A 275,770-nucleotide genomic window follows, 5' to 3' on the forward strand; every position below is an offset into this window, starting at 1 on the left:
GCGTGAATGATTCATGAAGGTGGAATCTGGCCCAGGCACAGAGTGTTCCAGTGGCAATGGCCCGAAGGAGCTGCTGTGAAGATGGGTTTTCTCTACCTCCTGTTCATTCCCTGCAGCCATCAGACAGAGCTTGTGGTGAGACAGGCAGACCAGTCTAGACTCAGCCTTAGCAGCTGGCCTGTCTATCTATAGCCAGCCACCAAGCAGCCTCACTGTAAATGGTAATTTCAGACAGAAATGGAAATGTTTACTCTCCTTAATTGCTTTTCATTTTTCTTTCTGATATTTGCCTTTTGCAGGAGGAGAACGGTGATCTAGGTGGCTGACTATTCCCAAAGTCCCTCTCGGTTATGTCTTGTGGTGGCTGCGCATTGTATAACAGGTACCCTTCTGATTTCTGGGGTGTGTGTGGGGTTCTAGGCCAAGGAGATAGTCCAGTCATAAAGTGCTTGGCACACAAGCATAAGGACATGAGTTCAGGCCCCAGAGCTCACATACAAATGCCAGGTATGGTGTTGCATGCTTGTAACCTCAGTACTGGGAAGGTGGGGAGAGGTGGGTCTTTGGGGCCTGCTGGTGAGCTCCTAGCCAGTGAAGGACTCTATCTCCAAGGGGCTGGACAGTATTCTTGAAAATGATACTTGAGGTTTCCTCTGGCTGCTGCTGCACATATGAACACATATGCATACACGCACACATGTGTGTCTGCACACACCCCCTCAAACAATTCCTAGAGGGTTCTGCATGCAGTAGCCCATAGCCCAGGCCCTAGCCCTTTGTGTCCACTGCAACACCCCCCCCCCCCGCCCGGTTAGCTGCAGAGGTGATGTGACTCCTGCGGCTTCCTGTGCATCCCCAGACTTCCCTAAGAAGTACACCTTAAAACTGCGGCTTCACTTCTCAAATGAAAAGAAAAAAATCCAGACTTTAAAACTCTGTAAAGTAATAAGAGTTCCTGACCCTCAGTCTGAGGTAGGATGACATCAAACCCTCCCGTCCCATTGTTTGGAAGGTGTAAAGAGCCTTTCAGAAGAAAAGGGGAAGTGTCTAGTAACTTTGTGGGGTTTTTTTTTTTGTTTGTTTGTTTGTTTTGAGACAGGGTTTCTCTGTATTGCTTCGGAGCCTGTCCTGGAACTCACTCTGTAGACCAGGCTGGCCTGGAACTCACAGAGATCCATCTGCCTCTGCCTCCAGAGTGCTGGGATTAAAGGCGTGTGCCACCATGCCCAGCGTGTCTAGTAACTTAAAAGTTTTACTTTTTGAGAGTAGAGAGTAGACTCACTACCTCCAGCACTGGACACAAAGGGCCACGCCGTTTGTTTGCTGCTTGTGGGATTGCGTTCACCTTACTTTATTGCTATTTCTATCTCAGTTTCTATTGCTTTCATAAAACACTGATCAAAAGCAACTTGGGCATTTCCTGGGCTGCAGCCCACCGAAAGAGGCCAAGTCAGGAACTCAGGGCTGCAGCTAGGAGTGTGGTCACAGTGACCACAGGACTGGCCACGGAGGGGATATCCTCAGGCTGGGTAAGGGCCACCAAACGCTATACTGAACTATTTTGTGGCTGTTGAATGGCTTTCCCTGAATTGGAGGGTGATTGTCCTAGCACTTGATCTGTCCTAACTAATGCAAGGTGTCAAATCCAACAGAAACTCTGGACAAATGACTACCTGTGGTACCTGCTGGCAATGCCAAAACGCATGTTCTCTCAGCGTCACAAACACCTGGCATAGAGTCCGGGCTGGCATCCCAGCTCTCTGACCCCGCCCTACTCTAAGTGTCTCCAGCTCAGGGGCTTCCCTTCCTTTTCCTTCCCACAGCCTCACGTTCCTATGTAACCCTGTGCCCTCCCTCTCTCTCCCTCTCTCTCTTCTTCTCTCTCCTCTCTCCCTCTCTCTCCCTCTCTCTCTTCCTCTCTCTCTTTCTCTCTCTCTTCCTCTCTCTCTCCCTCTCTCTTCCTCTCTCTCTCCTCTCTCTCTCCCTCTCTCTCTTTCTCTCTCCCTCTCCTCTCTCTTCCTCTCCTTTCTCTTCCTCCTCTCTCTCTTCCTCTCTCTCTCCTCTCTCTCTCCCTCTCTCTCTTTCTCTCTCCCTCTCCTCTCTCTTCCTCTCTCTCCTCTCTCCCTCTCTCTCTCTCTTCCTCTCTCTCTCCACCCTCCCTCTTTCTCTCCATCCTCCCCCCTTGATCTTCCTGTCTTGCTCCTCGCCCTCCTCATGGCCCGGTTCAGTCTGCCTGTCATGTTTAGTCCACCACTTTGTTTCCCTGCTCTGGACTCTCCCAACTGACTCTGATCGTATTCTCCCTCCCTCCTATGAGCAACTCAAACCTTCCCCTCAGCCGTAGCGTGGAACAGCCACATCTTCACTCACACAAGGAAACAATCAGAGGCAGATGAAGGCCAGGATGTTCCCATACCTCCTGTCGCCTGCCATGAGATGAGATGAAGCTATTCTTTCACTATTCATGTTTTAAGGCTCATCTTGGTTGTTGACACCTGGTAAACTCAGCTGAGAAATTGCCCCCATCTGATTGGCCTGTGGGCATGTCTATGGGGCAGGGCGTCTCTTGGTCGATAACTAATGTAGAAGGGCTCAGCTCCCTGTGGGCAGTACAGTACAGTCCCTAGGCAAATAGGTCTGGGCCGTCTGTCTGTGAGTTCCTGTGTTCACGTCCCTCAATGCTTGACTGTAACCCTGTAAGGTGGAACACACCCTTTCCTCCCCAACTTGCTTTTGGTCGTGGTGTTTGTACAGTGACTGAACGCATGCTATGTTACAGGTCACCATGACACAAAGCCATGGATGGCGGTCATCTTCTGACCCTCTGCTTCCCTTTCCCAAATGTTAGGGTTATAGGCGTGTACTGTCATGTCCGATTTATACTGGGGTTCAAACCCAAGGCTTCATGCACACAAGACAAGCACTCCCGTCCATCAACCAAGCAACATCCCTAGTGCCCACTCCTCCACCCTTTTTATTTGCAATGCTGGGAACCGAGACCAGGGCCTCCCATATGCTAGACATGCCCTGCGCCTCTGAGTTATAACCTCAGTCTGTGTCATGCTTTCTTTTCTCCCGATGCTGTGTCTGAGGTGGCCATGCACCCCGCGTCTGTGATCCATCCTCCAGGGACCGTGGCGAGGAAAGGGTCCTGTCAGAATCAGTGGCAAGCACCTTTCCTCAATGAACCATGTGTATCTATGTCTCTGCGGGCATACGTACATAAGTACACATGCTTACGAAGAGGCATTGTCTGGAAGAAGGCATCAGACCGCCCAGAGCTGGAGTTACAGGAGTTTGAGGGTACCCAGCTTGTTTCGTGGATGGGGATGACATAGCACACGCCATTCACCTCTCCAGCCTCCCCCTTTCTCTCTCCCCTCCTCCCCTTTTCCTCAAATGAAGAGCTGGCTCGAGGATTAAGAGCACTGACTCTCCCAGAGGACCCGGGTATAAACACCCTTACGTTTTTAGAGGGTGGGGAAGAGAGGAGACAGATAGCAGCAGCCTGTGTTTTCCCTGAAGGTGATGCAGAACCTGTCACCCACTTCCCTTCCTCTTCCAACTTCCCTGTCAACAAAACACCTGACCTGCAGAGGGGGGTGGCTTGGATTCTGCTAAAAAAAAAAAAAAACCCGTCATGATACCCAGACAAAAGCAAAGTGCCTTGTATTTCTTTTGGTTTCTTTTAAACCGAGCATAGATTTCTCTGGAAAGCCCTGGAGCTGGCCCGTCTCAGGTGTGGAAAACGAGAGCTCATCAAACACCGGGTCTCCTCCATCTTCCTGACCTCAGGTCTTGCTCCTGATTCTTGATGACAAAACACATTCTCTGCCCTTGATTGATTTGGCCCAGGGTCTGCAATACTGGAGAAGGACTTGGCCTGGCCTGCATGCAGGCCTGCGCACGGGGGTCTGCCCTAGAGGGCCGCACTAGGCCCCCAGCCAAGCTAGAGGGTGCTCAAAAGACAGCCACACCAGTTCTTTTTGGGACAGGCCGTTTGCCTGAGCCTGGTACCCAGACCTGCTGCCTGCCTGCCTCTTCCCTTCGCTGCTGGCTGATGTTACACGTGCCCCAGGGTCTCAGGGGCCTGAATCTGTCTTCTCGCTCACGTCACTGTGTCTTTGGTATCAGGTTGTCAAGGATTGCAAGGATATGTGTGTTTGTTTATATGTCAGTATATGTTCATGCGTGTACATGTTTGTGTGAATGTCTGTATATGTTCTTGTGCATATGTGCATGTATGCGTTCATGTGTGTGCGTGTTTGCATGTGTGTCTGTACATGTTCATGTGTGTACATGTTTGTGTATGTATGGGTGTGTATGTATAGTGTGTATATGTTCATGTGTCTGCAACTTTGTGTGTGTAAGGTACAGATGCTAGAAGCCAGAGGACATGGTGGATGGTGTTCCTTAGGTGCCTTCACTCTGTTTTTGAGATGGGAGTCTCTCACTGGCCAATAGCTTGACAAATAGGCTATGCCGGCTGGCCATCAAGTCCCAGAGATTTGCCTGTCTTTACCACTCCAAGCACTGGGATTATAGTGATGTACTATCTCTCCTGTTTTTTTTTTTTTTTTTGAGACAGGGTCTCACTGTGCAGTTCTGCCTGGCCTGGAACTCACTATGTAGACCAGGAAGGCCTTGAACTCACAGAGAGTGCTGAGATTAGAGGCATATGCTATTGTGCCTAGCATATTTAAAACAAAAGGAAAAACACAAAACACATGAATGGCTCTTATGCATGAAGGAGAAGCTCTTTACTGATTGAGCGTCTCTCGTTGGCAGTCAAAAGGGTTAGGGCTGATGAGGGGTGCCGTGGTCTACCGCCATGTGCAGGATGAGACCCTGTTCCTATTGTCTGGGAGGTCAGCTGTATTTCTGCTCCTTTGAGGTCAGAGCTGGGCCCACAAGCACTTCCTCTCTTCCTGCTGGAGTCTGAACCCTGACACTGCACCTTGGCTCTTGGTCTCTGACATTCGGTTTATAAACACCTTTATTCATGTAGGCAGAGGCTATAATAGACTGTGGGAGGTTTTCCTCAGCCCCACCTCCAATTTCAGGGCTCGCCTCAGACCAGACTTTACACAATTCTGGAGTGTGTAACATGCATTTTCATTATAGACAGTTTCAGTGAGCAGCTTCCTGGAAATTGCCGCCCTTGCTGATGGGGAATGACAGAGGGGACCCTGAATGGGAACCACAGGCCCAAGTGGCCAGCTGATCACATGCCACAGAGACTGGACCGCCCCAGAAGAAATGTCCACCCTTTAGTTTTCTTCTGCCTGTCACTTGTTACAGAAGTGCCCTGCTTTCTGTAAGCCTGGCAGTGTTCTTCCAAGGACTTGTCTGGGACCTGAATAGAAGCATGCAGGACACATGGAAGATGGTTTCTCTTATATGAAATAATCTAGCACATTCTTCAGCTTTCAGGTTGGGAGCTGGGCTGTCAACTTCTCCTTCCTGGCTTTCCCCGAATCACAGATTACAGTCTGTATGTGACGGGGGGTGGGTGGCTTTACTGGTATCTGCAGGGATTGGTGGTGCTTTGGGGAATTGTATGGTTTGATTCTTTTTTGTTTGTTTGTTTGTTTATTTTAGATAGAATCTCATGTATACTAGATTGTTCTTGAATTTTCCTTGTAGCCAAGGATGGCTTTGAAGTTCTGAACCTTCTGCCTCCACCTCCCAAGTGTTAGAATTGTACATGTATGGTGTGTGTGTGTGTGCGCGCGCGCGCGCGTGTGCGTTATGTGTTGTGTGTGTATTGTGTGTATGGGTGGTATGCTGTTGTCTATGTGTGATATATCTGGCGTGTGCTATGTGTGCTATGTGTATGCGCTATGTGTGGGGGGGGTGAAACTCAGTCATTGGAGGAGATTTTTGGAGAGAGTGTTAGCTCCTGTCTGTAGCTCTGACTAGGTTGCCTGAGTAAAATATCCAAACCCCAAATCTCTGTCTTCTTACACCCCACGGTTCAGAGATCTAGGGCAGTAGGTTCCCTTGCAACCTGATCTCTATTTTGTGTGTGTGTGTGTAAGTTTACATATGTGTGTGTGTGTGCGTACATGTGTGCGTAGATCAGAGGCCAGAGATGTGCCCACCTAGATTTTCTTTGTTAAGGATTTAGTGTGCATGCGTGCGTGCCTGTGTGTGTGTGTGTGTGTGTGTGTGTGTGTGTGTGTGTATCTCATGTGTCACCAGAAGAGGGTGTCAGAGAGCCTGGAGATGGAGTTGCCTGTGTTTGTGAGCAGCCTGATGTAGTGCTGGGAACTAACTCTGGTCCTCTGCAAAAGTATCAAGTGCTCTTAACTGATGGTTGTGGCTCCAGGCTCACCTAGTTTGTTTGTTTGTACATAGAGTCCCTCATTGGCTTGCAACTTGTTATTTTGGTTAGGCATGCCTTGTGTGTGTGTGTGCGCACTTTTACATGTCTGAGTGCAGGTGCATGCCTGCCATGGCACCTATGTGGAGGTCAGAGGACAACCTTGGGCATTGGCCCTTGACGTTTTAGCTTGATACCAGGGTTTCTTATTATCCACCACTGCAAATACCACCTTGTTATTTGCCAAGCACTGGTCTTCCAGTTTCCAGGAATCCTTTTGTGTGTGCCTCCTGCTGTGCAGTGTTGAGTATTGGGATTACACACGTGCACTGCTACATCTGACTTTACTGCTGGGGTTCTGACTCAGGCTCTCAGTTTTGTAGAGCGAGTGATGGCAGGCGTTGAACTCAGGTCCCTACTCTCTACAGTCAGAACTTCACCTACAACTGTGCTACCAGTCTACTGCTTTTTTCTTTCAGAGCATCCAAAAGCATGTGGGCTTCTCATGGTCTCACACCATGCAGGTGAAGAAGCAGATGAAACGATTTTCAAGGTCACAGAGCCATTAAGGAACAAGAGGGTTTTCTGTATCTGTGGCTTCCTGCAAAATGGCTGCAAGCGATCACTGCAGCCCAAGGTTAGAGGAGGAACCATGCAGGTGTGGCACCTGTGGGTAGAGGGATGATGTGGAGGCAGGATGTGTTTTGATTTTTTTCTGGAGATCCTGGAAATCCTGAAGCCTCTGTGGTGATGATAGGGACACTCTGTTTTGGTGGTTTGCCCTGAGATCAAGAGAAAAATGAACTCTGTGTGATACAGTAACCACATAAATAATTTTTTTGTTTTGTTTTGGTTTGGTTTTTCCAGACAGGGCTTCCTGTGTAGCTTTGGAGACCGTCCTGGAACTCGCTCTGTATCCCAGGCTGGCCTCAAACTCACAGAGATCCACCTGCCTCTGCCTCTCAAGTGCTGGGATCAAAGGTGAGCGCCACCACTGCCTGGTTCTACATGAATTCTTGGGACGACAACTAAACAAAACACCTATGTGCTGGTGAGAAAGGCCTGGGTTGCAGTAAGGACTCTCAGGCCGAAGGAGCTCAGATGCTATCAGGATTGTGGTAGGGCTGCCACATTTTGTCCAACTGTGGGTCTACTCTGGGGAATGGTGTCTGCCGGAGACTAACTAAGATATACAGACGGCATTGGAGTGGTGGGAAGGGTCAACACTAATGCTCAGTGGTGGTTTACTGTGCCTTAGGCCTCTTTGTTTGTCAAGACAGGGTTTAGTTTTTTTGTCTTCCTTCCTCCCTCCCTTCCTTCCTCCCTCCCTTCCTTCCTCCCTCCCTTCCGTCCTTCTTTCCTTTCTTTCTTTCCTCCTCCTTTTTTTTTTTTTTTTTTGGTGTATGGGCCTGGTTATCCTAGAACTAGCTCTGTAGAGCAGGCTAGCCTCCGACTTATAGAGATCTGTGTGGCTCTGTCTTCCAAGTGCTGGGTACTGCCCGGCAAATCCTTCCCCATTCCTTTTAATTTTTTTTTTTTCTGAGATAGGTTTCTCTGTGTAATGGTCCTGACTGCCCTGGAACTGTATTTGTAGACCAGGTTGACCTCAAACTCACAGAGATCCTCCTGCCTCTGCCTCTGCCTTTAGGATAAAAGGTGGGCATCATGCCCAGCTGGGGATTTTTTTTTTTTAAGTCATGGATTTAGCTAGGCAGTGGTGGCACACACCTTTAGTCCCACCACTTAGGAGGCAGAGGCAGGTGGATCTCTGTGGGTTCCAGGCCAGTCTGGTCTACAGATTGAGTTTCAGGAGAGCCAGAGATACACAGAGAAACCCTGTTTTGAAAAACCAAACCAACACAGGGACTTACTCTATAGCCTAGACTGACCTAAGCATCTTCAAGAGCTGATTTCATCCTTCAGTAATAACCTTTAATATTACCATCCAAACTTTACAGTTCGGAACCTAAGACTGAGGTCACACAGCTTGAAACTGGTAACACTGGCTCTAACAGAGACTCTTCCAACACCAAAGCTGAAGGCAGACATGAGATGGGCCCCTTTGCCTGGCTGAACTGTAGCTAAAGGTTAAGAGCATCTCAGTAAGCACCCTGGTTCTGCAATGCTGACACCATATGTCACATTTAGTTTATATTCCCATTGCACCAACATGGTTCTCAGGATATGTCAATAACTGAGACTGACTGAATTGAAACAGGGCAGTAATGCAGGAGGCTTGCTTCAGTGAGCAGACAGCAGCAGCTTTAGTCATCTGTACATGAAGCTGTAGCAAAATAAGTGTAAACTGCTCAGACAAAAGGTAGGTCAGACAACAAATTCGTAATCAAAACTGGGCACACACATTTAATCTCAGCAGACACAAGGATCTCAGTGAGTTTGAGGCCATCCTGGTCTATAGAGTGAGTTCCAGGACAGCCAGGGCTACACAGAGAAACGCTGTATCGAAACCCTGCCCCCCAAAAAAATAACCGTAATCAATGAAATCTTTCTCTATTATTATTATTATTGGGTTTCTGAGACAGGGTTTCTTTGTGTAGCTTTGGAGGCTGTCCTGGAACTCACTTTGTAGACCAGGCTGGCCTCAAATGAACAGAGATCTGCCTGCTTCTGCCTCCTGAGTCCTTGGACTAAAGGCGCGCGCCACCATTGCCCGGCGTCTTTCTCCTTTTAAAAATAGAAATATTAAAAAGAAAGTCCCACAGGGCAGTGGTGGCGCACGCCTTTAATCCCAGCACTTGGGAGCCAGAGGCAGGTGGATCTATGTGAGTTCAAGGCCTGCCTGGTCTACAGAGTGATTTCTAGGACTCACTGTTACACAGAGAGAAACCCTATAGGACTCCAGTCTTAGAGTCTTAACGTGTCTATTTTTCAATGGTTCTTTCTGATGTTTTCTTTTTTAACCACCTTTTAAAAATCAGGACGAAACAAAGTGGTCTTTTACTTTAATATAAAGGAACATAGCTTTGTTTGTAGTAGTAGCAAACAGCTCGTAAAGATAACTGAACGGACGTAGTTTCAATCGCTGGATTGATTTTTGTCAACACCAGTCTACTGAGCTAGTGGAGATCAACTAAGGAGAAAGGACGTGGTTACCGCGGTAACGGATGGGGGAAGGGAGGGCGGGCCTCTGGAGCGCTCAGCCTTCCTTTGGCTAGAGCGGCGAGAACGCTTGAAGAGGTTTGGATTATTGGCCGCGCCGTAGAGAGCGGTGCATGCTGGGCCTTGGGCAATATGGCGTCCTCCTTGATGCGCTGATGAGAGGAGTTTCACTGTTGCTCCAGAGCAGAGGGCAAAACTCCCCTGACCCAATCAGTCCAGTTTCCCCGTGCGGTGCCCAGGCCCGTGTCGCGCGCGTCTCGGGACTCATTCCCGGGCAGGGGAGAGCCGCGAAGCCGAAGGCCAGCGCCGGCCAGGCCGCGAGGACCCGGGGCTGAGGAGCCGGCTGCGGGCGGGCGCGATGGGCCGGTCCTGGCTCAGGCTGCAGCCCCTCAGGCGAGTGCGGGGCCCGCAGGGCTGAGAGCCCCGGAGCGCGACCGCCTGCGGCCCGGGGATCGGCCGAGGCGTTGGAGGCCCCGTCCCGCAGGCCCGAGCCCGCTCCGCCTGCACGGGCCGCCCCACGGCCTTCCCGGAACCGCCGGCCCGCGGAGCTGCGGGTGGCCGGGGCCTGGGGCGCGTGAGTGCCCGCAGCCCCGGGGCCGCCGCCGCCCGCCCCCCGCCCAGATCTCCGAGTTTGTCCCCGAGGAAGGTCTTCCTTGGAACGCTCTCCCAGCAAAGCTTTCCTCCCCGCCCCTCCCCAGCTCCCCGTCCTGCCGAGTTTTATTCCCCCAGTTCTGGTACACGCCAGTTTTTAAGGCTGGAGGTTCTTGAGCGCTTGCTGCCAAGGACCCCCCCTCCCCCTCCCCCCCTGATGGAGTCGGAGATGCTGCAGCCTCTTGTGGGACTCGGGGAGGAAGATGAGGCCGACGTTACAGATTGGAACCTGCCTTTGGCTTTTATGAAGAAAAGGCATTGCGAGAAAATCGAAGGCTCCAAATCTTTAGCGCAGAGCTGGAGAATGAAGGATCGGGTAAGTGGATTCCCACGGCATCTTTTTGGACGTGGAAGTTTTTTCAAAGAAAGTAAGTTCTGAGCAAGGACGACTTCTTTGGGGGAAAATGCCGGTATCTCGAAGCCACACGTTGCACGTTAACTAAAAGCCAAAAACCATTCCAGGCTCCGGTTGAACATCGTTACTTCGTTAATTCAAATGAAGTTTCGATTCAGAAAAGAAAAATCAAATTAGGAACAGTTGTACCGCAGATGCTTACATGCCTTTTAACATACTTAGTAGCACTTAGAGGAAAGACAGTTTGGGAAATAATACTTGAACCCACGTGATTAGTCTACTTTTGTGGTCTGATTTTTGAAATAGCCAGGCCGATTGAAGGACAGCTGTCTGGTACAAAGCGTTAGGAAACAAGGTTACTGCAGATGCTCAGCCAATAACAGATTCAGGCAAAGTTACTTTAGAGTTGCACTGCAATCCTTCCCAGTCCTATAAACAGTTTGTCTGGAAGGATGACTCCCCTTGTATGTGCCTTCTTGCTCCTGTAACTTGGAGACAGAGTATCTTGAGTGGGGTATGGGGTATGAGGGGTTGGAACTCGGGCTCAGGTTTTAGGCAGTTCTCATGGTGTTGGAGTGCCATGAGCAGTTGTAGCAGCAACTTGCCCTTCCATCCTTTTCCTGGTCTAACAAAAGGGGGGCTCACAGTTTTTTTTATTTTTGTATTTATTCCTTCCAGGCTTCTTTCATTCCTGTGAACTTTTCAGTATAAAAGGGGAAATTGCTGTTGTCACTGTCATTTGTCGTAGTTTATGTATGTTTATAGGAGGTGGTTGTTTTAAAAAGGTGTATGATGTGAACGCTAAGGAGTTTAGCAGTAACCAGTGTTTTGGTTGTTGATTGGGCCGAATTTTAGAAGGTTATGAAAATTCAATCAAAAGCAGGTTAGGTTGGGCATGGTAAGACATACCTATATTCCCAGCGCTCTGCAGGCTGAAGCAGGAGGATCACAGTCAGTTCCAGGCTAGCCTGTACTACTGAGTACAAACCTTGTCTCAAACAAGAAAAGCTGGGTGTTGGTGGCGCATGCCTTTAGTTTCAGAGTTCAGGAGGCAGAGGCAGGTGGATGGCTGTGAGTTTGAGGTCAGCCTGGGCTACAGAGTGAGTGCTCCAAAGCTACACAGAGAAATGTCTCAAAAAACCAAAAAAAAAAAAAAAAAAAAGTTTTAAAGCAACTCTATTTTTTCCTATTCTAGGCGGAGTTTTCATTTAAATTTGTTCTTCTGTTCTGTGGAAATGTGGTTTCTGTTGCCACTCAAACTGTTTAAAATACATTAATGGGCATCTTGAAAATTATTTTTCCAAGACAGGCTTTTGATTATATGTAACCTTGGCTGTCCTGGAACTCGATCTGTAGAGTAGGATGGCCTGGAACTCCCAGAGATCTGCCTTACTCTGCCTCCGACTCCCAAGTCGCCACCATCACCCCCAGGCTGCACTTTAATGTAGGCATTGATTTTTAATTTTTTTCTTTTTTGAGACAGGGTTTGTGTAGCCCAGGCTGGCTTGCAATGTAGTCAGGAATGACCCTGAATTTCTGATTCTGGGCTGGGATGTGTACCATCATGTCCCAGTTTTCTTGGTGCTAGGAATCAAGCTGAAGAGTTTTGTGCATGCTAAGCAAAACCCTCTTATTATCATTATTATTATTATTTTTGGATTTTCAAGGCAGGGTTTCTCTGTAGCTTTGGGGATCAGGCTGGCCTAGAACTCACAGAGATCCACTTGCCTCTGCCTCCTGAGTGCTGGTGCACCGCCACCACCACCCAGCACAAAACCCTATTATTAGAGAGAGAGAGAGAGTGTGTGTGTGTGTGTGTGTGTGTGTGTGTGTGTGTGTGTGTTTTGCTGGGAGGCAGAGGCAGGCTGGTCTCTGGGTTTGAGAAGGAAGTTGGAAGGAAGTTTGTTGCCTCTGGCCTTTTCAGGTCACTAACATTTTCAGTAAGTTTGTGAGATCTGGGTCTCCTGAATAGAGGCTGTAAGGTAAGTGACCACTAGAGTTGGAAGATGGTATGGATGAAGGAAACTGGCCAGGCTTTGGAAGAGTGGCTCCTGCTCAGAGACAAATGCAGAGGGTAGGTGGCTTGTGTCTGGTAGCTTTTCTGGAAGGATCTGTAGGCCACAGAGGGTGAGGCAATCGGGCCTTAGTGAGCTCTTGCCTGTGTCCTCTTTGGGAAGCCAGAAAGTCTTTTTTTTTTTTTTTGGAGATGGCCTTTGTTTTATGGTTGTGGCTGCTGCCTTGGTACTTGCTGCGTAACCCAGGCTGGCACTGAATTTACAGCAGTCTACTTGAATGCTAGGTATTGTAGATGTGCATCACCAGGGCCAGCTTGCCTTTCTTTCTTTCCTTTTTAAGATTTATTTATTTATCCTGGCGTTGGTGGCACACGCCTTTAATCCCAGCTCTAGGGAGGCAGAGGCAGGTGGATTTCTGTGAGTTTGAGACAAGCCTGGACTACAAGAGCAAGTTCCAGGACAGCCTGCAAAGCCACAGAGGAAACCCTGTCTTGAAAGATACTTTTAGGTATATGAGTGCTCTATCTGCATGCATGCCTGCATGCCAGAAGAGGGCATCAGACTCCATTTTACATGGTGTGAGCCACCATGTGGTTGCTGGGAATTGAACTCAGGTCCTCTGGGAGGGCAGGCAGTCAGTGCTCTAACCCACTGAGCCATTTCTCCAGCCCCCTTTAACTTTTTTTAGAGATGGTTCTCACTATGTCCAGGCTGCCTGATAATAACGATGTAGACCTGGCGCTGGCCTTGAACTCCCACAGATCTGTCTGTGTTTTCACTGGGATTGAAGGTGCGAGCCCAAAATGTCTTTTTAAACGAATTAATTAATTTAATATGGAAGCCTTTTAGTTTAAAATGTCGGTCTTAAATCAGAGATTTTAAAGCAAAGCATTCCTGGCACTGAAGGCAAACAGACCCTTTGGGGGAAGTTTGGCCAGAGAATTACCCCTGTGTTACTGGGCCGTGGTGGCAACTACGAGCCTGGTCGTGCACCTTCCTAAGAATGAGGCCCAGCTCTGTGTTCTTTTATTAATCAATTAATTTTTAAAAGATTTATTTGTTTTATGTATATGGCTGTTTTGTCTGCATGTATTTCTGTACATCAGAAGAGAGTATCATATCCCATGGGACCAGTTACACATGGGTGTGAACCACCCCACCTGGGTGCTGGGAATTGAACTCAGAACCTCTGGAAGAGCAGTACCCCCCCCCCAACATTTTAATTACTAAATTAGATTATTGTTTGGTTAAGTCTATATATGGGGACTGCTACATACATATATCTGTAGTGTTTGGGGAATATAATTGTCAAGTAACTAGAAACACACTTGAGTCATTCATGGGCTGGTGGCAAAAGAGGTTGTATGCATGTCCCCCCTTATGTTTTACTGATGTACTTACAGGGGTCTGAAGAGGTGGCTCAGCGGTTAAGAGCACTGACTGCTCTTCCTTAGGACCTAGGTTCAATTCCCACCATCCTTATGCCAGCTTGTAACTGTCTGCAGTTCCGGTTCTAGGAAATCCAGCTCCCTCACACACATACATGCAGGCAAAACACCAATGCACATAAAATAAAAATAATAAAAAGTAGTTCTTACAGTATTCATTTTCCTGTGGACAGTGGTGTGCTGGGGATTCTTGGTCTCAGGTGGATCTTTTGCCTCACATATGTGTGGAATGGGACTTGGGAAGTCTGAGAACTGTTGTCCTGAAAGAGGCATTGTAAGGAGTATGGGTTTTTCCTCCCGCCGCCAGTCTTGTCCTGCCGCCGTGCCAGCCCCAAATAATACACAGGGACTCTGTATTAGGTATTATACTGTTGGCCAGTTATTACTTTCTTATCGGCTAGCTCTGTCTTAAGTATTAACCCATTTGTGTTAATCTATGTATTTCCATGTGGTCTTCTTACCGGGAGCCGGCTGCCGCATACAGCTCTCTCCAGACTCTCCATCTTGACTCCTCTTTACCACTTTCTATTTCCTCCTTGTCTCCTAGTCCCCCCTATCTTCTTTTCCTATTGGCCAACAGTGCTTTATTATTAACCAGTATGAGAAAATACAGAATGACATCTCCCATCAAGGCATTGTGGCTCATACCTGGGTATGTGAATGCAGGAGTATGCATTCATGGCCAGCCTGGGCTACACGAATGATTAAATTTTGAGCCAGCCTGGATTCAGAGTGAGTTTCTGCCTTTAAAACAAAACATGTATTTGTTGTCTGTGTATCTGTGTATGACTGTTGACACCATCTAATGTGACTTGGACTATCAATAGACACACTGTCTAATGTATGTAGAGCTATTGATCAGCACAGTCTCTGTGTGTGTTGGGCCACTGACGTGTAGTCCACAGGTGTGTGGTGTAACTGTAGCAGGAGCCTGTGTGGCCAGAGTACTTCCTGGTCCCTGCGGTCCCCTCTCCCTGGCCTTGTGCCCTTCCTTGAGCATTCCAGTTACCTCTGTGTCACTACATGGGGGCTGCTGTCTGTGCTGGCCTGTTTGACCCCTTTTGCATTTGACCCAGGTGACCCCTGTGTGCGGTTTCATCTTTGCTTTTCACGAAAGTCTTCACGAAATTGATGAAAGTCAGATTTTCCTCTTGGATTGCTGTTGGCTGCTGCTCAGACTCCTCTGCTGCTTGGCACTAAGTGAGGAGTGCCCAGGGATGTGGCCCATTCTGAACTAATCTTGTCTGTCATAGCCGGTGACACTCACAGCTTGTCTTTATTTCTGGCCTCCCCAACCTGCCCTGCCACTCAGGATGCCTGACTGCCTGCTTTGACTTGGTCACGGTGTTCACCACCGGTTTATTCAGTCGGTTGCAGAAGCTGCAAACACATGTTTAATTCTCTGTTTTTTAATTGCATCAGTAGGACCAGTGAATGACCTCACAGCATGTCTTACACTAGACTGCCCTGCGTGATCTGCCCTACCACAGCTCTTTCTAGGCAGCTAGGTGTCTTGTTTGGGTGGTGGCAGGTACATAAACTTATGTAAACTGGGGTTTTTCCTGTGTGTATGTCAGCATGAGGGTGCGAGATGCCTGTGGAACTGGGGCTACAGACAGTTGTGAGCTGCCATACGGGGGCTGAAAATGGAACCCAGGTCCTTGGGAAGAGCAGCCAGTGCTCCTAACTGCTGAGCTTCAGCCCTGCCCTGCATTTGCGTGTGTAGACTGAGGCTCTGATGCCTGCTTCCTGGTGCTCTGGGTTCATTTCTGAAATGGTAGAGCAGGGTACAGCCTTGACCCCTTTGTGAACTGCCCGCCTGTTCAGTAGCGATGCCTGGGATAATCTTCCTTCTGATCTTTGACCCCTCCTTGTTCTCGGGTCTTGGGCTCTTTCTCAGAGAGGCCTTCTGGATTGCTCAGTCTGAGGCAGCAACCCAGCAACCCTGATAGTCTTTTCTACATTCCTTCAATCAGGTGAAAGAAACGTTAATCATAAAACAAGGGGCTGTTAGTTTGTGCTAGTCCTTAGTAGTGCTAGGTACATAGAAAGGACCCAACTAAATGTCCTGATGAAAGACAGTAAGTAGTTCACCAAGGACTTCTGCATAGATGCCCTTCCTAAGGCTCAGGGACACCGAAAGTCACGTAGGATTTTGTCTTCACGCTCTTGGTGAGGGCACTGGAGCCCTAAGGAGGTGGCTTGCCTAAAGTCATGCAAGTGATATGGCAGCCCCCTTCTCACAGAAGCAAAACTGAATGGTATCAAACTGTATCAAAGCATCCCCATGCAGGTTGTCATGGCAGGTGCCAACTGGTGCCGACGTCATAGGAAGTGGACAGGAGCTGTCCGTGAAGCAGCATCGAGGACAGTGCAGAAACTAACTTTCCATCATGGGCTGACAGGGTCCCTGAGGCTGGGCTCCTCACATAGTGGGAGATGGTCTGGCCTTTCTGGTGATGCTGGCACTGTTGGTGCAGGAGAGGGGAGACAGGCATCTTAGCATGGTCGCAGACAGAGGCCCCTGAGCCAGTGGCTGGTGTCTGCTGTTAGTATTCTTTGCCAAGCTTGTTAAAAGAATTCTGGCTTTATTTGAGAAGGTCCTTGGTAAAGCAGGGAACATGATTATTTTGATTACATTTTAAGTCTTGAGCTTGTGCTAACTATTTTTTTTTTTTTTTTTTTTAAGACAGGGTGTCTTTGCTTAGCCCTCTAGAACTCACTCTGTAAACCAGGCTGGCCTATAGGCCCTCCCAGGGTGGTTGCTATGCTCTGTACATCACTGTTACGGTAAAGCACATGCAGAGCCTGCCAGCTAACTTCTGATTGGTTCCTTGCCACATGGAGGGTATCCGGCTTCCTAATGACTAGAAGGTCAGTCAAGGACATGTTGCTGAGTCAGAGGTCTACCACTTGCTGGGTCTTTTCTGTAGCCTGTTATGGCTGCCAAAGCAGAGGGCTGGGTGAGGGTCTAGTCCCTTCACCAGGACTGCACAGAGAAACCCTGTCTTGAAAAACCAAAAACCAACCAACCAACCAAACAAAAGAAGAGTCAGAGAAAGTAAGTCGCACCCCCGACTTAAGATAGAGCTACAGTTCTTAGCATCAGCCGTCTTGGTGGCTCTCAGGTTGCTACTTCCTCCCCTGCCCCCTTTCTGTCTTTGGTTAAGTGAAATAAGCAGGGTGGCTCTGGAGAAGTCTTGCACAGAGTTAAAGTCTGATAAGGCAAAACTGTAAGCCATCAGGGCTGCCCAAGGAGTTTCCTTCATCTCCTTTCCCTGTAAGTGGGATTTCTGATGAGATTCCTAGAAAGTTGCAGGGAAGGGGGAAGGGCCACAAGCAGTTAACTGTTCTGAAATTCTGCCTGGAGGGGACGTCAGCCGGACTCTGAGTGAGGGTTTTCTCTCCCTTTGCATGGCCTCAAGTTTTCTCCTGTCTCTTCCTGTTCTGCCTTTGTGGAGGAGACCCCACTGCAGACATGTAGAGGAAGGCCCAGCTACCGAGTTAATGAACACTGGGTATTAGGTCTGTGTAGTTGGAAGACTTACCAAGTGAGCTGTCATTTTAAGGAAAACATCTGACAGCGTTTGTTATTGGCTTTCAATGAAGATGAGAGTGCTCTATGAGAACATGATGTGAACATGTGAATGGAGTATGTCCACATTGGGAGCGTGTTATCTGGTGAACCGATAGGCCAGTGAGGGCTTGCGTGTGGGGTGTATTGTCACAGGCGCTGTAGCACTCAGATGGGTTCAGCATAAGTGTCACTTACTGAGCAGCCATTTGTCCCTTCCTGGGATGTTTGCATCCCCCTGCCCTTTCTGGCTGTAGGTCTTCCTCATGGGGAAGAGGTAGACACACGTTAGGTAGAGTGCAGCTGTCCTCTCTGAAGCTGTAGGGTAGAGACTCACAAGAATGGAGGGGAACACAGCCACTTGTCTTACTGGCACTTCTGAAAACACACTTATTTTTCATAGAATGTTAGTTGTTTGAATAAATAATGAGTTTATAATTACTTTTAAATTAATAATATATTGTATTTGAAAATGTTTTGCCCTTTAATACAGAAAGTGTTGATAAATGTAACTCATTAGACGAAACCTCTTTGGGGGCCTCCAAGACTCTGCTGGCAGGAGGAGGGGGGAGGGCCACCTGGTCTGCTGCTCTATTTACTCACTCACTCACTCACTCACTCACTCACTCACTCACTCACTCACTCATTCATTCATAGACAGGGTTTCTCTGTGTAGCCCTGGCTGTTGTGGAACTCGCTCTGTAGGACTGGCTGGCCTAGTGCCTCAAAGGTGGGCACCATCGCCGCCCAGCTATCATTCTGATATCTTCGCCAAAGAGCATATGGGGTCTCCGAACTGGAGCTAGGGTGTGGCTCCCCTATGGGGAAGCATGTGTGATGGGCAGTCACTCCCTGACATGTGGCCTCCTAGTGACTGCCAACGTCTTGCTCCAGTAGCTCTAGACTGGTTACTGCGTGTGCGCGTGCGTGAGGAGACCACAGTCAGCCCTCTGAGGGCAGCAGAACTGTTAGATTTTTGAGTCATTTCAGAAAGGTTGAGTGTTCACTTGAGCTGTCCCTGTCCTCTGGGTCTTGCTGCCTAGGATGATAGAGGAGCACCTATTTACGACACTGATGTGTGTGTCAGTGATGATGTTTATTGGTGAGAGCGAAGAGTGACGCTGTCACCGGGAATTCCACATCAGATCAGTTTGTCCCCTGTATTAGTCCTGTATGAAACAGGAACCTTTCACATTTGTAGTAAGGAGCTGAGGGGTCATCTCTAGGGACCCGACTTTGGGGGCGTTAGTTGGATCCAGCTGACTTGCCTGGTTTGTACCTGAGACAGGGAGTGTGGATTGAGATACTGTAAAGATACTAAGGAAAAGATGGAGACAGCATAGAGTCAGGAGGGCAATCCAGTGAATACTGAACACCCCAAGTTTATTCTTCAATGTTCTTGTATACCCCAACCAAAAAGGGGAAGACTTCTTTATTCCAACACAAGGAATGAAACATTCAGTAACCATGCCTTAGAATAAATCTCTGGTTAAACCTTGAGGGTTAAGAGTAACCACACCTTAGACCAAGTCTCTTGTTATTTAGATAAGATAGCCAAGCCTAAAACCAAATGTTTTACAGTAGCCACACCTTAGACTTTTAGGTCTTAAGATTTTAACCTTGGAAGAGTAAGGATAGTTTTGAACTCTCTGACCTTAAGCCAAGATGAAGCAAAGTCATTTTATGGACCCTGACACACATTGACCAACATTAAATTCATTTGCTCCTGCATGGAAGCCTGGAGAATGTCAAAAGCAGATTTGTAGCTGGGGTGAGAATAAAGGGCTCAGGAAGGGTGATAACAGGTGAAGGGGGCCAGTGGTAATCAACCTCAGTGAGCCTGAGACCTGAGTCCTTGAGGGTGCAAAATGAGGTAACCCCAGCAGAGTGGAGGATGCTTGTACTTTAGCTGACCGGAGGGAGGGAGGTAGAGTCAGGGACTCTGACTGGGATGTGGAGGCTAAAATTCAGGCTTGTCAGGCATGTGCCGAATACCCAGTGGTCAGTTCCGGTCCTTTCTTGGCACTGGAAGCCCATGAGGTTGCCCGAGTGTCTCATGTGAACCTCAGGAGTCAGAGTACCATCTACTAGAGTTAAAACATCTGCTTTAAAAAACAGTGCCATGTTTATTTTCAATAGCACACTGTGAAAAAGTCCCAAAATGGATCTAAGCATTTCCTCCTCATTATCACCTGGTAGAGTTCCGAACTAGAGTCTCTTCAGGACAGCCTGTGGCTCCCTTGTAGCTGGACCCTCCTGCTACTCCAGACCCGAGGAAGGTGTTTGTTCGCCAGTGATAATTGTTTCAGTAGAGCAGAAATTTGACGTCTTCAAAGTCTAATTAAATAAATGGAAATGCCATTTCATAACTATTTGGCATTGTATGCTAATGTGTAACATGTTCTTAAGCCTTGAACCTGTCAAGCGCTGGGGGATTTGCTGCAGAGAACTTGATACCTTTGGAGGCAGAACAGGAAGCAGCCACAGGCGGCTCACAGGAGGGGCCACGTTAGCTGGTGCTCACCCAGACAGCAGTGTTATTTCCGACGGGTCTGTTGTTCTCAGCTAATGTCATTTGTATTTTTAAATTTTGACATAATTATAGACTTACAGAATAGGAGACACACTCTTACCTCAGATTCACGGTGCCACCACCCCCTGGCTCTAACGGAGATTTTATTAGAATTTCCCCACCTTGGATACTTTTTCTTTTTCTTTCCTTTTAGCTATGTTTAGACACTCAGTGATTTTAACAACATTCATAGCCAGGTATGGTGGATTTCTGTGCATTCTAGGCTATCCTGATCTACAAGGTGAGTACCAGGACAGCTAAGGCTGTTACACAGAGAAACCCTGTCTTGAAAAACTACACACACACACACACTCTATTATTGTGTGTGATCAAATTTAGTTACTGTAGCAGATACCAGAAACAATAACTCAGAAAGAGAAAGGGTTTATTTTGGCTCATGTTCTGACCTCTCATGTAATGGCTGGAGCACATGTTGGAGCCAAGAAGAGAGGGCATAGGGCTGAGGTCTGCTTCCCTGCAAGTGCACGGCTGTGCCCTCACTGAGCAAAGACTACTCATTGGGTCCTGCTTCCTAAAACCTATCATCTCCCCAGAGTGCCAAGTGGAGGACCAGATCTTAATGTGTGGGCCTTGGAAGGACCCGAGTCATCACCACCCCACCTCTAGATCTGTTTGTTCCTCTCCTCAGACTGAAAGCTGTACTGTAGGCTTCAACTTGTGTTTTCTTCTCTCCAGCTCTTGGGCCCTCTGCTGGCCCCTCCCCCTGCCCACTTGTCTGTTGCTATGCTGCCCAGGCAGGCGTGTTGGTGTTGCTGAAGCCATCCTTCTGTTTCTGCATTGCCAGCCTCCGGAGACCACTGTGTACACTCCTGTGCCTGCCTTGCTCTTCTCTCTCTGAATTTGTTGACCTTGACATTTCTGAAGAGTGCATTTTGTAGTGTCTTCACTTTGTCCATGCCTCCTTGTGCTCAGTTCGAGGCTCGGTGTTTAGGTCGAGGTGGGCCTTCCTCAGAGCATGTATTCAAAGGCCCGTGTGTCTCTGCCCTGCTCATCTGTCTCGCTTTGCTCTTTTTAACATGTCGCTGTGGTTCTGGCTTTTTCTGGCTTGTCGAGGGCCTCTCTTTGTTTTTCCCGTGCTGCTTTGCTTATCCACGTGGAGCCTTCTTTCCTCTCCCGCACAGCAGCGGGTTCCAGACTTAGCCTGCGCACTCCCTGCTCACGCTGAGAGGCTCCCTTTTCCTCCCAGGGTCCTGGTTTCTGTTAGGATGGAATTTAGAGAGAGGCCAAGAGCTGGGTGCTCGGTGTGCACATAGAGGTTTGTGTCTGCTGGTGTTTATTTTACAGTGACAACTAAGAGTGTCCCTGCTGTGTCCCTCTGTACCTCAGAGTGTAGTGTGCCCTTCCCTGCTCTAGTGAGGAGCTGCCTCCTAAATGTCACTCATCATTTTCCTAGGCCTGGGACATAGAGAGTCTGGAAGTTACTAGCATGTACCACTCAGGAAGGCAGCCCTTTAAGGAGCTGTTCTTCACCTTGTGGTTTTCATGTATGTTAGAGATTGACATCCTGTGTCCTCTATTGCTCGTAGCCTTGCCTTTTGAGACAGGGCCTCTCACTGAACCCTGAGTTCACTGATTGGTTTGACTGGCTGGGCAGTCCCCCCAGGATTTAACTGTCTGCCTTCCTAGTGCTGGGATACAGATGTGTGTAGCCTCACCCTGCTTTTTTATGTGGGTGCTGGGGAGTCTGAACTCAGCCTTCATGCTTGTGAGAAAAGGGCTTGTTTTATTTGCTGAGCCGTCTCAGGCTCTTGCATGCAATGAAACACATAAAGCGAAAATGTAAGCTTATGCTATTAAAAAATAAGTATGAGGGTTGGTCAGAATTTTTGAGAAATCATTGTTTATAAACATGTCAGTACCATTTCCATATTTCTTCTGGCCCTGAGCCTAGCATTATGTGTCCCTGAGGACCATGTACCTTATTTGAGTTGTCCCTAGAAAGGCATCCTTGTCAAAAGCACAGTGTGGCTGTTCTCTGCCTGCTGCTAAGTGACGTGGCAGAGAGGGAAGCTTCTTAAACACTGGGCATTCTAATGGGGTTGATCTGTCGTACAGGATCATTGGTCTGTGCCTTGTCCTGTGTTAGCAAACTAGGGAGGCTACGGAGAGGAGGATCTCTGTGCTTCATTGCGTAGTCCTCGCTGGGCTGGACTCAGGACTGTGCTCCTGCTTCTTCCCCTTGAGTGCTTGAATTACAAGCATGTGCTATCATGCTGGTGTTAGGAGTAAGTTTTTCCTGCTGGCCTGGACCGCGGCGCCAGCACCAAATAACACACAGAGACTCTGTATTAGATATTATTCTGTTGGCTGTTACTTGTTTCTTACTGGCTAGCTCTGTCTTAAGTATTAACCCATTTCTATTAATCTAAGTATTTCCACGTGGTCTCATCTTACTGGAGAGTAGGGCTGGCGTCTGCTCTCCTCAGTCTCTACATGCTGACTCCTCCCTACTCCTTCCTCGAATCCTCCTCGTCTCCTAGTCCCGCCTATCTTGCTTTCCTATTGGCCAACAGTGCTTTATCATTAACCAGTATGAGGAACATATTTACAGAATGACATCTCCCATTGTCTCCTCTTTTCTGTCTAAATAAAAAGGGTTTTAACCTTAACATAGCAAAATATATCACACAACAGTTATCAAATAAGAATCATAGTAAACAGCATTTAGTCCATTAACATTTAGTAAGATTTAAGAAAATATTTCATCATCTATTCTATCTTTGTGAGTCTAAAGTCCTATATGTAACGTATCTTTAATCCTAACTAAGGCAAACTATAACCATAACTATCTGTCTTCAATTCCATCAAAGACCACAGAAGGATAATATGTAAACTCTAGAAGTGACAGAGACAACTCACTGCCTGGTCAGTCACTCAAAGTTCTTCTGTAATCTTCCATCTTCAGCCTTTAGGTCATAGTGTGTCTGGCAGAATCCTCAGCAAAGCAGGAAACTTTTAACTGTACACTTGTCAGTCATTTTTCTTTGTGTCCTGCATACTGTCTGGAAGACTCTTCCATGAAGCAGGAACTCTGTAGCAATGTCCATCTTGAATCAGCAGTCACTTTTCTGTGAGTCCTGCATGTCCAGTTTATACAGCATAAAGTCAAACAGTCCAGACAAGAGCAGTATCTTGTGCAAATGGCTAGTCTTGCCATATTAGAGGCAAATTCCATAACGTGTTTCTTTAATGTCCATCCCTCTTTCTGACGCAGGTGGTGTTGCCAGGAGCAGTTATGTCTCACTGTCAAGAAAAACCCTAAACCATTTTTAAATTCCATATTCTGTAGGTCTTTGAAAGGTTTGAAGAATGCTGTTTATCTCAAATACATCTTGACAACCTAAGTAACTTAACTCTAAGTCTTGACTATCTGACTAATCTGTACTAATTTATACATTGAATTTCTAAATGAGCTTTATAAACACAATACCTAAACAAGAGGAGAAATATACTTATCACAAAATTGACCTTAATTTGTATCAATAAATGAAAATCCATTCCAAAACAAAGTATTCATATCTATACCATAATTTCCTTTTTATCTTTAAAACGAGATTGGTTGTTGTCATTAACCATTTATAACCAACCCCACTTAAATGAAAACAAACATAAACAATATTTGGGAATTTGGGCCTTGTTCTTTCCAAACTGCTTCCTGCTGGTAGGGGGCGCTGTCATGGGGGCTCCTAAGAAGATGCAGAAATCCTGGCTGTAGTCTGCGAGGCTGCCTTGTTCAAGCTGTTTTGAATGTTGGATCACCAGGAACTCTTGTTTCAAGGGGTCTGGCTTGATCAAACCACATTAGTCTGGAAGGAATCCACAGCTTTTCATTTTCTGTGGAAACAAAAACAGAAATCCTTTTCCCCAGTAACTTGTCCTTAGACTTAAATTTTGGAGTCAAAGCATTTGTAAAATATATAAATTGAATTAATCCAGCAGCATTTCTTTTAACAGTTGTTATTATTTCCTCAACAGTCAAACAATACAAAGACAATATAATACCATACAGTATCCAGATTTTCTCCATCTTTATGTGGCTTTTTTTAAATTACTGTTTCTTTTACTTTTTATTGTTTCATTTTTTGAGACAGGGTTTCTCTGTGTAACTTTTTTTTTATCTGTCCTGGAATTCACTCTGCATACCAGGTTTACTTAGCAATTGCAGAGATCTGCTTGCCTCTGTCTCCCGAGTGCTGGGATTAAAGGTGTGTGCCACCAACACCCACCCAGCTCCTTGCTGTCTTTTTAAAACCATTTTATTCCTTTTCTCTCCCAAGCCTACATGTATTTTAGAACACATTGTAAACCTTTAGTGCTTTTTCTTAATGTGAACCTGTCTTTACTGTAAATCTTTATCTTTTTCTGTCCATGAGTCTTAGATATCTGGTAAACAACAACATTGCTAAAATGAAAGTCATAGCTGTGTTAGCCATGGTCTGGCCAAGATGGCGGCGGGTAATTTGAGAGTTGTGCTCACTGCCTTGGTCTACGCTGCCATCCAGCACCATGTTGCCTGCTTGGAGATGTAGTCACTGCCATCGCCACCTCTCATACACTCCAATGAATTGTTACAGCGCTTCTTTAAAAGCCTTGCGGTTTTTTTGCCGCTTATGCTGAGTCAGGAAACCTCCCTTAAAGAAGCTGCGCAGATCTTTGCTTGAATCTAGCAAAACAGAGTCCAACCGAGAAAAATGCTGCTATCAAGAAGCCTTGCTGTTTTTTGGTTTCTAAAACCCTTTTAAGTTTCTGTTAAGTTTCAAATGGAAGTTCTTATTAGCCACGTTGCGGCGCCATATGTAAGGTATGCTTTTTCCCCTGCCAGCCTGGACCTACCACGGTGCCAGCCCCAATTAACACATAGAGACTCTGTATTTGATCTAATGCTGTTGGCTAGGTACTAGTTTCTTATCGTCTACCTCTGTCTTAATTATTAACCCATTTCTATTAATCTAAGTATTTGCACGTGGTCTCATCTTACCGGAGAGTCTGCTGTCCCATTCTCTCCATGTTGAGTCTTCCCTACTACTTCCTCTCTCCTCCTCGTCTCCTAGTCCCCCCTATCTTGCTTTCCTATTGGCCAACAGTGCTTTATTCATTAACCAGTATGAGGAACGTATTTACAGAATGACATCTCCCATCATGCTGGCTTTGTTTTGCGGTGTCGGGATGAAGGCAGTCCTCTCGTCTGCCAGCCAGGCTGTCTTCCTTTGAACTGCCCGAGCCCACGAGTCATATTTGAACAACGTTCACTGGTTCATTGCAGCAGACAGCTGACACAGTGCAGGTGGAAGGCCTGGGGGTGGAGAATGGGCTCTTTCAAAGACAGACTCATCTGCCCCGAGACAGTACCGTGTGAGGCTGCAGTCTTTCCTGTGCATCCTTGGCTCCGTCACTCTGGGCCTAATGTGCATTGTTTTCTGTCACTGCATAACCGCCACTTAGTGCTCCAGCATGGATTGTTCTGTGTAACAGATGAGTAGGACTTGGTGTTCACTCTGCATCCCCAGTTGCTCGCAGAGCTATGACAGGTTGCAAGTAGTACAGACAACTTGGTACAGACGGTGGCATGTAACATGTAGGCTCTGGGATCTGTAAGAGAAGGAGGTATTGTGGATCTTGGGAAGAGGAAGGGTTATGTATTTGTGGAAAATGGGGAAAGTTCCTTGAAGAGTGTTTCCTGGGACTTGTTGAAAGCATTGTCATGCCTCTGTCCCCTAGTCTCTGTCCTTTATCCACCTCTATCCACTTTCCTGCCCCTGCCTGCTGCTATGGGTGTAAGTGGGGGCCTTCACAGCTCAGTGCCTTGCTAGGCCAGTGCCAATGCACGCCTTCATTCCCAGCACTTGAGAGGCAGAGGCAAGAGAACCTGAGTTCAAGTCTAGCCTGCTCTACAGAGTGAGTCCCTGGACAGCCAGGGCTCCAGACAGAAACTGTTCCAAATAACCAGTGGGAAAACAAACCCAACAAACCAACAACAACAAAAGAAGCTTATCCTTAAGCTTTGCTCAGAGGGTGAGCTGGAGAGATGGCTCATTGGTTAAGAGCACTGGCTGCTTCTTTCAGAGGTTCAGGGTTCAGTTCCCAGCACCCACACAGCCATTTGTAATGGGATTGGATGCCCTATTCTGGCATCTGCTGTATATGCAGATAGAGTACTGTACACATAAATAAAAGTTAAAAAACATTCTACAGAGTGGCAGTAGTTTAAAGACTCTGCAAAGTGTCTGGGAATGTAGCTCAGTTAATACAGTGGTTGGCTAGCATGCATCAAGTGTTAGATTCACCACATAAACCGGGCACGGTGGCCCACACTTGTAATCTCAGCATTTAGGAAGTGCAGGCGGGATTAGATATTAAAAGTCATCCTTGGCTAAGTAGTGAGTCTGAGGCCAGCCTAGGATGATACGTAGTCCCTGTCGGTCTCAAAAGGAAAGAACATGGAGAGATGACTTTCTGTAACTCCAGGTCCTGAGTACCTGAGGTACTCTTTTAGCCTCTAAAGTCATCTGTGCGCGCGTGCGTGCGCGCGCACACACACATACACACACACACACACACACACACACACACACACACACACACATACACACACACACATTTTAAAGAAGGAAGGAGGAAGGGTGAAGAGTCATACAAGTAAAAAGTACAGGAATGCTGAGATGGTTCAGTGGTTAGGAGTGCTTTACTGCTTGTCCGGAGGGCCTGAGTCTGTCTCCAGCACCCGCGCGGGGGGTGGGATGGGTGGGGGGTGGGGGGGCTCACAACTGTCTGTGTCTTCAGCTCCAGGCCTGCACACACTTTTGCATGAAGCTTTCTGTCTCTAACTCCTCCCCTCCAATACAGAGGAAAAGCACAGAAAAGTGTTAACTTGAATTTTGCCCAGGTCACAGTTACTGTTTACGTGGCATGGGAGTTGCAAGACCCTAAGTTCTTCTGCTTTTCGCTGCTGTGTGTCCAGACACCTGTGTGTTGGTTCCTCACTGCTGGCACTGGGCCAGGAGCCACCCGCCAGTCAGTCTGCAGCAAAGAGCCGTTTGTGGTGGTTTGCCCCTTCTCCCGGCTCCTTTCCTGAGGTGGAACTTTATGCTGGGTTGGCCGTGTGGCCGTCTGTCCCTAAGGACCGAGAAAGTGGAAGTTACCTTGTGTCAGGCGTCTGTTAGTTCATACAACATCTCTTTTCTGAGCTGAGAAAACTGGGGCAGGAGATGGTAACTTGTTTGCCTGCGGTCCTGTGAATTGTGGGTGTCATGGTTTATTGAGTTTTGTAGTGTCCTCAGTTGCACCAGCTCCTTTGTGGTGTAGACCTAGTCTACAGCTCTGGGAAGAAGTGGGAAGGGCTTTGCACACTGGGTTGGTGTTTGCACACTGGGTTGGTGCTTGCACACTGGGTTGCTGGTTGGATGGGTCAGGAACTTGACATGCATAGTCCTTTAGGATTTCAAAAGGGAATTAGGGACGTGGGAGAGATTTGGGTGGTTATGGGATGTAGAGAGCCCTAGGTAGGTGATAGGTGATGTCTAGGCTTACAGGAGGAGGGTGATGCTTTTGAATAGATTTATTAAGTAAGGAGACATTTTCAGTTGGGCAGTGGTGGCTCACACCTTTAGTTCCAGCACTCCGAGGGCAGAGGCAATCAGATCTCTGTGAGTTTAAGTGAATTAACAGTGCAAGTGTCTGGTCTACAGAGAGAGTTCGAGGCTACTCAGGGCTCCACAGAGAAACCCTGTTTCTGAAAAACAAAAGCAAAAAGCAAGCAAGCAAACAAACCAAACCAAAAAAGGAAACATTTTAAGGAAATGCTCAGTTTTCAAGTTTGAGTTTAGATGCTTTTCTTAGGATCCTTGGTTGCAAAGAGTGTCTCTTCCTGACAGGACCCTAAGCATCTTTGTTTGGTAAAGATAGGCATGCATCACATGTCCTGGGTGAATGCCACAAAGCAAACTCCTACCAGTCCCTGGGCCAAGTAAGACACATGTTTGGTGTCTGTAAGTGAGAGTGAAGTAAAGAAACACCAGAATGTCCGCTCCATCTTTGGTGAGATGGTTTATTGTAGACATGAGAGAGAACAGTAGAGCTATTGACTTAAGTATGTGAATCCAGGAGAGCCCGAGTAAAAGGATATCAAAGATGTACTAGGAAATGCTCACACGTAACAGCAAGGTAGAGAGCCGTTGCTTCGAGAGAGTTGCTATGCCCTTCCATTCTGCCCTGAGGTCAGCGGAAGTAGCGATCCCATCTCTGACCACCACACGAGAGAGTGAGCGACCCCCCCATAAGAGGTCACATCTGCAGACCAGAAGCCATGTCCTAAGGCTAGTAGTACCCCAAATGTTGGTGGAATGAATTCCCACAAGAGGTGTCTGGAACAGTCAAGCCGCCATGTATACAACAGCCTGGCAGTTGCCAGGGCCATTTCTCAGGGTAAAAAGCAGGAGAGAGTGGCAGGGCCGGACCGGGAGGGAGATCTTACTGTATGCGAGGGCAGATTGTAGTCTGGAACAGTCTGGGAGCTGGGATCTAGCATGGTTGGGGAAGCTAATGTGGGGACTTTGATATTCATAGCAGGTGCATGTTCCTACGGACTGTAGGAGCCTGGAGGTTAGCCATGGGCTTTGAGATAGATATATTACAGGAATATGCCAAGGGAAGTGGCTGTTTCTGGCCAGTAGAAACCCATTTCACAGGTTCTTTTGTTATTGTTGTTGCTGTTTGTTTTTTTGAGACAGGGTTTCTCTGTGTAACAGCCTTGGTTGTTCTGGAACTTGCTTTGTGATCCACACTGGCCTTGAACTCACAGAGTAGTGCTGGGATTAAAGTCCTGTACTACCATGGCCTGGCTCATTTCATTGGTTTTTCAAGACAGGGTTTATCACAGTTAAATAAGGATCAGGATAAACAAATAGGCTGAATAGATGTTTATTCAGGGAGAAATAACTTACAACCTAGACAGATGAACACCAGGGAATTCCACCCGATGCTCTCCTGTCCCACCAGCCAAAAAGCTTTTCCCAGCTGGCTCCTCCTCCGACCTCCTTCCACAGGTCGCATCCGCCCATGGCTCCACCCCCCAATGGGCTTGGTCAGTGCCACAGAATGACTATCTCACTACAAGGGTTTCTCTGTGGCTTTGGAACTAGCTGTTATAGACCAGGCTGGTCTTGAACTCAAAGAGATTCTCCTGCCTCAGTGCTGGGACTAAAGGTGTGCTGATTGTTGGCTTTTATCTCTCTCTCCATCAGCACTCCAAGTTGAGCCACGACTCCTATTTTGGAGAATTGGAGTTCTCTTGACTTGGCAGTGTGTCCTGATTTCCCTGTGTGTTCCTCTCTAGGGAGTTAGACTGCCTAGAAAAGAGGAGGCGAGGGTTGCTGTGGGCAGGATGGAGGTGGCCTGCACTTAGTTCTCCTTGGTGGAAGAGGGGCCTGAGAGTCAGAGCCCTTTATGATTGCTCTTCCTAACAGGACGTCCCAGCAGGCAGGGTTTGTTAGTGGAGTAAACTGAGGCTGCATAGAAGAGGCAGCTACCTCAGCAGTTTCTTCCCGTAAGTGGCAGAGCCAGCAGACCAGTTTCAAGGCGAGCTGCTTCGAGTCCTGGGACTTCCCGGAGCCCCGTGTTGCTGCTGACCAATTTCCAGCACATGGCTTTCTCATTCATGAGGTTCCTCCTTACCAGGCAATCCATGGCTTTTTCTGAGAGTGGAGATGTTTTACTTCTTAAGTCTGATCTTGGTCTAAGCTCCCTTCTTTGTTCTCAGACACCCAGGACAGGGTGCGGTGGCAGAGGCTGGATGGGGCGGTTGTGGAGGACCTGGAACCGCTCAGCACAGCCCAGGGCCAATGGATGACGCCATCCTACTATTCTCAGGGTTTTACTAGCTTGTCTGCATGCTCAGTGTGGCAAAGGCAATGGCCCATTCTGTTTTTGGGTGGTGGCTGAGGTAAAGAAGCGATTGAGTAAGAGAAACGGAGCAGGCACTACCCCCGTGTTGAGGGCAGCATGCCTGGGTGAGGAAAGTTGGCTTCCCTCCTGGTAGGGGCACTGCGCTGGATAGCGTCGGTTTGTGTCCTCCCCCTCTTCCTCCTCCCCCTCCCCTCTCTTCTAAATATCTCTGTTCTTTCCGTCCTCGGGCAGGGTGCGCTGCCTGTGTGTCTACCTGAGCATGCACGTGAAAGCCAGAAGTTGATGTTGGCTATTTACAATTTTTTGAAGACAGGGTCTCTCACTGAACCTGGAGCTCACCCATTCAGCTAGGCTGGCCGTGCCAGGCTTGTTCTGGGGATCTGAACTCAGGTCTTCATTTTTGTTCAGCAAGCAGCTTACCATCTGAGCCATCTCCCCAGCTTCTGAATGGCTTCTAAAAGCTGCTGCTGTAGTGTGGCTTCTCTCTTACTCTTGTCTATCTTTCCCCACGTGGCCTCAAGGACATCTGGCTGTGGTCTGAGTGAGATGAACCTTAAGTAGGAAACCCTTCAGCTCTTGTGTAGAGTGGAGCCTGGGTGCCATCCTGGAAGCTGGGGCTTGGCACTGAGCACTGACTGGATCCTGGAGCTGGGTTTTTATGTCCTCATCCTGATTGCTGAGCTACTCCTTTACCCTTTACTCCTTTTCCTGTAACAACCTTAGACCTTGTTCCCAAATCCCAGAATCTGGGTGTGATTCACATTCTTTGAGCCTCTCTCGGCTTTGCTAGGGACTCTGATAGAGGGTATCATGGGATGTGCGTGTGATTAGTGTCTATCACATTTTGAGGGTGCAGTCATAATGGGGAAGGCATGATTCAGTGCTGCCAAGTGTGAGGCCGCTGGTTTTATGGCATCCACAGTCAGGAATCAGAGAAACCAGTGTTGGTGTCCAGAGCCATAGGACAGTGAGGAGGGAAGGCCAGTCAACACGGGTCTTCTCGCCTCAGTTAAAAGGCTCTCTGGAGCCACACACACACACACACACACACACACACACACACACACACACCTGTGCCCTGTCGATTCCAGAGCCAGTCGAGTTGGCAGTGACAGTTTACGTCACAGGGGTGATGTGTTGCTGTGCTGCTGTGTGCACCACGCTGCTGCCGGGAAGCCCAAGGTGTGCTTGGGCTCACTCGGTCCCCTTGGTCCTGAGGAGCGGGGCTGCGGTTAGCTCTTTGGTAGTGTGGGTTCTGTTGTCTGAGGCGTGAGCCCTAATGTGCGTGCGCGATAGATATAGTAGGGCGGTGCTAATGTTTTGTTGGCTCTCCTGATTACAGATAGCAGGCTCTAGTTGGTAATCTGTTTATTACTGGAAGTTATGGACAATTTTCACTTAGTTACATATCTGAGAAAGTTCAGTCAGATTGTCCCTGATGGGAAAGAATTTTATGCCAAGTAGATTACAGTTGATTCTGTAGATGATTTTCCTTCATATGATGACTTATGCATAGAGATGTGTTTTGGAAGTAATATGAATATTTTCATAAGTGGAATGACTTTATGCAATTGTCTTTATACAGCTGTGAGCCTAAGTCTAGGAATAATGAATCTAAGAAAATATGAAAACTGATTTTTATCCCAGTCTTTTATAGGAATGTTTATTACAGTGTTCCTTCTCTTGGTGTTTGTTGAATTCCAATAACCTGCTACCCTTTCCCAGAGAAGGCATTATTTAAACGGTGCATTGCACAGCAGACTTCAGTGCCCTGGGGAGGGCAGTGAGGGCTGTGTGCTCAGTGTACTAGCTGGAACTCCCCAAGGTAGGTTCCTAGTTAAGGACAAACAGGGCTCTGAGGAGACTGATACACTGTGATTCCATTTGTGTCTTTAGGAAGGCGTGTATACACAGAACAACCATGGGCGACTTTGTGGGAAGGGTAGGAGACAGAGCTAGGCTGCCACTTGGGAAGCTTTATGTTTCCCTGTACTGTAAGGTTTTTGTTGTTTGCTAAGACAAAGGACCTAGCAGAGTGTGCTGTCCCTCACATCCCAGCTACTAGGATTAATTACCGTATTATTTACCAGTTGTAAAAGAAAAGCTACTGTGTAACAGGTCCTTTGTTTCTTCCTAAGTGCCTCAGGGTTATGACACTGTATCTTTCACTTATCACCAGGAACCTGCTGCGGTTGTTACATGACTGTAGTGACATCATAGCCGTGCAGTGGCAGGCTTCTAGCCCATCTTACTGCTGTGGATGTTGTATTTTTTAACTCTACATGTATTTTTTTTTTCCCCTTAAGGCAGGGTTTCTCTGTTTGTAGACCAGGCTGGCCTGCTTCTGCCTCCTGGGGGCAGGGAATAAAGGTGTGTGCCACCACGGCCTGGCATAACTCCATATGTTTTAAGCCCTACAATAATGTTAATATTTTATCATTAAACAGTTGATTATTTTTAAACATTTGAAAAATCAGGAAGTGCCCATTCCTGCGTATGTAGCATCGTCCTTCATCTGAAGCTTTCAGGCCCGCTGTCGTGTTCTGCAGCGTCTGTTGGGCTGAAGATGTCCCTGCTGTCTTCTCTTCCCTCCTGCCACCTCCCCTCCTCTCCTTAGCTTCCTCTTTCTTTCTCTGAGATAGGGTCTTGCTATGTAGCTTAGGCTGTCTTTGAATTTATGGTAGTCCCCCTGATTCAGCCTCTCAGGTACTGGGGTGGGGATTGCAGGCACTCCATTGCTGTTGTAAGTAGTTTTTGGTGGGTTGATGACATAGGTAGAGTGGTGATTCTCTAATGGGCTATACTGGACTTCCTTGGACCTAACTTGCTCTCAGTGGGGTTTCACCTTTTTAAAATTTTTATTTTATGTGTTTAAGTGTTTGCATGTATGTACATGTATGTACATGTGTACCTGATGTCTGTGGAGGTCAAAAGAGAGTGTTGGATTCTCTGGAACTGGAGTTACAGACAGTTGGGAGCCTTCAGGTTGGTGCTGGGAATTGAACCAGAGCAGCTGGTGCTCTTAACCACGCGCTGAGCCGTCTCCAGCCTGTGCCTTCACTTTGTAGCCTGTGGCTTACAGAAGTCAATTTTAAGATGGCTTGGGGTACCAGATGAATCTCACAGACTAAAGTCTGGAGGATTCAGTTCATGGCTGCAGGTCTAGAGTCCATGCTGTGTTCCTGTAGAGAAGGCCCTGTGTGGGGGCAGTAGGTGTGCTGGGAGGGTGTCCTTTGTAAAGCTGGCAGGTCAGAGGTGAAGCGGAATGGTTGCTGGACATTCAGGAGGGTTGGTGCTTTAAGACTCAGATGCTCTCTGGTGCCGTGGTAGCTCTGGACTGGACCCTTCGTCACACAGATTCAGAGTTTGGATTTGCTTGCCATCTTAAGGGCTTACTTAATTGTACAAATTTTGTGCTTGCGGCTACCAATCCCATATAAGGACCTGCCCACAGCTCATTTTACTTACCTGCTTTATCTTAAAAGCAGGACTGATTTCTTTTTAAAAAATTATGAACCATCTATTTCCATACCAATCAATATTTATTATAAAAGGAACATTTGTGACCCTATGCTGTCTTCAGGAAAGGAAAGGGCGGTCTCAGCAGCCTGGATGTCCTTGACACCTCCTCCCTCGGGGCAGTCCCCATCTTACTGTTTGGAGGAGGAGGATGTGCCATGGCCATTGAATAGGTGTGCTGACTCTGACCTTCCGTGCACACATTACATGTGTGCATCCCAGTTCACCTGCCCTGTGCTGAATGTGAACATTCTTGAACATTGCACTGCATGAAGTAGAATGTGGCCAGGGTAACTAGGTACCAGTTAACTGCTTGTTCCTTTATTTTAAAATGCCTGCTCCAGTCTTTTGCCTCTTATTCTATTTGTTGTTGTTGATTTTAAAATGCCTTTAGGAACATTTGCATTCATGTAGTTACTGGTGAATAACTTTCCACACAGTTTGACTCTCCTGCCTTCGTGGCTCTTTGTTTTACAGCCTCGGTTTCAGTGAGGGCAGGTAGAGCTCTTCCCTTCACAGCAGTTTTCTATCTGCATCTCTTTAGGGGCTGCTTCGCCGTTTTGAGAGTGGGAGGATAATTTCTGGATTACCTTCCGTGTTGCAGTCATTAACACATGTTGTGTAAGAGAGGAGTCTAATCTTCCTTGTGTCCCCTTATATACACCTAGTTGTTGAAGTAAATTTTGCTGAAAAATGTTTTTCCTCTTCCTGCTGTGTGCTGTCTGTGTCCCTGCAGGTATATGGGGACACCTTCATGATGCCCGTGTTTGTGCACAGGCAGCCCTCACTCAGGCTTCCTCTGGGAGCCTTGGGATGTTCTTGTTCTTGAACTTCACTGTAGAAGCAGCATGCCATGGTCAGAGAAGAGAGTCTGCCTGCATTAGGGTTGAAACTGCACTGGGCCTGTGGCTCAGAGGGAAGAGTGTGGACATTGTGCCTATCCCTGCTATCTAGGCTGAATGACCAGGTCTTTGATTTCCCTGAGTACTCATAGGTAGGCTCTTTGCAAAGGAATTGTCTGTCTTTTATGAAATTTATTTAGGCATTCAATAGAATCTTGATCATTTCCTAAACTATTTAAAAACATTTAAAATATGTCAACTCTTTGAAGTTTTAAAATATTTCTCAAGCTTCCACCTGTGTATACATTATATGTTGAGTATATTCTCCCACACCCCTACCCCCCATCCCCCTCAACAGATTTTAAAGCCGTTTTCTACTTGCTGGCATGTGAGAATACAGTTGGTTTTGTGTGTTGTTTACGGCAGCATTATTGCTGACTCTTGTAGTCAGCCTGGTCTTGCCCCTCCCAGGGATCCTAGCGTGTAGAGCTGCGGGGCAGGTGAGTTTGTGAGCGCAGATATGCAAGCGCTTTCAATCCTGTTATAAAGCCACGGAGCACATGGGGTCATGGACTGACTCCCAGAACTGGCTGTGCCTTCATCTTGGGGCATCTCCAGAGCATTGCTCCCTGTGTTCCCCATGGCTGCTCCGGAACTCACTCTGTAGATCACAGAGATCCACCTGCCTCTGCCTCCTGAGTGCTGGGATTAAAGGCGTGCACTACCACTGCCTGGCTTTAAGATTTATTTATTTTTACTTTGTGTTCAAGAGTGTGTATCTGCATGTATGTCTGTGTACTGTGTATGTACCGTGTTCACGGGAGCCGGAAGAAGTGTCAGGTTCTTTGCAACTGGAGCTGCAGGTAGTTTTGAGTTGTCTGACAGGGGTGATGGATGGCATTTGGACCTGGGTCCTCTGTTGGAGCAGCCAGTGCTCTTCACTGCTGAGCCGTTCATAGTACCAACCCCTGGCTGGAGCTGCAACAAGTTAGTGGTGCTCAGTCAGCTCCGTAAAAGCTGGCCTCAGCTGGCCCGAGAAGCCATGTGAGTGTTGTTTATGAAAGCTCTAACATTGTTTTGATTTAGGGGCTGGAGAGATGGCACAGAGGTTAAGAGCACTGGCTGCTTTTGCAGAGGTCCTGAGTTCAATTCCCAGCAACCACATGGTGACTCACAACCATCTGTAATGAGATCTGGTGCCCTCTTCTGGAATGCAGGCAGAACACTGTATACACAAGAAATTAATTAATTAAAAAAAATTTTTTTTTTGATTTAGGCTTTTTAAAAAAATGGTGCTGGAGAGATGGCTCAGGGTTAAGAGCCACGTGTATCAGACACCCACATGGAACACAGACACATGCAAGCAAAGTGCCTATGTAAAATAATATTACAATTTTTTTACAGTGTATTTATCTATTTGTGCACATGTAGAGGTCAGAGGAATTGGCTCCCTCCTGTTACCATGTGGCTTTTAGGAATTAACTCAGATACCATGTTTATCATACCAGCAAGTGGTTTATCATATCCTTACCCTCCTTACCTTGCTGGCTCCTTTGATTTAGCCTTTTATTTTTCATTTTTATTTGCTTATTTATTTACTATCTATCTATTTATTGGATTTTGAGACAGGGTTTCTCTGTGTAGCTCTCTGGCTGTTCTGGAACTTGCTCTGTAGACTATGTAGTCTGGTCTCAGAACTCACAGAGATCCGTCCACCTGCGTCTGCCTCTGGAGTACTGGGATTAATGGAGTGTACCACCTGCCTGGTTTTTTGTTTTCCGAAGACAGGGTCTTACTCTGTAGCCTGGGCTGGACGGGAACTCTCGATGCATCCTGCCCTCACTTCAGACTTGTGGAAATCCTGCCTCGGCCGCCACCTTGGGGCTTGGTTCTCAAGGTGGACAAACCGTCAGCCCAGCCATTTGTTTCTCTGGTCCTGTGTTTAGCTCTGGGAGGTGACTGCTTTACTCTGCTCTGCTTTCATGTAGCGACGCGGTTGCTCATTTCAGAGTGTTTTGCTTTTTATTTTGAATTAATTAATTAATTCGAAAGTATTTTGTTGTGTTTTTGAGATGGGGTTTCATTACTTAGCCTGTGCTGGCCTCAGTCCCAGAATTCTTTTGCTTTTGCCTCCTGTGTATGTGATTACCAGTGAGCATAGGCACACTGAGGGTTTGTAATTTGTAGTGTAGGTGATAATCCCTAGGATGCATTTTTGATTTGTTAATTGTTGGTTGTTGAGGCAGTCTGGGATTGCAGCAGGCCCATCATCCTCCGCAGGTGCACTCCGCTAGGGGCAGCTGTGGGCAGCGTTGTCACATGTAGCTGGCGCCCCCTAGTGTTGTGGTCGAACAGCTTGCTCTACAGACTTTGGATTTTGTTGCACGGACTTGCGCAAGATTAAGTTTTGAACCTCTGCACCCTCCACAAGGTTGTTTTTGTCAGCGTCTCCTGCTTGTGCTGTGGTTTTACTCCGAGGCTGTGCTGTCGGGTTACACACTAAGAAGCACCTGGCTTCCCAGAGATTTGGAGTCTGGGTCATTTGGAAATGGCTCCCCACAGTGCCTTTCCTTCAGGTGGGTCATTTTCCTTCAGGGTTCCCTGGCCTCATTAACACCGGGCACGAACCCGGCCTCTGTTGCCTGGGTCTGAGTTGCTTGTTTTCCATCCCTTTTTCTAGGTCAGGGTTTCTCTGCGTCTTCTGTAAACAGCTATTAGTTAGGTTCAAAAACAGCCTGACAGTTTTTACCCTTTTGATTTGTTAGTTTGGTGTTTTGAGACAGTCTCTCTACTGCTGTCCTGGAATTTACTATGTACATCAGGCTGACCTCATACTCAAATCCATTGACCTCTCTGCTTCCCACGTGCTTAAAGGGATTAAAGGTGTGTGCCACCACACCGCTGAGTTTTCTCTTTTTTTTGGATCTGGACCTGTTTAGACCAGGCAGGCTGGCCTCACTCTCTGGAGATCCGCCTGCCTCTCGAGGAGCTGGGATCAAAGGCGTGTGCCACCATCGCCCGTCAGTTTTTATCTTTTAATTGGAGCAGTTATCTTTTTATTTAGAAAAATGCATTGAAAGTATCTAATCTCATGCCTTTACCCTCTGAAGTGCCCGCCCTCTCTTGTGACAGCTGTCTAGGTGGCCCAGAGGGGCACAAGGCCCCAGAAGTGACTCCTTTGTTTGCCCTGCTCTGGGCTCACAGCCCCGCCCCCAAGTCTGCCTCTTCTGGACTTTCTAGACTTTTGGATGAGATTCCTCATTTCAATGGAAAGGTTTTATAATTTCCTCTCACAAGGGTTTGCTGATTGATGTCTTTATTACTCAGGAAATATCTTTGCTCAGCTCTGATTCTTGAAGGGTATTTTCCTGTTCTGGGGTTCTAGAGTGACGTTTCTCATGGAGATGGCAGCCAGGCCCCTCTGGTGATGTTAGCTGGGAATGAAGGACCTGGCTGCTTGGTTAGGTGGTTTTCTTCATGCAGGCTGGCTCTAATTCTCTCTACCGCTTCAAGGAATTTCCTGTGCCTTCTCAGAGTGAGTGGGTATTTCTGCCCATTTTACCCTTGAACTTACAGGTTTTCTTGTCTGTGAATTAGTACCTTCATCAGTTTAAAAAACAAAAACAAAACCAATCTGAGCTGGGGATGCAGCTCTTTGGTAGGGTTTGCCTAGCGAGTTTGAAATGTTGGATTTGATTTTTAGTGTGGTAGAGCCTGGAGTGGTGGCATGCACCTACAGCCTCAGCCAGGAGGATCAGGACTTTAGGATGACTGGTTACAGAGGACTAGGGTTATCCTGAGATAACTCTGCCCCCATCCCCTCCCTGACATCCCCAATGCCCTCAGCATTGCATTTGAAGCTGTAGTTAGAAGCCAGCATGCCTGTGTTACTCTTCCTTCTCTGCTCTGCTGCTGCTTGTCACCTGAGTCCCCTTCTAGGTCCCAGGTAATTCTCCCAGTTCATTCCCTCTGTCTTTAATCCTTCTCACAAATCCCAGTCACCCTGCCCCCTGGAGGCGGCAGGGTTCTGTCGTCTGCCTTGGATCTTCTGCCTGCTGCTTATGTTGAACACTGTCCTTGCAGCTGTTTATTCCTGTGCTTTGCTGTTTCTTCGTGGGTCCCGTCCCGTGTCCCGTGTGCTGCCCCCATCCCCCCCGCCCCCCGGCAGTGCCCAGAGACAAAGTCTTCCTATGTAGTCCTGGCTGGTCTCATACTCACAGATACCCTGCCTTTCAGGTGCTAGGATTAAAGGTGTGGGCCACCACTGCCCAGCTGTTTCGTCCTCACAACTGCTTTTCCTGAATTTCACTGCAGGCAGTGAGGTTGGGAACATTGCAGTGAAGTTGTGTCAATAAGTTAAGACTGTGGGATTACTCCTGACAGGGCTGTCTGCAGAGCCACGGGCCACACCTGACTGGCTGCTCTGCCTGTGTTTTAGAACAGGGGCTTCAAAAATCACCTCCTCACAGGCATTTGGAAAAGCAAGGGCTGGTCACCTTGTGTGAGCGTGACCTGCTCACGCCCCACCTTTTCCTGATCTCAGCTCTGTCATCCCCATCCGGGAGTTTCTTTGAAGTTAAATACTTTTATTACTGGAGTAACTGTCTGTATGGAACTCATTTCTACTGTCAGACAGGCTGTTTCTGAATTTTTCAGTAATTTAAATGAGGTTATGAGTGACTGGGATGTAGCTCAGTGGCAAACACTTGCCTAGAACACCAAGGCCCTGGGCATTGCAAAGGAAAGTAAGCAACAACTTGGGGCTGGATTTGATCTCTGGCAGCTCACAACCATCTGTATGTAATTCCAGTTCCAGAGTACCCACTAGCTTCAGAGAATACCAGGCTTGTCACACATGTCATGCACAGACATATATTCAAGGAAAGAGTGGCGTCCCGTGTCCACCCCACCCACCCCTCCCTCCCTCCCTCCCTCCCTCCCTCCCTCCCTCCCTCTCTCAAAGACAGTCTCCCTGGCTGGCCGGCCTGAAACTCTCTCTGTAGATGAGGTTGCCTTGCAGGCAGACTTCTTTGCCTGCTGAGTCATCTCATTGGCCCTGAGCATTTTTGTGTATGTTTATGAGGCAGTTTATTGTTTATCACTTGCGTGTGCTCTTTGCCCATTTCTGAGCAGCTGTGGAGGGTACCCAGTGTGATCTTTTTTTTTCTTCTTCAGTGTTCTTACACTTAATGTAGTTATTTGTGTACAGTGCAGGTTTGTGTATCATGCATGTGTGAAGGTTGAGGGACAGTTTATAAGATTTGGTTTTTATTTCTCCCCTTTCTACAGTGTGGATCTCAGCGACCAAACTCAGGCCACAGGGTTTGGCAGCAAGTGCCTTTACCCATTGAGCCTTCTCACCAGCCCCGAGCAGTGAGGTCTTTGTTCTGGGTGTTTGTGGCCACCACACTCTGACTGAGAACTAGCCTTAGGGTTGAGAGGAAGGACCCTCAGAGGATGGCTCTGTCCTAACCTTGTGCTCTTCAGTCCTCTCTGTGGGCAAGCATTTGTAGTGAGCTGATAACGTTCATTGATGACAGGACATTGGAAAGCACAGGCATGGGATGGGCATGGGCGCCATGATGAACATGGCAGAAAGTGTGAAGTGGCTGGGAGTGTGGTGAGATGGAATTGTATGTCTGGGAGTGTGGTGAGATGGAATTGTGTGTCTGGGAGTGTGGTGAGATGGAATTGTATGTCTGGGAGTGTGGTGAGATGGAATTGTGTGTCTGGGAGTGTGGTGAGATGGAATTGTATGTCTGGGAGTGTGGTGAGATGGAATTGTATGTCTGGGAGTGTGGTGAGATGGAATTGTATGTCTGGGAGTGTGGTGAGATGGAATTGTATGTCTGGGAGTGTGGTGAGATGGAATTGTGTGTCTGGGAGTGTGGTGAGATGGAATTGTGTGTCTGGGAGTGTGGTGAGATGGAATTGTGTGTCTGGGAGTGTGGTGAGATGGAATTGTGTGTTATGTTGATAGGCCTGCTTGTAGCGCAGTGCGGGTCTCAGCCTTCCTAACGCCACGCCCCTTAATGTAGTCCTCGTTTTGTGGTGATCCCCAACTGTAAAATTATTATTGTTGCTACTTCATAACTGTAATTTTGCCACTGTTCTGAATTTTAATGTAAATGTCTGTGTTCTCTGATGGCCTTAGGCTACCCTTGAGAAAGGGTTGTTCAACACTCTCCAAGGGGTTGTGGTCCACAGGTTGAGAACCACGTAGAGTCTTCCCCACGCGGTTTCCCTCTTCCTCCTCCCTCTCTGTCTCCCATCAGTTGTATAGCTGCAGCTGAACATTTGACTGTGTGCAAAGTACTGGGCAGTACTCAGGGACTGTGCAACTGTCTGCACAGGTGGACAGACTCCTTCTGCACGCTGAAGTGTCTGCACGCTGAAGGTGTGGGTGGACAATCTTCTTTTCTGGACCTCTGTTTCCAGGAGAGCTGGAAATGATCCTGCACCGAGTGGCAGAGCAGGGAGGCTCTGGAGAGACGTGCTGGTGCACTCCTCAGCTAGAAGAGCAGCTCTGAGCATCGAGGATGCCATTTGAGGTTCCTTCCCAGACCCCTCAGTGGGGCAGACTTGGCTGTTAGGGGTTGTCCTAGGACATAGGGCGTGTCTGTGTCAGGCAGAGGACCACGGATGCAGGGCAAATGGGCAGATGTGGAGCACATCTGGAGGAACACAGCTGACTCCTGTGTTGTGGCCTTAGATGGCTGGCTCTGGAATTACCCACATAGTTTTCTGCAAAACAGGCTGTCATACCACCATTGCTTATCAAGATTGAGGACAGCTCCCCGAGGCAGTGCCACCAAGTCGTCCCCACCCTTCCTCCCATGCTGTTCCTGCCACCTTGGAGTTGCTTCTTTCTTTCCCATCATTGAGATTTTAGTCCTTGTGGGCCTGGTATCCTCACCTGCTCTGACCTTTGCTCCCTCTTGGCTCTGATCCTTATATGTTTACAATGTCAACGGAGGAAGATGGAACGGTTTAAGTCTGCCTTTTTTTTTTAATTTAGAAAATGCATTAGGACTTTTAACATATGATGGTCCCTGCAGGCTGTACCCACACAGTGCTGCCCCTGCCTGCTGGGTGCCAGTAGGCTAGCAGGAACCTCTGGGTGGGCTCTCCCAGCAGGCCTCAGGGTCCCCTGTCCCTCTGTAGAATGGGGAGGAGGCATCGACTGCTGCTGCTCCTGCTGGTGTGGTGCTACAGTAACTTGGAGCCTGCTCTCTGGGAGGTGCTGAGTCCCTTGGCAGAAGGATGCTGTAAAGCAGCGCCACATGCTCTCTGGGGATCGTCCCTCCTGGAGTGCCTGGGCGCTTTCCAGGTTGTTGGCTGTGAGCAAGCAAAGGAGATTTAGCTTTTTCTTCCTAGACTTGAGTGAGTAGAGAGCAGGACTTCAGCTTCCCAGCTTCTGCTGCTCTGCACAAGGTTTGGCTTCAGCTGGTCATGGCACGTGAGATGGGACTGGCAAGGCCTGGTAGGGCCAGGCCCTCTTGGCGTGTCTCGTGTTTACATTCATAGTTGTTTTGGCCCGCGTGCTGGAGGCTGTCTCAGTCACGAAGGGGGCTGGTTAGCACCCTGGTTGTGCTTTAGTGAAGTGTACGTCTCGTTTGTCAGGACTTTACTGAAAGCTACCGGAAACTGCTCATCCAGGAGTTGCTCAGGAGGGCTGTGACGTGTACATGTTCTCTTTGAGTTTCTAAGGTCAGAACTCAGGGAAACTAATGAAAAAAAAAAATAAGGAAATAGCAAGCTTTAATAGGGTGAGTCATGAGTAACCAGCCAGAGAGCCTGGTGGAGGCTTTCCAGCCCCTACGGAGAGGGAGAGGCACCTGTTCCGGGCCTGTGGTCATGGGGGGAGAGTGAGGAGGCTGGGCCGCTGCTGCCCTTACAGGGCAGAGGCCTCCTTCCTTCAGGGTTTCCCAGTTCCCAGTGATTCTTTCTGCTCCTTACCAGAGGCAGCTGACGGCAACATTTGGCGTGTCACTGCTCTCTGTAGTTTCGGAAAATGGATGGATCATTGTGCTGCTACTTTGATCTAGTATTTGTTTAGAAAAAAAAATTTATCCCGAGAAAATGGGGATTATGTTCTGAACTTTGAATTAAATCAAGACTTTGGTGGCTGGTGAGTCATGAAACTTTATTAAAATAAATGATCTCAGACATGTTGGGTATTTACTGACAAGTTGTTACTAGAGTTCAGACATTCAGAGTGAGCCACATGTCATTTATATGGATTCATAAAATACTGAGTGGCACGAGACTGGATTCTACATTTGTCCCCAGTCCCACCCACTTCCTGGGAACAGGTACTGAAAGCCAGAGAAGGGAGCCAGGCCACACTACCGACCTTTGACCGTGGAAGAACTGCTTTCAAAACAGCCTCCCTGCGTCAGGGCTTTGCGCCTCTCTCCTGAGCATCTGCCGCACCCGGGGCCGTGTGCCGGGGCTGCTTTGGGCCTCACAGCCCAGTGCCTGTGTTTGATTCTTGGCAAGGGGGTCCTGTTCTTGGCACTTTGTTTTCTTGTGTGTGTCTGATAACATCACACAGTTTAAAGACAACTGTGTTCCCTCCCTCCCTTCCTCCCTCCCCTCCTTTTTGGGTTTTAGAGATGGGGTTTCTTTGTGTAACAGTCCTGGCTGTCCCGGAACTCACTCTGTAGACTCACAGAGATCTAGCTGCTTCTGCCTCCCAAGTGCTAGGATTAAAGGTGTGCGCCACCACTGTCTTGCTTCCTGTGTGTTTTTTACAATGAATTTTCCTCAGGGCTATTTGCATATGGGAGAAATGAGAAATTTTTATGTGAAATTTGTATAGTGTGAGCTTCGGTTTGGATTTTAGAGCGTTAGAGCTGTTGAACAAAATCTGTGGTGAGCAGAGGTTTAAAGTTTTGGTGGTATTTTCAAAGCACTGGAACCCCGTAATTTTGGTGCATGTGCCGTTCACTGCTCATCCTTCACACCAGCATTAGTGTTTGGAGGCCTCTGAGACCGTTCTCAGCTGATGTTGTGAGCCAATGCTCCGGCATAGATCATGCTGCTGTTTGTAGTTGTCGTGGCACTCAGCACTCAGGCAGATGGAGGGCCTGGCTAGGATGTGCAGAGGCTGCGAGCCCATCAATCCTCTGCTTCTGGCACGGGTTTAATTGTGTGGTTCGACTGGGAAGCCATACGTTAACTTCTGCTTCACCCAGCCTGATCTCCCTGCAGATGCCAGCTCTACATAGGCCCATTTTTCTCTGAAATTGAGCCGGAGAGACAGAAATCCACATGTAACTTGTCACAGACTTTGCTAAATTGAGACTTGCTGAACTGATTGGCTGCCTTCCACCTGTCCAGGTGATCCCCTGTGTAGATGCTGTCGTGGTCTCAGGAAACACACTGGGCAGCGTTGCTTCATTTCATCTCACTTTCTGTATGACCGAATTTCAGTCCTGTGCTCCCTTTTCAGAGAGCTTAAGAACTGAGTTTCCCTCAGTGTGCGTGCGTGTGTGTGGTCAGGTTCAGGGCTTGGCTTCAGGCTCTGAGTGGGGCTTGCAGGGAGTCTGCAGGGGACGCTTGGCCTTTCCTTGCTTTCCCTGTCTGGTTCTCCTCTTGCCCTTTGTTCCTGTCTTAGGACATCTGCGCCCTGTTCACAGACTGCAAGCTCCAGTGTTGAGTGCTGTGTACTCTTTGGGGGTGGGCTGGAATTGATATCCTCAGGCCTCTCATCAGATCTTAGCGAGCGTAGCAGGCACAGTGCTGTGAAAGTCTCTAGCAGAGTGCTGACTGAGGAGCTGGCCTCCGAAATGTCTGTTGCATGAAAGCATTAAGTTGTTACGGCCTTGTCTGTTTTCCATCTTCATGGATTTAAAACAATGTGTCACATCTGTGGATAGGTGCACACAGCAGTAGCAGGGAGGCCAGGGTCGGGGCGGCAGCAGCTGACTATGGTCAGGCCATGTGCACACCTGGTGTGACTGGTCATGCCTGGCTTTGCCTTGGCTTGTGTAGCTCTCTCTCCAAGGCCTTAGACAGTTTTATCAGTTCTTCTCTAGCTTTGCTGGGGCGTGGAATTTTATTTATGTGTTTGGATGTTTAGTTTGCCTGTATGTCTGTATCATATGTGTGCAATGTCTGTGGAGGCCAGTAGGGGGCATGGGACCACTGGGACTGGGTTAACAGATGGTCGTGAGCCACCATGTGGGTGTTAGGAATTGAACCTGGGTCACATGAAAGAGCAGCCGGTGCTCTTAACTGTTGAGACACCTTTCTTGCTCCTGCTGTGGGGTCCCTGTCCTGTACTGTAGAGACCCACCAGAAGCTTAAGCCACACTGTCTTTTGTCCCATAGTGTTGGGTGTTTTGCATATTTTCATGTGACCTTTGCTTAGGACCTTAGCAGGGAAATAGAGAGACTGAGATGAACAGCATAACGTGAAATCACACAATCTCAGAAAGAAAACACATATTCCCACTTTTTGGTGGGTTCTACCTATAATGCATAAATACACACGTGTGTGGGTGTGGAGTATGAAGGAGGAGAGAGGCTGAGCTGGGTGAGAAGGGAACACAGAATGCAGGGAAAACATGAGCTGTAGCAGAGGACATAAAACTAATGGTTTTGGTTTTTGATTTTCCAAAACAGGGTTCCTCTGTGTAGCCCTGGCTGTCCTGGAACTAACTCTGTAGACCAGGCTGGCCTCGAACTCAGAGATCCACTGGCCTCTGCCAGCAGTTTTCTGGTTTAAATTGTGACAAATGCTTTGTTTCTGTTTCCTGTGGTGATAAGTGCTTAAGATGAAACTGGCAGTGAAAGTGTGGAGCCCACACAAAGCCGCCCGCGCAGCTTCAGAGTGGCTGCCCCAGCAGCCCTGGGCCACTGATGCACAAACTTAGTGTTTAAGTGACTACATTAATCTAGCCGCATGACATATTTTACCTTCAAGTTCTTTGTTTTGTTCAATTTTTTTTTATCTGTTTTCTTTTATGTACATTGGTGTTTTGCCTGCATGTGTGTCTGTGTGAGGGTGATGGATCCTCTAGGACTGGAGTTATAGACAGTTGTGAGCTGCCATGTGGACACAGGTAATTGAACCTGGGACCTCTAAAGAGCAGCCAGTGCTAAGCCATCTTTCCAGCCCCTGCAACATATTTCTTTACAATGTAGTGATTTCTATTTTAAAAAGCTATACAGGGTCCTAAAAACTTCTACATAGCTACCAGTGTTCACTACTATAGAAACTAAAATGAGGATTTTTCACTTTCACTAATTCATTTAAAATTAATAACAAATAGTCTATTATTAGCATAAGTGACATTCCCCCCCCCAAAAAAAAAACAAAAACAAAAACAAAAAAAACCAAAAACAAACAAACAAACAAACAAAAAAACCACTGGATTTTGCCAAATAGCTTTTTGTGATAGGAATGGCTGTCTCTGCGAGTCTCTTCACTGCAGGCTCCATGGGCTCCTGCTTTTCCTTCTGTAGTCTGTCACCTGTCACTGTCTGCTGTCTCAGCTGATGGCTATGAAGAAGCCACCCTCAAGCATGGAGGTGGTGCCTTCTGACCTTAGAAACTTTGCCTCAGCAGGCTGACACTCTCAAGAGTCCCTTTCACATCTCTACCTACTGCTCACCTATTGCTAACAGACTGCACTGGTCACAGGAAGTCACGAGGATCACCCAAGGCTGGCGAGTATCGCTGCACTGTCAAATGTCAATACTCATCACTGTCACCAGCTACAGATCAAAGTGGTTTCAGGCACTGGAAGCCAACAAGTTCACAGTGGAAGACACCATTTTCAAACCATTGCCCTCTCAAAGCATGCCTTCAACACTGTCCTTCGTCACTAGGGCAGGCTTGGTGCACACAGCCCACTCCTCTGATGGGAGATGTCACTCTGTAAATGTGCTTCTCGTATTGGTGGGCTCGAACGGAGGGCTGGGAAGTGCAGTGAAACAGTAAGTCTCCTGCCAGTAATGCTTGCTTTCTGCCATGTCTTCATGCTTCCCATCCATCTGGCCGGCATTGGGCGGGGCCGTTAGACCTGCAGTGTGAAGACCAGGAAGGAGGGCATTTATTTATCTCGCCGGTTCCATGGCTTACACCAGTCAGTCTTGCCTTGAGTGTTCTCTCTGCTCGCGCTTTAACCCTCAGCACCATGCGGCTCTGCTTCCCTTTTTGTTTTCAGTATTTGCTGTAAGTCTCAGGCAGGGATGTGTCTGGGGTGGGAATGGGCCTCCGCTGCGGAAGGGAAGGGCGTCCAGGCCTGTATCCCATCAGCATCTCAGTCATCCGTGTTTTTCTCTCTCTTTTAGTTCTTCACAGTTGTGTTCATAGTTGAGATCTCTCATTTCAAACTCACCTTAGAGGCAACCTCCAGCATTTTAATCCGGATAGTATTGACACTGTTTCTCCTATTTAAATTGACGGAAATTTGGGAGATCAGCTGGGACTCTGCCTCCTTGCACAGTTTCCCCAAAGTGAAATACAATTCACTCTGAAAAGATGAAGGTGCTGCCATTTTAGCTGTTGTCTTTAACCTAGAGACTTGTCCTCCTGGCTCGTTGGGAGGCATCGTGAAGGGGGCTGTTAAATTGAGGAGTCTTTATCCTGAGCTGGTTTTGTTTGACTTTGTGTTTGGTTTGATCCTGGAGGGAATTTTCAAGAAAGTAAAAACAGCTCAGACTCTTGGGACCAAGTGTTGTAAGACGGATACACTCCACACAAATGAGCAGAAAAGTGTGTCCCTGGCACCCCCAGTGACCGGATGCTGTGTGGACAGTGAAGCTTTGGCCTTGGCAGCGGTGAAGAGGCAGTTGTTGCAGAGGTCTTGTGGAGGGGCTGGGTCTAAGTGTACAAAGGAAATGGAGCACAGCTAAATGCACTCTAAACAGAGGCCTCATATTCACGAGGAACTATAAAGGAGTCCAAGACCAGCACCTGTGCACACCCCCCTCTGCCTCTCTCGGTGGTGGTGGAGGAGGATTCCTGGGCCTTGAACTCCCTAGTCAAATTTTTGCCAGTAAGCCATAGTCCCAGTCCTTAGTTTTCTGAAACAGGGTCTCATTATGTAGCCTAGGCTGACAAATTGTGTGTGTGTCTGTGTCTGTCTGTCTGTGCGTGTGCACATGCCCGTGCATGTTTGCATGCATGTCAGAGGACATCCTCCTTGTTGCTCTTCTATATTTATTTTTGAGATAGGCTATCTTCCTGATAGGGACTGAGCCTCGGGGCCCCACCCACCCCCAGCTCCCCAGCTGAGTACAAACACACTCCAGCTGCCTGGCTGTGTGGGCTCTCCCCAGCCCTGAGCTACTTTTGATGCTGCGTTTCTTCCATTGCTTCTTACTTGGAGACAAAAAAGGAATTAAAACTAGAAGGTCACACAGCTTAACGGAGTGAGCATCCTCAACAACATCCTTGTCTGAAGATGCTGAGGCGCACTGCGAGGGTGATTGTTGCTGTTGTGTGAGAGGCTCTCTGGCGTGCTCTGTAGACCGCATTCCTGGAGATCCTTACGTTTCAGCTCTGTGGCCACATGTGCTGTGTCCAGGAAAGATGCTGCTGTGCAGATCTACACAGGATGGGAGTAAGGTGTGGGGGAGCATGAGGGCCCCTGGAAGGACAGTCGACAGTGCACAGCCCTGCAGCGGATGATGCTTGCACACCGCTGAGTGTAGGCTGCTTGCTGTATCGCACTGCACACGGAGCCTGCTATGCTCTGCTCCGCTCTCTGTAGGGGCACTAGGCTCCTACACCTTGTTTGCTGCTGAAGCGTCCATCCACGTATTTGGGTCTCCTTCCCTGTCCCTGCCTTTGTGGACACAGCTGAAGTAGTGGGCTCCTCGAGCGGATGTCTGCTGAGCAGGTGTTTGCGCCTGCTCCTTCTTCCCATACTTAGTGTTCAGGTTTCTCTGGTGAGCAGCGAATGCAGGAACTACAGACACACTCGCTTCATTTTATCATTATGCATTTTTCTAAAGACAGCATCTAATGTAGCCAATCTGAATTTGTGTAGGTGAGGATTCTCCTGCACTCACCTCTCAGTGCTGGGAAGACAGGTATATGTTATCACACCCGGCTTATGCTGTGCCGGGCATCGAACCCAGGATCTCCTGTATACTAGCCTAGCCAAGTGTTCTGCCAGTCCAGCAGCATCTCAGCTCTACACTGTGTAGCATTATCATGAAAACATCTCATTCCACAAGAATAATTTCACTTTTATCCAGACTAGCTGACCTATGGACTTTGTTGAGTAAAATTGAAAATAATTTAAAATCTAATTTGTCTTCTTGTCAAGCCAAGAGAAACCTATCAAGAAAGTGTTAAAGTGGATGAGGGACATCTTGTATAGCCATGGGTTACCCAGGATGTCAGGTCTAGTGGCAGGTGTGGTTTGTAATCAAGCATTAGCATACACTAAGCGGTAAGTGGTAATCGCTGGGGTTGATGCCTGTTTTGAAGAGTTAAAGGAATGATGGGAACAAAGTTGATTATCATTTGTTGTACAGTTATGGTGCTGGATTGAAGTTCTCAGACCTCCCACCCCTTAGTCCCTGATGTGATGGTCTACTCATCAATACTCACAGTGATTTATTGCAGTAAAAGGATATGGGGTAAAACCATCCTAGGGAACAGGTGTGTGTGCATGTATGCGTGCGTGCGGGTCTGGGGACGGGGTGAGGTCTGCAGGAAGACATCAGTGAACTCCCAAAGGGTGCTCTCCCCGTATTAGTCACCTGTGATGGCTCAGCTTCCCCAGCAGTAAGCTGTGTAACACTTATGAAGTGGTGTCACCCCCAAAGGCTCAGTAGACACTTAGTTGGGTGTACCTCTGCCTGGCATGCACCAGAAATCTAGGCTCCAGAAGGCAGGCAGGGATGCCCACATTGTGGTGGCTACTAATTTGCCTTTTCCACTGGATTGCTGGCTCACTGTAAGACACAGGGTAAGGGAGTCAGAGGTTTAAACACATGAGCATGAGCACATGTGTCACCCCATCAGACAGTCTCATTAGCTTTCACGATGTGTGGTGAGTCGTGCTCATTAAGAGAAGCAGCAGATAGGGTGGGTCCAAAAAGACTCACCTCTCTAGAATTTTGTGTGGAGTAATGGCGGGAACTGAACTTCCCGAGCTTACATCCTGTGCAGACGGTAAATGCTGGCTGGAGTTGCTTTAGTGAGAGCACCATTGAATTGTAATTAAATATTAAGAACCTATAAAATATGTTTGCATTAAAAAGTGGTTCAAGTAATTTTCTCAGTCTTCATAAATTTAGATAATAGTCATTAAACAAAATAATGAGCTAGTCTTTGGATGGAAGAGGCAAAGATGCAGAAAATTGCTGTGATTCTAGAGAAACATCATGTGGGATTGGACACATTCTTGATGCCTGACTGTGTGCCCCGCACTGCAACAGAAATATCCTGTTAGGAGGAGCAGCCAGGCCGGTGTGCTAAGCTGGCTCTAGGGGAGCTCTCTTGTCACCAACCGAGTGAGGGGCACCGGGTTTGCTTTTGTTTTTAAGGAGTCTTTTCAGTATTAACTAGGCTTGTGATCATTTTGCTTCAGCCTCCCCAGTGCTGGTATTATAGTCTACCACAACTGGCCCAGTGGCTTTAAAAGCAGCATTTGAGTGAGGAATTGCCTAGGGTGGTTAATACAAACTGTGGTATTGTAGCTTGGTCCATAGTTTACTGATGCTGGCAGATGCTCTGGTGTTGGGAGCTGACAAGCAGGGCGTAGTCACCGTTTAAGATTCAGTTTCCAGCAATGCAAATGGGAAAGACCAACCACTCCTCAATCTTAAGTTAAGCGTTTTAATTTAAGATGATCGGGGAGTCATATATGGTTTAATGAATAGTAGAAACCCGGGTATCTTTTCCTCTGCTTGAGAAAGAACTGTAGCGGCTATCTATGTGTGCTGGTACACATCTGTTCTCTCAGCACCGAGGAGGGGGAGGCTGGGAGGTTGAGTTCCGGGTCAGTCTGAGCTATACAGTGAGACCTGCTTCAAACCAAACCCTAAGCCAAAAGCTGTTTTGTAGCTTCCCAGCCCAGATGGCACGCACAGTGGCATTTTATCCCATGCCCCTTCTTGCTCTCAATAGCACACACGTTTTAGCCAGGAAATCATGGAATCCTTCGTCTCTGTGGTCCTGTCATTTCAAGAGTGTTGTATAGACAAGTCACATTGTCCATCATGTGTTCCTATTTATCGCCGAGTGTTGTCTGCCATGTGGATGAACTGCGGCCATGTAGCCACTCATTCCCTGAAGGACATCGAACAGGAGCGCTCACGTCTCTGAGATGAATGCGTAGGACTAGGAGTGCAGTGCATGGTTCCCAGAAACCGTCACACTGTCTTCCAGGGCAGCTTTACCTTTGCAGAGTCTTTCAGGACGCGGCCACTGTTCCTGGAATGTAGCTCTACAGTACTGACTGTAGCTGCTGGTTTATGCTCCATGTCCAGGAAGCTCGGGTACACCTGCGTGCCTGTGTGCGTGTGTGCATGCGGTGCACGCCCGTGCCCGTCCTTGAGAGGTTAGTGGCGCAGGCCCTCGCCTTGTGTGCTGCCCACTTGATCTTTTCTCTTGGAAATCACCTGTTTGCATTTTGTTCTTTTTCCTATGGATTTTGTCCTTGCCCTTTCTTTTTCTTCCTTTTAAAACAATGGATCTCAATACATTGTTGATGTATAAAATGCACTTTATCCTAAATGTGTATGTCTTGGTCTTATAAAATCTTGACCTTTCAGTGTAGTCAACTTTGTCATCATTTCCTTTCAAGCTGTATAAAATAGGACATTTGTAGTTTTTTCCCTCCCTGTGTATTTCTCCATTGCTCCAGATCGTGAGGTCATGAAGCAGTTTGGAGTTTGAAATCGATTCTCACAGTGGGGTGTTTACCCTCCATCATGTCTGGTCAGTGTTGGAAGCACTTCTGGGTCTCTGCTGTCAGTCTGTCACACTGCCCTTCTGGAATGTGTACAGGGGTGTGCAAGTGCCATTGAAGTGGGTGTCACAGCCCGAGGTGAGGGCATAGTGCAGGGTGCCTAGCCCAGCAGCTCTTCTCCGCCACCGCCTGTATTGTGGGCTCCCAAGGCTTCTCCTGTTTGTGTTGTGGCCCACCTGGAGATGGAGTCACTGCTCTTGTGTTCCTGTGTCAGTCGCAGTGTCTGGAGAGTGGGTTTATGTATACTTTGTTTGGGGTCTGTATGTCTGTTTCTGCTCAGGGATGTTGTCTGAGTCTAAGGCAGGTCACATGGTTTGTCAGTGTTTCTGGTAGAACCGTGGTCCTCACCCTGTAGGTCATGAGCCCTTGGGTTGAATGGCCCTTTCAAAGGGGTTCACCTATCAGACATCCTGCAGACCAGATATTTACACCACGATTCATAGCAGTAGTAAAATTACAGTTGTGAAGGAGCAATGAAAATCATCCTGTGGTTGTGGGTCACCACAACATGAGTAACTGTGTCATGGGTTGCAGTGTCAGGAAGGCTGAGAGCCACTGCTTGAGAACAGGTCAAGCCTGGTTCCGGTTTTGGTAAGCAGCGAAGCAGATGGTGAACAAAGTGCTCAGGCAGTGTGCAGGCTTGCTCTTGTTTGGGAATTATCGCAGGTACACGAGGGGAGAGGTGTTGTGACAAGTGGGCCCGCAGTCTGTGGGTGTCCACACTTCACCCACAGTCCTGCATCTCAGCCTGTCACTGGGAAGAAGTCACAAAGGCAGGGCAGGGCAGCCACAACACATCACAGGCAATAAACAGACGGGATGGACACATCTTCGCTTCCTCCATCAGTTAATAGCCAGGACAGCCTCTGCAGGCCGTTTCTCAGTTGATGCTGTCTTTCTTAGGGGATTCTAAGCTGTGGGAAGTTAAGAAGTAAAAGATAACCATCATAGGCTTTTTATATGTAAGGAAGGTGGTTTTTTTTTTTTTTTTTTGTTTCTTTTAAAGAGATGTCAAATGCTATATGCAGCAATAGACTTTAAAACAAATTAAAACTGATGCTTACCAAGCGACAAAAATAGCTGCGCTTAAGAGCCCATTCCGTTGCTGCGCCCGCCCCGCCCCGCCCCGTCCCGGGAGGGCACCTTCCAACAGGGCTTCCCCTACCTGAGGCTGGGGGGGGGTGCCCCACTGAGGACCAGGTGCTCCTGATGCTGTTCCCCTCATTTGCTACTGAGTTTCCCTCTTCACTTCTGTCCTCTCTCCTCTCCTTCCTTCTCCTTTCCCCCTTAACCTGTTTTTACCTACCTTTGTCACAGTCAGCTGAGTAAAACGGGAAACATTTGCTTCTGTTTCCTGTGTGTGTAGCAAAAGCTCGATCCACAATATGATGGAAGTAAGTCCGTGCCTGACTTGCCCACACACCAGGTAACATCCCTAGTCACCACAGCTCACTGAAGAGGGCGAGCCTGGAGTTGTGGGAAGGAGGGGGTCAGGGTAGTTAAGAGACAGACAGAATGTTGCCCACCCCCTAGGGGCAGCCCCGGGGAAGCACTGTTTACAGGAGGCTCATTCCCAGGTTCTTTGTAGAGGTGCCCAGTGGTGACTGCAGAGGTCGATGCTCCTCCAGGCTCTGTCCCCACCCAGAGAAGAACAAACCCATTGAAGAGATTTCCCTTCATTTGTCAGGGTTCCTCTCTGTACGGGAAGGACACAAAGTCCAGAAAGTTCTCTTAACTGATGGCTGTGTCATGCTGTGGACAGTTAGTCAGGAGTGGTGGAAAGCGGTGCTGACTGATGTTTGAAGTTCCCAGCTTGTAGTCTGCTGAGTGCAACAGTTTTTAGAACTTTCTGGAAGCAATTGGTTGCAGTTTCATTCACTTGGATCTTTGTGATTAATTTTGTTTGTGTCAAGGTAGAGGGCATCCCATTCCTAGCCTTCATTCTGAAAGATTTTCTGCCAAGTAGATTTGAAAGTTGGGGCTGTAAACTGTGCCACGTCCCCAAGAGCCCACAGCTGTTACACTTGCCCAGCTTGCTCTATCGCTTGTTTGTTTAGAGGTTTTGAGAATTGAGCAGTCAACACCCTGATTTCCTGCACTCATGGCCATGCAGCTCCTGGCCCGATGCCAGGTCACTCACCCTGGCTGTGCTGAAAGTGTGGCTCACACTGTCCGTCTATCTGTCCATCTGTCAAGAACTGCCTGATTTATGTTTCTTTTTCTTGGTTCTGGGATGTGAGATGGCACAGAAGGAGGTAAATGTGGTGTCACCAGCCTGAGGGCCTGAGTTTCACCGGGACTCAACTTACGGAAAGTAAAGAGCTAGCTCAGGCAAGCAGTCCTCTGACTTTGCGTGTAAACACACACGTATGCACACACACTAAATACATTTATTTAAACAAGAGCCTGCTTTTTAAATTGCTTTGCTTTCTTGGTTCCAGGCCAGATATGCTGTAGCATGGCCTGTCTCGTTTTGCAGATGCTTTGCTCATGCCGTTTATCTTGTGTGCTAGGCTCAGTCCAGAGGGTTCTTGTTCGAGGTGGAGGGCTGAGGATTCCCGTTTGCCAGTTGCTTCTACTTATAATAGGAAGAGTCAGTAACCTACCACAGAGCTGGCCACCTGTGGGACAGGTGCCTCAGCAGAGCCAGTGTTCCTGTGGCTTTTGCTCAGCTCAGGCAGTGCAGTCTGCAGAGTGTAGTGCTGAGGGCCCTGAAGCCCTTCTCATTCTAGCTTCTCCTGGTGACTCTGTCAGCCAGCTCTGCGCTGCTTCAATGAAATGGGCCCGCTGTGAGAATCCAGGGTTGAGTGGTCCTGTGCCCGGGGCCACAGTTACCGGAGGACAGTAGCAGGGGCTCACAGATGGGACACAACCACAGTCACACAGTCCCAGTAATAGCAGGCTCTACAGAGTTCCAGGACCTCCCTCACTACCATCTTGACAAATAAGCCTTTGACATGTGGGTCCTGGGGACATCCAACATCCAAGCCCCTGGGGAAGACATCCAACATCCAAGCCGAAGCAGTGCTTTGACTTCTCTTTGAAGTCCGTGTGTTACTGCAGGGTAAATTGAAGTGTCAGTGCGTGTCTCTGTGTTTTTAATTGGAGCTGATTTGAAAATTACTTGTGCAGCAAGTAAGGCACTGTGTATAGACATTTTAAAGAGGAGCTGGGCATGGGGTGCACACCTATAATCCCAGCGCTTGGGGGGGGCAGAGGGGCAGGTGGATCTGACATTAAGGCCAGCCTGGTCTACAGAGCGAGTTCCAGGACAAGGACAGAAACCCTGTCACAACCTCCCCCCCCCCCCCGTGTGTGTGTGTGTGTGTGTGTGTGTGTGTGTGTGTGTGTGTATACGTACATGCATATATGTGTATGTAAACTTGCATAGTGTTATACATATATGTATGTGTACATATGCAGCATGCATATATGAATACACACAGTGTATGTATATGTGTGTACACATACATATTTAAATGTATACGTGCACATATGCGTATACAAGCATCTCAGCGTTCACTATCCACCAGGATGGGCTCTTCCCTGCTGTGTTGTGCAGCCTTCAGTGACTCTGCTGCATGTTAGCCTCCACTCCTGGTGGCCTGGATCCTGTCACTGCTTGTGTGCCTAAGAACTCTGTCTACACCAAAGGTCACTTTCCTCGCCAAGTGTTCTTCAGTTTACTCTGGCAGGGTGAGTTCTGAACCGTTCTTGGAAAATCATGAGACCTTGGGCATTTTAGGTAGGGAATACAGAATGCTATTCTTGTCTGGAATGGACAGGGTGATGATTTGTTTGTGGGGCGGACCCACGGCCACGTCTAATAAATAGGCCATGGGCATTTATTAAACCCAGATGCTTGTTAGCAGTTAGCCACACGGACTCCTTTTGTTCTCAACAGGTAGAAATCATGGGTGTAGGTGAGCGCTTCCATTACTTAGCAGCCCTAGGTCCTCGAGTGCCCACAGCCTAGGGCTGGACTTGAAGGCCCAGTGGCTTTACAGTGCCAAGCTCTGAGAGTGAGGGCCTAGTTATTGTTATCGCTTTAAGTGTTAATGACTAGAGACTCTCAGTTTTTTTAGTGGCTGCTTACCGTTCCAGTTAAAGATTACAAACAGCTTGGCACTTGACATATTCTGTAATCCTTAGCTTCTTGCAGGGAGTGGACCACAGCAGCAGGCAGCACTTGTTGGGGCCGTAACTTCCCAACACGATGCTTGTCTATGGTCAGCAACAGTGGTCTTCTAGCTGGTCATGCAGGTCCTGAGTCTAGAGGTTCTATGGCATCCACAATGCCCTTCACCTTCTCAAAGACCATGTGTTGCCATCCAGCCATTCTACCTTGCAGATGAAAAAGGGAACCCTTGGTGTCTGGTATAGTGTTTCCCAGGCTCTGCACACTTCAGGATGACGATTCCATCCTAAGATCTCTCTCTATAGATGGACTTGCCACCATTGCCATTACTGTGTGTGAGGTTACTTCCCTGGCACAGGAACCCTTGAGTAATTCTGTGAGAAGGGGAACCATATCCACATCCTTTCTCTTCAGTGCGCAGACCATGAAAGTTTGCTGCTGTCTTTGGGACTTTGTCTGCAAACAGCAAAAAAGAGAAGTAGCCCGGGGACAGCCATGTTGTTAAAGAACACAGTGAACTTGACCATGGCTGCCAAGAAGAGGTTACAGTGTTCGCAAAGCCTAGCGTGCAAAGAGTTAGCTTGTGTGTCAGTTAAAAAATAAAGAGAGATGATCCAGTGGTTAGGAGCACTGGCTGCTCTTCCAGAGGATCTGGGTTCAACTCCCGGCACCCACATGGCAGATAACAACCGTGTGTAACTCCAATTCTGGGGATCTGACACCCTCACACAGACACACGTGCAGTGCACAGGAAAGACCAGGTTGTGTACCTTGTCAGGTCTTCAGTCAGCATCCAGCGCAGTGTGTACTTCCTGCATTTGTTAAATTCTGGGCCACAGACCTGATCATGTGCCATGGTCTGCGGTCAGTTTGGTTTAGTGGTCCATAATCCCCAAAGGATATTCATGTGTGCTATCAGATTTATCTCCAGGACCCTGAAAGAAATTGAACTGCTGCTGTTTTCTATTTCCTGTTTATAATCCTTCCCACCTTTGGCTCTGTGATGTGGCAGTTTCTCATTTGGGATTGCTGTTGAGTAACTCAGGCATGGTATGGTGTTCTGACATTGTTTTACTAAGGTGAGATTCACTAAGCCATTGGTTTTTATGTAGGTGGCAAAATCCACTTCTAGGAGGCTGAACAGAAAGGATTGTGCCACACCAACAGTGCCTGGCTTCTCAGGCTTTAGGAAGAAGCCGCAGCTTCTGGAGAGCCAGTGAATATTGACTCTGTGAGGTTCAGTATCCTGGTGGTTTGAGTTTAAAACCTGATTCCTGACTCATTGGGAGGGGATGGGACCCATTCACGTATGAGGCAGTTAGTTAACTAGGGAAGCCCAGACATGGAGAGGAAGCTTAACCAGCCAGGGAACCAACCGCAGTGCGCTCTCTCTCTCTCTCTCTCTCTCTCTCTCTCTCTCTCTCTCTCTCTCTCTCTCTCTCTCTCTCTCTCTCTCTCTCTCTCTCTCTCTCTCTCCCCCTGCCTCCCTCCCTCCCTCCCTTTGAAACTTTTTTTGGGTAACAGTCCTGGCTCCCCTGGAACTGCTCTGTAGGCCAGGCGGCTTTGAATTTAGAGATCTGTGTGTCTATGCCGCCGCCTCTTGAGTGCTGGGATTAAAGGTGTGCGCCACATCCACTCCACTTGGGCGATTGTCTTTCTTTCCCATTTGGTCTGATGAATGTCTTGAGTCTGTTATCATCCTAGGAGACACTATGCTCTTTCTACCTGGGATCTGTCTGTGGGGAATTCCCATGGCTGTCCATGTGGCTTCTCTAAAGGATTTCTCTCAGTCAAAAGCAATGGCATGGCATTTGCAGATTGTTCTCCAGACATGCCCCATAGAGCTGCACACCAGCTGGACTTGGCACTGTTTTTTAAAAGCATCTCTTTTGCCTTGCTTATGCAAACCACGTTCTTGCAGTCTGTGAGTGTTGGCCCCTTGGAGTCTCCTCCTAAGTCCTTTTGGCCCAGCCAGGCTGCTGCTATGGAAGCAGCCTCCTTGGCCACCTTGGTGAGATTCATGTTGTTTTTCTGAATGGACGGCACAGTACATTTTGGGTGAATGACTCTCTGTAAGGACAGTGTTGCTAATTGTAATTTATTAGTAGTCTTAAAGCCATGGGTGAGCATTCTATCAGAGAAGCAACCCTCGAGTAACCTTGGAAGCAATCCATGCTTTGTTGGGGGCTCTCACACAGGGCTGCCATTCTCAGGCCAGGGCCCCACCTCAAAACACAGAGTGCACAAATCGAGGCTTCAGCCAACAAGCAAGTTATTTTCTGTATCTTCCCAGCGTAAAAATTGTATATGTATGCATGCACACCTGTGAAGAAAGCCTTTAGTTATACTGGTAAATCATTTTTATATCCCTCTTTTGAAGTAATGTATTTATAGTTGGAAATTTGACAGCAGGTTTCCTGAAGGGCTAAGTAAAAAGAAGAAAAAGGGGTTATCCTTTTTTCTGCCAAACAGCTTGTGAGATCTTGTGCTCTTAATATTACATTGACGTGTGCTTGTGTACACACATGTGCATGGTGTGTGTGTGTGTGTGTGTGTGTGTGTGTGTGTGAGAGAGAGAGAGAGAGAGAGAGAGAGAGAGAGAGAATTAAGGGCATTCTTTAGTAGATTTAAGCTATAGCTATAGCTTTTTAAAAACTTATTTTGTATACAGTTCTTTAATTTGACTCTTAGAAAACAAATACCTTAAGGCTTTCTTATGTTGGAAGCAAGCTCAGTGGTCTCTTGGGTGTTGTGTAGGAAGGGCCCAGGTCACCTTTGAGGCAGCAACTGAGCTTGCCACTGGCTAACTTTGGTGTCGCCAACTTCCCCTTTGCCTTTTCCTTTCTCTTTGGCTGGGAATGGACTTTGTCTTTGGAACAGAATTTGGCCTTTAAAGAAAGCACATTTAAGTTTGGATTCTGGTTCAGAGTAACAAACCAAGCTTATAAATTCCAGTATCCTTCTCTTTGTTTCCAGTTCCCATGTAAGGAACGGGAGGGTTTTTTTTGGGGGGGGGAGACAAAAACAAACAAATAAAACCAAAAACAACACCCCCAAAAAAGCAGGGTCTCCCCTCCCCCTCCCCCTCCGCTGCTCAGGAGGGCACTCAGTTTGATGTACGGTTTTTTCTGGGCTTGTTGTTTGCCTCTCTCCCGCTGCTTCCCGCTGTCTTTGGATGGGAGTCGGGGCAAACTGGCTTCTCCTTCCCCCTTTCCTCTCCTCCTCTTTGCTTTATGTTCTAGTTTCCTGCTCACCTTATAAATTATGCATTTGTGTCGCCTCATCCCAGCTAAGGTTTTCTTGATGCTCCAAATCCTAATGAGGACTCTTGGGAGTGGGTGTTTCTGTCCTCAGACAAGTGGGTGAACAGTGTTTTGTGACATCAGTGCTGACCCTCAGGCTGGCTTTCTGTATCTGTTCCATACGCTCAGCTGTTGCTGCACGAGCTGCACTTGGTGTAGGCCCAGACCGCTCAGGTTGGGCAGCTTGGCTTCCTCGTGTTTCTTACCTGCACAGAGGCCGCGTAGATGTTGGGCATGGCGGCCTGTGAAGTTTCATTCAAACTTGGCCAGGTAGCTGGATCACTCATGCCTTCCAAACAGTAAATGGCTTTGTTGATCAGCTAAGAAGGAAGACATCAACAACGCCCTTGTAATACTGTCTGAGGTCTTTGAAGGTAGCAGATGTCACCATGCTCCTGATATCAAGGCTCTGCTCACTTATGTACACAGTCTTTTTGGGCATGCCTGTGGGTGAAGCATTTACTCAGTGGAAACTTCATAGTGTAAGCGTTACCACTTGTAAGTACACACACAGTGCTGTTGCAGATGCTGCTGGATATGCCATGAGACTCGGGACCAGATTTCTGAAATTTGAGAAATTCTCAGGAACTAAGGTTAACAACCACAGCCTCCTGTTTTCCGCACCTAAAATAGTTTCCCCAAGGCTTTTGACTGGGACCTAGTCCCTGAGGGTTCCTTCCTTCTAGGATGGCCCAGGAGAGACAGGTCATGAGGCCTTTCGGACCCCGACACTGAGAGCGCATTGCATGTCCCTGGCTTCTCCTGGAGAGACTGAAGGTACAGATTGGGAGTGGTCACCACTGGAGATCTTAAACAGCTCCTCCCTCCCTCCCTCCCTCCCTCCCTCCCTCCCTCCCTCCCTCCCTCCCTGTCTCCCTCCCTCCCTCCCTGTCTCCTTCCCTGTCTCCCTCCCTCCCTGTCTCCCTCTTTTGATTTTTTTGAGACTGTCTCTCTATGTAGTCCTAGAAGTCTCTGTAAACCACACTGCCCTTGAAACTCAGAGATCCTCCTGCCTCTGCCTCCAGAGTGCAGGAAATAAAAGTGTGCACCAACACCCCTGATTTATACACTTTCTTGAAGTGATGTTCTTCTTGTTTGTTTGCTTTTGTTGTTGTTATTTTTGGTTTTTGAGAGTCTCATGTAATCCAAGCTGTTTTGGAATTCACTATGGAGCCCAGGCTGGCCTTGAACTCATGACTTTCCTCCTGCCTCAGCATCCTAAGTACTGAGTATGCAGGCTTAAACCATCTTGCCTGGGTGGATTTCAAAGTGACATTCTTTTCAAATTCAAGATTAGCCTCTGGAGAAAGAACTGTGCCATTTTATGTTATATTCCATTCAGAAAAAGCCCTTTAATTTCCAAGATGGTTATTTCATGCAGTATTCTGTAGTTTTTGGTACATTAAATTTGATAGCCTTTATATGAAAACCTTTCTATGACTGTATTGAAAATCATTAATGTAGAATTTTTGGAATGCAGTTGCCATATAAATGAAATGAAATGCCAAAAAGACATTTTAGGTATAGTTGAACTTAAGCATCTATACAGTCTGTGCCAACATGGTTAAAATTTGCAGAATAAGGTATACTTGATTGGATTAGAATATTTAGTAGTGATCTGTTTAGATTTGGAATCTGTTTTCTAATTTATGTGTTAGTATATTTGAGGTTTTGTGGTGTTTTTATAGGAAGCATAGTTTAGGCTGATATCAGTGCCCAGGCCAGGTTCTGCTGCTGTTTAGTTCTGGAGCAGGAGCAGTGATCCCGTGAGTGTAGGAGGTATGCTGTTGACAGGTGTGCTGGGTTGTGTCACAGGACTGAAGAAGGAATATTCTGTTTTCATCTGAGCATCTCACATTATAAGACTGTGTGTGTGTGTGTGTGTGTGTGTGTGTGTGTGTGTGTGTACACATGTACATATGTGCAGAAGTGAGCACTGAGTGTCTTCTCTACTGGCCTCCATCTTATCCTATGTGACGGTGACTTCCCCCATGGCTGTATAGATGGCCAGTGAATTGTAAAGCCTTGGGATCCTTCTGTCTATCTTTCCCATGCTGGAGGTAAAGGCACGAGCCACCAAACCTAACTCGTATGTGGATGCTGGTCAGCTGAACTTAGACCCTCAAGCTTGTGCCATAAACATTTTACTGATAGAATCATTTGCTTAGCTCTTGAGGGGCGTTCTTCTTTTTGTAATTAACTCAGAACATATTAACTGAGGACTACAATAAGTAAATAAGTCAGATTGAATGCTGTATCAATACCCCGGCCCCCTTCTCTGTCCTTGTACTCTCTCTTTCCCGTGCCTTTGTAAGGTGTTGAAGCTGTAATTGAGACACCTGTTAGCATCACTTAGTAGCAGACGTCATTGCTGATGACTGGAACGGGGCAGATTCCAGACTTGAGCTGTGAGCTTGTGGGGTTTGAGTAAAAGACTGTGGCAAGTCACCGAGCCAGCGCCACGCAGGTCATCTTGTCACTTCTCTTTGCACGCACGCACAGGGCTGCAGGGTAAGGTGTTGGGGAAGCAAAACTCCTAGGACCGTTACAGCTGAGCTTGTCCAGGAGAGGAGCCGCTTGTGAGGGGCGCCACAGACAAGGCGCTTTCCTGTGGCCTCGGTGTGAGACAGGAGGTCAGTTTGAGGGATGTTTTCTTTGCAGCTGTGGTGAATCAGACAGTCTATGGCAGTCCCCTTAGTCCATGGTGACATGTTCTGAGACCCCAGTGGCTGCCAGGACACCCTGAGCCCTCATATGTACCCATCTGTAAATACCTGTTATGCGGTGTGTATGTAAACCGCATGACGAGAGAGCAGTGAAGCAGCCCAGTTGTGAGTCCCCTCTTGTGGTGTGGTTCTGTAAACGTGGGCCTCTTCTCCACCGTAGCCCCCCTCCCCCATGTGTGCGTGCGCGTGCCATGCCACAAGTGCAGATTGACAGAATCGATGTTCTTCTTTCACCGTGTGGGCCCTAGGGATTGAACTTAGGTCCTTGGATTTGGCAGCAAGCACCTTTATCAGCTGAGTCACCCCACCAGCTCTCAACTTTGTCTGGAACTCCCTTCTGGCTTCCTTTTGTTTTGTCTGATTGGCAGTTTGCTCTTCCTGTGTTTTGGAACCATGACAAGCCTTGCTTGAACATGGGCGTGGTCACACAGATACTGGCGGCCGACTTAATGGCGGATATGTACCCCAAGTACAGGAGTTTCCAGGTGGGGTGCATTTAGAGCTGTGGGCTGTTTATTCTGTTAGTTTCCATGCTCTGTTCTCTGACTGCAGGTGGTTTTGAGTAAGGGACACTGAGGACGGAGAATCACTCTTTTATTATTAGAGAACCTAATGTGTGCGTCCGTAGAAAAAGGGGGCTGTGATGATCGAGCAAAGCTTGATCCAAGATCTGGTTCTGTGCTCTGTAGGCCCCCTTGTCATAACAGTCAAGACTTCAGGCTGTCCCAAGCAAGATGGCAGAGGTGTTTGCAGGAAGGGTCTCATTTTAGACCTCCTCAGGCTGAGTCTGCAATAAAGTAATTGATCAGCTCTGTGGGATTATCGATGGTGGTCACTTGCATATTGGAAGCTAACTAGAAAATGCCGTTATTTTTACCCTCTGATTGATTTCCACCTCTCCTTCTGACAGTGGGGGAAGAGCCTGTTTTCAGGGTTATAGTTCTATCTGTGGAAGATGCTCTTGTGGGTGGGTGTGCAGGGAGAGAGGGATGGCAGAGACATTGTTTTTCCACAAACCTTTAGACTCATCTCTTGAAATGCACGACAGCCTCTCTAGAAGAAGGCTATTGCTGTCCTGTTTTGGGAGCATTATCTTAGAAGTTTAGCACAGCACAGTAAGACTTACTGCAGAGCCAGGAGGCACTGTGGAGATAGTCTGTGAGAGGGGATGAGGTATGAGGCACAGGCCGTGTAACAGTATAGTTACTGATGTAGCAAACTGCCCCCCACCCCCAGCAGGTGGCTGGAAGAAGCTGTGATGTGGGGATCATTTTAAGAGGTGATGTTTTTTGATCAGTTGATTGTGCTTCTGGAGGTTCATTAGAAGGAAGCTCCTGCACTCACTGCTTTCAACACACTGCCCTGCCCTTCAGAGGTGGGCTAACCTGGGGTGTAGGGGCAGAGCGCCCAAGTGACTGGGGAGGGCAGGGCCAGGGAGAAGCCAAGTGTTCTGGGGACACACCTGGAGTGCATGTTGAAACGCTGTCTCTGTTGTGCCTTCCAGATGAAGACAGTCAGTGTGGCCTTGGTCCTGTGCCTGAATGTGGGCGTGGATCCTCCAGATGTGGTGAAGACCACACCCTGTGCGCGATTGGAATGCTGGATTGGTAAGTGTCAGCCCCTCCCTTCGACCCTTGTAAACGGTTGTTTTAGATGCATTAACCTTTATTTTGCAGTACAGAAAATTTCCAGGGGAACAATAAAATATCAGCTATTGGTTTCTTCTTTTCCCCTTTAAAATTGGTTGGTATATGGCTTGTGCCTATACATGGTATATAATGGTAGGTACACACACTTCTGAAAAAGTGACCAACCCCTACTTGTATGTAAATATATTTGTAGTAAAGGTGAATTGATGAATTTTAATCACAGCATTATGGCACATATCAGACGGTGGCAGGGTACTCATGCTTACAGTGCAGTAAGGGTGATTTGCAGCTCTCCCATCCAAGCCCCACATCAGGGCATCGCGCTTGAGTTTGTGCGTGCACATGTGTGTGTGCATGCAGCAGTGTAGACTTGGGAGTCAGTTCTCCTTTCATTCACAGTGGGGTCTAGAAATGGAACTCAGGCAAGTGCACCTGTCTACCTGCTGAGACATCGCACTCCTGCCTGTTTTCGTTTGTTTGGTTTTGTTTTTGTAACCAATTGCAAATGTTTACTATTTCAAAAAATTTTAACTATACTAATGAAAATAAATTATAGACAACCTTCAATATTTGTACATCATTTTCATATAATAAAAATACATCTTATAAAGGTTATTTTCACAATACCATGTTGAAAAAAAAAAAAAAAGAACATTAAAGGGCATTAATCTGAAATATACCCCACAATGCTGACCTTGAAGCTGAGGAAACTGAGATACAGAAGAAAAGTTTGCTCTGAGTTGTTCTGTGAGTACATGGTGGCCTTGGGGGACCCCCCCCCCCCCCCGTTTCTCTGTGTAACAGCCTTGACTGCCCTGGAATTCACTGGTAGACCAGGCTGGCCTCAGCCTCAAGATCCCCTGCCTCCATCACAGTTGGGCACCTCCACACCTGGCTAATCCATTCAGAAGGATATATGCTTTCCTAAATTGAGAACTTTGTATTTGAATTTTACTTAGAGGTGGGCCTGGGCTGGGCTGGGCTGGGCTGGGCTGGGCTCTTGTGACTTGACAATGTGGGATATGAAGAAAGAATATTAATGACTTGCTTCAGCTGATGCTTGCATGGGGGGCTAAGTTTCCAAAGTTGCAAGCAGAGAACATTCTTCCTGATTCATTGTGTTGCTTGGGAACTAACTCTTCAGTGTTAGGTCTACCCTCAAGGAGTCTCTTAACAGCTTGCTCCTTATGGGGTGGAACCGGGGGATTGCAGTCAGGTGAGGCCTGTCTTCTGCTGCACAGTCTGGCCAGCATGGGCCCTGATTAGGCCTCCCGCAGCAGCCTGGCTCTATAGTGGCTCTGAGGTTTGGCCTGCAGGGTTCAGAAAACAGCTGCTGTACTGTGGCTGCTGTACTCTGCAGCCATGTGAGGTGGTCTGTGGGCTTCATCTCTCCCTGTCCATCACTGGCCGTTTGTCCCTGAGCTAACACTTGCTTGTTAGCACTGGGACAATCCTTTGTGTGCCCTGTTCTCCAGAAAAGGTGTTGCCAGACAGTGCTTTAGGTTCAGGCATGGCCTGTCAGCTGGGGAGGGAGAGCATGTTTACTTTACATGGGTAGGCGCTTCTGGAGTCCTCAGGGTCGGCCTGACCACCAGAAATTTCGCTGGGAAGGTCTGTCTTGGTGGAGACTTGGGACTGGCCCTTGGCAAACTGTTTTAGTTTGCCTGTGCTACTATGACAAAACAGGAGACTAGGAAATTCTTAGTAAATAATGGAAGTTTATGGTTCACAATTCTGAAGAATGTAAAACTCAAGTCAAGATGGTGGCACATGGTGTGTCTGGTGTCTGGTTTCTGCCCCTGAGATGATGATGCCTTGATCACTGTTTCACTTGGGTTAGGACAAAAGGGTGTAGAAGGTGTCCATCGCTAGTCTTAGGTACTCTGCCCTTGTGACTTAATCTCTTCTCCCTGCATGCCCCACCCCTCGGCACTGTCAAGCTTATGTTCCAACAGGATTCGGGGTGACATATTTACAACATAGTGTTAGCTGGTACTCTCCCCCGTGCAAGACTCCCCTCTCAGCACAGCTGGGTGCCAAGCGCCTCTTGCACCCACCTGTGTGGTCGGAGAGGGCATAGCAAGTGTGCCCGTTAGCTGTTATTGAGCCTGCTGGCCTCTGGGGTTGCTGTGCAGTCAGGGCTGATGTCTAGCAGGCATCAGATAGTAGAATACACATGTTCTCACTCCATCTAACAGATTAGACCTTTTGTGTCAGGTAGTTGTTGAAGCACAGCCCAGAGCTCTGCTGGGAGCTGAATGTGAGTGTGGCCTGGTAGGAAGGGGACCCTGAGCTGCCTGAGACTGCTCAGGTCTCAGAGATGAGGGGTCTGGATGGAGCCTGAAGAATATTGGACCTGTGCGAGGTGGCTTTTGTGTTGTTGTTTAAACCACCTGAGCACATGACAGAGGGTCCCAAGGCTGCCTGGAGAGAGTGTCAGTCAAGGGACTCTGAGGAGAAAGTAAGGCACAGACCTTCCTGTCACCTCTCCCAGATGGGCAGGGCATGAGCTGTGACTGTCAGAGTAAAAGCAGCAATGGCAGGTCCCCATTCCTCTGCTTTACAAACTCTGTTTTGCTGTCTGGAAACAACTCCTGTCTCTTTTCAGAAAAGCACTAGAGGCCATTGGGTTTTAAACTAAATGCTGTAGCAGTAATACGAATACAGTCCACTAACTGGTGCGTGGGACTGTTGGCCTGACAGCAGAATGCAGGCCACACTGCTGAATGGAAGCGAGGACTCTGGAGCCGGGGGTTTGTGAGCTGTCAGGAGAAGAGGTTTGCCCCAGGCATGGTGCTCCTGTTAGCCCCACAGAGTTATTTGGACAGGTGGCCCCCATTACCCAGAAGCCCTGCAGATGGACTGAGACAGTGTGTCTGTCTGCTACTGGCTGGGCAGAGCAGACTGGCACCGCAGGTCAGAGCCAGTCACCATGTGGCCTTGAAGACCAGTATGGTGGCGGTGAAGTGGGCATTGCTGCACACAGGACAGTGACCAGCTGGCCTCAGCAGGGCTGAGCTTGGAGCTGCAGGCGAGGTGGGCATAGCTGTCACCAGTGGCTCTTTGGCCTGTTGCAAAGCTCCAGAGGCAGTTGGAGCCTCTGCTCTTGGGGACTCCTAGTTTGGAACACCTCATTCTCTGTCCTGTTGTGCCAGTATCTTAGGTTAGTGTCCCTTCCCCTTTGAGGGAGGATAGCACAGCCACCTGTACTCTCCTCTCTCAGTCCTTTTCAGGGGACATAATCCCAGAGGCTGTATTTGAAGTCGGTTGTAAAGTATTGTGGCTCCTGGCAGGCTGTGGTTGTTCTGTAGTCACGTGGACAGTGAGTTTGTTTTTTTTAAAGGGAGGACCAGGCCAGCTGTGGATGATAGTGTCTGCCCTAGGATCCTAGCCCCTCCAGGGCTGAAAGGTCCTAGCACGAGGCAGACTGCAGTGGACCTGCACTGTGTTTGCCACTAATTACAAAATGGAGAGATGACATTATGATTAATAAGATGCAATCATCAAGAGCCATTCCTAATTTCAAAGTAGCCCTTTTGCTATTATGTATTTTCTCAATCAAAAATTAGTCATTCAAGGTTATGCAACTAATTAATGGAGGGATCCTTGAAAGACGCTCTGATTTACACTCCATCCAGTAGGCAGTACTCTACTAATAAGTCAATTAGCAAATGCTTAAGTGTCTGCTAACTACAAGGCACAGAGGACTACAAAGGTTCTTTGAGCTGGGGGCTGTGTCACTTCTGCTTTTGTATTTGTGTTGTGGTGCAGTCTGCATATGGGAGGCTGAACATGGCCTCCATACAGGAGCCTGTGATTCAGTCTGCATCCAGAAGGCTGTACCTAATCCAAGTGCATGGTCAGCTTCATCAGATGGCTTTTCCCAAACCCACCGCACCCATGGTAGCAGACCCCCGCGGAGCATGGGCCCGGAAGCCAAGGGCAGCCACATTACCACACCCGGCACGCTCTTGGTAGCGTGTGTTCTTTTTGATGCCCGTCTGAGTGTGAGTGTCTGGGCTCAGCAAACGACTTCTCTCCTTTTGGGGTCCTGCTTTATAGGATCAGAACCAGACACAGGAGCCCACCAGCCTGTGCAGAGTCTCACAGAGCCTTCCAGAGTGCCGTCAGTGATGGCAGTGGTGGCGGCAGAATGCAGTGCTTCAGAAGCATAGTCTGCCTGGGCACCATGTCAGGGTGTACGTGTGACGGTGACAGTAAGCAAAGGACAAAGAACACAAGTGTTGCTGTTGCCTGACCGGTAGCACTGTCAGTGCCGTACATGGCCTTGGGCCGGGTCACTGGAGAGCTTCATCTACCCTACACGAGATCCCCCACCTCGTACAAGGGTTTTCTTTTCGGGATATGGTCAGTCCCTGCCTTGTGTTAGTCATGGCCTATGGGTTGGGGTCCCCAGGATTGTTCCAGGTTTCCATAGAGCAAAGAGAAGTGGAGACTGGATGTCACGTCTGTGTTAGTCTCTCACAAGGTCTCCCTCAGCAGTGTGGTTCTTCTGGAGCTTGGGTTAGAGGTTGTAGCACCCATCTTAAAATGCTTTAAGGATGTTGACTGTAAGATGGAGTGGCTAGATGGCAGATGTGGCCTTTGGGAAGGTAAAGGCGGTATGAGCATTGTGAAAGCCGAGGAGTGCTTTGGATGAGGAGTGGCGAGGCCACTTAGAAGTCTGATAGGACGGACAGACTGCGGCCAGCTCTGATGCTTTTCTGTGTGCGTGTCTGCGCAGCCAGGGCAGCACTCCCACGCCCCAGATGCTTGCAGTGCCCCCTTACCTTGGTGCCCTCGCTGCCGTGGCTTCCTTGGTTTCCTTATTCTCCCTACGTCTCGCTGGGTTGTGGAGTTAATTATGAATACAGATTAAATAAGGAAAAAAAATCCAGCTTTTAAAAGATAATCTTTGGTAAATCAGAAATGCATTAACAGATTTCTTAAATTTCAGTTCCCAAGAATGCTTCTGATACTTTGTGTGATGACACTAGAGTCTGTGAGAGCCCCAAGCCATGGGCAGAACTGGCCACCCCTAGCATCTTCCAGCAGCTCCTACAAAGCAGGAGCTGAGCTGCTGCGTTTTTCATGGCCTCCTGTCTTCACCTGTGGGAAAGGCACATGCATTCTAGAATGTGAATGAAGTGGGTGGTCACTTTAAGGAAATCAGCTGACGTTGATAAAATTTGAGATTTCAAATAAAGTATTAGAATTTGGAAACTTGTATCTGCCACCTTGGTGCCGCCTTGATGTGTCAGTGAGTGTGGATTGTTCTAGAAACATCAGGGAGTGAAATGGGATCTGTATCACGCAATGAACATTGTTTTCCAAAGGGGTGCCACAAGGCCAGCTCAGTTGAGTGCCATGCCTCAAATAGCGGATATCAAGTAATCTTGCAGAGGAAAGAGCCATGGCCACTAAATCACTGCTTTTTAAGGTCTCCCCTCCCCTATGGTGGCCGTGTGAGTTCAGTGGTTTTCTCCATAGGCATCAGCCTCAACAACAAATGTCAGGGGAGGTGAACACAGACCCAGAGTCCAGCTGCCAACTCTTCATTTAGACACTGAAGACACTACAACAATCACATTCTTCTCACTAAACTTGGTGCTTGCCTGTTCTTGCTGTTATCTCAATCCAGGGTCTCTAGGCTGGCTGGGAGCTTCTAATGCAGCTGAGATTGACCTTGCCTTCTGGTCTCCTGAATCTGTCTGGGTGCTGAGATTGCAGGCCTGCACCTCCATGCTTGTTTTTTGTTGAGTTGACAGTGGAGCCCAGGGCTTCCTTCACATAGGCAGAGCATTCTACCAACTGAGCTGCATCTTTCATTTTTTCATTATAAATATTCATGTTAACATAGTGAATTTATCATGTGTAGTTTCAAAAAAGATGATTACATATATGAGTGTTTTGCTCACATGCATGCCTGTACTGCCTGATCCAGGAGGCCAGAAGGCATCAGATTTTCAAGAACTGGAGTTAGGGATGGTTATGAGCTGTGATGAGGGGTGCTGGGAGCTGAACCCAGGTCCTCTGCAAGAACAACAAGTGCGCTTAACTGCTGAGCCATTTCCCAGTCCCAGCTTGTCATGTTTAAATGAATGAATAAAGATAAAATAATTTTTCCTGTATGAATCAAATACTCCTTTTATCTCTCATTTGCTCATTGCTTTTGTAGCATAGGCTGGCCTTGAACTTGTGATCCTTCTGCCTGGCTCTCGTATTCTAATACGGTGTAATCAACAGACAAGCTCTTTGGGGTCATCAGATGTTTAAAGACTGGCAATGGGTCTTGAGAGGACAGGTGTGAGAACTGTAGGCTAAGGGTTGTTAGCATAGAAGATGCTCCCCTTCCTCCCTCCATCTCCTCCCTCCCTCCCTGCATACAGGAGGGTGGCTTTAATATGGAATCCCAGTGGAATAGCAGCCGGCCTCTCTGCTCGAGAGCAGCAGCAGAGCAGAAGAGTGGGAAGGATGGCAGGTGCTGAACAGGAGTGGCTGGCTGCCAGGTTGCCAGCCTGTCCTGCTCAGTGTGCGTTATCAGCTCTGCTTCTGGTTGAGCACGGATAAAACTGAGGCCTGGACACGTGTCTGTCAAAGGTTACGGCGTTGTAGAAGAGGACGTGCACATTTACTGAACTCTGTTTTTGTTGCTTCTACAGATCCTCTGTCTATGGGTCCTCAGAAAGCGCTGGAAACCATCGGTGCAAATCTACAGAAGCAATATGAGAACTGGCAGCCAAGGGTAAGCCTGCTGTTTGCCTTTCTGTTCTCAGTCATGGTTCCTTGCTTTAAACTGAACGAGAGCCTTGGCTTCTTCCCAGGTCATCCAGTAAGGGCCTGCCCTCGAGGCTCCTGTTACCTGTCAGTCCCTGCACAGCCTCCCACTGTAGGTCATGGTGCTTGTGAGTGGTGCACACCATGGTCTGTTTGTTTTGTGTAACTTTCCCCTAGGAAACTTATATAAAAAAGTCGAGACAGTGTTTCTCTGTGTAACCCTGCTGTAGACCAGGCTGGCCTCGAACTGCTTCTGCCTTCCAGTGCTGGGAATAAGGTGTACACCACCACCACCTGGCTAAGTGTTCTTTGAGACTTTAATTTTGCACGGAAAGATGAATTTTCAGTAATTTTTTTACACCATCAGTTAGAGAGAGTGAGCTTTCCTGCCTTAAGTGTTGAGATGCAGGGGAAGAGCACCTAGCACCTATTATGTGTTTAGCTTAATACAGAAGGTGAGATTCCTTTCAGGCATAGTCAGCTGCCAATCAATATGTCTTTGTTGCTTATGTCTGGACAGTTTTTATTTTTTAAGAAAACCTGCATGGAAGTTAACTCTGTCACATCGCTGTTGAGATCTTAGCTATTTGTCAATCCAAAGTCCTTTTCCTTTACCTTTCTCACTAACTGGCTTGAAGGATTAATAAATTCAATAGGAAATTAGAAATTTGGAGTGTTGGTGGAAATGTCTTTGTTTTCAGCTTTGTGTGAAGCATGATTCTGGAATGACCCACAGGCTGTTAGGACAGGCGTGGTGAGTAGGTGGCCCCAGTCATGCATGTACCTCTTGAGTCTGACTTGTTTGACTTGTACCTTTCAGCTGTGAGCGGAAGAAGAAAGGGGTTTCTAGAGCCTCCCCACTTAACCCCTGCCTACCCAGGAGGCTGATTTGTGAATTATTTAGTCACAGAGCTGGAACCCAGGGGCCTCTTTGTACATTATTTACATTCTTCAAGTAAGAAAATAGCCACAAATACACTTCTTCTGCTCTCTAGCAATGCTCTGCGGTGATGTATGGTGTAGCATTTGGTAGTGAGGTTCCAGGTCATTTGGAGAGAGTTCTGGGTGTTCAGGTTCTCAGGAATTTGCTTTTTGTCTTTCAAATCTGTAATTTCTGGTAGTTTATAAAAAAAAATTCCAAAGATTGGAGAATTTCCTTAAAAGTAGCTGAGATGCCAGTGTCCCAGTGAAAGAATGAATAGTGTCTTTGAAGGTTTGCAGGTGTCGCGCACGTCAGCTGGTGGGCTGGCGCTGAGGGAGCACATGGTGGAGTGGCCTCCTGGCCTCTGCAGTTCATGGAGGGGACGCACCTTTGATATTTGCTGGGTCTTCTTTCCGCCATTGCTTGTTGTCTAGGATAGGATGTGTCAGACCATGTCCATTCACATCCTCCAGTACGTGTTTTAAAGTATTCCCAAATTGCCCCAGATCTTGTGATGTTCTTAGTGACTCTAATTGTTGTTTCCTTCTTCTAGAGAGTTAGCCTTTGGGGGAAGTAATCATTCAGGTTACATATTTAAGATTTGAACACATTAATAATGTTTTGTGTGTGAGTGTGAGTGAGCGAGAGCGCCAGCTTCATTATTCATGTAGCTTGGCATGAAATTGGGTGTTATTTAGTTCACACTAGCAGACAGTGAACAGAATCCTCTAAAGTGGGAACCTTTTCTTTTGGGACAGGCTCCCTATGTAGCTCTGGCCATCCTGAAATTCACGTTGTAGACTAGGAGTTAAAGGATGGGCCACCAATGAGCATTGCAGTGCCCTCTAAGGTCAGGTGGACTAGGAGTTACAGACAGCTGTGAGCTGCCATGTGGCTGCTGGGGATTGAACCTAGGTCCTCTGGAAGAACGGCTGAGCCATCTCTCCAATACTCTTTCTATCTAAGTCTCTGCCCCAGAGCAAATCTGTTGCATGGCATTGTGACTTAAGGCTGGCCACATTTACATGCAGTAAATGGTCCAGACATAGAGACAGTAGTATGAGTCACTCGTAGGACGAGGTAGTGGAGGGGCGGGGACAGTGCATGCAGGCTTCCAGGGGACTCTCATGGGGGAGAACTGGTTAAAAGCAGCAGGTTTCAGAAACAGAACCATAAAATCGGAATGGGGAGTTTGAGGTGGGCACGGTTTCAGGGCTGTCGGATGCTTAGGAGATGTCAGAGCAGGACACAGCATCTCAGCAAGAGGCGGTTAGTCTTTCTTCACATCCCGGAAGCTATACTACAGCCATGAATGCCAGCTAATTTCTTCTTGGGAATGCCAGAGCTGATGCATTCATTTTCACACATGCTAAAAGTGTCTCAGAATTTCTTGATGTATGCCATTAGTGGGACTCCTCTATTTTAGAAATAGCCTATATAACATACATCACCAGCATACCTCTGTCAAATGCAGGGATGTGCTGTAAGAGCTTGGTGTGTATTGTATTTTCTTCTGCTTAGATGCCTCCATATGAGTGGAGGGTCGAGTAAGGAGGCCCAGCTTCAATGCAGAGCCTCTCAGTAGGCACAGATTTCATGCTGCAGGCAAGAGTTTGCACAGAGCAAGAGGTAATTATGCAGCTCAGATGTGTGGTGCAAGGTACATGGTCCCCAACGGTAAATCAGGATCCTTTGAAACATCGCAAAGGTAAACACACACCACTCTACTGCACGCTGCAGACCTCTTGTGCCTCTGCAGTAATGAAGAGAGGCTGATGTGCCATCTGCAACAGAACAGTGGGGTGGTATTAAACTACAAGACTCGGTGGAAAGACCCCAATTCTGTCCCCTCTTCCTCTGAATGCATTATTGCATCACTCACAGAGGTTGAACAATGTGCAGTGAGGTCATTTCATCCATATTTGCTGAAATCCCATCAGCTTCCATGTTGGTGTGGGTGGGAATAGATGGGTGATAATCTCCGTAGCAGAAGGAGCAGACCATAACCTACAGTACCAGTGGTGCCTGGCACACGGCATGTTCCTTGCTAGCGCCAGGCCAGAGCTCCCACATTTTCTCCTTCCTTTTCTGCCTGTGTGAGTCAAAACCAGATACTTTGATAAAGGTGAATTTGGTTCAGGCAAAAAACCAGAGAAACCACTGTGATTTTATTTCCAGAGGCTACCAGACTGTATTGGGCTGTATTTTCTTGCCTGGTTGATGATCCCTTTCCTAAATAATTTATCAGTTTGACACTGGTGGAATATTTGTTTCTAGTTAAGTTTAAGGCGTTGCTTTATTACCTTTAGGCATATAAACTCTAGTTTTATGGGGGGGGGTTGAAGGGAAATGCCAACTGTTGTTTTAGCTGGGAATTCAGTATTAAAGCTCCCTTGTTTCATGATGAGCTTCAAGCACAAGTTTTATTGGGAGCCGAGAGCAGGGGCTTTTAGGAATTTGCCTGACAGATTGGGGCGCTGGCAGTTTAGCACGCGATGCAAGCTAGGAGCTGGAGATAGGCCCACTTGCCAGGTCTCCTTTCCCTAACTAAGGCTGGGTACGGGAGGCACCATGCCTCTGCAGGCATAGGCTCCAAGTAAATTCTGTGGGAATCGTTCCCACTTACTGTGTGAGGGAAGGAGCTTTGGTGCACCTGACACAGTTGGCAGACAGCTGGGGGACCATTGCGCGGCCTGAGGGGAGGACACTGTGAATGCACTTTGCCGGTGGAGTCCCTTCTCATCTAGAGGCAGGGACGGCCTCGGGCTCGGCGGTCGCCTTGGGCCGTAGGAACCACACGCAGCCATGTTCCTGCTCCATCAAGCAGGTTTTAGGTCCTGGCTCCTTTTCAGCATGTTGTTCCTGTGTCTGTCGCACTGGATTTGTAGGGAACAAACGAAGCATGTTTTTATAGATCTTCCTGTCGAGCAGTGAACTTGGGAACCGGGATCTCTTTCCAACAAAACAAGGCTCCTGCTCTGGTTCTTTCTCCGGAGAGCCCCCATTGCTGCCTTGGTGAGGGCTGTACACTTGGATTGCACACATGCCTTGTGAGCTGCTTTCTATGAACTGGAGAGATGAGATGGCCATGGACAGCTGCCTCCCTTCCTCTTCCCCTCCCCCTCCCCCTCCCCTCCCCTCCCCCTCCCCTCTCCCTCCTCTCCCCTTCCCCTCTTCCTCCCCTCCCCAGATTTTTGTTTGTTTGTTTTGGTTTTGGATTTTTTTTTTTTTTTTTGAAAGAAGGCTTCTCTGTTTAACAACTCTGGCTGTCCTAGAACTCTCCTTGTAGACCAGGCTGGCCTCGAACTCATAGAGATCCCCTTGCCACTACCTCCCTAGCACTGACACATTTCTTTCTGTGCTGGATTTGTAGGCTTGTTCTGTGGAGGTTCAGGTACGGGTGTTGCTCAGTGAACTGTGAGCGCTAGGGTTGGAGGTCGCTCTCTCCTCCCCAGTGGCCTGCACTCTTAGAGCTCTAAGGGAGGGTAGGCTCGTAGCTGTCGTTGGGCTGTTGCTGGTTCCTGTGGTTGAGTAGGCTGTAGATGTCTGGAGCAGAATGGTCGATGCTCGTACTCTTCCCTGACCCCACCCTGGAGTTCTGTGTAGCTTTACTTTGGGATGTCTGAGCAGTGGTGCTGGCATGAGCCAGTGTGTGCTGCCTTTCTTGGGATCTTCAGTCAGGTGTGGAAACTCCCAGAACATAGTGTGCCTGGAAGGTGCTCGGGAGGGGTCACTCTGCAGTGACCCCCAGCTTGGGGCAGTCACATTTTGACAACACCGGCCATCTGGAAGCATAGTCCTGATAAGGTCTGTCTGCACACAGTCCTGGTAGGGCGCCACTGCCATCCCTTGGTCTGCTACCCTCGTGTCACGACTGCACCATGCTCCTGGTGTAGGTGGCTTCCTCTGCCAGCAGCTTTCTCTGTCCTCATCAGCATGGCTGGATTCTCTGTGAGCCAAAGGTTGGGCATCATCCACCTGTTCGTGTTTCTGTGACAAACTGCAAATGAGGACTTCTAGCCACAGGCGGAATTGTAGCTGGCTGACTCACTGTTGACATGATTCAGAATCCTGAGTGAAGCGCTTTGCCCCCGTCCTCATTAAATTTGTAAGATGGCGTAGATGTGTCTTCTGCCTGTCGTGGGGTTAACCATTGTGTTGTGATGGTTTCCCTTAGCTGCTTCCTGCCCAGGTGTTAGCAGTTGTACCCATGACGAGTGTTTGCTTGTGTGTTTGCTGTTGTTAGTCAGCTTTCCTGACAGCTTTTCCATGGCCTGTGTTCAGGGAGAATTCTGATGGATGCTCTTCAGCAGAACGGTTTCTTAGTCAGCCCTGCCCACACACTTCCTGTCTTGCCCTGTCCCCAAAGGCCGTGATATTGCAGCAGCCTTCTGGATGTGGAACTAAGATCTAAAAGCCATTTCCAGACTCACGAATCTGAGCTGCCATTGTAGCCAATGAGAGAGCTCACAGCTGTCATCACCTCTGACTACCTGTTCTTTTGAAACATTACGTACTTTTTGGAGGAAGGTAGGTTGTGGAAATCATTAGGTTCCAGCCATTCTATCACTGCTCACAAGGAAGTGGAGCTTCCTTCACCCTCTCCTGTCTGTGCCCACCCATGCTGCATCAGGTTCTGAGGCTTTGCCCTCTGCCCTCTGCCCTTACACTGGCTGTGCGGAAGGCAGCAAGCTTAGCAGCTGTGAGGACAACAGGACATGCGGACTCTTGCTTTGGTCTGACCAGATGGGACATTGACAGTTACTACTTCATTCTTTAAGCTTGCATGGGCATGGTGGCTCACGCCTTATTCTCAGCACTCAGGAGGCAGAGGCAGGCATATCTCTAAGTTTGAGGCCAGCCTGGTCTACAGAGTAAGTCCAGGACAGCCTTGTCTGGGGGAGGGGAGGACAGAAAGAAGAAGAAAGCAAGAGGAAGGCTAATGTGGAGAGTAAAGCAAAGCCACCAGCACATTTGCACTGCTTGGCCCCACACCCTGGATGCCCAGGTCTCCTTCCGTGGACTCTGAGGATTGGTGCCCCAGCCACAGTAGGAGGCTCCCACTGCCACTTTGGAACTTTGTGCCTCAGAGAATTCCTGTGTACTCATCCTGCCTCCTGTCTTCTTGTCTAGTATTGTCTGGAGAGCAGGCGCCTTCCCATCTCTGTGTTGAGTGGCCCGCTTGAGGCATGCTACTTTTGCAGTGAAGGAGGGCTTGACTCTTTTCCTCCCTCACAAGCCTCTCAGGGGCCTCTCTCACCACTCCTGCACTGAGAAGATTTTCACAAAGACGCAGTACTTGTGGAGCACTGAAATGGTAGCCCACCCAGCTCTCTGGCACCTGCGCATTTCTTCCTGGGGTGGGCTTCAGAAGTAAGGCTTAGTCTGTGGGCCAGAGCGTCTGGTCGCCTGGTCACATGGTCCAGGTGCCAGGGCACAGCTGCAGGCGCTCACAGGCAGGAAGCAGAAGGCGCAGGGGCTGATGTTCGGAGCGCCAAAGGCAGTCCCATATGCTCACTGCATGCCACTGGAGAGCTGTAAAATTATCCCCCAGCTGAATGAGAAAGTGCTGACGGAGGCTTGAGGAATGGGTCACAGGGAATGGTCATGAACACTTCCTGCGCTGTCTGACTTCATTCTGTAGAGGAGCCATGTGTCATGGTGGCATCTAGACACCTGGGTGTTCACCATAGCATCAGGACAACTCCCTGTGTGGAAGAACGCAATGGAGATGTTTAAAAAATTAATAAAAAATAAAATTCTATATTACATTCATTTATTTTGAGGTGTGTGTGAATCTGGGAAGATGGTTCAGTGTATAACGTACTCACTGTGCAAATGTGGGTCTGGTTCTAACCCTAGGACCATGTAAAAAGCTAGGTGTGTTTGTGTGTTGTAGAGAGCAGGACTGTGGGGGCTGGAGGGCCCCGCTTTGAGGGAGTAAGGAAGAGGGATAGTGTGGGACTCCAGGCCCCCTCCCCCGCATCTGTGTGCACGCATGGGTGCACTCCTGTGCGTGCACGAGGGTCCACACAAACACTCACACAGGAGACAGGTGCACGGACCTCTGCCACTGACGGCGACCTGGAAGCACTTTGCTGCCTGTCTTCATTGCCACAGGTTGTGTGTGACTCTGTATCTTCAAACCGGGAAGTCGGTGAAGTCGGTGTTAGTGATGCAGCCAGCAACCCGCCTCTTCCCTTGTGTGTTGTCTTAGCTGCGCTCAAGGTCCTGCAGCTTGAAAACATTTGTTTGAAACTTTTTGAAAAATCCTCCTTTGAGGGTGAGGCTATGGGCAACAACTCATCATTTGTCTGGAAAAAATCTTTTTATTCTGAAGGACAATTTTGTTGTGTGTAGAAGTTGGAGTCCTGGACTTTTTCCTGGATTTCAGGATGTTTTCATCTGTAAGCCTCTGCCCTTTTGTGATGGCTGTGAGTCTCAGTGTCCCAGCTGTGCCCTGGCCGTGTGATATGCTGCCTCCATCACCCTGCTTGGGCTCATTTCAAAGCTCTTTCCTTCGGTTTCTTCGTTTGGTAAGGTGACCTTGTGTGGCTTACCCTGTCCGCCGTCCTTTTCCATCTTTTCACCAGTACTGCGTGTTCCGTGTTCGTCCTTGCCTGTGTTCCCGCTCATGTAAATGTAGCTCATCTCTTTTTATGTTGCTCTACATGGTCCCCCCTCCCCAAGCAGTGTTTAGATGTCATTTACATGCAATCAAATGCAGAGCTGGAGTGTTTTGACAGTTGACTCCTGTTTAATCAGCACCCAGAACAAGAACGTGAGGACCCACAGACCGTTCTTTTCTGCCCTTTTCTATTTCCTCCTCCCAGTGATAGTGGGAATTGAACCCAAGGCCTTGCACGTGGTGGGCTGCCTCTAAGCTGTGCTCCCAGTCAGGTTCGTGCAGTGGTCAGTAGCTGTTTACTCTGTCCTTGGCTCTCGCTCAGCACATTTCTGGCTTCTTCCATAGCGTTGCCTATGTCAGCAGTTCATCCGTTTTCTTTTTGCCGCCGGCCGTTTAGAATCTCTCTGTGTGGATGACCCCGAATTAATGTCCTCAGACACGGATTTGGGTCAGTTCCACTGCTGGTGTTGTGAATAAAGCTGCTGTTTGTGGAAAAGCCTTCATGTGGGGGTAGGGTTTCATTTCTCCGTGTACGCGTCTGGCAGGTCAGGTCATAGGTGTTTTTATCGGTGCTTTACAAGCCCTGCGACGTTGACAAAATGGTGGTGATTTTGTTTCCCTTCTGCAAAGCCAGGCTCTGGGGAGGAACCACTCTCTCCTGCTTGCTTGTCTTTGAATGAGTGAATTCTTAGGTGACGTGTGGATGTTATTTTCACCTCAAATAGGACTCATCATGTAGGCAACAAATGTGGGTTGTGTTTATCAGTGTTCGTTTTGGATGCACAGTTTAGAAAATAACCAATAGAATTGCTTTTACCTGTCATGAGACTGGGGAACTAGAAGTAACTGGTAGATATATCAAGACCTTTGCTCCATCCCTGCAGAGAGAGACACGTAGAGAGATGACCGCGGCCACATACTGTTTGGCTGCTTCTATCCCAGACCTGTTTAGAATTTCACCCTAGCCCTTAGGTTTTCCGGCTCTCAGGGGTTTGGGTGGAATTCCCCAGTGACAGCAGAGCTCTGCACAGTGTAGCTGTCTTTCCACAGCTATAGGCAACTTTCTGCATTCCGCTGATGGACAGCGAGGAGCACCTGCTAGCACAAGGCACCCTGTTTCATTGTGTCCCTGTTTGGGAGACTTGAGCAGCCAGCACTAGTGCCAGCATTGGGGTTTTCAGCTCCAGGTGCTGGAGCGTTTCTTCCCTTTCCCCCCTGAGCTGTCCCAGCTGCTTTCTTTCCTTCCTGGTCCTCTTAGAATGCAGAACCCTGAACCTTGCTAGCTAGGAACTAGAGGATGGGTGTGTGTATGATACATGGGTGCTTCATTTCAGAGTGCTGATGGTAGATATATAGCATTCTCTTCAGAGCATCTGGAAGCTTTCCAACGAGTAGAAGATGCGTTTATAAGTGTTAAACCCAGAACAATGACAGTTTCAGTCAGCATTACATCTTAACAGGACAGAGTTCAGCTTTCATGAGCTGTGAGGCCTGTGTTCCCTCTGTCTGTCTTGTCTGTCACAGTGTTGGGAAGTCTGCTGCTGGCAGAGGATGCAGTGGGCTTGCCTTCTGCCTGCTCTCACCCAGCTGCACTTTATTCTGTAGTTCTAACCGCTGAGTGCTTGCTGGGTATTGCTCTGCAAGCCAATACTGTCAGAACTACAGACAAGGCTCTGGAAAACTGTCTATCCTGGAAACTGGAAATATCATTGGCACATCCCAATCTGTGATGGGCAACTGTCTGAGTTAACTAGACTGCATGTATTTATTTTTTTAAAAAAGATTTATTTGTATGCGCGCGTGTGTGCATGCACTCATGACTGTGTAACGTGTACATATGTGTAAGTACACATGAATGCAGGTGCCCTTGGGGCCAGAACAGGCCATTGGATTCCTCTGGAGCTGGAGTTAAAAGGTGGCTATGAGCTGTTTGACTTGGGTGCTGGGAACCAAACTTGGGTACTCTGTAGAAGCAGAGTGTTGCTTAACTGCTGAGCCTTGCTTGTCTCTCCATGCCTTGGATTGGATTTGGAATCACCATGGAAACACAGGCCTGGGTATATGTAGGTAATTGTTTCCATCCCGTGTGTCCCACATAGTGAGCTGGAATCAGTCCTCTTTTCCTTAGGCTGCTTTTGTTTGGTTTTGTCACAGCATAGTGAAAAGTAACTAATACATCCTCAAGCCGTGCTTTGATTGACCGTCTCCCTTGATCTGAGAGCTGTCCCGTTGTTGGGGTGAGTAGGGAGGACACATGCATGCTTGGTTTCTAGTGACCCTCTTGAAGAGCTGTTTCTCCCTTGTCTTCTAGTATTAAAAATGTTACTATTTGGTATTGTCTGAAAGGTTACCTTCTCCTGAAGTTGGTTGTGAAAATACATTGTATCTTTATTGTTTCTTTGTTCTGAGATTTGGGGAAGACTCCCTCCCTTGCATCTAATCTGTAGGAGATGGAAAGGCTGGAGAGGAGAAACTTGGCTGTGTTAAATTACCAGTGTTTTGAAAACAAATGAGAAGGGCTGGGTGTCCTGTGGGTGTGTGCGCTGGTGTAAACCAGATGCCTTCAATGGCCATCACCCTGCCCGAAACACAGAAGAGGCAGAAGACAGACACGCTGCCACCTCATCCAATACAGCAAACTATCCTGGATTCTTACCAAAAGCCCAGTCTAATAAGCCACATGCACCTGCTTGGGCCAAAGGTCCTTCAGGGGTATGGTTTGCTTTGACCCCTGGAAGCAAAGCCAGATTTGCGCGTCCCCCACCCCCCAGTCGTGACAAAACAGATTGACAGAACCATCTGGACTCGTGGGAGGCATCCTGAGAGCAGCATTTCAGAATGAGAGGCAAATAGGAGTTGGTGGCTCACTCTTTAATCCCAGCAGGGAGCCAGAGGCAGGCAGATCCCTGTGAGTTGGAGGCTAACCTGGTCTACAGAGCTAGTTCCAGGACATAGTTACACAGAGAAACCCTGACTCGAAAAGCAAAACAAAACAGAGGCAGCCACACAGTTGCCAGAAAGCCATACGCATCACCGACATGCCCCGATCAGGTGCTGCTTGATGGTGCGCCACCTTGTTCCCAGGGAAGGAACTGCAAGTGCAGAGTGTGGGAGCCGTGCCCAGGAGGAAAGGCTGCTGGCTCCTTTCCACCCAGTGCTTTGGGATCTGCAAGCTCTCCTAGGACCCTGTTGGCCCCCCCCCTCCCCCAGCACTGCTGTTTGCCTCCAGTTACAGAGGACAGAAGAGCTACTGCTGTTGGGGAGGTAAAGGGGGGCAGCTGCTTCCTGGGCTGTGAGGAAGAGTTGCGCCTGAGGCTAGTATGGGAACAGGGCGCTCCAGTAAGCAGAAGGACCAGGTAACCACAGGGCTCCCTCTGCACTGCTGCTCCTTTGGATGAGGATTGGTCCTAAAGCTAATGGTAACGCAGGATGGATAGGGTTGACAGAATGCACATACCAGAAGACTACCTGAGTCAGGCACAGAGTCCATAGTTGAGTTGCTGAGCCTGGGGAGTACAAATAGCATTGGCCTGGTACACAGTGGAGTTTTGTTAGCTTGTTTGAGACTGGGTCTCAAACGCCCGATTGCTCTGTCTCCACAGATAGGCAGCATCGCCAGGGTCAACTGTTCTACACGGTCCGTTTGTGTGCGCATATGCTCGTGCGTGGGGTATGGATGTGTTGTATGTTTGGAGTGCATTTGGGGGTTGGGGGGGAATATGTATCTGTAGTGTGTGTGTGTGTGTCCATCTGGATCGGTGTTCAGTATTGACCCTCAGTCAGAATGGTCCTCCTAGAACGCCACCCAGTCCGCCTTCCTTCCTCTCAGGTGCGGTGAGGCACCCTTGCTTCCACTGCTCCGTCTCCCCTTACTGTCTCCAAGGTCGATGCCCCAAGCAAGGCACCACTCTGCCTTCTGCTCCCCTGAATGCTGCTTTTTCTTCCAAGTCCTCCACCTTGCTTTCTCCCGGCTGGACCTCTAGGAGCTCGCTCTGTCTGGCCCTCCTTTCCTTTCTCTCCTGCCCTTCCCCTGGAGCTGCTCCTGCTGTTTCTCTTTGCAAAGAAGAGTTGCCACCCCCCACCCCAGAATTTTTGGTTGTCAGATTTATGAATGTGAGACAGCGATGTTCTTGGAGGGTCTTTTGGTAGGACAGAATGCTCGCTAGTTACTCCTGGTTGTTTTTTTTTTTTTTTTTTTTTTTCTACCTTCCTTGAAGCGTTTAGTGCATCTATTTATTCTTTTGTTTGTTTCTTTTTTGAAACAGGATTTTCCTGGAACTCTGTAGATCAGGCCGGCCTTGAACTCACAGAGATTCCCCTGCCTCCTGAGTGCTGGGGTTAAAGATGTGAGCCACTGCTGCCTGGCTATCTGATTATTCTTTATCAGTAGAAAACTCTGGAGTCAGATATTGAGGTTAAGAACCTGGATGATCAGAGAAGTGATCCCCACCCCCCATTCAAAGTAAATTTTATTAACAGTCTAGGGAGTGTCAGAGTGATCAAAATATCCCCCAACACTTCCTTGATAGCTGATGTTTTTGTTTGCCTTTCCGTCAATAGCTCTGATTAAAGACTGAGCTTCAAGGGATGTGCACAGTGACTTAACAGGCTGGAGAAATGGCTGGCCAAGGGTCTTCTTGGATAGGAGGATCTTATAGAAAGCACTGAGAACACAAGCTGGTGGTGGAATGTGCCTTTGCCTGAAGCTCTCCACCCCGCCCTGCCCCGCCCCAGCCTGGCGTGCAGGAGGCTTCACCCTTGACTGCAGCATGGTTGCAGAGTTGCTGCTGTGGTGCTAAACAGCCTTGGCTGAGTCCCAGGAACTGCTCCATTTGTATATTGGATCCACTACTTCTTTTTAAGATGCGACCATTTGTTGGTTGATTTATCGTTGCCTTTTAAAAAGGGCTGATACCACAAAATAGTTTTTTGAGCAGATACTTAATAATTAAGGAATCTTTGTTTAGGTTCAGGCACTGTGGAGGAAATGACTTTTCCTTCCTGGCTATGCTAGGATTCGTGCTTGCCATGTGAAGGTAAGGATAGGCTGAGGCCTACAGGGGAAAGACTAGTAGTGTAAATAAAGTCTGTCCACTTGCAGCGAGCTTTGCAGAGGTGCTCATGGGTGAGGCCTGGCCCTCAGCACTAGGGGTGTTTCCTTGGAGCACATTGGCTGTTAGCCTAACAGATCATTGCCAGGTCCAGTGAGAGACCCTATGTCCCCAATGTGGTGGGGAGTAATAGAGGAGGACATCTGATACCAGCTGGCACCTGTACTCAGGCACATGTTTACACCGCCCCCCTTTCTTCTGTACTCAGGCATGTGTGTACCCCTCCCCCTTAAATGTCAATGAAAAGATTTCCAGGATAGTGGGTCACTGGCTTCTACCATATATTCAGTGTTGTCAGTGGATTCTGTTGGATGACTGCTAGAGCTTCAGCCTTTGCAAACACAGTCTACATTGCTAAGTAAAGACATCGGGTGACCCAGGCCCACAGTTGTAGAAGTGTGGGTTCTGTTGAGGAGCTGGCCTCCACAACAGCTCAAGGATAGAACCTAGGCCCAGGCCTGCCCACACATGGAGAACTGTAGCCCCTGAGCAGCCCCAGTTAACTAAAACATACTAATATGATTGCCACTTGTTTAAGCCAATCATATCTTAAATAATCTAGCTTCTTCAAACATTCCTCCAGTAAGACTCAAAACAAGCCCCATCTGGTATAATAATAAAACACTCTTTACTCTTGAATCAAATCTGGTCTTTTGATTGCCTTGGGGGTCTGGACTCAGAGCACAACTTTAGCATTCAGTACCTTTCCCATTGCTACTGGGGGGGGGGGTGCATTGTCCAGAAGGAAAGCGGGACACTTAGCACTCAGGCCCTTGTCATTGCTACTAGGTTAGTTTTCTCCAGGGCCTCAGAGAGCTGACAAAAGGGAAAATGAGGTTTGGGTCATAGTGCAATTCCATATCTGAAACTCTTCCTATTTTGGGGTAATTTACTAGGTTGAAGGGAAGGACTTCATGGCAGCTAAGACATACGATCCGCCACTGGGAAATGGTGGAAATAGTATTTGGCAGGTTGTTCCGGTAGCTACTAGGAACCTTCCCCAAAGCTGAATTCAGAGAGAGTGAAGGTGCCTGAGAGCAGGAGGGTGTGGAGTGGCTGTCAGGGAAGGAGATGCTCCCGGGTCCAGGTGCCCCAGGGTCCTGGGTCAGGGCTTTCCCCTGTAAAGGCCTTGGCAGCCTCTGGCTCAATGGAGACCTGGGAGATAGATGTGAGCTCCACAGCCAGGGCAGAGCCGGGAACACAGAGCTGGCTCACACAGCTCTTTGCATCTTCTGTGGTAGAAAGCAGCAGTGTGCCAGGGCTGAGAAACCGTTTGGTGCGCAGAGACTTTAGGCTTATGCTGAAGCCAGCCACACATGCACTCAGAGTTGTTGTCCAGGCTGTCACCGTTGCGTGTGTATTTTATTTTGCTGAGAACCGTTTCCCTGTTTTAGCAGCCACACTGCCTGCCTCTCACCTGCTTTGACTGCCAGGAGCTCTGTGCTTTGCAAGCTTTTAGAGCTTTGCTCTCCACTTTGAAATATGACAAACTAACCCCAAAACTGTGTTTTTTCCCTAACCATGGCACTTCTCCCCACTCCGGGGACATTTTGGTTTCACTTCAGAGGACCCTTGGTCTGTTTAAAGCGTTTTAAATGCTTTTTCCTCAGTCCTACTACAAAGTCTCAACTCTTCAAGTGAGTGCAAAACTTGCTTTTTATCTGGCCCTGCTCCCCGCTCCTGCATCCCTTCTCACAGTCCCCCTAGATACAGCCTGACTTTGAACTTTGTGGTGTTCTTGACCTTTCCTCCAGCTTTGCTGGGCTAGTCTCTTTTGCCTCTTGACTTCTGTTCACGTGTCCTTGTCTTTGGTGCCTTTTTCTTTGGAAGCTGTTCCTGAATCCTGACCATTTTAAAAACAAAACAAAACAAAAACTTCCAAGCCAGGTGTCCCAGCACACGGGAGGCAGAGGCAGTCGGATCACTGAGTTCTAGGCCATCCTGGTCTGCAGAGTGATTTTCAGGAGAGCCAGGGCTACATAGAGACAAATGTCTCAGAAAACTTTAAGCCCTAGGAAGTATGCCTGCTGCTCTGTTGCCCATGGGGGCTGATCTTGTTCTGTAAGGGAAGTGTCTAACCGGAGTTTGTTTACAGTGTCAGGCTGAGTGCATGGAAGCTCAGTGGGGAGCAGCGTGTAGGCAGCAGTGCTGCAGCTAAAAGCTTACTTCCTGTCACCTCCCCATCCTTCCCAAACAGTTCCACCAATTATAGACCAAACCCTGCAATATGAGCCTGGGGGTCATTCACATTCAAACCACCGAGCACCGACTAGGCCGGCCTCAATCTCTTAAAGGATCTCCTGAGTGCTGGAATTCAAGGCTGCATCTCCACACTGTGCCCCACATTATTTTTAGAGGCAGGATCTCTCACTGAATCCGATCTTAGCGATTTATCAAAACTAGCTGAGATCCTCATGTCTTTACCTCTGAGCCATAGGATTGCAGGCATGAGCCACCGTGGCTGGCCTTACAGAACAGCATACAGGCTCTAAGGGTCTGAATTGAGGCTCCTGTGCTTGTACCGTGAGCCCTTTACTGTCTGCACCAGCTCTCCAGCCACCTGTAAGTGTGCATACTTAGCAGGTGAGTGGGGTGGCTGAGTTCCACCTGGAAGTCTGTACTAGATTTGCCATGTGTCTGAGTATTGGAAATTACTTCAATTACAGAAAGGGGTTGGGGTGATTGGCTCAGTGTAAAAGTACTTGCACAGGACTGAGGGCACAAGTTTGTGTCTCTATCTAGCACCCATTTCAAAAGTGGGATGTGGCAGCTTGGACTCGAAATTTCACTGCTGGGAAACAAAGACAGGAGGGGACATACACACACACACACACACACACACACACACACACACACACACACACACACACACGTCTTGCTGACCAACAAGTCTAGCTGCTAGTGAGTTCCAGGTCTAGTAAGAGACCCTGTCTTAATGCAGGGACTGTACCTGTCATAAGGCTGCAAGCAGTAGATGGATTTCCCCAATCTACTTCCCAGGAGGACAGACAAACTGACCAGAGTAACCACAGGACTAGGTGCTCCTCTGTTTTCCTACTTTCCCCTCTGCATAGATTAGAATATTCCAGAAACGCTTTCTGTTGCCTGTGCTGCTGCTCTCTGCTCATCAGTTGGTGGTTTTATGGGGTGCCCAGCCATGGCGTGCCTCCGTTCTTCCGATCACTCACAGGCCCTGTTGATCACTGTCTTCCTGCTGCCTTTCCTCTGCTTGAGAGTTTTCCCCATGGACCGGAATGTACTTCCTGGAGGGCAGAGTTGGGGCCAGAGGCAGGAGCAAGACATTCGGTCCTCTCTGTTTCAATCTCAAGCTAATGTAAAGTGTTTCGCTGTGGTAATTAGTTTGGTTTCTTTTTGCATTAATTGAGATGTTAAGGTTTCTGTCCTCTGGTTTCTGTGTCTGTGAGGAAACACCACCACCAAAGGGTTTCTTTGCTTCTTCCATAGCACCGTTCATCCCCGGAAGAAGTCGGGACAGGAACTCATGCAGGGCTGGAAGCTGCAGGCAGGAGCTGATGGAGGCCATGGAGGCGCTGCTTGCAGGGTTATTCCCATGGACTGACTGTACAGCCTGCTTTCGTAGGATCGCCAACCCAGGGCTGGGCCCCCCCCCCCCCAATCACTAATTAAGGAGAATGCCCGCCAGGCTCGCCTACAGCAAGATCTTATGGAGGCGGTTTTCTCAGTTGAGGGTTCCTCTTTTTTGATGACTCTAGCTTGTGTCAAGTTGACATGAAACTATCCAGCACAAGGTCTTTATAGACATTCAAAATTGAGGATTTCTGTCATACTGTTTCTCTCTCTCTTTTCTTTTTTTACTTGTTTCTTATTTTTTGAACCTGAACATTATTGATTTTCATTATGATAAAATAACCTTACTAACTTGAACCCTGTTTTAAGCAGGTTGGATTAAAGAGTGTTTAAGTGGTTGGAACTGTAGGAGTTATGGCCTTCACAGCAGACTGTTTGATTCTCTGAAGCTCATGTTTTCTCCCATTCAGTGTGGTGGCGCCTCCCTGCCCTGTGCCCTTCCCTATTGGGACAGCTCCTCAGTGTGTTGGGGCTGGGTCTCCGTTTCGTGTCTGGGCAGGGCGGCAGCAGGACCTGTGCTGGAGTCGCCCTGGCTGTTTGATGTCTCAGTCCAGACAGGGAGAGCCCAGATGGTGGGCGGCCCAGAACTGACCCTCACCTTCTCCTTGGTGACAGGAAGACCCTGGCTTCCTGGTCCCCCACTGTCTGTGTACCTTTACTCCAGCTGAGTTTCAGATTTGCTATTAAATTATCTACTTCACAACTTGTCTCAAATGTAGACCCTTCTTCCTGCTGGAGATGGTCCTGAGGTGACCGGACTATTTGCTGAGTGTGGGGTTTCTGTACTGGTTCATGGCTGCATTCTTGGCTTTTCTGTCCTCCTTACAAATGTCTATTCTTTGGCTTCTTGTGCTTCGCTGTACACAAGCTCCCTAACTGGAAACATTTCTGGTCCCCTGGAATCGCGTGTCTCTGCCAGATGAAGCTGCCTGTGAAATGAAAGTCACATCTCCAAGGGAATCTGACCTGATCCCCATTCACCACCTGCGTGCCCTAGACAGGTGGCACCTTTTCTCTGTGCCACAGTAAGGTTGTCCCCTCCTCATCTGCTGGCTCAGGTGGGCCCCGGCTGTTTGGTGAGTAAGTGCCTGCCTCACTTGACCCATGACAGGCATGAAAGAATGGCTGTGCTGTCCTCCAATAAAACACTTGCATTACTGCATATAAAACCACAGTGCTCTGCCGACACTTGCTGCATAATTGTAGGCTTACTTGGCGGATGGCATTATTTTGGCTTGTTTTTTGAGAGGATTTCTCTGCGTTGCTTTGCAGACCAGGCTGGCCTCAAACTCGCAGAGATCCACCTGCCTCTGCCTCCTGAGTGCTGGGATTAAAGGTGTGTGCCACCACCACCGGGCAACATTGTTTTATATTGTATGTCATATCCAAGGGGAGTTACTGACCTACCAAAGGCCAGGTTCCTCAGAGTTTAGTGCCAATCTGATGACCTATAAGATCCCATGTCACAGATATGAGGAGAGTCCGCTGTTTCTGTCACTTTGCACAGGCCACACTCTCAACCTAGCAAGTGACTTAAGGGGTCTCCTCAGGGCTATCGTGTTTGGGTTTTAGCTCAGTTCCCTGTAACACAACAGAAAGGCAGGCTGGGCTGAGTAGTGGTTGTTTATAATAATGCCTCCAGTTTGTTGTATGGTGTGGCCTGACCCACTGGAGTTGAGCCTGTGCGGGTCAGGACTGGGTTGGCACCTGCTTTGTTACCTTTTTTCAAAAGACCAGCTAATGTTGGTCTGTAAGATGTGGCCCACAGGCACTGGCACTGAGCAGCTGGTTTTGTTTTTTATGGGAATCGATAGCTCTTTAGGAGAAAAGCATCATTAAGAGTCATTAACTGTGCCATGGAGATACCTCGGTCATCTGGCCTAGAGGCTCCAGGTGTCTCAGTGTACTCTGCTACCCTGCTGGAAGACCATCTCTCTTTTATACTCCTTGTGGCCAACTGTAACCCAGACTGGTGATGGTGGGCAGTGAACAGCACATGTCAGCCCTGCTGTGGACAGTAGCTGGTGCCGTGGAGGAAAGGGCCTTAGAAGCCAACTTTTAACATAATAAGATCAACACTGCATGGCTTGCTATAGTTTTGTGAGGTTCAGTTTTTTTACTTCATGGATTTTATTGGGTATTGAGTTGACTAGATATTAAGAAAAAATGTAGGGATAGTTTTTCCTGTTAGCACTGTAGGGGAGACTAAGTTTACACAAATGAGGGCTGTTTATTAAATGCTGGTGAGTGATTAACATGGTACACCATCACTCATGAGCCTGGCAGATAGTCCGGCCTCATCACTGGAGTCAATGAATATCGCCTGAGTTGAGGTTCTTGAGAAATGCTTACTTGGATAATCCTAGTGGGTTCTCATTACTTTCCACTCTGTGACTCAGCACAAACTGAGCTCATTCAGACTGCTGACCTGTGCCACTGCGGGGCCAGACTTGTCTGCCGTAAGCATGTGCTCACAGCCATCTCATGTCTAAACTGACTTGGTTTCCTCTTCTGCCTGTAGTGCTCGGTGTCACTCATTAGCAAGGTGTGTGGCCTCATTTAGAGGGTGTTGTGTGAAACCTCATTTAGAGGGATTTGAGATACGGGGTCTTACCCTGTAGCCTAAGATGGGCTCAAACTCTTGGGAATCCTCCTGCCTCAGTCTCGCGAGTACTGAGGTTCAGGTGTGAGTTGTTATGCCTGGCATGAATCCTTTGTTTTCTTTTGTATTTCAGTTTGTGGCTCCCTCCCCCTCCTTTGTTTTCAGTGTAATACTAATGATAATAATAGTATTATTGTAATTTTCTAGAATTGGGATGGCACCCACCATGTTGGGCATGCCAGATAAGCACCATACTACTATTGGTCTGTAGCCCTGGCCTGAATTATATATTTGAATGTATAAAATGTTAATAGAGATTTGCACATCCAAACTGTATAGAAAGTTGTGCCTGTCACCTGCCCCGTGTCTAATTGCTTCAGGCATGTCTGTCTGTCTTGTGTTCTTGTGTTATAGTATAACTGGGTCGCCAAGGCGGTTGATAGTTTACGGGTTCAGTCATTCCCTGATGGGCGATGTCATTCTGTATATGTTCTCATGCTGCTTAATGAATAAAGCACTGCTGGCCAATAGGAAAGGAGATAGGAGGGACTAGGAGACAAGGAGGAAAGAGGAAGTGGAAAGAAGGGGGGGGGGTCAAGATGGAGAGTCTGGAGAGAACAGAACCGCCATTCCTCCGCTCTCGGTAAGACCACGTGGAAATACGTAGAAATGGGTTAATATTTAAGACAGAGCTAGGCGATAAGAAACCACCATTGTATCAAATACAGAGTCTCTGTGCATTATTTGGGGCTGGCGTGGCGGCGGCGGGACAAGACCAGCAGCGTTGGGCAGAAAAACCCATACTCTTTACAATCCCCCCCCAGATTAGCTTCTGTGTCATTTTACAGTCACTCAGTATCATGTAGAGAACCCTCATGTAGAACCCAAAGTTTCTGACTAGCACATGCCACTGAATGTATCCCTTAACCCTAACCCTGCATTTTTTTTTTTTAGTATAAAGTTGACACTACATAATTTTACTGTTGACTGCCATAGTTTTACTGTGAGTTGTTATTTTGTGTTTGTTTTTTCCCCCACCCATTTGTCTTGTATGGTTTTGTTTCCATCCCCTGGGTTCTTGGATGACAGATAGCTCCATCTCCACGTGTTCATATCTGCCTCTGGCTGTGGACAGTTTTCTAGTAGTGATAGGAAGAGAAACCACCTTGAGAGCAGACCTCTCAGGATAACGGAGTCTGCCTTGTGGGTTTCTCTGGGATTAATACAGACTCAAACCTCGATATCTCTTCTTGACGTCAGAGCTGACAAGCACTGCGTAAGTCTGAGACCACATGTCTCAGTGTGTTGATACAGAGCCTGGCATGGTAGTACATACTCTTAATCCCACACCCAATGTGGCAGAGACAGGTGGAGCCCAAGAGTTCCAGGCTGGTCCAGGCTACATAGTGAGGCCATGCATCAACAAAACAAGACAAAAATGTAATTACTACAGAGGTGCGGTTTAGCTCAAACTTTTAATGTCTGCTGCCTAGGTGTGGTGTCAGTGGTTGCCACACAAGAGCATGGCATATCTTCACCGAGGCTCCCAGTTTGTAGGCTAGGGCTGATAGAAGCATGTTTTGTGCCGTGCAGTGAAGAAAAGGCTCCAGCTCCCTCTAGAAGACATTCTCCCTGGCCAGGGTGGAATGACTAATAAGTAGGAATCAGTCTTGCTTGACTTCTACAGAGTTTGACTGCTGCAGCTCAGATTCAGACTTTTCTACTTTGGATTCTTAAATGTAATTTATTGTGACTCTTGTATGAAATTTATTTTGACCTTAGAAGCAGGGTCATAAGGGCTAACTAAAATCACATGACTTACTGCACTGCCGATTCTGGTTAGTTCTCATGGCTTCTCCTCTGTTCTTTTAGCTCAGCAAAGAGGAACATCTGACATCTTAGCCTCTGTCACTCACGTTGCCTTTCTGTGGGCAAGGCCTGTGGGCCTCAGGACAGACACAGTCCCTGCCGAGTGTCCCCTCCTGCCTTGGATTCTCAGTCTAGCCTTTCCTCACAGCCTCACATGGACCCCTCCTGTGCAGCCCTTGCTTACCTCTTCCTGACACTTCTTGCAGCATGGTGACTGTCAGTGGCCGAGCATCCCGTCCCTTCATCCTGCAGGCTCATTCGGAGGAGCCAGCCTCTTTCTCTGAACTGCATTCTGTAGACTAAGTTCCATCCTTCGTGTGTGTTGTGCTTTCTGCACTGCTGGTACTTAACTGTTTATGGGGTGGGGTTGGGGTCCCTATTTGTATTGTCTCCCACACTTACTACCCTATGTCAGTGGTTCCACCCAGTCTGCACACTCCTAGTTCATGTACGCACCAGTGACATGCCATAGCACAGCCCCCAGATTATCACCGTTTTACAAGCAGAGTGTCAGTGCCGGTCATGTTGGTTCTTTGAGACTGTTACCCTCTTCAGAACAGCCTGGAGGTGTGGGCCTGCCTCCCTGTGTTCGTGTTTCAGTGTGCTGCGCGGCAGCTCAGAAGTGGGGTCTGCATAAGCACAGCCCCTGTGGCTTCCTGAAACTTCAGGGTCACCCAGGCTGTGTAGATTAGGCAGTCCCCTCTACTCAGTGCCCAGTGCTTCCAGATAAGGGACATTTCAGCTCTGATGTCAAGTCACTCTGCCATTGGCTCCTAGCATTGCGTTCCGGGAGTTATAATTTTATGGTGGTTGTAGATGTGTTTGGGATTCCCTGATATATAAACAGCAGGAACATTCATTGCTGAGGTTTTTCACTACTTTTCAGTATGTTCAGTGTGTTTGATGTATGTGTTCAGAGAAACAGGGAACTCAGAAGGGTACACCAGATTAGAGGGACATCCGGGTGGAATTGGTGTTGGTAGGTGACCCCAGCAGGTGACTCCTGAGGCCCCTGAAAGCACAAGATTGCAACTCAGGAGAGGGCAGAATGTAGAAAAAGCATGTAAAGGCCGAGGACTGAGAACTTGTGTCTTCCGTGAGAAAGAGGCAGGCAGGGTGATGCATTTGCTTCCAGTTACCTAGAAACGTACTCGCTTTGGCAGTAAGCACTCCTCAACCCAGTAAGTGCTGACTACGTGCCCAGCCCTACTTACATGTTAACGTCCTCAGCCTTCACAGACGCAGTGCTTTTCTTATGCCCTCCCCTCCTCCAGTGTCACAGTGTCCACATAGTTTGCTAAGATCACAAATCTCCCTAGGTGGAGGAGTCACCTGGCCCCAAGTGGGCATGCTCTGGCCTGGATCAACAACAGTGTCTGTCTTTACAGGAGGGGGTATTTAAACAGTTGGGTTCTGTCCTCTTGACTTTTCTCTCACAATGATGAGACAGCTGCCCTAGCTGCACACATTTCTCTCTGGCAACTGCCCAAAGCAGGAAGGGGGAGGAACAGCCACCCCTTTCTATGGGACAGAGCTTTGCTCCAGAAGCTTTTCTTCTGGCCTTTGTGCCTCACTGGCCAGAGCTGAGTCTGAGGGCAGGTCAGCCTTTCCTGACCAGGGCCAGGAAGGTACTAGGGTGATCCCTCTGCTAATTCGTTATCTCATTTTCTACACTAGAAGTTCTTTTCCTAGAGCAGTGTGGAGTTCTTGGCCAGCTAATAAATGTAAGTTCAAGTCAGCTGATGACCCAGCCACTCTGTAGTGAGTAGTGGGTGTGCATGAGGTAGAAATGACTTCATGATGGCAAATTATGCAGAACATGTGACCTTTTATAGTTCTTATCTAATGCAAGTAAATTAGATACTTTGGAGCTGGGGTATAACTTGGCCTAAAAATATCACTCCCAGTCCTTCTAAACGTTTATCAAATGTATCCATGTGCCTAGAGCATGTCTATGGCATTTTTAAGGCCATAGGATGACCTTATGAGTCAGTAACTATTCTTCTGACAGCTAGCAGCTGGTCGGGAAATGAACACATGCACTTTGATGTTCCATCGGCAGTGTTATTCTCAGAGAAGTTGGGTCTACACAGCGGAGACTGTGATAAGTGATTTATTTCCTCAGAAGACAGGGTAATCTTGTGTGGAGCAGTAGCCAGTTCCAGATTGTCTTCCAGGCCACTGTGCATCCCAGTGTGGGCAGAGGAGGCTCTTTCCTGAGCAGTGGAGGGGTGGTGTGCCGTCCTCAGCCTCAAAGACACCCATTACTGGCCAGGTGCTGCTGGGACTTAGAGGAGCCCTAGGTGTTTTCCACGTTTGCTGTGGTCCTTGAAGCTGTGCTCTCTTGGCCTCTTGAGTATTCAGGTGTTTCATGGACACCAGCACCCAGTCCCATTTCACCCTGAACTGTACTAGACACGATGGCAACTCTCCTTCCCGTCGTCTTTGAGAACTGCTCTGTAGTCTTAGCTGCTCTTAGGTGCCTGCTTTTCCTCTGATGGCAGGCTCAGGTACAGGCACTTGGGAGAACGCTTTCTGTCTTTTAAACAGCTACCTGGGTGTGTGATCAAACCTATTGGTTTGATTTTGCTTACAACTTAAAGATTATTTATGGGCTGGAGAGACCCGAGTTTGGTTCCCACCCCTACATGACAGCTCACCGTCACCCGTAACTCCAGTTCCGGGGGATATGATGCCCTCTTCTGACTTCTGTGGGTGCCAGGCTTGCATATGCATACACCTGAGTGTACGTGTGTGCGCTGTGTGTGTGCAGTGCCCACAGAGGACACAAGAGTGCTTTGGATCCCCTGAAACTGGAGTTACAGGTAACTCTGAGCCAAACTCGGGTCCTCTGCACGAGCAGCGAGTGGTCTGAACTGTTCAGCCATCTCTCCAGCCCCGTGTTTACAACTTTTCAAAAACAAAATTAGGCTTGCTTTATAGTTATGTAAAATTTGTCCTGATTTCCAAAGTTAAACACAGTCAAAGCTGTTAGGGAAATCTGACTGCTATTCCTACTTTCTAGCCCCCTGCCCCCAACAGGCAACACTTAAATATTCTGGTAATGTGTGATGTGAATGTAAGACTTGTATTTTTCTTTCTGATATGAATGGTGGACAGGAGGCACATGGTTTTCTTCTTAGGCATTCATTCATTCATTTTGCTTTATCAGATTAGAATCCAAGGGCCTCATTAGAATTAGAGCCCCATTCATTTTGGCCGTTGATTGGTCATGGAGGTGGACATGGGTATAGTAGCAAGCTGTCATTCACACTTGTCCTTGCCACAGATGTTGCCAAAGCCCCAGGGGCTGGGTCAGAGCGGTATTCCTGTGTCCTTGCAGGGTCCTGTAAGCAGGTCTGAGGACATGAAGGAACCCTTCTCTTCAGAGGTTGAGGAGCCGGGTCTGTAAGCTAGAATTTCTTTTTTTCAAATCAAATCAAGGAAGGAGAAATTGTTGGTGAATAATGCATAAGGGAAAGAGACAGTTTTACAGATCTCCTGTGAAACTGCTCTTGGGGCAGATCCTTGCAGGGATGACCCTCTTCTTGTGGTGGAAATTCAAGTTGTTCTTGTCATTTGAAGGGAAATGCAGACATTTTAGGTATTTTGCTCACGCTAATGAAGTAATCTAGACTAATGTCCAAGACCAGGCAGCTGAGCAGGTGAGCTCACTCCCGCAGCCTGGGTCCACATGAATGCCGAATGCCAAGGACGGAGCTCTGCTCGCAAGGTACAGCTCATTGTGCCCTCTCATACTCAGTGAGTGACATGGCTTTGCCTTTTGAAAGTGAAGTGACTGGAATGTGGAATTATGGAGGATGCATCTGTGTATACTGATGTGTGACGTTTGCAGCTATAGACCCAGTAAAGCTGGCTCCTGATACCCAAGCAGACACCCTGCAAACCCTTAACACTCAGGCGTGCATGTGGGCCACACTTACTGTGGGAGTGATAAAAATGGAGGCTATTTCTTCCTCTCACAAACAGTGACTCTTCAAGCTTGGCCTTTGATGTTGGCGCACAATTCCATCCCAAGACTGCTCTGCTGTCCTGCTCTAACACATGTTAAGTTTCTGTGTAGTATAAGGCCGTGTGAGGTCTCTTCAAGGCATTCTGTGACAACATGAGCCAAGCCTTTAATGACAGCCATGTTCTGCAGCTATTTGTGAATGGGAGGTCTTAGCAGGGTTTCTAGTGAGTGGTGCTAGTTCCAGTGGCTAGAGTCCATTCTGCGTATTGGATTTTTCTCCCCTCTCCTCTCCTTCCCTCCCCTCCCCTGTTGTCTCCTCCCCTCCCACATGGAGTGTCCCAGGTAACAAGCACAAGACTGCACTGAGTTAAGGGCGGGGGCACAGATGGCAGAGGGTGTGTGACATAGGTTGGAAACCTCTGGTGAAGGCTGGTGGTAGTGAGTGACAGGTGTTGCCAACCAAGAGCTCTGTGAGCAATGTCAATCATCAGGTAGTCTTGGATTCCCTGCACAGAAGACAGGTCTGAGAAGACAAATGAGGGATGCTGTCTTGCTTCAGGATGGGGATTGCTTGTCTGTTGTGCCAAAGGCACGGGCACGGAGCACAGGGGCAGACTGCCTGGAAGTGGGAAGATCTGTGGGTGGGATTGCCAGGCAGATGGTCCTTTTTTTGTGTTTGTTCCTTCTTCTTCCCATTTCCACAACCCAAGAACTCTGGGTTAGTCCCCCTGATGCTGTCAGGGTGGTGAGCAGTAAACTGTAAGGATTGAACCTGGCCTTTGGCTTTGAAATTGCCCTGTCATGTGTGTGCTGTGTGATTTCCTGTCTGTAATGCAAGGAGTGCCAACATTGTAACTCTGTAGTGTGATGGCAAGAGAAAGGGGGTGTTAAGAATTGAACCCCCAGAAGCTGGGCATTGGTGGCGCACGCCTTTACTCCCAGCACTCGGGAGGCAGAGACAGGTGGGTCTCTGTGAGTTCAAAGCCAGCTTGGTCTATAGAGTGAGTTCCAGGACAGGCTCCAAAGCCACAGAGAAACCCTGCCTTGAAGAACAAACGAACAAACAAAACAAGACTTGAACCCCAGAATGTTGCCACTGGTTGCCTACGCGTCCATAGGCTTCTACGTTACTCACAAGTAAGCTGTTCGGGTGTCTCAATGAGAAAGTCCCCAAGTTGAATGGTGGGCAGGGCTGAGCTGAATGAAGGCCTCCATGGAGGTAGCTCTTTGTCTTGGGTGTACCTGTTTCTTTCCTCTCTAGCTCTTCCACACATGCCGAGTCCAGCAGAAGCTGCCACAGAGCGGGAGGTGTGCCTAGAGAAGGAGCTGTCACACACATACAGAGGGAACGGAAGGGGACATTCATTTCAGATGACACACAGTGTGGACACACCAACAACCATGAACGACCTGTTGCTTCTGAACTTATGCATTCTAAAGGCTGCATCTAGTACTTCTAAAAGCTGCTTAACTCTACTCTGCCCATTCAGAGTTCAGGGACTCAGGCTGCAGAGATGTCTGGCCAGAAGAAGCAGGTCAGGTGGGGGGGCTGGTCCATTCTCTGTAGTCGTGATGAGCCTCTTCGTTTGGTGAACTGTTTATTTGTTCAACAGCATTTCCCCACACCCTAGGCTGCTGAGTAAGCTGTAGCAAGCTGCTGGAATGTGTCTTGTTACTGTAGTTCTTTTTCCTGACCAGCAGCCCCGGTTCTTCAGGCCAGGCCAGTTCACATTGCAGAAAGAAAGTAACAGCTAGTTTTCTGTGAAGGGATTGAAGTGGGAGGTCAGCCTTGTGGTGGTGGCATCAGGGAAAAGGGCACACAGGACAGCATCTCCATGGGAGCCTGTAAAGGGACAGTACATGTTCTAATGGAGTAGACACGGTGCCTGAGCTACTTAAACCTGCCCTACATTCTTCCTGAAAAAAGTTAACCCCAAGGTTTGGTTGGCATTGGCAGAGCAGTCAGCCAGTTGCAGGCAAGTTTGTTAATAAAGTGCATGTAGTGTAGACACGACTTATCTACACACTCAAGTGACACATATCTACAGGGTCTCTGTGTGTGTGTGTGTGTGCGCGCGCGCGCGCATCTCTCAGCCAAAGAATGGAAAGGAAGAGATGGCTGTCTTGCTTGTTGAGAGGCTCTTTATACACCAAGTCATCCATCTGGTCAACTCTGCTACCATTCAAGTCTTTCCTTTTGTTATTTTCTTCTTACTCTTAAAGAGATTTCTACACATCATGACCTGCCATATGGAGTATATTGCAGGCCCTGCCCTTGTCTGGAAGAAGGAATTGTCCTGTGGGTGGTTTTTGTTTTTTTTTTTTTTTGTTGTTGTTGTTGTTTTTGTTTTTTGCCAAGTGCCTCTTTTAAAGCCCGCTCTCCTATCTGCTTCTGGAGGCTTTCCTAGTTCTTCACCTCAGACATTGTGACTCACACACGCTCCTGTCATTGTCTGGGTACTGCGTCAGGCTGGAGAGCTGAGGTGAGGAAGTGGCTTGCCTGATGCTATGTCTGAGTAGTATGTGAACTGGATGCTTTGGTACAAGTGTGGGGCTCACGTAGAGTCCATGGAGCAGAGATGAGTGTCTGGGCAGTGTGTCATCTGCAGAGGGACTTGGGGCAGTGACAACGTGCTTACTTCCTGGCTGCATCTCACTCAGCCAAACAGATCTGTTCAGGACAACTCTCAACAGCACGGAAGTGGAGAGGCTCTGAGTGAGCCCTGGCTGAAGTCCAAGCCCAGAGGCTGCCGCTACACCAGGTGGGCGAGGGAGGACACAGAGAGGAAGGGCACCGAGCAAAGGCAGGGCCCATTCTCACAGCCGTCCCAGTCCTGTTGCCACTGCTGCACGGGCTCCCAGCCCAGCTATGGCTCTCCTTCATGCACGTCACAGGGCTCACACAGCTGCGTGCATTGTTGGGGCATCTTCCTCCTACACCGTGGCAGCCCTGTCTTCCTACAAGACACGGTGATGGCCTACTCTCTTGTCTCTGAGAGCAGGAGTCAGAGCAACAGAGGGAACGTGACAGGGCCTGCAGAATCCCATCCCAGGAGCCCTTTCTAGATAGGGAGGGAGCTACATGGCTGCACTGGGAAGAAAGTGGATTCTCCTAGGTTACTCATTGCTGTGTTCTCTTCCTCTGCTGTGGGTTCCAAATCCTATGGCCATTTCTTTATACCCCGAGCATTGGCTTCTCAGGACAGGCACCTGGCAGGACAGGCAGTGGTTTTGAGATCTGTTTTGTCATTTTGTTTGCCCATGAATTCCCAAAATTCTGGATGCTTCTCTACCTGTGGCTGTGTCTTTCATTCCACACAGCCGTTATCCAGGCGTCCTCATTTTAAAACAAAACCTTATGTGGTGTGGTGACATTTAATTTACTGTTTCTCATTTCAAAGCCCTTAAAAATATTAATTAATTCCTGTCAACCCCCAGGAGGCACATTATTAATATCCAAAGTGCCTTTCATGCTGGTCCATTAATGTGTCCTCTCAGTGTGAGAGGTAAGAAATGAGGGTGAATCCTTTTTTTTTTTTTTTTAATTTTATTTTAATTTTAATTTTGTTTTTTTCCAATTGCACAAGACCTTGCTAGAGCCAAGGTCAGAAATAACGAACCCCTAATTTTATTATGATCTTGGAGTGACTTCAATTCTGGCCTGGCTCTTTGAGGTTATTTCTATAGTTTGCCACAAGGCACAAGATAGCCATCGATGCTGTTGTTCCAGCCGAGCTGGTGGTCCTACCTCCTCCCCATTCCTCTGAAAGCTGAAATCCTATACACGCCAAAAGTCTGTGGAACCAGCTGCAGGGCATGTGCTAAGCAGACCATGTACCAGAGGCCCCGGACAGAAGCCCAGCGACTAAGTTTGGCTGACTTGGTCAGAGAGCGATGCAAGTGTACAGCTGCGTGAACTGGGTAAAATCAGGTCCACGCTGAGGGAGCCTCAGCATTTACAGCGTGCTCAGAAATGCTCTTAGATGCTGCAGGAAAGAACATGGGCTTGGACATTCATGGGAAATAGTAAATAGCTTAAAATAATAAAGACTTTAGAGACAGGAAAGTAGCTTTTTTTTGTTTATTGTTTTTTTTTTTTTAAAAGGTAACAGCCACGTAAAGATGGGAAATACACAGGGTGTCTGGATCCTGTATGGTGCTTTGTTGACTTTGAATGTTTTATTATTTGTTTGTTTGAGACAGGGTTTCTCCGTATAATTTGTACTCACAGAGATCCACCTGTCTCTGCCTCCCGAGTGCTGGGATTAAAGGCGTGCGTCACCACTGCCTCTTGGCTTTGAATGTTTTAAATGTTAATGAACAAAAAACAATAGCTTCTGAGAGACATTGGATTATGGAAACTGCTAAATTAAACCAACACACACACACACACACACACAGTCTTTACTTCAAAAGCAAAGTCAGAAAATGTGCTGCATTGGGAGAGAGGTTTTATTTTGTTTCAACAAGAAACAAAAAACCAAAACAAAACTGGATTTCTTCAAAATTAATAAAGATCAGATATGATTGGGGTAGACTTTCTGAAAATCTTGGCTACAGACATGAATATTAAAAACAAACAAGAAAAACTGTTAGACAGGTGATGTCTATACTGATTCTTCTGTATGGGCTCGGCCCTGAGACTGGATGAGGCATGATATGTGGGCAATGGCAGAGCCTCATGCCTGCAGCCTGGCCTGGTGCGGCTGGCCTGGTGCGGCTGCACTGAGCAGTATGCCTCCAAAGAGGGGCCTGCGTCTGTGCACAGTAAGCACTGAGTACTTGCATTTTGTTGTTGTTCAGTCGTTTCACGCCCTGTGTGGATTTACATTCTGGGTGTTGGGTGTCAAATGTAATGATTATCTGAATTATTGTATTAATAATAAACCGTGGGAGGCAGATGCAGGGTTAGAATCTGATTGATGAGAGAAGTGGCTTAGCAGGGATCAGTGGCCTTCTCCCCCACAGTCCAATAGCCTGGGCCTTTGCAGCCCCTCCCTACTACTTCCTGTGTGTCTGTATGTTCTGGGTCCTTCAAAACCTATGTGGCTGATTCTGGTCAGCTAGTAGCTGTCTCCACCCTCGGGTTCAAGGTAAACTTCATTGGCAGTGTTGGGGAGTGTCAAAAATATCCTACAGCAGTGTTCAGAGTTCACACAAAGGAGCTCAGTGAAGAGCCAAGGGGGACTCCACCTTTCCTATCTCTTCCGAGAGTGGACACTGGCGCTACCACGGCACTGTAGCCCTTCCCCTCCTCGGTGTGCAGGCTTGCAGCCAGGCACCGTAAAGGCCCGGTGGACTCTGCTTTGCCCAGCACACAGGTGCCACCCCCATGGCGCTTCTCAGAGCTGTGTCGACATTCACTCATGTCCCTTTGATGTCAGATAGCATTCCATCATTTTGATTTGTTCCTTCACTAATTATAATAATTAATGTCACTAACAATCTGGTGTCACTGATCATCCTGGCTGTTTGTAGTATGTCATTCAAGCCGTAGAGAGGGCAAGTGCAGGCCCTGTGCTGAAGGGCACACACCGAATTGTAAGTAGTTTCATTTAGACATTTGTACAAAAGTGGATAGTGATCAATGTAAAGTTCTTCGGACATCACCTCCCACAGAGAGGCTCAGGAGAGGCCAGGCCCCAAATAGGGATGCCCACCTGCCTAGGCCTGCGTCTGCATCCCTGCCCTCCTCCGCACTGTGCTTCTCGGAGTTCCTCTTCCCTGGGGGCTTCAGCCTTGTTTCAGTGTGTGGGCATCAGGGATTTGCATGGCCTGTTCGCTTGCTTCCCTGCAAGCACCACCAATGCCGCCCATTTTGTTTTATGGGCTGCATTCTAGTCTTGAGTGAGGAAACCCTGAGAGGAGCTCCACTTGGCTGGGCCCTGACTCTGCCACCTTGAGGCAGGTAGCCCAGGTTGCCCAGCCCTGCAGATAGCCCCGAAAGTGCTTTGTGTGGCTCTGCTGCACTTTGCTGACAGGTCAGGTGCAGAGGCCATCTTCTGATGCTCCACGGACTTCGTGGACCAGCTCCTTGAGTTTTCAGTTGACTTCAGTGACTTCAGCCTACATGTGGCTCCATTCTGAGAGAAGGGGTCTGCTAAACAGGCTTGGAAGGACCACGTGACTCCATGAGGTGCTGGTGGGTTCTCTTCTGAGAAACTCCAAGGGGGCTTGCCTCGAAGTGCTTCTCAGGTTTGGGGCCTGCAGAGTAGTCCCTTCACTTCAGGTGGATTTCCTTAGCACTTCTGTTCAGGTCCATGCACCCCTTCTCCAGAGACTTCACCCGAGGCCTGGAGAGGGACTTGGTGTTTAGTGACTCAGCTGTGTGTCCTCGAGCCTGTTTTACTGTCTGTAAAGGCCATAGCTGTGACTTCTCCTTGTCTCAGAAGCTCATGTGTTTCTTCACTTGTAGTTCAAACAGGCCAAACAATTATAAGTGTGTGAGTGAGTGTGTGTGTGAGAGTGAGTGAGTGCGAGTGTGTGTGTGTGTGCACACGTGCGTGTGAGAGACAGAGATAAAGAGAGTGTGTGTCTGTGGACTCCGTTTTCTGCTGTTTTCTTCATGGGTGACCTTTTTTTTTCCCCCCCCAAAGGAGAGCTGACTTCCAGGGCCTCAGCAGGGTGTCCCTGGCCTTTGGATGCCTGCCTCCCTTCCCTTTCCCGCTGTCCTGAGTGGGGCTGTCTGACCCTGGCTCATGGTCACTCCATCCTTGGCGAAGGCCCTGGGCTTCGTTTGTGGTTTCCTTGTCCATTGCTATTCCACACATGTGCTGCATCTTACTAAAAAGACAGTGTTTATTTTGTTTGTATACCTCCTTATCTATCTATCATCCATCCATCATCCATCCATCCATCCATCCATCCATCCATCCATCCATCCATCATCCTTCCATCCATCCATCATCCTTCCATCTATCCATCATCCTTCCATCATCCTTCCATCTATCCATCCATCATCCTTCCATCCATCCATCATCCATCCATCCATCCGTCTATCTATCTAAGTTTGCTTAGATGCAGGGTCTTGTTGTGTAGCCCAGGCTGGTCTTGAACCTTTACCTTTACCTAAGTCTCCTGAGTGCTGAGATAGAGAAGTGAACCAGAACACACAACTTTTATCATTATATTCAGTTATGCATGCTTATAATGTGTCTTGATTGATCAAATCTGCCTCCCACCATTTCTTTCCCTCCCATTCTTTCCCTTCCAGCCTTATATGTTCTCTCCCTCCCCCCCTTATCTCTCTCCCCTCCCTCCCCTTAAATGTCTACTGAGTCCAGTTTGTGTTTCTTGTATGTGCATGAGTTTGGAGAATTGGTAGCTTCTTGGCCTACATCTTTTAAAAAAATACATACATACATACATACATACATACATACATACATACATACATACTCTATTCCCGATCAGCTGGCAATTTCTGGCCTGGCTTGCAGGCCCTGTCCAGTATCCTTTTCCCCTGTGAGCTTACATGTGCTCCTTCATTGTCATGTCCAGCAAATACATTTTGCTTCAGATGTCTACTTCTGCTTAAGTTTTTTTCTCAATGACCCTTGAGCTTTGGAGAGAAGGAATGTGATATAGATATTCCACTTGGAGCTGAGCATTGCACACTCTCTTATTCTCCGATGACTGTTGAAAAAAGTACCCATCTGTGGGTATAAAGGCAAGAGCTTAAGAGAGCAGAGTAATAGTATTAGGCTGTTCAGTAGGGCCAGCCTATGACCTGGCCAGCCATGGAGTTTTGTCTAATTAATGGTAGCAAACATGGCTTTTGTCTTATAGAATGGATTTTAAATCCAGTCAGAAACATAACATCTATATATAGATCACTCGTGACACTATTAGTTGTGCCACTGCATATCTTGCCAAGTTGTTTTGTAGCTTGCAGGGCTCACAGCTGCATGAGTCTGTGATGGCTTGCCTTCTCTTTAGTATGCATAGTGCCTTTCTACTGTGAATGCTGGACCGTGGGGATGAAGTGTCCACCTTGCTTTCTCCATGCTCTGTGAGTTAGGTGTTGCATTTTCAGCAATAGGGTCTCACCTATTGTTCTAAAAGGTAACCAAAAGTGGAAAATACCTTCAGCAAAGAAGCAGCATACAAAACGAACACACAAAACTCAGTAGCTTTTCTACATACTAAGAACATAGTGGGAAAGAGATGAAGGAAACAATTTAGTCCACCATGTATTAAAACAACAACCACAACAAATACCCAAACCTTGAACTACACCTAAACAAGGAAATGAAATCTAACTTGTACAATGAAAACTGTAAGACAATGAAGAAAGAAATTGAAGAATTTACCAGAATGTGGAAAGGCCTCCCAAGCTGACAGATTGTTAGGATTAATGTGGTGAAAGTTACCATCCTGGCAAAAGCAGCCTATGGATTCAGTGGGGTTCTTGACAAAAATTGAAAATGCAATTTCAAAATTCATACGGAAACACTAGGACCCAGGATAAACAAAAATATCCTAAACAATAAAATTGCTGCTGGAGGTATTGTCATTTATTATGATATTACTTTTTAAAAATCAAACAATGCAAGCTTACCGAACTGTATTATATGGAAACATATACATTACTTCTTAAGATCAGATTTTAATGTCCCTGTTTCTATAGTTGGTTCTGGCACAGTTTAGAGAGCGTCGCCCTGGTGTTGGGACTGTGTGGTGTGCTGCAGTGCTGCAGGGGTCCCTTACCATACCAGACTCTCTTCTCTGAAGTCCCTCACTCTAAGGCACAAAGTCAGTGGAAGGGAACCAGAGGCCCTCGTCCCCATCATTGGCTTCAGCATCCTCAGTGCATTCCCAGACTCGTCTCTGCCCCGACCCCTGCAAGTCATTTCACCTGCAAGCTAGCCCAAGTTTTAACCAATCAGCTTTCAGAAAAGTTTAGCTGTCAGCTCTGCTCCTGGAAAGCCCTGGTGTGTGGCTCCAACTCTAGTGTATTTGTGTTGTACTTCCCTTTTCTGAGGTCTTGAGCACCAACCTTACTTTCTTAATTAGATACCCTGCTGGATTTGGGGTGTCTGGGGAGGTTTTTCCACGCCAACTGTGGGTTTTCCCATTTCTGTGTTTCCTTACTTTCCTTGCATGTCTTTTCTTTTGTGTGGGTTTCCATGGCAGCTTTTTTAATGTCATAAATACCTTGCTAGAGGTTTCCTGCGGTTGTACTGAACATGGGACTGGCCCTGAGGATTGCTGAGTGTCTGCTGCAGTAGGTTCAAGTCCCATGTCTCTGTGTTTCCCTGCAATGAGGTGCTACACGTTCTACAGGTTTCTCCTGTTGTTTCGTTACTGGGGTTTTCTTACTCATCTCTGTCTGGTGTTTGTGTCTGTAAAAACCCTAGTGTCCATTAAGCCTTGTCACCAGGCATTCAGTGTTCACTGAGCAGCGGAAGAGGGCTGTATGGAGTCAGACACGGCTTCTGTCATTTTATAACTTTGCCATTGCTGCTGTGTGCGCTCTAGGCCCTTGTCTGAGTAAGTTCTCTATGCTCCACATATTGAGGTTTTCAGAGCAGTCCCTTCTGGTTTTCAGAAGGGTCCCTTGTGTGTTTGACATGTGACAGTTGTTCTTAGTGACAATATACCACACATGACCGTACACTCTTCTAACTGGTGCTCACTTTTAAAGCCACAGCTTGGCACCACTCGTGCAGAGCTCTATGTATAGCTGCTCTATCTGTAGATTAGCTCTGGCCCTTCCCGGTTCGTGACAAGTTTCTCCTTTCTTTCTCTACCACAGGCACGGTACAAGCAGAGCCTCGACCCCACTGTGGATGAAGTAAAGAAGCTTTGCACGTCCCTGCGCCGGAACGCCAAGGAGGAGCGGGTCCTCTTCCACTACAATGGCCACGGGGTGCCCAGGCCCACAGTGAATGGAGAGGTCTGGGTCTTCAACAAGGTGGGCCTGCCCTCAGCCTCCGCCCTTCTTCCCAGAAGGCTTGTCAGCTGGGTGTCACCTGAGGTCTCCTGACTATAGTTCTTGCCGAACCCTGGGTGTTTCATTCATTCAGCCTTTGGAGAAGAGTGACACATGACAGCAGCCCGGGACGATGAAAGAATCATAAGGCTGCAGGTGTGGGTGTGATGTCCTCAGTGAGAGGCGGGATGGAAGCTGCAGGTGCGGGATGCTGCAGGTGTGGGGATGCTGTCTCAGTGAGAGGGGGGTGCTGCAGGCGTGGGATGCTGACTCAGTGAGTGGCGGGATGCTCATAGCTATGGTAGACCTCATGTGTAGCCTTTGCCGTGTGAACAGCAGCAGTGTTCTTAGAAGTGCAGGTGTTGTGGATTTGCTAAAGAGCTGGTGCCCAGCTTCCCCCTCAGCCTTTCTGAAAGTCAAAGCTTGAACCTCTAGTGATGGTGAGGGAAGGGGCACCTCTGCCCTACCCTGGACCGAGGAGCGTGTCACACACTATGGGGCAGATGTTTAGACTACGTAGACCAGTCTGCCACACTGACCTCACTCCTCTGGAGGTATGCCAGCTTTAAAAGAGAGTTTAGATTTCAGTGAAGCCACTCGCTAGTGTCAGGACCGGGCAAGCAATGAACACCTTTGGCCTGGGTCTTTGTGGCAGACGTGGGTTGATTGCCTCCTCTTGCGGATTAAAAACACACAGAGCATGTCACTGGCCATTCACATGTTTTCAGGCAGAGAGCGTCCTGCTACTGTCCTCCACCCTGATGCCCCACTCTGCCACCAGGTGAAAGCGCAGAAGGGCCTGTGAATGGGCAGGGAGCTCGGGCCTGAGGCGCAAGGCCTCTGCAGGGGAGCGCCATGCTTCCCTGTGTGGTCTAGGTACTTCCATGATATCTTCTTTCCATTTGTATTATAAATAGGCCGGTGGGGTGGTGGTGGGGGATTGCACACATGCTGCAACACACGTCTGAGGTCAGAGGACAACTTAAACTTTTAGAAGTCATTCTTTCCTCCTGGGAACTGAACTCGGGCTGTCAGGCCTGACAGTAACCTTCTATCTGTCTTGCTAGCCTAGTTAGGAAAGAGGCAGAATTTGAGGAGTATGGTATCATGGACACCAGGCACTCAGGAACGGAGGGAGACTGGGAGCCCCACGTGCCCTTGTCATCCTTCCTCTCCACTGACATCGGGCACAGAGGGACCCAAGCTCCCTGCTGTCTGGTTGTCTCATGTCAGATTGTATCCGAGACAGAGTGGTTTCAGGGAGGAAGGGTTTACTTCAGCTTATGAATATATAACTATATGTTGTGCTAAAATATAATTTTGTGTGTGTGTATTTGTGTTTGGGGTATGCATGTGCTTGTATGTGGAGGTCAAAGGTCAATGTGGGTCTTTTCTGAATCTGAGGCTCACTGTTTTTGCTAGACTGCGTGACCAGCAAGCCCCGTAGTGCTGGGTTCCAGATTGCACCACTGTGCCCGGCTTTCCACTGTGTGTGCGTGACCTTTATGCACCAGTCACCTTGTGGCAGGGAGACATGGTATGTGCTGATTGGAGCACTCAGCAGCCATTCCTTACTTCTGCAGGCAGAAGTCCAGGGCCAGAAGTGGCCACAAGTCATTCAACGGACCCCATGTCCTCAGCCTCCTAAAACATTACCACCAGCTGGGAACCAATTGTTGATACACATGAGCCTCTTAGGGACATTTCAGCTTCAAACATAGCATGGGTCCCAGGTGGTTTCGGGTGGATGCACTGGGTGTGGCGGGCTGGGTCCTGCCTGTCCTGGTGTGCAGGATGGCATCAAATGGCTGCATGTGGAAAAGGTTCACTTGCGACAACTAAGCTGTGGAATGTGAGTGCTGCTGACTGCCAGCCACACAGCCTCTCTTCTTGGCTGTCTCCTTTGGTCTTACCCATTTGTTGGAGGTCTTTATCCTACGAACTGTGGCTGTCTCCTCTAAATCTCTAATGTACCATTCACCCCCACTGCCGCCTCGTCACTCATGCCAGTTCTGACTGGGTCAGGTGTCTTCAGCTCTTGGGTGTGTCTGAGCTCTGTGTCTTGGTTTTCATGTTTCTTAGTTTGGGGGGTGGGGATGGGCACTCTTTGTTCTTCTTGGTGGTGGTTTGGCTGATCTTGGCCTTTTGGTGTAGTAAGAAAATACTGAATCCATTCTTTGTTTCCTTAAGAAGACTTCTGGGGCCGGAGAGATGGCTGGGCAGTTAGAGCACTTGCTTCTCCAGACACCCAAGTTCAGTTCCCGGCATCCACATGGCGGCTCCCAGCCTCCTGTAACTCCAGCTTCATCTCCTCCTGCTACAGATTACCATTACAGTATTAAGTCTTTAAGTGTCTGTCTGTGTATGATACAGTTTCTTCATAAGATTCTATGTTTCTTAATTTTCTTACTGGGATATATGGGGAGGCTGGTCTCCAAACTTATAGATTCTCAAGGATTGTCAGTACGTACTGTTGCGTTTCCTGATGGATGATGTAATGGCTGTTTTTCTTTCCTCCCCTGGTTTGTGCCTTGGGTGTACTGTACTTGTTTTGCAGCGCTGGCCTCCAAGAGAAGGAAGCATGACGGGCACCTTGTCTCCTCTGTGAGGGCACTTCGTCCCCATGGGGTCTGCAGGGGGCTTGGTGTGGGGAAAGGGAGCATAGAAACATTTTGTTGTTGGTTGTTTCTTGTTTCTTGTTCTTTCAAGACAGGGTTTCTCTGAGTAACAGCCCTGGCTGTGTAGGTGGCTTTCTTTATAGACCATACTGACCTCTAACTCACAGATCTCTCTGCCTCTGCCTCCCAAGTGATGGGATCAGAGGCGTGCACCACCACCGCCCAGGGGAAACAATTATTTATCAGCTTAAGGACTTTACTACTTCCATGTCAGGAATCATGAATGAATGTTGAGTCTTCTGAAGCCTTTGTTGTGGCTTGTGTCAGATTAAGAAAGATCTGTTCCTGCTTGTTTTGTTAATTATGAGGAGATGTTGACTTTTCTAAAGTCACTGTTTCGGTGTATCTCTGTTAGGATTGGTAGCGTGCTTTTGCTGCTGAAGCTGATGCAGTGCTACATGGTAGTGTGTGACACTGATGTGACAGTCATGTCCTACACACCTGTTGTGGATGGCGTGTTTGTCACTGTGGGTCTTATGCTTCACACACGGTTTTATTCAGCTTGCTGATACTTGTTTTAAATCTGTGTTCCCCGGTGAGCTCCTCCTGGGTTTTTCTTGCTCCTGTCTTTGTCTGGCTTGAGTAACCAATATTCTGTGGCCTGAGAAATTGAAGAGGGAACTTCGCTTCTGTGTTTGTAAGGTTTTTAGCATTTGACTGCCCAGGCTGGATTGTTGTGAAGCCTCTGGCTACCTGCTCCGGCATCTTTCATGTCTTCTAACTTATTCAACATTTCTACACAGCCTTGGAGCTTGTGTTTGTCTAGGTGGTGGCGGTGTGTGTCTTTCTCTTGGGGACAAGCACACAGGCTTTCCTTCTGTTCTGAATTACTCTAATGAAGGGCTTTGAAGCGCTGTAGAAGGTGGACACGGCAGAGACACCTCACATATGTGGCGTGTGCTCTGTGAAGCGCGGTGTCCCCTGCACACGCGCTTCAGACCTCGTGACGCTGGGAACATGGCCACTGTTAAATCGCCACCACCACCAGTTCCACAGTCTGGTTTCATGCAGCGCCCACACACACATCTCCTTCCAGCTGTCCCACAGAATCTGCCGGGCCCATGCCTGTGCCCACTCTCCAGGCTGACTAGCCCCTGTCACTGTGTGCCAGCCTTCTGGTCCCCAGTTTCTCTCCTGACTTGGGCTGCTTTTAAAGTGAAGTTTTAACTTAGTGACTTCCTTTGGTGGGTTAGCATAGTTTGGATCAGTCTTTTAAAGACATTAATTAGTAGGCCTTCACTTGTGGAATGCTTTATTGACGCTACAGTGAACAGTCTGGAGCCCACTGTTAGTCTGCCTCTGTTGTCTGCAGTTGCCAGGACTGATGAGCCACTGTGGCACACTCTTCCTGCCTATGTCCTGCTTTACGCTAGCCAAGTGTCACTGTTGTTCAGTCTGTGTTCTCACACTGTGTATGCCAGTCACCCAGCTTTAGTGCCGTGTAGAGCTCATTGTCCTAGAGGTCCCCCGTGTCCCGCCTCTCCTCTCTTCCTCCTTCCTCCCCCTTCTTTTCCTGTTAGCTTTGTCCTTTCCAGAATGCACTGTAGGTGGTGTCATCTGGTGTGCACATACCCTTCCAGCGTGGTCTCAGTTGCCTACTAGCCAGTTGTATTCCAGGTTCTCCAAGTCTTATGGCTGGATTACCAGTAGATAATTTTGCATTCAGCTCTGAAAATAACTCAGTGCCTCCTGACTCTTCCCTCAGTTATGAATGATACTGTTTGCACCTCTGGTCTGGCATTATTCATTTGAGACAGGTATTCATGCAGGCTGGGCTCTTCCTGCTTCTTGACTCGGGATTCTTAACGTTTCAGTTGGCGATTGCTGGTGCACATCGAGTATATTTAACTTTGTACTGCAAGACTTTGTTGCAAGTGTCTGTGCCGTCTGCGTTTCCACCAGTACTGAGTGGAAGCTCCTTTTGGTTCATGTGTGGCTGAATTGGCACTATCAGAATTCCAGATTTTAGTCATTCTGCAACATGTGTAGTGGGATCTTGTTGCTGTTGTGTTTATAATTCTTAGTAGTCCTGATGTGTGGCAGGGTAGTTAGCTTTCAGCATTTCCTCTTCTGCCTGACCATGGTCTGTCGTCTCCCTTGCTAAGGCGTCTGATCAGGTCCGTTTCACCCTGCGGTGTGGAACCCAGCCTTCTCCACTGAGCCACACCTGGTCTTGCCTGCTTTGAAAACAGAATGCTGCTTGGCTTGCTTGGGCTTTAATAACCCTCATGCCTTTAGTCCTCCTCAGCTGTGTCTCTCGTAGGTGTTTTTAGTCCGTGCCTGTCTTTGTTAGTAGTGGGCATCTCACGTTTTATTCCTGAAGAGCTCAGATGAGTCAGATGGGAAAGCGGGCTGAGATGTGCCGTGCACAGAGGCGCAGCTCCAGGTACAGAGAGCAGCTCTGTCATTGCAGGGTCACCCATAGTCAGAACCACTGGGATCAAGTGAGGCACTGATGGCAGGCGGGCCTCCCATGTGTGTCCACACGTAGTGTCAGCTAGAAAACACAGCAAAATGGACAGAAAAGGAGGAGGGAGCAAACTGCTACCTACCTTCGTGTACAGATCTGAAGATTGGTAGGTCAGACTTTTCCAAAAGGAAACTCAGGCAGAAGATAATTTTTCCTACTCTCAGCAGTGCCATTGGTCTCCCCGACTTACTGAGGAGCGCTGCAGCCTCCACCCAACACGTAAAGAAACATATTCAGTGTCATGGTGAGCTGTGCTCTGACTCCAGCACTCTGCGGGCTGGGACAAGAGGGTCAGGAGTTTGAGACCAGCCTTCATTCTATAGCTGTGTCATGTCTCAAAGCCTTAACCCTAGCCCCAGTCACAGAAGTAGAGATGGAGGATGGGGCAGACCGTAGCCTAACCAGGTGTCATTTCCACAGTCAACGTGCTTTCTGATTCTCGAGTGTACCAAATGCCAGCTCCTTCTCTTCAGTCCTCTGAAACTTCCCTGTGGTCCTCTGTGTGTGTCTGGTTCTTCATGGCCGCAAGGGCTCATCTCCTGCCATCTCGGTCAGCCTGTCAGTGTATAGTTGGTCATAAAATCAGATTTGTTTCTGGTGCAAAGATCCTTTTTGTTTTTTCTGCCATATTGTCCCATTGATTGATCCTTTCATAAAATTCGTTTTCATGTGATTGCCCACCAGAGACAGACTAGTGTTTATCCAGGTCCAGATAACATAAAACCCTAGTAATACTGTGCAGGCCTGTTGCTAAATCCATCGGCCTTAAAAATCTACTCCACTAATCACAGTGAAGCTGGTGCTATTATAAACAATACACTGTAGGGAAAAGGTAATATTCCGAACGGTTTGTGCATATTTGTCTTAACTACATTTTCCTCTATGAATCATCAGTGTCTGTCTCTACTTCCATGACTGCTGTAGAAAGCCAGGTGCAGCGTTTGATTGTCCTTGGCTTCCTGGTCTGTCAGGCAGTCAGCACCCGCAGCTGTAGCCACTAGCAACCCGGGAATCCGAGGTTCAGCATTGATCAGGAAGGAGCGTCATCCTTCTCCTTGGACAGATAGATACTTCAGCTAGTTTCAGACCCTCTTTTCCCCTCTACAGAGAAGAGCTTTTCCCACTCAGCTCATCAGCACACCTTTCTCCCTGCTCTACAAGTCCAACATGACAGATGCTAATTCTAACCTTTGCTTGTGCACCCAGTGGGGCTCTGGGTGACTTCTGCCTGCGGAGCTAGAGCCACTTCACCTGGAAGGGCAGGCTGTGTCTCTGCTCTCCTCTTCAGTGTTCATGGTTTACTTTTGTTTTTTGTTTTTTTTTTTTTTTTTTTTTGTTGTTGTTGTTGTTGTTTGTTTTGTTTTGTTTTTTGTTTTTGTTTGTTTGTTTGGTTGGTTTTTTGAGACTGAATTTCTCTGTGGCTTTGGAACTTGTCCTGGAACTTGCCCTGTAGACCAGGCTGGCTTCAGACTCACAGAGATCTGCCTGCCTCTGCCTCTGCCTCAGGAGTGCTGGGATTAAGGGCGTGCCCCACCAACGCATTGTAATGTAGCATACTTACTTGAAAGTTTTGTTTTGTTTATGTCCAGATTCTGCCTCCTTCCAGAAATGCCATCAGAGACTGGGCCTGCTCTTCACAGTGCCCCTCGTTGTGTCTGATTGCTCAGGACATAGGATAAGACATCCTGGGGGCCACACTGAAACCAAAGACTTCCCGGCTAGTTGTTGGTCTTTAGGCCAAATTAAAGAAAAACTGCTAATTATGTTGTGACAAGTCAGGGTGATACAGGGAACCCTGGACGGGCCCTTTGAGGAGCAGAGTCCAGTTTAGTAGCCATAAGCAGCGAGCTCCCCTTCTTCCCAGGGCCTCTGTGCAGGAGGTGAGCCAGCCACCAAGTCAGAAGGAGAGGCACAGCTTACAGAGTTAGGAGGAGAAGCACTCTGCACTGTGAGAATTGGGAAGAAGGATCAGAAGGGACAGGAGGTGAGGCAGGTGCTTCCAGATTGCTGGGGGATGGGCATGGTCAGTTGGCTTTTGACGAGGAGAGCCAGCACAGGACAAAAATGGTAATATACTAATCCAGCCACCAAGGTGAACCTGAGTGTCGAGTAAGTCAGTGGTGGGCTGCAGGTAGAAGGGGCTGGTGGTCGTCTGTGCTTGGGTAGTGTGTTAGCCCTGAGCTGTAAGTGTGCCCTTATGAGAAGTGGGGCACATGGTGTTAGGTCCCCAGGGTGTGGTCTGAGGAGTCGAAGAGCCACACAGAGGCCAGTGATGTCTGGAGCAAAAGCAAAGGTGGTCCCTGTCGTAAGCACATGTGACTTATAAGAAGGAAGGCCTGGACCTCAGGAAGAAGCCTCAACAGGTGCCAGCATCCTAGAGCTGGGAGGAAGCCCACTTCTCCATCAGTTACCCCGGATGACATTGTGTCATAGCAGCAGAAAACACTAAGCCAGAGAGGGAGGAGAAACTAGAAAAATGTGGCGGTAGCTGGGGAGGGACCATCATCCAATGATACAGGGAGACCCAGCTCCCATCAATCTGTAGGTTTAGAGCCTTGGGCAGGGAAAGTGATGGGTTTTCAGGGAAAGCTGTCCTGTTATAAAGATAGGGCTCCCAGTAGCTGGCACTCTACTGCTCAAGGGGCTGGTTTCCACTGCTTCCTGTCTCTGTTGCAGGTGGTATTTGCATACCTGCTCTCTGAGCATGCCTTGGAGATTACACACACACACACACACACACACACACACACACACCACCCCACACACACACATTTCCTGAATGCTCACTAACCAGCAGTGCTCTCTGAGCATGCCTTGGAGATTACACACACACACACACACACACACACACACACACCACCCCACACACACACATTTCCTGAATGCTCACTAACCAGCAGTGCTCTCTGAGCATGCCTTGGAGATTACACACACACACACACACACACCACCCCACACACACACATTTCCTGAATGCTCACTAACCAGCAGTGGTGGAGGGTGGCACACAAATGCTGGGTGTCAGGAAGTAGTGCTTTTAAGGCAGACAGGGTGGTCTGTGACTTCCATGTTGAACTCTGGGGCCTTAGAGTCTTAAGGCTGAGGGTGCTTACGTTGTTGTTGTTGTTGTTTTTATTGCCTATGTCTTGCCTTCCTTACAGTTAAGGAAACATGCACTGTACAGCTATAGATACTGTTCCCATGATCATACATGCACACACGTACACAAGCACATACAGTTTGTGTGGTTTTTACACAACATTGTCACTATTAGGTAAGTAGATGTTGCCTCTCCCTCTGGTATGGAGCAGGCGGCTGCTGCTTCTGTTCAAAGACAGATCATAGAGTTCTGGGTTTTACTTATGTGTCTGTCTGTTTGTTTTTCTCTGTGTAACCCTGATTGTCTTGGAACTCTTATGTAGATCAGACTGGCCTTCAACTTAAGAGATCTGTCTGTGTCTGCTTCCCAAGGGCTGGGGTTAAAAGTGTGCACCACAACTGCCCGGCTGATCACATAGGTTTTAAAATATGCATTCATTGGAAAAAATTGACTTGTGACTTTTATAATTATGTCACTTACACCAGACAGTATCATTTATTGAAATTGTTACTTTGAGAAAATGCAGAAGAAGAGCTTGACCCCTCTCTTTTTAGAATTTGCTTACCATAGTAGAAGGCATTCAGCAAAAAATTAGGAGTCTTAAAAAAATTTTTTTAATTATTTATTTATTTATTTATTTATTTTTAAGAGAAAGCCTGGGAAACTGGCATTTTTTTTTCTTTATAAATTTATAAAGAAATTCCTTGGTGCTGAAAGGAATACTTACCTTCACCCACGTTTTAACAACTTTTTAAAACAAATGGTTCTAGAGCCGCTAAAAACTATACTTGCAAGACAGTTGATGCAGTATTCCTGATTGTCTGAGAAGGGAGCTAGGAACTGGACAGGTACTGTGTGTGATTAAGCCTGCCTCAGCCATCTCTCCTTGTTTTATTCAGGTAACCCCTCGCTTCCAACCCCTGTCCACTTCCCTCCGCCTCCCTCTTGTTTGCTCCCTGTTCCTGCTGGGCATGCTGGTCAGGTGGGGGCTTGCGCTTTCCCTCCTGGGTGTGTGTGTGTGTGTGTGTGTGTGTGTGTGGGTGGTGTGTGTGTGAGAGAGTGTGAGTGTGTGTGTGTGTGTGTGTGTGTGTGTGTCTGTATGAATGATACCACCGTTCCTGGCTCAGCTTGCCCTTTCCATCCTCATTTATGCTTGCAATTGTAGCCACCCTTTGTACTGTGTCCCTTCCCTGCTGAATGGGCAGAGCTGCTGCTGGTGTAAAGCTGGAGTTTCTCTTGCACAGCTCTCAGGCATGACCCAGGCCCCTAGGAGGCAGCATGTCTGTGGTAAGGAAGGCTGGCCAGCTGTCTGAATGCTCCGAGCTTCAATTTCTGTGTGCGTGGGTGTTCATGAGCCAGGTGTGCAGCTACTACACTGTACCACAATGGCTTCAAATATTTAAATGTATATACTGATTTGCACATGGGTTCGTTACAGCATTTATTGTTCCTGGATATGTGGTTAGAAGCACTTCTTAACTCTTCTTTGATTACCTGAGAGCCACAGCAGCTGCAGACCCCAGCCGTGTTTAATTTAAAGCATGTGTTTACACGGGAACAGTGCACAATAAGAGAGAAGTCTGACGCTTGGGAGTTGCTGTTTTAGTTTTGGTACTGTGACAGGCAGCCTGTGCATTTGGGCCTGAGGCAGTACAGTGTAGCAGAAGAGGAAAGACCCCCTTCACAAACCGGGTGCTGGCGTTTGGCACATGGGCCTTGGGGAGCATTCTAGATGGAACCTGGTAAACTGAGAACTTGTCACAGGGTTATTTGCTGAGCAAACCACCCTTGGTACTGTAGTACTTAATGTCATACTCTTGGAAAATCTCTTGGGCACGGACAGGCTTAAAGTACTGTCCTCCTGCCTCGGTCTCTCAAGTCCTGGGGTTATAGGTGAAGGATACCATGCCTAGGCAATTTTGTTTGTTTTTACATTTACTTAAATGTCATCAAGTGGTGCAGCTAACTTTTTCAACCGGGCTCCTGTTTCCAAGATGGGCCTAGTTACTGTAGAGCTGTGGCTGATTTGGCCAAACAGTCTACAGTCTCCTTGGAATATGTTCTGTGATTCACAGATTCACCGGCTTTTACTTTTTCTTTTCTTTTCTTTTTTTTTTTTCTACACAGGGTTTCTCTGTAGCTTTGGAGCCTGTCTGGCATTCGCTCTGTAGACCAGGCTGGCCTCAAACTCACAGAGATCCACCTGCCTCTTCCTTCCAAGTGCTGGGATTAAAGGCGTGTGCCACCACTGCCTAGCTAGTTTTATTTTCTTTATAAAGAATCCTATTTGTATGCTTGTGCTGAAAGTTCAAACAAACAAACAAGGCTGGGTGGGTAAGAAAATCAGTGTAAGTGTGCTTGTTTCCACAGTGATAGCCTGAGTTGAACCCCAGGACTGATAGAACCGCCCCCTGAAAGCATTCTTCTGGCTGGTGGTGCTCACTGTTGCTAGGGACACCACCTCATGGCTTGGCAGTTGCTGCTTTGGCTTCTCCTTCGTCATCAGTGGGTAATCAGGTGCTTTGGAGCTGTGCACATGCTGCATGGCCTTAAACAGTGTCTTGCTCCTCTTCTGCACGCCAATAGGGACACCGCTGCCTTCTGTTCTTCAGACCTCAGTTAGTTAGTAGTGGGTTCATGCGTATTTTATTTTAATAATTTATTTAAATTTATTTTGTTTGCATTGGTGTGAAGGTGTCAGATCCCCTGGAACTAGAGTTACAGCTGTGAGCACCCATGTGGGTGCTGGGTCCTCTGGAAGAGCAGCCAGTGCTTTAAACTGCTGAGCCATCTCTCCTGCCCCTGCATATTTTATTTTTTGTATTATGATCTAATGATACCATTTTTTTATTCAAAAATTCCATCCTTGGCCACCAGCATCAAAATGGCTCTAATATCTGATAGGGCCCCTCCCCACTCCCTCCCTCCCAACGATTCTCACATTTTGATGTGCCCATTATTCTTTGTGTCCCTTCTCTACAGTTCCTCAGGGTGCCGCAAGCCGCCCCCCCACCCCCCCAGTTCCCTGTGTAATCAAATCTGATGGGAGACACTTCCGCACAGATCCTAGGTCCGCCCAGGACTGTACTTAGAGACCCAGACTGGGCTCCTGGCATGCTGGTGTTTGTGTGGAGTTGGGTACAGTTTTGCCAGAACTGACCTGTGTTAGGTGGGCCAGTATTTGTACATTGTGTGTTGTAGAGAACCCAAACTTCAGTGAGCAGAGGGAGACGGAGAGACTTGGCTGGAACAGGCTGAACTGGGAGAGTTGTGTGTCTTGAATGGCCTGTGCTCTGTTGTGTAGTGAGTTCCACAACACATGGAAAGAACGTGGGGCTGGAGGATGCTGTTAGGTGATGCTTAAAGAGACAGCTAAGGAGCGGGTGCTGTTTCAGGAGGAGGCAGCTCTGCTTGTAGATATCAGAGAGGCAAGGAAGAGCACCTGTCCCCTGGCACCGTGAGGCATGGAAAAAGGGGACATTATGGGAAATGCCGAAGAGCGTTGCCTAGGAAGACTCTGCTTTCCCTGAGACATGGGAACCAGGAGGGAAGGGAGAGAGTAAACGTGGCGTATTCCTGGGTGATAGCGCTTGTGACTGGGGTTGGGACTTTGATCTCTAGTCACATGTCTCTGGCCCTATTCTGGGAGGATAGTCTTAGCAACAGAGGAAACTGGTGCGTCCTCAGCCAGGCTGTCCTGCATGAAGGAAGGACAGAAAGTGGACACCAGGCCTATGGGCCACAGTCTTACTAGTGTAAGCTCCAAACACCCTCCACTGTTCTTTGTATAAATGCTAGAGTTTCTGTAGGGACGTGTGGAAGCTGATAAAAGGGTGGGTTGGTTTTGTTTGGTTGGTTTTGGTTTTTTGTAGTCTGGCTGTCCTGGAAGTAGCTCTGTAGACCAGGCTGGCCTTGAACTCACAGAGATCCACTTGCTCTGCCTCCTGAGTGCTGGGGTTAAGGCTTGTGCCACCACTGCCCAGGGATGGAGATTTTAAAATTTGATCACTAATGACTAATTGCCTTCTAATTTTCGTTCAATTCTACCCCTGCCGACACTGAGCTAAACATGTCTTTGTCATGACGAAGCATTGTTTATCTTTGATCACTCCTTTCACTCGCTGGAGAACAGCAGAGAGAACTGTGTGGGTGGGTGGGAATGGATGGACTCGTTTCTGCCGTCACCAGTCGACTGCTGCATAGTTTGCTCCCGAATCACCGCCGTTAGTGTTCGCGGTACTCCATTTGCTGTGCGTGTCTTTTGCTGTTGTTCTGACCTTTGCTGGTCTGCAGCAGAAGCTCACACACACCTTCTAAACATAAATTTCTTGTCAGTTTTGTTGTGACTCCTTCCTTCCGAAGCTGCCAGTCATGTGTGTGTTTATGTCTCATTTCTTTTAAACCTCTAGAATTTGTGCCTTGTTTAAGATGGTTTTTCTTACACCTAAGTAAATAAAGATACTCCGCTTTTACACTTTTTAAATTCACTCTCCTTTTTTGGGTACAGAGTCTGTGAGGCTATTATCAAATGGTTAGTTAGATTTCAGCATTACGTATCGAATCATTTGTTCTTTCTTTACTGATTTAAAGTGCCGTTTCATTACAGTTATATATGCGGGTCTGTTTCTCTCTGTTGATTTGTTTGTCTCGCCCTCACTAATACCAGCCTGTAATTACAGAAATTTATAGCCTATCTAATATCTGGTAGTGCGAATCTCTGTTCATTACTCTTTATTAAACTCCCCCCCCCCCAATTTTGTGTGTTTCTCTTCTGCACTTACTTTAGAATCAGCCTGTCAAATTCCATTACAGGAAAATCCCCTCGGGCATCTTGATGGAGCTGGCACTGCTGTGTAGAGCCTTTGGCAGGGAACTGGTGTCTTTAGAATCCTTCTGGGAGTGTTTATTTAAAGAGAACATTCCAGGTGTTCTTTCTCAGAGTCCTGTGGTTGTAAACGAGGACAGCATGGCAGTAGGAAGAGGCAGAGCCTTGGGTGGAGGGTCCCTCACCAGAGCCGGGGACGGCCACACCGCCCTTTTGGCAACACTCTGCTTTGTCCTTGGGAGAAGACTGCCTGAGCCTGCTGTGTGTTGGGGTGGGGGCGAGCTGCTGCTGGCCACCCGGACACCCCTCTCTGCAGGCCTTCTGCTGAGCTATAGGCAACCCCAGAGTCAGTGTTTGTGGCTTAGCTGCCAGAGCCAACTGCCTGGCTCACCATTTCCCCTGTTCATGTCCAAGCAGGGGTGAGTAAGTACAGGGTGGCTTTTTGTTGTTGTGTTGGTTTTTTGTTTTGTTTGTTTTTTAATAAAAGCTTTAAAACATTGGCTCAAAAGAGGATTTTAAGCATTTCACTGGACTGGACTTTTCTCTCCTGTTACCTACTGGCAGTCAGGTAAACATAACAGAGAGTTCAGAGAGTGTATCACTCGGTCACTTAGTGTTAACATGTCACTGTTCTATGATCAAGACAAACCCTGCACAGAGCCAAACTCACAGAGTGCTCCAGGGTTAAAGAGGCAGAGTCAGCATGTGACTCTGAACATCTGTGTTACACAGCAGAGCTCCCATGGAAAGGGGGCCTCAGAGGGTTGTGCTGTGGCTGGGGATGGGGGGACGGGCTTCTGTAGTGGATGTGAGTTCACACTCACTGTCTCAGCAGGCAGGGCACTGACATGACCTCTCAGTTTAGAGGAGAAGCTTGGTGAGTGGCTTAAATGGCTGGTAATGGAATGACTGCCCGGGACCAGACACCACTAGTCAGCAGCCAGAGCTCTTGACATGTCCATATAACCATGTAACCTGTGCTTGTCATTCCAGAACTACACTCAGTACATCCCTCTGTCCATATATGACCTGCAGACGTGGATGGGCAGCCCATCCATCTTTGTCTACGACTGCTCCAACGCTGGTCTCATCGTGAAATCCTTCAAACAGTTTGCACTGCAGAGGGAGCAAGAGCTGGAGGTGAGGTGCTCAAAGGCCAGCATCATGTGTGCCTGCGTTCGTGTGTATGTGTATACGTATGCACATGGGTGTGTGGGTGCATATGCACGTGCATGCAGGAGCGTGTTTGAGCCTGCGTAGATGAGGTGCTGGGGGGGGGGGGGATTGGGAAGCTGGGTGTTTTGTGATGAAAGGTTTGGTGTGTTGAGGCTGCTAGGGATGTGCTTCAGGGGTAATAACTTCAGGGTGGATTTATTGTACTTCAGTGGTCTTGCTCTTGAAGCTAGTTTAAAGTGTTACACATTTGTTTTAAGAAGAATGGGCTCACACTTACTTGGCAGGGGAGATACCATGATCACGAAGGTGGTTTTCCCAGGATGAGGCTTATCCATTACACTTCAGATGTGCTGACCCCTGCGATTCAGGAAACTTGGCTGCATAATCTGTGGTAGTGGGTTACTGTGTTTTCGCTCTACCCTGAAAAAAATAGAAAGAAAAATGGGCTGATGTATTCACCAAACTAAATGGTAAAACCAAAACAGCTGCTAGGTAGGTCCATTGTCAAGAACTGGAGTCAGGGAGCTGCTTGGATAATGAAGTGATGTTTTGCCCGGTTGTTTTAATTAATATTTGATGGTTAAATTAAACAGTGAGTTCTAAAGAGAAATTGAAGAGGCAGTTTCAATTAAGGCCTCCATCCAGTGGGCTGCACGGAGCTCTAGTGAGAACACTCTGTGGCCTCTGGGGGCTCATGAATTCTGATTGGTTGCAGCACAGGAAATTCTCAATCCAAGAACAAAAATCACCTTCAGTAAGTTTCCTGAAGCCTTTTTAGATCTATTTAATTTTAATGTGTTTGTTGTTTTTCACATTTTATCAGAGGAGAGTACTGGAGGAGTCAGCAACAAAATTTGAAATTCTGTTTAATAGAACTTACAGTTAACATGTCTACTGTTTAATATTGTATATGTGTAAATTTACCCTTATGTTGAAACTGCAGGACAGTGACTGATAAATATAACACCGTTTCCCAGGGTGCCACAGCGTTGCTCACTAACTAGCCTCCTTGTATTTGGGGACCAGGGTTTGTGTCACCCTTCACTGGCTTACTTCTCGCGCACAGCCTTGCCATGTGGGTTTGCCCAGGGCGGGCTCGCTTTTCAGCAGTAAACTCCCCAGTTACCTCCCCAAGGAAGGAAGTTTTTCATTTATAATGTCAATAAAAGTACCAAGGAATCCTGCCAGACTCTCAGCCTATCCCTGAGCTGGGGAGCAGCAAGGGAAGCAGCCAGCTCACCAGGCTCATTAATTAAACCACACCGGGCAGGAACCTCTCCCCTTCCAGCGGAGGCACAATTACAGCCCAAGCATCTTATTAAAGGCCCGCCTCCCAGCTCTGTGGCACTGCTCTGTCAGGACCTTGTGTGTTCTCTGGATGTTGCCAAGGATTAATCAGCCACAAACACTATTCACTTCATTAACTGCAACACAACGAGTTACATACATCATTTTTGGAAGTTTAAAAAAAAAAATAAAGTTCAGTAGACTCATTTATCATGAAGGACATCAAATGGAGAAAATGTTGGCTGATGCGGCACATGGAAGTAGGTGCTGTGTTACGCCGTGTGTTTCATAATTAGCTCAGCTTTTATCTTCATTCTCTTTATAATTACAATGTAGCCTGAGCTTGTGTTTCTCTTTCACACTTACTATTACTGGCCATTGTTCAGTTTCTTGCATAAACAGCGGAAATTAGAATCATAGAATTTTATAAAATTGGCTCCCAGCTAATACCTTAGTTAGTCATTTCACTTTCTTGTGTAGAAAAACAGCCCAGCATAAATTATTAGGCTTATCCTTCCAGTGTATTCTTCCCTGACCTGGGTGTGGTGGCGCAGGCCTAGAGGACCAGGAGTCTGAGGCCAGTCCAGGCTAGGCCGGACGTGTTTTCATTATCTAAGGAGCCAGTCCAATACCCAGTCCATCATACCTGAGCCAGCCATTTTCTTTGTAAATTCACAATATATGTTGTACAATATGTGAACTGACAGAAACTGTTGAGTGATTGCTTTGTGCCCGTTTTAGGGACAAAGCATTTTGCTGCTGCTCTGGTTTGCACTTGGAGGGGGATGACAACATCCCTGTCCTTGCGTCAACCGAGATGCAACTGGGGAATGTATCTGTAGAGTGTGGAGGAGGGCAGAGAAGAGTGGAAATGATTGAACATAACACCCAAAAGTAGCTGGTTGGACCAGAAGCCCCCAAATAATAAATGTAAACACGCACATGAGTGACATAAATTTTAAGGGGTGATTTTTCTGCTCTCGTTTCCTGGTGGTGTAGCGCTTGCTCTGGCGCCCTGGGGTTTGGTTGCTGCGTACTTCTCTCTCTCAGAGGAAAACTGTAGGTAAAGGAGGCGTCAGCTTCACAGCAGCAAGCAGGAGCTACTGCAGCTGAGTGACGCTTCATCAGGGCCACTCAAGAGTCTTCCCTGTTTTTATTATATCACGTGGTTTTGTAATTTGAAAATTAAAGAAAACCTTCAAGTCTCTCTGCTTTCACTGTCCTTTTGAAAGTATTGCTTTAATTTTGACGAAAATAGCATGGCGCTTTTAAAGTTAGGAGATTACATTTGTGATGAATAACGTAGTTCTCGGGGCCACTGTGGTGGGGGCTGTTTACCTCCATCTCCTGGCCTCCAGGGGGTGTGGGGCCCCATTTCTTCCTGTTTAGCTTGTTTGTGCATGAATTCTTGTTCTTACACAAACCAGAAGCCAAGCTGCCATTGGGGGCAAGTCTCTTTAAGGATGAGAGGCCCAACAGTACAAGCCTCTGCTTCTAGCAACTCAGGAGGCCAAAGCAAGTTCAAGGCCTGCCTGGGCTACATGGTAGGTTCACAGCCAGCCCCATGGAGACCCCCATTTCAAAAGGAAAGGTCAACGGGCCCGCCAGGTGGCTAGGTGGGTAAAGATGCTCACCACCAAGCCTGACAATGTTTGCTTTGATCTCCAAACCTGCATGGCTGGAAGAAGTGAATCAGAAAGCAGATGGAGGTCTGATAGTGGACAGTCTGGTAGTTGCAATTGATGTTTATTTTTTATCTGACTGCACTGGAAAGAGAAACCTCTGAGCTCATGGGTCCTTGTTGCCAGCTCCCTCTTCCTCTGTCTCTGCTGCTCAGTTGTAATGACATATTTTACTTCTCTGTGGTTTGTGACCTTTGTTAAATTTTTAATATACATTCTTATTAATTATTTGGGAATTTTATATAATGCCTTTTGATAATATTCGCCACCACACTCCTCCCTTAACCCCTCTCAGATCCACCTATCACTTCCCTGTCTCCCTGCTCTTTTAAAATAATCCAGACTGAGTCCAGTCTGTCTTGCCCAAATACACCTACCTGTATGTGAGGCCATACTTGTCAGCCTACAAGAAAATTGACTCTTACTCTCAGAAGCCATAAACTATCAACGGCTCCTCAGTTAGGGGCAAGAGCTCCATGCCTGACTGTTGACTGGCATGGTCTTGTGCAGGTCTTGTGCAGGCAACCACAGCTGAAGTGAGTTCACACATGCAATGATTCTGTCGCGTCCAGAAGACACTGTTCCACTCAAGTCCCTGACCTCTGGCTGGATCAAGCTATCCACATCCTCTTCCTCCTTGGACCCTGAGTCTTGTTAGTGTAGTTGGTGATACAGCTGTACCATTTATGACCAAGCACTCACTCCACAGGTACTTAGGGTTTCTCTATATAGTCTTGGCTGGCCTCAAACTCAGAGACCCGCCTGCCTCTGCGTCCCTTGTGCTGGGATTAAAGGCGTGCACCGCCACCACCTAGCTGGCGCTTTCTTTTTGCACTTTGATTACTTGTGCATTTTTGGTACTGTCTGCATACAGCACAAAGAAACTCCTCTAATGAGGTCTGAGAACTGCACTTATATATAGGTGCAGAGATACAAATTTAGAAGCCAGTTTGATGCTTTCTGCACTAGTAGATTAATAGTAGTAGCCTTGCAACGTTAATGATGTCATTAGCAGGTCTGTTTGAGTCTCAGCAGCTGTGGTCAATACCTTCCATGTTTAAGGCTATGAGCACCTGGCTTTTCCTTTGCTTCTCGTCTCCCCAACTGTGATTTCTTTCAGCTGTGATTTTTCTCATACTGACCTTTTGTTCCCAGCTCTAGTCGAGTCTTTGTGCTTGGTGTGTGGAGGTTGAAAGATGACATCGCTGAGTGTGGGGCTGGGTTGGGGTCCCACCCGAGTTGCATTTTCTGCTCTTCCTGGAGAGAGCTTCCTTTCCCTTGTATTCAAGGCTCTGTGTTCCCTTGCCACTCATGTTCCCCCCTGTCCTGCTGATGGCTGACTGCAGCTCCAGCCACCTCTGTTCTGGACTCACCTCTTCCTTCTTGTTACTTGGCTGTGTTCTGCCCATGCAGCCCAGGCACCAAGCCCAGAGGATGGATGACAGCAGTCTTCCTGGGCCCAGAACATTTGCATTTGAAAAGCTGAAAGCAGGGAGAGCGAGCTGGCGATTGGATTTTAGACAGATTACAGTTTATCTTTTTCACTAATAAGATCTCCAAGGCGAATGATGTACTCCTTGAGTAGTGCCTGCGGGAGCCAGCTACTTGTCCCTCTCTGGCATCCTCTGTGGATGTTTTATCCTGACTGCGGCTGGCCTGCCACAGCTCCAGGCTGCTCTTCTGTTTCTCCAGGAGGAGGGAGGGGCGAAGGGGTAGTGCTGCCTTCTCCTGCTTCAAATATTAGAAGTAAGTGTAGGCTTTTGTCTGAACGTGCCAGTGACTGGAGGAGAGAGAAAGGAGTTGGGGATGGTCATTGGATTATCTGACAGGAATAGCAGCCCCATCGCAGCTACACCCATTGTCCATTGCTACAAGCTGTCTTTCCCCTAACTCCACTCTCCCTACCTCAGCAAAGATGCTTCTGAAAATCAGGCCAGACGGTAGCCAGGGACCCGATGGGACTCTTGCCACCACCCACATAAAGCTCAGGGAATGAATGTGTTCAGCCCTGATGTGCACCCTTGGTCTGGATGCAAGAACAGCCATGTTGTGAGTAGATGATTGGTGCGGTAGTCTGTGTTACTTCCATAGGTGTGGTAACTGTAGCTCTCTCTGCTGAGACCATTGTGTAGCTGGACTGGAATCCGTGCAGCAACTGCTCTCTTTGCTCTGATAGGTGGTTGAGGTGTAGGGTACAGCTTGGCTGGAGTTTCAGGATGAAAGAAGCACTGTCTTGGTGGAGGACACCGGCCCTGGTGTTTTCTTCTCCACTGTTGACACATTGCAAGGTTTCTCCATGTAGCTTACTGTGTCTGTGCTCTCCTCTGAAGGTTTTCTTAAAGTATATAACCCACAGACCGAGATTTTAATATTTTAAAGTTTCAGACTCCTTTGCTCAAGTTGTAGATAAGGCTGAAGCATGGCCAGTGTAGAGTCTGGAACACAGGCAGCTCACAATTAATGTTACAGGGTTACATGTCACCTGAGAATTTTTTGTTTTTGTTTTTTTGTTGTTGTTTTGTTTTTATGCTTTTTTTTTTTTTTTTTGAGACAGAGTTTCTCTGTGTAACAGTTCAGGCTATCCTGGAACTCACTCTGTAGACCCAGCTGGGATCTTGGAGATTCTGAGGGTGGGGTTACCACCAAGGGCTAGGAGCGGAGAGCAGTGACATCCAGCACGTCTGCTGTGGCTGGCACTCAGCTGAAAGGTGCTGGCTTGGTGCTGGCTTCTACAGAAAATGTCCCTCATTTCGAATGAGCATAATCACTGAGTTGTAGAATGGTTTGAGAGCATTTAGAGCCAAGACTGCCAGCAGCTAAGTAGCTTTAAAATAATGGACGGTTCATTGCAGCAAGCTCAGAATAATCGTGAGGCTCTGTTGCTGAACACTGCTCTAGGAGCCCTTTGAAGGTCATCACTAGATTGTCTGTCATCCAGCAGCAGAAGTTGCTCTTCAATCCCTTGGCTGAAATTTCACAGGCTGGCCATTCAAACCACTTGGTTAAGCTGAGGATGGTTGCATACAATGATGAGACTTATGTATTGAGTCTACTTCTGCTATCTTTAATATAGTGTGCCACGTTAGACCTGAGTACTAATGAGGTCGGGCAGCTAGTATGAGCACTTAGTTCAGCTCTCTGATCTGCAGAATGTCCTGCCTAATGAGGTGCTGAATAGAGAATAAACGTTGTTTTAAGGTGGAACTAGTCAGAATTCACCTCTTGAGACTTGAACTTCTTGTATCTTTTATTATAAGTTGTGGCTAGCTTAAAAAACAAGAAATGTGGGTGCTGTCCCTAAAGAGTGGTGTGCAACATAGGAGGTCCCTGGCCTTGCTTGGGAGCTGGAGCAGGTGACCACTTTGGAGCTAGTTACAATGAATTGCATCTAGATTGTTCCAGAGTATGAACCTCTGGTGGCCCAGGAGAAATCCCCGTGCTGAGGTGCCGTCCCACAGTCCTGCAGGTGTGCTGGTGCAGTCCAGATGGCTCACACTTTGCTTGACTGCCTAGTAATAAGCCTTCTATGTGAGCTCCTTCTGAATGGTTGTTTCAATTAAAGGGCCACTATCTCAGATAAAAATGAAAACTAATCTATGGGGGAAAACTCATGAGTAAATGGACTTTTTATTCCTATATTAGCACATCTGAAAGAATTGTTCGTTCATTGGTCGAATCCTTTGTCTTAAACTTTGACTGCTTCTTAGAAAAATGTCTCTGAGTCTAATTATCCCTGAGACAGAACTTCCTTGTGTATTTATTCAGTGCAGCTCGTGGGTGGTTGGTTGACAGAATGCATGTGAGGCTTGCTTACTGCCTGCCTCCTAAGTGTGGTTCACCTGTTCCCAGGCCTTGCCTTGTTCATAGACCAGCTTCCCACAAGGGCTTTTTAAAAAAGAAACTAGAGAAGGGACTTTAGGCTGCGAATCACTGGCCAGTCCTTCCTCCTTATGGCGTCCATTGCTCTTGTGTGTCCTTGACTGTTGGTAGTTAGCAGTGTGTCTGCCAGCAGCTCCAGATATCTCCAAGGGTTTGCCCTGGCCTCTGTTGCCTTCCGGGATCCTACACAGGTGCAGAGGCCATCTCCTCTGCTCCATCCCAGCCCCTTTCTACCAGGCTAGGCATCGGAGAGCACACCTTACAGCTCCACCTGCTCGCTCTCCTGGTGTCTGTCTGTGAGGGCGCGGTCTGATGCCACCGCAGGCTCCAGGGCTCTCAGCTGGCCCGTCGAGGACAAGAACCTTCTAGACTCGTTGTTCTGAAGACCAGGGTGGATGTGACAGACCTGGAAACCAGTTTCCTGTGCAGAGCTATGGCCTTTTCTTTCTACTTTAGCTTATACAGCCAGAACCCAGAACTTTATTTTACACTTGATCTTGCCTTCCTTCTCTCTGCCTTAAGAAAACATTGGTAATATTATTCAAGCCACTGAATTCTGCACTGTACACTTGACTTCCCAGGTGGCTTAGAGTGCTTGCCTAGCATGTGTAATACCCTGTGTTTGATCCCAACAATGCAAACTATAAAGCATTGAAGGTGGCATATTTTATATTTTACAGAATATCACTTATTTCCCTAGAAACTGATGCTTTTTATTAAATGTCTTATATTATTTTCCAGTTGTATATACAAGTGTCTGAATTTTGGCTTTGGGCTTAATACTTCTATAGTGCAGAGGGTTGTTGGTAGAATTTGCTTTGATACTCACTGTTGGAGGAATTGAAGACACCAGAGCTGCTGTTAGGGACAATGAGATGTTAGCACCGCTTGTGGATTTGATGTCAAAGGTGCAGAGCAAGGGGCTTGTGACCTTGGTTTCAGGTGCCCCTGGGGGTTGCATGCCAGATAATGTACATTATGATCCTAGCAGTAGCAAAAATAGTTAGGAAGTAGCAGTGCAAATAATTTTATGGCTGGGTCCACCACACCATGTAAAACTGTTCTAAAGGGTCACAGCATTAAGAAAGTTGAGAACCAGTGTTCCAAAACACAACTGGCCGAGAAAAGGCCTAAAACCAGGTAAGACCAGGCAGCCATATCAGTGTGTAGGTGAGTCTGGCCTTAAATTCAAAGCGGTCCTCTTGCCTCACTCAGCCTTGAGTGCTAAGGTTACAATCAGATTGTTCTTTGAAGCCTGTTTCCTAATTACCCTAGAAGCCAGGCGGTGAGGCAGGAGCCTTTATTTAATCCCAGCATTCGGGGGGGGGGGGGAGGCAGGCAGCTCTTTGTGGGTTTGAGGCCAGCCTGGTCTACAGAGTAAGTTCCAGGACAGGCTCCAAAGCCACAGAGAAACCCTGTCTCGAAAAACCAAACAACAAAATGGTGGAAGAAGCAGATGAGTAGCGTGTGAGAGAGCGTTGGGCAGTGTCTGCGCTCTGTGGTCCCAGCAAAGAGTCGCTGTGTCTTGTCTCATGGGATTTATAATACAAACTACGAAGTCAATTAAGTGACGGCCTAGAAGATCCGGAGACCGAGTGACTCTTGCTCTCAGATGGTTTGTAAATAAAGTGCACCAGGGAGAAGGTTCTTTATATTCAAGTTCATTGACTTTGAGGTGGAACCAAGATGGGCTGGGTGGAATTGGGGCTCCATAGCAGATAGATTTTCATGGCCAAATCATGGGCACTTGAGGGCACACGGGCTGCTGAGAGCCTCTGGGCCTGGGCTGGGTGTTGTCTGTGTCCCTCAGGTACCTGTGCAGGCCACCCATGAGAATTCAGGCCCTGTGCCCTGTGGTCCGTCTCCCTAGAGCTGCCTTTGTTCTGCTGACAGCAGCGTAGGGCCCACACTCCTGGGCTCCAGGGATTTTTCTTTCTCCTCATGGGCAACACACTGCTTGCTTAAGTTAAGCCATTGCTCACAGCTGCTCTGCTTCCTGAGCTGGGGAACTGTGCAAAGCAAAATCATTCTGAACTGGCGTTGCCCACGAGCACTGTTGGGATCAGGAGAACGCTGTGCACATGCATTTCCTCACGTCACATTTGCAGGCCTTACTGACCAAACATGGGACTTAACGAATTATATCTCATTATTTCTGAAAATGGCAGCAGAGCCTGTGACAGATCAAATGCTGTCACATGAATGTGCCATACGAAGCAGAGGCAGGAGCCACAGTGCATACGAGATGTAGTTGCATCCGTGTGTCATGTATGTTTAGATGGCTGCCGCTGCTTTGGTGGCATACGAGGCACAGAGTTCTCTGTGACAGTGTGAGTAGGTCACATGTCAGCCAGTCCTGTCAGTCACTTGTTATTGTTTGAATGCACTAAATTATTTACTAAAAGATTTTCACTTTGGCAACTGAACATAGAACCTCATCCCTGTGTAACCCTAGCAATCGGGAGGATGAGGCAGGCAAAGTTTAGGGCCAGCCTGGAATGCAGAGCAAGTTGATATTAATGCAAACAAACAAAATGTGTATCATTTTGATTTGGTTTTAAGTCAGAAAAGAGATGTGTACATTATTCGAGTATACAGTAATTTTTTTCTTTTGAGTCTTCCTTCCCATATAACCTCAGTCTAGGGCCTTTACCTCACCAAATGTCATGGAAAGAACTAGCAAACATGTCATACTTTCTCTGCCTTAAAGGGACCATGCTTAAATCTATCCAAACCCTTTTATCTCCTTTATAAAATAAGTACACCTTTGTTTGTAGAACATAGAGAAGGTGGCGTACAGAGAAAACCATTACCCTAACTTGCCTCACTGCAAGCACTCTGTACCCTTTCTTAAGCCTCTGTGACAGTGCAGGCACACTCCTATGGTGCTTGACTGTTATGTCTTGTTAGTATTGATGTTACATACATGCTATTAAGCCCTCCAAGGTAATGTGATGATGGCTAAAGGACTGAATGGTCAGCCTCAGCAGGTCAGCATGAAAGACTGGGCAGGGTGTATGTGGGCAGGGTGTGGAGGAGCCGTATCGGGGGTGGGGGGTTGTCAACAGTAGAGCCATGTTCCCTTGGTGCTGTGTCTTCCTTTTCCATGCCCCGTGCTCCCTCCAGGAGTGTCAGTCAGCTAAGCCACTGTCTTCCTGTGCCCTCCTGTAGGTAGCTGCGATTAACCCAAACCATCCACTTGCCCAGATGCCCTTGCCTCCATCAATGAAAAACTGCATCCAACTGGCAGCCTGTGAGGCCCACGAGCTCCTGCCCATGATCCCCGACCTCCCAGCCGACCTGTTCACATCCTGCCTCACCACTCCCATCAAGATTGCTCTGCGTTGGTAAGTGTCTGTAGTCCAGGTCCCCATCCCAGGGACCCACGGTATTATCCTGGTCACAGCGTGTGTCCTGCGTTCTAATGTCTCAGGACCTGGGTGTTTGCCTGGGTCTAGTCTGAGGGTGGGTGGGTGGATCTGGTCGCAAGCAGTTTGCTCTTTGTGTCCATGAAAGAGCGCACTGTGCACATCTTTGTTCTCTAAGGGGAGCGACAGGAAGTCCCTTTTATTGGGGAGGAGGAAGGCATCTGTGACACAAGTCACTACAGTTCTTGCTTGTACTCAGCAAGTGGCGTGTGTCCAGTTTGCCACCCTGCAGTACTAGCTTCTAGTGCCAGCCTTTCATTATCTGCTGCTGAGAAGCCTGTGTGCTGCAGCAGCCTCAGTACCATCGTAGGGTTGGGATGAGAGCCGCACAGCTGTGTGAGGTGCCCGCCCGCCCACGGGTGTCTTCTTCATGTCAGCCTGGCAGCCCAGACTCGTCGTTTCCTGTGACAGGTGCAGGCCTGGGGTTGTGATAGCACTGTGGTCATTCCCGGGGACCTCCGGCACCCGATGCAGGTGGCCACTGTGGTCTCCCTGCTTTGTCTTCACAGCAAAGTTCAGGGTTTCCTTCTCATTCCTGTGCAGAGCGTACCCAGAGTTTGAGACTAGCTAGGTCATATAGCACCTCTTTTTTGAGGGGAGGGTGCTGCCTCGCCTGGAAAATATCCACCAACTGTGTGCCTGCATGTGGGCCTGGGCATTCTCTTATGCACCCAGTGGCACAGCTATATGATTGAACTAGATACCCAAGGAGCATAGCATCCCTCCAAGCTGGCTGTGTTGAAAGAGGCAGAGTTGACAAAGTGCAGGTGTGACTTCTGTGAGGGAGGGGAGGTAGGCAAGGTTGCAGCATGAGAAAGAGGGGCCCAGGGGCCTGAGGGACAGGGACAGCCGCTGCCTAGTTTGAATGAAAGAAAGGTAGCACAGGCGTGACAGGAATACTGCTGAGGACAAGTAGATGAGCCTCACTGGGGTCACGTGGGTCAGCATTCCAGGGGCAGCAGGAGATGCCAGGTAGCATTGGGAGACAGGAAGGGAGGAGGCTTCCACGGCAAAGGGCTGCGAGCCCCAGATTGAGGGGCAGGAGTGTCAGGACCCTGCTCTGACAACCGCTGCACCAGACTCTCCCACTGCGCCCGCCCAGGGCGCTCAGCCCCAGTGCCTGAGTGCTCTCCCACTCCACGCTCCCATGCGCTGTGCCTCTAGGAGTGTGCAGCACCAAGGCTTCACACCTGATTGCCGAGCCCTGAACGGGTTTCTCCAACCAAGCCATGCGCTTGCTTTGATGCCTGACTCCCCTTTTGGATTGAGGAAATAGTTAATTTTTTTTTTTAAAGTATGATTAAGCTTTAATAGGAAGCATATAGCTATCACAACATGGGCTTGAAATCATCATGCTACTGCTGGAGACAGTTGCCCTCACAGCCACAGCCTGATCGCCTGTGGTGGCTCAGATGGGAGGGTCCTCCTTCCAGAGGTGCTCAGTGGGAGGGTCCTCCTCCCACAGGTGCTCAGTGGGAGAGTCTTCCTCCCACAGGTGCTCAGTGGGAGAGTCTTCTCCTCAGTGAGAGCCAGTGGCAGCAGGTGAAATATGAGACTCTGCAGCTTTTAAAACCCATTTGTCTTCTAAGGGGCATTTGTTTTTTCATGTGGTACTTACCCATATTTTTAGAATTAGGGTTTTTTTTTTTTCAGTTTTAAAGTCAGTTTTATATTTTTTTAAATAAAAATTGAATTTATCTTTTTAAGAGAACTAATGAAATGTACCAAATAGAATGAAATAACGTGATTCTATGTTCAAAGGACAGCAAATGTCAGTCTTTTGGCTTATTGACTCTCAGCCTTATTTTCTGTGCTGAACCTCAAAAGCTCTCCCATCCACCCTCGTCGCTCCCTGTGTTAACAGTCTGCAGTTGTGAAGATAAAGGTAGGCCAATTCAGCGTGGCTCTCATACATATCAGGTTCGGTGACAACTAGTCCCAGCACTTTGGCAATGCTTCGGTAACACCATATTCACAGAAATAATCACTGGGCAGTTTGATGTGTAAGCCAGTTCCTGCTACAGAAATATGGAACCCAGGATCTGGCTGAAAATGACAGCCGTATCATCTATGAGGCAAACAAGCTAGGAAAGAAAGCTCAGGGCCCCCTCCCTCCTTCCCTTCCCTCTGTCCTCCATCCATCCTTCCTTCCCTCCTTCTCTTCTTACCCCCTCCCCCTTGTTCCCTGGATAATGTTGAAAGCTACTATCTTCATTATATAAGGGAAGTTGCTAAAGAATGCTAATGTGCTTTATAAACAGCACAGATGCAGCTGAGCTCCATATGTACAGAGTGTGCTTGTGTCTGTCGGCAGGTGTGTTAATGAGTCGTACTTGATGAAGAAGTGCTTACTGGAAGGTATTTTTCTGATTTTTTTTTTTTCCCCTTTTTTGCCTCAGTCCTATTTTCAGAGTGGATTTCAGTAACCCTACAGTGATGAGCTGTAATATTCTCTGTAATTGCCTCACCCCTCCTATTATACCAGGGCTTTTCTCGTGTGGCTGTTTCTATTCCTTTTATTGAGTAGCATGATATCATTTTGAATTTATTATGGACATATTTCTGTGCTGCTGGAAGGTCTAACTTCAACATATAGTCTGTTTGCACTGAGGCCAGCTGAAGAGATGGATGCCTAATTGCAGCAAGCAGCACACAGTAGTGCTGTCTGTTCATGAAAATGACACCATCATTTTGGATTGGAGTGAGGTCAAGAATTCCTTCAGTCCAGTTAAAAGCCACCGACTTTCTGGAGTTACCTGCAAACTGTGCAGGGTTGAAGACACGTGCAAGCAGGGACAGTTCTGCTCCCATCACCCTGGCATGGAGCTCTTTGCCATTGTGCGTCATTTCGGATGCTCTGGTGACACTTTATGTTGTGTAGGAGTTGCTGCTAGTATAGGAGTTCTGTCTGAGAGGTCTTCTAAAATTCAGCAGCTCTGTGAGAGGACACACGTGCTGTGTTTAGGTCCTGCGGTGTCCGAATGAGAATGGCCACCAAAGGCTCTTATGGAACTGTTTGGGAGGGGTTAGAAGGCATGGTCTTGTTGGGAGAAGTGTGCCACTGTGAAGGGGGTTCTGAGGCTTCTGGAGTTCAGGACATTCCCATTTAGCTCTATCTGCAATGCAATTGTGAATATAGATGAGACCTCACAGTTCCTACTCCAGTGCCATGTGATGGGAGATGTAACTCTGTTTCTCTAGGAGGTGAGAATTCGGGGAAATAAATGTAGGCATAGTCAGATGCCGTGTGAGACGGCAAATGGGTTAGAGGTCCAGACCCTTCTCCGGTTATGTAAGGCCACATGGAAATACACAGACTCATAGAAATATGTTAATACTTAAAACAGAGCTAGCCAAGTAAGAAGCCCTAGTCACCGGCCAACAGTGTTATAATTAATATAAGTCTCTTAGTGTTCATTTGGGCAAGTTGGCTGCAGAACCAGGCCTGTGAGAAGGACAATCATAATAGCAGCCATGCTTGCCTTCTGCCGTGTGTGTGTGTGTGTGTGTGTGTGTGTGTGTGTGTGTGTGTGTGTGTGGTGTGTATGTGTGTGTGTGTGTGTGTGTGTGTGTGTGTGTGTGTGGTGTGTGTGTGTATGTGTGTGTGTGGTGTGTGTATGTGTGTGTGTGGTGTGTGTGGTGGCCAGGCGTGCATGTGCTTGATGAGGTGGAGAGCTTCCCCTGGAGCTGGAGTTTTACACATGTAAGCTATGTGACTCTGGTCTTCTAGAAGAGCGGTGTGTGTTCTCACCACTGCGGGAGCCTGAGCCACCCCTCTAGCCTCAGAGATTCAGGGGAGGGGGAGCCCCGTGTCTGGCTGACCAACCCTGCAGGGTTGCACAAGTGTCGTGTGGTCTGACCTGCAGGCTCCCTGTGAAGAATTGGCTTCACTGTCCATCCTTCAGGCCCTACACAGATCGCAGCTGGCTTTTGAGTGGCTCCTGAGCCACTGAAGCTGTGGTTTTTCATGCACCCACTCAGGGCACAGTCGGCACCCCAGACTCCATTCCATTCAGTGAAGATGGAGTTCGGGCGCAGGCAAGGACAGGCCGAGAGGCTTGCTCAGCCATTCTCCCCTCGATGGTTGGCTCGGCTGCTTTGCTGTATGGCTCAGAAGAATCATTGATTGAGTTGAGAAAGCAATGTTACGGGTGTAAATTACTCAGAAAACAGTTAGGAAAAAGAGAAGATGAATTTCATTGTAGAGGTGGCGCTGGGAGAGTGGGAGGAAAGGGAAAAGCAAGAAGGAAGAAGATGTGGGCTGTGAAGACCCCACCCTAAGAAACCGGATGTGTCTCCCAGACTAGAGATGCCCAGCTCTGACACGGGGTGGGATGGGGGCGTGCAGAAGAATGTAGGAAGAAACACACAGACAAGAGTGAACCCTGCAATGGCAGAATGATCTGAGACAGAGTGGGAATGAGTCCTCACGGGACCACGTCATCAGGGTGCAGCAGCACTCAGACAGAAAATAAAAAGGTTGCAAGTCAAAGGACTTAGTAGACGGACATCAACGAACAGAGGCTGGAGCCACAGCAGAGTCCAGCATGGCATTGCAGGGGGCAAAACTGTGGGGAAAAGGGTAAGAAGGCAGGAGGGTACAAGTTGTCTTGACAGTGTGAGCGTGACGCATAAGGCAGGAGCAAGTTCAGACCATCCCAGGTAGATAAAAAGACTTGGTATTCCTAAATGTTAGTTCTCTCGACTTTTATCTACGGATGGACTTGGTGCTATCTGAACAACCAAACCTTGACTTTAAAGTTTGCAGAAGCTCAGAGGGCGTAGCCAGGCGTTAGGGAGGGCTCGGTGTTTTAAGAGTCAGTGAAAAGCCACCAGCATGTGACAGTGATGCCACATGCACACTGCAGATTGGTTTTGGACAAAGAAGCCTAAATAATTTGATGAGGTGGGATGACACACCCTTAGTCATGCCTTGCAGAGAAATTAACACCGCTTTTATTGCATATCAAGAGAGACATGGAAAGCAAGGTGGCGTGGGTTTGTGATCTCTCTGTTGTGGCTCCAGCAGCACCCTTCCCTTTAAAATTGAGATCGTTGCTAACAGCTGCTGCCGCCAGACAGCAGTTGCGCCACTACAGGCTGTAAGTATTACCTTACGCTATGTTAGACTCAGGAAGACTAGCTGGTGACCAGAGAAAGCAGAGGTGTTGGGGTCGTGCACACATGCATGATGCTGCCTACAGATGGAGAGAGCAAATGGGTCATCCTCTGTGGGACTGCAGAAGTGTGGCAGTCCTTGATGCAAAGTGCAGTCTTACACTAGTGTATTTTATGTATTGTGTGCAAATTATACCTCATTAAAGTTGAATTAAGTATTTTTAAATGCAAAATGTTGAGTAAAAAAGAAACATATTTATAACATAGTACTTTTTTATAAATTAAATACAAATATATACAGTAGCAGACATTTAAGGGTATGCATATATCTGAGTGAAAACACAGAAGGACTCATGTTGGAGATGTGGATGGGGGATGGGGAATGCTCGCTGTCACTACAGGTGCTCTGCAGGGTCTGGGGATGTAGGGGACCAAGGCACAAACAGGGTGGTTGGCCTGGACCGTGGACAGTTTTCCTGGGCACTCACATGTGTGAACAATGGCAAACTTCTTAAAAACCTGCTCTTCCCATCTACTGAGAGCTGTCACAAGGTTCAACGTAGTCCACAGCGGTGGAAGCCAATCAGTAGCGGCTGCGATACCACTGCTTAAGTTAGTGACTGCACTGACCCAATTTTAGAGACCTAGGTCCTTTGCAAAACATGCTTTTCCCCACAAAGAGGTGTAGTGAGTGAATGTTTCTGTATCCAGGACAGTTGTCTCTTGATCTCTGGTCCTGATGTGAAGCTCGTCTGCCTTGTAGTTCTCTTTTGGCTCACACTCCTCTCCTGTCAGTATAACGTGGGACACATTATCAGGAGTGCTCCCAATGGCCTTGTATTGCATGTGGTCGATTGCACCAGCACCTGGGCTCGTGTGTGAGGATGACTGAAGGGCAGCATGTGAACAGAACATAAGCGTGGTCAGAAGAGAATTAGGGTTACATGCAGTTCAGCTCACAATGAGTTCTCACAGTACTGCATCAGTGGTGTGATTCCAGGAACCTGCTCCCGCTCTGCCTCTCCGTCCTCCTCACTGGCATCACACCGTGGTAGGAAGGACAGCGACTTATTGTCTGCTGCTAGGGTACCGACCATCATCACCTTGTTTCACATTAGTTCTGGTCCTTGTTGGAAACTGTGCCTGCAAAGCATCTAAACGATCCCCATATTTATAGAACAGGTGCTTCTGGGAGATGTGTGTCTTCCGACTGTGCTTCTAGGCATTTTAATGTCAGTCTGACAACTTGTCTGTTTATGTGCATGTAGTGTGCCTAGGCCTACCACTTTGACTGGCGATATTTCCGTGTCTCATTAAGGCTGTTGGTCCATACAGCTGTGTATTTATAGTGGACACCCTGAGCTCTGTCAGTGAATGTGTACTTTGCAGTGAGGTGCCTCTCAGATGACATCTTCAGCATGCCTTGGCTGTGCTGCCATGTAAGACCTGTGCAGGCCGTGGCATGGCATTGCGTCATTTTAACGTTCTGAAAGAATGCTGGGGACAGTTAGCCTGTGCTCCTGACTGTGTTCGCTGCTGCTGTCCATTTTCATGACCCAGGACAGGCTTCGGTGGGCTTTCAAAGCCGCCCCGTCATTCCCCTTGCATCTAGAGGCCGGGTTACCACAGTGGGCACTAGCTCCTGCTCTCTGTTGGCAGCACTGCAGATAGCCTTGTGCCAGCACAGATGATAAGGCTTTCTGAGTCCAAGTGGCTGTCTTCTGGGAACACTGTCTTAAAGGGAGAGGGACACGCTTACATCAGCGCTTTGACGAGAAGAAGGGAATGGAGCACAGGGTCTTCTCTGTTGGGGGCCTCCTGTGATGGATGAGGTTGCACCGGAGGGAGAAGACGGAGGAGCGAATCCTCCGAAGACCTCCTGTCCTGGCTTAGAGGATAGGGACGGCCATGTGCAGCAGGACTTTTGAGCATCAGAGGACAGAGATGGTCCCCAGGACACTAGGAACGGGTGTCCCTGGGTGAGAAACTATGTGACAGTTATCATATAGAGGACTAAAATATATCACATGTATGCCCTTGTGTGTTCACCTGCTGTCTCTACATATAAGACAGCTGGAGGCGGGAACCCAGAGGTGAAAGTACCAGCAGACATGCTGTGCAGTGAGCCCAGGGGAGACCCCATCTAGAGGGGGTGTGAGCAGGCACGGGGTGGGGGTGTGAGCAGGCACGGGGTGGGGGTGTGAGCAGGCACAGGGAGGGGGTGTGAGCAGGCGCAGGGAGGGGGTGTGAGCAGGCACGGGGTGGGGGGGTGTGAGCAGGCACGGGGTGGGGGTGTGAGCAGGCACGGGGTGGGGGGTGTGAGCAGGCACGGGGTGGGGGTGTGTGAGCAGGCACGGGGTGGGGGTGTGTGAGCAGGCACGGGGTGGGGGGGTGTGAGCAGGCACGGGGTGGGGGTTTGAGCAGGCACAGGGAGGGGGTGTGAGCGGGCGCAGGGAGGGGGTGTGAGCAGGCACAGGGGTGTGAGCGGGCACGGGGGTGTGTTGCGGATTTCTCCTATTGGAGACTGTGGCATTTTGAGCCTGATGGCTGTTGGTGGAGCCTGCCCCAGCCAGGCTGGGCCCCTTTATGGCTCCTGATATTGCAGCTTCTCCACAGGTTGTCACCAGCGCCCCCAGAGGCCGGCTGGAGTCTGGGCTGATGTATTCCCCGTGAGCTGCAACTCCAGCAGTAGGGTTTGATGTGTGTGCCAGGACAGAGCGGTGTATTCTGTGAGTGCACAGAGAAGTGGACCACTGTTTTCCAGTCTCGCTCCCTTGCCAGTTGTTAGCCTTGGTGCTTGTTGGAAGGCATCTCCCTCACTGGGCTAAGCTTGCTGGCCAACTACTGCTGGCCAGAGTTGGAACTGAACACTTACAGTGCTGTGGCCTCTGCCAGCTGGGTTCTGCTGTGTGGTACTGGTTCTTTTAGTGTTCTGTTGTGTGGCAAAGCTCTCCTCAGGCCATCGGCTGCTCCAGATCCCCTGAGGTTACTCCTGGCAGGCCTGCCCCTGCATGGTGCTGCCTTGCTATACATACCCCCTCCCTTGCTTGTCCTCCTGTCCCGAGGAGGGAACACTGATTGGTGTCTGTTGGAAACAGCCCACGTTCCTGTGGCTCTCTGAGAGTCTGAACGTTCTCTGCTCCAGTCTTCCCCTTGGGTGAGTCTGTGTCTCTATGAGGATGGCACCGCTTCTCAACAGTGCAGCTGCCCAGGGAGCACTGTCTGTGGGAGCCGTGAATCTGTATCAGCCTCTGTGTGTGTGTGTGTGTGTGTGTGTGTGTGTGTGTGTGTGTGTGAGTGTGTAGTACACCGTCATTCACAAGGTACTGCCCACATGGCCTCACATGCATCTTTGCTAAAGGCCAGAGCCAGTCAAAGACACCAGAAGCTGGGATGCACGAGCATGCGATTAACTGGGAACCAGGTGTTAAACGCGCAGCTGTCCAGTGTTGCAGCCTGACTTGGCATCTGAGTTCACCGGGTGCCCCCCCCACCTGCTTTCTCCAGCTTTTCCTAGAGCTCACAGGCCTCTCACTGTGCTGTGATGCAGCGTGTCCTGAGGACCTATTTTGCAGGGGGGCCACAAGATGCCACAGGAATTCGGGGATTAGACACAGCATCTATCTTCAAGATAATAGTCCTCCCTTTCTCTTCCCCTCTAGCATGGAAAGCTTTTAAATAGTTAAGCAGTTCTCTCGATTGCATCTGGCTCTCCTCAGTCTCTCCCTCACACACTTGGAGCACTGCCCCTTTGTCCAGGCTTTACACCTGCCCCACATGGGGCCACATCTATCATTTCTTTCTTATATAACTCCTTGCAGTGTGAACTACCCAGAGCAAAGCCACACCCCTCCAAGGGTCGGGGAGCCTCGCTTCCAGCAGCAGCTCAGTCTTGTTGGCTCTCAGAGATGGGGATGGGTTTTCAGGAGGGGCAGAGCCGGGGGGGGGGGGGCCTCTGGCAAGCCTCTGCTCCTGTGTTTGTCTATGGCATTATGTTGTGTGGATGGGGGGGTGTGCCACAGGCACACATGTCAGAGGACAGCTTGTGGGAGTTAGCTCCTTTCTTTGAACATGTGGGTCCTGGGGATCACTCTGAATTGTCCGGTGTGGTCACGGGTTTCTCCAGCCCCTCCCCCACCCCTCCCCCACCCCCACTCTTCCTCCTGTGGCTCTGCTGCTTGACTCGGTGCTTCTTGAACAGTTTGTTGCTGCCATCCAGACTGGGATAGTGTAGGAATAGAGATGTGACAGACAGAAAATCTAGGATCAGGTGGGATATGCTTGCTCTGATAGAGGACACCTACTACACAACCTGGAAACTCAATGCTTTGTTACATGCAGTGGTCCTGAGCTAGTCTCAGGGAGAGGTCTCTGTAGGGGAGCAGTCTCAGGTTGCAGTCACAATGCAGGAGGAAGATGTGGTTGCTAGATTTTGCACACACTGTCAACATCCACACAGGGACCAGAGGAAGGCTTTTGCCAAATCGCTGAGCCTGGCCTGGGGAAGGCTTCGCCAGTTCCCATTTGCCTGAGGCATCGGGGCCTGTGACACTTGCTTGTGCCGACAATGTATGTTCACTCAGGCAGGACCTCATGAGCTCCTCACACGCTCGTTCTAGGATCCCTTTGATCCCCGTGGCCTTATTCTCCACCCCGTGCTTTCTCTGCCTCTCCTTTGTCTCTACCCAGGGAAGGCCCTGCTCTTCGAGCTCAGCATCAATCCCTCTACCACGGCAGGCCTGGGGCTGTGTGAGAAGAGGCTGGACAGACAGGCAGACAGGCAGACAGACTTCACTCTGGAGCACCAGTGGCCCACATGCACACACCGTTGTCAATTGCAGAGCAGCCTGCCTTTCCCTCGCTTGCTGCACAGCGCTCTGAGAGCGAGCTGTGGGAAGGAAAGGATAAGCTCGCTCAGCCTGCTCTCTCTTCGTGTTGTCTGGCCCTCCTGCCCACACACGGTGAGCGGAACTCACACACCTCTTAATGTGTTTCCAGGGTTTCCAGACTGAAGGTGGCCACCGTTTGTTATTACCTGGTACTCCATTTTCAAGTTTAGTGTTCCATCATATTTATAGATGGAGTTATTTAAGCATTTGCCCAGCAGTATAAACTTGTAGTGTTTCTGTGTGACAAGGCTCCTGCTCCTCTTCCCAAAGCATATCGCTTCTTGTTCTGAGTTATTCTCCACATGTGTTTCCAGAATGTGACTAACATGTCAGAGAGTATAGCTCTGGGCCTTTGTTGCTCCTGAGCTGGAACGTTAAATTGCCCCATATCACATGTACAGATATATCATTTCCAGCAAACTCTGGCCTTATTTTCAAAGAGGAATTGTCCCTTCACAGGTGTGATATACAGACTCTATTCTGTGGGCCATGCATGGTAAGAAATTTTGTGGGTCACAGTGTATATAAGTCACTGTGAGAAGGGACCACCCTCCCTACCAGTAGTCCATCTGCTTCCAGAAGCTTCTGTACTTAGTGGTGGGTATGCCTGATGCAGAAGCCACAGACCAGAGCACAGCAGAGGTAACGTTACCTGTCTTCCCACCTGCTACACAACAGCACGTTCTCGCCTCCCAGCCAGAACTATTGTTTGGCCGGTATCTCTGCTGCAGGTGAAGGTGAGTAATCAGTGGCCACTGGGGAACCTAGACTCTTGCCCGTGGCCATTGCGCCCTGGCTTCTCATTGCTGTAGGAAGCTTGCTATCTGATAAAAGCTTTCTCTGCCTCTGCCTGGACTTCCTACAAAATCCCAAACCGACTATGCTGTCATGCCATCTGCTTCTGTTAAGGCAGTGTACTTGTGGTGGTAAAGCGGCCGAATGTCTGGTACCTGCCAGCTGCACAATTGATGAATGGCCCATTCAGAGGTTGTTCAGACATTGGTTGTTCAGATGTGTTCTGGACACTTAGTTTGCCTTTTGTGGGGAGAGCCTGGGTACCAGATGAATGGCAAGAGAGGACTGTGTATTAAGTTAGAGGTGGGTCCCAGCTTCAGCACTCAGGAGGTTTCTTGTAGACAAGGCCTATTAAAACATCTCATTAGCAAAGGAAGGGAGAGCAATCTGCCTGTGCCCCTCACCTAATCTTTGCAAGTGCTAGCCCTTCTTGTAGGTGGGGGAGGGAGCGCGTGGCCCCAGCCTTGGCTCTGGGCCACTAGCAGCAGCAGCTTCAGAGCTCTGTGGTGACATCATCTCAGTCCCCATGCTAGGGACCCTCGTGTTGGGCTGCTCTCGGCACGCCTCTGGGCAGTCTTACCTAGGGCCAGGCCTCTCTTGGCAGCCACTGAATGGTAAGTGGCGGAAACGTAGGCTGTTTGGTGTCCTTCTGTCTGCTGTGATGATTCTAGATCTTTGTGGGATGCTTCTTAATACAGAAGGGACAGAGCGGGTGGCAAAAAGGAAAGGCTGTGTAGCGATCATGGCTGATTATGAGCTAAGTACCATAAAGCCACCCTACCTCCTAGGAAGAGGTAGGTGATGGTGCGCCTGTCTGTGTGAACACCAAGTGTGCTGTGGGCGTGTGCCTGTCTGCTGTCCACTCTGTTTTCCTTCTCAAGTGTTGTGATTCCCAGGGGATGGTAGCTGCCATGGCATGGCCATTTCCCTTCAGTATGCAGCCAGGAAGCATTGCCCTGCAGGGGAGCTGGGGAGTGCACAAGCCTTTAATGCCACCACTCAGGAGGCAGAGGCAGGAAGATCTCTGTGAGTTCAAGACCACCCTGGTCTACACTTTTGAGTTCCAGGACAGGCTCCAAACCTACACAGAGAGACCCTGTCTGGAAAATCAGCAGCAAACAAAGAAGAAGCGCTGCCCTAAGTGAAGGCGCGTAAGGGCGGGGCTCTGCTCATCGGCCTGCCTCTGCTCGAGGCTGCATGCTCCTACTCCATGTGACTTTTTCACTAGGTGTGAGTTGGTCTGAGAAGCCAGGAGCCTGAAGCTGGGGCAGTTCTGGGAATGGGATCTTCTCTCCTGCCATGCGGGGAGCATGCCACCAGGCAAGATGTGTCCAAGCACTCCTCCCCAGAAGAAGGCGCCTCCTTAGAAAGGGGCCTTGCTTTCTTCTTCCAAGTCAGTGGCAGCTGTTGACAGCCTTAGGGAGAAAATGTCAGGGCTGTCGCAGGCGGGCAGGGGAGTACCTTTGACAGTTTGCACCCTGGAGATGGAGAAGCTCTGTGAAGTAGGTGGCCCTGTGTGATTTTCCCTCCTTTCTATGGGAGGGCAGGTTTCAGCCGTTAGAAACAGTGGTGCTAAAATGGTAGAACGTCAGCACCCTCGCTGCCCCAAACACTGTGTCTCTTACTGAAAGGACCCCAAAACCAAGTTCTCAGCACAAAGGCGATTTATTTACCCCAGAGGGACAAAGAGCAAGGATAAGGGACAAAGGCGAGGTAGAGGACAGAGGAGGAGGGGGCAGGGACAAAGGATGGAGAGGAGACTGATGTTATACACAGGGAAGTGGTGGTCGGTTAGGACGAGGTGTTTAGTTTTAATTGGACATATTAATTAGGGGGCTTTTTGATTGCTGGACTTCAATGCTTTGATAGCTGGACCTTGGTAATCAGCCTCAGGAGGAGGAAATTTCCAGATAAGGGAATGGACTTTGGTGGCTAGCTTTAGAAAAGTAATCTTCTAGTGGTTTGTTGGTTTTTTTTTTTTTTTTTTTTTTTTTTTTTTTTTTTTAGCAAAACAGAGGGGATGGCAGAGAAGGAAGTCCTGCAGAGCAGAGCCATGCTCTCTACCCTGGCCAGAGCTCACTTCCTGACCACAGGATTCATTTTTCTTCCAGCTCACCTGGTTCTATGCCTGAGATAGCAGGGTCCTTCCTGCACCTGTCTAATCCTACACAGGCCTAGAAACTGCCTGTGGGAAGCCAGTCTATACAGTCAAAAGTGAAGCCTAGGAACTGCCTGTGGGAAGCCAGTCTATACAGTCAAAAGTGAAGCCTAGGGTTTGTCAATTAGCATCAAAGGGGAAAAGTAAGAACAGCTTAGAGATCTTACCTGGTGGGTCTTACTCTACCTCAAATGGGCCTCGCACAGCAGTCCGCTGGAGAACCTGGCTTACAGGAGTGGCCCTCCCTACCCAGCTGGCTGGCACTGTCTGTCTGTTCACTCACTCAATGTGTCTGGGTCTTTTACGTACAAGTTCGTGTCGTACGCCGCTCGTGTGCCTAGTGTCCCTAGATCCCCTGCGACTTGCCATCGTAGGTGGTTGTGAGCTGCCATGTGGTGCTGAGACTCAAATCTGGGGCCTCTGGGAGAGCAGCCAGTGCTCTTAGCCATCTTTCCACCTGGGCTTTGTTTTTGAGTCTGTAATTGGGCATTGTGTTGGTGTGAGGGTCCAGAGACACACTCTACTCTGCCGCCTCCGCAGCCTAAAGCGTTGCCCTTGGGTGAGGAGAAAGCAAAACAGAAAGGAGACAGGCCATACCATACCGCAGAGTGTCGCCTTGAGCTTCTCAGAAATCGAGGCATGCCAAGTGTTGGCAAAGCTGCAGGGTCTTGCGGGAGACTCAGACACCTGTCCCAGCATTAGCCACACGTGCCGCGTAGACCTCTGAGGTTGCTAAGGAACCTTTTGTTTCTTTTCCCTTTTATTTGAAATGTGAGGTGGCTCTGGTAATGCGTTGGGTAGAATTATAACCTGACAAAGTGAAATTAGCAGCCAGTAGGGAAGGGCCTGAGCGATGCCCTTTCTCATAGGTGGGGCTTCTAGCGATATCCTAGCAAACGTGAGGTTGCAGCTGTTGAGGGGCCGGCCTCAGCAGCTGGCAATGGTGCTGGAGCGTTCGCTGCTCTGTTGGTGGCTTCAGCTGGACTTAAAGTGAGGGTCCCTTCCTCTGCCCCTGTCCCCAGGTTTCCCTGCTTTTCCGTTTGCCGCAGCAGTATTTCTATGTGAGTGGAACAGAGGAGAGCTGCAGAGAGCAGAAGACAGACCAAACATGATCAGAGTGCCTTGTGGGGCAGAAGCTAGAAAGGGGCTGTTGAGCCTCAGGTGGCTTCGGTGTGAGGATTAAACGGGTTGGAACCTGGTTGGTGGTGGCAGGCTACAGCTGGCCTGCTCGGGGAGGTGATGTCGCCGCTGACTGGTTCCAGTTTCTAGCTCCTCACTGCTGTGTGGGTGCTGCTGTGCATGACTCCATTTGGATGCTTGTTCTGGTTTGGGTATCCACTCTGCCCAAAGCAGCGGCTCATGGTGGTGGAGCTGCCATAAAGGAGTCCTCTTGGCTGCTGTTACCTATCTGACTTAACTCCGTCTGTGTTTCGGTGGACATCATTTTCCTTTTGAGAGGTTGCATGTCCAAGGGCTCCAGTGTCACACAACTGTCTTCCGTCTGCTCCTTGATGACCTGATGACCAGCCTTCTGAAGGTGCATGTGCCGCAGGACACTTCTGCCCGCACATTTAAATGGCAGTTTGGCAGGGTATAAAATTACACCCCCTTCCTCCTGTTCCTCCTGCCTCCGCGCACTGGTGTTCAGTTTCTGAAAACCTCGCTATTTGTTTTCAGTGTGCTCTCTGTGTTGTTTTCTGGTTTGGTTTAGTTGTTGTTGCAGTTGGCCTTGCTATACTGCCCAGGCTGGCTTTGAGCTCCTGGGCTCAACAGTGTTCTTGCACGGATAGCTGGAACTTCACGTGCCTAGCACTTTGGCCAGCTGTCCTCCATCTGTAGAGTAAATGCCGCCTCTTATTTCCTGGTAAGAAGTAAACACTCATACTAGACCTAGGGCAAAACCTCCAAATTGAGACCATGTAGCAACTCTCAGCTGTTGGGCTTATTTTATTTCATTTAAAATTTAGATGGCCTTTTACTCTGTAGCCTGGGCTAGGCCTTGAACTTGAAATAATCCTCCTGTCTCAGCCTCCCCAGTCCAGTTTACAAGCATGAGTCACCACATCTGGACAGTTTTATGGAGTGTGTGTGTGTGTGTGTGTGTGTGTGTGTGTGTGTGTGTGTGTGTGTGTGTGTTTTAAGATAATCTTTGTATGTAGCCCTGTCTGTCCTGGAATTTGGTGTGTAGACTGGTGGACTGGCCTGAAACTCACAGAGATCCACCTGCCTCTGACTCCTGCCTAGGTGCTGAGATGAAAGGTGTGCGCCACCATGCCAGGCATGGAATCAGTCTTTCTTCCGTTTGCCTTGGCCTTCACCCTCATGTAGGGGAAATGTATGAAAGGTGAGAGTTGCTGGCTAGTGCCGAGAACTGGTGCTGGTGGTGAGGGAACTCTGTGGGTCTCGTTCGTATTTAAGCATGCTGGGCTTCAAATGACAATCGCCTCGTCAGTAATCAGTTAGGCTTTATAACCTTAAAGTATCTATCAGTTCCAAAGTCTGTCTGCTGTGATGTTTTCTCGGTCGTTGACATTATGCCACCCATTTTGCAATTGGGAGGCACTGCATTAGGATTGGACCGAGCTCCTGGGAAGCTGGGTTGTGGGACTGACCTCTTTGGCTTTGTTCCTAGCTCCAGGGTGTCACTCTTGATTCTGGAATACACTTCGTGCCTAAGGCAGGGTCCCTCTGGGAGTGCATTGAAAGCCCTGGGGCTTCTCAGGGCCTCTAATTGGTAAAAGGGGGGCCTTCCTCTGCCTTCTTGGGGCAAGAGACGCTGCACTCCCCAATTAATACTTTGAGCCTCGTTTGCCACAGGGTTCCTTGTATTCACATCCTGCCTGTAGCTCATGAGTCAGCCAGTGCTGGGGGAAGGTTACTCCTCCAATTTCCTGGCCCTCACCCCAGGGAGGCTGCTCCCGCCTGCCATGCTCATATGTTGTGTGAATGTGCAGCCCAACAGGTGGCTCATCCTTGGCCAAGGTTATAACACTTCCAGTTTCTCTTCTGTTTGTTCTTTGGAATTACCAAGTGGTTGTTTTTGATATTTGTTCTGGGATTTATTATCGCTTTTGACAAAAGAACTAGTCTGATACAAATATCCTGTCATTACTTGGTTCCAGACATCCCAGTCAGTGATCCGTTATGGGTGAGAGGACAAAACACTGAGGAGTGTGGCTTCCCATAGGACCCAGAGCCCAGACGCCGGCCCAGCCAGATCCAGCTCCCCCCCCCTCCCCCCCCCCCCCGCTCCCTGTACTGTAAAGGAGATGGCCCTACTGGCAGAGAAATATGGCCCCCAGGGTTATTGGTTTTGCTCTTTGAACATAGAACACTGGCTGGCATCTCTACCAAACAAACTTTCTCTCTGTTCTTGAACTGAGCCCGTTTCTTGAGGCAGAGAACCTGTCTGGGCGGCTGTGCTCCGAGGGCTGTGCAGGGCAGGTTACTTGGCCACACCGCCTGTCGCTGTCCTGCCTCTGTGTCTCTCTGTCCCTCTGTTTTCTTGCCCTCTTGTCCCACTGCTGCCTCTGTCCCCCCAGCCCAGCACCCATAAAGGTTCCCGCCCTTCTCTCCCAGTTGTGGCCCGATCTTTGTACTCAGCACAGTGTCTGTTGGTGAAATGTGGACGTACATTTTACAAATGTCCTGGTGAAGCCATTGTAAGGTGCAGGCCTCATACTTGGGAAGTACATGCAGACGTCCTCGCTTAGCTCCTGCTGACAGAGCAGTAGAGCGCCTCATTACGTTCTGCCCGCAGTGGGGGCCGCGGGTGGTGCAAGCATGTGGGCCGTCAGTGTGTCAGTTGAGAGCGAGCCTGCAGAGTGCACCGGACACTGCAAGTGGAGTCATCGCTGCTGATTTTAAACGCAGACAGTGCACTGAGCCCTGAGCTGCCTTTTCCCAGTGCTGACATGGACCTGTCAGCACACACAAACCGATAAAGCCCTGCCATGCCCCCTCTGGCTCCCTCGACCTTCTGATGGTTAAAGCAGTGCAGTTGAGTCTGTGTTCCTGTCTTCTCTGAGTGAACACCTCTCCCTCACCCCGCCCGCCCCTTACTCTTAAGAAGGAAGAAAAGCAGCGTGAGGGAGTCCAGTCCACTCCAGCAGTTTGTAGCTCCTGGCTGCTCTCCAGGGCAAGGCTCCATTGACTTCATGCAGCCTGTCCCTCCCAGCCTGGGCAGGCAGGCGGTGAGACTCACTGCTTTTGTCCTTTTTGAGACAGACTGTCTAGGAACTCAGAGATCTGCCTGCCTCTGCCTCCCGAGTGCTGGGATCAAAGGCATGCGCCGCCGCCGCCGCCGCCACCAGCTGAAGCTCTCTTCTAAAACCTATAGACTGGCAGGACTGAGGACGCAGTGTGTTTGTTTACATTGGATTTTCATTGCTTCATGGTTCTCGCGTTCAGGGTTCCAGTCATGCCTCTCACTTCCTGTCCTTTCTTTGCAGGTTTTGCATGCAGAAGTGTGTTAGTCTGGTGCCTGGAGTCACACTGGACTTGATAGAAAAGTAAGTAAGATTTAAGCCCTGGTGGCTTCCTGTGTCTGAGTGCTTTCTTCTTCCTACTGGTGTCCTCAGAAGTCCCTCACATCAGTGTGGAGTTCTCCCCTTTCATGTGGATCTGTCCTTTTGTTCTCTGACTGAGGCTCTGCTTATGATGGTTACACAAGTGTTTGGTGCTAGCATGGGGCCATCTTAAAAGAGAAATGATAAGAAGCTCCGTTCTTGTGGATGTTTAAAATAGTGCAGACTGTGCTGATGCTGAGCACAGGGCTGTCCTTGTGGCCCATCTGAAACAGCCAGGTTATAGCTCCGCTCTGCCCCTCATCTCCTTCTACTTCAGTGTGCTGTGTCTTACCTGCAGCCACGTTACTGTCAAAGGCAAACCTGTTCTAGAAACAGCCAGGGTGAGCACAGTGTGAGAACATGTGTTCTCTCTTGCCAGAAGCCTGGTAAGGTCACTGAGAAGGATGTCTCTCTCCTGTTCTGACTTCTCTGCTTCTGAAATAGTATCTCGTGACTCTAAACTTGGCCTGCATTTGACTCCTCTTTACTTGTGTCAGAGGTAGGAAAACTTAGGGAGGTTTTTGGAGCCCTATATCTTCCAGAATTACTAGATGAACGTGTTCCAAGTATCACACACAGGTGTGCGTGCGTGCGTGCATGCGTGCGTGTGTGTGTGTGTGTGTGTGTGTGTGTGTGTAGACATCCAAGGCTTGAGTTTATTTAAGCAGGTGAGAAAAGCAAGTCTACCCCCATGGATCTCTAGAAAAGTGCTTTCCTTGTGTGTGAGGGAAACAACTCAAGATCCTGTGCCAAGAGCAGAGCTGCCATGCCTTGTGACGCATGCTCAAGGTGCAGCATGCAGAAGAGTGCAGAGTTGCATGCACGCTTTTGGCGCCCATCTCCCATTCTCCTAGTGAGTGAAGAAGATATAGTAGGATGTGTTTCCCATATGTTGTAGACTCTGGATGTAAATGCATCAAGAAGCATAAGCCTCTGGGGATGAGGGTATGAATTGAGACCCAGATAGTGTACTCAGAGCCCTGGATTTGATGCCCCAGCATTGCCCAGTAAAAGAAGAAAGATGGCTCCAGTTTCAGCTGGATGACAGCGCGAAGCTCAATGGGATTCTGACTTTTCCGTGTGTGTGTGTGTGTGTGTGTGTGTGTGTGTGTGTGTGTGTAAATGAAGCATGTAAAACGGATCTATAGCACACTAACAGTCGTCACCATGCAGCCAGGACCGCTGCATGCAGTTCCTCTTGGACTTTGAAAGCCTTCTAAGCTTAAGGGTGCACTCATCCACAAACAGTGGGTAACGAGAAAGAGCACCTCATCTGTGAGTGACCAGGGCACATGGCAGGCTCTGTGATCTCTGCCAGGCAGGGCTTGGTCTTAACAGAGCAGTCTGGAAGCAGAGCATGATCCACAGCAGGATGGGGATGTTGGTAAAGTGGACCTGGGTGGGTACTGCTTCATTCAGGAGCAAAGCGGGCTGCCCCTAGCCAGACACATAGGAGGAGTTGGCCTGGTGCAGGCACAGTAGAAAGACCTAGAGGCCTCTTGAATCGTGTCACCAGCACCTGCTCAGTTATGTACGCAGCCCGTGCTGTCTCGAGTGTAACCTAGGAGCACATTTGCTGAATTTTCGTAACATCACAGCATAGTTGGTGTTAGGACCCATGGATTGGATGGTGACAGATGGGCACATGTCCCCTTCCTATCTGTTGTGTCCTCAGTGCTCACAAATGTTACACAGGTGTCATCGGGGACCACAGTGATGGTGCTGCTGAGACCAGGGGTCAGAGTTCCAGAGAGGGCTGGGCAGTGCTGACCCCTGGCACATCCCCACCCGTGGCTCGGGCAAGGCCTTTCCCAAACCTCAAAGGCAGAGTAATGCTGGAGCTCCTCCTGGGGCTGGCACAAAAGGTGACTTTATTCCTGGGACTTCACTCTTGAAAAATGAAACCTCAGGCTGGAGCAAGCAGTGGCCCAGTAGTTAAGAGCACTTGCAGAAGACCCAAGTTTATTTCCCAGCATTCATAAGGCAGCTCAGTTTCAGGGGGTCAGACACACCACACACACACACACACACACCACACCACACACACACACACACACACACACACACACACACACACACACCAAATAGATTTTTTTGAAAAAAGAAAAGAAAATTTTGAAAAAAGAAAAGAAAATTGAAACTTGCAGAGTAATTCAGATGGAGTTACATGAGAAGATGTAACACACACAACACAAGTGGTTGCAGAAGCCAGTCTCCCAAGAGCGGCATTCTGGAACAAAACAGACCTGTGGGGAGGGAGAGCAAGAGGGTCAGGTCAGGACTGTGGTGAGTGACCCAGGAGGCCAGCAGGGAGGGATCCTGCCTGTGGCTCCACAGATGCGTCAGAGCCATAGAACTCACACCAAAGGAAGTCAGTTTGCTTTGTAACAGGAAAACATGTAGAGGCGGTAGCAATGCCCTAAGAGGGTGCTAGACAGAATCACACAGGGCACAGCAGAGGTGAAGCGGCTGTTGACAAGGTGACCAGAATAACGCAGGTTATTTCCCTTTCATTATTGGGAGTGCCCGGTGAGGCTGACATGCCGCAGTGGGCTTCCTTCTAGTTAGGAAAGGCCAGTGCTTCTGTAAGGCACCGCTCTCCAGGTGGGACCCACGGCCTCTGCTGCTGGCTGTCCTCGTCCTTCCTGCCCTGCCCTAGCCTTTCTGCTTTCTCATATAGAGGGTCAGCTCTTCGGCCTCTGGAGGTGAACTCAGAGGACCCTCTTCACCTCCCCTCCTGTGACAAGTGGTGACAAAAAGTTGGTCAGGTGCTAAAACACTAGGTGTGGTGTTTTTATTTGTTTTTATGTAAATGTGTTCTTGCATGTATGTATATATGCCGTGTGAGTGCCTGGGGCTGGCAGATTCCAGGAGGTGATGTCAGATGCCTTGGAACTGAAGTTACAAGCAGTTATTATGTTGCTTCGTGGGTGCTGGGAACCAACCCCAGGTCCTCTGTAAGAGCAACGGGTGCTCTGAACCACTGAACCATCTCTACAGTCTTTAAGTTTAAGAAGGTAAGTGCAGTGCACTGTCCTGGGGCAGGCGCAGGTTTCGGGGTGCACCTGTCTGGGAGGAGCTGAGATGGGAGAAGGTGGACACTGGGTTTCATGTGACACCGCCATGCAACACCGAGAACTTGTCAGTTCTGGGTTAGTATGAAATTTAAGAGCAGAAATAGCCATTTCCAAGAAGACTGAGCAAAAGCTTGTTGAGTTTGGTTTAAGGAGTCTTAGGTGCTGCATTGGTCATCGTGCCTGTGTTTAAGGTGTTGACTTGGATCTGAGTCTATTTCAGTTGTAGCTGACACAAATCAACATTTGAGGCTCCAAACACCCTATTGCTGCTCTCCCTTGTAGCTTGGCAAGGGTTAAACTGAATGCGAATGCGTGATTTATATTTTTATTCCAAGACAAATTACAGACTTGAGAATTACACCACCCTCAGAAGAAGTCTCATACACAGCCCTAGAAGTCACCAGCTGCAGCCACTAGATTGAGTTCTGAGATGTGTGTTTTTCACCTTTGCAGTTTACTTGAGGGATGTTGCCATTTAAAAGAAAGAGTTTTAGACTTTTCAAACCCTGATATATTACAGTCCCATAAGAAGGTTGGGTTTCAAACTAGAAATCTGGGCATCAACTTCCTCTGATGGGTCCTACACAGCCCTCACTTCGTCCACTCTGTTGTTAATCTGGATGTCTCCTCAAAACTTTCCCGTGAGTTCCACAGCTTGCAGCCTGCTGAGGCTGTTCACGCAGGCATCTCCATTACGCACCTGGTATCTCCGTATGCTGCACACGGGGTGCCCGATCATACCGGCTGGCAGTGCTGACCTCAGTGTGGTAGCCTTTTTGTAGCTCAGGAGCACTGTGCTGAGGTTCAGGTATGAGGGACAGTTGGCATGACTACTACACTCGATATTTTCAAGTGGCCCACCTCCCCTTTGTGTGTCGTCATTGTACCCAGCATAGCTGAGTGTCTGTGCAATGCCTGCGCTTGTGTGGCACTCCACCTCTGCACCACCCACCCCGCCCTCCTCCTGGTCCATAGGTGTTCTGCTGCATAGCCAGTATGGTGCCAGTATGTTTATATCGCTACTGAGTTTTTACAAAACTGAAGCACTGATCTGGCTTTCCATAGCTGCCCTTACCACCTCAAAGGGGCAGCCGGACAGAGATGTCTGCAGCTGGGCAGTGGGGTGTAGAACAGGACCAGGCTCGTGTTTCTGCTCTTATGTTTTATTCACGTACAAGCGTTCATCCTGTATTAAGCCATTTTGAGGTTTCTAACGTACAGTGCTGTGGAGACTGCAGGCACAGGTCAGGGGTCAGGCCTGGCATGGACCACGTGCACACACGAACTGCCCCAGAGGTTTTTGTTAGCTTGCCATTCTGGAGACACTAGGTCACTGGGCCATACCTAGCGAGTTCTTGCCTGAAGAGTCCCTAGGCTGTGCAGTATAGTCCATGGTAAGACGGGGGGAGTGTGTGTGTTGCCTGTGTGTCTCCTTTTTAAAGGCCCCTGAATTCAACTGCAGGCTCTACCCACTGACACTACCTAATCCTAGATCCCGCCAGCGGCCCCTTGGCCTGCACACCACACTAGATTCAGTTTGTGTCCTCTTTGTACCTCACAGTAGCGGCTGATGTCAATCCTTGAAACTTCGCAGGACGCACTCTAGGCATAGAGTGTAAGAGAGGGGCATGTAGAACAGAGTGCTTCAGAGGGACATGGAGGCCTTGAGACTCCAGCTTATGCTGTGAGTGGGAGCTGCTCTCCTGCTGCTGACACAGTGCTCCAGAATCCAGTGTCTCCGTGGTGGTTATTCTGGAGGCCGTGGCCCACTGGTTCCCATGTGTAGCCGCCCCTTGCTTCATCACGCATCTGCACACAAGCTGAACAGGCAGAGTGTTGTGACCTGCTGACTGAGGCTGAGCCTCTCCAACATCCCAAAAGTGTACCTGTCACCAGCATGCCACTAGGCAGTACGCCCTGGCACAGGGCATGTAGGACCCAGGAGCCAAGTTCTTTATTCCGATGCTATATGTGTGAGCAGGCTCTGCTATGCTTGGAGTGTTCTCTAGACCTTCAGTCCTTCACAACACAGTGCCAGCTGAGCCAAGTTATCTCGAGCCCCAGAACATTTTAAAAGCCTTTTAATATTCTTACCTCTTTAAAACTTTGCTGAAATGAAGTGGTCATAGAGTAGGTCCTTGCTGCTCTGTTGCATGGTTAGCACTTAAACTGGTTTAGGTCTGATCCGACGTGCCCAGGTTTGCCTGTCGCCTCAAAGCTCTGGAGTCCCAGGTATGAGGAGCAGATGGGCTTGTGCAGTATATCCAGGGATGCATACTCACCCCAGCTGCCTTCCTGGCTGTGCTCAAAACCCCAAGGAGCAAAAGCCCAGCCTCCCCACCCAGGCAGCATGAGTGTTCTCTTAAAAAAATGTATAAATAGCTGATGGTTTGAGAACCATGGAATATTTTGAAATATATAAATTTTTGAGTAGTTGAGATTTTAATAAAAACATTTGCACGATATTGACAAAGCTGTCAGTGGAGTTGCCGGGTGAGGTTTGTGTGATTGGCTGGGTGACATGCGTAGTCAGTGCTCCTGCTCCCTGTGGCTAGTCTACTTTCTCAGAGAGGTAGAGCTCTGAGTTCTCCAAATCTGATTTGCATTAAGGGCCTGAAGAACTCCTGGGTGGTTGTGGTACAAGGTCTGCCCCTGTATCTTGTCCAGCTGCAATGTGGCCTTCATACAGACAGAGCATGAAAGCCTCTCTGTGAGTTGTTGTGTGTGCTGACCTTGGATCCAAATTAATTGGTGGGATGGAGTGTTTCGGTTACAGTTATCAGAGCAAACAGTGGTGGCCTGTCTGTTCAATTCCCTGGTTTCAGTCCATTTACTGTGTAGCTGCTAATCATTCTGAACAGTCCTGAGCTCTGTGGATTAGTGAAAGGCTGTAGAGGAAAGCCCTGAGCATCAGTGTTCCTACATGAGCCTGAGTGAGCCCTAGAAAGACAAGGTGCTCAGCTCTGGAGCTGTGTAAAGCTTACAGGGATAAATGGGTGCTAGCAAACTTGTAGAAGCACATAAGTACAGCATTATCTGGGCTTTAGTTAGATCTGCAATTGATTTTTCCGGCTGTTTAAGGATTCTGAGCATCCATTTGTATAGTCTTATACTTTCCTTCTGCTCACCACAGGGGAAGTCCTTTCTGTAAGAATACCTGTGTCACACTCCCTGCCCACCTGGCCAGGATGGCAAGTTCCTCTGCACAGATGGGCTGAGGACAGCAGGCCTCTGGCTGCCTTTGTTTTCCTTATGATGAAAGATCCCAGAGGGCCGTGGACATCTCCCCGGCGCACCTCTCCCTGGAGCCTGCTGTAGGCAACTGAGCAGCATTTGCACACATGTCCTTTGCTCACGTGCCCCGCCTGCCACTCATACTTTATTCTTACAGCAGCCACCCATGTTGTACCCAGGCAGGCCTCCCTGTAGGGCCAGAGTTGCTTCCAGATCAGAGCCTTGGCTGTCAGGGCAAGTTCACAGAGCCTTGAACTGTGGCCCATGAGGATTGTATCGCCACTGCAGGTGAGGGCTCCTGAAGACGCCACAGGTCTCTTGCGCTCTTAAGATGCTGGCTGGCTTTCTTGTTAGGTGCTGGGGATGGAAGCCAGGACCTCCTGTATACCAAGCAGGAGTTGTGCTATTCCATGGAGCTGCACCCCAGCCCCAGGGTGTTGCTGTTGCCACCAGGTTTTCCTTCCAGCGTCATGACATTAGGTGTGACAGCACCCCTGCTGCTGGCCAGTCAGGATTCCACCCTGAGTCTTGTTGTCATCTGTTATCACCAGAGAGGGGACTGAACTCCACTGTTGTGGAGTTGGTGGGGACCAGGGTTAGTTCCCAGAGGTTGCCTTAGAGCTCCAGATTTGGTGCCTCAGGACAAACAGTGTGGCTCACTGTAGCCTTAGCAATTACCTGCAGATGCCACGAGACACATGTGGGTGTTCCATGAACTCTAGCATCTGAAAGCTAGGGCAGGTGTCTGTTTCCACTAAGCTGCTGTGTCTGGAAGGAAGGCCCCCTCCACTACTTCTAATTGTCTGTGCTCACCTATTGCTTGATGAATAAGCCTGTGCATATTTATATTCCGAATCCTTTGAGAGAATGGCAATAAGATCCATGCTTGCAAATTAAGGGACATTTTTCAGCCCTGAAACAAAGTAATGAAACGCTTAAACAGTTGCTAGAAATATTAGGGTTCTCAGATAGCTCCAGGGATCCTACGGATGCTGAACCTGTTCCAGGAGGCTGCTCGTTAGTATTCTGATCACTAGAGGCACAAAGTGTACAAAAATTATTCATGATTAACTTCGATTGCGTAAACGCCCCCTCTAAAGAGCTAGTGGCCTGTACTGCACGGGCTTCAGAGCCGCAGGGCCACGCAGCCTGCAGGAGCCCATTATCCGTGGTGGGCTTCAATCTGGGTTCTAAAACAGTGTTTGCTGAGGACCTGCTACTATGTGCCCAATCCTGTGTTGAGGCCCTTGTACACATCACTTTTCCTTTTTGTTGTTGTTTTTGTTTTGTTTGTTGTTTGGCTTTTTTGTTTGTTTGTTTGTTTTTACTTGTTTTGAGACAGGGTTTCTCTATGTAGTCCTAGCTGTCTTGGAACTCACTCTCTAGACCAGCAGGCTGGCCTTGAACTCAGATCTGCCTGCCTCTGCCGCCTGAGTGCTCAGATTAAAGCCATGCTCGACCACGCGCCTGAATCTCGCCTCTCTAAAGGGCCATCCCCCCCGTAAGAGCCAGAAAGATGGACATGCAGAGTGGGTGTGTCTGGCATGGCACCTGAGCCGTGCCATGCCCTTCTCTCGGCGTCCTCACTCAGGAGGCTTCCCTGTCGCAGGAGGTCACTGAGCCTCTGAGAAATGGGCCGGTCAGGGGAAACAGATGCCCAGGGCCCCGCACGGTGGAGAGGAAGCCAGCTTTAGAGGGAGTGCTGGGACACTGACAGGAAACTGGGTCCCTGCCTGCCACCCCAGGCCTCACCCACCCGGTGTCCTGTGTCCGTCACCTCGTCTCCAGGTGGTCACTCCTGCCCTGGCACCTCTCACTCATATCCCTGCAAAGGCAAGTGCAGGTGAGAAGTCCGATGTGGCCGTCACCTGGTGCCTGACACACCGTTTGTTCTGATGGGTTAGCACAGAGGGGGCACTGCAGTGTCATCAAGCACATGAGTGGAGAAAGGGAGGCTCCACAGGTGCCTGTCCGCTTCTGTCTGCAGCATGATTTCTTTCCTGCCCTGCTCAAGAGTTTTGGTTCTAAGGAAACCAGGTGTGCTGGGAGGCAGCGCCCCTCACTGGCTGTAGCTGCCACCCAGAGCACAGCCGGCCACAGTGCGGCAGAGCTTTTGCCTCATCTGGACAGCTTGACCCACCTTTGTGGTGGCAACTTGTGTGGCCTCTGAGCATAGCTGGTGTCACTGCGGCCACAGGGCCGTGAGAGCTGGCCTCCCTCGGCCAGTAGCTGTGTGTACCTGATGCACACATACACATGCTCACTGTCTCTGCTTTTGTCTGTACACAGAGCTGTTACCCTCCAGAGTTAGTATTCAGTTATGTGAACCACATTCCGACCTCGTGATGATCCTCATTCCTTCCTGTACCTCAGAGCTCCCATCTGACCTAGTTTCTCTTTACCTTTAGTACACATCTGCTGGTGAAAAGCCCTCACTGGGGAGCCGAGGGCCCATGGCTTCTTTGTTTGGTTCTGGTCCAGTGTGCCCACGTGGGATGGGTGTGCCATACCACATGGGCCTCCCCATTCCAGTTGACTAGCTGGCTGGTAAGGCCCTGGGGTCTGCTTCTTCCTCCTCCTCCCCAGCAGTGGAGTCACAGATGGGCACTGCTGTACCCAGTTTTTACATGGGTTCTGGGGTGGGGGTCCAAACTCAGGACTTCATGCTTGTAAAGCAATGGCTTTACCCCCTGAGCCATCTCCCTGCCCCCTCGTGTGTGAGTGGCATTGAGTTTCAGGAGGATGCCTAGACTGCGGGCATCTGGCATTGTGCCTCTTGTATTTGAGTCTGCTGTGTCCTTCCCATGATTCTCTCAAGAAAGTCCAAACAGTATGATAGCTGATTGGGCAGCTCCTATGTGTCAACCACTTCTGATTTATTGACCTTTTCTCACTTAACTTATTCAGTAAAGTATGCCTTCAGTTCCCTCTTTGTGAGTGTGGGCCAGCCAGATAGCAGATGGGAATCCCAGAGGGGAACAGGGGCCTGACACCAGACCTGTGCTTGCTTCCCTCTGCCCCGCCCTGCCCCGCCCTATTCACTGTGCTTGACTGTACTTTGCCAGTGTGGAGTTCGGCTTCTGCCATCACGGTTCTGTGAGGACTACTTTCGTCTTGACGCTTTGTACTTTGACTGTACACGTCTTTATTGGTGTCGGGAGTTTTAACTGTATGGTTGCATATAGAAATGAATGACTTTTGTACAGTGGCCTTGTTTCCTCTAAATTTCCTAAACTTACTTACTAGTCTTGGTGATTGTTTTACAGATTCCATAAGATCTGAATTTATAATTATGTCATCTGCTGGGGCATATAGTTTTACTTCTTCTTGTCCAATTTTTCTGCCTCTTACTTCTTTTTCTTACTTTATTGACCTGTCTAATGCCTCTAGCACAGTGTTAAACGGAAACAGAGAAGCTGGGCATCCAAGCTCTGCTCCCGGGGGTCAGTGAGGGGGAACACTGTGAACTGTGGGTGTCTTGCGGCTAGCAATGTCGGGTGGGGAAGGTCACAGATTGGTGTCGCACATTTCTGCATGTGTTGAGGAGGCAGAAGGGAAGCAGTGGTTGCTAAGGTTTGAATATCCCTCTTTGTTCTTCTGTTAACGTGTCCCTTGCTGTTGAGTGTTCAGAGCGAGCTCGGGCTCCTGACTGACTGACCGACCGACCGTCAGGCTGTTTTACCCTTTTGCGCATTGCTCTGTTCCGCTGAGACTTTTGAAGAGCTGTACACTCTTGGGACCAGCCCTCCCTGCCAAGTGAGTTCCTGCTCGGAAGCTCAAGGCCCCAGAGGCCTTGCCTGCTGCGCCATGCTTGTCTTTGATTGCTTGGGCTGGGGGGTGTGGAGGAGGTGTCTACAGTAAATATTCTGCTTTGTGTCTGTATCACTCCCTGGCCTGGGTGCTATGGGCTCAGCTACGTGTACCGGGGTAACAGCTTTTCATTGACTGTGATTGTGGGGGAGAGGCGTTGGAAACCAAAGCTTCTGAGACTGACCATGGGTCTCAGTGTAAGTGCAGGTTCCTTTATCTGTGAATGACTAGAGTGTGTGCACTGTGTATGAGGATTTCAGGCAACATAGGATACGATGCTGGGGCGTGTGGTTTGTGGTCTGATTTGACTTAGAAGAATGTTAACTTATAAAAAAGTTTTACATGTCTCATAAACACTCATTGTCCAGCAGATTAGCTCCGGGCTTCAGGCTCTGTGCTCCAGCCCTGACCATTAGGAGGAAATGTGTGCAGTCTGTGTCCATGCTTCGGTGCATTGCCCTTGATGGGACTGTGTGCATCTGTACATGGGCACACCTCTGTGGACCAGTGTACCATGAGGTACTGACCCTAGTTTTCAGAATTGTTTTCAAAGGAAAGTACTGGGTTCACCTCCTATGGTCTTTGTCAGGGAGCATTTCCAAGTAACGAGTCATTTGCAGGAGATAAGCCTACAACGTTTCCCACATAGCCAAGTTCACTGTGGTCATTTGAAAAGTAAAGATATACCATAGCATACCCTAATTGGCTTCATCCATCTATGTATTTGCACAAGAATGCAGTTTTAGAATTCCTTCCCTTTTTTAGAAACTGCCTTTCTTTTATCAAAACGAAGGGTTTTTGGGGTTTTTTTTTTTTGTTTTGTTTTGGTTTGGTTTGGTTTGGTTTTTGGTGTTTATTTTTGTTTTTTGGTTATGTGGGGACTTTGTTTTTAGCACGTATCTCATTAAACACAGATAAGCAAAAGGGAATTTTAAAAAGCACCTGTAGCCCCTTCCCTGCCAAGATGCTCCCTTTTTGTGCCATGGTGTGGACTGTTTCCTGTGTCTGGGCATGGGCATGAGACAGGCATGTAACCTGCCCTTACACAGTGTTTCCGTGTGCTACAGATTGTTTGTGCTGTGCGCACTGAGCCAGCCATAGGGATGTGCACAGAGCTTCTGGCAGATTATCTCACAGTTCTAGGTTGTAGTTTCTCATCTCAGGGAAATTGGGCAGCAGCGCTTGAAGCAGCTGGTCACATCCGGTCAAGAATAGAGACCTTCTCCTTTATACAGGCTGGGGCTCAAATTCAGGAAAGCACCACCCACTTTTAGGATAAAACAGTCCCCCACAGACAGGTCTGGACAAGTACTCACTGCACTCAGGTGAGACTGTGCGGCAAGGTGACAGCTACAGGTGATTGTCACAGGTGGGCAGTCACAGGAGGCAGGTGGGGAGCTGGGGGTCTTTTCAGTCTGGCCTACATGCAGCGCTACCTCTTGGGATGGTCCGGCTTCCTCTTCTCCCGCCTTTCTTAGCAAGAGAGTCTCTGGGTGCCCAGAGAAGAGTGAGGCCTCACTCACTCCATGAGCTGAGATGGGCGCTAGGGATGCAACCTGACCCCTCCCCTGTCCCCACCCCGCCACAGCTGCCGTGAAGAGCCAGGAGTCTACCCACGGGGTGACAGGGAGTCTAAGAATGTGTGGGAACTGCTGCTGTTTTTGAGTTCCATGACTCAGGTCTGTGGGCTGCTGAGATTATGCAGTGTGCTTAGCACTCTGCCAAAAACTATAAGGAGATTGATACATATCGAGGAAAGAAAGTCATTGCCCATAGGAATTTATTACCTAGTTACATAGAAAGAAAACTAGCATAGAGAAGAGATGGTGAATAATAGCGAGAACACAGACAAGGCCTTCGAGGAGCATTAGAGGTGCTCAGAGGTGGATGTGAGTTGTGCAGGACTCCAGGGCGTCCTGAGCCCCACAGCAGAGACCGAGCTGCTTCTACATTACCTAGGCATTGTCCCCAGGGGGCTCAGAAACTCTGACCCAACAAGGGGCATGGGTAGCATAAGCAGAGGCCAACCCTGATGTTTCCAGCACTATGCCATCTGGCATTAGGCCAGTCTGAGGGAGCATGGGACCTGATTGGCAACAGATTTTACAAGATCAGCCATCAACTTGGTCAGTTATTGACAGTGTGGGGCCATGGGGGAGTTTTCTGTTTGAGTGTGTTTGACAGAGTCTGCCCCTCCAAGGCCTGACTGTTTCTGTGGAGTGTGCCCAGGCAAAGCTGGGGAGTGCCTAGCCCACTCTTCCCCAGCCACGGGCCCCTTCTGGCCTTTGAGACGTTAAGTAGAGGCACTCAAAGCCCCTACAGGAAAGATGTTAGAGGACTTTGCACAGGAAGAGCACTGAGAGGCACAATGTGAGTTAGAGGGCTTGGCTGGGGCAGCCTTCCCAGCAGGCGGACACAGACTCTCAGAGGGGCTGTGACTGAGCTTGGTCTAAGGCCCGGGAGCTGGGGAGCTAGCGGGGCTCGTGGAGAGAGGGGGTCCTTGCTGTAGAGAAGGAAGCTGTGATGCTGCTGAGCTCCTCCTGAGCTCGGTTGTGAAGAAAGGTAAGCAAAGAATGAGCCACACCCCTCTGCGTGTGAGGCAGGGCCACTGAGATGTGCCCAAGTCGCCGCAGGCTGAGGTTTGTGACTTCAGCACAGCATTCCCGGATTCAGTCAGACCCCAGGGAAGGTCAGGGAAGGGGGTTGGGGTCTGAGTCCCAGGCACAGGAGGACCCGTGCATTGTCAGGGTTGTAGGCAGGGATCCGCGGCTTAGCGAGGGTCGTGAGTTAAGACTTACTATGAGCCCTGCCTCCTAAAGCCCGTCCTCGGGACCTTGTGAAGCAGACACCACGCCAGGCTGTGGCCAGTTGTTGACCACTTTTTCCCAAGGCCAGGACACCCTCATGGTGGCCTCCAGCCCCAGTCTGTGAGAATAAGACACTTTCCTGGGAGGTGACCCATGTACAGTAACACACATGGCAGTAGTCCACAGTCTGTGGTTGGGTCTAGCTAGCTGTGATTGACCTCAGTGAGTTCAGACAGCTGGCCCGAGATCATCACAGGGCAGTTACTGGACAGAGTTCAAGCTGGCTGCTCACTCTACATATTCCTCAGAGTTACTCATCGGTTTGCAGAGACCTGTCACGACCGAGGTCCAGTCTGTGAATGAGCCTAAAGGAGGTGGGAGTCATCTGAGCATGAAGACATGCGTAGATGTGTCTCCTCACTAAGGTTCAGATGGCCAATGAACAGGGTCTGTCTGTCCGCTAGGTGGAGAAGGGTGGCTTGGAAATAGGAGTGCTGAGCAGAGTCTTGATGAGTGACTGCCGCGTGGTGATAAAGGCCATCGGGTATGGCGGTGAGGAGCAAGTGTCAGGTCCGTGTCAGAACAGCCCCACTCTGAGGTCATCGCATGCATGGCAGTGGAGACACTCAGAAGGAGTCGCAGTGTGGTGGCTGAGCAGTGCTGAGCAGTGACGGCCAAAGATGAGTCCTGGCCAGAAACAGAAAGCTGCAGGGGAGTGCGATGTATACAGGAAGACAGGAATGAGATGGGAATAAACCTTGTCCCGACAGCAACCGCGGGAGAACTGAGGAGGCGGCGCGCCCCTGCCAAGGAGGTATCTGGCTGCCGCTGTGTCTGCTGCGCAAGTGTGACCCGTTTTATTTTAGTCCCGTGTCGCACATAAGGTTAGTTTTCGTGACTCAGAGCCGAGACACAGGATGCAGAAGTTGCCCAGCCACAGCGCAGCTGGGACTAGAGTTTGGCTTCTCATCTTTCAGTCCTGTGATCACTTTCCACATAAAGTTTGTCCTTGGTTGGCACCAGAAGTTAAATTTTAAAAGAGCCTCTGTGCTTGTTAATGCACCTTCTAGAAGCTTCCCACATGGGGATAGGGTGGGGTCACAGCTACTTGGTTCCCTCTGGGTCCTGCTGCAGCCCATGACGATCCAGATGGTTTCCCAGCTTCCCTACCAGGCACAGAGCCCAAACTCTAAACGGCAAGGAGAAGGGATGTGTGGGTGTGTGGGTTCACTCCACCTTTGTCATCAAAAAAAAAAAAAAAGGACCTGTCTGCAGATGAGCCAGATGTCACATCAGGGCTTACTCACTGGACAGCTGGTCAGCCAGTGAGAGTGATTTAAATACAGATGCCTTGCCTGTATGTTCATGACGCTCTCAGGGAAGATAGGGGGTTTCCAGGATGCTGTGGGGTTCTAGTGCCGGCTGTCACTCGTGAGAGTTGTTGGGTCTGGTTTTTTTATGCAGCTGGGTAACCCAGAGAAAAGCACAGGTCTGTTCCTCCATGGTTACTCAGTGGTGGAGGCCAGGGCAGAGGCTCTTAACAGCAGCATCTCACAGATGAGAACACTGCTCTGTTCATATCGCCAAGACTGCACTCAGGAAGACAGCTTGATCTGGGGAGCCTCACTCGGTTCAAAGCACCACCCAGGTTTGGCGACAAACCGTGGTCAGTCTCTGCAGTTCTTATAGGCCCTATCCTTCTCCCGAGAATGCTGCCCTGCCTGTTGCACTAAGCACCAGCCCCCAGGGTGCTGTCTCTGAGAGCTCACCTTCCTAGTGCACTCAAGGCTGAGGATAAACTAGCAAGGAAATGGGAGTCTCAGGCGTTCCCTGTTGTTTCATGTGGGCAATAGGGAGAGCTGCCCCCATCCCCCCACCCCAGCTGCCCCCCATCTACCCTACCCACCCATCCCCCCTGCCCCAGCTGCCCACCCATCCCCCCCGCCCCAACTGCCCCCATCCCCCTGCCTACCCATCCCCCCTGCCCACCCATCCCCCCTTCCTCAGCTGCCCCCACCCCCCCTGCCCCAGCTGCCCCCACCCCCCCACCCCAGCTGCCCCCCATCCACCCTACCCACCCATCCCCCCTGCCCCAGCTGCCCACCCATCCCCCCGCCCCAACTGCCCCCATCCCCCTGCCCACCCACCCCCCTGCCCCAGCTGCCCCCACCCCCCCTGCCCCAGCTGCCCACCTTGCATGTGTTTTGTGTGATCTTGGCTGTGCCGTGTTTGACTTGTTCCTCTGTTTATTATTATAAAGCATATATTGCCCTATTGAGATGGCCCAAAAAATAACCATTAAGTATCTAGTAGCCATTTCTCCGTGGTTATTGTATAATTTACTCAGTCGCTTTTCTGCCCTGCCTGCTTATTCCTGACTGTGTGTAAGCTGGAGGCCTAAGACGCCACCGAAAGAAGATGCTTTGGTGCTGAGCAGGCTGGGGTAGGTAGGGCATTCAGCTGTGCCCAAAGAGAACACCTGGCCTTTCTTCCCAGCTTCTTGAGTTGAGTGCTAACCACACTGGTAGTGCTAGGATGTAGGGCTCGCCATACCAAGAAGACCTGCCTGAGGTAAGGGGTCTGTGAGCCCCATGGTTTCAGTCAGGCTAGAGGTTGTGCTCACGGTCCAGCCATTTCTCTGTTGGAACACTCGTGAAGCTCGGATCCTTGGCTCTGAGCTGTCTTGGTCTGCATTGTTCAGTGTGTTGTCAAATGGAGAGAGGACAGCTTTTAGTCACTTCCTGAACACTGTCCTGTGGGTTCACCTTGACTGATGTGACCTCTCGTAGTACTGGTCGCCTGGAGGAGACAACTTCCAATGGGTCTTAGTGAGCTATTGAAAAATTCTTGGACCCTTGGGCAGCGTCAGTAGCAGGCAGTCGGGGCACACTGCAGAAGATGGTGGTGGTTGGACTCATCACTCTGACATCCCATGAACAACTGTGAGAGCTTGGGTCAAGAGCTGGGCTTGGTTCTCCTTGGGGGTGTACCCCACACCTCCTGTCCTGTATAGACAGCCGGCGGCCATAGGTCCAGCTACCACACGTACTCCTCCACGTGGGGTAAAGAGACTCCAACCCCCCGTGCTGCGTTCACCTCGGGCCCTGGTTTCTCCCAGTAAGTAGTAGGGTGCTTTGTGATCCCCACACATGACCAGCACTGGGCTCCGTGACAGCTCTGTGACTCCGTGAGCTCTGCTTTAACAGATTAAGCTGGGCATTTGTTTTGTTTTTCCCTGACTCTTTTCTGTCCTATCGCTAAGCCTCCTTGAAGACAAGAATTTTTGCTTCTAAACTTAGTGGTATTAGTGGCAGGAAAGACTCGCTCGGCATAGATGTGTTGTGTAGCTAGCCTGAGCCCGCTCCCCTCTGTTCCTGAGTTTTTGAGTTGTTCTTACTGACAGTACCATCAAATGGGTGACTATAATAGGAATTATTAATCTGTTCCGCCTTATAAATAGCAAATCACACTCTAGTCTCTAAACCAAATCACTGTGAACACTTTCCTTCTGGGAGGAAGAAAGAGTTTCTAGTCAGCTATAATTAAACTTGCTACCTAGTGGGTAAAGTTAAGCTTGCTGCAGAGCAGAAAGATGCAGGTCATGTCCACACCTTAGGGCTTTGAACCACATTCTTGTCCTGGACATGGACACTCTGCCCTGTGAGGATGCAGGCTCTGTTTGTGGATTAGCGCCCAGCAAAGCTCTCCTCCGCCCTCCCCCTTTACACAGTGCACGAGTCCGCCCTGAGTGTGGGCAGCAATTCCCACTGCCTGGCTCTCCGTGCTCCTCATCCCCCTTCACACTGAGTGGCACGCTTCGTGGTAGCAGGGTCCCATCTTGTTTTCAGGACCTATTGAATGACTGCAGGGCAAGGAGGCCGTGCAGGGTAGGACGTGTCCCCAGCTCTCCTGTAGCAGTGGGGTCCAGACAGGGCTGTGGAAGAGGACTGTGGGACGGTGATGACAGCTCACATGTGTGTGTTTGAGCCTGGTTGGGCTCGTGCTGCATGTGTGGAGCTGTGCAGCTCTGTGTTGCCAACTGCCCTTGGTCTGTACATACTAGGGCAACAAGAAATCTGTCGGTGTGTCCTCCTGGAGGGGAGAGAGTAGGAGCCACTGAGGGTAAGCCTGTGTAGTGTCTTGTCTCCTTCAAGGAGGCATGCAGGAACTCTGGGAGTGTCAGGGACTCCAGAAGTACTTCCCAGCCTTTCCCTCTCAAGCTCTGCTCTCGCATCTGACTAATGCAGATGCCATCTTGCCTAGGATCCCTGGCCGGCTGAATGACCGCAGAACCCCTCTGGGTGAGCTGAACTGGATCTTCACAGCCATCACAGACACCATCGCCTGGAACGTGCTCCCTCGGGGTGAGAGACACCACCATCACACAGGGCCACTAATTCCCTCCTGTGGTGGTGTTGGTACAGTGCTGAGAGCCATGTCAGGAAGCGAGCTCTGTGTCAGCCCTGCTCCCCCTCAGTAATGCTCTCCCAGCAGGCAGGCCCAGGGCTCAGCTTCCTGAGTACATGTTGGCACGGTCCTTATCTGTTCAAAGCAGGGTTCCTGCTATAAATCATGTGTGTGCTCTGTTTATAGGTTGGCTGGGTTTTGTGTATTTGTTCATATGTAGACATGTGTGTGTGTGTTACCAGTGAGAAATGTGTGTGTCAGTCTCAACTTATGTGTAATAATTTTTGATGGAAGAAAGCTTGTGTGCTTGGCTTTCAATGCTGGGCACAAATAACTGAAGATTTCTTGTTTTTTTTTTTTTTTTTTTTTTTTTTTTGCCTTTAGATCTCTTCCAAAAGCTCTTCAGACAGGACCTGCTGGTGGCAAGTTTGTTTAGAAATTTTTTGTTGGCAGAAAGAATCATGAGATCGTATAACTGCACTCCAGTAAGCAGCCCACGACTCCCACCAACATACATGCATGCCATGTGGTAAGTGTGTCCGGCTAACGGTTCTGTTGCACTTGGGTCGCTGGCTATGTGCTCTAGTACTGTGGGGTTCTTGGAAGCATAAGTGCCCTGGTCTGGTGAGAGGTGACGCCAGCCTTGGGAAAGAAGGGTGTCAGAAGACTTGGACCCACATTCCCCCAACTGGTGGAGCTGTTTTGAAAGGCTACAGAGCCGTTAGGAGGTGGACCCTTCTTCGAAGAAGTGGATGATTGGGGGCAGGGTTACCCAGCCCCCTTCCCGTCCCTTCTGTTTCCTGACCATGGACACAGTGAAGCCAGCTGCCGCATGCTCCTGGAGCCATGCCTTCCCCGCTGACATGGACCACTTCTCTTGTTTTATTTTTTCTGCTTTTGGTTTTTCATGTGTAGCCTAGGCTAGGCTGTCCTGGAACTTGCTCTGTAGCTCATGCTGGCCTCACACTCCCACATCCCTTCTAACCTGTGAGCCACATTAAGCCCCTCTGGCCGTTTGGGAACTCGTACTGAGAAAGACACTGTCCCAAATGTAAAAACAGTACATTTCTCTAAAATGTAAAGTCATGTGTGACGTACACACTCACACACGCGCACGCACTCACACACACACGCACGCACACTCACACTCACACACTGGTGTTTAATACCTTACCATGGCCACAGCCAGTGCTAGTGGTCATAATAGTGAAGATAGGTGTGGGGCTGGTGAGTCAGTTCAGCCAACACCATGCAGTGGTTCACAGCCACCTGTAACTCCAGTCCCAAGGGATCCAGCACCCCCCTCTGGTCTCTTCTGGCACTGCACACACATGGCACATATAAACATATGCAGATAAAACACTCATACACGTATAATTAAAATAAAATTTAAAGTAATAAATTATTCTTAACGCGAACATATCTGAAAACATTTGATGTGGCTTTCTGTATTATCAACTTTCCGTTACTTTTAAAAAGACTTATTTATGTATTTTATGTATATGGGTGTTTTGTCTGTATGTCTGCACACCGGAAGAGGGCATCAGATCCCACAGTATGTAGTTCCACGCTCTTGACTGATAAAGGCCCAACATTCTTCCCTCCATCTGGACATTGGTGGTAACCGGGAGTTGACAATGTCTGTTCTGGGAAATGGTCAGTCAGTTTAGTGTTTCCTCCCCTCTAAGAAAAAGCCGAGCCCTCCGCCCAGCAAAATGACAGCAACAGGAAGGCCTGTCCAGGAAAAAAGTTGTCAGCTTCATGAGCTGCTCCAGGCTGGACACCCCTTTCCTACTCTTCCTCAGTGCATGTATGGCCGAGCCTTCAGATCTAGTGGGCCTCTGTTTCCTGTCCTGTAGCTGCTTCTAACCCCAGGCTAAGGTGGTCCGGACAGTGGCTGCTCCCTTTCCTTCCCCTACAGCTTTTCTGTTGTAAGGCTGGAGCTACAGTGATCTGGGGCCTGCTGCAGAGATCACTATTCATTGTCTGACAAATTCTCAGGAGACACAGCACCAGGTGACTTCTGGTCTTACACAGATTTTTCCTGTGGCCTTTTGAGTTTGTAGGGATCGAACCCAGGATGTTGCACTTGTTTTAAGCCGTATCCAGAGTGTTCTGTTGGCTCCCCGGAAGCTTCTGGGCCCAGAGGAAATGACTGGATCAGAGGGGCTGGGGAATCAGGAGGGAATGCCCCACTTGGGGTCTGCGTGTAGGCAAGGAGCCAGGGCAGGGACTGTTGGGAATGCAGAGATGTACTGGGCAGTAGTGATGAGGGGCCAGAGTGCTGACAGGCGTTGGTGACTGAGTATATTGTAGCTGCTGGCATCAGGGAGCAGCTGGAAGCAGGCTCTGTGGCACCTGTCAGTCTTCTCCCTGACGTCTGGCATACACGGTCTCACTGGTCTCACCACACTTCTGACATGCACATCATTTTCTTAACATTGGCATCTGCGAAGCTCAGAGTCCAAAAGTGTGTTGCTTGTCCAAAGACACACAGTACCTGCTGGCTGAGTGACAGCCTCCCCGGGGGCCTGCGTTGCTCAGTCCTGCTAGGAGATGGGATTGCTGCCAGAGAAGAGTATCTCAGAAAGTACACAGCAGCTTTGTGGAGAAGTGACCTGGGGTGGGAGGCCTGTTAAGAGAAAGGGTTCACGGCACAGGGCTGAGAACCACCAGTGCTTCTTTCCATCACATTTCATCACTTTGTTTGGAGGCAGGGAAGGCAGTGCACGCAATAGTGAAGAGCACTGATGCCCAGAGCACCCCGAAAACTCATCCTCTGAGCGGAATTAAGTGTCAGCACCCCATCAAGTGCCTGTGTGTGGATATTGCACAAATGCCATTTGGCTGACCCAGGTGTGAGCTGGGACCCCATGGCAGTAAATCTGCATGGAACTCGGGAGAGAGGAAAGGGTGGCTGAACCCTGGGGGGCCAGCAGTGTGTGGAGCATAGGTATAATACACTTTTCCGACAGAGTCAGTGCACAGCCAGGGCCAGGAGGTCTGTGGACCGTAGGCACAGGCGTGGCGACAGCAGCCCGAAGTGTAAAGTAGCCCACCACAGAAACCAGTTAGACCATCCCATGTTTGGTTAAGTAGCCAAAAATCAGTGTCTTTGTGGATTGTTACCTGTTTTGGCTTTTCTTATAAAGTTGGTATCTAATACAGTATTCATAAAAACATTTTGAGGTCCAAGCTAACCATATCCATAGACTACATGTAGCTCACAGTCTGCTTGTCAAGAGCCAGGCTGAAATGCCAGGCCCAGGCTTGAGGTGCCCCTGACCTCAGCACGGCAGCCATCCCTGCACATGGATGAAGTAGCTGTGTGCATTGATGAGATGGCTTCCTCCTGAAGCCAGTCTGGACAGTGTCTGAATGTCCTCTCCAGTTTGAAATCATTGGCCTGGCATCATGGCTCCTGTCTTTGGCTAAGCAAGTGCATTTGAAGGGTTCTTGTTACAGAAGCAGAGAGATGTGATTTCAGGGGGGAGAGTTGCCTGCCTCTGACACATGTTCTCTGGGGAGGGTTTTCAGTAGTGACCGTGCTAGCATGAGTAGAGTGGGGAAGTAAACGCTCGTCAACCCCACTCTGCTGGAAATTACATCGTGAAGCCACTTTGACCATCAGCCAGCGCAGAGATCGGCTTCAGACCCTGGGAGGGACTGGAGCTGGGTGGCATGTTGATGTCTTTACCTGACAGTGCCAGCCAGCAAATGTGCATTGGGGTGGGGTTTAGCATCCTTTGGGAAACTAAGTCACCTAGAAACTCCAACTCACTGGAGCTAAAAACTCCAACTCACTGGAGCTAGTTGAATGACTAGGCATCCTCTCCTGGCCTCACGTCTAAGTGCTGCTGCTGCTGCTGCTGCTGCTGCTGCTGCTGATGATGATGATGATGATGATGATAATCATCATTTTATGTGAATTGGTGCTTTGACTGCATGTATGTCTGTGTGAGGGTGTTGGATCCCCAGGAACAGGGTCCGCAGACAATTGTGAGCAGCCATGTGGGATCTAGGAATTGAACCCGGGACCTCTGGAAGAGCACGCAGGGCTCTTAACCACCAAGCCATCTCTCCGGTCCCCTAAGTGCTGTTGTAACGGTGACATTCAGTCCTCTTGCCTGCTGCCTTCTGGGCCTAGTGTGACTTACTGGCCAGGCTGCCTTGGATGGCTCCCTGGATATCAGAGGCTCCGTGTACAACCCCATTCCAGAAAGACTCCCCAACTCCCTGGAGTGAGTGTCAGGGGCATTGCTGAGAGTCCTCATGTATCTCTGGCCTGGGTTGTTTTCTCAGCGTTTGTCACCAAGAAATACTGCTGCTTGAGAGGCATCTTCTGCAGGGTCCATTGTTCCAGAGTCTCATTGTATACTAAGCTGGAATATCCACATACCAGCATAGTTCTCACCAAATAATCTCCCGGGAGTCCAAACTGTATATGAGTCTAGTGGTCTGGAAGCCTAGAAACCTCTAGAATAGCGTGACACACTTGAGCTGGGGGTTGTATGAGAAGGTCATCCCACTCAAGCTTGAGGCACAAGCACCCTCCCCAAGGGACAGGTTCTCTCTGTGCCCAGCTTTGTTTGGAGTAAACTGAATGAGAAGCTGGGCCGCACAGCCACAGTCCCAGATTTGCAGCATATTTATGCCCAGAGAAGAGAAAGGCTTTGATCCCTGGCATGGGCACCTTTACCCTGCAGATCTAGAATGTACAGCAGAGCTACCCTTGAGAGAGAGAGACCGTGCTGGTCAGAAGAAATGCTCTGCCAGATGCTTCTCCCTTGTCAGGAAGAGGTGTGGTGTCTGAGCTCGGGAGTCCAGCAGTGTTTCATACTGGCCTTTCTCCTGTAGTTTCTTGCCAAAACACAGGCTGAGGGGTTTCCAAGCCTTCCCCTCCTGTAGATCCACCCTTTCCACATCTCCCCCAGCTCCAGTGCCACATTCCAGGGCCTGGGAAGGCCATGTGGGACAGGCTCATCACCGCCTCTGCCCCCATGAAGGAGGTGAGGAAAAGAGGTGGAGAGCCACGCCCACCTCTGTAACTGTAGCTACGTCTGAGGGCCAAGCCACGTCAGCTGAGCTTCTTCCAGGCCTGGTCACTGAAGGGTGACCGGTGGGCCCCTGCTCTGCCATCTGCCACCCCAGGAGATGAAACTTCCCATAGTGCTCAGGGCTTGTGCTCCCTCATAAATAGATGGGGGCACACACATCCCCAGGGAACTCACAGGAAAGAGCCTTTGGAATAAATAATTCAAAATCCGGTTATTATATCCTTGAGTGGTGATGGAGAGGCTGTGTTTCTAGTGAGGGAAAGGGAACAGAGCCTAACAAAAGCAGGGGTTGAAGCATAAGTGATGTACATTTACACTCTGCTTCAGGCGGGGAAGCAGATGATGAAATACTCAGAGCCCGTTTCCTGTTTAATTTTTGATGCAAAGCCATCAGGGAGTCATTCTCCTTCACTCTCAATTTCAGGGGTCCTGGAACCTTGCGTTTCTCTGTGGTAATAACCTGTGCTTTCTGCTCATTGATCCGTGCGGATGGAGCCCACACTGGCTCGGAAGGCTTTCCTCCAGCCCACCGCCTGGGCGCTTGCCATCCTAGCCCAGTTTCCTGAAAACCCAGGCTCTTCCTGGCGGTGACTCAACCAGCAGCTTAGAAAAGCCCCCACTCAGTGCTGCTGCATAGGGAGGGGCCAGTTTGCATCGGCTGGGCTCATCCTAGTACCCGTCCTGTCTGCTGCAAATTAGCTCAGTTCTGCCCACTTCAGAGATGACCGAGCCTCCCTGTGGAGAGCCAGTGCGGACACCTCCCTGCCCTTCCCTCGTGTGTCTATGTGCTACATGGTGTCTTGGTGTGCCCTGGGTGACGCTCGCCCCCGTGAAACGTGCAGAGCCAGTGTGCGCCACCACAGCTGCTGTCGCAGGGTGTTACCGACTGCTTGTCCGTAGCTGAGAATCCCAAATTAAGACTGCACGTTTGGCTGAGTGTCAGCCGAGAAAATGCAGCCAGTTTCCATCAGCTGGTGCTTGTGCTCAACGTCGGTGAGATTGGTACCGATTCCTACAGTTTGATGGGAAATCAGCGAGGGTGCTTGTGGAAGAGCCTCCCTCTATTCCGTCTCAGCCCAGGGAGCTGGCACAGGACTGAGGTGCCTCGGCTACCAGTGGCTGGGGTGCTCTTGAACCGGACTCTTCTCTGTGTTCCCTCACAGCTACTCTGTGCTGCCCCTTAGCCCAAAGCTACAGCTCCCTTTGCTGACTCTGTCATTTCAGCAGTCTCCACCAAACCTTTCACACAGGAAACAAAGCTTGGAGCTGATTTTCTGGTGAAGGAACTGTGTAGTGGGTTCAGTTCTCCCAGCAGTGGGGGCTGGGAGGGGCCGCAGACCAGCAGAGGCAGTCATGCCAAACAGGGTCCAGTGTGTGGCTTAGAATGCATTTGCCCCAAGACTGTGATGGCGCAGCAGGCTCCACAGCTCAGGCACAAACAGGAGGATGTGTGTGCTCTACCTTTCTGCTTAGTCCCAAAGTGTCCGTGCCAGGCTGCAGCTGGTCAAATCAGCCAGGCTGCCAGACACACCCCTCCCTTTCCACTTCCCTCATTTCTACCCTTTCTTCTAACTCCTGAAATTGAAACTTTCCATTTGATTAAATTCTAGGCATTTCCATAGAGTTTAATTGCAGTAATTGACTTTGCTTCTGTCTCCACAAAGAATAGATGTCTCCCCGATGCTGACGAGCACTCACTTGCCTGCGGTTGGGGGTTTATTGAGCATATGGGAGCTATTTATTGCCCAAAGTTGGAGCCACTTTTGATTATCTCCTGATTGCCTCTTAATTTCATCAGCAGGGAAGGGCTGCATGGGAGTGAGGGTTGTGGGCAGGGAGGGACAGTGTGCACAGAAGGGGCCAGCGTGGGGGAGGGGTGTAAAAGGAGTAACTTTCATTTTAAATCCTTTTCCTTTTGAATTTTAAATGTTTCCACTCTTGTCTTGGTCCTTTATTAAGACATAGAGAAAATGTGCCCCTTTACCTACCAGCATGCAGTCTCATTAGTCTAAATAAAAATAACAAGAATCTTTGAGTCTCCCAGGAAATTACCTGGGAGAAGAGATTGCTTCCCAGAAACAAAAGCTGCCTTACTGATCATAGCCATTTTCACAGAAGAGCATTTTGCAAAGTCAGGGGAGGAGGACTAGCAGAGACGGAGAAACCGTCCTGTGCTGTGTGTAGTCCTCCAGCCTGGAATTCATGACAAGTGCTGTGCACGTCTGACTGCCTCACCCTGTCTGCAGCTTAGCCAAGGCCTTTTCCTTATCTCAGGGCCCCATGAGGAAGATAGCAGCATTGTGTACCTGGTGGAGAGTGAATCAGGTTCCTGGAGAAACAAGGCCCAATTAGAGCCATATGTCCAGACCTGCGAGTAGCCACTCTGTGGGCCCCTGTCTTTGGGGACCCACGGAGGGCAGGGCTTAAGCCAGGCCTGTGGTACGTTCTCTTCCCCCATTGTGTCTGCCCAGCTTCAGCTCTGGGCAGAGGGTGCTTGCTTTCTTCTCTGACTCAGGAAGTACATGCTAACGACCTGCGTTTGAGGTGCCCACAGCAGGCTGCATAGCAGGGCCTGGGGTTGTGACACCATGCACGGGAAGACTGGCAGACCCTGCTGACTTAGTAGTAGGTGTTTCAGACATGGCTTCTGGTCCAGTGCTGGGATCAGGGTTAGCAGTCACCAAGAAATCCAACTTTGTCTTCAGTGCCACTTGAGGGTGGCATTGGAGAATGATGATGAGAACCATGCTAGTCCTGGAGACACAGCCGCTGAGGTACTGGAAGAGGAAGGTCAGGGAGCTTCTTGTTGCCTCAGAGGACACTTGGAAGAGACAATAGCATCTTCCATGCCACACAAGACAAGCCATTGGGCAGCCACTCTGGGCTGCGTGCAGAGTGGGCAGCGGTGACTGTGGCTGGGAAGTGTGACCATCTACACCAGGGAATGAGCAAGCAGGGGACCCCTGGGGCTGCAGTGTGGCCGCTTTCAATGTCACTACCATGAATTGGAGAGCCTCTCGGCTTTCCCCGGGTCTCACCCCAGTACTAGGCCATGCGGAAACCCTTGGGTGCACGTATACCTCACTGTGTGATCATAGGACTCACAGGATCTGGGGCTGTCATCCTTAGTCATGACATGCTTGACTGCCTTTTTCCACCAGCGCCAGCCACTGTTCCTCTCCATGTCCCACAGGCTGGCTGTCGCAGATAGATGGAAAACCCCAAACTGTGACCCAGAATAAATCATCCCTCCCCAGCATGGCTTCTTGTTAGGTGTTTGGTCATAGGGATGACAAAAGTCACCAAAAAGTCACCAATGCCTCAGTGAAGAGGAATGAGCAGCAGGTTGGGTGTGAAGCCTGGGTCCTAGAGCTGTGCACAGAGCACTGGAGGCTGCTGTAGAATGCACACTACTAGGACCTGCCCATGGGACACGGGCCACACCTCTCTGTGCACCATCGCAAAGACAGGCGTGTAGTAACCAAGGACTTCAGGAGGGCGAGCAGGGCCGTGCAGCAAGTGTCCATGTGTTTTGTTTTTGTTTGTTTGTTTGTTTGTTTGTTTGTTTTGGCTCTGCGCTCATGGGGTAACTGGGCTATCCTGGCAAAGAGCCTTATGTCAGTGCAGCCAGCCTGCTCCCAGACACTGAGTCCCGGTGTCCCTGTTATGTGAGAGGACGTGTTTATGAGGCTGTGTAAATCAGCCTGCAGTGCCTGAGCACCAGAGTTCCCAGAGAAGCTGGGACTGGGAGTGGCACCCGCAGTGGGGTCTCAGACTGCGCTCTCAGCTGTCAAGTTCATGGTGGCCACCGCCAGAGTGCCGTGAGAGGCCGACAGTGCCCACGCCTACCTGCCAAAGCCTGCCCTCTTTCAGCTTAGGGCCAACAGCACAGCCCTAGCCTGCTGGGCCCAGGCCAGGTCCCAGCCACCAGACAAGAGGATGCTGGGGCCTGACCATCCTAGCGGCACAGAGTATGCGGTGTGTCGCTGTGGCCACAGGTCCCAACCCTGCTGGCTGGGCTTTTTCTCTGGCCATGCCACCCTATCAGCCTCCCTCCACAGGAACCCCAGCTATTTGGAGCCAGAAGGTTGTGTGTTAGGGCGGTCATGGTGTCGGGTGTCATTCTGAAGAGAAGCTTGTCACACCGGGCAGCTGGAGTAAGCCCCAGTACCCAGCCACGCCTGCTTCCCCGTGCTTCCTGTGCGCCCCTGCCAGCAGGTCAGCTCTGAAGACCCCAACACAGCCCTTCCTGGCTGAAGCACATTTGTCCCCATTGGCACTGCGGTTCGTCCCTGAGAAGGCCTCGTGCTGAAGCTGCCCCCCTGACCCTGTGGGTGTTCTCTCCCCAGGCAGGCCTGGGACCTTGCCGTGGACATTTGCCTGTCTCAGCTGCCAACCATCATCGAGGAAGGCACCGCCTTCAGGGTGAGTCCCCCACCCCCCACCGCCCCAGGAGACCCTGCCTGTGCCTCCATTGCAGACTGGGCTTCATGTGTAGCAGCCGGAATGCTGGAGTCAGGGGTTTAGTTTTTCACCTACCTAGAAAGAAGGTGCAGCTTACAGAGTTTTCAAGGTCGGGCCAGCCAGGCACTCGAGTTGGGTTTTAATGTGGTTGACCTTTCTGGGGGCGGGGGGAGCCCCAGACAGGGTATCTCTGTGTAGCACTGGCTGGGCTGGAACTCGCTTCGTAGAGCAGGCTGGGAGGTAGTCGACTTTTCCAGGCTGTTTTTCCCCAGGGTGTTGTAGTCATAAATCAGCTTTCTTCATTCAGCCAGAGGGAGGCATGTTTCCTACCGGTGGTGCCTTTCCCAGGGATTAGCTTATGGGTCTCCTGTGCCTGGGGGTGTAGCTCAGTCTCAGGTCATGCAGGTGAAAGTTGAGCAGCTGTGGGTTGGACCTGGTACCACTTGTGGCGTGTACAAATGAATGGCACTTCCCAGAGCCTTCTTAGCAGTCTCGGCCCCTTGGATTTCTCCACTGTGGGTGAAGCTCCTGAACTGACTAAAGCCCCGTCCCTGAGCTCAAGAGCACGGGCACACCAGTCAGGCACATTTATGAAGCCAAGACGACATAAGCCTGGGGAGGGGTTGGGCTCTCAGCAACATAGAGGCCACCTCCCACTGCTGGAGCCATCGCACGTCAAGTCCAAGAGCCAGGCAGTGTCTCTGTGGCTCACTGAGACTATCTCCCCGAGCTTTGGAGTCCTCATTTTGTTGTTGCTTAAGGCAAGCTCTTTCTACATAGTCCTGGCTGTCCTGGAACTCACTATGTAGACCAAATTGGCCTTGAGCTCACAGAGATCTGCCTGTCTATGCCTCCTGAGTGTTGGATTAAAAGTGTGCCCCAAAACACCCAGCCTGGCTGGTTTCCTCATTTTTAAAGGGGATTCTGGGGAAACCCAATTCAAGTATCTATGTGTGATGTGTGTGATGGCTAAATGAGTTAGCATCCCTCCAGTGCTTAGGACAGACTTTACACATGTGGACAGCCGTCATATGTTCTTGTACAGCTCACTGCCCAGAGAAAACTGGCCACTGACCACTGTGTATGTCAGCATCATCTGTCAGCATCCCTGCTGCAGAATCCAGCCTGGGCCTTTGCATGCACTAGCATACTGCATTCCGGGTGTGTGTAGGCTATGCTAGATCCCCAGATGTGCCCTGAGGTTGACATGATGGGGGCAAAAGGCATTTAAAGGAGATCTCCTAGTCCCTTTTGTCAACATTGTGTCAATATTCTTCTGCTCTTTGTTGCTTTTTGGGGATAGGGTGATAACATGTTATTATAGATGATTTTAAGCCTATAGCAAAGTTGGGTGGGCTCTAAAGCCAGCAGCCATGCTGCCCACCCCTAAGTTCTGCCATTACCTTTCATGCAGTGCCCCCTGTGCCGCTGTGTGTCTGTGTCTCTGTGTATCTGGCTATGTGTGTATGTGTTGCAGGCTCTGCTCTGAGTATCTGCACTGAAGAGATGACATAGTTTTGTCTTGTCTTTCCCTGATGAATGTAGCATCCATTGCTCAGCTTCCAAACAGAAAGCCTGTGTGCCTGCCTTTCCTAAACTATTTGATACATCACCATGTCTCTTTCAGAGTCCCAAACCTCCATTAAAAAATGGCACCTGGACCATGGTAGCTGCCTCCACCTCTGATCCTTACTTCTGTGCAAACTAAAATGTCCCTAATATTCTCCAGAAGGGACAGGATTGTATGTGCAGCTGGATGCCTGGAAAACCCCATTAAAACATCAGTCTTGATGGACAGTGGTGGCGCATTCCTTTAGTCCCAGCACTCAGGAAGCAGAGACAGGTGGATCTCTAAATTCGAGGCCAGTCTGGTCTACAGAGCGAGTTCCAGGACAATCAGGGCAACATAGAGAAATCTTGCCTTGAAAAACAAAACAACAACAAAAAAAAAAAAAGAAAGAAAGAAAGAAAGAAAGAAAGAAAGAAAGGAAGAAAAAACCACTCTCTTTTCTTCAGATCCTGGCTTCCCTTGCTTAGATGAGAATTCAGCTCTTAGGAGTAGCACAGAATCAGTGTTCTGCAGTAAGGGAACATTGGGGTGTCAGGTGTGGGTGGGGCTTGGGGGGGGTCACTGATCTAAGCCGTGTGGGTGTGTGTGTGGGTGGGTGTGTGTGTGTGTGTAGGATAGATGTAGAAAGCCATATTTATCATAACATATGGCTTGGTGAATCCTCACCAGTTCAGCACACTCTCATACCCAGCCCCCATATCGGGCAGTCACAAACTGCTCCTTGTCTCTGTGGCTACTTGCCTGTCTGCTGCCATGGTTGAGTACTGGTGAGTGTGCTCTTTGAGTCTGATTCCTTCTACCCAACAGTATGCCTTGGAACCCCTTTCCATACCAAAAAAGAGGAATGGTGTCTGCAGGCTCCAAGTGGCCATTCCGTGGCCAACTTGTGTTTCCAGTGTGTGCGGCCCTCACGGCCGCTGCTGGCCCAGGCCCAGAGACTGTGTGGCTGGAGATAGAGGGAAGCAAATCATCCTGAGCTGTCTGTCTAAGTGGCGCTCGCTTTTATCATGCTGTACATAATATCGCAAGGTATCTACCTTCATTTCTGGAATCTGGGGGCAAGTACTCTCCCATCCTATACTCTAAATTTTGGACACACTACAAGCAACCTCACTGATGCTGCCCCGGGTGCTGCCCACCCCTGCACGTGCCTGGGGAGCACGGTGGTGCCTGTCCTGTCCGCTTGGAAGCTAGTGGGACAGCACCAAGCTGGCTGTGTGGTTAGTGGACAGCTTTGGTTCACAGCTGTCCAGGCTCTGGCTCCATGTGAGTCATGGCATCGTCTGTCCCCAGTGCCATCACACTGCGGTGTCCTGTGAGCATCTCTTATTCTGCACTCTGCATTTTCATGTTTTTACCTTTTTTTCTTGTTTAGCAGACTTCTCTTGTGTTAAGCAATTTCCTATTAAAATTTGTTAATGGTTAGGGCCTTTGTTGCATTGCAAAGCCATCATGATGGACCTGAAGTGAGCACCCCAAATGCCTGTCTTCCCTTCAGAGCTTTGTGTTCTTCTCTCAGAGCTCTGCCACGTGTGCGCTGCAGCAGAAAGTGGGTGCCCACTCTTGAGTGTTGTCGTCTCGCTGGACCTGGTGACAGTGTGTGAGCCTCTGGCCTCTCTGCTGTTCTCTCGGGCACTTTGCCCAGGCCCCGCGGTCTGAACATTTGTAGACGATGGTGAAGCTGCTAGTCTGCCCTCCGCCTGTGCTCTTTCCACTGCCGCCCCCGATTCCTTTCGACCCTTTGTGTCCCATGTGACTATTTCTTCAGAGAGCCTGCAGGGCTCTGACTGAGTCTATGGAGTATCAGACATGAGTTGGAGAATGCTGACATCTGTATAACACCGAGTCAACACGGCTAAATTCTGTTTCGTTCTTTTCCTTTTTATTTGTGTGTGCATTGTTTCAAATAATTTTGTATGTCAACTTGACTGAATTCACATCTTTTACTGTTGTCTTAGGCAGGGCTTCTATTGCTGTGAGGAGACACCATGACCACAGCAGTTCTTACACAGGGAAGCATTCCACTGGCTGGCTCACAGTTTCAGGGGTTTGGTCCACTGTCATCATGGTGAGCCGCGTGGCAGTGTGCAGGCAGACATGGTGCTGGAGCGGGGGCTGAGAGTAAGGGGAAACACTGTGCCCCCTGGGCAGAGCTTGAGCACCGGAGACTCAGATGAGTGCTCAGGCCACAAGGCCTTGACCGGACTGAGGGTGAGGGTGGGGTGGAGAACTTACCCACTGCTCCGCCCTCTCTTTTACAGCACAGCCCATTCTTTGCTGAGCAGCTCACAGCGTTCCAGGTGTGGCTCACGATGGGCGTGGAGAACAGGAGTCCGCCTGAGCAGCTGCCCATTGTCCTACAGGTCAGTCACTCCCACAGGCCCACCCCCACGGGGCTGTGTGCCACACCCGACCTGAAGTCAGTAGGTGCTTGCCTACTCCCAGTGGCCTTTCCTTGGCTAAGCCATTGAGTTCCCATCTTCCTCTCCCAATTAAATATAAACCGGGATAGACCACACCTCTCCTGCCTACAAGTCAGGAGCTGATGAAACACTATTGCCAACAAGCTCTGCTGAGATGCAGGCTCCTGGTACCTCCCCCCTTCTGCTTGGAAGGACATGAGATGCAAATCTGTCCTGTGAGAAAAGGGTGGGGTTACCCAACAAATCCTAACTGGACCACGGCATCGCTCGTCTTAACCAGCAACCAGAGCAGTGCAGACAGGCCGGGCGCCATCGGCCATCTATTGGTAGGGGCTTTCTGGGTGTGTCTTATCATGTGCAAGCTGGTCTGGCTGAGGGGAACCCATCACAGCCTGCTGACTTCTGGCTACTAGCATGGCATGGGATAAGAACATGAGTAGTGGACTTGTCTCCACAGGTGGGTAGATAGCAGGTCACCAAGTTTGCGTTTAATTCGGTGTGTATTTGTGGGACAAGGTGGGGAGCTGGCTTGTGTCTAAGAAAAGCCAGATCGGACACTGAGAACTCACATGAGGTGCAGGGCGGGGCCGGAGGAGCTCTGTCAGGGTATGAAGCCGTTCCATATCCCTGGAGGGTCAGGACAGAACTTGCCAAGGGCCAGTGAGAGGGCCATCACTCTCCGGGGCACTTACCACGGTAGCTCCCGCTATAGAACAGGCCACGGGTCTGATTGCCGCCTGGCTAGGACATTGGCCTTGCTTCCTTCCAAGAATGGCTTGTGCTTCCTTATTAGGGCTGGCAACCACATTGTGATGGATAGACAACCGTCCATCTTCCGTGGGCTGAATGCTCAGGGCAACTACAGCTCAAATATCTCTCCCAATAGCACACAGTGGACCCTTCCTGCCCAGTCTCTCCCATAGGACATCCAGCCTCACAGCCGCTAGGTCATTCACCTACCCCAGACCTCAGAGCTCTCCTCATCTAGAGCCCCCCAGGAATCCCAGTCAGCAAACAAAAAGGCAAGAAAGAAGATCATGTGTAAATGTAAAATGTGACAGTAGCAGGCTCCTGCTGAAGTGGGAAGCTTGAAAGAATGGCTTGGGTCAAAGGGGGACGATTCTGTTGTCTCTTCTGACATATCTCTTGCACATGTCTACATTGGTTTTTACACTGTGCTGGGATCACAAAGTGAGTGATAAGTTATAGCAAATGTTTTCCAAAGTAACAGCGGCACAGTAACAATAGCAAGACAAAGCCTGTCGTACTCCTTACACCTGGAGACGGAGGTGCCCACGTGACTCTGGGGAATGGCAGCAGCACTGGGGGCCCCTCTCAGGTGGCCTGGGTCACCGTGCAGCTCGCTCCAACCCGCCGCATAACTGTAGCCGCACGGCAGAGAAAAAGATGGTCCTCCCAACAGCAGCGCCGTGGTGCCAGGCATGTTAATCCAGTCCTTTAGGGTCTGGCAAACAATCCTTTCATAATGGCTTTTATCGACCTTATTTTTCATGTTCCGTTTACAACCCATAGTCTCTCAGGGAGAGGGAAGAACTGTAGAGCCAGTCTGCTGCCAAAACATGGAGAAATGTCTGCAAAGAGAACATGAGCCATTTCCATGTGATGTTCCAGGGGAACGTAAGCTGCAGGTCCTCAGCACACGAAGGCAGGCCCTGTCTCCCCCAGCAGGCCCAGCCTGTCTCAAGGGTGAGCCTGATAAACGAAACTAGGAATAGATAAAAGGGATAAAGGCTGGCGGTGCAAAGGGGCTCCGGGTCCATGCGCCCGCCCTGGGCTCACTCACCCCTGGTTACTGTCCTTGCTTGTCCTGAAATCCTTTCTTGTTGCCAAAGCCTGAACCGGCTTCTCACAGTTACCCTCCAGCACCTTGGTAGAGCTGGAGACCTTAGTAAGGGAGAACGTCTCTCTTTGGGTGCCTGCCACTCCCATAAGCCAGAGTGGATTCTTCTACCCAGTGACCGAAAGGCATTAGCTGGTGCTGTGTGAGTGTGGGAACCCCGTGAGGTCAGTGATAAACAGTAGTGTGGACCCCGCCTCTCCCACACAGCTTCAGCACCTTTTCTGGCTTTTAAAGATGGAGTCAACAGAAAGGACCGAATGCCAAGACTGACATCTGTAGCCACTGTCAGTTTTCAAAAGGCGATTCCAAAGTGTGGGTCCCTTCATGGCAGCCATCCCCTCCTCAGGGGTGGGGTAGGTGGGCAGAGGCATCCCAGACTCAAGAAGAAAGGAAGCCATCATCAAGCAAGAATGAGCTCACAGGGCAGCGTTATCCTCTTATGTGGCTGCTACAAAATCACAAGCGCCTCACAGAGAGCTCTTTGCTGTCACTGGATCTTGGCCCGACGGGGGCCAAGCTGCCATCTGCCCCCATTCTCCATGATGGGGCTGCCCTCAGAAGTTCTGGGTCCCCTGCCCCCACCACCCCTACCCCAGCCTCAGTTTCTCTGAAGTAAAACGACTGAGCAATGTTTGTGCACTGAGAGGGGAACATGGGTTACCTTGGCAGACCCTGTTTCACCTGGAGTTTACACAGTCACATTTGCTCTTTAGAACCACTTGCCACAAATGACGGGAACCCAGATCCCGCTCAGTCTGTCATTTGTGATTTCCTGTGTCTGGTACAGTAGGAAACCGGAATTTGTTGGTTTTTGTTTTTTTTTTTTTTTTGTTTTTTTGTTTTTTGTTTTTTTAATTTTTAAGAGAAGATTTATTCATTTTATGTGCCTGGGTGTTTTGCACGAATGTATGCTTATGCAACAAGTGCTCTGACCACAGAGGCCAGGAGAAGAATCAGATCTTCTGGAACTGGAGTTATAGATGGTCTTGAACCACTATGTAGGTTCTTGCAATTGAACCAGGTCCTCTGCAAGAGCAGCTGGCACTCTTGACTGCCAAGCCAAATCTTCTGCTCTCCACCCCACACATACACTTTCCAATTCTTTGAAGTACAAATACACACCCCCAAAAAGCCAGCCTATATTCTTAAAATAATTTTAACTCGTGTTGGACCTCAATTTCTTAAAGGTATAAACTAACAAAAGAAACAGGACACACGCTGTTGTGGGGGGTAGTATTTACATTATCCCATAGTCTTCATCGATGATGCTTATTTCCACATTAAATGATAGTGGACAGTATTGCCCATCAGCAGACACTGTTAATCCCATTTTGTTCCTAAGGATTGTTTTGACCTTGTACTGAGCATTAATAAATCAGAGTCAAGAGATGTCAGGTACTTTGCCCAGTCACATCGCAGTGAGTGCGTGGCCATGCCTCTTGTTAGGAGACTGAGGTACCTATTCTAGGGCACTGTAGTAATGTCGTGTAGATGTTACAACCTATACTTCTACCTTTCATATTCTCAGGAGGAAAAAAAAAAATGTTTAAATGTGCAAAGATGTGCAGATTAGGAAATTTCTCACAGCATTGTGGGAAGGGAATAAAATGTGTTGCCTGGTTTAGATTCACTAGGCAAGGTGTACATAGAGAACAACGGCACCAGTAGTGGTCCTGTTGAACACAGTGGAAGGTTCATATGTGCTTTGCAGAGGTGACATGTTTTACTTGGATAATGAAGATGTAGTTTTCATCCTATCTAAAGCATGAACTACACAGGCAGCATCTGAGCTAGAAAAAAAGAATCACTGGATGTGAGGAAGTTGTCTTGCCAGACCCCTCCTGGGCTGCGAGCTCACACTGGAGCTTTCCAGCGAGGTGGCAATTGTGTCATTTCGTTGTGGTTCAATATCTTTCTTGCCTCTCCAGGTGCTGCTAAGCCAGGTGCACCGGCTGAGGGCCTTGGACTTGTTGGGACGCTTTTTGGACTTGGGTCCCTGGGCGGTGAGCTTGGTACGTGCCTTCTGCCTTACCTGGGGGACGGGAGGCAGAGATTAGACTCAGTGAGGTAGTCTATGAACTCCAAAGCAGAACCAGCCATAGTCATGTAAGCTAGGGTGAGCTTCGGGGCTTTTGTCCTTGGTGCCCATCATTGATAAACTTAGCAAAAGCCAGGAGCCACAGGCGGGAGGAATGCCTTCCACAGGCTTTTCCTCCCAGGAAGTCACACTCTCATACTGTCTGCACTGTGATTTGGGCACAGTTCTGCGCCATTCTTTTTAGTCTCCGTTCTGCAGAACTAGTAGAACCAAGCAGTCATACAGGTCTGCAATGAATAAGGAAACCAAAGAGAGCTGGGGGAGCCTGCAGACTAAAGAAACGTTAGAGCCTGTGACCATCTGCAGTGTGGACAGTTTGTTTGGCTCTTCCTGGAGTAAAGGTTTAGAGCTAAAAAGACGGCTCTCTGGGTAAAGTGCCTGTGAGCCAGCTTGAGGGCCTGAGTTCAAATCCACAGCACCCACGTAAAAGTGAGTAACACGTAGTAAAATTACCTACTTAAGGTCTGCTGCGGCGTGCTATAGGGTGAGCAGGTTAGGGTTCATTAATTAGATATCGCCAACAAAGAGTGATCCGTTGCAGGCTAGCATTGAAGAGGGAGGGAGAAAAGCCTCAAAATAGGAAGAGCAGTATTTGAAGGGAAAGAGAAAAGTCTAAAATCGGGCAGGAGAATCTAACAGTAGTTTCTCTAGCTTGGTGCTGGGGAGGAAGGGCCAGGGATGCTTGCAAGCTGCTGAGTGAAGGGACAAATGAGCGCTAGCACACCGGGGGCCTGTGCTGTGCTGATGCTGTCTTTTGCCTGCAGGCCCTGTCCGTGGGCATCTTCCCCTATGTGTTGAAGCTGCTCCAGAGCTCAGCCCGAGAGCTGCGGCCACTCCTTGTCTTCATCTGGGCCAAAATCCTGGCTGTGGACAGTGTGAGTACCTTCGGTCCATCTCCGGCTCTGCCGGTGGACCCCACCTGACAGTGACCGTCAGGCTTTAGCTGGGGCTGCCATTCCTGTCCTTCCAGAACTGTGTGCCTGCAGTCTGGCTGTCCTCCCTCCCTGGCAGTACCGGCAGCCAGATCACCTGTGTGTCTTCTGCGTGTCCCTGGCCCCCACACTGTGACCATGTCCTGACCATTCTTGAGGCCCTTCTCTGTTTCTGACAGTGGCAGCAAGTGGCACTGGGCCCGGCCTGCCTCCCCACCATAGCTCTGTCCTGCTACACTCTTCTTCCCGTTTCCAAACAAGCTAGCACTGGCCCCAAAGCCAGCCCGTACCCGTCCTGTCTGTACCCACCCTGCCTATAGCCCTGGATGGACCATTAATGGTCCCTTCTTTACAGGTGACTTCCCAGCCCCAACATCTGTATCATCCATAATCCCTTACATCCCCTGGCCTGTAGCCATTTGTCTTCTATACAACAATTGGTGGGACCTATACCCAGAGCTTTGTGCTGAGGTCTATAGGTGGAAAAGAGCTTAACTGTCCCTGCCCTTGACCTCAGAAGGCTCACTCCTTTAGGGGTCACAGGCATAGGCAGCTTAAAACAGAACACACACACACAAAAAAAAAAAACATTGTGGGGCCAGGGTCACACCTTATAGGAGCAGGAGTCACTGACTGTGAGCGTGACATGGAGTGATTCTGTGAGGAGGGCTGGAGGCTGACACTTCAAGCAAGCCAGGGACAGTAGAAAGGTCCAGGGGACTGTGGGGAAGGCAGTGGATGAAGCCTCCAGCTGTGTTTCACAGGCTATGGGGTCTGTGTGAAGTAGCTCACAGGGAGAGGTGTCGGGAAGAAGGTCCTCCCGGAAGGAGAAGCTTGAGGTGAGTGTGGGTTCAAGCCATGAGGAGACCCCATTCCCGGCTCCACCAGCGGCCAGTGATAGTGCTAGTGCGTGAGACGGGCTGTCCTGATGATGAGATGAGCTGTGCAGATGTGGAGCAGGTGCAGGTGCAGAGCCTGGGACGACAAGGGCAAACCCAGACGAGGTTCCAGATGTGCTGGCATCAAAGATGACCCCCCCCCCCCAACAGGGCTGTAGATGACTGGACTGGGAAGTCTGGGGAGGCCGTCCTGCTTGGTCTGCACTCCAGAAAGCGCACACTGATTCCCAGATGAGGTGGGAACCAGCTTGGCAGGGACCGTGGGGAGCAAATGGCACTGGTCTGTGTTGAGGCTGCTTGTGGGGCTGGCCGGTGAGGAAGGAGGTGAAGAGGCATCAACCGTCATCAGCTTTGCTTATCTGTCTGCTTTGGAGACAGTCTGGAACAGGTCTGTGGGTTGGGACACCTTTGGGGGTGTTGGATGACCCTTTCACAGGCTTCATCTAAGAATATCGGGAATTTACATTATGAGTCATAACAGTAGCAAAATGTTGGTTATAAAGTAGCAACAAAAACAATCTTGTGGTTGGGGTTACCACAGCAGGAGGTCTAGAAGATCAAGTCTGTTGCTAGCATTTCGGTATGGGTGTGTGCCTGAGGCAGGAAGACAAAGCCACTGCAGGTCGGGGGAGGATGGGCATGGCTGGCAGTGTCACAGGCTGATCTCTCCCCTTGAGGATGACCTTGAACCCTGTCACTCCTGCCCCGTCTCCCAAGTGCTGGGGCTGTAGGTGTGTGCGGTGGTGGGAGGGGAACCCGGGACTTCGTGTGCCCCAGGAAAGCATGCTACCGGCTGAGCCACATCCCCTGCCCCTCCACCCTCCACCCTGAACCTTGCTCAGCCATATTCTTTGGCCCCTTTCCCCCCCCCCCCCCCCCCCGCCACCAGCTGGCTTGGAGACTAAGTGCCGGATCCCACACTGCCCACTGTCTGTCCTGCCGGCATGCCACTCACTCCACACAGTCCCGTTCTCTCTTCCCTCCTGCATCCCAGACCTTTGTACAGATCCCTGGGCACCTGCTCACCCCTCCCCTGCGCAAACGGCACTCAGCTGGACACTGTGCTGGCCCTGAAGCTCCTCTTCCTGGACAAGCGTTCACGGACAGCTTGTGTGTGGCGAAGTCTGCATGACACTCCTGTTCCCATGCGCTCTGTGGTAGAGCCCTGCAGCTTTACTAGTATTTGCTTCCTCCCGTTGTGCAGCAGACAGTTGGTGGCTTATCCATCCTGTGACGTCCTATAGTCTCTTGGACTATCTCTGTACCCTGTCAGCCAGCCTGGTACATCCCCCTACTCACGGGTCTCTGGTTTCTCTGGCCTGTGTCCTAGCCAGGACCCTAGTGCACTGCTGAGACACGCCGCCTGCCCTGTGGCCTTGTGCTCTGCACCTGGCTAACTGGTGAATGCCACCGTTATATGCTCTCTAATAACCACATATTATACATGTCAACCACATAGTCACCATTCTGTGTGTCACGGCACCTTGCCCTCAGCGCTGTGTGTAGGAGTTAAAGGGCGGAGGTGAGGCTGCTGCCATTTGTTCAAGCCACCCCCCCTCCCCACTCCCCTGCAGCAAAATTTTAACACCAGAGCCATGACCTGGAAAGGTCTTTTGTGAATTCCAATGAAGTGGGGTCCCTCAGGGAACAGCGTCATATTTGTCTTACCTGTGACACCGGAAGCTTGCTTTTGTGGCTCACGGAGCCCGTACTTTTTGATCATTTCTATTTTGCCTTTATTCTGATTCCGATTTACTGAAGGGCCAAGCTATATAAACAAAAGGCTTTTCTTAGGGACTTGCTTCTACACGGCTTCTCTTCTACCCTGTAATCTTCATCCTCTGTACCAGCATGTTTGGAGCTGGCAGTAGTGATGTCACAGTGAAGGGCTCCTGGGAGCCTGTCATGGAACAAAGTCAGCATGAAGGAACAAGGGCAGAAATGGTCACAGGGCATGGGTCTGACTGTAGGCGCCAAGCTTCATGTCTGTGTTCAGATTGTGCATGAGACGTGGAGTTTGGCCCTGGTAGCCATTTGTTTCTGCTAGTGCCGCATGAACACATGTGAACCAATTTGGTTACCATGGTTAAGAGTTTTGAGTTTGTTGTTTTGTTTTCAGTATTTTTGTCCCTAAAGATAAATATACCTGGGTTTAAAGTCTTAGGCAGGGTCGGGTCTGAAAGCAGGTAGCATTTCTTAACAATGCTCTGTGGCACTGTCATTGACATTACAGTTGGCCACCTTGTTCCACTGCATGGAAGGAAAGCATAGGAGAAAGGGAGCATGGAGACAGGAAGAAAGGAGACATGGGTAAAATTGAGGAGCTGTCACCCAGACTGAAAAGGCTCTAGAATCTGGAGCCGCAGGTGATATCACTGATGGTTCTAAAAGAATGGGCAGTAAATGTTGTCAGTGACCTCGACAGACTGGCTTGTTACAAACTGACATGGGAGACTTAGTGAAGGAGAAACAGATGATCTTGGTAGCTTTATATCTGTTAGAGAACACTACAGGTCCAGATGGTTTCCGTGGAGAATTCTTCTAAACATTAAGGAAAAGGCATATGGGTAACAGGGCCCCTGTCTGTATTGCTTCATGAGATAAGTAACACTCTGGTACCCAAACACAACACAAGAGAATTGTAGACCTCATGAATATAAATAACACAAACCCTAAGTAGAAAAATTCAACAGAAAACATCAATATGCAGACCCAAGCATATTGCTACAATGCTTGCTGTGAAAGCATGGGGACATGAATTTGATCCCCAGCCCCACAGAGAAGCTGAGTGCATCCGTAGTTTTCAGCACCCAGGGGCAGAGACAGGTAAACGGTAGCTCTCCGTCCAACCACTTAGCCAGTTAATGAGTTCAAAAATAGATAAATAAAGTGGAATGTCCAAGGAAGACACCTAATGTAAGCCTGTGCCTTCCGCATTCACTGTTCTGCACATGCACCCCCTCCCCCTCCCTCCTGTCTTCTCCCTTCTCCCCTCATCTCTCTTCCTCTCTCTCTCCCTCTCTCCTCCCTCCCTCTCCCCCTCTCCCTGTCTTCCTTCTTCTCTCCCTCCCTCTCCCTCCCTGTCTTCCTTCCTCCCTTCCTCTCTCCCTTTACATCATGGCCTAGTAGGCTTTCTTTAGGATTGTAAAAGTGTTTAGTAGCTGTGGAGGTGAGTTTTAATTGTCAACTTGACAATCTAGAATAGTGAGTTGTGATCCCTTTGGGGTGCCATTTCCTGTATCCTGCATATCAAATATTTACATATTGATTCATAACGGTAGCAAAATTGCAGTTGTGAAGTAGCAAAATAATCTTATGGAACATGAGGAACTGCACAAAGGCTCGAAACGTTGGGAAGGTTGAGAACCTCTTGTCTAGAATCAAACAGGAAGAGTCACTGAGGTACTGTCTCCATCAGCCTGGCCTGTGGGCGTGTCTATAAGGGATGTCTTTATTACATTAATTGATGTGGGAGAGCACAGCCCTCTAGTGCGACAGACACCATTCCCTGGCGTTGGGCCCTGCATTGTGTAAGGACAGAGACTATGGGCTGAACAGGAAGCGTGCATGCACACAGTCTGTCTGCTCCTGGTTGGGATGTGACTAGCTGCTTCAGTTCCTGCCTTGACCTCCCCCAGTGACAAACTGTAACCTGGAATTCTAGGCCAAACAAAATCCTCTCCCTTCAGTTGCATTTATCAGGGTGTTTCATCAGCACCAGGAATGAAACTGAGACAGCAATTAAAAGTTAATGGGCTGACCATATCAACAAAAGAAGAAAGTTGTGTATATACTCTGAATTCTCGGGGAAAACTTTCAATGGGTTCCCAGCTCCTACACCAGGTGCTGGCTCACTAGCAACTGTAACTCCAGCTCCTGAGGATACGATGCCCTCTTCTGGTCTCCAAGGGAACAAGCACACATAGACAGATAAGCATATAATTTTTAAAAAGTTTACCTGCGCTATGGTGATACCCGCCTTTAATCCCAGCACTCTGGAAGTAGAGGCTGGCAGATCTCTTGAGTTCAAGGCCAACCTGGTCTACCAGGACTGCACAGAGAAACCCTGTCTCAAGAGAAAAAAAAAGTTTTCCAAGTAGATAAAAGTGATAAAGGAGAGAAGAATAAATACTGGCAATAGAGGGAAACCAGCCCCACTTGCAAGAGTGTGCAGCCACCCAGCCACCGTGGCCCATCGTAACCATTGTAAAGAAGACCAGGCTCGGCTCGGCGGGGGCTCGGCTCAGGGGCAGGCCCAGGACGCCCACTCCCACTCCTTGCCTGCAGCTTTGTTCTGGAAATTCTCCATTGTGCAAAATAAGAAGAAAGAAAAACCTCTGGGTGTAGCAGGGGAAGGTATTACTGTCTTTGTACAAACAGTGTGATAATCTGACTGAGTCTATTTTTAAATTTCTGCAGAACCTACAAAAATATTACTGTCTGTTGGTTATAAGATTAATATACAGAAAAATCAATTTGTGTCTTAATATTATTGATCAACAATTAGAAGTTGAAATTAAAATAATTGTGTCATAACATGTGAAATAACAGCTAAATTCTGACAGAAGTTAATAAAAGATACACTCACCAAACACTAGTGATAAGGGATTAGGAAACACCTAAGTCAACAGAAGACAGGCAGTGCCCAAGACCCTGACTCCAAAGTCCAAATGGAAATGGGCAAGGCACCCACAATGACCAAAACAACCTTGAAAAGAACGAAGCATCTATGTTTCTATACGAGACTCAACTCCACGACTGGCTGTGAATGCACAGTCTAAGCCAGACAAGGGTAGAATAAAGCCGGCAACTTCACCCACACAGAGAGGAGAGGCCCAGGAGCAGGCTGGTGGAGAGCAGGTTGTCCTCTCAACGTTGAGCACTGGGGACAGTGAGACATCCATGCGCCAAAAGTGAACCGCGTTGAAGAGTACACCCTAACGGATCCTACGCTGAGCATGAAGCAAGAGACAGCTGTCACTGCCGGTGGACATGAGTTTTCACACAAGGCCACAAAGTAGCTTCATGGATAGTCCTCAGGCCACAGGCGAGAAAAACAGTTCCGGCCATGTCTGCATAAAACAAAACCTCCTCTTGCGGGCATTAGTTTTCTCTTACCTTGTCGGTTCGAGAGATCAAACTCAGGTTATCAAGCTTGGCGCCACGTGTTCTTGTCCAGAAGCTCCACTCTTGAGTTCTCCATCGTTGCTCAAAGACCTGTATCCTGAATGTTTATAGCGGCTTTTTAGGGGCTGGGGGCTGGCCTTGAGATCATGGCAGGCCTCAGCCTCTCACGCACTGGGACTACAGGAGCACGTCAGAACATCCAGCTCTAAGTAGCTTTGTTTTAATAGTTTGATGTTGGAAGTAGTCTAAATGTACACTAACAGACATACATGCTGATCGTAGATTTCACACACACACACACACACACACACACACACACACACACGCTCACCCCAACATAACCATGTCACATGGTCACATGAAAGATGCTGGTAATAGAGCTGTGTGTGTATGGCTCCATGTGTTTAGTAATACAGGTGTGTGCTTGTCTGTAGTCAGGAAAGGTAGATCAGTGGCTACTTGGGGGCAGAGGAGGGGAGAGACACGATTTACAAGGGACAGGAACCTGTAAGGGGCTTCACAGTATGCCTGCACCCAGGGTCTTTGGGTTCTGAGCTGTAAGTCTGCATCGTGTCCCTCCAGTAGTGTGGCCAAAGGTTTGGACTTGGGGCACAAACAGACAAAAAGTGGGCTTGCTTCAGACAGGTGCTGCAAGGTGACCTAACACTAGACCAGAGGCCATAGCTCATAACTGAGTATGAGCATAGTACTGTCACTGAAAAAAAATCCTTTTCACTAAAAATATTTCTGTTGGGGGTGCATGTGAGTGCAGAAGTTAGGGGGTCACTGTTAGGTTAGAGCTATGCTAGTATTCCCCCACGCTAATATCATATATGTTCTACTGTCCCCTCACCATCAAGGGCTTCTTCCTTCTCCATCTTGTGGGTCTTTCTAGTTTCCTGACACTCCAGATTAAACATGTGCAAGATCCATGTGCAAGAGAAGACATGCCTGCTTGGTTTTAATAAGTTCCCCAAGTTGTTGTTATCATCTGTCTACTAATTAACAAGAATAAGGGGGGAGGCAGTTAATTAAGGACTGGTGTAAGCTAGGTTCCAGCTAATTGAAGTTTTTTTCATAGACAGAATTAATGTGCAATTCAGGCAGACCTTCCAAATTATAGTTAATAAAGTTTTATTTATAGCACCATTGGGGACCATCCAGGGCATGATGTCCAGGAATGTGGGGAAACACTCTGAGTTGGTATTGATGGGATAATCCAGAGTCAGGCATACAAAGAGGTTTACCCTGTGCACACACTGCCCTGTCCTCAGGAATTGCTGCCATGGAAGGACAGCCAGGAAAGGAGCAGGGTTCCTCCTTCCGCCCCCTGACCTGAGTCTGCCGCAGTCTCCAGATGCCTGCTGCTTCCTCTGCAAACTGATTTTCTCTAAGTAAATTTGATCTGGCACTCAGCCTCACCACCCCTTTCTTCAGATCGCCCTCTTCACTTACATAAAGCCCCGTGGGAAGAGAGTTTGGGGTCAGCCTTCTCCCTGTCATGTGTCCCAAGTTCTGGCTGCGCTGTTCCACTGCAGGGCTGCCCTGGGAAGAATGGGGACAGGCTCCACCTGTGTCCGGACGCCTGCGCTTCCTGTCTGTCAAGCTTTGCTTTGGGGGATAGCTCTGGATTTTATGGAAACTTGAGATGGTAGTGGTGGATTCTGTCCCCTGAGCCCCACCCAGTTTCCTCCATGAGGGGCACCTTAGTGGACATTTGTCACAATGGGACCTGTGTGGGTAGGTGCCTTACCACCACGTGCACCATCCAGATACCCTCTCACTCAGGGCTTCTGTGTGCAGACCCCACGTGAAGGTTTCCTGGGGGAGGGCTGCACGCCTGCACACCCCACCCGCCTCTCCTTCAGCCCTCCCGCCTCTTGACGACACCCTGCTGGGTTTTGCTGCATGCTCTTCTCTGGACTCACAGTGTCAGGCTGGGGTGGGGGACCTATGGGTGCCCCTCCCATGCTCTGCTTGCTGCTGTGCTAGCAGGGGTCTCCCTCCAGGGCCCTGGCTTTGCTGCGCGCTGAAAGCAGTTTGGGGTGTGCTAGGCTTTGCTACAAACATTGCTGTTTCCTGTTCACTTCCATGATGTTTAGGATCTGAATGTGGGTTTGTTTTTCATGTGTGGGTATGGAGGGATTTGTATTAGTTAGTTTCCTGTCGCTGTGATTAAACTCCAGGGCTTAGGGACTTAAGAGAAAGAGCTTATTAGACGCCCCCTCTGTGGGGGGGACATGGCAGAGAAGGCCAGAATCAGAGTCAACTGGAAGTGGGCAAGGCTATAAACTCTAAACCCAGGTCTTCCCCCAACAATAATGGCCCTCTCCAAACAGCACCACCAGCCAGGGACCGAGTCTTCAAACACCTGAGATGAGCCTAGGGGACATCCTTCATTCAGACCTCCAGATGCTTTTTATAAGTCTCTGTTTGGGGGTGGATGTAGTTTTATACTTAGGAGTTTTTCTAATCTCCCATCACCGTGAGGAAGCCATGTTCCTAGAAGGTACCTTCATGCTGGGCATCTTCTAGCTGAGACTGGGCAGAGTTAAGACATGTTACCCTTGGTGTCACTGACTTAACTTCCACAGCTTGAGGACAGTCAGGAACACGCTCACAGGAAAAGCTCCTTCCTTTGAGGTTCTATTTTGACTCAAGTATAGGTTGTAGTCTGCAGAAAAAACAGTGAAAGGAAGAGACGTGTTAGACACCCTTGTCTGTAGAAGACGTTGTTTTCTGCAAGCCAGTCAAGGCGGCTTGCACAGACGGGTCCTGGGCGTCGTCTCACTGTCTGGTAGAATACAACGCCTTATGAAGGTGCCTTTGCAGCGGCGGTTATGGCTGGTGACCGGGGTCCACACGATGGTGTCTCTCCCCAGCGTAGGGACACGTCACAAGCCCCCAGTGGTCAGGTGTGCTACCTCAGGGCTCGTGACAAGCTGTGACATGGAATACCTGTCCTGTGAGTTTACCAACCCCACACCATACTTTCTGTCAGAGTACAAGCAGGAAAGAGAGCTTTTCTGGTCTGGACTGGAAGGCCCAGGTGCCCTGCCCCCGTAGGGGAGGCTGAGAGACAGCAAACAGAGTCACAGGCGTGGAGGCAGGGAAGAGCAGGCCGGGAAGAGAAGGACAAGGTGAATGTCTGGGTGTCATCGGTCACTGTGCTAGCAGTGAGGAGCCTTGATCTCAAAGCTGCTGAGATGGCTCAGTGGGCAACACTGCTGAGTTTGGTCCCTGAAGCCCACGTAAAAGTGGAGACTGCACACTGACTTCTTACACCACAGGGGCGCTGGGCACGCGTGCACATTGCTGATTATTATCGTTATTATACGGAAGCTAGGCATGCCTTTAATCCCCGCGCCCAAAAGGCAGAAGGAGGGGATCTATCTGAGTTAGAGGCCATCCTCATCGACATAGCAAGTTCCAGGCCAGCCAGGGCTGCATGTGGAGATTCTGTCTTAAACGGAAAAAAAGAAGAAAGATCTTGGTCTCAACACTAGGTTCCGGGACCTGTCAGGCAGCTCTGTAGGACCCTTGGGGACAGTGGGGACCTGGTAGGGACAGTGTAAGAGCCACATTCGCCGTGTTGGGCTAAGTTCTAGGACGCGAGTGCATACCAGCCCCAGTTCTGCGTGTGGTGGTGAGTTTATGTCTGGGAAACCCAAAGGTCTGCTAATGCCAATAAAATCACTTAGTGAGGTAGAAGGCTTAGTACACAGAAGCCCAAGTAACAATGTTAGAGGGTTACACAGGAAAGAGCGGCCTCTGTGTGGTAGCGTCATAAATCCAGGAATAATCTAACCTGAGATGGAGAAAGCTGCCACGAACAACACCTTAAAACATTCCTGAGAGACACAAAATCAAGCTCAGCAAATAAAAACATACCCTGCTCTCTTAGAGAAGTGTTCCGTGTCATAAACACATCAGTGTTCTCTCAGTTAATTTATAACTTTAATATAATCCCAGTAAAATTACCAAAGGGCTTTTTTTCTGGAGTAGACAAACACATTCTCGGCTTCCTTTGGGAGATAAGTAGGAAGGGGTAGGAAGAAGAGGGATAGAGACCCTGTCCTCCCAAACACCAACCGCAGTTGAGCGGGGGCTGGGCCAGCCGCAGATAGACATGGGGACTGCAGAAGCAGGATGAGAGCGGTGGCCCCTCGGGTTTGCAATCTCCCGTGTGAGTGTGATGGTAGAAAAGCCAGGAGCCTGCTGTGGTTTGCATCTTGAGTGACTCCCAGAAAAGACCAGGCGCAAGGGGAGAGTAGGCAACCGTAAGCGGCGTGGCTGGTGGGAGCTCTGAGATGGGCCATCACAGGACGGCTCTGTGCGTCTTTGAAGGGCAGAGTGGAGCCTCCTCCCTGACCTCTTTGTTTCCTCGCTGCCTTAGCTGAGCAGCTTCTTCCGCCATGTATCCCCACCTGACCAGCAGGAGACCCGAACCATCCTTTAGAATGAACACACCTGCCTTTTTTTTTTTTTTTTTTTTAAACAGGGTGTCTCTGTGTAGTCCTGACTATCCTGGAACTCACTCTGTAGACCAAGCTGGCCTTGAACTCTTGAACTCAAAGATCTCCTGCCCTGTGCACCACCTCACTTTCTCCTGTTAAATTGAGTGTTTAAGGTATTTTATCATAGTGACAGAATGCTGAGTGACAAGAGATTAACTTTCACACCTTGAACAATAGAATTCAGGGAAAAGAGATAGATTCATTAATGCAGAAACAAACACACAGAAGCTGTAGAAGGCGGGTTCTGTTTTAGCCTGAGGGTGATTTACCTTTTTAAACTACAATTCCAAATTTAGATGTCTTTGGAAGGAAACGAATACAAATAAATTTTAATAGCGAAATATTCAAAACTATGCCACAGGTAAAAGAATGCATTTCCCTCATACATAAAGGACTCCTAGAAGCGCGAAAAAAAAAAAAAAAAAAAAAAATCCCAGCAGCTCCTTGGGCAAGCGGTCAACCTGAAAGCAGCGGCTCAGCGGTTGTTGTGAGCGCTTGTTCTCACTGAGGACCTAGGTTCAGTTCCTGGGCACTCACATGGCAGCTCCCAACCGCCTGTGACTTGGTGACTTCAGTGCCTGGGGATCTGACACCCTCTTCTGGTTTTCTCAAGCACTGCACACAAATGGTGCCCAGACATAAATCTTTAAAAAAGAAAAGTTGATGCAAACTGTCGCTGACAATGTGAGGTTGTTTGTACAGTAACCTTTTTTTCTTGTCAGATGGGCCAGAGATGAGGCATCTCACAGGATGCTGTGCTGCAAAATGCACCAACAAGACAGCTACCTTTGCTCTTGCAGTGTGCCTTGGGAATTCACACCATAGCTCTGCATGCAATACAGGAAATAACAGACTACAAGTTCATTGTTTGTAACGTTGTTTAACAAAAGAGGGCTCAGCTGGGAAGTCCAGGCATGCACAGGAGGCTGGTTAAGTCCACAGTGCCCACAGTGCCTGCAGGGGCATTGTCAGGGGCTGTAAAAAGAGCAAGGAGCCCTCAATGAAGAAAGGATGGGTGTGGGATCAGGTTATCACACACAATCTACACACAATATAGATAGGCACGTGTGAAACAGCTTAAGGAAGCGGTCCCTTTGGGGCCTCCACTCCGGTAAAGCCAGGTCCCCGACTTTGCCTCAGAAAGGGGTTTCAGGATGGGCCAGTGTGAAACAGCTGGGGCTTATTTAAAAAACGTTTTAATGTATATTTAGGCACCAGTTTAGTAGGAAGAAAGACACTAAGGGAAATTAATAAAACGCCCGAGAACATGTTTGAGGGCTTCTCAGAACCCTGCCTGTGTGTCTTAACAGTAGCCAAGTTACAACTCAAAGGGTTGCTAAGAAGCCTCTGTGCCTTTGCTTTCATTTTTTGATAAGTGAGATGGTGCACTCCAGAGGTGCCCTGGATAGGGTTGTACTCTTACAGGGTAAAGCCATAGGTCATGAGGTTGCAGGGGGTTAAAATGGAGTTTCTTGTGAGGTTCCTAGAACACTGGGGGCTTCCCAATAGAAAGGAAGGTGTCCATATGATGCCCAGCCATTCCTACAAATGTCTCTGTGGCAGGGACATTGCCCTGTTAGCCTGCACGGCAGACACTGGGAACCATGCAGAGTTCTTGACGGCCTACCGGCAGAGGCTGCAGGGAGCGCCCTTTTCCCTTCCATAACTCCTTGTCTGTCCTGCATCATGTAGCAATAAAAAATTTATAAGGAAAAAAGGACGCAGGAATCTTGGCATGGTAGGCCTTCTGGTTTAGGGAGATTAGCTACACGTGTGTGTGTGTAGTCATCTTTGCTTATGTGTCAGTAACAAAAGTGCGTGTGAGAACAGAAGACTGGGCACACATAGTGGCGTGCGAGCATTATTGACTGTATTTCCACAGAACGTTGGTCTTCCGCCTTGATGGATTTCATGATAGGGGCGCAAATACAAAAGTGTAGAGGAAAGGGCACGTACATACCTTTCACGTCCATACTAGGCACAGCGTCATCGTCCCTTCTCCTTTTGAGGGTTACCTTACACACAAGCGCGTCTAACAGTATAGCTAACAGGTTTTTCAATATTTAATAATAAGCCATGTTTGCAAAGTGACAGCACACATCACTGGGCCTGTAGGAAAGCAGCTGTGCTGGAGTTTCAGCCGTGGGGACTGCATGGCTCAGGCCTCCTGCTGCAGCCTAAAAAATAGTGAAATCCCCACTGTGCACTGTGCTAATCACCCACCCCAAGGCTGCACGCCACAGCAGCTTTCTCTTGCGGGAAACCTCTTCCCTTCCAAATGTCATACGCCTGTTTCTCATGACCAGGAAGGAACTGTATTCAGGCTGAGTCACCTCCAGCATCCCTAGAGTTCTCTGTGCTCACACTGGAAGGCAGGGCTGTGCTTTCATAGGCAGACTCTCTCATGGGTCAGTCTGTGCTGGCCAGCACATCCCCTGTCAGACATGGGAATACTATGTTAAGTTCACCTGCTGTACTCTGCGGTCTTCTCCCCAGGGTATCTTTCAGCAGAACATTCTAGAGAAGGGAAGCTCGCTGGCACAGCTGGCCCGAGACTTGCTCTCTTAGCAGGGTTCTTTGCAGACTGCAGCTGGAGCTGCACAGTCAGGCCAGGGACTTTTCTCTTTGCCCTCTCCCACCGTCCTGTCCTTGGGTGCCTCCTGAAACCCCGAGATAACATGACGTACAGGGGCCGGAGTGAGTTGCGTTGTGGCAGAGGCGGTCCACCAAGAAAACCTCTTCCTGCTTTTCCGTCTCCCCCGCTTCTTAATCTAGCCTTAATGTGCCATCACTGTTGTATGTGGGGAGGGCAGGCCCTCCGCAGAGGGTGAGCTGCCACTGACTTCCTTGCTCTGCTGGGCTGTGGCCTGGCTTTCTTTCCAGCTCAGTGCGGCTGCTGGCCTAGGACTCATGAAGAGAAAGCTGGTTAAGGGAATTAATTGTACCTCGCCCTTTCCTAGTGGAGCAGCTGGGGGAGGGGCACCCTCCACGCAGTGGAAACCAGTGTACACAAGATACCTGTGCATGCTGGCGATGAAAGCAGACGTGTGAGGAGCAGCCATTACTGCCGCTCTGCAGTGGCGTGACAAGCTTATCAAAACAGAGATCTTTTAATATGTGCCTCATAATCGCCAGACTCCGCTTTTGAAGGCTTATTAAAGTGATCCTTTCAGATCTCCTGACTTGGAGGCTTGCAGTCAGAATTAGTAGGATATGAATTAATGACAGTTTATTACTCTCAGATGAGCTGTGCTTAAGGAGTTTCCTGTAAACGTGTGGGCTTTGATTTGACTTGTCAGAGCTCTGATTTGAAAACAAAGAAAGGTCGCTTTCCTCCCTCACTGCACTGCTGCTGCTGCTGCTGCTGCTCGCATGGGCAGTCTCCTGGCCCTGGTGGTCAGGTCTTTATAAGGATGGCAGGTCAAGGCTTCTAGCTTGTTTGGTAACCGCCTCTGTTAAAGCCGGGAAGTCTGTGAAGTGTTGTGACTTGATGAGCAGAAGCTGGGGTCAAAAGCCTGCAGCTAAGCCAACCTCCTCCATGTGTGTGGCACATGGTGGCCGCACAGATGGAACTGTGTGGCCAACTTCCCTAGAGAGGGCTGCATGTTTGGTGGCTTCTCTAGCACTCGGAGTGCTCTCTTTTCTTTGGAATGGAGGTCTCTAAGAGATTCCCATTAAAACGTATGGGCATGGAGCCAAACAAGCCCCCCCCCCAAAAAAAAGTCCCCAAAAGCCTCAGCAGGTAGCAGCACTACAGAAACAAGACTACTGTTGAGCATCCTCATCCGGAAGGGAGAGGAGGGGGCCCAGACAAAGCGGACACTAGAGAGGAAGGGGAAGCCTGAGTCGGGGAGGAAGGAGTCGGGCAGGCATGAGCTTGACAGGTGGGCATGAAAGGGAGGAGTCTGAGATGGGAGAAGGGACCTGAGAAGTGGGCAGGGTCTGAGAAAAGGATCTCAGCACCCGGTAGGTGTCTACGTTAACTACATGTGTTGTACATTCATACTTAATAAAATCAGTCGTAAAGCAAAATACTCAGTTATATAAAAATAAAGAAATGAACAGCAGAGTATCTTCATTTCTGCCAGGCTGATGAACCTGGACAGAAATGGAACCCTGAGAGGGAGGAGCCTGGACTGAGTACAGAAGGGAGGGCGTGGGTAGAGACCACAGTCCCTAGACTAGCCACCAGCAGCCCAGCAGTGGTTTGCTTTCCTCCGAGAGTTGTAGGAGTCCGCCTCTTCCCCGAGGGCAGCAACTAGAGCCCTTTCCAGAGAACTCTGGGCTTGCAAGGAGAGACGCACAGTAGTGGAGTGTTCCCAGCATGTCTGCGTGCCTTGCTTCATAAGAAGCCGTGACACGGACGCGGCCCACCGGTCCCTGCAACTCACGGCCTCTCTCTGTCTCCTTTTTCCCCCAGTCCTGCCAGGCTGACCTCGTGAAGGACAACGGCCACAAGTACTTCCTTTCCGTCTTGGCAGACCCATACATGCCAGTAAGGACTCATTTCTCTCTCTCTCAGACACCTGGGATTGTCTCTCTGCACTCACACGCTAGGTGTTGCCATTCGCGTCTGAAGGCCGGGTAGAGAGGCGCCCTACACAGTTAGTTACACAGGAGCAGCCACTCGGTGCGCACACTGCTGCATTCCCTCCTGCCTCGAGTGGGAATCTGGTCTTCCTGTCTGCCCAGCAGTGGCTTCTCCGTTACCTAAAACCTGCACCCTGGACAGAAGATGAATAAACACGTGTATGTCTACAGTCTGGTGCCTCGGGTGCCCTGAAGGCCCCTTACCAGGACAAGGTGTTGACATGCTTTACTGGAGGAAGGAAGAGATTGTTTGAAAATTTGAATTTCATACAGACTTTTTGTCATAGTTAATTGTTTTTTTAAAAAAAATCAGGCAGCATGAATGGAATATACAGTAGTTTTCTCAAATCTTTACCATCGGCTCTTTAGTCCCTCCCTCCCTCCCTCTGTTAAGCATAGTAATGTAAACAGAACAGCCATCCTCAGCCACTCTTTCATACGGCCTGCTTGCCAGATATTTAAGTACCACAGCATCTGTGCACTCTGAGATGGTGCCTATTAGATCTTCATGTGTGAATTCTTCCTCTGGCTGTTTGTTTGTTTTAGCTAACCCCAGCACACAAATGAGAACCCTGGAAAAGAGTCTGAGGCACATGCAGGCGGGGTGTTGAGGTGGGCTGGCTAAGGCAGTTTGGTTCATTCATACCTGTCAGCCACTATGTTTTCCTCAGAAACTCCAAGAAAACCAGAGGTGATGACTCAGAGCAGACGCAGCCAGGAAGAGAATCAGGGAAGGCGGCCCTGAGAAGGCAGCAGAGGCATGGGAAAGGGTGTGGGTGAGGGTGGCCACTGTTGCTGCGCCATTCCAGAACGCTGCAAGTGAGGTGCAGGAGGGTCAAATCTGAACAGAGCGTGGCTGGAACACTTGGCGAACTGAAGAGAGAAATGCGCAGTGAACCCTGGAACAATTAAATAAAGATAAATTCACACAGACACAACTCAGTCGGAGCAACAAGTACCAGAAGCGTACAGGAAATCCCCACAGCATTCCAGAACCCAGGAAGGGCAGACAGCAGCTGCAGTGGTGGCTCGTAGCAGTGACAGGCAAAGGATGGCGTGTGGCCCTCGAGCAGTCGCTAGAGTTCCCTGCTGAGCAGACATTTTATGACAGAATGATAGCTTGGCGCTTCTAACCCTGGAAGGTGGTGGCCTGGTCTCTGTTACAGTGAACTCGGTAGACAGTGCCATAGAAAAGAAGCAAGGACAATACCCAAGACGCTGGCGTTATAAAGGTAGATGATTGTCAATTGGATGGTCAGGGGTAAGGAGGGATATTGGGGTGAAGAAATGCCAAGAGTCTGGAGCAACCCCAGAGGAGCCCAGGGGAAGACTGTCAGTGTGCGTGTGGACAGGAACACACTTGGAGAAGTCACAGTGGGCTGCTGGCTTTCCACACAGACAAGAAGAAACTCCAGTGAAAATGGACCTGCTCAGTAGAAGACCTGAACTGAATGAAGCAGACTGCTACATTCAGCCAGGCCTGCTGGTGTGCTTTAATCAGGAGGCAGAGGCAGGCGCATCTCTGTGAGTTGGATGCCAGCATGGTCTGTGGATTTGATTTGAGCTTTAGGAACAGCCAGGGCTACACAGAGAAACCCTGTCTCAATAGACAGACAAAAGAGTGCTGCATTGAACTTATACCAGTGTTCCGACTCAGGACCCGGGCTTCCTGGGGCTGCACAGAGGGGAGAGCCTGATGTCGGGCCTTCCAGACCCATTAGTGCCACAAATCACTTCACCTGCCTTGACAGAAGATGGCGGAGCAGCCCGGGCGTGTTCCGTGGCTTCAGCACCCAAAGGAGAAGGCAGTCTGCGTGCAGGCCTTTGGGAGTGCCTCAGCACCCTGCACACTGCTCTCATTACATTAGGCGAGGGCTGAAGACAGCGGCGCACAGCGCTCAGAGGAGGTGAGTCTGCTGTGAAGGTGCACAGCCATGCTGTTTTGTTTTCCAGGCTGAACATAGGACCATGACGGCTTTCATTCTTGCTGTAATCGTCAACAGCTACACAACGGGGCAAGTAAGTAGCATGGCCTCTCCAGCCACCGAAGCCCAGGGATGCAGAAAAGTGACGTGTCTGAAATGTAGTCTAGGGCAGGGCTGCAGCGGAAGCCACATGTACAGAGAGGACCTTCGGATCCTAGCAGTAGGCAGGGTCAGCGCACTGCTGCAGGGCCAATCTGAATTGGCAGGGTTTACAGTGAGACGGTGTAGTATTGTGTGGTTGAGCAAGGCATTGTCAACCTAGTCGGGCTGCCCTGGCCCTGGGTACAAGGGCCGAGGACCACTCATCTGTCTCCTGTGTCCAGGAAGCCTGCCTGCAGGGGAACCTGATCGCCATCTGCCTGGAGCAGCTCAGTGACCCACACCCCTTGCTGCGCCAGTGGGTGGCCATTTGCCTGGGAAGGATCTGGCAGAATTTCGACTCTGCGAGGTGGTGTGGGGTGAGAGACAGCGCCCACGAGAAGCTCTACAGCCTCCTCTCTGACCCCATCCCTGAGGTGAGCTGTCCTTGGAAAATCAGCTTCCTAGTTGGGTGAAAGAATGGTAGGTGCTTTACACACCAGCAGTCCCACCAGGGTTCTGTTTGTAAAGAGGTCATGTGTTCAGAGCCCTGCCTATACTCAAACGTAACTGTGCACCCAGAATCTGCACAGGTCCCAAGATAGGCTACTGGGACCTTGCTACAAAGTCACACATTTAATTTTTCACTCATAGTAAACTGTATACATCCTGTGGACCAGGGCCAGGCTATCAGGCAGGCAGGCAGGCAGACACACACACATACACGCGAGGTCATGGCAGCCTACCCACTTTTGTCACACATCAGGGAGACCACAGTGGACATGGATCATGCCACAGGGTAACTCGAGACTCTTTGATACTTAGTCTGTGCCCGTCTATGTCTCTGGTACGACTAGACCCGTGACAGGGAGAGTGTGGACTTTCAGGGGCCTCACTCTGCTGAAGGAGAGACCACAGCAGGCCGCCATGGTGTCAGAAGTACTGTGGAGCCCTGGAGAGGAGGCCTTGTCAGGACCTGGTTTCTCAGCTAAGACGGTGCAGAGGGAAGGAAGCCCTAGTGCTCTGAAGACATGCACAATGGCGAGGGAAGGGTGGCTAAGCTCTGCTTAGGGCAGCAAACGCGGTCTTCAGGGTTGAGGATGTCCATTCTGGAACTTCCCTCTGGCTTGCTTCCTGCTAATCACACACAGAGCTGAGCATCTGCTGGTTTTCCCTGAGTTGCAGATGCACGTGGCACGTTGCCTGCCATGTTTCTGACGTGGCCTCTTGCTGGGAACACAGGTGTGTGTCGCTTGCACAGTTGTTTGTGGCAGGCCCGCTACTTCATTCTGGGAGGTAGAACATCGGAGGTTCAGACGACATCCCAGGCCACTAGGACACTCACCACACAGCTAACAAAACCATTCTTTGAAGTGGGGAGACCCAGTTATAGACTGAGTCTTGGTGAGAGTAGGAGACCCTGCTGTCGTTTGCAGAAATGACCACTGTGTGTGTTAACAAGCCAAGGGTCCAAGTGCCTGTGAGAGACTGTCCACTAGGTGGACAGTGTAGTCCTGGCCTCCAGCTCACAGAGACCCACCTGCCTGTTCCTGAATGCTGAGATTAAAGGCCGCCGTGGCCGGCCACAAGGCCGTTCTTAATATGCACACAAGTCTGCACATAAATAGTCCAGTGAGTTTTTCTTGGTGACATGGGTGTTTTGGTTTCTTGGTTTTTGGTTTTGTTTCCCTTTTCTACTGGAAGACAGGCTTGCTTTTCTCTACCCTCAAGGCTAGCTTCCTCTGAGACTCAGCCACTACTAGTAACAGAGCTGGCTGGTCTCGAACTTTTGATTATATAATGTAGACTGAAAGGAGTTTAGGGTGCACAGACTTGAAGCAGCCACACCCTAACTGGGTCCCCGTGTGTGGCGCTCTAGATGCAGCGCTCACCACTCAGAGCCTGGGGACAGAGTCCACGTCTTCCCACTGTAGAGCAGTCTGTAGCTTCGGGCAGCCTCTGGCCTTACTGACATTGTTTCACCCCGCCGACTACCCCACAGCCACCTTTCTCTTCTGGCGAGTGGGGGTTGTTTGCACACTGTTGAGCTGGTGTCCAGCTCTGTGTCGGATGCTTCCTGTCGCTCATCTTAGAGAGGAGGACACTGGCTCTCCAGGGTCAGCTTCTTTCCCTAAGGTCACATGGCCTTGGAGGCCGAGCTGTTCCCTTACTGCCTCTGAACCGTGGGGACTTTACCCTTCCTGGTTTCCGTTTAGCCCATACCTTCTCCACTTTTCCCATCCATGGCTGCACTCCTCCCTTTCATGGTTCAGCCCAGTGAGCTTCCTTCCCCCAGGTCAGCTCTGGGCCAGTCTTCTCCAGAACACCCTTTTCTGCGTCAACACTATAATCAAAAGTCCACTGTACAAGCCAGGCTACAGACTCCAGAAGAAACTGTTCCCTCCTCCACAGCCTGCTCATCCCTGAGCTGGGACTACACTGCCTCCGCCTTTGGCTCCTGGGCTACCCCCCCTACACACACACACACACACACACACACACACACACACTCTTTCTGCTTGTCAATACCAGTGTAGCTCTGGGCCTGGAGCATCGTGCAATAAGTGTTTGTGAAATTGAATTGAGCTGAACTTATGTGAACTGAATTGAATTAACTTGCAGACAGCCTCGGCAGAAATGCAGATGGCAGACAGGACAGCCGTGGGTGGGTCTCTAATTGCCTCTCTTCTGCCCTGCAGGTCCGATGTGCAGCTGTGTTTGCCCTTGGCACCTTTGTGGGGAACTCTGCTGAGAGGACCGACCACTCTACCACCATCGACCACAATGTGGCCATGGTGCTGGCCCAGCTGATCAATGACGGGAGCCCCATGGTCCGGAAGGTATGAGCGCCAGCTCGTTGAGGCGGGGGCCTCACTTGATCTTAAATGGCTGCGCAACTCTTTTCGGAGTGTGCCTTTGCTTGTGTCTTTCACACGAGGGCACAGAGCTGGCCAGGTCTGCTAGTGTCTTTACAGAGCAGCCTTCTCCCTGCCGGGCACAGGTGCATGGTGCTAGGTCCCTGCCGAGCAGTGAGTCTGTGCCCTTGCTCTCCTTTTCACTTGCCTTACTTCTCTGCTCCATAAGAAGACGTCCCCCACCCTCCCCAGCCAGCAAGGGAGATGCGCTGGCGAACCTGGAAGCTGCTCTAGAGCGGAGATATAGACCAGAAGGGCAGACAGGCTAACTGCCTGCGGTGACCATGGGCGCCTGCGCCACTGCAGCCACTGGCTTCTTGCTCGGCATCTCTTTTCTTTGTGGCTGTTTGTTGTTTGTTTTTTAGAGAGGGTTTTCTCTGTGTAGCCCTGGCTGTCATGGAACTTACTTTGTAAACCAGGCTGGCCTCAAAATCAGACATCTGCCTGCCTCTGCCTCCCAAGTGCTGGATAAAGGTGTTTGCCACCACCGCCCAGCTTTTTTTGTTATGTGCGTTGGTGTTTCGCCCGCATGTGTGTCTGTGTGAGGGCGTCAGGTCCCCTGGAACTGGAGTCACAGACAGCTGTGAGCCGTCATGTGGTGCTGGGAATTGAGCCTGGGTCCTCTGGAAGAGTAGCCAATGTTTGGTTCCATTGATGATGAGCCCATGGGAGGTCAGGCATGGCTTTGGATTAAATTTCTAGAGAGTAGCTACAAATGTGTAGCTAACTTGAGAGTGACATGCTCTAAACGCAGCTGCTTTCCCAACACGTGTTGGGGGCACGCACATGTCTGGGCACTTCTCACACTGACCCAGGTCACTCCCATTCTTCAACCTCCTATGAGATCTTTAGAATGTATAATGAGCAGCCAGGCACGGTGGCACACCCTCTAACCCCGGCACTTGGGAGGCAGAGGCAGACAGATCTCATTTTAGGCCAATGTAGGCTACACAGTGAGTTCCGGGCCAGCTGAGGCTGCAGCATAAGACCCTGTGTTTAAAACACAGAGCAGTGTCATCGGCACTGGCTCTGTTACTTACTTCTCCAGCCTCCTGGTCAACAATATTTCTGCACCTGCTTCCTTCAGCCTTACCCAGCTCTTCCCCGTCAGTTCTCCCAAGTGGAAACAGCTGATAAAAGCAAAGGATCAATGTTTTCAATTTTCTGTTAAGATTATTTCCAAAGTGTAGAAAGCTTTCTCCTTTCCGAAAATAATTTAGAAATAGAAATGATGGTGACTGAAATGTCTGGAGACCTGGATAAGGAGAAGGGTGGCTCTGACGCCCACTGGAATGTGTCCTGGGGTCCCCACTGCGCCTGCGTCTGCTTCTGCTGGTGGTCCCTTGATGTCCCTTTGAGGAGCCCAGCCGTTAATTCTAGAAGGTTCCAGTGCACCTCTCTTGGTCACTGGGGACTGTGTGATGCTCAGTGGCCTGCAATGTTGTGTGACAGTAGTGTGTCAGGCTCTGGGACTGTCGTGAGGGTTAGCAGATGTTCCCAGGTGGACAGCGTGGGAAAGGAAGTATTCCTCTCTGCATGTGTTTATCCGTTCCTGAGCTTGTCTTGCAAGTGCTCCCTTGTCCTGGACTCTGGATGTAGAGGTTAATGGCAGCCCATCTACGTAGTCTGAGTGTACAGACAAGCCAGACTTGGATGGAAGCTGCTTCAGAGGGTGACTGGGAGTCCTAGAGCATGTCACAGGACAGGACCCTGCTTGTAGTGGGGACTGAGTCACCAGGGGCATCCTGACCCACCTGGAGTGGCTTCAGAAAGGCAGTCTGGGCCTAATTTTAAAATACTCCAGGGGTGTGGAATTCACAGTGTGGCTTCAGAAAGCCTTGGGTTGATAATTGCTGCCTAGCCGTGGGAGAACAGACTGAGGCAATGACATCTGAGGACACCATTCACAGCCCCCCCCCCCTCCTCTGAACTTCCCTTTCCTGGGTTGTAAAGCTGAGTGAGCCTTGCTGTCCAGCGTTTCCTGCCTCCATGGACGTAATTGTTCCTTCTCCCTCTCAATAGGAGCTGGTGGTGGCCCTGAGTCACCTTGTAGTCCAGTATGAGAGCAATTTCTGCACTGTAGCCCTGCAGTTCATGGAAGAGGAAAAGAACTACCCCTTGCCTTCTCCAGCAGCTACAGGTACAGCGGCACACGGGGAAGCCAGGTCTGAGCATGCGTTTCTGATACTGCTTTGGGCAGTCCTGTTGTCTCGGGCAAGTCCAGGACAGGGGCCATGCTGACCCTCTATCTCCTTTCCTTCCTTCTCACCGTCCTTTGACTTCGAATTTGGGGACATCTTGAAAGATGGCACCTTCTGCAGTAGGGTCACTGAAAAGTACATTAGCTGTCTGCCTGTGATGAGTAATTGGATCACGCTGCTTTGGCCTCGTGTTCCCTGAGCCATGTTACAAAGCGCCTCCTCTCACACTTGTAGTCATCTTCCACGGCAGAGACTGTTTCATCCCCCTCCCTCCAGACCACGGTAGAGACTCGTGATCAGTAGCGAAGCATTCCTCCTTTCCCTCGGTCGGGAAGGAGATGGAGCCTGAACTCGCTGGGCGGAAACAGCCAGTCAGGTGGAGGAGCAGCTGCCAGCAGGCTGGAGTCGTGCCGGGCCCAGGCTGCCGGGCATCGCTGTGCTGCCGCCTGTGCCACAGTCACCTAGGATAGCCTCAGAGCTACCATTGCCTTTGCGGTCCACGCCATCTCGTGATCTAGTACTCTCATGGCTGCAGACAGTATCTTTGTCCCACTGAAACCACACTCACACCCGTGAGTGACATGAAGGCCCTTCTAAACTCACCTTCGTCCCAGTAACACCGGCTGTCTCTGTTGCCATGGCTTCATGCCCCCGTCCTGAAACCCATTGTAACCCTTTCCTTTCTCCATCTTTCCTAGAGGGGGGCAGCTTAACCCCTGTTCGAGACAGCCCGTGCACCCCCAGACTCCGTTCCGTGAGCTCCTATGGGAACATCAGAGCTGTCACTACAGCCAGGAACCTGAACAAATCCTTACAGAATCTGAGCTTGACAGAAGAATGTAAGATGCCAGATAGCGGTATTTGGGTGGGAAGGTTCAGTGTGCTCTTTACAAGACGTTTCTCTAGAATGCTTCTGTGCGCCTTGACCCTACCCTGCAGAACATAGGCCCTGGTGTCCTGTGTACCAGCATGACAACTGGCTAACTGTCCCTGAGTCAGAGTCTTCCTCCCAGACATGGACATAGCAGAGACCTGGTTCAGCACCCAGGTCAGCCAGGGCCACACTGTTGACCTCCTTCAGTGAGGCCAGGGCTTACTGTTCAGGGTCCCTTCCAGGGAACCATTAGTATGGTCATGTGTGTGTATGCATGTGCCCAGTGTGAAGAAAGATCATATTTCAGTCGGACAGGCCATTACTGTAAGGCCCTGACCTCCTGCCTGTCATTTCCTGACCAGCGGGCAGCTCGGTGGCCTTCTCCCCTGGGAACCTCAGCACCAGCAGCAGCGCCAGCAGCACCTTGGGAAGCCCTGAGAATGAGGAGTACATCCTGTCCTTTGAGACCATCGACAAGATGCGTCGTGTGAGTTCCTACTCGGCACTCAACTCCCTCATAGGTGAGTCCCCATCCTCACCCTTCCTGCTGGTGCCAAGGGCTTGCTCTACCGCAAACAGCACACATCTGTATTTGGTCAGATAAATGAGCCAGCATATCTCCATTGGATGCAGAAGAGTAGGGATGAGCTCACTTGAAGAAGTGAGAAGAACATTTTTGCGATGGGATGGTATTTTTTCAGGCTGGTCCAGGGATGTGTGAGCTCGCCGGCTTTGTCCATCTGTCTGTCTTTGCACCCCTCCTGTGTGCTAGCCTAGCAGTGTAGCACTCAGCTCAGCTCAGGCTCCTGCTTACCACAAGAAAGGATGAAGTGGGTGCACCAGTTTTCTGGTGGGCAAAGCCAGAGGTGATGTTCACTCCCCTAGTGCCCAAGGGAGCCCCACGGTAAGCAGTGGGAGGGCAAGGCAGAGGGTGTGGCTCTCCCTGAAGGGCCCTCAGTGCCCACCTGCTGAAGCTGCACCACACCTGGCTGCTTGACCCTTCACTGCCTAGAAATCGGGGTTTGATGGGCAGAGTTCTCTCTAATTCTGCCATGAGTGGCAGTCCCTGGACTTGACTGTCACACAGGAAATGAGAATTAGCTACTGAGTTTCCTGCTGTACACCTGTGCTCATTCTCAGACTTGGGAATTAAATTGTAAGCCCTAAGCAAACCACACTTCAGGTAGTTCATGTTGGTGGGACCCTGTGTGACATGTACAGTATAGCCTAGGGCCCTAGAATCTTCCTTAGGCTCAACAGCGAGGACACAGAGCCTCGCCACGGGGCAGCTCAGCCTGTCTCCTGCTCTGGTACATGAATACCAGCTGTGCCTGATCCTGGAGATGAAGGGTTGAGGAGTCATGTTTTGTTGGGGTCACCGCATATGGTGTGTCTGCTTTACCCGCCCTACCCACCCCCTTAGAAGCTGGTGTCTATGTGGTGACACTGTGTGTGTGTGTGTGTGTGTGTGTGTGTGTGTGTGTGTGTGTAAAACAAGTTATCTGTATGTCATTCAGTCTTGGAAAATTGCGTGGAGGTGCAGCTAGAGAGAGGGCTCAGCAGTTAAAGGCACTGGCTGCTCTTGCAAAGGACCTGGGTTTGATTCCCAGCACACACGTAGTGGCTTATAACTGTAGCTCCAGTTCCCAGGGATCTAATCCCCTCTTCTGGCCTTTGCAGGTACCAGGTACATCCATGTACACAGGTATACATGCAGGCATGAAAGAAAAAACCAAAATTTGAGGGGGAAAGTTTCAAAGGGAGTAGAGTTTGGGAGGAAAAGGAAATGGTAGCCTTCCTTCCTGCCGGCCCTGTCCTGTTCAGTGTGGTGGTGCACACACTTCCTTCCTGCCGGCCCTCTCCCTGTTCAGTGTGGTGGTGCACACACCTGCTGGAGACCTCAGAGTTTACGCAGTGTTTAAGATTCATAACGTGCAGAAACTCATTACTGGCAACACTTGCCTGTGTAAAGGCAATTTCTTCTTCATTTCAACCAAAGAACAGCAATCTCTTTATCCCCTCTCTCTGAATATTGCAAAAGGGTTCTCAAAACCATGGCAGCCTAGAGCACGCATTCACACCTGTTGTCACAAAGCGGCTCCCTTCCAGATGCCCTACCCTGTTCATCCCAGCTCTGCTCCGTGTGGTGACCTGCTGTCTGGCTCCGTGGTCACCGGACACAGGAGGACCCGGGGCAGAGGGAGCACGGGTCTCTACCCTCGTCACCCTCCATGGGTCCCCTCATCGCCCCTTCCTTTTTCTGGCCTCTCTGTCCCTGTGCCATGCTCCTGCCTGTGAACCATGGGAGGTTCTCCAATGCCAGGAGAGGCTGTACTTCCTGGAAAGTGTAGCCTGCAGACGCTCACGCCTCCCCTCACTGACGGTCTCAGATGGGCAGCTCTACCGTGTGCACCCCAAGCTGACTCTAGCCCTGTGAGACTTGATGCTTCTCTGCCCCCCTTCCCCGGAGCTCAGAGCTCTTGCTAGGACATTGCCCTACTTGACAGAGTAGTGGTTGTTTCTCTGGTATACCTGACCCAGCTGCATCAAGACACATGGCTGCCATTTTTATTATCAAATTTCTGAAGAGCTGCTTTTTTCTTTAAAATGTTGTTGTTGTTATTGTTGTTGTTGTTGAATGTGTGTGTTGGTAGGCATCTACATGCCATGGCATACATGTGGAGGTCACAGTTCTTTTTGGAGCCAGTTCTTTCCTCCTGCTCTCCCATGGGTTCTGGGGTTGAACTCAGCTACTCAGGCTTACACCGGAAGCCCTTTCTGCTGACTGAGCAGTCTTGCTGTCCCGAGGGTTGTTTCCACTGATGTGTACAGCCAGCAGCCTTGCCTGTCCTGCCTTCCAGCTTGTTCCCGGGGTTCCTGATACCCACCCGTGGAAGTAGGTCAGCACAGAGTGGGTAGAGGCTGGAGACGGTGAATGGCCCGGCTGACAGAAGCCTCCTTACCCCTTGGCAGTGACGCCCACTGTGCGCAAAACCTAGGCCCGTGTCACTTTGAACCCTGACCGCAAAGACTCTACTCCCTGCCAAAGCCCACCCCCAGGGAGGAGTTCCTCACTGTGTACACTCTGCCTTCCCTGTCAGCTGCACCTTCATCAGAGACTGGTGCCAAGAGAATTTCTGTGTGGAGACTTGTGAGGAAGGGTATGGCCTCACTTCAAAGGCACTGGGAGCCGCAGAGGACGAGACCAGGGTTTTTACAACTCCGCTGAGCAGTGACATTTTATAGCACGCTTTAAATGCATCACCATGGTAACCAGTCCAAGGTAGAGCTGATACTGAGGACAGAGGAACAGCAGAACCACAGAGCTGCCCTCATCCTCGCCCTTGGTGCTGCCCAGAGCCCTGCCCTGGTGTGTGCTCCAGTGTAGCAGAGTTTAGATCCTAGGGAGAGAACAGCAGCCAAGAGTAAGCTGTCTCTTACCCTGAAGACCCCTCAGGCCCCGTGGGTACTGGTCAGTCAGCATGAAAGCGCCAGCCAGCCGTCAGGCGCCTGCTTTTCCCTGCTCTTCCTTGTTCACCTCCTGTCAAGGGGTCAGGAAGCACAAAGAGATTTTCACACCCCAGCCCACAGCAGTGGTCCAGTGAGGGGGCACACTGCGATCTGCCCTGGCTGAAAGAAACCCAGCAGGGACTTTCTGAAGAAAGTGCTGGGCACACAAGCTCGGTGTTAGATTGCTCACCTAGCACACGCTGGTCCTGCTTTGTCCCCAGCACCATGGGGTGAAGTGACCAAGGGAATTGAACACATTCAGAATGGAGATCCAACAACCAATGAACTGAATTCTTCTTTCCAGAAAAGCCTTGGTTGAAGCCAAAGCTTAGTGGGTCATATGAAGATGCTGAGGGTCATCTAGAAAGACCAGCAAAACTGGAGGCTCAGTTACAGCCACATGGGTAGGGGAGGCCAGAGCAATGGTTCAACATAATTCCCCCAGAGGTTCCATCAGGACTCAGGACTTACTCTGAAGTACCAAGACAGGGAGCACAAGAAAGGACAGATGCAGGGCATGGGAACAGACACACGCATGCATGCACGCACACACGCAGGTACGTACACCCAGACGCGCACGCACGCACACCCATCACCACCACTGTAGCCTTGGACCTGTGTTTCTAAAGACTGTAGAAGCCTTGGCCATTCCCGGATCATCAGAGGACCTGACCTCACTCTGCCCCAGGTCAGTCAGTACTACAGCCTCATGTTCTGTGGAGCTCCTCTCACCAGCAAGCATTGAGGTTCACACGCAGCTGCAGAGCTCTGAGAGACTGCCTTTCGTCATACGCTCTTTGGAAAGTTGTGGCCATTTCCCTGAAAATCAATTCTAAAACATCACGTCTTATAGTCTAGACATCAAAATAGATCCTTAGCCCTTCCAGGGCTCAGCTAGTGGCAAGCTGTAGGGCAGGCCCAGCTCCTGCTCTGCTTTGAGACAGGACCCAGTGTCCTTACCTTAGTCAGCATGGGCCCTGATCCCTGTGTGAGGGTGGCAGGCTGTGTTTGGGAAATGACAGATGTCAAAATAGGGCAATCCACTGGTCAGGGAGCCAGAGTCACTCCTGGCAAATCAAGGCAAGGTGTGAAATCTTTGCTTTCCACTAAAAAAAAAAATTGTACTCTGCATCACAGTCCAACAGTGATAAAACTGAGAGGTTGTTTGTGTTCTCTGTTGTGTCCTGACCAGTGCTATATGGAACTCAAGATCCAAAGAGTCAGCCCAGTAATTGAAAAGGTGTTCTAAACTAAACAGTACTATTTACAAGTGGCTCCCTTCCTCTGTGTCCTGCACACTGTTCAGCCTTTCTGGCGGATACTCTATGGGGTTCCTGGTTCTAAACAACTCCTCACGGGAGTCTGTGTCTGTCACTCCAGCACATGAGGCCAACCAAGGGCTCTGGGACCTCACCTGTGCCCTACCTGTCCCGTTCAATTTAGGATCTCCAGCTGTGTGTGCATGTTCCATCATTAAATTGACAGATGGGCTACGCAGAGACCCCATTTGTCATGTTCTGTCCCCGCCCCCCTCCCCCCTCCACTTCCTCCCATCCTCTTCCCTGTCTGTGACTGACCGACATCTGAGTCACACGGGTTCATATCAGCATCACGTCCCTTTCCAGCTCTGTGTCACATGGCGACTGAGCTTTACAAGAAGCTGCTTCCAGTGTGTCACTCCTCTGAAGGGAGCCTGAAAGCACTAGTAAGTCTGTGAGCACTCCCTGTCGGCTGGAGAAGGGCTGCCAGCTCCATCAGCGGGGCCGGTTACCTGTTTCTCTCAGGTGAAGCTTCTTGCAAAACACATGACATCTCCTTGAATGTCATCAGTGGGGAACTTGTCTCTAGTACACTCAGAGGAGCAGCTGATACCTGACAACCCCATACCCAGAGCTGGAAATGGATCTGAGCACATTTGCCCAGAGAACTCCTGGGCTGGTTTACTAGTTTTCTTAGACGTTAGTCGTGAGTCTAGCCTACTGTTTGGAACTGTGGAGTTTAAGTTGTGAAGCTGGTCTTCTGCTTCTGAGCTATAACAACACGAGAGAGCATGCAGTGAGTGGGCCACTACTAGAATTGGATTGTCCCTGCCACTGCTCAGCCCAACTACAGTGGGTTTGTGTATTGTTTCAGTTTACCACATCCAAATTTACCACAGGCCTCAGTGTCCAGGTACATACGCCTACCTGGACAGAGCCAGTACTGAAGGTCTTAGGACCTGTGAGTGTTTCATGCCCATATTCTGTTTCCACAGTCACAGTCTGTCTGCACCCTAAAGAGATGCCTTTCTCGGAGGCTGAAGACCTGGCTTAATGGCTAAGAGTGCTTGCTGCTGTTGCAGAAGGTCTAGGTTCGGTTCCCGGCACCCACATAACACAGCAGGTCACAACCATGTGGAACTCTGGTTCCAGGGGATCTTGATGCCTCTCCAGAGCTCTGGGATCTTGCATGCACACGGTACCCTTACATACCCATTTTTAAAATTAAATATTTTTAAATGCCTTTCGTAAGACTCAGGTGCTCGGTGATAGGGAGTAACATTTCAGTCACCTAGACAGGGAAACCATGCACTCAGGAGCTGAGAGGAAGTCCTCTTGGTTTCTGCAGCCTCTTGATGCCGTGGCTCAGGCTTCACCCTACACAGCCCAGGATTGGTGGAAGGGACATCGTGAGTGTGCAGTCATTAGGGGTGTACACCTGTGTTGAAGTCATGCACTCAGTGAGCCTCATTCCGCGATTCCTCATCAGTCTGACTCTGAACTTGAATGCATTCATGAAGCTCAGTGAGTGACACTGAGTCCCCTGACAGCCTGGCTAACTCTCAGACTCTTTCATAAACACGGGGCATTTGCTCCAGTTTGTAAGCAGGGGACATGGGGTCAGGGCTTGTTTGAAATGTTCCGTGAATCTGTCTTGCTGGTGTCGAGTAAGAACACCTTTTGCAGCAATCAAACTGTTAGATTTACCCTGCAGCACGGGATGGCGCTGTCCATAGCAGTGTCTTCCACCCCCCTGTGAAGCTGGCTGTCCCCAGTGCTGACAGTCAAGCAAGGACACAAGCCCCGCGCTCAGCCCCTTTATTCTCTGGGCAGCCACTTCTCAGCTGATGCCCTCTTCTAAGGTCCCCTCTGTCCCAGCGTGGAGTAGCCCTTGCTCCTAGCAGGCTCCCTGACCTAGCAGGCCTGACACATCGCCCTTGGGTTTCTGAGTTAGGCTGCCCCTTGCAGGGGTCTCGGGTTTTGTCTGTGCCTCTCCAAAGGCTTGGTGTCTCCCATCATCCCTGTAGCTCCCATCATCCCTTGCCCCACTCTGCTCCCCTGCTGAGGGGGCAGACCTGCTCCTCTGAAAAGCCATCTGCACTGTGCACCTCCCTAGGGCATCCCTGTGACCTTGAAGTGGCCTGGCTTGCTGGTCCAGCATGTACCTTCACACACTTCCCTTTGCAGCCGGGCATGAATCCTCACTGGACCTTACCTTCATTCCCTCTCGTGCTAGGAGCAATGCCATCTTTAAGATTACTGAGGAGTTACATGGGATGGGGCAGCTTCCACTAAGGTCCTTGGGGAGTACGCCTTTTCTTCCCTTCATCCTGGATAATGACGTGTCTGGGTCTCAGGAGCCCTGTCTTGCCTGGCTTTGCAGCACAAGACTGTGATGACAGTATATATATGCACCTTGTGACTTCCTAGGGACTTAGAACAGTGCCAGCATAGGGAGTGGACAAGAGGAGCCCAACAAGTCACAGGCATACACAGTGTAAAATGCACTGTGGACAGAACCTTACATCCCACATAAACTGTGTGCTGTAGTCCATGGTGTCATCTGGGTACCTAGAACATGAGAGGAAATAAGCATGGGAAGTGGTAGTATTCTCCAACCAGTATAGTTATCCAGGTGCAAACCTGACTGTTTCCAGCCATTTTCCTTTAGAAAGACCCAACCTCAAAAGATAAACCCTGCCAGCATGGTGGTGCATGCCTTTAATCCCAGCACATGGAAGACAGAGGCAGGTGGCCCTCTGCAAATTCAAAGCCAGCCTAATCTACATAGTGAATCCCAGGCCAGCCAAGATACATAGGGAGACCCTGATTCAAAAAAAAAAAAAAAAGCAACAAAAGATGAAACCTTTTAAACTGTGTGCATGAATGCATGCGTGTATACAAGTGTACCATGGAATGCATGTAGCACTCAGAGGGAGTCAGGTCCCCATTTGGGTTCTGGGAGTTGAAATCAGGTTATCACACTGAACAGCTAACAGGGAAGCTCCCGTGTTACTCCAGCTCTAATGCTGCCTCCCGACAGCATGGCGTATACAGAAAACAAGCTACCTCACAAGCCTGTCTATGCACCAGGAGTTAACTTGCCACTGAAATATGTATTTCTCTTTCCTAGGAGTTTCTTTCAATAGTGTTTACACTCAAATTTGGAGAGTCTTACTGCATCTAGCCGCTGATCCCTATCCAGATGTTTCTGATTTGGCCATGAAAGTCCTCAACAGCATTGCTTACAAGGTATGTGCATGGGAGACTGTCACTCACCCTCTCACATTTCTGCTTCCCTTATGAATATTCAAACAGGGACATTCAGGCCTGTATTGTAGCTTAAAAAACAAATAGAAGCCAGCGATGGTTGTGCACACCTTTAATCTCAGCACTTGGGAAGCAGAGGCAGGCTGATCTCTGAGTCCAAGACCAGCCTGGTCTACAGAGCACGTTCTATGACAGCCAAGGCAACACAGAGAAATCTTCTGTGTTGAAAAACCAAAAATTGGATGGACGGATGGACAGACGGATGGAAGGAAGGAGTTGAGCAAGCATTTTGAACTTAGAGCTTCATGGTATATCCTGAACTTTACTTGCATTTTAACTTCGGGTGTCAGTGCTGCCAATGTTAACGTGACCTCCATGTCTGTATAAGCTGTAGCGATGTCCTCTCTGCCATCTCCAGGGCCCATGTTGAAAGCTGTGGGCGTTTGTACTCACTGGTTTTCTGCGATGTTTTTCTTCCCACTTGACCTAGCTGCTCTTTTTTACTTTTCTGTTTTGAGTTTTCTTGTTCTCATTGTTTGGGTAGACTAGCATAGTCTTCTTTGGGGATATGGCTTCTTCCCATTCCTTTCTAAGAGCTCTGGGGATCTGACCTAATCCTTTCCCAGCCTGTGGGCCCTCATCCCACTCACTGAAGAATGTCAGAGGTTCAAGAGACCTCCCTGTGGCCTTGGAAACGCCTTGTACTCTTCCCTGCAAATCCCACCTCCTCCCCCTGCACCTCCTTCCTGGGTCTTGATTGTTCTTTCAGCCCTAGAGCTCTGGACCCTGCAGTGGATACTGGCTGGAAGCGTCTTGTCCCCAGAAGCCGGGATAGTTTTCCATCTCTGAGGGGCATGTAGTGACTGAGGTGTTCGGTGTCGTCTAATTGTTTATTAAAGTTAGGCAGTTCAGCTCTCATACCTGGAGCAAGCTGGAAGTCATTATAAATAAAAATTCCTATAACTTTTTCATGAAATTTTGAGCATGCAGAAAAGCTGCAAGGAACATAGAGAAAACGTCGCCCTGCTTGGTGTTCAACCCTTGGCTGACCCCATCATACTGGGGAGTTGTCCCCAAGGGTGACTTGCTAGGTTTATTCCCATTGAGGTACAGGTGCCTGTCCTGGTGCTGTCTGAAGCAGCCGCTCCCACAGCTGAAGGCGTGTTCACAGGAGATGTGTTCTGTGCATCTAGTTCTGTCTTCTCCTTAGCTGATTGGAATCGTCTGGCTGAATGCAGCCGCTGCTTCCTCAGCCAGCTCCTCCCTGTGCCCACCTTTACAAGGCGGTGTCTCTCTGTCAATACCAGAGTACACTCTGGGTTCTAGACTCAAGGTGAGGTCACACTTAAGGTACAGGGGTAAATCATACTGTTACTGTTCTCCTGCTCAGAAATTCCATGTGTTGAGCGTGCCCAGCCTGGGGCAGCCTGGCTTGTTCCATCCAGACTGACTTGGCCTCCTCCAAGGGAGATGCAGCCTCACTCACTTCCTAACCTGTCTCCACCATGAGCTTCCCAGCCTTTGTTCCTATATGTGACCCATTGCAGAGATGCCCACCCTCGATGGACAGTTTGCCAATACCAGTCACTGGCTAATGGAAAACTGCAGGTTTTATTGTTTAATGAAAGTTAAATATTGTTTAAGTAAATCATCGTTTTGGCCGGGTGGTGGTAGTAAACGCCTTTAGTCCCAGCACTCAGGAAGCAAGGCAGGTGGATCTCTGTGAGTTCAAGGGCAGCCTGGTCTGCAAAGCTACACAGAGAAACCCAGTCTCACAAAAAAAAAAAAAAAAAATAGTGTTTGATAGAAAATTAAACATTCATTACAGTATGTATCTGTTATATACTACAGTTTGAGACCAAGGGAAGACGAGCAAGAGGAAAACAGGGAAGAAGAAGAGAAAAAAGGAAGGTGGAGAGTCTGACTAGAGGAGGGACTTCCCTTGTCTCTACAACAGCAGCAGAGCCTGCAAGAGCCACATCTGCTGCTGCTGCTTAGGGAGGGCTGTCCCTGCCACTGCCTATACATATGCTCCAGCATCGCCCAACTAGTGCAGTGTGTGTGTGTGTGCATCTGTGTGTGTGTGTGTGTGGGTGTCTGTGTGTGTGTGTGTGTGTGTGCATCTGTGTGTGGGTGTCTGTGTGTGTGTGTGTGTGTGTGTGTGTGTGTGTGTGTGTGTGCATCTGTGTGGTCTGTGTCCATGTCTCTGAGTTTAAGGCCAGCTTGGTCTACAAAGTGAGTTCCCAGGACAGGACAGCCAGGCTACACAGAGAAACCCTGTGTCATGTATGTTTGTATGTATTTGAAGTCATCCTAAAACTTCATGTGGACAGTATGTCTCTGTAGCGTGTGCTAAGTTTGTAAGCAGTTCCATTCCCACATCACAGCTCTCTTACACAAAGGTGCCTGGTGCTTTATTCTGTGTTCTTGGAGACGCCTGACCATGGCCACACTTACACAAGCTGCACTGAGGATACTTTTACCAGGTTGGGCCCATGTCTGCAGTGTGTTGGTCATGGCAAGTGCGGACTCAGCTCTCGGCATTTATTTTCCATACATTGATGTATTTGCCCTTACAGGTACTGTGCCTGAATTCTTTAACACTGTAATCCTGGTACCTGCTGTTGAATTTCACTACCGTGAGTTCAGTGGTGCAGACAATAGTCTTGGTGTTGGCCCCTGGGCTTGGGCTTGTGTTTGACGAACGCAGCTCTGAGCTGGGAGTGCCCATGCTCTCTGCTGTAAAGTGGCACCCTCCTGTCTACCACCTGCCTGCCGTAGTAGTGAGCTACAGCCCCTAAAAGACAGCCGAGCACTCTCAGGGCAGTAGTATGTGGGGAAGCCCAAACCCCACCCAGCAAGGGAGAATTTGGCCTCAGTGACAGACATGCCACCATCTGGAGACACAGCACAGCAAGGATCACAGTGAGCAGTGTTGGCTGCCCTGGAGGGTGTGCGTGTGCGTTGAGAATACACACTGCTGAAGAATTCTGGAACATAAACATTATGGAAATTCTTTTTGTTTGTCATAATCTTAATTTTAAAAGATGCCTTACTTCTCTAGAAACTAAAGATATTGTATTTCACTTTATAAAGAAATGAACCTATTTTGCATTATTTAACTCTGAAGCCAAATTTTTTGCTCATCAGAGTCAAAATGGCATTATTACTGTGGATTGCCCCCTGGAATTCTACATTCAAATGTAGAAGTTGCTACTACTTATAGCTATGTTTGAAAGAATCTGCGCCGCTTCACAGGTGCAGCCTGATTTCACATCCATACTTCTCCCGGGAACTCAAACCACACAAAGTAGAAAGGAAGTAATGACCCTAAGGAGCCAGCTGTGGCTCCCTCCGATGGCTCCTTGTTCTCTGCCTTCTCCTTTACCAAGGATGGAGGAGAATGGAAATGCAACTCCAAGCGTAGCTGCTCAGATACTGGTGTCAGGAGAGACATAAGCTCGCCTAAGATGCAGCCTCTGGGTGCCAGGAGCCACCCCGTCCACAGGACATGTGCAGACAGGCACTCTGGAAACTGAAGTGTCTGTCATAGAGCCCCAGGAACGAGACTGGTTCTCAGAGGGGCATATTCCGAAGCCCTGAAAGTTCCGCTGGGCTGGGGATGTGTCTGCTAGCAGAATGCTTGCTCACCTGGCACACCCAAACCCATAGCTCCTTCCCCAGAACCACATAAAACCAGGAGTGGTTGTGCAAGGCTGTAATCCCAACACTAGGGAGATGGAGGGTCAGAAGTTTAAAGCTATCTTCAGCTAGATAGTGAGTTCAAAGACAGCCTAAGGCACAAAAAAAAATAAAAATAAAAAATGTGTTCTATTAAACATGTTCCACATCTCGGGGTGGAGCAGGAGAACCATGAGTTTGAGGCCAGCCTGAGGGCAGAGTAAACTCTGTTTCTACTTGTCACCCAGCTTCCCACTGCCACTCTGTCATTTAGGGGAGCACTTCCAACGTGCCCTGCCCAGACCTGTGCGGCTTGGTGGGGACATTCACTACCAAGTCTGAGGCTGAGGCTCTGACTTCCACACATTCAGTCTTCTCAGCTTTGAAGAGGGGCCTGCAGCCACCTTGGCATGGGTGGTGTTGACAGACAGTTGGCAATCCTGCCTACACTACCCAAAGCACCAGCCTAAGTGCTGCTCCTCGGGCTCATGGGAAGCTTCCGGCATCAAAGCCGAGACCCTGCACATGTTTGAGGGAGGTGTGCACAGAACCTGTGGTGATCGTCCTTCCCATCTGAGTCACAGAAGCAAAACACACCAAGGTCATGTCTTCCCCTAGACCAGTGGTTCTCAGCCTGTGGGTCGTGACCCCTTTGGCAAACCTATCTCCAAAAGTGTTTACATTATGATTCATAACAGTAGCAAAATTGCAGTTATCAAGTAGCAATGAAGTAATTTTGTGGCTGCGGGTCACCACAATACCGTATTAAAGGGTTGTAGCATCAGGGAGGCTGGGAACCACTGCCCTAGATTGTAAGTCCAGGGTGGCAACCCTAACCCCGTGATGGGGTTAAGACAATTACAGCAGGCCTTCAGGAGTGGTTTGTCCTGAGGAGAGCCAAACTGCATGGGTTACCTACCTCTCCGGCCCCTTGGTTTTCACGGACCCCTCAGGGTGCAGGACATTGTCGCTGTCCAGCAGCCACAGTTCTGGACTGTCTGGTGAGTCAGTGCTCCAGTCGCACAGCAGCACTTTCTGACCCTCACCACACCTGGGTAGGTCACCTCGTGGCTCTGAGATGAGAGGCCAGTAGGATGGGGGAGGGCCGAGGACTGGCCCCCGTGGGCTTGCTGTAGGGAAGGAGCCTTGGGCAGTTCACATCCCAGCTCCTAGAGCTCTCTGGGGATCACTCCCCAGCCTGAGCCTCACAGGCTGTGCTGGGTGATTTCTGGAAGCCTCCAAGAGCAGCACTATTCCTAGGTGTCACCTTTGGGAGTGTCTCACCTGGGGAGGTTTCCTCCACAAAAAAACAAACAAGCCTTTCTGCATTTGAAACGACACAGAACCAGCCATGGCTCTCACCGAAATCTGAAGCTTTATAACTTCGGATAGGTAGTTACCATCTGACCGCCATGTCCTTCCTTCTTTGCTCTTGCAGGCGACAGTGAACGCCCGGCCCCAGCGAATCCTTGACACATCCTCTCTCACCCAGTCGGCCCCAGCCAGCCCAACCAACAAGGGCATGTACATCCACCAAGTGGGGTAAGTGGGTTGCTAAGCCCCTCTGCACTGTAGCGGGGTCCCAGACATCACATGGCGGCCAGGTACTTGTTTCCCCTCCCCTCTTCTCTCTCCCTTAAACGCACACGCATGCGCGCGCATACACAGACACACCACATGCACGCGCGCGCACACACACCTTTCTAAACTTCTTCCCTATGCCAACAACACGCAGCATGACAGGAAACATCAAATGATGCCTGATTTCTATGCCTTTTGCCATACATTTTTTCCTAGGACCTGGGTTCTCTGTAGGTGAGCGATGGGGTTGGCTCTCCACTGACACACCGGTTTCTTCTCAGGAAGCGGTGTGACTGACTGGGCACACGGCTCTGATTATGTTATCTTGTCCTCACTCCTGCCTGGTGAAGGATGCTTCTCAGCACCTGCCAGGAGCACCCAGCAAGGGCAATCCTACTTAGTCAGCTAGTGGCAGGCCAGGCAGTGGAGACAGCTCTGGGGGAGAGTGGTCCCTCAGTACCGCATGCTGTCCACCCTTCTCGTACCCGCAGAGGCTCCCCGCCAGCGTCTAGCACCAGCAGCTGCAGCCTGACCAATGATGTAGCCAAGCAGCCTGTCAACCGTGACCTGCCCCCCAGCCGCCCGGGAACTGCGGGCCCCACGGGGGCACAGTACACCCCTCACTCCCACCAGTTCCCTCGGACACGGAAGATGTTTGACAAAGGCCCTGACCAGGTACAAAGACGAGCTGTTTCGCAGCCCCTCGTGACCAGTAAGTGCTCAGTGTCAGGACAGGCTGCTGAGGGCTTTGTTTCCCTGACATTCCTGTTTGGGATCATTCTGTCCCTGTGGCCTGCTGCCAGATACTGCCTTTGAGAGCCTTGGAGGCACAGTGGCACCAGGGCCGCAGCCCCTGTCTGCAGGTCTGGTCTTTCTGCAGCTCCTCCTTCTGGGTTGCCTTATGTGGGCCACTCCATGGCTCACGTTAAGCATGTGGGTAAATTGCATTGTGTCTCCACTGGATGTGGCCACTGCTCTGCGATGCTTGTTCCAGATGGCTTGTTTGTTATTCCTGTAAGCATTCGGTTGCTCCATACAAGCAGACACACGTGCCTTAACTAAGCTGGAAACAGTGGTTCAGGAGAGAGGAATGTCCTGCTGCCCTAGGCTCCAGAGCCACGCATGAGCCACATCCTGTTAGCCACTGCCCAACAGAGAGAGAATTCAGGTGTCTCTCAGCAGTGGAGGCTGCCGTGGCTCACTTGTCGTGTGGGGAATAAAGAAGGGGCCACAGCTTGCAGCAGTGACACACACCTGGAACCCCAGCACTGAGAATGCTGAGGTAGAAGGCGGCCACTGGCTCTGTATTACAGACGAGGAGAGGGCGGAGTGGCCATCTGTCACAGCATTGCTCACGGTGCCTTTGTCATAAGTTACACATCCTTTGGAGTGCCAGGGACATACGGTCCTGACATTCAGGGGCCTGAGGCGGGAAGATCAGGACTTCGAGCCAGACTGGGCTACGTAGGGAGACCCGCCCTGTGTCAGAACTCAAGTCAGTAGGAGAGGCTAAAACGTTTCCTCCTGATTCTGCTCTTTCTCAAACACCCCAAGGCCACAGATGATGCAGACGATGCTACAGGACACAGAAGTTTCACTTGTGCCACGCTACAGACTGGCTTCTGTGACTGGAGCGTCCGCTACTTTGCCCAGCCAGTCATGAAGGTGAGTGCTGCGCTCCGTGCCACGGTGGGGCCGCAGCACGCGGCTCCCACGCCCTTGGTGCTCTCAGCTGGAGCTGGAGCCCTTGTGCTGCTCTCGCCTTGCTCAGGCGTCCCTTCCTGGTGACACAGAGCCCCAATCCTGTCCCCATCTTGGCTCGATAGGGTCTGTTAGCCCAGCTGTGACCTGAGCAAAAAGGCCAGGATTTGCAGGGGTGTGGCTTGGGCAGAGCTCAGTCACATTCAGCCTTACCTTTGATTTCTGTGGCTTCCTTCATACCTTGCTAGATGTTGGAGGGTGACACCAAAGAGTTGTCATGGTAACCGTTAAGGCAGAAGAGCCCTTGGTGTTGCACACCTTTAATCCCACCACTCTGAAATCAGAGACAAGAGGATCTCTGTGGGCCAGCCTTGTCTACAGAGTGAGTTTCAGCATAAGAGGGTTACATACGTAGAGACACCCTGTCTTAAACAGAACAAAACAAAAGAAGAGCTAAAGAGGCCGGCTTGCTTTCCTTCTGTCTTCCCAAAGGAAACACAGTCAGAATTCTACCTAGAATTTGCCAGCATCATATGTCACCATTGTCTAGCTCCCTCGTGGGGAATGTGCTCACACCTATCCTTGGCCATGCTTGGTGATTTAGCCTTCCGGGGACAGTGGCGGTTTACTCTGCCCCTGGGTCTTACTCTGCCTTAGACACAATACAAGATGTATCAAGACTAGATTTGTACCCAAGCTAATGGCCCCAAACCTGCAGAAGACCATCTCCTACGTGTTGACAACTGAGAGCACCTTATATTATTAATTATTTGTCAGCTGTTGCCCAAGTAAGTGCTCTGAAAAGCACTTCAAACAAGCATTAAAATATAAGATGGCTGAATGGCTACATCTTGGGCCACCATTCTCTTCAAACCATTGCTTTGTTTAAGATGCAATATAATATATAAAATAATATATAAAAATCAATTATAGATGGTCTCTATGAGTCCCTATAAAAACAAAAATTGAGGTCAGGAAGGTGAAATGAAGCTGTCTCCACCCCTCAGACATCCCTGTCTTCATGGGAAGTCCCAGCCTGCAAAATGCTGCTGGGATGAGTTGAGTTCAGTACACTTGCCATATACAGAGATATGCTACAAAATCACCTGTATCTCTATCAGAAGCAAGTAGAAATTGAAGTGTAACTTAAGTGATATTTGAAAATACTGAAAATTACAACACTGTAAAAGAAATGAGAGAGGTTGTGTTCGTAGGTGGAGGCTCAATGGCATACAGGTGCTGGGCCTCCCTACATGGCCACTTAAATCAGTGTAGCCTTGATCAAAGTCCCCGTAAAACTGTTTTAACAAAAAATGAAGCGCTTAAAATATGGAAAAAAAGCAATGAAACTCCAAAAATTAGAAACTGCGCGATAGAACAACCCAGTTTCAAGACTGTCCAGTTAGTAATCAGGATGTGTGGGACTAGAGCATGGACAGACACGTAGATCAATAGAGTAGAGAGCCCAGAGACAGCCGCAGGGCAGGTTCCATGATTTCCAGCAAAGGTGTGGGAACAGTCCTATTCGGCAGAGACATTTCAAAGAAACAGCCTCACACCTCATCAACAAGTAACCAGAGTGAACTGTGCCTACATGTAAGACCCAAACTATAAACCCCTGGGTTAGGCACAGCCCTTAATAAGATGCAAACAAAGTGATGGACATCATCAGATAGACACTCGGGCAGTTGCCGTACCCATCCTCAGCTGCACAGGCCGGGATACACAAAACTCTGAGTCTTAGTTTCGGTTTTTATTGCTGCAGTGAAACACCATGACCAAAAACAACTTAGAAAGGAAAGGGTTTGTCCGCGTCATAGTTCACCATCAAAGAAGTCAGGACAGGAACTCAAGCAGGACAGGTACCTGGAGGCAGGGGCTGGTGCAGGGCCCATGGGGGACTGCTGCTTCCTGTCTTGTTCCTCACAGCTTGCTTTTTCATAGAACCCAAGGCCACCAGCCCAGGGATAGCCCCGCCTACAGTGGGCTGGGCTCTCCCCATCAATCACTAATTAAGAAAATGTCCCACAGCAGCAGTTCTCAACCTGTGGGTCTCAACCCCTGTCACTTTGGGCTGAAAAAAAAAAAAAAAACAGAACACCATGAACACTTAATCATGATAGCTTGTGTGTGTTTCTAACGAGCTGTTGTAACTTGCATTCTTTTACGCAGCTTGGTTGCCTTTGTCCCGTATTGCCCATGCTGCTGCCTCCTCATCTACCTGGTGACGTCTTTCCTCTGTGCCCAGATATCCATCCCACCTAGCTATTGGCCATTCAGCTTTTTATTAAACCAATCAGAGTGACACATCTTCACAGTGTACAAAAGCTATTATTAAACATTCCTCACCCCACCCTTGTCTTGCAAAGTTTGGCTGTCTGATTCCTTTGTGTCCAGTCTGGACAGCATGCTGTCAGCAATTGAGGCCAGCGCAGTTTCTTGCCCAAATGGCCAGCTTTGTTACAATGAAAGCAAACTCCTTATGAATGTTTTGGTGTTTTTTTTTTTTGTTTTTTTTTGTTTTTTTTTTTTTTGATGCCCATCATCCTTTTATGGAGTAAATTGATGTTGCCAGGAGCAGACATATCTCACTGTCATGAAAAACCTTACGTTGTTAAAACATCTTAAATGCCATATTCTATAGGTCTTTGAAGCATTTAAAGATCACTTACCTATCTAAAATACATCTCTGTATGACCTTGAAAACATACCTGATTGTTGTAGATGACTGACTATTAAGCTATATTTCTTTCAGGGAGTAGAACTTTTCATTACAATACCTTAAACAAGAAATAGAGCCGGGCAATGGTGGTTGTGTACATCTTTAATCCCAGCACCAAGGAGGCAGAGACAGGTGGATTGCTGTGAGTTAGAGATCAGCCTGGTTTACAGGGTGAGTTCCAGGACAGGCTCCAAATCTACACAGACACACTCTTGTCTCAAAAAAACTAAAAAAGAAAAGAAATAGAAACATATAATACAGTACATAAAAAATAACCTTAAATTTGTATCAATCCACAAAAATTCAGACCAATGCAAAATATTTGAGACTAATAACTGTTTTGTTTTGGTTTTTTTTGAAAGTAGATACAATGATATACCCTTTTATCCTATTATTTCTGTATCTCCTTTTTCTTTTTTAGAACAAGATCACTGAATCTAATCTCCTTTATTCAGTTTTTTTGTTACCAATAACAACTTGTAACTAACACCTTAAACAATGACAAATATCCACAATCCATTGAATGACCAAAAAGCCAACCACCCCTATCTCTTGGGAATATGTCATCATGTTTTCTAGACTGCTTCCTGTTTTGGTGGTAGGGGGACAACAGCTTTAGGAGACCCTAGGAAAATTAAGATGATGGTCAAGCTCTGGGAGAGCTAGCTGTTGTCTATTCTCTTTGTGATGGGAAAGTACAGATCTAAAATCTAGCTGGAGTAGTCTGTGAGGCTGGACCATCTCAGCCCACAGCATTGAAGCTGTTGTGGATGTTGAACTCTGAGAAGACTGCAACAGAGGCTGAGTCACCTGGACCACCCATTTCCATTGGTGTCTGGTCCCCTGCTCTGAAAACACACTAACTTTCAAAGATAACATACACGCCTGTATTAACACCAGTATAGAATGTGTGGTGTGCGCAAGTCAGCTAAAGATGTTTGTTCTATATTTGGGCAAGTAAAAGGCATGTGTCAGTTTTATAAATCCATTTGATCCACATGACCAAACTATAATATGAATCTCCTCCATGCATACGAAAGGGTGGCATGTAATAATAAGTCATGAGGACTCTGAAGCCAACCAGAGTTTTCATGTCTCATCCAGTCTCAGAGCCGTTCCCATACAGAAAGATCAGCTTACATACACATCACTTGCCTGTAGTCTTTTCTAGCCATTTGTAGCAAGTCTTTCTCTGTCCCACCAACCAGCTCTGAAATCATGGTGTGGATTGTTGTTAATTGTGAAGTTATTAATTATGAATGCTTAGCTGATAGCCTGAATTTGTTTTTAGCTGGCTCTTATAACCTAAATTAACCCATTTCTATTCTATGTGCTGCCATGAGACTCGCGGCTGTTACCTCTCCAGCATGTCCTCTACTCCATTTTTCCTGCGTTCCCCAACAGCTTCTTCACAACGCTCTGTCTGCCCTGAAATCCTGCCTAGCTATTGGTTATTCAGCTTTTTATTAAACCGATCAAAGTGACACATCTTCCCAATGTGCAGAAAGGCTATTCCACAATACACCGCTTTGGGTGTTGAATGACCCTTCCACAGGGGTCACCTAAGACCATTGGAAAACACAGATGTTTACATTACAGTTCATAACAATAGAAAGATTACAGTTGTGAAGTAACAGCAAAATAATTTTATGGCTGGTGATCAGCACCACATGAGGAACTATTTTAAAGGGTTGCAGCATTAGGAAGGTTGAGAACCACTGCCCAGAGGCTTGTCTGAAGCCCCTTCTTATGGAGGCATTTTCTCAGTTGAGACTCCCTCCTCTCAGATGACTTTAGCTTGTGTCAGGGTGACTTGAAACTCTCCAGTCCAGCCTGGTTCAGTGAGCAAAGGTACTCGACATACCCTGACCCCTACTAATTCCCAAGACACCAAAAGTAAGGCATAGCCCCAAGGTCCAGACTCCACACAAGACCCATGTCTGCGACATGCCCTACCTCCTGTACATGAGAGCCCCCAAGTTCTCATGACCAGAAAGGGGCTGAGCCTTAGCTTTCAGCTCCCTGAGCCGCCACAGGAGGCTCCGGAGCTCTGGTTAATCTTTCTGAGCAGTCAAGAGGTGCAGAATTGGCATGTCATGGTCCCTGTCATGCCATACAGTTAAGCTGTCCACATCCCTGTAGGGCAGTGGTTCTCAACCTGTGGGCCATGACTGTTTGGGGGTCAAATGACCCTTTGACAGGGGTCGCACATCAGATGTTTACATTACCATTCATAACAGTAGCAAAATTACAGTTAGGAGTCATAAAGAAATGGTTTTATGTTTGGAGGTCATCGCAGCAACCATATTCAAGGGTCACAGCATTAGGAAGGTTGAGAACCCTGCTAGGAGCTCTGCTTGGAGAGAAGTTCCCAGAAGCCAGGGCTGCATGCTTGTTTACCAAAAGGCAAAATTTATTCATCCCAGAGAGAAATGGTTGGAGAGAGACAACAAGGCGTACGTAATACACAAGCTCATCTGATCCCTCTTCTCTGCTCGCCCCCAATGGCGCCATGCCTGGGCCTTCTCACAGAGTACTGTTTATCTCCTCTCACTGGGCCGTGCTCTGTGCCTTCTGCTTCTTCATCCTGTGGACCTGGTTCCAGTACCGCCTGTCACAAGTACAGCAGGTGTGCAGGACTCACTTCTAAATGCTGGGTAAAAGACACAGCCCCATCCCCACCCCATGAGGCAGAGTCCAGGGCCAGGGCTCTGCCACCAGTGACAGTCAGCGACAGTGTAAGTGCCAGACTGTCTGACACCCTCCAGGCTGCCTCCCCCAGTGTGTCTCCTCCAGGCCTCACTGGTCAGACAGCTGCACCAGGACCTGGGACCCCACCCTCGGGCCCCGCCTCCTGCTCCAAGCACCTTTTAGACCTGCAGTGTGCTCCCAGAGAAACTGGGTTCCATTAAAGTGCATCTCTCCGCACTCAGTCTGCACTCACAGAAGCTGCTTCGTATTGTTGCTCCGTGTAATTGGTCATTTGTCATTTCTTTTCTAATAAGCTCCGCAGTGTCATGAAATGACACTCTTGGTTCTGAACCCCATTTGCTGCTGTTGGGCTATTTTTAAACCAATAACCATTCACAGAGAGGCGGTGACATCTCCAGGTTGTGTGTCCTCCTGTGGATGTTGATTTTGTTATTGAGTGTATTTCTTTGCAGTGTTTGAGAAGAAAAAAAGGTGCATAGCAATAAAACACTGGAAAGGAAATACAGGCCTGCCTGGGGTCCCCGTCCTGCTGCTGGTCTCCCCAGGAAGCAGCTGTCTCCTGCTTGACCCAGACAGGTCCTCTGTCTGTACTCAGCCAGGAGGAAGGAGGGTCTTATCTTCTTCATTGACTGTCTCAGTGTTTGGGGAATTTAAAACTAACTCTTAGCTTCTCAAGAAAATCAGTCAGTGAGGTTTACCCACTTAAGGGAAAGACGGTAATGTAGCCATGTTGACAATTGAGTGCCATTGTCAGAGGCAGAGGTCTGCCTCTGCGTAGCTAGGAGTGTTTCCCTTGTTGGAGAATGTCAGGGCTCTACCCTACAGTCCCATCTGCTCCTATCAGTAGGCTTCAGCCAGGGCCCAGACGAAAGGATCTAGACCTCCAGTACTCAGTAATGTCCTTTGCTTGTTTTGTTTGTTTGTTTGTTTGTTTGTTTTTGTTTTGTTTTTTGTTGTTGTTGTTGTTTTTGTTTGGTTTTTTTTCCCCTAAAGCATTTTTCCACTATGTAGCCCAGGCTGGCCTGGAATTCACCATGTAGACCATACTGCCTCGAATTCATGGTGCTCTGCCTGCCTCAACCTCAAATGTTAAAATCATGGCCATGCACCACCATGCCCAGCTGAGCCTAATCTAGGGTTTTCTGTCCTTAAAGATCCCTGAAGAGCATGACCTGGAGAGTCAGATCCGCAAGGAACGCGAGTGGCGGTTCCTGAGAAACACTAGAGTCAGAAAGCAGGCACAGCAGGTCATCCAGAAGGGTGAGTGCACACCCAACCCCACCCCCAGGGGAGTGGGGCTTCTGGCCAGTCCCCTTCAGCTCTCAAGGCACTGTGTGTGCTGCTCTTGGTGGAGGCCGCTGGAACAGGAAGGGATGGCGTGATGACGCACATCTCACTAACCACCTGGAATGCTCTCAAACGGACCACTGGCTCCATCCCTGCAAACCTGGACAACCACAACCTCCCCAGGGCTGTCCCACATCTGACCCGTGCCGTGTGTGCCCTCTGCATGCTCTTGCTTCCAGCCCCATGGGGGAAGTGGTACCAATCAGCCGAGGACAGTGTGTGAGCTGCTGTAGTGTCCCAAGTGCAGCAGGAGCGAGGGCCAGGTCACCTCACCCTGACAGAGCTGGGAGAGTGCTAACCGCACAAGCATGGGTTCCTGGGTCTACGCCCCAGAACCCACATATAAAAGGCAGGCACTGTACTGCATGTTTGTGATTCCGACACTGCCAAAGCAGACAGGCATTCGTGGCGGCCAGCCTAGCCTAATTGGTGAGCCACTGTTGTAACAACAAAGTTGATTGCTCCTGACGAATGACATCCGAGGTTAACCTCTAACACACACACACACACACACACACACACACACACACACGTTTTCTACACAAGGCAAGTACTTTTTATAGTCTTTGTGAAAAGGAGCTGTGTTTATGAAAAGCACACAGGATGCAGGAGCTCAGTGGTAGAAAACTCACTAATGGTGAGGCCTGGGTCAACCTGAAAGTGAGGTCGGTGAGTGATGGAGACACCGGAGCTCAGGGCTGAGCAGGCCGCATTCATTCTGCCAGGGCCCACTGCGGCATGCTTCTGTCTGTGTGTATGCAAAATGCATTGGCTGCTAGAGTATTTCTCTCACCTTCCAGTGCTCGGGACTTTATTACCCTCCTGGAGTCCTCAACCATAGCAAGGAAATGTGACTGAGAATGAGGACCCCCAGGCTGTAGACTTGTGCCACTACAGACCAAGGCTTCCTCCTCCCAAGCAGTACCACCCCCAGTCATCTCCCTCTTTACCAAGTGTCTGGGAAGAGGAAGCGGAGGGTAGAACTGCCTGCAGAGCAGCCCCATGTGGCTGAACAGAGTCTCAGGGTTTCCATCCTAGAGGCCCCGTACAGCAAGGGGACACAGACAAAGGGAAAGAGGCCACTCAGAGCTACCCAAGAGCGCCTAACCCTCTACTCTGCATAGATTACATGAGGGCCTCCTGGCTAGACCAGAAAGCTTTCTTCTGTCCACCCGAGAGCTGTGTTCACTGGTAAGAAGATGTGTGATCCCTGAAGCACCCTCCAGATACCCAGAGGTCCGTGCGTGTCTGGGACCGAGGCAGAAAGGAGGTGCTGGCTTCCCTCGGTGCTGCAGCTCTGAAGTGTGTCTGCTCTGAGTAGACCGCACTGCCCACGGTACATGTGTGCAGCTGCCTGGACCCACATCCGTAGCTGCTTTCTGGCTCTTGAAAAAGGAAAGCCAGGAGGGTGTGTGTCTTCAGCTAATGTGTGGGGCCTGGTAAGAAGACCCTGGGTTTTAACGGGGTCTTGAGTAGGTGGTGGCCTCACCCTGAAGTTCTTAGCACTCTCTTCAGACTCAGACTCAGTGGTTCCTCTACCCTGAATATTGCTATGTCTGGTGTAGTCAGCATTTATCAGAGGTGCGTCCGTGTCCAGCTCTGCCCTGGGCTAAAGCCCCTGTCCTCAGTGTGCACTTGTAACCCTTCTCTTTGATCCCTGCTGACCCTCTCCGGCTCTGTCTGGTAAAGGAACTGTGAGTGTTGTTGCAGATAGGAACTCGGCTCACTGTCTCTTACAGGCATCACCAGACTGGATGATCAGATATTTCTGAACAGGAACCCTGGTGTACCCTCTGTGGTCAAATTCCACCCCTTCACACCTTGCATAGCTGTCGCCGACAAGGACAGCATCTGGTAGGCGTGGCTTCAGCTCACCCTGGTGCCTTCTCCCTCCATTGCTCCTGGACCTCCCCTGGGCTGCATTAGCAAAGGTCAGGACAGGACAGGCAGGGGGCCTGCTCTACAGAAGCAAACAGGTGTCAGGATCCCCGAGAGAGAATTTGCACCAGGTTCTAGCCTGCTGTAGTGAGGAGACTGTCCACTTTAGTGGGTTGTTGGTGTATAAAATGCACGCCTGTTGATGCCGTTTTCCTTCCTTTGGTTTGGGACTTTAAGTCATGGTAAGCTGCGTATGACAGGAAACTGGCCATCTTAACCATTTGCTGTGAGTGTGCATGCATGTGATGAAGGGTAACCCACCAGTACCTCCAGAATGTTCTCTGTCTGCCATACCAAAACCAGCTACTTGATAGGCGTTAGCAGAGGCCCCGGGGTCTGGGCTGTGTCTCCCTAGTGACCGTCTTCCTGTCACCTCTTATTCCTTCAAGCTTTTGGGACTGGGAGAAAGGAGAGAAACTCGACTACTTCCACAATGGCAACCCTCGGTACACCAGGGTCACCGCCATGGAGTACCTGAATGGCCAAGACTGCTCCTTGCTGCTGACAGCCACAGGTGAGCAGGACTGGTGTGGTCCCAGACCTGAGGGACATGTTCTTTCTGTTTGTCCTTTCTTCACAAGCCACTACTCGCAAGGGTCCCCGTCACTCTGAAGAATACATTTGTGAGGAAAAGGGCGTGGCTACAAGCAAGTTAATGTTGTCAGGACTCTAGGGTCCCGGCCCTTCTGTGACCAGGAAATGCCACATCAGCCTCTGCCCTCCTAACCTTCATGGGAGACCCACAGCCTGAGCCATGAATGACCACGAAGGCCCCCAGGCCAGGGCCCTCCGTCTTTGCAGGCCAGCTTCCTTCTTCCCGAGGGGGTGAGGGGGTTGTTTCAGAAACAGAAATGGCTCTCCCTCTGTTTTCTTGTTTGTTTGATGTGACGTATCTTAATACCATGCTCATTTTTGAGCAGTAGTGTTTCGGTCTGGAGAGCCAGGCAACTGTGCTCTCTGACCTTCGGTCAGGCTGATGGGTGTGCAGAATACCAAGGGACGCCAAGGGCAGTGTGCACGAGGGTGACACCCCCAAGTCTATGTCCTTTGCAAAAACTAAGTTTCACACACTGAGAGGCTGGACTAGAGGGAAAGAGGAAATGACTCCGCTCTCAACCAGCTCCTGTCGAGGCTCTGGGAAGGAGACGTGGCCATGCAGCCAAGCCACTGACATGTGCCTTGTGGTTTCCAGTGCTGGGGTCTTATCATGGCGCCGTCTACCTCCACAGCTATCTTACTGATTGCTCACATCAGAGTCGCAGGACTAGACATCCAGAACACTGCATCTGTGTCTCAGAGATAGGGATGGATAGGGCATACCTCCAGGGCACGGGCTTATGCTGCCTTTCCCTCCCTCCCTAGATGATGGTGCCATCAGGGTCTGGAAGAATTTTGCTGATTTGGAAAAGAATCCAGAGATGGTTACTGCATGGCAGGGGCTCTCAGACATGCTGCCAACAACACGAGGTGGGTCAAGCTCTTTCTTTGGCGTGCCACCGAGAGTACAAGGGGGGCCTTTGACTCCTCAGGAGGAAGCCACCTAGAACTGTGAAAGACATAGTTCTGATGCCTCCAGGACACCCATTCTCTTCTGAGTTTACAAAAACATCCAGTGGTCTCCCCTAGAAACCACAAGTGTAGGTAACCCTCAGGGATTCCAGTGCTCGCCATCTTCTCAGTCAGGCAGCCCTGTGGGTAGCCAAATGTGGCTTGGGAAGTATGGCTGCTGGCTGGGCATGAAGGCTGTTCTGGTGCCCCAGGACCACTCTCCATCTTGGAGAGGTCCAGCCATACTCAGACCTGCCTGGGCCGGTGGGACCTGGGCCCCCAGAACCATGGGAAAGGATTTCAGCCTGAGAGGCCTGTGTTTCCCTTGTAGGAATCTCAGCTAACTGAGGTAAGGGATGAGTGAAGGCCAGAGGGTCCACATGTGCTGTCCACTTTCCCAAGAAAGGCTCGGGGGCTGCCTGCTGTGGCTCATGCTTCAGGAGGTGTTGTGTCTGTGGCCATGTGCCTCCTGCAGCAATGAGGGCTAGGGAAGATCCGGCCCCTGCCTCCGTGGCTTCTGCTGGGTATCTGCATCTGCTCTACCAGAGGACTTGAGCGTTCATTTGTTGCCTTGGCCCTGGGTACAGAGGCTCGCTTTATGAACGGGCACAGGCCGCTGCACCTAGCTGAGGGCTCGTTGCATTGTGTCTATCTGCTCATCTCCATTTGAGTAGTTAGGACGCTCTCCTCAATGTCCTACCCAGCGCTGGGTGCAGACGGCCCATGGCCTGTATGAATTCCCTGCTTTCCCGAAGAGAACTAGGACCTTGGTGCTCTGACTTGGCTGGAAGCCAGTGAAAGGTGACCTGCTGTTTGTGCCTGGGAGTTGCAGAAGATGTCTATAGACAGGGTCTGAGTCCTGTGACTCAGTGTGGGTGGATGGGGTGTGTAAGGTCTTGGGAAAGCGCAGTGCTCATCCGAGCGTCATTGCACCAGCCTGGCCTTACATGACTGAGGGGGACGCCCGGGATGTCCCTGTCTTGTCTGAGCCACTGTGTTTCCCCAGGAGCTGGGATGGTGGTAGACTGGGAACAAGAAACTGGCCTCCTCATGAGCTCAGGAGACGTGCGCATTGTCCGAATCTGGGACACTGACCGAGAGACGAAAGTGCAGGTAAGCACTGGGGGGGGGGGCTGCTACATAGTAACATACTCCCCAGCTCCCACTCCACAAAATAGATCCGGAATCAAGACCTGTGGCCTCCATGCAGGCACAGTCAGTGACTGCTGCCCAGCTGTCTGTCTGCAGGGAGACTGGCAGGAGATGGCGTCTTGCTGCTCAGCAAGAAGCTAATTACCTTTGGATGCACAATGACTGTGGTACTTTAACCCTGCATTACAGCATAAAAAAGCCTGTGCTGATCCAAATTATTTCCGAATATTGTTTTCTCCATGCGAATTAGGGACTATCAGAAATCAGTAGGGTGAACTGCCTTAGATGGGAACTGTTAATTGTTTGACCATCTGCCTCTGGACACAGAAGGCAGGGTTGCCTTCCGTATGCTGCCATTGAACTAGAACCCGGCCCCTAACTGAAATCATCTTTCATTTTCAAGATTGTTTGTTTTTGAGACATAATCTTACTGTGTAGACCAGTGTGGCTTCAAAGTTGTCATATTAATAGGTTTTTGCCTCAGATTCCTGGGCTTCCTTACCAGAGTCCAGTTGTACCTACCTCCTTTGGGTCCAAGACAAAATCTCAGAGACCGTAAGGGCATCCATCACACAGGTAGCTGAGGGATGTCTTTTCCCAGTGCCCAGGAGACCGCAGGGCAGAGCCTGGCCTGAGCATTCTCCAACCTGCCCTGCCAGAGTGGGGGCATGGACAGTTTTGGGCGTGTGCAGAGCAAAGGGCCAGAGACCGGCAGGAATGACAGGAGCCGGCATGAGTTGAGGTCGAGTTGAGGTCTGTCCATCAGCACCTGCTAGACCGCCTCCGTGGCATCCTCATGCCCCATAATGCCACCAGACAGTTGGAGAAACGCTCTCTCTCTGAGTCCCTGGGAGACGGGGGACAGTGCTTGATTGTTGCTGTCCCCGGGGGCTGTGTGCAGGCGGAATTCCTTGCATGTCACTGACTCAGCTGCAAAGGAGGGAGCATGCTCTTTAACAACGTCCCCATTCAGAGCCCCGCCCCCCACCGTACCCCTCCCCCCCCCCAGGTCCTCTCAGGCTTGCCCTGTCTGATTAGAGAGCATGTCCGTCCCTCTGAGGCCTGTTTCCAGCTCCTTCTTCTTGCTTCCATTCATCACCCCCTGCCCTTCTGCAGTATTCATGGTACCAAGGGGAGCAGCTCCTCAGCTCTTCCTTGACTAATTAGGGGTTTGAAGAGAGCGCTAACGAGACTCCCTCCCTGCCAAAATGTGCTTCGGTTCGTCTTTCTTTTCAGGAAAGGGAGAGGAGATGTTGCTGGAAAGTTTAATAGGCACTGAGAGTCAGGCATCCCCACAGTTCCCTCCCAGGCGGTGCCCAGGCACGGGCTCACGGGCTCTACTCAGCAGATCAGCTCATGCCTGATGCCTGTAGCCCTCACTACCCTCAACCCAGTCCCTCTGGCCACGATAGCCGTGTAAGCGAGACCTGTCTCTCAGCCTGAAAGAAAGGGGGGTGTCCACAAAAGACCCTGCGGCCTGCTGTGTCCTTCCTCACGGCTCTTTCCCCGGGCTCAGGATATCCCCACAGGTGCTGACAGCTGTGTGACGAGTCTGTCCTGTGATTCCCACCGCTCACTCATTGTGGCTGGCCTGGGCGACGGCTCCATCCGAGTCTACGACAGGCGGATGGCACTCAGTGAATGGTAACTGCCACACCTCCCCCTGCTCAGCGCTGTTTGAGAGGCACCCCTACCCCACCGCCAGCGTAGGGTCCAGCTCTCTCTGTGAGGGAAGTAGAGATTGCTGGGGGGGGGGGCGGTCACTGTCTGGCTTCTTTCTCCATCTTTACCTGGTGTCCAGTTGTCTGATAGCCCTGTGGCCTGCCTCTCAGAGAAGACCCCTTAAAGCTGACCCCACAGAGGCAGAGGAACAGAGTGACCTTCTCACTAAACTGCTTTGTCAGGCAGGTCATCCCAAAATATCACCCAGACTTGAAGGCCAGACCTGGGGGACTGGAGGCTAGACAGATGAGCCGGTGGCCTAGTACAGCCTAGTTAGTGGTTCCCTGGGGCCCTCCTGAGGCTCTGCCCAGGGGCAGCTGCCAGTCACACCTGCTCCTCCTAGCCCTCACCACAATTCCCTGGGCAGTGAGTGGGGAAGAGGAGCTGGGCTGGGCCTGTCCTGACTGCACCTTCCTCCTTTAGCCGGGTCATGACTTACCGCGAGCACACAGCGTGGGTGGTAAAGGCCTACCTGCAGAAGCACCCTGATGGCCACATCGTGAGCGTGAGGTAAGGAGCAGCAAACGTGCAAAACATTGTTTTCCCTCCATTTAAATATGTCCTTGATATTTAAACACCTAGGGGCCAGGGACCATGGCATTTCAGAGCAGTAATTTACTCTACTCTGTGACTGGCCAGAAAGGTCAGAGTGCAGAGTGAGTGTGTGTGCAGAGCAAGGGTGTGTGTGTGTGGATGTGTGTGAATGAGAGTGAGTGTGTGTGTGAATGAGTGTGTGTGTGAATGAGAGTGAGTGTGTGTGTGAATGAGTGTGTGTGTGTGTGTGTGTGAGTGAGTGTGTGTGTGAATGAGTGTGTGTGTGTGTGAGTGTGTGTGTGTGTGTGTGTGTGTGTGAATGAGATAAGATGAGCAAGTAGTTGTGTCCCCTCCTGTAGACGCAAGGGCAGCAAAGCAAGATGCACCTGGAGCAGGCGGGCTGCCCAGCAGACTGCCCTGTCGCCAGCCAGCCTCTGCACATAAATTCAGGCCTGCTCCTCAGTAAATACTGTGCTGAGAGCAGCGAATCTTCATTTGCCTGCTAAAGAGACAGCAAAGCATAATTTACTGTTGTGAAGCCACCATTCCTTCCCCCTATTCTGTGGCAGGAAGCAAAGCGTAACCCCTGGAAGGGACATTGGAGCAGAGGCTGCCAGCCTTGGCAAGACGGCAGTGTGCCCTCCCTGTGGGCTGGGCTGGGCATCCACCAGGCTCCCTGTTGTCATGGGTTCCACTTCATCAACTCCGGTCCCTGTGGCCCTCTGCCCCTGCCCATGCTCGTAGCCTCTTCTCTAACCCTGAGCTGTGTCCTGCTTTGAGCGAGCTCAGTGGCTGTCTTAGTACCAGTCCTGGCCTTTTCCAGCTTACGAGGAGCTGGACTGCCGGGAGCCCGGCCTGCCGAAGCCAGTAGGGTGGCAGGGTAGGGGCCTTTGTGCGCCACCTGGGAGGCCTTTGATAGGGCCCTGGGAGTCTACATGGCTTTGCCCTTAATAGCATGTGCAAAAGGGCGTGAAACTTCACACGGTCAGTGTCACCGTCCTCCAGAGCCAGACCCCTCTCATGGGGCTCTGGGTAATATCCATAAGGTTGCCACCAGCAAGCGTCACTATGGTCCTCTTCCGCAGTGTCAATGGAGACGTGCGCTTCTTTGATCCTCGGATGCCTGAGTCCGTGAATGTGATGCAAATTGTGAAGGGGCTGACAGCCCTCGACATCCATCCCCAAGCAAACCTGATCGCCTGGTAGGTACCCTGCCTCCATGTCGCCCCTGTTAGGAGTGCACAGCGCTGGGCTTTGTTATGTCGGTGCTTTTGGAGGAGCACAGCTTAGAGGCATAACCATGAAATGAAAAAGAAGGTCTCTTCCTGCCTTCTCCAGCCTTGAGAACAAACACCTGTCCTCAAGGCATCTCTGAGGATAGGCCTGGTTCTTCCTGAGGGTAAGATGAGTAGCCTCTTCCTACCTCAGGGTGAACCTCCTGGCCTGTGGCCCCCATGTAACAAGTTGCCTATTTCCTCCCACACCACAGGGAGACAGAAGCTAATATTCTGCCCATCTTTTCCTTCCTGCCACAGTGGCTCCATGAACCAGTTCACAGCCATCTACAATGGAAACGGGGAGCTGATCAACAACATCAAATACTATGATGGGTTCATGGGCCAGCGAGTCGGGGCCATCAGCTGCTTGGCTTTCCACCCACACTGGGTCTGTACCTTCACTCCAGGGTTTCTGGGGAAGCGGGTGAGGAGTCAGGTGGTAACCTAGGAGACTTGGGCCCTATGTCCTGTTTCCAAGAACATAAAGAACTGAGCTAGGCCTGAGGTCTCCAGAAAACCATCTCCCTGCCCCCTAGAAAGCAAAGTAAACACAACAGAGGGAGGAACAGCAGCTCGTGTCTCTGGTTTGGGGGCTTCTCCTTCCCTCTTGGGGAAAAAGCAATAGAGGTGTGTCACTGGCACCTTCCCACAATCGTGTCCCTCATGTGGGCTGTTATATGGGTTAGGGTTTTGCAGAGTGGGTTTCATGGAGCCTGCGTGCAGACGCTAAAGTGCACAGCATCAGATTCCCAGAACCGTCCCAGTGGAGCGATCCTGAAAAGAAGCTGCAGGGAATCATGGGTAGTATGCAAATTGCTTGTAATGGAATCTGGATGACACATCTTCCCTGCTAGAAACTGGCAGTGAATGGCCTTCATTTCTGTGCCGTGCGCGGTAGTTAATGCCTCCCGGCTAGGGCTGGGCACCCTTCTCCCAGGCCCAGCACTGCAGCCCTACTGTAGCAGAGGCCCTGCTCATGCGCTTGTCTGCTCTCTCCCTCACAGCCTCATCTGGCAGTCGGGAGCAATGACTACTACATCTCTGTGTACTCTGTGGAGAAGCGGGTCAGATAGCAGCAGCACCCGGGACCCCTGCCAGGCTGCAGCCACCCTCTGCTGTACATAGTGAACCAAGCTGCACTGCTCGGGTGCAGTGCCCACCTCCCTGCCCGCCCTGCAAACCTCGGCTCCTGACATGGCTGTGGCCAATGAGGAGGGGCTTGCGCATCTTTGTCTCTGTCTTCACTGTAATGTACAAGTCCAGAGAAAGGGAGGGTTTGACTTCCCGCCAAGAACCAGCACCCAGGCGCCAAGGACCTCACGATGCCTCTCATGCATCTTGGTCCTTTCCTGTCCTGTTTTCTTCAAGTTTTACAAAGGGATACAAAGTGATCAAAGCATTAGTCACAGGACAGTCAGAGCCCTGTAGAAAGCTGTGTGTGGGGCTCTGGAGAGCCTCTGCCCAGCCCCGCTGTCCTCACAGTGTGGACAGGAGCTCCTCCGTGTATGTGTGCTGGGAATGGAGGAAAGCATTGGGGGGGGGGCTCCCCTGCTGCCCAAGTATGGAGTCTGAGCCTGGCCCTCCGGGGCACAGAGGCAGCCCAGCACACCCACCTCTTCACTGGGTTTGGTAGGATGGTATAAGGAAGGGGCCCCTCGGCACAGCTAGACCTCTGAGGTCCAGCCTGGGCCCACACAGGATCTGTGACTCCGTGTGACTCTGGACAGGTGAGGCGGGTCTGCAGAATTACTGCCTCACCCTGCCAGGCAGTGTCGTTCGCAAGAGCTTCGCCCCCATAGGGCAGTAGCAGACGCCCGGCCCCAGCTCCCTGTTTGTGCCATGTTTGTGCCACACACAGGCACACACGCATGCAGGCACGCAGCCTCCCCATCCATGCCCAAGCACATATGGGTGCCCTGGTCTTCCTGTCTGTGTGCACTTAGGGTGTGCACACGTGCAGGCCCACAGCCTCCCCTCCTGCACACGTCACAGGTGTCCTCACCTGCTAGCCTCACACTGGTCACACAGAGGCTCAGAGACTGCACTGCACCCCAGAGGCAAGTGGGCAGCACCAGCCCATTGATGCTGTGAGTTAGGTTACGTGATGCAATCTGATGTGGAAGCTTCTCAGCGGTGTGTGTGCTGCTGTGCCTGGCGAGTGTCTCTGTGCACACACAAGTGAGGGGCGGTGGCCATTTCAGCCCTGGATGGAGCACTGCATGGCTGAGGAGCTGCACACAAACAGGCACAGCACAGAATGACGTTCTGAAAAGCATTTTCCGTTTTCCCTGGGAACCAGGACCTTTCAGAGGACAAAGTGGCTTAATCAGTTCTGCCAACAGGAGTCCAGTGACACGGGTGGGGACAGTTAGGGCAGAGGCTGGCTCCCCGTGCTGTGCTCAGCGGACTTGTTTGAGTGAAGAGCATCTTCCATGAGAAAGGATCCATGCGGGCGGTGCCGGGCTGACTCCAGGGTCAGAGGGGGCTGGACAAGCAGGACAGGAGACCCTTGTACCAGGAGGGGCTCTGGAGGAAGGCTCATCCCCTTGTCTGGGCCAGACAGCAGCTGGACTCAGGAAGGAAGGCCTTAGAACCACCTGACCGCCCCAGGAGCCCACCTGCCCACTTCTGCAGGGCAATCCAGTCGGGGACACGCCAGGACCTTCCAGCAGCTGAAGTCCAGATGTGGTCCAGCTCAGTCCCTGGCTGACTGGTGGTTCTGCTTTGGCAGCACAGGGCCACCTGGAGGGTTGGGGTCGCCTCCCTCCCCTGGGGGACTGCAGAGTGTGCATCTTGCCCATGGGCTGGGCCTTCACAAGTCTGATGCGAAAATTCAATCATGAAACTAACCAAGGCTCAAGAGAGCGCTGGCCTAGAGTTCATTGTCTCTATTTATTTTACCAAAACGAGAGTGGGAAAGGGTGGACAAGTCATAGACCGGCAATGAAGCTCAGAGCAGTGACAAAGCAGCCAAGTGTTAATAAAGAATAAAGCTGTGAGAAGAGACTGCGCCCGCCCTCTGCTAGGCGAGAATGTGTGGCAGGGCGGGGTGGGGCGGGGCGTGCTTGGTCCCAAAGGGCTGTGCCGTCATGGCTTTGCATTTCCCAGTCCCCTGGGGTGGAACAGTCTTGGCCTAAGATGGCCGTAAGTGAAAATGCGCCAGGACAGGGCCACTGTACCCAGCCCTCCTGGGCCTGGGTGGAAAGGAAGAGGTGGTGGTTGCCATGGATACCTTGAGGCATCGTGACTGGGATTCCTCTGCTAGCTCGGGCTTGTCGTTAATAGGGGTGCCCCACATTTACACAGACCAGCTTCACATGGTCATCCCCATTTTTAATTTTTCTGTTCGCGCTGTTTCCACTCTAGGTGAGACCGAGTGCTTCTGCGGAGGGAGGGCAGGAGGGTGTACAGCCGGTCTTGAGGGAGAGAGGTAGCCAGCTCTGTGGTCCTGGGAGGGGCCAGGCAGCAAACTAGCTATAGACATGTGTCCAGAGGCCCAGGGCTCCAGGCCAAACACCCAGCCTCAAGCATGAGGGTATGGCCTGCCCACCAGGACAGCCATGGGGCACCTCTGTGGGTCTCGTGCTGGCCAGTGTTGCGGACCGGGCCTTCACCCACTGCACGTGTCTATACCCCGTGTCCCTGTCCCCATCCTCCTAAGTCTCAGCAGACCCCCTACCCCCAAGGCCCAGGTGTTATTGGCGTATTGGGTCATCCTGAGTTGATTACCCATGTGTTCCCAGAAAGTGGAATGGCACCTCAGGTGCGGAGGGCAAGAAGACGACCTCAGAAGGCCAAGAGCACATGAAGGAAAGTGAGGGCATCTAAAAGACTGAGCTCTCTCCCGACCACACCCAGCCCGGCATCTCAGCATGACCTATATGGAAATGGTCTTTACACAAGTCCAGGCAAAATGAGGTCATGGGTGGCAGCCATGAGCAGGACACAGACCCACAGGGATGGCAGTGGACTCACCCAGTGTCAGGCGCTCTGCCAATCATCAGTGGTGATGGCCACAGTGGCCTGGAGCCCTGATGTTACCAGTCCTTCCCATTCCCACCAGTGCCCTGCCTTTGGGGCTCTCAGCCCTGACCTTCGCGGGTGCTGTAGGCTTCCAAAACGGTACGGTGCCAGGGCAGTATCCATGGGCCTTGTGTGGAAGAGCCTTTGATGTGATACGGCCAACAGCATCCTGTGGTCCTGGCACCGGCTAGAACCAGGCCTGTGCTTCCTTGGCTAAGAAAAAGAAGAGCCTTCTAGCCACAGCTGGCCTACCATGTCCCTTCACAACTCACACAACTGCGCTGCTGCCGCCTGTACCCAAACCTCACGATCCCAGTGCTGCCTGGGCCCGCTTTAGTGGCCAGCATGTGACCTGGGAGATGAAGATGCAGGACAGGAATGCCCTGTACACCGTGACCTGGGCAAGAGCTGTGGGACTTCCTGCATTGCCTCTTTGGTCTCAAAATGTATTCACATGTCACCCACGCCATGGCATGAAACCAGGGCCCTGGCATGCCCTACCCGCCCTCTGTCAGCCTGCACATCCCCCACCGTTGTCCACGGTACTCATGACCTGTGAGAATGGGCTGTCCAAGGGTGGCAGGAAAATCTGCTCTCCAGCCCGGCCCACTCCCCTCCTTCACATGGCAGGGTTATAGCAAATTTGGAACAGACCAAGGCTCCACTACAGTTCCAGGGACCCATCCTCCAGAAGTCTCTGAAGGCACCACGGCAGCCCCTCAATACCGCCATGTCACATCAACTGGGGTTCGGCATTGATGACAGTCAAGTGCCACTCATAGGTAGCCAGGGAAGCTGCTCACACCCCAACAAGCAAAACTGGCAAACCTTAAGGGAGGGAACAGCGTCTCACAACTTTATCGTCCCGCAGCTCTCAAGAGGGAATGTCTCAGCCCAAGAGGCATGCTCAGGTGACTGGCCGTGGAGACAAGATCTAAGGTCTCTGGCCTAAGGGGCTAGGGTTCTAACTCCTGGTGGGGAAGAGGCAGAGAGAGGTGAGGTCCAGAGAGCCACCATGCCCCTGCCTTTCTCTGGGGGTTGGGGTTTGCCCCCCAGAGTCAGTGGGGCCGTGCCCCACTCCTGCAGATGGTTACAGTACAGATAAGGAGGTATCACGGGCTGTAGCTAGGGCCTCATCCACATGAGGGCAGCTGCTCAGCCTCGGGGAGTGAAATGGCTACGCCAGGCCACCCGTGTCACAGTGGAGAGAGACAAAGACAGGCTTGAAGCCAACCCAGGCGCCACACTCAAAAGCCCACTGTGTAAGCTGGGTGGTGGCACGCCTTTAATCCCAGCACTCGGGAGACACTGAGGCCAGCCTGGTCTACAGAGTGCGTGCCAGGACAGCCAAGGCTACACAGAGGAAACCACGTCTCGAAAGGTGGGCGCGGGGAGAGCCCCACTGTGTATGAGTCAAGAGTGCAGGCTGCAAGCCAGCAAGCCCCTCCTCGTGGAAGACAAGGTGTCCCAGAGAGCTTACATACACTATTGGGAAGGATCTAAATGGCTGCAGACAGGACAGGAAAGCCCAGAGCTTGTCCTATGCTGTGGCATGAACTGCCAAGGGAGAAGAGGCCTTTGGGCTAGGATGGCCCCCTGCCCCAGCTTTGGGCTCTGAGCCCAGCTCCCCACTGGCAGAAGGGCCCAATGGTGCTTTTCCATGAACCAGCCCTCCGCAGGTCCCACCTTGTGGCTGTCAAGGAAGAGAAGAATGGCATCCCCCAAGCTGGGTGTGGTGGCTCATGTCCCTCAAGGGGTGAAGAAGGAGGCCTGCCACCGTTTTCAGGCCAGCAAGAAAGGTGACAACCCGGACAGAGTATCAATGCCTCCAATCCCAGGCTTCCAGAAGATTGTGAAGGCAAGACTGGCTTGTCCTGTATAGCTGAAGGTCAGCCAGGGGCATCATAGTTTGCCTCTGTCAACAACAACAACAAAGACAATGTAATTTACAGAACTGAACAAAATATTTTGTGAATCATGTCTCTGATATGGGCTTACTAGTCAGAATACTTTTTTTTTTTTTTTTTTTTTTTTTTTTTTTTTTGGAGACAGGGTTTCTCTATGTAGCTTACTAGAGAGGCTTCCAACCCACAGAGATCTGCCTGCCTCTGCCTCCCTCCCGAGTGCGGGGATTAAAGGTATGCGCTACCATCACCTGGCTGCATTATAATGACGTAATAACCCAATATCTTTAAAAGAAACCAGTAGTAGCCTTTGCCCCGACCCGTGGGACAGTCAACGACGAGCTGGGAGACACCTAAGGGGATCGTGGGGAGTGGGGGGAAGAACAGCAAGTCCATATTCTGACCAAGCTGTCAAACTTTATTTTCTCAGGGGAGGTTTAGATAGGCCCATGGGCAGGATGTGGGCGGGGGTTTGCAAGTGGGCAGGGTGAAAGCATCAGTAGGAAGAATGCCCTGAACTCATCTTTAACTGGCTGTAAAGCCGCAAGCCTGTATCTCTCTCAGAGGCCTGAGGTAGCGAGGATGGTGATGGTCCCCAACAGCCTTGATTAGACATCTCTCCAAAGAAAACGACAAAATGGCGGGCCATCACATGGGAAATATCGATAGATAATGAAACCAACCTGCTGGGGGACCCCATCTCATTCCTGCCAGCATGGTTTAATCTGAGGGTGGGAAGTAAATAAATAGCGCGTGTCCACCAGGACACTGTGCACTGTGGTAGGAATGCTGAACTATGGAAAGAGGTTTGGTGCTTCCGCAGGAAGTTCCGCATGGAGTTCTCGTGTTACCCTGCAATCCCAGGGCTAAATATAAACCCAGAGAAACGAAAGCATGAGACCACACAGAAACCTTGCAGGGATGTTGTTCATAGTCAGGAATGACCCAGAAGACTACCAGTGAATGTATAAAGCAACAGAATGTGTGGAAGGAATTACAGCCGCGAGCGAGAAGGCATCACGGCTGGCCCCTCTCACCCCCCCACCCCCACCCCGCTACCACGTAAGGACGAAGCATTCATGGGTCTGCTTTTTGTTTTACCTTTGTTTTTCAAGACAGGGCTTCCTGCAAACTCTGTACACCAGGCTGGCCTAGAACTCACAGAGATCTGCCCGCCTCTGCCTCCCGAGGGCTGGGATGAAAAGCGTGTTCCACCACTGGTCGGACGCCTTGAGAGGCAGAGCCCAGGCTGGTACTAGACACTGACTCTGCTGGATATCTACAATCATGAGAAACATGTTTATGGTTTTTCTGACTTGGATTAATGTTGTTTATTATCTGTTTAGAGTGTACGTATGCCTGCACATGTGTGGGCATGCACATGCGTGGTGGTCAGAGGACAGCCTGTGAGAGTCTGTTTTCAGCTCAGGTGATCAGGCTTGGCAGCGAGTGCCCTTGTCTGCCCCCAACATCCCACCCCACTGGCCCATCGCTCCTTGTTATCAGCCACAGATGGGCTGCATTGGCTTTGGGTTTGGGCCTTTGGTTTGGTTTTAGCTTGGGTATTGAGACAGGGTCTCACTATGCAGCCCAGTCTAACCTCAAACTTTTATTCCTCCTGAGTTCTGGGTTTATGGGTGTGACTCTGACTCACACTTTATCCCTGTGAGATGCAGTTAGCCAAGAATGAAGTACGGACAGGCAGTGCCTGGCAAGATTTTCTCCTAAACATCATCTTGTCCACCGTGCAGGTGAGTGACCAAAGGCACTGCCATCCCCACATCCCACATCCTGACGGCTGCCAAAGCCCCACCAGGAAGCTCTGCCCATCCCCCAAGCCTGTCGCCCCCTGCCCCACTCCACGCTGCCCTGCGCTGTCCTGTCTGATGATGACTAACATTTCTGGGATCAGATACCACTTCCCTTCCCTGACCACTGGCCCCCAAATCCCTCCACACATGAATCAGTGAGCAAGCCATTGATGGATGAATGTATGAATGAGGGAGGGAATGAGCAAGTGAAGGAATGAGACAGCCGTTTGATGAGTGAATGAGTGAGGGGTTCTTGTCCCGGGATGCACCAAATCCAGGCGCATCTAGGAACAAGAACCCCAGGGCGGAGGTTATTGGGCCAAACAGCAGCTAAGCAGCTGGCTGTCCTACAGTGCCACCAAGTGGTGGCCACAGGGGCTGGCACTGCCCGGAGCTGATCAGTAGGAGCCTGCATCTCACCCCTCACAGTAATTTTCAGCTGTGGTTCACACTTCCGCCCCCCCACCCCCCGGGTCTGCTGACCAGAGCCATGAGTCAATGTGCACTCATGAGTCACACACCCAGGAGACATGGCAACAGGGAAGCGCTTGTTGGAGACCAGTGTCCACTCCCTGCAAGCCTTAACAGCTGGGCAGTAAACTTCTGGCCTCCCTGGACACTGCAGTTGTCTCTGGTGAGGGTAGGGCCCACAGGCTGTCAATCATTCATGACTCCTGGGTAGACTGTTGGCCTAAACTTGGCCTCCAGCTGGTAGTGGCAACGGAGGCCTGAGAAGGTGAGCTGCCCCCCCATCCCCTCACACCCCCCCCCAGTCTCCTTCCTGCTTTGCAGCCCTAGATGGAAGCTGCCCTGGAGAAGCCAAGGGAATCCAAAGACCAGGAAGAATGAAATGATCCCTGTGTGCCTCCGGTTCGGTCCCTGCAGCCTGTAGAGGTTGGGATCCTCTGGACAGAAGGGACCACCAAGTGCCAGCAACACACAGGGACCACACGTACACTCTGCCCATCCCAAATGCCTCCTCCTCTCGAAACCTTCCCAGATCATCCTCCCCTTTCCATTCCATGCACCAAACTGTCGGTGCGTGGCACACACTGTCGCCTCCACTGCTACCCCGTGTTGCAAAGCTGGGAGCCACGAGGAAGGTCCAAGTTAGACTCCCTATAAGAAACTCTCTACAGATGGGAAATGTGGGAGAAATAGTCCTTATCGCTGTCTTAGCCTGGTCTTCAAGGCCCTGCCAGGACCACTGGAGACATGGCACAGGCCTACTCGCATGCACGCACCCACGCACGCACGCACGCACCCATGGGCCTACAGCCCGGCTACAGCCTTTTGCACTCCCACATTTAACACACCTCCATCCTGCCTGCAGCCAGCTTGCACCTCACCCCTCAGTACAAATGTGGTTGACAGCTGTGCCTCTCCGCAGACTTCATGTCCCCTGGGTCTGCAGGCTCTGTGTTCTCTCCTGGCAGGTGTGGTAGCTACTATGCCCTGAGGTTTGGGGATGGCACTCCCCAGCCTTCATTCCTCCACCTCCTTCAGTGAGGAGCCTCAGTTGACTCACTTTAGTACCAGAAACAGCCTCACGCAGAATCCAACACTGGCTCCCCAATGCAGCAAAGGCTCTGCGGTGCTGGTTGTCATCCTTACCCCATAACTCATGGTGATGGGTCAGAAAGATGACCACTGGCTCCTCTAACAGAGAGCGTACTCAGTTCCCAGCACCCACTGGCAGCTCATAACCATCTATAACACCAGTCCCAGACACGCCAAAGCTCTATTCTGGCTTTGTGGGCACCGGGCACACGTGTGTGTGTGTGTGTGTGTGTGTGTGTGTGTGTACAAGCAGCACACTCCCAAACAAAAAGCCTCACTGGTGATCTGACCCCCAGTACCTCAGAGTATATCTATTTGAAACAGGGCTGTTGGCGTTACAGCCAGGTTGAGGCGAGACTTATTCCAATGTGATGATGTCTTTATAAAAAGGATTTAGACACAGGCACAGGGAGATGTGGTGTGAAGGCGGAGGATCACAGTGTGGTGCTTCTGGAAGCCAGGGAAAGCCTGGTGCGGCCTCCCAAACAGCTTGCAGAGAAGCTTGCTGCCTGTATTCCTCTGACACTTTCCATGATTTCTGACCCTAGAGCTGTGTAACAGGACACCAGCTCCCTACCCCACCCAGTCTGTCATTCGGTCACACCCTGGTCACTACCTGGAATGGAGTCTTTCTGGAAAGCAGAGTTGGGTGATCAAGGAACAGCTCAGAGCAGCACCAGGGTGGGGATCAGAGGTGTGGGGTGGGATGCTGATGTCTGCCGGCACCAGGAAGATTGCATTTTTAGAATGACATACAAGGGGTTTTAAATTCTCAGTTCAAGGCAGAGTGAGAAAACCAGGAAGCATGTGGGCTGCTAGGAGAGGAAACCAGGTTTCCTGAGGCAGCGCTGCTGTGCCCACGGATCCTATGCAGGCTGTGTGCCCTGCAGGGTGCAGGATTACAAAGTAAATTGAATTCTCAGCCTCTGCAGGTCATCTGGGCGGAAAATCAGAAAGCACTGTGAGGAAGAGAATGGAGAGGCTGGCGGTGACCCCTGTTATGAGACACCTCCCATCAGACCCCTCTCCCCAAAGCCCCCACACAGCAGGAGCCCTGCACCTGTCTGCACAGATCCCTTGCTTGCAGGCCACACCTGTGGCGGTAACACTAACGTGTTCTGGAGCTTGTCACTCCTTGTCACCCCCCCCCAGACCTGATGGAAGTGAGAGCTGGCTGGGTCCTGTCACACGCAACACACACACTTGCTATCTGGCTGGATGATATTCGGGAGACAGCCTCACAGGCCACGAAACAACGCTACTCGCTCTCTGGATTTGTGCAGCTGGCCTATCCTTCAAGCCTTGGACTCCAGCATTGGCTTGTCTGTCTGTGAAAAGCCCAGACTATGTTACAGTGAGCTGTGTCAGCTCCTTAATAGGAGCACACACGCACACGCACACACACTGGTTGGGGGTACTCTGGAAGGAAGGTATATTAAAATCCAGCCATCGGGAGGAAGCCACTCTGTACTTTCCTTGTCTCCCCAGGGCACAGCTATATTCATGCTTTTTGCGTCTTTAAAACAAAAGACCCTGCAGAAACAATAATAGAGCGAGATGGGTTGGTGTGGGCCCACGGTTTCAGGAGGTTGCCACGCAGGAGGCAGGGCAGAGCAGCTCTGGCCACAGCAGCAGGAATGGGAGGTGGCAGATTCCACAGTGGGGTGAACTGGGAGCCAAGCAGACACCACAACCACTAACTTTCAAAGTGCTGCCAGCAGGTGCCGACACCTATAGGTTCCATAGTCCACCTCCCCCACCATGCCACCAAGTGGGGCATGAGTATTCAAGCATGTGAGCCTCCTGGGGCCGTTCATGCATCATGGCATCAGCTTGCAGACCAAAGATGAGGTGGGAGTTGTCATCCAAACGGATCCCTGATTTCTCAGGAACCTGGGGTACCAAAGGCTAAAAGACCCATGCAGGGCGGGTTAGGTTACCACTAAGGATGCCAAGCCTAGCGCAGGAGTCAGGACAAATGGGGACGGTCTCCAGTCATTGCAAATGCCTTAGAGCAAGGATGAACATTTTACAGGCCCTGCTGGAGCCAACAAGCCAGACACAGTATCACCATGTCAGGCTGCGGAGATGGCCCCAGGGTGAAGCGTGTGTCCTGAGAGCTCCCCCAAGCCCATAGTGAGGCATCTGTAATCCCGGCACCCCAAAGGAGAGATGGGAAATGGAAACGGGAAAATCTCCAGAAGCCTGCGGGCCAGCAAACCTGGCACAGGAAATGAATCAAAGACCCTGAAGTAGGACCAGAGGTTGTCCTCTGACCTCCACGTGCATACACGTGGCACTTAAACACCTGCAGTCACATGAACACACACGCACATACACACACATGTGGTTTTTTCTTTAAGTACTTCAGTGGAAAGCCAGGAACTCTAACCTGACCCCCAAGTGCAACAGGGCCAGAACCAGGACAGCATCGGACAGACAGCACTGACTGTTATGTGTTATGCAGTCTCTTCCCTCTGCCTTCCCAGGAACCGGCAAGCACCCTTCCAGCTATCCATGGCTGTCACCCCAAGTGGGTGAGACAGCAGCCGTGGTTCATTCTCACAGGTCTGGATTTGTGTGGCCCTTGTCAAGGAAGGCGCATCTCTGCCCTGCTGGCCTCAGCTGCAGAGGCACACCTGATAGGGGTGGAACATTCCTTCTGGCATGGCTCACTGCCGAGAGTGCCATCTTGGTTACTTGTCTCGTGGCTGAAATAACATAACTACCAGAGACAGCCTAAGAAGAGATTTTCTGTTTTGGTTCACAGTGCCTGGCTCCTCTGATTTTGGGCCCATGGTAAAGTGGAGCCTAGCCTCACGGTGGCAAGAAGGAGTTCACATGGTAGTGGATAGCAAGTGGAGGTGGAGGACTGGACCAGGGACCAGCACAGCCCAGCATCCTTCCTGCAACTTAGCCTTGCTTCCCAAAGTCACACCCTCGGCAAACAGCACAGCTGGGGAACACTGTAGGGAATGCTTCTTCATGCAAACCGTCACAGGTCTTGCCTGGATTCTTTCCCCGGCCTGGCAGCCCCTTCTGTCTTGATGGCTACGTTTCAAGAACAGGCGCACAGAGGTGCCAGGAAGGGACCGTTCTGCATCTGCCACCTAGACTGAGAAGCTTCGTGGTGGCCCTAATCACAGGCTGGCTTCAGAGCCTCCCTCCTGAGACAGCTTGGTGAGGGTGTAGCTGGGCCCTGGTGAGTGCAAGCTTGGGCTCTGTCAGCAGAGGGCGCTGGAGCTGCAGCAACGCCTGGAGCGGAAGGGGCATCCCCGCCTCCTGTTTGCGCTTGGCGGAGGGGACAGGACTTGTGTGCCTTGCAAGCGCTCAGGAACACGCCCTAGCCCCAACCCACCGCTTTGGGCCCAGCACCCTCCTTCCTCCAGCCCCGCAGCCCCCAGTGGACTCTTCAGAGATCCCATGTCTGAGGGGGGCTTTTGCACACTCCTCTGCTGTCCTACCCCCAAGGATGCCTTCAGCGGTCTGGTGGGAGCTCCTGGCCACACATGCCGCTTTCTGAGTTTTGTGGCTAGCCAGCACCGCTCCCCGTGTGACCCTGCTTTCGCTCTGGTCAGGCTTCCTCACCGAAGACACCTAATCCCCCAACGGAGTCTTCCCAGCCTGAGCAACTCAGCATTTTCTTGGCATTTGCTAACCCTGCACGTCTTAAGTTCTTGTGTGCGCTTTGGGTGACGGAAGGTCCAGCACCTGGTGACCAGTACAGCTGCTGTCTCTCTCCGGGGCTGCACAGGCAGGAGCAGTCCTAGAGGCAGTGTCTTCCAAGATGGTCTTACAGTATGCACTGGGCCTCGGCACTGGGCTTGAGTACGCTGCTGAGCTCCTTGCCTGTGGGAAATGGGTGCTCCTGTCAATGGCATGTGGGCATTGCCTCCAAGGAAGCTGCCTCCACTGTCTGGTGGCGATAAAGGGACACTTAACATGACATGGGGTCCAAGTAACTTCTGCAGGTCACCAGAGGGCCCCTCAGTGCACTAGAACATTCACGGCAATCACCAGGTAGCTCAAATCTAAAGTCCTCAGCTAAGAAGCCAAGTGCTCCCTGCCCTCTCGTGGCCACGGCCGCAGGACCAGCACTGTTGCAGTCAGGGCCTTTGCATTCATACCCACCACGCCATCACATGACTGGCTGAATGTGTGCCTGCCCACAGGAGTTCCTTCTGGAAAGTTAGGGCTCTGGCCTGAGTATAGCTCAGTGGTGGCTCACTTCCTGACACACAGAGAGAGGTCCGGGTACTTTCCCTGGCACCAGAGGGGGAAAGTTAGCACCTTGATGGAAAGACAGGAACCCTGAAATCCAAATCACATGCGTCCTCTCCCACCAGACAGACTTGGCTGTGGCCAAAGGAACTGGAGCCCCACATTTGGGGACCTTTTTATGAGCCCACCTGTAGCAAGTCCTCAGGAGTCCCCGTGCTCCTTGAGGACCCCACCTTTTGTTGACACAAGGCTTGTAGTTAAGTCTTGGGGCCCACGGTGTGACATGGCAGGAAATAGCTTGGAACGGGGACTGGATTCACAGCAGTGCTGGGGGTATGGGGGTAGTGGCCCGTGCACTTAGAATCTCATCACTCGGAAGGCTGTAGCAGGAGGGTCACGAGTTTAAGGTTTATTTGAGCTACATAGCAAAATGTAGCCTCCAACATTAAAAAAGGAACAAATACTAAATGTTTTATGTTTTGAGAGGACATAAGGTTTGTGCCACTACTTTCCCGTTCTTCTGATCCTCTACCTGTCATAATAAAGCGTGGGGTGGGGCTTGGTGGATTCCATGGCGGGTGAGGGGGCAAACACGCCAGGCAGACAGAGCGTGTGAGAAGTTTTATTAGAAAGGGAGGGAGGAGGGAGAGAAGAGGAAAAGAGGCACAGAGAGAGAGAGAGAGAGAGAGGACAGAAAAGTCCTGTCTGCCCAGGGAACAGCGGGAGAGAGAGGGGAAGTGGGCGGGGTCTTTCTTTAAAAGAGCCAGAGTATGTACACCTGGCTTGTGCAGGAGGGTGAGAGGCGGGGCCAGGGCTGCCTGGATTACAGCACTATCCTGTGGGGTGTGTGAGTGTGTGTGTGTGAATGTGTGTGTGTGTGTGGTGAGTGTGACTGTGTGAGTGTGTGTATGTGTGTGAGTGACTGTGTGTGTGTGGTGAGTGTGTGTGTGTGTGTGTGTGTGAGTGAGTGTGTGTGTGTGTGTGTTTCTTAGTTAGGGTTACTATTGCTGTAGTGAAACACTGTGGCCAAAAGCTACTTGTGGAGTTTGTTTATTTGGTTAACACTTTAGCATCGCTGTTCATCACTGAAGGAAGTCAGGACAGGAACTCAAACAGGGCAGGAACCCGGAGGCAGGAGCTGATGCAGAGGCCGTGGAGGATGCTGCTCACTGGCTTGCTCCCCATGGCGTGTTCAGCTTCTTTTCGTATAGAACCCAAGATCACCAGCCCAGGGATGGCACCCTCCACAGTGGGCTGAGCCCTCCTCCATCAATCACTAATTAAGAAAATGCCCTTTTTTTTTTTTTTTTTTTGGTAGCCCTGGCTGTCCAGGAACTCACTCTATAGACCAGGCTGGTCTCAAACTCACCGAGATCCACCTGCCTCTGCCTCCGATGCTGGGATGCTGGGATCAAAGGTGTGCACCACCACCGCCGGGCTCAACAGCCAGATCTGATGGAGGCATTTTCTCAACCGAGTCTCCCTCCTTTCGGGTGACACTAGCATGTGTCAAGTTGACATAAAACTAGCTACAGCTTTAACTCCAGCACTTGGGAGGCAAAGGCAGGTGAATGCTCTGTAAGTTCAAGGCTACCCTGATCTACATAAAGTTCCAGGACAACCAGAGCTATATAGCAAGACCTTGTCTCAAAATAAATAAATATATATTTATTCTTAGCTTTCAGGCTGTACAAAAAGAAAGAAAAGAAAGAAAGAAAAAGAAAGAGCATTTCCAAGCTGATTTTGGCTCATAGGCCATAGTTGCCAAATCCTGGCTCATAGACAGCAAGAATTCAGACATCTTCAGCTCTGTGTTGGCAGAGATTGGAAAGATTGTGGAAGGGATCCCAGAGTGTTAGAATGAGGAGGCTGAAGCAGAACCCTAGCCGGCCACACTCTTAGCGCCACTGATGCATCTAGTCAGGCTCACAGGGCTTCAGTCAGTTACTTGACAGGCTGGAAATCTGGGTGTGGAGGTACAGGACCCTATTTCATTAGAAAAAAAAAAAAAAAAAAGAGTGGATGGATAGAGAGCCTCACGGAGGCGGGACCTGTACAACACCTCTACCCAACACCCCAGAGCATGGCCTCCACTAGGTCTTGAGAACTACACAAAAGGGAAGTTCACCAGCACGCCCTTTATAGGAATGTTGGCCACAGGGACCAGGGACGGGGCCATTACTGAGATTGCATGGGGCCAGCGGGCCCACAGAACAGCAGACTAAGACGCAATAGTTAGCCACCAAAGCCAGGGGCTGTGCCATAAAGGGCAGCTGAATGTACTGGCATGTATAGTGCCCTGGGATACGGGACCCCTGGCGAGCTGGAGGGTCCCTGGGAGTGAAAAACAAAAAAACCCAGCCCCCTAGAAACAGCTTTCAAGTGACAGAAGGAGCCAGAACCCTAGGTGTAGCCAGAGCCTCATGTCGCCCCATAGACTCTTGGCCTCTCCTGCTGTCTTTTTCCATGCAAAGCCAAGTCAAGACCAAGAGCTGCTTCTGGGTGAGGAGTCACAAGAGCCACCGCACTGCGGGGACATCAAAGCCCCTCTGCACCTTCTGCACGTGCGTGCGCACGTGGTTACTGAAGGAATGGGAGGGGGGAGAATGCGGGCAGTTCAGGTATCACTAGGTGTTGCCTAGGATGTGTGGGACCTGAGGCCAAGACTGAGCCCAAAGTTCAGAGTCATAAACGAACAAGAATGGTTATCTACGGGCTCCGCTCCTTGGCGGGATGGGCGGGATGATCTCGTACCAAGCAGGAGGCTCCAGGGCGACAGGGCACCTTGGTGGCTGATAGGGTGTAGAGCTCAGGCATGAGTGTCTTGGCACCCCAGTTAACTCACCAAGGGCCTACTCAGGGCAGATGGGATCAGAGAAACCCCGGGGTCACTGCATCCGCCCCAGCATCAGGGCAGGAACGAAAGCAGGGCCCCCGTGTCGTCTCCCAGACTAAGGGGCAAAGGTGACAATGACGAATTGCAGGTGCACACGGGTGCTCGGCCTTGCAGCAAGCACTTGTAAGTCTAAAACACTGCATTTCCTGTGCAGGGACCAGCAGGGTGGGGGCGTCGGCTAGGCGGTTTTTTTTTCTTTTTTTTTTTTTTTTTGAAGGTCGGGAAAGCCTGGTTTAGGCTCACCCATCTGAGGTGCACTGAATTAATCAAAGATCGCATATGATTAGCTCAAAGGGCGCGGCAGGGCTTTCGTGACGCCGGGGCAATCCAGCCAGGCGGTGCGCACTCTGAAGGACGAAGCCGCTTCGCGTTCTGCGGCGCGAGTCTCCGCGCGGCCGCCGTAGGGCCGGCGGAGTACGGTGGCCGCGGGGCGGTGGCGACGGGCTCGGCCGGCCGGCGCGGGGCCGCCATGGGCAACCTGTTTGGCCGCAAGAAGCAGAGCCGGGTCACCGAGCAGGACAAGGCCATCCTGGTGAGCGGCCGACGGCGGGCGGGCGGGCTGGGGTCGGGCCCCGCGGGGAAACTGAGGCGGGAACCGGTGCCGTCGCTCGCCCGGCTGCGGACACACCTGGGCCGGCCGGAGCCCGGGGTGCGCGGGCGCTGAGCGCAGGGCGGAAGCGGCTGGCAGCCCGAGCCCCCGCGCCCCGAGCCCGGCCCCGAAGTTCCTGGGAGGCCGGGGACGGCCGTGGGCGTGGCTGCGGCTGCCACCGAGGCTCAGCCCGCACTGTCACCAGGTGGGCCCTGTGGCTGCATGGTCTCCCTCCATCCAGTTCCTGTGTACACGGAGAGGAGAGAAGGCCCCCGAATCTGGAGGGAGGGAGGGAGGGAGGGGTGAAGACCTTCTCTCGTGCAGCTGATGCCCACGGGGGCAAACCCCGTAGCGAAGGCTGGGGGAATGTATGTGGATCTGAAAGCTCTCTCTCTCACACACACACACGCACACACACCACACACTCACACACCACACACCACACACTCACACAGACACACTCACACAAACACTCACACACAGACACACTCACACACATTCACTCACAGACACAGACACACTCACACACACACACCACACACGCACACACACCACACACTCACACACCACACACCACACACTCACACAGACACACACCACACAAACACACAGACACACACAGACACACACACTCACACAAACACTCACACACACACAGACACACACACTCACTCACACACGCCCCACACCTCTAGCCGAGCTCCCCAGCTAGCTTGGTCTCCTGGGTAACCTAGAGTGCATGGTGAGTGGTTTCTCACTAGCTGAATCTTAAAGGTGCCCATTGCCTTCACTTACAGTGCTCTGCCCTCAAAGTGTCATTCTGTGTGTGACATGTGCCCAGGGCCGGTTCACCTTAGCTCCGACTCAAGTGACAGCATTTGAACACAAAATGGGAATGAGCACAGTTGAGTAGTGGCCGTGCATCCACTGCGGAGCACACCGCTGGAAACATAGCCGGTGGCTGTTGTCCGTTCACGCAGATGACAGCGGAGTGTGTGATAAATAAAAACGGGAAGACTTGCGTGTGGCAGCAAGCTCTCAGGAGGCTGAGGCAGGGCGGTTGGGCAACGCTTTGTCTCAAAAAACCGAAAACAAAAGTGGGCAGGGTGGGTGGAATGAAGGATTGCACACACCTTGATGACCTCTGACACTGGAACCTTCCAGGGCCTGGTGGCCACTTCGGTGACCCTTGGTGCTTAGACTGTGCGTGGGCCTCGGGGACGCCGGGTGAACCCACAGAGAGTTTTGAGTATTGCTGCATACCCTGTGGGCGGCAGAGGCCGCAGCTGGAGAGGGCTGCCTGGCCCTTCCTGACAGAAAGGGCCGCTGACCAGGCTGTATTGTTGCTTTCCTCCCAGCAACTGAAGCAGCAGAGGGACAAGCTGAGGCAGTACCAGAAGAGAGTCACACAGCAGCTGGAGAGAGAGCGGGCTCTGGCCAGGCAGCTGCTGCAGGATGGCAGGAAAGAGTAAGGGGCACTTCCTGGGGGCTGGCGTGGTGGGAGAGGAGGCGCTTCCCGCGAGCCGAGCCAGGCAGACAAGCTGCCTTCCCTTGCAGACGGGCCAAGCTGCTGCTCAAGAAGAAGAGGTACCGGGAGCAGTTGCTTGACCGGACAGAGAACCAGATCAGCAGCTTGGAAGCCATGGTAGGCGGGGACCAAGGCAGGGAACCAGAGCACCTGGGGAATGGGGTGGGGGCTGGGCCCCCAGGGTGGGAGGTGGGGAGCGGGTCAGGCTGGTGGGGGTCGCACGCACAGCTCCCAGGGTTGGGTTCCGAGCATCCTGGTTTGTCCTTGCTGGCTAGAGCCACTGAAGTCAGTCATCACCCTTTGAAAGTCCCCAGAGCTTTCTCAATTAGTCCCAGCTGCCACAGCAGAGAGCCAGAAGCCCGCCACCCACCCCGTGAGTTCGGAGCCCAACAGGGCTCTGACCAGTGGCTGCTGCTTTCAGGTTCAGAGCATCGAGTTCACGCAGATTGAGATGAAGGTGATGGAGGGGCTTCAGGTGGGCAACGAGTGTCTGAATAAGATGCACCAGGTAGGTCCTCACGCGCGTGGCAGGTGGGTGGGGCTACAGGCAGGTGAGGGGGGTCTGCCAGCTCAGACCCTGAGACTAGCTGGATTGCGGGTGTGCCAGGGCCCGGCAGGACTGAGTGAGGTATAGCACAGCACAGCCTCTGAGCTGGGTTCGCTGAGGCTGCATGGGGTGCATGGGGAAGGCAGGGAGTGGGCTGGTCAGGGAACCATGGGCTCAGTGGCCAGAGGTTGGGTTTGCTGCCTCTCTGGGTATCTGAGTAGCGCCTGGGTGCATGTGCGTCAGGCCAGCAGAGGTACCCTATTGGTTGAACACAGAAAAAGTCTGGGCACCACACGGGAAGGATTTCCAGTTTTGACCTGTTTTACTGATGATTGTCAGGGTTGTTCCTGGTCTAGGAAGGTCTGTGCCTCTGAAGACAGACCTGGCTCAAAATCAAGGGCAGGCCCACTTCCCTGCTTTTCAAGGAGAGATAGGGTGAGGGCACAGCCCTTGGCAGGGGCTGTCATTTGCTCTGTTGAACAGCTCTGACACCTCCTCATCCCCAGGTGATGTCCATAGAGGAGGTGGAGAGGATCCTGGACGAGACCCAAGAGGCAGTGGAGTACCAGCGGGTATGTATTGCTGGGCATAGGCCCACCCATTGCCAGGTTGGCACATGCCTGGCTAGCCACAGCTCCCGGGGGAGCCCAGAGCCCCAGCTGTAAATAACCCTCACTGCCAGTTACTGTACCCAGGGGAACCCAGAGCCCCGCCAGGCCGGCTTCTCAATACAGCTCTTCCTTCACAGCAAATCGATGAGCTGCTGGCAGGGAGCTTCACTCAGGAGGATGAGGAAGCCATCCTGGAAGAGTTAAACGCAATCACTCAGGTACCGGTCCCCAGGGCTGTCTGGTCCCCTGGGCGATGGGCCCCACAGGCAGGCCTCTGCTCAGCGGTATGTCCAACTATTACGTTTGAGCCCCGAGTCCTGGTTCCCCCATTTCCTTCCTGAGATGACTTTCATTTGTGCTGAAGCCAAGCTTCATCCACACCCGGCTGGCAGCTGGGGTGGGGGGGATGCTGGAGGCACCTGTGACCCATGTGTAGTTGGGTGGACAGCCTGCCCTGCCCAGTCAGCCCAGTTTCCCTTGTGATGTGCCGGGGCCTGCTCTCCCCTGCACTCCAGGCCCTGAGGTTCTGCTGGGCTGCAGCTGTGTCTGACCCTCCTTGTCCAGGCCATGAACGCCTCTACTTGCTAAGGTTGTCCTGTCTCCCCAGAGCCGCCTGCTGATGGCAGCCCAGTAGGACTGTCTGGGAAGTTGCCCTTTGGGTCCTGTGGCTACCCACCTGTTAGGGCCAGGAGGCCTATGGGTGCTGGGGAGCCAGAGGCCACCTACACTCATGAGCAGCTCTCACCACAGCCCTCCAGGATTGTAGCCTCCTCCATGCTTCACAACAGTAGCCAGGCACAGCTTCCTAGCCCTGGGGATGCCCACACCCCGGGTGCCAGCTTCCTCCACGGTCCTGTGCAGCCCCTGCTTGTGAACTAAAATTCCTGGGAGGAGCTCCAGATGCTGGAGATCCTGAGGCTTCTTAGGGTTGCTCACCCCTCTGCAGTGAAGATGCAATAGGCAGGGAGCGCAGAGCTACAGAGCCAGGCCTCTGAGCGGGAAGCAGCAGGAGGTTCGCAGCTGCTGCACCCCTCCGAGAGCAGCTGTCGGGCAGGTGCAGCCTCTCTTGACAGGCAGGGCAGCCTGTGGCGGTGCAGCATCTCACACCTCACCTCTGCTTCTTGCAGGAACAAATTGAGTTACCAGAGGTTCCTTCAGAGCCCCTTCCTGAGAGAAACCCAGGTACCTTTGAGTTGTGTGTGTGTGTTGGTCTGAAGGAGCGTACCCAAGTCTCCAAGGGAGCAATACACAGTACGCATCTCACACCGCCCACTGGCAGCTCCCAGTGGCAGAGTGTGCCACGGCTGTGCCCCGTTGATGGCAAGTGGGTTCCTGGCATGGGGTTGGGTTCTCCCATGGGATCCAGACCAGCTCACAGAGGCATATCCACTCATTAGCCCTGGGGAAGGCTCTTCAGCCGCTCGGGCCTACAGGACTTAGATCCGTAGTCCCAGCAGCTGTTTGGGACTCACAGCCTTGGGCAGCGCTGCCCTGCAGCATCCTGCATCGTACTCCCAGCTCAGGAGCCACCGCTGCACTCGAGCCAGTGGACCAGGTGGTCCCTGAAAGTCATAGTAGCTTCACACATCCCTGTCCTGTGGCTTCTGAGAGCTTCAGGCCTCCTGAGGCCTACTGCCAGGCTGTGCCCCTGGCCCCTAGTTTATAACTCACCGCCCCTGCTGGGTACACCCCTGGCCTGCAGCCTCTGGCCTCACCCTCTGAGAGCTGGCTGTGGTCACAAGTACATCATGAACGACTGTTTTCTCCTCAGAAGCCCCTGCCAAGGCCAGATCCAGGCAGGCAGAGCTGGTGGCAGCTTCGTAACCTGGACTCTCCAGGGACTCGCAGGAATTCTCTGAGGACTGACCCACAGAGCGTTTAGCTGCGTGTCAACCCCGAGGGCTCCCAGGAGGCCTGAAGAGCTGTGCTGGCCAGTGTGGGTGCTGGTGGCTGGAGCAGCGGCTTACACGGGCCTGACGTCAGGGCTCCACAACGCGCCTTTGCGGTTTAGCCTGGATGCACCGTTGTCTGGTTCTCACTCTGGATTAAGTGGACACTCAAAGCCCAGCCAGGCCCGACTGCAGGCAGCTGTGGTTCCCACAGTGGCCACAGCCCGTACCCTGGTGCTGTTCCCATGGCTGACCCCGTCTGTGCCCTGCACTCCTGTGGGGATTGCTTCAGACCTTGGGGTCCCTGTGCTTCTCTCTCTCGTCCCTGCTGCTCACATGAGCTGAGGGGGCTTCAGGTAAGGGTTCTTACTGTGCCTGACCTGCTGCTGTCCCTCAGTTTCCCTGCAGGCTAGTGGCAGAAACCCTAGGATACTGCTGCTCTCCAGCTCCCTTGGGCCATCTTTGGCACCTCAGTCTGGAGCCTCTTATGTTTGGGGGAGGTGGGCCAGGGGCCACCCTGCTGAACGGACAAATCTAGGAGCCTGACTTGGGGTCTTCACAAAAGAGAGACATCTTGAAGTTGGTGACAAGACCCTGTTCCAGTGGGAGTGTCCCCATGGAATCCTGGACACAGCTGCCAGTCCCTAAGCCACCAACAGCCAGGAGGTGCAGAGCTTGGAAGAGGCTTCCAGGGTCCCGTGCTCGTCTGATACTGGACAGTGCCTGCCCCTCGGGTCTTTGAGGAACACAGCCCTTACATCACTTCAGGGCCCACCAGGAGAGGGCACTTCTTCCTTCACCCAGAACGGGTCAGCTCCAGTATTAAAGTTGGCCCTGCATGGCCTCCTGCCTCTTGGACTTGAGTCTGGTGTCTTGCTGTGGTCCCCTGCACATGGATGGATTGGAGTGCGGCCCGTGACCCAACTGAAACAGCCCTAGCCACCGTGCTAGGCAAAGCCAGGGGCTGGATGCCAGGCGCACGAGGGGAGAGCTTTGGGCCCCTCCTGCAGAAGTCAGGGGCTTCCGAGTCCCAAGGGTAACCTTGCCCCAGCCCAGCAGCTGTCTTTGAAGGTAGAGGAGGGCAGGGTTCTGGCCACTCCGTACGTTCATGATGCACATCTCTACACACGCAGGGCTGGAGGTTAGGACTGCCAGACCCCAGGCCAGAGAGAGAGGGGTGGTTGGCGCATGGTGTCTGGTGGGTAGCGGGCAGGCCCCCTCCATGGAGCAGTCTCCACACAGCCAGGCTTAGTTAGCATCGCTAGGTCTCAGGTTTCTCTGGAGATGGGAGACCTGGATGTGCCGGTGAAAACAGCAGCCCTGCAGGTGTGCTTGACAGCCACCCATACCCATAAAGAGCGAATGTGGCCTCTCCTGCAGTGCCTGTGTCCACCAGAAGGGGGCTCTGCTGCTGGGGTGCTTGGCTGTCCATACTGAGGGTAGTTTTACCAATGAAGCCTGCTCTGAGCCCATAGCCATGTCCTGCAGCACCCACACCCTGCAGTCACACACTGTTGAAGTGACAGGGTCCTGCAGGCATTTTTTCAGAGGCCCAGGTAGGCCAGGCTCCATTCAGCTCTCCGTTGTGTCTGACTTGAGCCAGGCGGAGGCGCAGTTGTTGGAGGGGATGAGGTCTGACCATGCAGCCCAACTGCCTATGTTGTGCACAGGCCTCAGCCGTCTGAATGCTGGGATGACAGTTCTGTACCTGGCTTGGTGGTGGTGGCCTTTAGGTTCCACCCGTGACCCTGTGGGTTCCATCATGCTTCCTCGGCAGTCGGAGTAGTTGGTATAGCTAAGCATAACGCTTGTGGCAGAGCTGGGGCCTCCCAGACAATCCCTGGGGACTTGGAGGTGAGTGGCGGTGCTGTGAGTGGGGCCACTTGGCCAGGTTAGGGCCCTGCAGGACAAGCAGTGCTCGGTGCTCCCAGGAAGCCCCCTGGGATTGCAACCTAAAGATCCAAGCAGGGGCAACCAAGGCGCTCATGGGTGGCGGGCAGCTGGGATGAGGTACCTCTGCCACCAAGAGGCCGATCCTTAGAGGGTGACGTGTGTGCTTGGCTTTCGGCTGGCTCTGTGGAGGGACGTTTGGGTCCAAACTCAGAGCCCAGCTGCTGTCTCCTGCCTTGGCACCTTAGCTCCTTCATCTGTGAGGTCTTTGGAGCAGAACCCTCATGCTTACAGCCCTGAGCGAATCCTGTAGGCTGGTCACCAAGCGCAAGCTACAGCCACCCAAGTCTGGCACAGTGGCTGTCATCCTGGCAATCCCAATACCAGGGAGGTGGAGGCAGGAGGCCAGGCTGGGCTACGTACGTCGTAAGACCCTGTCTCAAGAGCACAGAGGCTGGGCACGTGGCTCGTGAGGAGAGTGCTTGCCTAGCTTCACAAGACCCCAGGTTTGATGCAAAGAAATAAATTGTACCAGAAAGTACTAACTTCTTTGACCACTGAGGGCTATTATTTTATTCTTATTGCATTTGTTTCTGTGTGTGACGAAGGGGTGTATATGGAAGCCAGAGAAAGCTCAGGACTTGGTCTCTGCTCTACCACGTAGGCCCTGGGATTGAATTCAGGTCTTCAGGCTTGGTGGCAAATGCCTTTAATTACTGTGGGGCCCAACTTTAAAGCCCGTCTTGACCTGTCTGCTGTAACAGGATGACTGGGCCTGGGCGGATCATTATGAAACAGAAAGATGTTTCTCCCAAGTTCTGGACATTACACATGCCAGCCTCCAGCTAAGTATGGCCTTCTAGTGGCCTCGAGCTGCCCTGAGAAGCCACACCCCTGACCCACTCGTGGGTTGCTCCAATGTGACCTCCTGCCAGGCACTGAATGCCATCCAGGGCTCTGCCATCCCAGGCTTCCAAACGATGTCCCTTCCCCATAGCACGTGAGCAAAGGCTCCCTGGGCTCCTAGAAGCGGGGTTCACAGAAGAAGCCCAAGTTCTGAAAGTAGAAAAGCAGAGGAACCAAGGCTCTGGCCGCACTCTGTGCTCCTGGGCGCTCTGCTGGGGCGGGGGGGTTGGTTCTGTGTCCTGTGCTCAAGCTGTAGTGAGACTGATAGCTCTGGGTGAGTTTAGACAGGTCCACGATCCCAAAAGAAACCCTCACCCTTAGCTGGTACCCTTTCCCTGATCTGTCCCCTCAACCCAAAGCAACCACTAATCTGTTGCTTTAGAGTTTCCCTTACGGTTTGGACGGAAAGCATCGCCTCAGGGCCAAGGAGATGGCTCAGTGTCTAAGGCAGAAACGACCTTAGTTTGACTCCCTGAACCCGACGTTTCCCTGATGTGTGATGATATGTGAGTTTTTCTCATGTGCCAGTGGCCATCTGTAATCTTCTTGGGGACATGTCCTATTCTGAGGTAGGACGGTTGTCTTGTTACTGCGTTGTAAGAATTCTGCACACTGAGCCAGGAGTGGTGGCACACGTCTTTAATCCTAGCACTAGGTCTGAGGCAGAATTGGAAGTTCCAGGCTAGTGTGGGTGACACAGTGAGACTCTGCCCCCCCTCCAGAAGACCAATAAATAAGTAAAAGTAATGAGATAAAACTTGCATAGTCTGGGTATGAGAACTCAGAGATTTTGATCCACTCTGTAAGCTGGTTACATGTTTGTTTTGTCTTGTTTTTGGCTTTTATTTATTTATTTATTTATTTTTTGAGATAGGGTTTTGCTATGGCTTAGGAACCTGTCCTGGAACTCGCTCTTGTAGACCAGACTGGCCTCGAACTCACAGAGACCTCCTGCCTCTGCCTCCCGAGGGCCGGGACTAAAGGCATGCGCCATCAGTTTAATGCTTATTTTTAGGCCCTGCTCCCGGCTGAGTTCACTGGGTAAGAGCTGCGGAGTTGGCAGGTTCCATTCTTTATTCCCAGCACTGTAAATTAGGTGTCACCATGCCTGAGTGACTGACACTGGAGTATCAGGAGTTCAGGGCCAGCTCCGGTGTGCAGTCATACCGTCTCAAGAAAACCAGAGAGCTGGGTGAGGTGGCCCACACCCTTAACCCCAGCACTTAGGAGACAGAGGCAGGCGGATCTCTGTGAGACTAGAGGCAACCTGGTCTACAAAGAGATTTCCAGATCAGCTAGGGCTACATAGAGAGACCCTGTCTCAAAAAAAAAAAAAAAAAAAAAAAAAAACAAATTAAATTACAGGGAGAGGGGAGGGAGAAAGGGAGGAGAGGGGAGAAAAGGAGGAAGGAAAGGGGGAGAGAGAGAGAGAGAGAGCTTTCCCCATTGAAGTGTAGCATCCTGCTAACAGGCTCATGACCCTAAACAGCTCCGTGGCAGCGAGGACGCCCAGCCTCACAGCCTCGCTGCGTCTCTGCAGTGTGTCTTGAGATGGGAACTGAGTGCTCCAACTTCATTCTTTTATAACATTGTCTGGGCTGCTGTGGGCCCTGGAATTTCCATATGAATTTTAGGATAAGCATCTCCATTTCGGTGAGGAAGCCAGATGGCACTCTGATGGAGACGGAGATGCCATCTGTGGCTAAAGCTAGCGAGTGCTGTCCCTGTAGTGCTGGAGAGCCTCTTCTCAGCAAACTCTCATCTTCCCAGGGCATTAGCTTTGCTAAATTAGTTTTCCTTTGTGTGTGTGGTGCACATATGACGGTACATCAGTGTCTTTTTGTTACTGTGCTGAAACACCATGACCAAGGCAACTTAGGGAAAGAAGGAAAGTACGGGCTTTCAGTGGAGAGGGAGTGCACAATGGCGAGAGAGGCGTGGCTGCGGGAGCGGAAAGAAAACCGAGAAATGGCATCTTCACCCACACTCACAAAGCAGGAGATCGAGGCAAGAGTATGACCCTCCAGTGACCTTCCTCTAGCAAGGCTCCGCCCCCTAAAGTCCCCCTCCCCCCAGAACAGAGACCAGAGCAGGGTACAGGTGTCCTTCCTCTATTGCTTCAGCCTCGACACAGACCCCTCACTGAACTAGATGCTCTCCACTTTGGATAGGCTGCCTGGCCAGTGCCCCCTTGGGTTCCACCTGGCTCTGCTCTGCAGTGCGTGGGGGTGGGCCCGCAGGTGGATGTGACCATGGTTATTTGCTGCTGGAGACTTGTGTGTCGAGACATGGACACTCCATGTAGCCCTAGCCGTAAGCCCGGAACTCAGCTGCTCCCATGTCCCAAATGTTGCTCTGTGCCCCACAACCTTCCTGAACTGCGTGGGCTCTAACAATTTTCATAGCCCTTAGGGTTGTCCAGACAGATCATGACTTCTCCATTTCCAAACTGGCTGTTCCTGTTCCCTTTCTGTGCCTGCCTGTCCTGGGGAAACCCTTCCGTGGTCTGGGGTAGGGTTTTCCATTCCACTCCCAGCCCCCAAGAGAGCAAAAGCAGGACAGAGCCACTGTACACAGTGCATTGGGAGATGCGGCTGATGGCTTCGGGCACGCAGGCGTCAGCCCAAGGGAGTTAGGAGCTTTGAAGCTGGGAGAGAAGCCAACAGACTGAGTGACAACCAAAACTCAAAAAGGGTCACAGCTTCAGCCAGGCCAGCCTGGGCCTGTGTTACCAGAACATAAAGGGCCTGTGAGGTTCAGCTGGCAGAGGTGCTGTATGCCTCGGGGCCTGAGTTCGATCCCTGGAACCCACTTAAATCGGGAAAGGGAGCACAGAGTTGTCTGATGACCTCTACATGTAGTATGTGTGGTCTGCATGCACAGCCCCACATACAAGCAATAAGAAAAATACATGTAAAGTCTGTGACATGTAGCTTTGACCAGAGAGACATGAGCAGACATTTGTTGATCCTGGGTAGGGACAAAGAAATGATCTCACCCATGTTTCATGTGCAGAAGCAGAAGGCTCTTCTGGGGTTACAAACAGAGCCACAGGCCAGGGGCCCTTCCAAGGGCAAGGAGATGCTCCCACAGCCACATCACTGAAAAGCCCACCACCCTGCCCAACACGAGCTGAGGAGGCCCTGCTGAGTGGACTCCTACTGCTGGCTTTAGCCTTGGGACCTTCCCAGCCTGGTGAGGTTCTTGAGTCTGAGGGAGAGAATGGTTCAGTGTTGCCAGTCAGAGGAAACAGCTCAGCAGCCACAAACCAGTGCGGCTCAGGGAGCCTGGTGTGGTGTGGCATCAAGAAGAGACTGGAAGTTTGAAGCTGGTGTTCAGCAGCAAATGTTCCTGCACCCACTGGGGACACCTTCCCCCTGGCTGCAAGGGGCAGGGCCACCCCAGCTGCTTTGTGGGGTTTCAGATGGTCTGAGGCGGACAGTGTGTCTCACTTGCCACCCCCCCCCTCACTATACAGGGACCCACACACATATGTAACATGCACGCCCCGAGCTGGGGTGACGGGTGGAATAGCAGTGTTCCCAGTGTTTGTTCCCGAGAGGCCTGCTGCAGCAGACAGATGCCCTGGTGATATGAGGTGGATCTTCCTACATCTATAGATCATTCCAGAATACTATGATCTGTTTTAGAATAGTGTGGAGTCAGGCTGCCATGGTGGCGTGTGTATTTAATGCCAGCATTCAGATGGCAGAAGCAGGGGGATTTCTGAGTTCCATGACTGCATGGTGAGATCCTGGCTCAAAACAAACAAGACAACGCAAGAATCATTTTCCCCCAGCGCTGAGCAGTGTTTGACTTGTGCCTTGCTTAGGAAACTAATCTCGCCACGCTAATTCCAGACTCACAACATTTAGCTTGCACTAGGCTGTAACGTTATTTGGAGAAGGGTATATTTTGTACACACACACACACACAGACGCACACACACAGAGGAAACCAAGACAGACAGACTTCATTTGTCTGAAGTGGAGTGCATCCTCTCTGGGCTATTTTTCTCCTGTCTCAGCATCCTGTGTGGTGGAGTGCATGCCTTGTGGTAGCATTCATCCATACAGGCCTCTCCCAAGCCTAGAAAACAAAACAAACAAGCTACAAAGAAGAGCAGAACAGAGGGTCCAGGGAGCAGGTGAGGGGGGGGCAGGGGACCCAAGGGGCAGGGGACGGGGGAGGGGACTGGGGGGGCAGAGGGCCCCAGGGGGCAGGTGGCCCGGGGGCAGGGGGCGGGGGTCAGGGGGCCTGGGGGGCAGGGGGCAGGGGACCCGGGGGGCAGGGGATCCGGGGAGACGCCCTCTGGTCTCATTTCCTTCCCTGCTCCAGGCAGAACTCAGGTTCACAACTGCGTAGCAAAAAGGACAGCTTAGCCCCAGAGGGAAGGAAGCTGAGGAGCTGAGGAAGGGGGCCTGTGAGTGTGTGTGTGTGTGTGTGTGTGTGTGTCCCAGGAAGGAATGAGCCCAGGAAGCTCCCTACAAGTCCCAGGCTTCCCTAAGTCACACACGTGAGGGCCAGACCCTAAGAATAAAGCTAAGAAGGGACCCATGAGCCACTAAAGGTACCAAGGCCTGAGCTGTGAACTAACTGGATTGATGGGCTGTAAATACAGATAAAAAATTCCCGAGCCAGGCAGTGGTGGAGCAGCCCTTTAACCCCAGAGGGGTAGGAGGATCTCTGAGTTCAAGGCCAGCCTGAGCTACAAAGCAAGTTCCAGGACAACCAGAGCTACAAAGAGAAACCTATTTCAAAGACAGGGACAGGGACAGGGACAGGGAGAGAGAACTAACATTCCAGGCTCACAACCATCTGTAATGAGATCTGGCACCCACTTCTGACCTGCAGGCATGCATGCAAGCAGAATACTGTATACATAATAAATAAATCTTTAAAAAAAAAAAAGAAGAAGAAGGCAGGAGAGACAGAGGAGGAGCAGAGACAGAGAGCAGAGAGCGGGGTAGGCAGACTGTGAATTATAGACTGCAATCCCCGTTAATTAAAAGGGTTATTTGAGTGCATGCCTCTTGTGTTGTGGAAGGTGCCAGTCAGAAGAGGACACAAGAGTTACAGGCCGTTGTGAGTGTCTCAGTGTGGGTGCTGGGAACCGAACCCGGGTCCTCTGGAAGAACAGCAAGTACTTTTAACTTACAAGCTCAGTAACTTAAATCTGCGAGGAGCAACATGTGTGTGCACCATGTGAGAATGTGTGTGTGCCGTGTGAAAGACCTTGCCATGTTTTTGGAGGAATGTGGAAGAATTTGGACTTCAGCAGGTCTTCATGGGCTATGGCGGTGAGATCGTGGAAGACAGTTCTGAGAGCTGTGTGCACTGTGGAGGCCCCAGCTCCAGACACTTAGAAGGATGGATTGGTTTTTGTTGTTGGTTTTTTGAGACAGGGTTTCTGTGTGGCCCTGGCTGTCTTGGAACTCACTCTGTAGACCAGGCTGGCCTCGAACTCAGAGATCCATCTGCCTCTGCCTCCGGTCGATATGTGTGTGCCAATATACCTAGATGGAAGCAAAGACCTTAACAGCAACTTGGCTAGAAACCAATCTTGTGATATTTTGGCAAAGAATGTGGCTGCTTTCTGACCTCGTCCGTCCTAAGATTTTGCCAGAGGCGAGATTTAAAGTGATGGGCTCATTTCTTTGGTGGAGGAGATGTCAAAACAGCATAATACTGACTGTCACACAGTTATTAGTAATCACTCTTATACAGGTCTTCCATGAGAAAGAGCACGTGGTGCAACAATAAACCGGAGATGTAGTCTAAAGAAGAAAGGGATCTGATGTCGGAGCCAAGGTTTGTGCCGACAGTGATAAAGGACAGCCAAATCCAGGGCAAGGCCCCACCCTGCTAAATTCCAGCTTGAGAAAGGAAAAGGCCTCAGGAATAAACAAAAGCTGCTGTAAATGTGACTTAATGGGGCCAGGCCTCATCCCAAACAGGCAGCCAACCTGGCAGTGTCATCCATGTGGGCTCTGGCATTATGAAGAATACATATGTAAAGGGCTAGCAGAATCTCCCTCCAAGGTTCAGCCATGGAGGCCAGGCGATACATGTGGCCAGGCAGTTCCCACATGAAGGCCCTTCGAGGCCATTGCATGAAGCAATAAAAGTAAATCCTGGGTTGTGCTAGGCCCCGTGTTAGAGGTGGTAAAGAGGCAGGGTACCTGCCAAGAACTGCAGACAGGGAATGGATCCAGCGCCGCAGAAGATGTATCTTGCCATCCCATCGGCAAAGCTGGAAGGGTAGGGCCATGCAAGTCCTTTGACATCAGACAGGGAGTTACAGGATTTGACGTTTACCCTGCTGGGTTTCTGTCTTGCTTCGGCTCAGTGTTCCATCACTGTGTCCCACCCCACCCCCCTGTTTTGGGACGGCGATACACAGTCTGGCCTTTGTGTACTGGAAGTATGCGTTTTGCCTTGTGAGTTTACAGGGGTCACAGTGAGAGATTGGCTTGAATTTCAGAGGAGACTTTGGGCCTTTAAAGAGTTGAAACTTGGAGAATGGGGACTTTGTAAATTAGATTAAACGCATGTGACAAGCCTATGGAGGTCAGGGGGTAAAATGTGGGGATCTGAATAAGAACGGCCCCATGGGACCATGCACTTGAATACTTGGACCCCAGTTGCTAGAACTGTTTGGGAAGGAACTGGACGTGTGGCCTTGGAGGGGCGGAGTCACTGGGGGTGGGCTTTGAATGTTCCATTTCCATTGTGTCCCAAGATATGAGCTCCCGCATGGGGGTGGTGGGTGAGGGGGGTGGCATGTGCCTTCACTCCCAGCACTTGGGAGGCAGAGGCAGGCGGATCTCTGTGAGTTCAAGGCCAGCCTGGTCTACAGAGCGAGTTCCAGGACAGGCTCCAAAGCCACAGAGAAACCCTGTCTGGCTGTCTGGGGAAAAAAAGAAGAGAGTCTCCAGAGTCTCACTGTATAGCCCTGGTGCTCTGTTACTCACTATGGAGACTCAAAGAGATGGACCACTCTGTTGTTCTCCTTCCCAAGTGCCAGGATTAGATTAAAGGCGTGCACCAACACTTTCCTCTTGGGCAGGGACATGAACCCTGGACCCTCAGATTAAGTCTGATGCTCCTCTGACTGAGCTCTCCAGGCTCTTGCTTTTTTTTTTTTTTTTTTTTTAAAGTTGCCTCTGTCATGACATTTTATCACAGCAACAGAAACAAGCAACTACGGTAACTAAGATGTGGAGTTTCTAAAGAGAGAAAAAGTTAAGCACACAGGAAACTGACTTCCGCTTGCACATCAGATGGAGTCATTTAAGGCAAAAATCAATCTCCAAGAACCAGCCAAGCAGACACAGATATTAACAGTCTTCTCTACCAAGGCACCAGGGAGTGGCGGGCGGGCTGGGGGGGGGGTGTTGCCCAGCAGAGAGAGAGCAGAGCTGACCATCTGCAGCTGCCACTTGCCAAGTTTTGTCACACTGGGTTTAATGGCAAGCCTAAGGCTTGAAGGGCATTGACAGAGTGGAGAGTGGGGAGTGGGCTGAACGCGGAGCATGGCGACACACAGCTTTAATCCAAGCACTGTGGACACAAAGGCCGGCAGACCCCTGCGGTTTGGAGGATAGCCTGGACTACACGGAGATCCTGTCCCCCAAACAGGAGTGGAGACAGGAGGAGTAGCCTCTGCTTCAAGGCTGACAAGCTTCTGGCGGCGGTGGGGGGGCGGGGGGAGGTGGTACCAAGTTCGCACCAGCTGTGGAGAACAGGACAGGGCAGACTGCCTTGGTTCTCAGTGCACTGGAGAAAGTCAGGGTCTCCCGGCTGGAAGCCCCGGAGGGTGGGTCATGGGGACAGAAGCCAATCAGGGGCAGCTGTGGCAAAGTCACCTGGGTGCTTTTGGACTGGAGTGAGGTGGCCAGTAGGCAAGCTAGACCATCACCAGCACTGCTGGAATGAACGCTCTGGCAGTGTGGTCTGTCTGTGTCTCTGAACTCCGGAGTGGCAGGAAAAAGAGGAGCTGATGTGTTGTGCACGAGCAGCCATGGCTAGGCTCTATCTAATTCACCTTCGTTTACAGGGCCTGGGGAGCGCTTGCCTGGCATGCAAAAGGGGCTCTATCCCCAGTCCCACATGAACCAGGTGCCCTGGCACACAGCTGTAATCCCAGCATTTGAGAGGCAGAAGCAGGAGGATCAGAAGTTCAAGGTCATCCTCGACTACATACTGAATGTGAGGCCAGCCTGGGCTACATGTAGCCCCATCTCAAAAACAGGCCGGAAAGATGGCTCAGCAGTTAAGAGCATGTGCTGCTCTTGTAGAGGACCCAGGACCCATTTCTGGCCTCGTGGTAAACCTACATACACTCGAGGAAAATGCTCAGGCAGACACACAAATCTTTAAAAACAACTTTATTTGTAAATACCTGTAGTGACCCACGTGCAGCAGTGTAGGGTCCCTGAAGCTGCGAGCAGTGGACACAGACCAGACGCTGAACCGGAAATTTAGGGCTGCACACTGTAAGCTTTGCTGGTGGCAAGGCCAGCCCACAGCCCGGCCCGTGGGTGACTCAGGCCGCATCACCAAGAATGAGGCTGCCGTTGTGGCTCAGTGTGGCCAGAGGCCCTGGAGCCTTGCTGGTGCTGGGAGGGGAGGGGAGGGGACTCCTGTGGCCTGGCTGGAGCTGCCACAGGCATTCCCTTCCACCCCCCTAAGTGCTTGCCTGGGGCTCAAAGCTGGGAATGGGAGACCTGAGTCATAGCCCTGCAGAGGCCTCTGCAGCACTGCAGGAGCAGACTGCTCCAAGGACACCAGGCCAGCACCCTGCTGCTCAGCCTGAGTGCTATCACCCTTGCTCACTTTGTTTTGTGATAACTGTGTGTTGTCCTCATTTTAGCTCAGGGACCCTTGCCAAGACTGGGTTGAGCATAGTGGTGCACACCTTTAATCCCGGCTCTGGAGGCAGGGGTAGGAGTTCTAGGCCAGCCTAGTCTACACAGTCACTTCCAAGACAGCCAGAGCCACACAGAGACCCTCTCTCTCTCTCTCTCTCTCTCTCTCTCTCTCTCTCTCTCACACACACACACACACACACACACACACACACACACACACACACACACCCCTTTCCACCAGGGAGTTAAGTAGTGGCACTTGCTGTCAAGCCTGAGGCCTTGAGTTCAACCCTTGGGGCTCAATGATAGGACAGAATCAACTCAGGCAAGTTGTCCTCTGACCTGCACTGGTGCGGGAGGCCAGCCAAGCTCTCTCTCTTGAGGTGGGGGGAGGTGCGGCGCCAGCTAGCGACGGCTATGGGCTATGGCGTGAGGACCACACTGTATCACACTGGAGCTGCTGCCCCGCTTCGGATGATGATGATACTGCTGGTCCTCGCACAAGGACTGGTTGCCACCATCTTTTTCCGGGCCAGTCCCTGATACTCTTCAACCAGCCCACCCTTGCTGAAGCCGCCACGGCTCTGGCCTGCTGGGTGCTGCCTCTCGGCCCCACCCTTGCTAACCTGGGCTCGCACAAGTAAGAGCAGCTGGGGGCTTCCCCCTCACTCGAATCGCATGCCTGTGTCGCTGTGCCTCTGTCTGGCTTCATCAAGAGCTGGGGCTCTGGGCTGAGGCCAGCTGCCAGCTGGTTGTCCCGAGGCACCTGCAAGCTCCTTCCCATTGGAGAGCTGGGGTGAAAGGCGGCGTGTTCCCTCCTTAAGAAGAGAAGACTCCTGTCCAGTCCCGAGTGGTCACCCCGAACACACACACACACACACACACACACACACACACAGACTCAAAGCAAGAAATGCACTTAGTGGGTTATTTATATATGTGCACACATTAAATATACATGTAACAATAATAATGAAGAGATCGTGGATGTGGGAGAGGTTTGAGTGGAGTGGGGCTGGGTGTGTGCGTTAGGAATCATGTAGATGCGTGTGCATGTATGAAGCTCTCAATGGGATAAAATCGTCACCAGGGGAGCAGCAGTGAAGAAATGCCCATTCATGCTCACCAGGGGGCTGTGGTCTAAAACAACGGGGGAAGTGTATTGGTGGGCATAGAGGGGGCCTGGTGGCCTCATGGGTCCCCCTGGGCAGGGTGTGGAATGGCAGCCAGTTCCTCACCCTGGGCAGAGTGTGGAATGGCAGCCAGTTCCTCGCTGGCACAGTTGGCACAGCCCTCAGTTCTGGGAGAGTGCCTGTCTGTGCTGCTCAGGTGCCAGGCTTGACCTGCCCTGCATAAGTGCATGCCACCTTCAGGCCAGGACCCTACTCCCGCTAGGAAGGCGGCACCAGGACTGGGACTGGGCCAGTTTGAGGCCAACTTGGGCTCCATGAGACCCTATCTCAAAACAAAGGGACAGGTTACACACGCCCTGCCTGTCATTCAAACGAGCAGGACTGAACGCCTTGAGAGGTTTTTCAGTTTTAGGTGATTTACCTCTCTATCTTAAGATGTCACTGGGTCCCGAGAAAAGAGAAAACAGCACAGACACTATTTCCCAGAAGCACCAGATTTATAGGTGCACAAGCTGCCCCTGTGTCCCCTCGACAGGCGACAGGCTCCAACAGAGCTTCCTCTCCCTCCCTCAGTGAAGGGAGGGTTAGTCTTCCCTCCGGAGACAGGGCCAGTCAAGAGTCTGTGATTGCCTGGGTTACTCATCTCCTAGGTGTAGCCTGGTCTCACAAACCCCAATCCCTGCACCATACCTGCTAGCCCCCCACCTGTGAGCCTGCAGCCTCCTTTGGTGCCCACCCTTGCCTTCAACTTCTGCCAGCATGCTCACCTGCTCCTTTCTTTCACTTTCCACCAGGGGGCAGTGAAGAGAGCCCTCCACAAGCTTCAGTCTATTGTAAAATCTAAAGGGTTGAGGTCCTAGGTAAGAGCAGCCAGCCACTCACGGGCCCTGCTGCATCTGCTCAGTGGACACGGTGCTCCGAGCACCTCTCTCTCTCTCTCTCTCTCACACACACACACACACACACTCTCTCTCTCTCTAAGGAAACTTCCAGGTACCACAGTTCAACTTCCGCAGCCCTGAGCCTGTGTGTCCTGCCTAAATCTTTGGAATCCAGAATGTGGGGTTTTCTCCAACTCTGTGGCTCAGAAAGCCAACTCCTCAAGGTATACAGAAAAACCCCTCCAGCTTAGGGCGAGGGTTAGCGGCAGATCCCACAGCGCTTTGGCAGCTCCATGTTTCTGCCGGCAGTGGCCGCAGAGTGATATTTGGAAAGGCTGCACAGCTGACCTTTGGTTGGACAGGGGGTGAAATGTCACACACATCATTTTAGAGCCATGGTTTCCCGGCAGGGACAGAGTATTCCTTTCATATGGACAGGGGACATCTAGTTTTCTACAGTCCTCTACAAAGGTGTCTCCCACCCGAGGGGAGGACCGAGGCGGCTGGAGCAATGACGTCCCCAAGCCTGGTACTCCGCTGGTTTTTCTGTCATCTCCCTCTCTGACCCGGTGTGACAGGAACACACCCCAGCCCTCCACACTGTCCGTGTTAGAAAGGCGCTGGCAGGGTTACAGAAGGCTCTGGGCGGAAGTGGGTGCTTCCCTCTTCCCTCTCTGCCTGCCGGAGGAGAGGCAGGGGCAGGCTGGGGAACTTGGCCAGTGTCTTACATGCCCCCACCCCCCCCACCCCACCCCCCCTGCTGCCCTAGTGCACACCCCCCTCCTGGAGTGGTTCTGCCTCAGCCCTTCACCAGTTCCTTCAAGATTGTTCCTTTCTCACCAGAATCCCTCTAGCACATTCCAGGGTAACTGTGGGAGGGCAGATGGGTAGCTGTGTGTCATGTAATGGGTGCAGCCCTCATATCTCTAAAGCACTCCCCATGCCAGGTCCCAGAGTCAGGGGCAGAGTTCCACTGTGTGTGATGACACTGGGCAGATAAGACATGGGCAGTCTGCCTGAGAGCTGACCACAAGCTGAACATGCATCCTCTACTGAGCCCTAACCAGGAAGGCCTCTTATAGGTGGGCTTGGGTTCCCAGAAGACAGGAAGTGCCTACAGGTGGCTTTCCTGGGTAAGGGACGCTCTGAGAGGTCGAGAGACCACTGGGGGATGGGCACTGAGGTCCTGGATACCCAGGCCACACCAGGCCCTGTTGCTGGGCTGTGGGTAAGATGAGTCAGTACTGTCCCAGCCGGCCCCTCCAGCAGCAGCAGCAGCACCAGCCCAGCGGGGCAGCCTCTGGTCAGCCACTCTACACGGCTTCCCCTGTTTACATGGAAACACCAAGCATGTTCACGGATCTCCTGAGCTCTCTGCTGATGCAGCAGGGTTGCTATGAGGGGCCCTGGCCAGTTGTTCATCAGGGCCTCCCTGTACTTTGTCTCTCTCTCTCTCTGTGTGTGTGTGTGTGTGTGTGTGTGTGTGTGTGTGTGTGTGTGTCTGTGTGTGTGTGTGTGAGATTTGCTGCAAGAAAATTTCAGATTTCAGAGTTGAAGACAAGATTTCAAAATGTGGCTTTAAATAAACACAGAATTAAAAAAAGAGAGAGCGCACACGGAGCCTCCAGCAGCCGAAATTAGCAGCAGCCAGCCCTGGGCAGGGGAGCCATCTGTGAGCATATGAAGCAGCATGGACCTGTCTGGGCTTCTCACTCTGGCAGGACCAGCCAGGGACGCCAGATCGGTGGGGAAGGACCTGGCAGAACACCCCAGGGCTCGGGGTTGGGTGTCTTTTGACTTCAGGGTCTGGAAAACAATTCCCTCTGCCACAACCTGAAAACACCTTTAGAGCTGTTCAAGGCAACTTAATTTAAGAGGCAGAGCCGGTGGTGCACACCTTGGAAGACAGAGGCAGACAGATCTATGGCCAGCCTGGTATAAAGACAGAGTGCCAGGATGCTTCCCCACGGAAGCTGAGGGACCACTCTGGCCTCTGAAGGACACTTGGTGGGGCAGGCGGGCCCGCCTGTGCCGGGCTTCCGCTGCTACCGCTGTCTTTACAGCTGGTCTCTCCGATGACAGGAACACCACCTTCTTAGTTTTCTTAGTTGACCATGTATATGGCACAACCCCCACCATAGGCTGGGTATGTACAGAAAGGGTGTGCCTGCCATGGGGTAGGCATTCCACGCTGACAAGGGCACTTGTACCCCAGCATTCTTAAGTCTGGCCTTGTGTATGCTTGGTCTGCAGGCTGCACTCCCCACCAGCACCCACGGTCCCACCTCTGGACCGACCGACCGCAGGCCTCCGAGCTCACTTGGCCAGCTGCAGAAGGGCTCGGTGCAGAGGGCTCCACGGCAGCCTGTCACCTGCCCAAGTTATTTAAGTCTGTATTGTCAGTTAATGTATTCTAATAGGCAAGTGGGTGACGGAGCTGGCAGACGCAGGGTGACGCTGAAGTGTAGCAAGAGAAGCACCCAAGGAAACTTCGAGGCTTGTTTGCGCCCCTGCACTCACCCCCCGCGCTACCTCCCACAGGCACCTGGAGTCAGGCTGATGTGATGTGCAGATTACATAAGGGGATGGTTGCTGGGGAAGCTTCCCCTGTGCCAGGGCGACAGGGCAGGGTGTGTGTGGGTACATCTCCCACACCTCTGCCTTCCTGGGCCTGCCTGGAGGGGAGGCTCTGTGGGAGGTCACAGTGAGACTTTGTAGACCATGTTTCTAGGAGGACAGAGGCAGGGTCAGGTGACACTCTGGAAAACACATAAGACAATGCTCACACCTCCATCCGCCAGGCGAGTGCCTGCCTGGTTCCTTCTTTCCAGCCATACAGTATGTATGGAGACAGCAGACGCTAGAAATGGCCAGGTGTGCACAGCAGATATGCCTCCTTCGGCAGGAAGCAGGACACACACGGCATCTAAGGAGATGGCAACTCTGAGCTCCCCCACCCCCACCAGGTTACAAGTAAAGCTGAGGTGCAGTCTGGGAGGAAGCAGGGAGCACTACCTCTGGGATAGCTGGAGAGCTGAACTGCACGTCAGACCTCAGCTCGCACAGGCTAGGCAGACGTGGGCCCCGTCCAGGGCCAGCTCCCAGCTCCCTCTGACCTGTAGCCCGGGGCCCTGCAAGGTCCTTCGCTCTACATTTCCTCATTCAGAGCAAAGATACTCCACGTCCTTTTTCTTTTTTCTTCTTCTTTGGAGTGGTACCAGGGACCAGGCCCAGGGCTTCGGACATCGGAAGTCTGCCCCTGAGCCCACCCCAGCCACGGTTGTTAGCTTGCTGCCTTAGTGCAATGCACTGACTACAATGCCAGAACCAGCGCTGAGGTATCATTAACTAAAGTCCACAGTTCATCCAGAGCTCTCCACATTCTACCTAGTGTCCTCCTCTTCCTGCCCAGGACCCAGCAGGACATCAGGGGACCTTCAGGCTTCCTGTCTCCTCAGGCGTCCCTGGGCTGTGGTCTCTGCCTTCAGTCACAATGGGGACATGGCAGCACGCCAGGCATGGGTCGGGGGTCAGGGGTCAACTGTACTGTCCCTGCTGGGCTTGGGAGGGGAAAGCGAGGAGGAAGCACACCCAGTTCAGGGCAGTGCCAGCCTCCAAAGTGTGGTGAGTTCTCCACACGGCTCCCCGTCCCGACCCCTCCCAACACTGCTCAGCACCCTAATCTCTGCTTTGGGAGCTCAGGGAGGTCAGGGGGCCTGACCAGAGCCACAGTGTCTGCCCTGCCCCTGCCTGCAAGCTGACTGGTTACTAGGACGGACGCCTTAACCCTGGGCCTTGTCCTCACACTACACCCTAAGCCTGCCAAGGTCAGATCTCAACCTGTCCCCTCTACTGTGGCAGGCTGTGCCTTGAAGGCCACCGGAAAACCCAAGTATCTGATGGCAGCTGAGAGACTCCTGCTGTTGGGAGTAAGTCTTTCACCGGGAGCTCCCAGCACATTCTTGCTGATAAAGTTTTAGCCACCAATCTGGCCAGCCATTCAGACTGTCCTGCAACCAGAGCAGAGCAGAGCACCCACATACAAGAACAAGTCTGCCCTTGGGCCTGGCCCAGGCACCTGCCAAGCAGGGAGGAAGCAGCTAACATGGGTGACCAGGATGTAGAGGGAAAAACAGAAGGCTTTTCAGTAAGCCACAGAGGCCCAGGCTCCGGAGCCTTTCTGTCTCTCCTACTAGAACTTTCTGGTTACCTATTACAAAAGCTTCAGTTGGGAAATGAAAACAGGAGAGTTCTGATTGGAAGATCCTTCCCTTAGGAGAAAAGCTGCCAGGTGGGGTGGGCTGGGCTGGAGAGCTCTCTCACCATCCCTGGAGACCTTCATCAAGTGGCTGAGGATGGAGGTGAAGTTGGGGTGACAGTCTGTTGGGGGTCACTTCCCGAAGGGCAGCTTCTGCTGAGTACAGACTCCCAGTCCGTGCGCCTGCCTTGCCAGGAGAACAGCTTGCTTGAAATGCAAAGGCTGTCATTCTGTAATTAAATCTGAGACCCCCCCCTTCCTACATGACGCCAGGATGAAGCCACTTATATAACGCAACTAAAAATAAGCTTGTGGAGACATACACACTGGCACTTCCCACCCCCCAGCCCGTCTCCGGCGTTGCCCACCTTGAACCAGTGACCTGCACACTGCAGACTGGAGGCTACCCTTGCCCTGGACCCTAGCTCGGAGTTATGCGTGCAGGCAATGGAAGGTTGGTGCTCCGGGGAGCAGAACATGGATGACGGCTCGGTTGGTGCTCCGGGGAGTGGAACATGGATGACGGCTGGGGGCTGCACGATCTCTACCCAGGGCGGATTGACAGTGCCAAGAGAGGGAAAGTCAGAGGCTTATGGTGGACAATGGTCGGTCTGTCTGTCTGTCTTTCAGTGACTCTCCAGAGCTGCTTCCACCCACCCCAGAACTTGGTCTAGTGAGCCCTGTTCCCACCTCAGCACAGGACGAGAAGTGTAGGGGCACAGCGTAGGTCTGGGCGCGTAAGTTGGCTGGCAGTGGTCACCCTGGGTAGCGTCTCACTATTTCTCCTGG

At 50.3% G+C, this 275,770-nt stretch overlaps 2 protein-coding genes and 1 pseudogene across 3 annotated transcripts; all 3 read left to right on the top strand.

Moving 5' to 3' along the window:
* Nucleotides 1-10,157: 10,157 nt before the first annotated feature.
* On the top strand, nucleotides 10,158-238,327 carry Rptor (regulatory associated protein of MTOR complex 1). Its single transcript, XM_051181740.1, has 34 exons — nucleotides 10,158-10,412; nucleotides 62,959-63,061; nucleotides 69,766-69,848; nucleotides 104,352-104,510; nucleotides 118,595-118,741; nucleotides 128,797-128,972; nucleotides 146,465-146,524; nucleotides 163,773-163,873; nucleotides 164,301-164,445; nucleotides 173,323-173,398; nucleotides 177,269-177,370; nucleotides 181,220-181,303; nucleotides 182,154-182,264; nucleotides 197,285-197,359; nucleotides 199,408-199,473; nucleotides 199,763-199,954; nucleotides 202,217-202,357; nucleotides 204,455-204,572; nucleotides 205,332-205,472; nucleotides 205,870-206,028; nucleotides 213,410-213,528; nucleotides 218,666-218,769; nucleotides 219,300-219,483; nucleotides 220,363-220,473; nucleotides 227,098-227,203; nucleotides 229,030-229,144; nucleotides 229,618-229,742; nucleotides 230,591-230,695; nucleotides 231,783-231,889; nucleotides 233,445-233,572; nucleotides 234,074-234,160; nucleotides 235,270-235,386; nucleotides 235,720-235,849; nucleotides 236,466-238,327. Exons 1-34 carry the CDS (start codon nucleotides 10,254-10,256, stop codon nucleotides 236,532-236,534), a joined length of 4,005 nt encoding a protein of 1,334 aa, XP_051037697.1. The 5' UTR covers nucleotides 10,158-10,253; the 3' UTR covers nucleotides 236,535-238,327.
* On the top strand, nucleotides 119,047-119,200 carry LOC127221900 (uncharacterized; annotated as a pseudogene).
* Nucleotides 238,328-252,245: 13,918 nt separating the features above from the next.
* Nucleotides 252,246-257,903, top strand: Chmp6 (charged multivesicular body protein 6). Of its 2 annotated transcripts, none has more exons than XM_051181752.1 (8): nucleotides 252,246-252,408; nucleotides 253,824-253,933; nucleotides 254,023-254,110; nucleotides 254,415-254,501; nucleotides 255,047-255,112; nucleotides 255,289-255,369; nucleotides 256,279-256,333; nucleotides 256,923-257,903. In XM_051181752.1, exons 1-8 carry the CDS (start codon nucleotides 252,346-252,348, stop codon nucleotides 256,973-256,975), a joined length of 603 nt encoding a protein of 200 aa, XP_051037709.1. In that variant the 5' UTR covers nucleotides 252,246-252,345; the 3' UTR covers nucleotides 256,976-257,903. The 2 variants fall into 2 exon arrangements, with proteins under 2 accessions (XP_051037709.1, XP_051037718.1); XM_051181761.1 differs by having other exon boundaries at nucleotides 256,926-257,903.
* Nucleotides 257,904-275,770: the final 17,867 nt, after the last annotated feature.

Source organism: Phodopus roborovskii, unplaced genomic scaffold, assembly GCF_943737965.1.
Source record: "Phodopus roborovskii unplaced genomic scaffold, PHOROB, whole genome shotgun sequence".
In the NCBI taxonomy this organism is placed as follows: domain Eukaryota; kingdom Metazoa; phylum Chordata; class Mammalia; order Rodentia; family Cricetidae; genus Phodopus; species Phodopus roborovskii.

Excerpts from the sequence above, each read along its gene's own strand:
- Rptor (XM_051181740.1), top strand. The coding sequence starts at position 10,254 with ATGGAGTCGGAGATGCTGCAGCCTCTTGTGGGACTCGGGGAGGAAGAT. Across the intron at positions 219,484-220,362 it reads TTGACAAAGGCCCTGACCAG|GCCACAGATGATGCAGACGA; the intron begins GTACAAAGACGA and ends AAACACCCCAAG. Across the intron at positions 230,696-231,782 it reads CATGCTGCCAACAACACGAG|GAGCTGGGATGGTGGTAGAC; the intron begins GTGGGTCAAGCT and ends GTGTTTCCCCAG.
- Chmp6 (XM_051181752.1), top strand. The coding sequence starts at position 252,346 with ATGGGCAACCTGTTTGGCCGCAAGAAGCAGAGCCGGGTCACCGAGCAG. Across the intron at positions 252,409-253,823 it reads AGCAGGACAAGGCCATCCTG|CAACTGAAGCAGCAGAGGGA; the intron begins GTGAGCGGCCGA and ends CTTTCCTCCCAG. Across the intron at positions 255,370-256,278 it reads AGTTAAACGCAATCACTCAG|GAACAAATTGAGTTACCAGA; the intron begins GTACCGGTCCCC and ends TGCTTCTTGCAG.